The sequence below is a fragment of the Heterocephalus glaber genome, unplaced genomic scaffold (genome assembly GCF_053883595.1).
Source record: "Heterocephalus glaber isolate CG9 unplaced genomic scaffold, H.glaber_assembly_v1.0 deba00000621, whole genome shotgun sequence".
NCBI lineage: Eukaryota > Metazoa > Chordata > Mammalia > Rodentia > Bathyergidae > Heterocephalus > Heterocephalus glaber.
The window spans coordinates 33367348-33624527 of NW_028258153.1; the positions used below are offsets into that span (position 1 = coordinate 33367348).

At 47.5% G+C, this 257180-nt stretch overlaps 2 protein-coding genes, 1 non-coding gene and 1 pseudogene across 14 annotated transcripts; 2 read left to right on the top strand and 2 right to left on the bottom strand.

Annotated features, from left to right (window-relative positions):
- Positions 1-2757: 2757 nt before the first annotated feature.
- On the bottom strand, positions 2758-14425 carry Ninj1 (ninjurin 1). The gene is made up of 4 exons (XM_004870066.4): positions 14267-14425; positions 6786-7017; positions 5613-5776; positions 2758-4044 (listed from the first exon to the last, which is right to left on the bottom strand). Exons 1-3 carry the CDS (start codon positions 14339-14341, stop codon positions 5622-5624), a joined length of 462 nt encoding a protein of 153 aa, XP_004870123.1. The 5' UTR covers positions 14342-14425; the 3' UTR covers positions 2758-4044; positions 5613-5621.
- A 42253-nt stretch (positions 14426-56678) lies between these two features.
- Wnk2 (WNK lysine deficient protein kinase 2) lies at positions 56679-183864 on the top strand. 12 transcript variants are annotated; one of them, XM_021248534.2, is made up of 30 exons: positions 56680-56914; positions 57365-58041; positions 94148-94320; positions 95469-95689; positions 100890-101047; positions 104760-104848; positions 106190-106409; positions 114397-114688; positions 118369-118568; positions 121082-121237; positions 121868-122059; positions 123780-124391; positions 125705-125998; positions 126482-126531; positions 127293-127461; positions 127532-127648; positions 132396-132566; positions 132670-132715; positions 133222-133341; positions 154189-155006; positions 155291-155372; positions 157133-157218; positions 157316-158004; positions 160546-160760; positions 161801-161971; positions 162754-162852; positions 168680-168724; positions 170157-170395; positions 181055-181166; positions 183663-183864. In XM_021248534.2, the coding sequence occupies exons 2-30, from the start codon at positions 57367-57369 to the stop codon at positions 183686-183688; spliced, it is 6537 nt and encodes a 2178-aa protein (XP_021104193.2). In that variant the 5' UTR covers positions 56680-56914; positions 57365-57366; the 3' UTR covers positions 183689-183864. The 12 variants fall into 12 exon arrangements, with proteins under 12 accessions (XP_021104187.2, XP_087062063.1, XP_087062064.1 ...); XM_021248528.2 differs by lacking the exon at positions 183663-183864 and having other exon boundaries at positions 56679-56914; positions 157136-157218; positions 181055-182577; XM_013067571.3 differs by lacking the exon at positions 183663-183864 and having other exon boundaries at positions 181055-182577.
- Positions 183865-195226: 11362 nt separating this feature from the next.
- On the bottom strand, positions 195227-223001 carry LOC147829430 (chromatin target of PRMT1 protein pseudogene; annotated as a pseudogene).
- Positions 220038-220144, top strand: LOC147829431 (U6 spliceosomal RNA). The gene has a single exon (XR_015449244.1). It is a non-coding gene; the product is annotated as a U6 spliceosomal RNA (small nuclear RNA).
- Positions 223002-257180: the final 34179 nt, after the last annotated feature.

The window sequence follows — 257180 nt, forward strand, 5'->3', positions numbered from 1 at the left end:
TTTAGGCCATGCTCCAGTGACCTACTGACCTTTTACTAGGTCCCAGCTCTCAGAGGTTCCACCACCTCCCGAGAGTGGAGCCCTGGGGCCTTTGGGAGAACACTCGCCCAAGCCACGCCGACCTATCCTAGCTACCATCTATCTATGCCTGTGTGTCCATCTAGCATCTAGCATCCATCCACCCACACACCCGTCCACTTGCCTATCCATTTAGCTAATCACCTCTTTAATCCGTTGCAGGAAGAGGGTGAAGGAAACAAACCTCCATCGCACTCAGCCCCTTAGGGCCACTCCCAGCTCTCTGTGACTGTCCCCACCCTCCACAGCCTCACAGCTCATCATTCTTGCCATGTTAGGTCCAGCTTGTACCAGCGTTGGGGCTCAGGCTAACCCTCTGCCTGCAACATGCTTCCCCCCCAGCACTGCCCGCTGACCTCCCTACAGGTCCCTCTGTGGATCCCCAGAATTTGGTAGACCATCTCCTTCCTCCTTACACACCTTGCTCACCCTCCAGGTGTCCCCACTACGGTGTTGTCCCCATGAGAGAAGATCTGGGTTTTCCGGGCAGGGAAGGCCTCACAGAGGAGCACCTGGGAGTGAGCTGGGCCTGTTTTCTATTGCCCCTTGCCTCCTGTGACAGATGCATAGGGCCTAGCCCACTTGGAGGAGTGAATTCCACCCCACACATTTCCTAAGCACTGATTGTGTACCAGAGAGGGGTGGGACGCAGGCTGCAGAAGGTGGGGCTGGTGGGAGAGCCAGGCCAGACCAAGGACCAAGGATCAAGTAGGAGAAGTCCAGGCGTGGACTGGGAGTGTCCCCCTTTCCCGGCAACAAGAGGCCTGTGGGCAGGACACTTATTCTGCTGGGCTCAGACCACATTCCACCCAAGCACATTGACTTCTGCTGGCGTGGACAGTGACTCTAGCCCAAGATATCAAAGGTAACAGAACCCAGACAGGGACCAGCAGAGGGACAGGAAGAGGCAGCCCTGGACAGTGGAGGGATGGCCTTGGGATGCCTGGGAGGAAGCATTCCAGAGAGAGGGATAGGACCATAGGGCGTGCTAGTGAGACACACCCAGATGCTATAGGGGCCGCTAGCATGGGTGCCTGGGGGGGGGAGGCCACCCAGGCACAGAGGTGTGGGGCCCAGGATGTACATCTGGGGGATGGGGCTGTAGGGGGACCTGCTCACCTGGGGACAGAGCTCTAGGGGTCCTCACCTACCTCTAGGCTTTAGATTCCTTGTTAGTGTTCAGCCCTAACCACAGGGCTCCAAACCTGGGAGGGTAGCCAGAGCCTGTCCCCAAGATCTCATACCTGAGAGGGGTCTGACTTGGTTTGTGGCCTGGCCTCAGTGCAGCCCTCTCAGTATCCACCTTGCCCAGTCCCATCTGGGTGAATTTCTTCTTAGCATAGGAGGAAGCAAGCCATGTATTGGCCAACGTCTGGCTGCTGTGGCCAGTCCACACCAGGGGCCATACCAGGGACCCTGTGCTGGCAATGTACACCTGAGCCAGTCCCAGGACAAGCCCAGGAGGCACTGCGTGGTCCCTGGCTGCCTCCAGGCACACAGACAATGCCACTGCCTGTCAGAGGTGCACTTCAGGCCCATGGTCCATGGATACATCTTGCTTTAAAACTTGGCACATCTTGGAATACACTCCACGAAGACAGAGTACTTTCAAAAATTCTTTGTGGGATAGTCATAAAAGCAGACAGAGCAGTGCATAAGCCCCTGGCTTCCGAGTTATCAGCACTTTTTCAGTCTCACTTCACCCATTTTCCCTATTTCATGTACCCTAGAGGTTGGTTTGGGCTTTTTTGAGATAGAATCTTGCTCTGTTGCCCTGCCTGGCCTTTAACTTATGGGCTTAAGCAATCCTCCTGTCTCAGCCTCCCAAGTAGCTGCGACTACAGATGCATGTCACCGCACCTGGCTTTTCTGAAGGAGTAAAGATTTGATTGTTTCACCCAGGAGCACTTTGCTAATGGATCACTTTGAGAACCTGACTGTCAGCTACATGTGATGAGGGGGGCTTGGGTAACCTACTTAAGACATCAGATACTACAGCCATCCCAGGCTCGCTGCTCTTGGGAGAGAGGCCTTTACTGCCCATCCTGTGGCTTGAGAGAGTTGCTTAGAGAAGAAGCAGAGGATGGCAGGAGATACCCCAGTATTCCATCCGGAGGGACCAGGTGTGGGGACCCTGCAGCAGGGCAGAGGCATTCAGAACGGAAGTGGGGAGACGAAAGACTGGGGCTGGGAGGTACAGTGAGGAGAACAGGGTGAGGAGGGGCCTGGGGAAGGGCTGGAGGCCAGACCAGCTGCCTCCTCCAGGAAAATGCCCTGCTGACCACCACAGTGTAGGGCACTGCCATGGCGACCGTCGACAACAGATTCCATAGCAGTGAGGCTGGGCACCAGGACAATGCAGGTCAGCCCAAAGTGATGCAAGCGCTGGAACTTCACCTGCATGGACAGCATCGTGCTGCTGCACACTTGGCACCTGCCCAGTCAGGGGTGGCTACTGGAGATAAGGACAAGGACTTTCCCAACTCCCGGGAGAAAACAGCCAACTTTCCAAAGCCACCAACGTTAAGGAATGCTTTGGGCAGCCATGGCACAAACACCCTCTAGCCCCATGACTCCAGGTACCCAGGCCAGTTGTCCCAGAAGCAGACTTCCTGGCAAGGCTGAGGGATGTCACAGGGCCTGACAGGGTGCAAGAACTCAAAGGCAGTGAGGCATGCATGGGGTCCTGGGCAGGTCTTTATTTTATCTTGTTCTGCTACAAAGGACACAGCAGGCCCCCTGAACATGGGACTGATGCACCGGCTCCAGGACAGCCAGCAAAGGCCATTTGCAGCACTTCATATGTGAGTGCCTGGTGGTCCTGCAGAACCCTGGGGGCCGATCCACCCAGGTCCTCACCACGTGGCGGGTGGGGCCTGGCCTGCTGCATTTCTCACACCCACTGGACAGACTAGTGGTGCAGGTCCTGGGACAGTGGAGAACACACATGGCAAAATGTTCACAAGTTTGTGAGGGCATTCTTCAAACTATTCTTACAACTTTTCTGTGTATTGGGTAAAGAAATAAAAGCAGCTGGGTGCAGTACTACACGCCTGAAATCCCAGCTACTCAGTAAGCAGACACAGGAGGAAAAGGAGTTCAAGGCCAGCCTGAGAAGCTTAGCGAGACCCTGTCTCAAAATACAAAATTGAAAAAGAAAGAAAGCAGCAAGGCATTTGAGCCTCTGACCCAAGCCCCTCTGCCTCCAAACAGCAGGGACAGGCTGGAAGCCAGAGAGGACCCCAACCCCAACATTCTGGGGAAGGCACCTGGATGAGCTACATGCTCTGAGGCTTACAGGAAGGGGCCCCAGCAGGGTTCTGCCCCAGGGCGGGGAGGACAGTGCCCAGAGCCCCACGAGCAGGAGCACGAGCCTTCTTGGTCATTCTTGATTAGGAAAGTGGGCACTTGGACCCCTGAGAAGGGGCTGGGGCTCTGCCGGGTCACTGCTGGTAGAAGGTGCGAGCACAATCCGGGGCCCAAGTGGGCAGGGCCGTCTCCTGATGGTCACGTAGCCCAGGTACTAAGGCTGCAGCCCACGGCCACCACTGGGTCCCACGGGGGTGCTGGCTATCCAGTGTCTTTGGCTTAGGAGGCAACAGAGGCAGCAGTCAACAGGGAGACCTGGGAGGCCCCACAGGAACTGGGGATGCTGGTGTATCGGCAAAGGCAGGAGCAACTCCTCATCTTCCTGGAATATCCTGAGACACGGGCCAGTTGGGTCCTCAACCAGCCTATCAATGGACCTGCTTTGTGTCCCCAGGTGGCAGGTGTCTGGAACTCTCCAGTTCTGTCCTCCCGGGCCTTGTATCCAAGCCCCACATGATAGTCACAGCGGGAGCAGAGGCTTGTTCCAGGTGCTGGCCTGGCGGATTCAGAGTGCTACACACAGGGAGGTGGACGTCTCAAGGGGATGGCAATCCTGGGCTCTGGGTGACCAGCTGTGGAGCAGGTGCCACTCAAGGTCTGGAAAGAAGAAAAGATGTATGAGTGCGGACCCATTTGCCAACAGCTGGAGTGGGCTCTGAGCCCATCCTGGTGACCAGCCCGTGAGTGTCAGGGATACTCACCCACTGGGACACTCAGACTTTGGAATGAGAGCCCTGTATGACCTGGATAAATTATGACAATTCTCCTAGCCCTCAGTTTCCCCCTGAAATACAGCATTCCCTGGTCACTGTCAAGATTAAAAGGCTTGGCCCATTGCACCGGGCCAGGGCCAGGGAGCTGGGACCACAGCTACTCAGCAGGCCCAAGACTCTGTTTCGGCTGCTTCTAGTGCAGGATACACAGCAGCCTGGACTAGGGACCCCTGAAGACAGCCCTGAGGACACCCATGAGGATGTGGCCAGGAGGACCTGGCCCATGTGTCCACAGGTCCTGGGCCTTCTTCTCGGACAACAGATGATAAATTTTGGCGGGGCTACCAGGGATCGAACTTGGGTCCTTGTGCTTGGGAGGCAGGGGGCAGAACCAGATGACAAATGTTTAGGAAGCATCGAGGGCTCAGGACACATGGCAGGTGCCATGTGTGAAGGGGCAGGCTGGAACCTAGGGCTTCTGGGAGAATGACCTACCACAAACCAGGGCAGTAGCCAAGCAGTAAATCAGAGGCCATGTGGGGCCGTCCAGATCCTGGAACAGAAGGAGGGCAGCCTCGGGCTCCACGGCCAAGGCAGCGAGCGGGCCCAGGGTATGCCCTGCGAGGGTATGCACACCTTGCCCTTGCCCACGTGCACTGTGGAGTGGGCGGCTCCAGCCTCCACCTGGCTCAACCTGGCTCACCCTGGTTCACCCTGGCTCCTGCCCCCCCTCCCCGCCCAGGCTGGGTGTCTTCAGGCATATGCTCACCCTCTCTGAGCTGGGACAGAGGCAGGGGCTGAGTACGAGGTGGGAAATGCTTCTATCCTGGGGGCCATGACCTGCACTCAAGGAATGGGGTGGCCCCAGTCTGCCCTGGGTCTGTGCCAGAGCAGGGGGGGCTGCAGGCCCCTCAAGGCCTGGCCAGGGACACTGAGATGGGTGTGCGGCCTCCAATGAGAAGATCCCAAATCCTGCTGTCCTGGTCAGAGTGGACAGCAGAGGGCCTACTCCAAAGGAGGCCACTTTCTCAGAAGAGGGCTTGGGTGAAGGGTTGCCTGCCGAGTGGGGCTGAGAGGAGCAGAGCCCAATCTCAGGAGAAGCAAGATATCTCTTGTTTTGTGAGAGCTTTCTGGCTATTTAAATGGCGGCTACAGGGGCTGAGGTGTGGCTCTGTGGTAGAGTGCTTGCCTTGCACGCATGAGGCTCTGGGCTCCATCTGCAGCACTGCAAACCAAAGCAACCAAACCCAAAACTCAGAGGGTGGCTCCAGAACACATCTCATCTAAACACCATGACCACAGGACCTCAAAGTGGCAAGGTAGAGACCACGTAGTTCTGAGTGAGGGTGCTTGGGCCTGAGAACGTGGCAGGGACAGCTGGCTAGGGGCCCGGTGAGCCCTCAGAGCCTCCTTGAGGGGGTCAGCCAAAAGCCCTCACTCCTCCCCACTCACCTGGATGCCCTACTGCTGGGGTGCCACGCCCAGGACAGGCTTCTGGACCCCAAAGGCAGTAATGAAGATGTTGACCACCACGATGATGAATACCAGTCCTGTGGCCACGTTGTTCAGGAAGTCCAGCTTGGCATGCTTGGCAGGGTTGTTAAGGTCGTACTTAACTGCGGGCAAGAAGGAACTGGCATGGTGGCGGGACCTGGCCCAGGACTGTACTGTCTGGACGCTACAGGGCCCTCAGCCACATTTAGGGTAAGTTTCATCCCCCCAGATAAAAACTGTCTGTTTTGTTAAAGCCCTGACAACAGGTCTTCTGCCTTGTCCAGCCCCCTCTTCGGTGGTCCCTTACTTTCCCCACAAGGAACTGAAGCCCACATAGGTCACATACCCCAGGCCATGCTGCTCCTGGATATCAAGCTAGGCAGGTCTGGTTTGTGAGACAAATGTGCTGAGCCCCTCCTGCACTTCAGTCTATGGATCCTGCCAACTCCCCAGGGCTCTGCTATCCCACCCTTTCACGGCTGGTAAAACTGAGGCCCCAGCACGTCCACTCACATGTCCTAGGTCACCCAGCCGGAGGCAAAGCAGAGATGACCTGGTGCCTGTGCTGCTCCTGACCAGGACTTACCGCCCGGACAGCCATCAGGGGTTCCCCTGGGGGCCCGGCAGCAAAAGGTGGCACCTTGTGGAGCCCCTGGAAGACCCATAGGGCTCAGCGACCCTTCCTGCCTGCCTGTGGTCTGTGGGTCTGTCGACCGGGCAGGGAGGGTTGGTCCGATGTCAAGGAGGGGTGGTGTTTAGGGGCTTGGTTTGGGGAGAGTGGAATTCTAGCAGCTGTACACTGCATTTGGGTTTAGCTGGGTATCCTGTTCATGGCCATGGCGGTCAGGGTCAAGAATCCACTCCTCACCTCCCAGGCTCAGAGGTCACTCCTCCCCTCCTGGTTCAGGGTCCCCTCTTCACTCCCTAACTTGCTCCTTTTATCACTGGACAGTTGTCACAACGGCAGGCCTGTGCTGCTGCTGCTGGGGCCGTGGGAGCAGCTAGTCCAGGCTAGCTGGTGGCAGGAAGCCCTAGGGGTCTGGGAAGCAGGAGGTCCTATCCCCCCGTCCCCACAGGCCCGGCCCTGAGGACCCAGAGGGCACATCCCCAGCTGTGTGCACAGACACCAACCAAGGAAGATGAGCAGCACCCCCACGATGATCTGCAGCACCAGGGAGATGGAGATGAGGACCACCAGGGGCATGAAGAAGGCGAAGGCAGGGCCCTGCTCCACCACAGCCTTCAGCTGCGATGCATTGGCCATGAGCAGTGCGATGTCCAGCATGCTCTCAGCAGCACTCTTCTTGTTGGCATAATGGTTCACGTTGATGGGCTGGCTCCTCTGGCCCCAGCGGGATGGCAGCTGTGGGGAAGGGGACACTCAGCAGGGCAGAGGGAGGGTGGGGACTTGAGGGGGACACCAGGAGGGGCTGGTACACGGAACGGGGTGGCAGTGTAGGACTACAGCTTCAGTGAGGCTGGAGGGAGTTGGCCAAGGACGCTGGAGGTGCTGGCTTCCACCACCCTATGGCCCTGAGAATGTGCTCGGCCTTTACTGCATGTTCCCTAGGAACAGGAAGGAGAAGGGGAACGAGAAACAGCCATCTCAGCACATGCCCTCTGGTTTTCAGCTGGAAAATGTCAGCAGGCTCTTGCCCTCCTGCCCTGGTGGAGGGGGTGGCACTCCTCCATGCCCACCTGGCCACCTGCCAGCCTGTGCCCTCAGGGTCTGGGCTGCTGCCTGGCTGCTGTGACATATGATCCAGGCACATGGGCCTAGGCTTTATATGGGCCCTTTCTGGGCTGGGCCCAAAGGCCATTCCTGCTTTGGCCACCTCTGAATTGCAGACCCCTCTGCCCTCCCTACCCTGCCTCCTCAGCCTCAGTGTCACTCTGCAGAAGTTTGGCCACCTTCCCTAGCCACAAGTTGCTCGATAATGAGTCCCCCAGCACAGAGCAGGCACTCAGTAGATGCTTCGGCATCCTGCACAGTTAGGCTTAACGTACAGATACATGTTGCAGTGGACATTGCCTGGTGACATTAGCCTGGGATGACATTTCCAATGTCCCTTCTCATCTCCCTAACCCAGTGAGTCTGAAGGGGCCCTTTAGTTCCCTCTACTCTCAATATCTTTCCTTATTTCCAGATACCCTCATGCTTTGGGTTTGTTTAGGTTTATTTTGGTTTTTTGAGACAGGGTCTCATTATGTATTTCAGGCTGGTCTTGAACTCACTAGGTAACATAGGCTGGACTGGAACTCACAGTGATCTTCCTGTCTCAGCCTCCAGAGTGCTGGGATTACAGTCCTGTGCCACTACACCCAGCAAATGCCCTCATGCTAAGCACCGCCCCCCTCCCAGGGTCTTCCATGACATTCCCTGGTAGGAAATGGCCCTCTCCTGCCATGGAAAGTCACTTCTTAGGCTGGTGTGTTTCACTCCAAGGCAGTTCTGGATGTCCAGTTTCTTTCTGCTGAGCCAGCTGGCCCGGTTCAAGCTATCCTGGGCACACCCCTTCCCAGGCACCAGGAAAAATCCCACTGGCCGTAGGTCCGGGTCCTATGTCCACTTGTGACCCTGAGTCACCCAGCCCTGCATTGCAGCCTTCAGGGATTGGGCAGTGGGTTGGAATGGTGGTCTGGACCCACTGCTGGTGGCGGCCTCTTGAGCCCCAGGAGATCTTGTTTCCAGACTCATGAGAAATGCAGAAGCTGGTGCCTCAGAGCCAAAGGAGGGTAGACATCAGCAGTCATGTAGCCGCTTCCGCAAGCTGAAAAGTTATGAGCAGCTGACACAGGGAACAAACAGAAAGAGGGTGGGGACTTTGCTTTGATGCTGTTAAATTTAAATTTCATCTAAAACAATGTGCCCAGAAGGAAGTTGGGAGCCACAGGTAGGTGCTGCTGCCTGTACCTGGTCCAGAACATTCCAATCACCTGCCTTTGGCATCAGCTGCTCTCTGCCAACAAATTCACCTGGGTCAAAATTCTACATGGGTGTGGTGGCACACCCCTGTAATCCTCAGCTTTAGGAGGCTGAGGCAGGAGGATTGTCTTGAGTTTGAGGCCAGCCTGGACCACACAGTGAGATACTGTCTGAAAAAAACAAACAAAATTCTAGACTCCAGAGTGCACATGGAACGCTGCCCCCACCTGGGCAGCCACCAGTGCCAGCCTTGCAGCCCCAGTGGCACTCTGTGGTTGCCACAAGTGTACCATGAGGCCCCTGAGGTGGCCTCACTCCCTCAGACTCTCCCAGGGAGTGGCCATTCCCTCCCAGCTGCCAATGGTCTGGATGCAGACAGTCCAAGCCTGCCGGTGCCCAGCACTGAGGTAATCCCCAGCTCTGCCCTCAAAAAGGGTCCAGCTGGCCATGCCCATCACATATGTGCTCTGCCAGGAGCCGAACATCCAGGGATCATAGGCCACAGCTCCAAAAGTCCATACTGGCTTCCCTTATAGCTGTCCCAGTGCTCCTCTGGACCTGGGATCTGTCCTTAGGAGACAAAAGCCAGATGCAGACCCTGTGAGGTGTTCCTACCTTTTGGAGGGATTTTATATATGTAGACAGACATATGTGCACATGCATAGATACATGTGCAAATAAACACACCCACAGACACGCGTGCACGCATATACAACATGCATGTGCATAATGCACAAACATACATGCCTACCACTTCATATCATAATATATACATACCATATACACATAAACATGCAGATACATACAGTCCTAAATGCACAACAGATGTAAATGCACACACGCCTGTACAGAGACACATATGTACAGAATATGCACAAATACAAAACCTATACATGCACACAACATGCACTGTGTACATGCATATGTGTACGCATAACATATACACTCACCTCAACTCATATATATTCATGTACACACAACACATATACACATGCACACACAGGTATACATTCATAGCACGCTATGCATATATAGTCATACATGTATGACACACAAATACGCAAATACATATGCACACAACACACATACACAAAAATATACAAGCTATGCACATATATAAACATACACATACGTCTACGCAAAGGTGGTTTCTGAGTAGGAGGAAGCTTTTTTTGTATTCTGTGGTTGAACCCAGGGAGCACTGAGTTGTACCCCCAGTTCCTTTGTATTGCCCAGGCTTGCCTCAAGCTTGTGATCCTTCCACCTTAGCCTCCCATGTAGCTGGGATTATTAGCATATGCCACCATGCTCAGCTGGAAGAATTCTTTTTCACTCTGAGCACTTCTGAACCATATAAGTATTTCATAGCCACATGGTCACGACAAATGACCACCGTCAGCAGCAGAGCCCCACACCTGGGCTCCCAACCATGGCTCTCCACATGAGCAGTCACAGGAGCCTGTGGCCCTGCTGTCCTCCCACCTGCTTAAGTGTTTAAACTGAGGTTTGGTGCGAGAAGCTCCTTTTCCACGACCACACAGCAAGTAAGGACGGTGGGGAATTAAAGCCCAGACCCTTGGGCTCAGAGCCCTGGTGCTGAAACCACTGCCCCTCTATCCTTACCAAGGAGGGCTGGGTGCCCTGGGGATGAGCTCTCGGGGGCTCCCTGTCCCAGATTCTGGACACTTAGCTCACTCTAAGCCTCAGTGGCCCCACGTACTACAGAGCTGTGGAGCAAATACCCCTGAATAGCCTGTAGTCCTGGGGCCAGCAGAGGACCTGGACCAGTGACCCTCCTGGTGAAGGGCATTTCCACCCCACCTGCTTACCCTGAGCAGTGATAAGGATGCAGGCCAGGCCATAGCCCCAGTGGCCCAGGAAGCCTCTCTACACATTACTCTCCCTCTCCGTAGACCAGAACACTGAAGTGCTTGCCCAGGGCACCTTCAAGGCAGAGCGAAATTCAGATCCAGGCCAAGTGCCCAAGCCTAGTGTACTAGGACATGCATCGCTGGCACCCACCCTGAGAGGGAGCTACTGAGGCTGGGTAGGCAGAAGGGGGGTTCATGTGAATGGGAAGGGGACTACTTACCAGGCCTCTGGGATACCAGAAGCATGCTAAGAAATCCCCCTGGCCTGAGCCTGTGCCAATGACCTGAGGACTGCAAGGAGCAAACACTTGGTTAATGTGTCACCAGGGCCAACAGGAGTTCCCCGAACCCCTGGCAAGACCAGGAGCTGGGGTCGAGGTAGGCTGCTTTCCTCTAAACACTAGGAGATGCTTGGGGCAGGGGTGTAGGGGACTGCCTTCTGTGCACAGCTGGGCAGCACACGTGAAGCCTGGCCATGTGGTCCTGGGGCCACCTGAGGGGACAGGTCCCCTGCCCACAGCTGAAGGAGAAGGGGAGCTGGGACAGAAGATTATCTGAACCAGGCCTGCTGCACTCACAGCTGGGTTTGGCCATAGAGCAATGGGTGCTGCAGGTCCCCAGGGCTTGGACAGGGGTACTTTGGCCATCAGCTAGACCCATGAATGTGATACACATCAGGTGACACTGCCACAGGCCTGCATAGGGAGAGGGGTAGGGGCTGCCACCATACCTCCTCCATCATCCTCAACCCCAGTACCCAATGGCGCTAACCTCCACCTTCCCCAAAGAGCTCCACTAGCTCATAATTAACTACATACAAAGGAAAACAGCAACTAGGAAAAGTAAGGATGGCCTGGGGCTGAGTGGGCTCAAGCCGGGCATTTGGCCATTATTCCAGTTGCTGTCCTATGACCTGGTCCAGCCTGCTCAGGGGCCTATTTCTGGGGCTTAGCTAGGCACCAGGAGATGGTAAGGGAACCTGAGAATTGAACCTCCACATACCATGCCTGGGGTCCACCTAAGCTGGGGCAGGAGCTGTCAGCCTACCTCCCAGACCAGGCTTGGCACAAAGGGCCTGTGTCAGACCAGGGCTAGCTGTGGAGTTCAGCCCTCTGAGGCCTATGCCTGTCTTGTCCATGCCTGGCCATCCCAGGAAGCAGGACCTGAGGGTCTCCAGCCTCCATATCTGTATTCCTGGCAGGAAACCTCAACAGGAAGTGCAGGAGGCGGGTCTCCCTAGCAGCTGGGCCATGAGCTGGGCTGTGCTGGGCAGGCCCACTTCCTGTGGGCTCAGTGCTGATCAGAAATGACCCCAAGGCCCATCGGGATTACCTTTAGAACTTAGCTATGACTGATTTTTTCAGGAACTGCCACGAAAGTAGAAATGAAGGGAAGCAGGTTTACCCTGGCAGCTAAGTTTACACCTGGTCCCCACAGTTGGGGGGCATGTAAGACACGATTCTGTGGCCTGGAGGCTGGAGGTATGACCCCAGAAACCTCAGTCTGGGGGCCGTGAGGGGTAGGAGGGCTTGGCTAACACCAGAGGGCTGTGCCTCAGCTCCATCCTGGCCACCTACCTCCTGCTGTGTCTAACAGAAAAGTGTCTTCAGTGTCATGCCCAGGGCATGCCACAGCTGCGGGCCATTTCCACATTAAAACTGATGTTCACTATTCTTCTACGGCCAGCTCAGAGTGAGGTGACTCAAGGAAGAGACTGGCTCACTCCCTGAACACTGACAGGGCCCTCTGTGAAAGGGAATGGGGGACACGGGGTATGTGGAAGGGCAGGGGCCAAGCTTCCTCACCCCTTGGGCACCTCTGTCAGGAAGGTACAGCTGAAACCCTTGTGAGCCTCAGCCACCTGGGAGGCGAGTGGTGAGGCCCCACTTCACAGAAGAGGAGACCCGGGGAAGGTGCTGCAGGCCTCTGTGCCAAGTGGGAAGGTATGAAGACACCAGCACTGCGTGTGCTGGCCCACTCCAAGCACTTCCCATACACACATCAGCCACGCAGTTCTCACCACAACTCTCACTGGGGGCGGGGGGAAGCACTGTTATCAGCCCCATTTCAAAGGCGAGAAACTGAGGCACAGAGTCCTGACACGATATGGCCAAGAAACAGTGAGCTGAGGGCGGGAAGGCAGACGAGGCAGTGAGCAGGCTGGCGGAGCACAGCAGCCTCCAAGGGTGACCACCCCTTGGGGAAGCCTCCTGCCAGGGACCCAAGACCCCCATGACCTGGGATGAGACCTCGCGGGTGTAGCCCGGCCTCCCATCCACCACCTCCTATGCAGCCCTGCATGTTCAGCTGCACCAGCCTTTGCTCCTGCCCTTCCACACACGAGAGGGCCTGACCTGTCCACTCTGCCCCTTCCCATCTTCTGAGGCCAGCGCTAACACCCTATACACACTTCTGTCTTGGCTTCTCCTGACTCTCCAGGCTGCGCTCTGCTGTCTGCAGATAGATGGGGAGGTGGGAAGGGGCTCCATCTTCCTCTCTCTTGTCCCTAGAGCCCATGCAGTGACCCCTGAGCACCCTACCCAATCTCTCCTGGGCCCAGGATGCACCCAAGACCCCCAGGAAGCACAGGCCACACTGCTGTGAACAAAGCTGGTGTTGGGTGAAGGGCACAGCCTGGGCAAGGCTAAGGGCAGGGGACGAGCCATTCTACCCTTCCAACCAGCTTCTAAGCCCCCTGCCTATCTGCTGCATGATGTGCTTCCCACCTGTCCTTGAAGGGAGAGAGGGACCATCTTTTCCCTTCTGAAGATCACATCCAAGAAGACCCAGAGGGGTGAGTGGAGCCCTGCAAGTTTCCTCATCTCTCATCCAGGGACAAACGTCTGTGCAGTCCCAAGACCATCCCAGCCCTGGCTCCTGGCTTCTCCCTACCTGTCCTGTCCTGTCCCGCCCGTTAGCCTAGAACCGGTCACCCACACCCAGGCAAAATGTCCGTGCCCCAGTGGGTTTCACACCGCAAGGACGCCTGGAAAATCCCAGCCGGCCCCACTCTATTCCCATTCTTAGAGGGGTCGGAAAATGAAAGAACGTCCAAAGCCAACATTTCACCAGAGGCCTATGCCAGGACCAGTTGTGCTGGTAAGAGCTGGGCCCTGAGCTGAAGCTGGGGTCACAGGTCCCCAGGCGGCGCAGGCCCCTAGCAGGAGCAGGGAATATAAGGGGGGAGAGGTGGGGTCAGGAAGGGGTTAGCCTTCAATGTGGGGGGGGGGGGGGCGGGACAGGCCTTCAACCCAGGGCCTGCGGGTGGGCATCCTGGGGGCTGTGAGCGGGTGACTTCCCTGTTTCTGGAAGTCAGGTGAATGGTGCCACAACACGCGCATGGGTTTCCCCAACACGACAGCTTCGGCAGTGTGGTCACCTCGCGGTGACGTAACTGTCTGCCCATTGCTGGCCTGGATCTCAGAAGCGGTGACTCCACTCCGCCCACCCCACGGCTCACCAGGAGATGGCCTGGAGGGGCTGGAAGTCAGGAAGGCGGTGTGGGACGCTCAGAGAGGGGGCCGCGGCTGTGCTCCCACCCGCAGCTATGCGTGAGCACAGCCAGGCGTGGGCACGACCCGGAACCAGCACGCCCGCCCGCGTCGCGCTCACCTACCCCGGTGTCTGGAGCCCGAGCGGCCACTGCTCAGTACAAGCAGGACTCGGCCTGGACACAGCGTCCCCCGACACCCCTCAGCGTGGACGCGGCGCGCAGCTGGCCCAACGCCCACAGGTGCCCGCCGAGCCGCGGGCTTGCGGCCCAGACAGGACGGCGCCGGTCACGGGGCACAGCGGCGAAGGGGCGGCAGTCTTACCGCGGGGTCCGGGGAGCCGGGCGAGCCCGGGTGCAGCTCGCCGTTGAGCTCGTATTCCTCGGTGCGTGAGTCCATACTGAGGCCGCCAGGCCGCCTCGCTCTGGCCTGAGCTCGCAGCGCCGCTCGCGCAGCCGATCCCTGCAGTGCCCCGCCCCCGACACGCCCCCTCTCCGGCGTCCCCGTCGCGCCGCCCCGACTCCTCCTCCACCAGGCCGACCGGGCCTAAAGAGGAGTTCGCGGTCCGGGTACCAGCGCTCTGTGGCCAGGTCTGCACCAGCGTAGCGGTGGGACTGCAGGGCAGGCGCTCAGGGTTCCCGGCGCGGGGTCACGGCCAGGGCAGGACCACGCTGAGCCTCCGTCTTGTGCACTTTCACCAGCCCTTCGATGGCCACTTAGCGGACTGCCGCGCGCTGCACGAGGCCGAGCCTGTGTGGCTGTGGCCATCTGTGTGGGGTTTGTCCTGGGCGGGGCTCGCTCTGGTGGTGCAGGTGTCTCCAGTCCAGACCAGCGCTTGCTGCGCACACGTGGTGACTGAGTGTTAATGGTCCTGCCGGGGCTTCCTACTCAGAGCCTCGGCTTTCCAGCCTAGGAAATGGGAGTACAAAGGCCTCCCCCACGGGTGGTGCTGGGAGGGAGGTAGAGTGGGATCGAGGACGGCGCAGCCTCATGTCCTGGAGGGAGGCAGGACCCCGTGCTCCAGCCAGCCGCTTGGGCAAGCAGAGCTTGGTGACTCCTCCAGCCGAGGCTTAATCAGTCTTTGTTTCCCAGGAAGTCCTGGAACCTCTCCTGAGAGTGAGAAGCCAGGTGGGAGCAGAGACAAGGGAACATGGTCTTCCAGGGCTAAACAAGGCTGCAGGAGCTGGGATTGAAGGCCACAGGGGTGTCTTCCCCCCCCAACCTCACTCCAGAGGTGGCTGCATTTTAACCTACTCCCACGGGCTGCACCCCAGATTTGTGCATTGTCTTTTGGTGTCTGCTAATGCCTCCCTACAACCTCTCAGTAGTGAGCACCTGGGCTCTGGCTAGGCCAGGGTGGGGGCTAAAACTGGCACCCTGCAGCAGAGTGCGCTCAGGCTTTCAAAAAGGGGAAAATATGACTCCCAACCTGCTAGATGTCAGATATGCCAATTTCGTGTCCCCGGAAATGGAAGAATGAATTCTAAGGAACAATGGAGGTTAAGAGTAGGAAAGATTTATTGAGAGATAGCTCCTGAGAGACAGGAGGGGACCTGAAAGTGGGTTGCCACTGAGATTATTTCTCCAAGAATGTTTTATAGAGCAAAATCATGAGGTGGGTACAATGTGGGTCAAACTACTAGAATCAACCAATAAGATTACAAGTAAAGCCACTTAGCTAATGTTGATTCAATAGGGAAGTCCATCAGGTAGCAAGGGTATATGGAAAGAACAAAGGCATTTTGGGGAAGGAATGGGTCTAGATTCTCTGGTCACCCGCTTGGGTGACTGATATCTATCTGGACACCACTGGACCAGGTGATACCAATTATAGTATAATTCCAAGTTAGTGCTTATCCCTTAGGGGAGTATGTAGGCCTTTACATGTTTATCTTGAGGCTTGGCCTTCAGCTCGTGCCTCCAGCCACAGTTCTGATGTTTTGTTTTGTTTTTCCTACTGTCTTCCTTGAGAGCTCAGTCCCTCTCTGACTGTATATTAATTTCTATCTCACTTAGCTGCCTATAATAGCTTCACTTCCCTGTGCATAACTTTATCTGTGCTTTCAGGATGAGGCTGGGGTTTGGTCAAGGTTGTGGGAGCCTGTTTTTGTTCACCCCTCCCATAAAGAAACTAAAGGTCTGGTGTGGTAATGCATGCCTGTAATCCTAGAATTTGGATTTGCAGCAGCAGTGGGATTACAAATTCCAGCCCAGCCTGGGCAATTTAGCAACTTAATGAGACTCTATCTCAAAAAAAAAAAAAAAGGACTGGGGATGTAGCTCAGTGCAAAGGCCCTGGGTTCAATCCCTAATGCTGCCAAAAGAAATGAAAGAGCAGAGAGGTAAGAAATGGTGCTTGAGGTCATCTGTACTCCTGGTCTGGCTGGAGGCAGTGGAAGCTGGAACAGGCAGGGCTCTGCCCTGGGCCCCCGTGGGACAGGCAGTGAGCAGGAGGACAGGTAGAGACTGGGTCTGTAAAGGGCTTGGTGCCATTGAATCTCATCTTACAAAGAGCCCAGTAAAGGCAGCATTCTCCTCCATCACCTAATGGGGAGAAACTGAGGTATAGCTGGGCAGACTCCTCCAGGAGAATTCGGCCCAGGAAGTTATGCTCAGAATTCCGGGAAGTTTGTGCCCACCCCCAGAAGTTCCCTGTCCTCCACCTTTCCAGGCTGGATGCTGGATCCCAGGCTCCCCCAGGGTGTGGTCTTCACTCATCTCCCGCACACCTCTCCTCTGCTGTGTGTGTGGGGGGGTGGGGGTGAATTTGTAAGTGGAACTGAAGGCACAGAAAGTGCAAGTCACTCTGAGGAACTGATCAGAAAACAGATCCTCTGCTCATCCCAGGCCAGCCTCTCCTCCCAACCTATGGCACGTCTGCCACCTGTGCTGGGGACAGACTGGGGCATAGGGTGGCCAGATTCCAACTTGACCATCACTGGTGTATGGTTGGGGCTGGTTGCTGGGCTTGTTTCCTAAGTGTTCATCCTTCAGCATTCTGCCCATCTGGGGGTTGTAGGGCTTGTGGGAGCCACCCTGGGAAGCCAGGAACGTGAACCCTGGCCATAGCCCTCCCCATCCCATTGCCCCCAGGTGAGGCCGCCAAGCCTCATTGGTTTGGACCCCACTAAGACAGGAAGGGAGAGCGTGAGGGTGTGGCAGGGCAGGCAGCCAGGACAGTGCTGCCCCTGATAGCTCACCTAAGGGCGGCTGGCATTTTAACGGGCCCAAACCATGGAGGAGCTGTTTGGGGCTCACTTTGCTCAGCTGAGCAAACTGAAGCTCAGAGAGGTTGTCAGTGCCACAGCCCTCCCTGCAGGAGTCTCTCAGGCTAGGCCTGGGGAGGTAGCCCATGAGAACAGTGGTCACTATCACAGGGATCACAAGCAGCTGGAGAGCAAGGTCTTTAAATGTTGGCGTCATCCCCACAGGAAGAACATGCCCCTCCTCCACTGTGTGGGACAGACTCCATAGGAGGGAGGCCCCAGAGGCCCCTTCACAGCTTGTCTGTCCTTTGAGCCCCTCCTGGCTGTGAGACCCATTATTCTCACCTTCCCAGGAAGATTTTGGTGTAAAAATTGGACAATGGGTTCTGCACCTGTAATTCCACTTTATCCTGGTGCCTGGGACCTCTGCCTGCCCAATCTCAGTTTCCTCAGCTGTGTGTGTGGCGGGAGGAGCCCTTGGCTTTGCAGTGAGGGATTTCCCAGGCTGCTGTGTCATCAACTTCCTGGCTCAAGGCTGTTTACCAAGCTGTGGTCTGCTGGATCCCACCCAGGATGTCTTAAAGGGACAGTGCCCACTATGGCTGCAATGCCCATAAGATTTCAAGGTTTCCTGGGATGCTGCTGAGCAAATGAGCCATCCATGGCCAGCTCCTAGGTGCTGGCCCTGAGCTGAAGGTGGAAGTGACCATTAGAAGTATTCCAAGGAGGGACATAGAGCAGGGAGGGGCCCAGCAGGGACCATGGCTAAGCCCTGTCTCTATGACAGAAAGACACTCTGTGTGTGTGTGTGTGTGTGTGTGTGTGTGTGTATGTGTGTGTAGGAATGGAGACACACAAACACACTGGTGTCTTTGCACAAGGACATCGGGAGCCTTTGCTGGGCAGCCCATGGCTGACAGCATCTCAGACTATGTCCCTGGTGCCTGGGGAGTCATAGTGTGTCACTGTCCCCATGAAAGGAAGCTAGTTGATAACTTCCAGGGTGTGGAGGAGAGTTCAAATCCACCTCTTCTGAGCTCTTTGGCATCAGTAAGATGGGAATGCTCTGGAGATGGCATATGAGGACCACTCTGGTGGTCCCACTCCAAGCTTCTTTCCTAGTCACAGTGATGCCTACAGCATCCAGTTCCATCCCCTACCCAAAGGACAGAGCCTCAGGCTTGTCACAGGAGCAGGCCCAGTGTTCATGTCTCCAGCCGGGGCCTTTATCAAGAGGGAGTCCGGGCCCCCCTGACCAGGTCCTTCAGCAGATGTGCTGCACTGCAGAGGCCTTTGCAGGCTCAGAGCACATCATCCTGGGTGGGAACTAAAAGCTTGGGCCTCCTCCCCCACGCTACCCACAGCAGGGCTGAGCATGGATGGTCTGACACTGTGGAGAGCACAGAGGTGACGCTGGGATCTGGGAGAACATGGGTGAGAGCCTCAAGCTTGCGATGCCAACAGGCAGACAGTGCCTTTACTTGCACTGGGGTCTTGGCAAGCGACTGTGCCTGGGCTCCTCTGCCTGCCTTGGGGAGGCCTGGAGGACATAGCTGCTGGGGGCAGGCTGACTTGGTGCTCCTGCCCCTGCGTGCCCACGGTTGCCCGACTGCACCTGCCTACCACCAGGGCAGCTGCAGCACTGATGTTGCTAGGCATGGCCCACCCGCACCCACTCGCCCGGGGAGCCTGTTACCCAGCCTCAGCCTTTGGGCAGCTGGGCTGTGCATTTCTAGCAGGTAGTTTTAGGACTCCGACTGGGTCATGGTGGATAGGAGGGTGAGAGATGCAGGTTGAGCAACGTGGCCTCCCCATTTCCAACAGGGCAGAAGAAGGAAGGCTGGGCCTGCGAGGAGGAGCCAGGCCATCTTGCCCATGCTAGAGACAGAGCAATGGAGTCTCCAAGGGGTAGGGGACCTCCTGAGGTCACCAGGCATGGTCCCTGGGAGCAGGAGGCACAGGGGATCAAGGATGATGCCAGACCAGGTGAAGTGAGGTGAATGATGTACCATTCCCCACGAAGAAGAGATACCCAAGGCCACACAGCAAGGCATGGCTGCCCCAGATGGCCCCTGGACACCAGAGACACAGTGGACACCCACCACGTGGAAGCGACTAGTGAATCATGGCCACCCACCATCTGGAATGTTGTGCAGGCAGAGTGAGCAAGAAAAGCCCACTGACTTGGAGGGACCAGTGGGTCCTGGGGACAGAGGACAGGGGGAAGCAGAGAGCTGGTGCTGTCATCTTTCCCTGCCTGTGTGTACTTCTGTCATCTCTTTGGGGCTCCCAGGGTCAGGCTGGGGCTGATGTTGCTTTGCACTTGTGAGCATCTGTGTCCAGCCAAGTCCTGTCCCCAGATGCCAGAGTACAGACCCCAACCTGTCCTCTTTTCTCTTGGCCTTAGCTCCATAGTGGATTCCTAGACTCAGAGCTGTGCCTCCCAGTCTCCCCTCCAGCTAGGTGGACCCTTGAGGCTGCCTTCTGCTGATGGAAGGGGTGTCCACAACATCAGGGGAAGGATGGTGAACAGAAGGGATGTTAACTACTTCCTCCTTCCTCCCAGGAGGAAAATGGATGCAATGGCTGGAATTCCAATGCCATATTGGACTACAAGGATCCTTGAGGCATGGAAGCCATGCATACCAGGCCTGAAGACTGAAGGAGCCTGCGTCTCCAGTGCTTGGAGTACAGGCCTTTCCCAGGTGGCCATCCTCAGACTTTTCATTGTAAGAGAAAAAAACAACTCACTTTGAGGCCATTATAATTTTGTTTTTTTTCTGATACTCACAGTTGATATCAATTCTAGTTTGCAAAAGTAAGTTAGATGACACCATGACTTGGCAGCTTAAATCCTTCTGAAGGCTCCCGGGGGCCCTTACTCCTCGCCCAGGTACCTCGGCCCCTGTGCCTGCTCTTCCCCTTTCAGACAGGCAGGCTGACCCGCATGCATTAACACATGCACATGCGCACACACAGACACACTTCCACAAGTGCACACACGAACACATGCGCACACACAGTCACATTCAGACAAGTGCACAAGCACATGCACTTGCACACATGCGGGCATAAAGAGAGACCCTCTCCCTCACTTTGTTCCATTGACTCCTTTTCTCCCTCCACCTGAACAGTGTCCTGCCTCAGGCCTCCACATGGCCAGCTCCTTCCTGTCCCCTGGGTCCCCCTGCCCTGGACCAGTGCCTGAAAGCACCTTGTTCCTGTGTTTGTGTGAGTGTTGTTTGCTTCCCACTCTGCTCCAGACCAGCACCTCAGTCATCAGCACCTGGGAGAGAAGTCACCTCAGAGCCCAGGTTCTGGGGACTCTGCCCATGGCCCAGTGTCTCCCCAGGGCATGGCCTGGTCACATCCTCTTTGTCCGTCCTCCGGGCAGGGCAGCCAGCTGTCCCTTGGCCCAGCCTGCACTCAGCCAACCACTAATGACAGGGGCTAACTGGCTTCTTATTCTTGGCCCCAGCATGGGCCACTCACTCAGCCACAAAGCCACTCAGCCTGAGACCATGGGAGTGAGGTGGTGGCCAGGCACAGGTGCCCTGTGGTTTGGAGAAGATCCATCTCCTGGCAGGTGCCACTAGTCTGTGCCTCTTCCTCTCCCCACAGTCTAGTACAGGCTGCGTGGCCTCCCCTGCTCAGGAAGCTGGGTCTAAATGCTTGCTTGCTGCCAAGCTTGATACCAGCCCGAATGCTCAACACAGCCCCTGGGTACTGTGTGAGTTGTGCCATATGTTGGTGGGACCCCCCGCCTGCTGGCAGTCCCCACCTCCCTGTCCTCTGCCCGGGATCAGAGCCCTCCTTCTCCAAGCCCAGGGCCGCCCCTTCAAGTCCCCAGTGCCCTGAGGGCATCCTCCTGCACGCAGACCCCCAGGTCCTCTTCACCCTTTCTCCCTGAGCCCCTCCCACTCGAAGTGAAGGGGGCTGAAGTGGGACTCTCTCCATCTGGTTCTTTGATTTGTGGGCACCGCGTGTTGCTGAGAATGGAACCCAGAGCCCTGCACATGCTAGGCAAGTGCTCTTCCACTGAGCTGTACTCCTGACCCCACTGGGAACACTTTCTTGCCTGTCCCAGGCTGTCAGGGCATCCAGAGTCACAGCTATCTTGCCAGGGTAGAAGGTGGAGTATGGAAGGAACTGTTGTTGCCCATGGACCCAGAAGTCCAGGCTTGGGGCTATTATCTCATTGCTACAGGGTGGCTTCACCTGTAGAAGAAGGGGGTCACTGGACCTCTGAGAGTTGAGACTTGAATCCAGGTCACCTGAGTCTGCCTAGCACCCTGCCCACTGCAGCTGGGTGCCAAAAGCGACCTCATGGCCGCAGCAAGGTCGTGCCCAGCCCTTTCTTGTCTTCCATGAAGAATACAGCCCACCTCAGATCCGAGGTGACCTCAGCTCAGCTCTTTGAGCAGATCTCTGCAAAGAGCCGCAGAGCCTGGGTAAGGCTGGGGAGAAAGCCAAGACTGAAGGCCCCTCCAGCCTGCTCCCGTGGCAGGACTGTGCCCTGTGCCCCATGCCCTTTGTCCCTGCATGACAGAATACTGTTGCCCTTAGCCTGGACCAGTTTTCTTTTCAAGTTCTACTTCTGGTTGGACCTCTGCTTCCCTCACCTGGACCTCAGAGCCCCTGGGCTCACTCGCTGAGCCCAGCCCTGCATTTCTACCCAGTCCTGAGGTGCTGGGGATACCAGTAGGGACCCTGCTAGGAGCTTCAGCAGCTCCCAGCCGGGGGTGGGACCAAGGGATGCGGGCAGGAGGGGCTACTCTTGGGCCATCATCACAGGCAAGGCCACACCCGGCACCTCACACAAACCGATGGCTAAGTGTCCCTCAACAGGATTCAGGGGTCCCTCCCTCCACTGTGGGAAGGCAGGAGTGCCTGGTGTGGCGTGTCAGAGACGAGGACATCAGGGCACCAGTCTTGGCCATCTTACTTGCATCGAGCTGTGAAGGGAAGAGCCCTAAGAGCCTCCGGGCACCAGCACGTCTGCACACTGGGTCGGGTGGGTTAGCAGCTTGGTGATGTCCTTCCCAGGTCACATCTCTGGCTCTCACGAGAGACGTAGTCCAGCAAATAAGCAGGCAATGCCTGTGTAAGTCATTCCGGGGAAACTGACTTTGGAAAGCAATGGCCCAGGTGATCTTGACCTCATGCACCAAGAACAAAACTGCAGAGGGCGTAGGCAGCTGAACACTCACTTGCCATCTGCCCTCTGTCCCTAGCTGCTGTCACCCACCCTGATGACTGGTCTGTGCCCTTTGCACTCTGAACACGTAGAACCCAGCTGGTCTTCCCCCACCCGGAGTTTCCCTCCAGTGCTGGGGGTCATCTGACTTCGGTTGCTTTCTTTCCCTTTCGCCAGGGCTGACGGAAGGACGGGTCCATCCAGGTGTCCTAATCTACGGAGGGTCTTTGGAGGCCTGGGAGGAGAGTGGCCCTAAGAAGGCCAAGTGTGCCCTGCTGGCTGGGCACAACGTGGGTAGCAGAGGACCCCATGAACAGAGCTGTATATGTAATGCCCCGAGTGTGAGCCACCTGCCTCCCTCAGGAGCACTACCCTTCCCGTTTAGGAGTGCTGCTTGGGCGGAGCAGAGCCCAAAATGCCACGTTTCCTATCCCTGGCTTGGATGACATCTTGGCTGGCAGGGCCATGGTCCCACAGGCCAGTTGCTGGGCAGCAACCAGGGCAGCATGCAGTTGGTGGGGTGGAGAGCAGCTCACGGGCTGACAGAGCCCTGCCAGCACAAAGGGGCACTTGTAGGACAGGCATGGCATGTCTCCATCAGAACACAGGGAAGACAGAAATAGCTGTTCACACAGTGCCAGCAGGGCTGGGCTTGCTGGCGCTGGAGGATGTCGGCTTTCCGAACCTTCTCCAAGCTGGGCAGCCAGGCCACAGTCACTAGGGAGGAACTCGCCCCAGCCTGGCAGGGGACTTTCTGATAGTTCTTCCTGCTGCTAAAACACAGGGAGAGAGAAAGGCAGAGACGAAGGAGGCAGATGGAGCAAGTGAGAAAAAGAGAGCGTGAAGAGAAGGCAGACAGGTTAGCTCTCCCCTGCGGTATCCGCCTCAGTGGCTCCCCATGACAGGAGTGCGAAATAGGGCTTCCCCACCCGTCTCTCAGGAAGGCAGGAGGAGATGGCCTCACACTCTAGGAGAGGCTCAGGAGCCCCCGCAAACTCTAGTCCTTCTGGGCACAGACAACTTTGTATTATTTCTTCTGCCTGTAATGTCCCTCAAAAATATGCAGATTGCAGAAAAATGAAGTCCTTCCCACCTGAGCCCTCATTACTAGTCCATTTTCTGTAGCTAATAACACAATGCCACAGACTAGGTAAGTTATGAAGAAAAGAGGTGTATTTGGCTCACAGTTCTGGTCCAAGGCCAGGAGACCTTCTTGCTGGTACAGGTGGCCCAGGACACCATATGGTGAAGAACAGAGAGCGTGTGTGTGTGTACTTGTGTCTCTTCTGGTCTCCCTCTCCAGCTCCAAACAAAACCACCAAGATTCAACCACAAGGGCTCCACCCTAACGACTTAAATCCAGGTCACCTCCTGAAGGTCCCACGAGCCCCATGGTCACATTAACTTCCACCCTCTTTTTTTTTTTTTTTTTTTGGTACCAAGAATTGAACTTAGGACCAGGCACATGCCGGGCAGGCACTATGCTGCTGCCCACATTCCCAGCCCCACTTCCCACCCTTTTTATATCTCACAGTGGAGATTAAATTTCAGCACAGGAAGTGTTGGGCACATGCTCAAAACATATCCAAACTCTAACACACCTATAAATAATTTTTTTAAAATTTAGTATGCAGAAACCAATGCTGGTAATATTTGGGGGAAGTTAAGAAGTACCTCAGTTATTAGTGATAGAGATTGAAAATTCAAAGGGGTAGGTAATACAGAATTTCTTTTTCTTGAACATGAAAGGAAGCTGGATATAGGCAATATAAGCTTGGCTTGGCACCTCCATAAAGTTATCAGGGAATTTTTTTCTCTGCTTGCATAGGATCTAACTTCAAAGTAGCCTCATGGCCCAAACAACACAGCAAGAAGAAGGCATAGGGAGCAAAATGAACCTGCAGCCTGGAGCAGATATTGCAGATCAGCCACTCTCGTGTCCCTGATTTTATTCTGAGGGGCACTGTATCGAGCTGAGTTTGTAGCAAGAGATAGCAGTGAGATGTAAGCAGAATTTGTTGAATGAGTCTCTGAAAAGCTCCTCAACAGGACAGACAATTAGAAATGGGTAAACATAGCAAGTGGGAAACAGTTCAGAGAGGGAAAGGTACAGTATACCCATTGACCTGAGATCATACAGGAAAATTCGTAAGTTTCAAACAGTGGAAAAATAGAAACATGCTGTATTGTATTGTATTATATTATATTATATTATATTATATTCACTTGGCAGGACGTTTTGACAGTCCCTGTAAGTGCCAGTGATGGAGGACAGGTATGAACAGTGTTTACAATGTGGCATTAGAAGGGAGACAGGAGCTCCCAGTGTGTCTCCTGTGACCATCACAAGATGACCACATGTCTGGGTGAGGATCGGAACAGAGACAGGGCAAGGTTTTCTTTTAAAACTTCCCTGAAGCTTGCCTTAAATATATGTATGCTTACATAACCTTTCCTTATAAAGGATATTCATTGTCAACAATTCAGAAAATGAAGGTGAGGGGGAACAAAAGAAAATAATTCCACTGCCCTGAAATGACAGCTGTCTGTCCTTTGATACCGTGTCATCAGTGATAATGACTACCAACGGCAGAGGAGCACAGGGAGGTGTTTATGTCTGGTGCAGGCTTCCGCAGGCTGCCCGGCATCCGGCTCGTCTTGGTGGGTATGGCCCTACTGCATCGGTGAGGGGCTTTTGGCGGGGGGGTCCTCCTCCTCTCTTCGGGTTCTTGCCCTCACTCTGGTAAAGAATGAAGAAGTGAGGCTTTTTATGGAAAATGGCGGAAGACAAGACTGAGATGGTGGAAAGGGAAAGTTTATTTACAGTGTGGCAAGTGCAGAGAAAGCAGAAGGAGAGCTATCACAGCAACAGAGTGAGCTGCAAAACAGGGGGCATCCCACTCAAGATGCCCAGTGGGTTTGAGGTGTACTTTATATTTACAGAGGTAAGCTGGTTTTAAAAAATAACTATTTACTGGTTTGATTTGTTTCTTTTTGAGTCCTTCCTTAATGCAAAAGACCAAGTGTGTTCTGGCTTTGTGTCCTCTGGACTCATTGAGTGACCAGTGAGGCGTTTTAGAGGAGACTGTATATTTTTCCATGGGGGCAAGGACTTTTCTGTCTGCTGGATCTTTTTTATGGGCCTCACGATGGGCATTGCCCATTGCCTGTAGGATTTGATTCCATGCATCCTTGCTGAGAGCCTCTGTAAACAAAAACATTACATCTTCCCAGCTTAAATCAAACAAGTGGGTGAGCCTGTCCCCTACCACTGGTAAAGCAAGGTGAGTGTGGTTGGAAAGTGTCCTTCCCCACAGTGGGAGGGGACACGTGGGGACTGCTGACTCGAAACAGAGCCTTTCCCACCTAGCCTGTGCTTTTACTCAGAGACATGTTACCAAACCCAAGTTCATCACCTCCCACTTGCGAAGGCCAATGACCTGAGGACAAGTCATTGAGCAAGAGAAAACATTTATTTGGAAAGCTAGCAAAACAAAGATAGAGGTTCTTGCCAACAAAGACCACCCTAAGGGGTCCAGGTTTGCAAAAAGGCTTTATAGGGACAGTTAGGGACCAACAAAGGCTTTAAAGGGACAGTTAGGGACCAACATGCTGGGACAGTGGTGAGACAGAAGGCTGGGGTGACAAAGTAAGCCCCAAGGTACAGTAAACTCTGATCCTTTGTAGGATGGTGTCTATCAGCAGACCTGTCATGGGTTCCCAATTAAACCACACAAACAGAATGTGTGGATAAATGAGAAATTGTTACCAAAACAACAACAACAAACTCTAAATAAGCCCTCTTGATGCATTTGCTCTTAGTCAACTTAAAATCACTACTTTTGGGGGTCACACAGCTGGGCAATCTGTTATTAGTTTCCATGGGCTTTTCTGTAGGCAGCACCTCTGGGTGGTGGTGATAACAGGTTACTTTTCGGAAACTTGAAGGCCTTTTTGCTAAAACACTGACTCTTCCCTCGAGCCCATGGATGTCTGATAGGTGACAAAAATACGTAAAGGGCATTTCATCCCTTCCTGTGTCTTCTGTCTGTTGCTCTCTTAACCTCTCTCTCTGTCTCTTTGCTCTCTTAACCCTTGGGTCAGATTCTACTCAGCTCTGCATGCAGACATGTTGATAATGTAAGAAACATTTTGTCCAAGGCTCCATACAGGGTTGGCCTGGCTTACTGCCCATTGCAGCCAGCATGTGTTTCCTGTACCCCACCCTGGTGCTTTCTCAGCAACTCATGAACCGAAAGTCCCTCTGGCCTATATCTGTGGCCCGTACATCTGTGCAGGACAACACGATCAGCTGTAAGAAGAACTCAGCAGTTCCTGGGTGAAGCTGGCCACCAGCTAGCCCATAAGGACAGGGGCAAGCAGGCTTGTACAGAACTATGTACCAGATACACAGCCGCTAGAACAGATTAATGGTGACCCTCTAGTGGTCTGTCACAAGAAAAAGGCATCTTTGAGAACCATGCCCATGTCCAGTGGAGACTACTGGATGTCAGCCCGCCCAGCACTTTGGTAAAAAGCCGCTGCTCTCAGGTCTATGAGAGCAGTTGCTGGGCTCCCTTCAGCCAGAGCCCCAATTTGCCTGAGGCCCCTCTCCTGTTCACTCCCAATAAATCTTTTCCTGTATCGGAGTACATGCTTGCAATATGTGGCCCGGTCTTCTTTCTATGGTCTCTGGATCAAAAGAACCCTTTGTCTGGTATTGCTAGGGAGGGAAAGAGGAGCAGGGGCAGTGGCCAGGGAAGAACTGGTGGGGAGCTCTGGGCGCTGCTCCAGCATCCTGGAACAGGACGCTATCTTAGTTACTCTTATCTTGATGTTTTCAGCCCTGTTTTAGTCACCCTTGGTTACAGGCTCTGTACTGATTGTTCAGCTTATGTTATTTTTCAAGTATCATATGCTTACATCTTTCTATATCATAAAAATTCTTCTGGGACATGTGTTTACAGGCAATTCTATCTTATGGTCATATCATGGTTTGCTTAACCTGATGGACATTTATGTATGATTATTTTAGTTTTTATTTGTTGCAGTGCAGGGCGTTGAACATCTTAGGCAAGTGCTCTACCACTGAGCAACACCTCAACTCTTAACTTTTTCTAAAATTCTAAAAACAATGACATAATGGCCATCCTCTCTCAGTAGCTAAATCTTTGCACACATCTTTCATGGTTTTAAGAATTAATTTCTAAGGGGTGTGTTTGATTAGTCACAGGGCTAGCACCTCTGGCTGTGCATTGGAGTTGCGGGGGGGCTCGTGCGCCTCAGGAGGGCCCAATGGAGGACCCCGGGGAGGTCCATGCAGCATCTGGGGACGGTTCCTGTGGGAAGAGCCAGGGCCTCACCCTGATAACCAAAGTGCTGCTGCTGCTGTGCCTCACTGGTCTCCAAGCAAGGGGAGGACCCTAGATATCTCAAGAGGAAAGTTAAAGGAGATAATATTGATGAACATCCATTAGAAAAAGCACTTACTCTTCAATATGAAGTGGAAGCTACTATTCTTGGAGAAATGGGCCATCCTGTTTGGGAGAATGAAAAGAATGCAAAATACTATTCGTCTGAAGGGTCTCAATGCCAATGCACATGTAAACCTCCCTGTGAACAGAAGGTGGTTGAGGAAGGTAAACTTTCTCATCGCTCAAAACAAAATGAAGTAGAACACCTGTCGTACTATCCACAGAACCACCCTGATTCATTGTTAGGAAAAGAAAAAGAAAAATCCAGCTGACCTAAAGATCCACCTCCTTTTGAAGGAACAGCGATTAACAAGTTGCCAGCATTAATGACATGAATGAGTACACTGAGTTATTTTATGAAGATTTTTCTGACAGGGTTTAGATCTCAATAAAGTCATTCTTTTCTGTGTGTACTCTCAGCTTAGAAGAAATCTGCACGGATTGGGTTAAGTTTGACCTTGGCCTAGTAATGCCTTTGATATTATTGTGGGTCTGTGTTTCTATTTTTCCCTGTTGTTTGCTGCAGATTAACTCCAACTCCTTCTGTCTTCTGTGAGGACAGCTGATGCTCACATTGTTCACCCATCCAGACATATCTTGATGCTGAATAACATGTCCCACAAGACTCAAAAGTGAATGTTGAAAAGCTATTAGACTGGAAAACAAACACAACATTATATACATGAAGTGGGAGTTCTGGCCTTGAGAAGCAGACTGGGCTTCTGTTGGGCAGATCTGACCCTGGGATTCTGTCTTTTCTCTTTTTTCCCTTTTTTGTTTCTGCTCTGTATCTCCTTTCAAAAATACGGAAGGAAGATCTTAAAGGCATGTTGTACATCTTAAATGATTATGGATAACTCAATGTCTGTTCCCCCCCCAAAATCACCTTTATATTTTATTAACTTGGGACTATTTTAAAGCGGAAGATTATAAAAGGTTGATTTTTCTCTATATTCCTCTAAATGTAAGTTAAAGAGTAAAGAGACAAAACCTCAAACTTGGATTTTTAATAAGGAGGGAAAATGAACAAAGGTCCCATATAGCAATCTATGGCCCTTCTCTCTTCCCCCCTTCTGTTATTGTTTATAAGAAAAAGGGTATTCAGAGTAACTTAAAGTATTCAAGGAAATACTCTTATGACTTATATAAGAAATAACCTCTAGGGAAAATTCTAACTGGCTAGTGCATTTATAATTATAAACCTAAAATTAAGAAAACAATGATTATAATTTAGCATAGCCAAAGCAGCTAAGAGTGCCCTCTGATTTAATATAATTGTTTTATATGTTCTATATTTTCATGTCTGTTTATCTGTCTGTTAATATGTTTTTAATAACTGATTGAAGTACTTGTAGCTGCTTCAATAAAAAAATTTTGAGCTCAAATTAAAAATAAAGAATCTCCAGCTGGTCATGGTGGCACATGGCTATAACAGTGGTACTATTATACCAGCATTTATTTCCTTGGCAGCTGGACAACCACTAGCCTTGCTAGTGGTCCTGTGACAGGTGTCCCTGGCTGGGATCCCTTCTCCCTCATTCCTGGTGACCACTCGGTGTGGGTGTCCAGCTCCCCACCAGAGGCCTTGGTCCCACTTTAGCCCAGGACACATGGTCACCAAAGGCCAGCAGTCACCACCTGGCTCAGAGGTGGAGGTGAGGGACACCCCAGGGTGAGGCAGCAGCCTCTTGGGGACAGGCACCCTTGCTATCCTACTGTCCTGAGTGTGGTGAAGGCTAGGGAGTAGTTACTGTCACTAGGTCTCCTGCAAGGTCTGCTTTTTGGCCTTCGGCATCCAAAGACATTTGGATGCTTCTCTGGTAAAAGCATAGCTGGGTTAGACAGGAGCCCTAATTTCTGAGTTTGCATACTTGCCTTTAAAATACCCAGCAGCACACGAGGACTCTGCCCATGATGGCTTCTGGTCTTCTCCCTGCTCGGGACTCAGGCACCAATCCTACCGCTAATGAGAGAGGAACCCATTGTCCCCGAGGCAGGTTCTGTGGATGTGGGTGATGTGCTCACCTTCATCCCCACATGGGGACAGGAGCAGAAACCAGTGAGGCAGAAAGAATGTTTAAAGTTAGCATCACAGCTTCTGCCTCCAAGTGCCTACCCCCCACCCCACCCGAGAGTCCTGCCCCACCTTGATGACCAGAAAGCTTGCTGCACTCACCATATCCTCAGAACTCAACCTCAGGAGTGGCTGCCAGAGGAGGTTCATGTGCTAAACACACCCAGGAGCTTTGTGTAATAGAAATAGGGACTCCACCCCAGTCATTAGATGAGACCAGGCATTGGCTGCTTGGTAAGCAGCCCGTGTCTGTATGGACCATCTCTCTGGGACGCTTTTGGCTTCTCACAGTTCCTGCTGCCTCATGATCACCATATGGTTGCCTCAGCTCCAGCTATCATGCCCATGTTTTGGCTAGGGAAAATAGGAAGGAGCTCAAAAGCCCTATTGGACATCTCCCCCCGCCCTGCCCCGCTTTTCTCCCAAGGGCAAAATCCATCTTTTAAAGTTTCACCCTTTAGAATGGAGTTGGAGTGGCAAGACACTGTAATAGTAATTAACACTTTGCTGGCACCTAACGCTATTGCACACAATTGCAGGTTTGTCATGTCTATTCTTATGTCTTCTTCTGTGAAGTGTCTGTTGAAGTCTTGGGCTCATTGTTAAATTTAGGTTTATCATCTTTTTTGCCTTGACACGATCTTTAGGAGATCTTTATATATTATGGATACATGTTCTTTTCTAAAATTTTTATTTGCATTTATTTTATGCCTAATTTATTCCCATGCCATGAATTTTTGTTTCTTCAGTTTCTTCTGAGATATCTTTTTCTTCTGTGCAACTTCCTCCTCTGGTTTAGGAACAATTTGTTCCTTTTCAGTAAGGATCGTCTCAATGTGGCAGGGGGAGCTCATGTAAGGGTTAATCCAGCCATGAGCTCTATAAGTATGGCAGTGCATCTCGGGTGCTTTGTTCACCCGGATATGTTCAATGACCAGAGAATCTACGTCTGAACCCTTAAGCTCAGCATTACTCTCTGCATTTTTAAGCATGTGCAGCAAAAATTCAGCACTCTTTTTTGGGCCACTGGCCCTGTGTGCAGCCCCACTGTTTGGCCTGAGCACACCTACCAACTCCACCATCGTAACGCCGGAATGGCACACATTGCTTCTTTAATGCAACCTCCTTCAGGTACTTGGTGGCCTTTCGGATATGCATACCCTGGATGGCCTGGGCAGTTTCACGGGTGTTCTTAGAGTGAACACGAAGATTTGATCCTCTTGATTTGCGTGATTTTGTGGGGTTTTCTGGGTCAAGAGAGTAGCGAGCCATTTTCACAGGTCCCCTCTGGCCACTCACAGCAAGAGGAAGAAGAGCTCTTTTGCTACTGTAAGTGCCATTATTTCTTCCCAGCTCTTTGTCCTGTCTATTCTTTTCTTTTTTGGAGAGGAGTCTTGCTTTGTTGCCCATGCTGGTCTAGAACTCTTGGACCCAAGCAACCCTCCTGCCTCTGTCTCTGGCACAGCTGAGATTAAAAGCCATGTGGCCACCATGCCCTGCTTCTGCTATTTTTTAATGGTGCGTTCTGATAGGCAGAAATTTTAAGCTTTACAAAGCCCAGTTCACCGCATTTTATGGTTATTTCTCTTGAGCGCAACGCCAGCCTTTCCCAGGAGAGGGCGTCGGGATCTGCTGTTGCTGGAGGAGCGCAGGGAGGGGACACCCAGACCGCTGTCCCTGGCGCTGACCTGGCAGCCTTGTGGGCGCTGCACCCCCAGGCTCCCCAGAGTCTTCCCTCCCCTTTTTCCTCCCCTAACCCCACACAGACTGACAGTCACCAAGTCCTCTCCTGCGTCTCCGTCCCAGGTCCGTGAGACTTGAATTTTTTGTTTTACCATCTTAACCGTTTAAAAACACAGCTCATGGGGTGGGGATTTAGCTCAGTGGTTCCGGCGCCTGCCTCGAAAGTGCAAGGTCCCGAGTTCGATCCCCGGTACCAAAAAAAAAAAAAAAAATACGGCTCAGTAGTGTTAATATATTCAGATTGTCAACCACATCTCCAAAGCTCTTTATCTTCCCAGACTAAAACTCTGTCTCTTTTAACCACCAGCTCCTCCCCATTCTTCCCTCCAACCCAGCAGCCACCTTCAGCTTTCTGTTCCCAGAGATCTCTCTGCTCTGGGGACCTCAGATGAGCACAGTCGTACACCATGGGCCTGGCCTGGCTCACTCAGCGCCATCTTCTGCTTCATCCGTGCGGTAGCAGGTGTCAGAGCCAGGTAGGGTGGTGCATGTCTATGATCCCAGCGCTCGAGGATGAGGCAGGAGGACTGAAAGTTGAGTCTGGGCAACTTAGTGACTTAGTGAGATCTTATCTATATTAAATATATCTATATATATCAGATATACATATGGCTGGGGATGTAGCTAAGTGTAATGGACCTGGATTCAGTCCCTGGTACCCAAAATAAATAAACCCTAAAATGGTTGGGGATGTAGCTTTGTAATGGAGCACTTGCCTGGCATGGGCCAGGCCCTAGGTTCAATCCCCAGTATACACACACACAAAGGACTTTCTTTCCTTTCTGTTTCTGTTTTTTGAGACAGGGTCTTGCTATGCACTTCAGGCCTTGAACTCACTATGTGGCCCCCAGGCCGGCCTTGAACTGGCAAAGATCCTTCTGCCTCGGCCTCCTGAGCGCTGGGATCACAGGCATGCGCCACCATGGCCAGCTGTCCTTCCTTTTGAAGTCTTGGGTAACACTGTGGACTAGGGACCACCACCTTGTTTATCTGTGAGCCTGCTGCCGGGCACTAGGGCTGCACCCATGCCCTGGTCACTGTGAACACTGCTGCTGGGAGAGGGTGAAGGCACCGCCTTCCACTGCCTGCGCCCAGACAGCGAAGTGCGGCCAGCTTGGACCCTCCCAGGCCCGGGTGCTTGTGACCCAGAAGACACAGGAGTGTGAAGGCGCCCCTGGAGGGAGAGCATGGGCACTGCGTGCACCAGAAGCCTGAGGGTGCCAGCTTTGACCCTGGGTTGGAGCCGGCACTGCCCAGGTGGCACCCCCTGTGCGGCGCCTCCCGCATGCTGCCTCTCTCAGCTCCTCGCTTCTGGGGCCTATTCCATTCTGGGCTGCCGCTGCTTCCATTGGCACCCAGAGGGCTTTCCTGCCACCCAAACAGCAGATGGCCAGGAAATGAAGCCTTGTGTGAACGCCAACCAGAGGAAAATCTAATTCTGCTGGCAGAATGCACAGGCGGAAGCGCGTGCGGCCCAGCACATGGCTTTTTTCTTTTTTTCCTCAGTACTGGAGACAGAACCCAGGGCCTCACACATGCCAGACGAGCATTTGACCGCTAAGCTGCACTCCCAGTTCTTTTTATAATTTGGAGACAGGGTCTCTCTAAGTGGCTGAGTTGCCCAGGCTGGCCTTAAACTTTAGATCCTCCTTCCTCAGCCTCCCAGGGTGCTGGAATTATAGTCCCAACGCACGCCATCTTGTTAGGACCAGGCCCTCAGACAGCTGGGACATTTAGTGTCGGGAACCATGGGCAACGTGGCCTTTGAAGACCAGTGGCCCCAGTGGGGCCGGGCTGAGCCCAGTTTTGTGTTCTCTTGTCAGTGTCTCCCCAGACTCACTGGAGCCCCAGGCTTTCAGGCCGGGGTTCATCTATCTCCAACCTTGGTCATAGCTGTGTACCCAGGTTGGATGCTCAGCTAGGAGACCTGAGATGGGCTAGGCTCTGTGCCAAGGACTTTATATGCTTTGTCACTCAGGGCCAAGTGTGACTGTGGATGACACCAAATCAAAGCTCCAGTTCTACACAAGACTGACATTTCTTTTGTCACAGAAATTGTGCCCTGAGCCATGCAACACAGGCCTGGTTGGCAGCTCCACATTCTTAGTAGTGCAGTTTCTTCCTCTCTTCCTACTCTGCCATTCACATAGCTTCGGCCCCATGGTCCAAGATAACTGCTTTTGTTCCAGCCATCAAGCTTATATCCTCGCCAGCAGGAAGGAAAAAAGGAGGAAGAAGGGTGTGTTCCCATCCTGAAACATGCATGTCTCAGAACTTTCTGGATACTTCTACTCATATCCCACTACCAGAACTTCACCAGATGGCCCTACTTAGTTACCAGGAGAGACGGGAGATGCACTTTGTATTCTAGACAGCTGTGTACTCAACAAAAGTTCAGGCTTTCCATGCCTAAGGAAGCAGAGAGTGACCAGTGAAGAATAAATAGTCAGTTGTCTCTGCTACACAGACCTATTTTCACTAAGTTCTAACAATCTTTCTATTTTAAATCTTATTTACATATTTTTCTTGTAGCCCAATTGGGAAGGATGAAATCCGGTTGGAGTATGGGAAACCCTCTCCATTCTGCTCCTGTACCCAAGGCACCCAGGGGCACCCAGTGCCACCTCAGAGTGGATCCCAGGAATGGCTTTCTGGGGCAGTGTCTCTGCTTTTCTTTACTCAGCTAGGATCTGCTTGGGGTACTTCTTCCCAAACGTTTGTTGAATGAATAAGTGAATGAATGAGTCATTTGTTTCCATTTAGTAACTCTGGAACCTTGGTGAACTCACTTCCCTCAGCCTCAGTTTCCTCCTCTGTACGATGGGACAAGAATGTTAACCTCCCAGTGTGTAGGGGGTGGTGGTGAGGGGGGACGACGTCAGAAGCCCAGGAGTACAGAGGTGGCCCTTCTCAGCAAGCGGCCTGGATGCGACCATCCTCAGCCTGTGTGGACCAAGCCCTGGAGCGGCTTTGCAATGCCAGCAGTGGCCAGCAGGGGTCGCTGCGCACCGGGCTCAGAAGCTGGACGGAAGGCGGCGACCAGGTGCAGGAGGCCGCAGGGGGCTGAGGACTGAGAGGGAGCCAACTCAATCCAAGGGTTTGCTGCCCACAGGAATCAAGGGAAAACAACATTTGGCCGCTCAGCTACAAAGGGAACTTCGTTAAAAAGAAAAACATTCGAAAAGTCAACCCGCAGAAAGAGAAAATATTTGCAAACCATGTATCTGATAAGGGATGAACATCTAGAATTTCTAAGGAACTCTTAGACCCCAACACCAGAAAGACTAACCGCCCAACTCGGAAGCAGGCGAAGGACCTGAACAGCCATTTCTCCAAAGAGGTACACAAATGGACACAAGCACGTTGCTGAAAAGGATGCTTGACGTTATGAGTCATGGATAAAGCAGTTTCAAGAGGCTGTGAGGCTGCCTTGCACCCACCAGGATGGCTGGAATAGAGAGAAAAAAAGGGAGAGACACAAATGACGGGTTCTGGTAAGAACGTGGAGAAATCTGAACTTGTGTCACTGTCGGAACGTAAAATGGCACAGCTGTGAGTAAGGCAAATTGGTGACTCCTCAAATGGTCCAAAGTAGAATTATCTTTTGGCCCAGGGGTTCCACTGAGGCACATAAAAACATGGACAGGGATGTTTACAGCTGCATTATTTATAATCCCCTCCAAAATACAAACAGCTCAAAAGCCCATCAGCTGGTGAGAAGATGAACAGAATGTGGTATACAGGGTGTGATCAAAACATATGGTGAATGTTTAAATTTAAAAATGTACTACAAAAAAAGGCATGTTCCCATTAATCTCCCTCAGAATCCTTCCCCTAGATTCAAATACACTTACCTCATCATTCTTGCCACTTCCTGAAGTGCTTCTGGAAGTCCTCTTTCGTGGAGGTCTTTAGTTGTGCTGTCATGGCTGCCTTGCTGTCCTGAATCAAGCTGAAACATTTTCCTTTCATGGTCATTGTGACTTCTGGGAAGAGCTAGGAGTCCCACTGTGCCAGATGTGGTGAATAGGGTAGAGGAGGACACAGTGTCATGTTTTTATTTGATAAAAATTGCCATTAATGGTTAATCAGTGAGGAGTGATAAAAAATATGATGAATATTTAAATTTAAAAGTTTATTACTGGGCCGAGGATTTAGCTCAGTGGTTCTAGCACCTGCCTCACAAGTGCAAGGTCCCGAGTTCAATCCCTGGTACCCCCCCCCCAAAAAAAGTTTATTGTAGTAAAAGACACATTGATATTAATCCCCCTCAAAATACTCAAAATAGTTCCCCCTTGCTTCGAACACGCAACTCATTGTTCTTGACAATGTATCTTTTACTGTAATAAGATTTAAAATAATAATAATTCACCATACTTTTTGATTATCCTTGTGGTCATTCAATAGGATCTTATTCAGCAAGAAAAAGGAGTGAATCTCTGGCCCTTTGTTGCTGAACACAGTGAGCCTTGGAAACATGAGATAGAAGAAGCCAGATACAAAGGACAGCATGTTATGTGATCCACGTACACGGAATGTCTAGAGTTGGCAATTACACAGAGGCTGCAAGTAGGTTTATGGTTGTTGGGGGCTGGGGAAAAGATAGAGGGAATGCTAATGAGGAGGGAGTTTCCTTTGGGGTGATGAAAATGCTCCGGACTTAGTGGTGACGGTTGTGCAGTCTTGTGACTGCACTAACACTCATTGAATTATATGCTTCAATGATATGGGAACTTATATCTCAGTTTTCATTTTTTAATTTTGGGGTACTGGGGATCAAACTCAGGTCCTTGCACTTGCGAGGCAGGCAGCAGAACCACTGAGCTAAATCCCCAGCCCCTATATCTCAGTTTTTAAAAGGCATTGTTGGTCAGTGTGAAAGTCTGGTGGCTGAGGCCTGGTCATTCCCCAGCAGCACTGGCTCCTTGGTGAAGCCCTAGGCATTGTTCCTCGGCTCTGCCCTATGAGCAGGTGCACTCGTTGTCCTGTGACTTCTTCTGGGCTGGAAGGTGGGGATGGGAGGTTGCAGCAAGTGGACAGGAGTGGGTAGGGTGCAGCTGAGGGACCAGCTTCTCAGCTGGCCTGAGTGGCTTTGGGCATTGGACATAGGCTGGACCCCATCACGTGACTTTTTGCATCATGCACATGTGCACACATTTCTAAAAAAACTCCAAAGTAACAAGAGTGTCTGAGAGTCAGTTACTGTATCATGTTCACCAGAGTAACACCGAAGCGCTGGATTACTGTCTGGCACAAGGCAGGCCAACCCTTTCAGAAGCTTTTCGGATTCACCCTGTCACTGGCTAGACCTGCTCTAGGGCAGAGTGAAGACCTGTAGGACCAGCCCTGAGGACCCCAGCACCAAGGAGCGCACACCCCAGTCCTGTGACTCGCTTCTTGAAAAGACTCTGTGGTCTGGAAGCTGAGGAGCTTGGAATCCAGGCTGAGTTATCTGCTCTACGATTCCTGTTTCCATCTTGCTGGTCAGCAGTGAGAGCTCAGAACTTGCCCAGCATCTTGAAGCTGACCCACGAGGGCTAATTTTCTACTTTACCCTGAACATATTGTTACCCTGCCATTCTCTTCTCGGTCATTCTCACCTTTCCTTCTTCTGTCCCTCTCTCCTTCTCTTTTTCCCTGTCTGTAGTCGGCTCAGAGCCACACTCTCCTGTCCTTCCTGCTTGGCTGAGGAATGGAAAGGAGGCTAGAGAGGGGCTTGGGGCTGGCAAGGCTCCCTGTCTGATGTCACTGCAGGTGGGCAATTGGCAGGTTGGGGAGGTAGCCTCACCTGGGGATCCCACTGCGGTTTGTGATGATCCTGCAGATTGCATAATGAGCTCCTAACTAGGGTGTGGACCTCTTTCAGGGCTGTGTCCCCAGATCCCAGCTTCAACCACCACTCAGCAGTTTATGAAGGGATTAGTAAATACAATGGTGAAGATACCCACCCAGGATAAGACCCAGAAGAGAACCTAAGGTTGGAGAGATCCACCCCTCCCCACCCGGAACACACATTTTAGTGCTGACAGGGACATCTCTTGGATGTTGTTTGAAGCAACTCAGATGAGCTGATGGACACTGAATCCCTGGGGCTGTCCTCAGGCTGTGGTTAGCTCCCCTATGTGAGGTAATAATGTCCCCTCTTTAATTCTTCTGCCCCATGGCCTGCTCATTTAGGATGCCATGAGGGAAACTGGGTGCACAAGCTTTGTGAAATAAAGTTTTATGTACATCTGAGACCCAGGCTGTACACCCAGGGAGCCAGGCTGTGTACCACAGAGTCAGGGAGTATACCAGGAAACCAGGTGTGCAGCAGGGAGCCAGGTGTGCAGCAGGGAGCCAGGCTGTACACCAGGAAACTAGGCTGTGCACCCAGGGAGCCACGTGTGCACCAGGAAATCAAGCTGTGCACCCAGGAAACCAGGCTATCCTCCCAGGGAGCCAGGCTGTGTACCAGGAAACCAGGTTGTACACCCAGGGACCCAGGCTGTGCACCCAGGAAACCAGGCTGTGCACCCAGGGAGCCAGATGTGCACCAGGGAGCCAGGCTGTGCACCCAGGGAGCCAGGCGTCCACCGGGGATCCAGGCTGTGCACCAGGAAACCAGGTGTACACCAGGGAACCAGGTGTGCAGCAGGGAGCCAGGTATGCACCAGGAAACCAGGTGTGTACCAGGGAGCCAGGCTGTGCACCCAGGGATCCAGGCTGTGCTCCAGGGAGCCAGGCTGTGCACCTAGGGAGCCAGGTGTGCACCTAGGGAGCCAGGTGTGCACCAGGGAGCCAGGAGTGCACCAGGAAACCAGGCTGTACTCCCAGGGAGCCAGGTGTTCACCAGGGAGCCAGGCTGTGCACCCAGGGAGCCAGGCTGGCCTGCAGATGCCTCAGTGATCCTTGAGACTCCCTGAGAATGTCTGGACCTCAGCACCATCCATGTCTGTCAGGAGAGGCCCTCTGGCTTGCTCCCCTAGTGCTAGACCTGAGGGCTCTTCAGGGGTACAGGCAGGCCAGGGGTCCCCTAGTGATCCTTGCCTAGAGGTAACTGGTGACAGTGGGTGGGGCTGTAGCCAGCCCATAGGGTCCCAGACAAGGACTGAGGGCCAAGCCCCTCCTCTTATTCTGGCCCAAGGCACAGAAGGGAGATGCAGCCCAGCCCCATTCTCTTTTGTCCTTTGGGGTGCAGGGTGAGAGGATTCAGGGGCTTGGGTTCCTGCCTACATGGAGGTACAGTAGCTGATTCTCTCTGACCAAGTCTGGGCCACTGGCACCTGAGCCTCGCAGACATCCATACTATCCCACAGTGACCTTATGGAGCTGGCAATGGACCATTTTACAGAGGGAAACTGAGGCAGAAGAAGTGGGTTCAGCCATGCCTCAGCCTAGGCCCTCAGTCTGGCAGCTGCAGCTGGGCTGGCCCAGGGGTAGAATTTGTACCCAGGCCTCAGGCCCAGCCATCACCTGGCCCTGTTGTGGGATCAGAGGCCACCTGAGAGCCAGAGAGGATCCCACTCAGTGGAGTCCCCAGAAGAGTCACGTGGTAGAATTCATCTCCAGCTAGCTCAGCTGTGCTGTGGGCAGGGAGACACCTGTGGTCAGGTGAGTGTGGTTCCTATGGGGAGAGGGTAGCAGATGCCTCCATGGAAGGGTGGCTTTGTACAGGGCTGTGAGCACAGATGAAGGTTTCAGGGAGCTCTTCGGGGACTTCTGTCTGTGGAGGTGATCTTTGAGGCAACTCTTGGCATCAGGGGCAGGGAAGAAGAGGGGTCCTGGGTCCCCGGCCAGCCCTGTATCCTCAGTGTCCCGAAGTCCAACCCCTCTTTGGGCATCAGCAGTGACAGGATCATGAGCAGAGAAGGGGCCCAGTCACATGATGGACTGGTGGGGAGCTGGAGTGAAGCACACGCACCCCAAATCCTCACCTTCCCCCCAGTAAATAGCGATGGCCTGGGGGATACCCAGAGCCCTTCCCTGGCCAGTGCGACAATGCTGATGCTTATTGTAGCCTTCAGGGAGGAAGGAGCAGGGCACTCCCGCTTTACAGACAATGAAGGGGCCAAGCCAGTGTACTGGGCAGTTGGCAGAAAGGAGACGTAGAAGTGGCCCTTGACCTGTGCGAAGAGGCTGAGCCTCATTTGTCACAAGAGATGTGGAAATTGCCGCTCTTCCTCTAATCCCAAATTCAATTACCATGCTCTGTGGGCAAGGCCGTGGGGAACGGATGCGTCCTGCCGCACTGGGTGGGGAGTGTGAATTGGCACATCCTCTCCTGAGGGTAATGCGGTGAAATCTATCAAAATTACAGATGCATAAAGTTGTTGACTCCATCAGCTCCACTGCTGGGAGTTCGTCCTTCAGATAGTCTTGGCACAAGTGAGTCACAGGCTTGCTGCAGCCTTGCTTATGGCCAGCCAGATGGGCTGGTGATGTAAACTAGCCTTTCTGTACATTGGACCATTACGCAGCTGTCAAAAGAATGAGGATCCTGTGTGGACTGGAATGGAGAGATCTTCAGAACTTAGCACTGAGCTGGGCAGCTACACATTCTCTTGTATGAATGAAAGGTGGATGTTAAGACGCAGAAGCCAGGAATGGTACTGTCTGTTGGTGGATGTGGAATGGGGAACCAGGTTAGAGTGCAAAACTGATGGTCTGTATTATGCTCTCTGTTTTCGAGCCATGTAACTATAATGTGTGTTAGAAACTTAGCAATAATGACAGTAGTTTAAGGATTTTTTTTCCAGCCTGTCTCGTGCTCTGGGAAAGTTTTATAGCAGCTCTTCAATGCATGGTATTACCACACAGCACCCAGGATAGGTGTGGCTGGCTATGGGCAGACACCAGAATAACACAAAAGAAAAAAGAAACAGAATTAACCCAAACACAAACAACTGCTGCAAATTTTCAGTATATTTTCTTGCAGTTCTTTTCTCCGAGATCATTTCTTCATCAGCTCTTTTAACATGTTTTCATTGTAATTCTCTGATATATCGTCTTGTAGTGCCAGGAACACAACTCAGAACATATCAGTCACATCTGCTGCATGACAAATGAATCTAAACCTTCAGGGCTTAGGATAAGAAAGGTTGGCCTGTGCATTTTACCTGAGGGCCCTGTGTTGGCATCTCCACACCCTAGAGACCCAGCTGACTGGAAGAGCCACCACCATCCAAAAGAGGACAGGGACTGTGAAACCAAAATTATATCAAAGCTCTCACTGTGGGCCCCTGAACTCAGACCACTGGGCAGAGCAGGTGTCCTGATGGCCCCTTGTGGTGGGCAGGCTGGGATCATTTGGTCCAGAGAGGCACAGCTTGGCGGCAAATGCCAAGGTGGAATTATAGCCTGCCTAGCGCAGAGGGGACAAACATCAACGTCACATCCTCACCTCGACGTGCCCCAGCTGGTGAATCTATTATCTCTTACCAGTGGAACTATGGCATCTGCTCCAAGCAGTTTGCAAAGCCTTTAGAAACCCCCTTCCAGCTGCCTTTGCTTGCTGCCCCATCTGATGAGGAAAATACCACACCGTGCTCTTATACCTGGCCCTCTGGCTGGAACCTAGGATTGATCTGGTTCTCTAAGTAGCTCAGAGATCAGTGATTTTATGCCTGAATCTTTGCTTTCCTGAGATAAATTCCTAGAAATGAAACAAAGAGTAGGAGAAGTCGTGCCTGGCCTGTGCTAAGTCCAGACTCTGCTAGAAGAGGTGCTTCGGTGCTCCACAGCAGTACCCAGCAAGACCAAAGTGTCCTCTTCAGGGCTTTGTTAGCTTCTGTGATGAGCCTAGGTATAGCTTCCTTTTGGCAGTTTGGTCTTTTCCATATCAATTCACATGACCGTTGTGGATGTTAACAGATTAGTGATGATACCCCTTTGGCTTCAGACCCTTTCTGAAGTACATGCCTGCCTTTTAACCTTGTTTCTTTCTGTTCTTTATTTTTATTTATTTATTTATTTATTTATTTGGGTCTTTGCTTGCACAGCAGGCAGCAAAACCGCGGAGCTAAATCCCCGGCCCTTTTATTTATTTTTTAAGACTGGATCTTGCTATGTTACCCAGGCTAGCTGTGAACTTCTGGCCTACGGTGATCCTCCTGGCTCAGCCTCCTAAGTAGCTGAGACCACAGGTGTGCTCTACTATGCCCTAAACATTTTTATTGGATTCTTTTCTTTTCTCTTTCTTTTATTCTCTCTGTGCTTCTTTCTTTTCTCTTCTTTCTCCCTCCCTCCCTCCCTTCCTTCCTTTCTCTCTTTCTCTCTTTCCATTCTTCCTAGGGATCAAACCCAGGGCCTTCACACTGAGCTAAATCCCAACCCTTTTTTATTTATTTTTTTATCTTGAGATGGGGTCTCACTAAGTTGCAAAGTTGCCCAAGCTGGGCTCAAACTTGAGATCTTCCTTCCTCAGCCACCTAGAGTGCTGGGATTACAGGCATGTATGTCAACATTTTCCTTTCTAAATCTCACTCTATCCCACCCCATCCCACCCCCATGGCTCTTGTGTTCAGAGACCCATCCACACATCTGGTTAATGCACATAGATAACTAACTCCTCAGGGTTGAAATGTAACCTGTTTTGACTTTGGAGCAGGGGCAGGGACTGGAGACTGGCTCTGCAATGCTGTGTTCACTGTGTGCCCTTAGACAGCTCACTCTTCTTCTGGGCCTCAGTTTCTCTACTATTAGGAGGATGGAGTGTCCAGGTGAGGCATTTGAGGAGAGCCCCTAGCCAGGCCAAGGGCTCCTTGCGGCCTCTCACCTCTGCACTTTCTGGCTTTGCTCTCAATGTCTGATGTGGGCGGACCTGGCTGCCCCTGCTTCAGCCCCTAGGCCCCCTGGCCACTCCCAACTCCCTGATCTTCAGGCGCCCAGGCCCAGATCCAAATCTTGATGTGGAGAACATCAGGGTGGAGGCTGCTGGGGAGTAGTCTGTTAGTGACCTGCAATATCATTGTATTTCAAGTCTTGTCTTCAAGCGAAGGGTGCTTCTAGTGGCCAGTCAGCACTTACCTTGCAGAACAATACTGTCTGTAAGATCAATATGTATTTGTTCATCAGGAGGGTCACTGTTGTGGTTTGTTGATCAATGACTTAGTTCTTGGATTCAAAGCTCACAGAAAACCTTTCGGAAAATGGAGTTGCCCATTCCCGTGGCCCCAGGAGGCTTTGACTCCCTTAGCACGTCTGTCATGACTGCAGAGCTTGGGAAGACAGAGCTAGCATTTAGTGGGCACCTCTTGTGCTCCAGGTAATCTGGGGGACCCTCCTGACACTCCCTCCATGTCCTTGTGCGGTAAACTATTTAACAGAAAAGCAAAATGAGGCCAAGAAGCTAAGGACCCTGGGAGTTCATGTAGATTTTCAGGGTGAGCAGAGCCAGCCCCCTGATAATCGTTATGGCTTGTATCTAGATGTCCTCCCAAAGCTTCATGTGGTCCTAAGTGGGGCTTTTCAGAAGTGGTTGGATCTAGGGTGTGATGCTGGCATTAATGGTGCGATGCTGGGATTAAGGGTATCCCATCCTGGGTGTGAGTGCTACCTGAATGGAATATAAGGGACAATAAGAGAGCTGTCGCTTGTTGCTTATTGCTGCTGCTTCTGTTACTGCTGCTTGTCTTCTGTGCCTCCTGCCTGCTCTGTGATGCCCCTCTGCCAAGCCACCCTGCCTTGGAGCCAGCTGTTTATGGACTGAAACCTCTACAAATTGTGAGCTGAAATAAACCTTTCTTCCTTTGACTTTGAGTGTTGAGTATTTTGTCTCAGTAACCAGAAAAGTAACTAAGACAATGGTCAAGGCCCTGGGTACGTGGGGCAACCAGGTACTCCCTCTTTGGGGAGCAACCCCTCCTCTAACACTCAGCCCTTTGACCCAAGGGGCACATGACCCCTTCTGCCAATCAGAGTGCTCCAGTCTCTTCATTGTGATTGGCACAGGAACAGACACCTGACCTAAATTAACCAACAAGATTCCCTGGGGCTGCGGTCATCCCAAAGCTACTGTCAGCTGTGGGAGCCACCTCTAGGAAGAGTCAACAGAGCACATCATCCCCATGGGAAGAAATGGAGCAGGAAGAGGGAACGGCAGAGTCTGGACATGGCTCTTGGGCACCTGGATCCAGCTACACGCAAAACAGTTACAGCTCACCAGATTTTTCTACTTTATCAATCAGTAAGTTCCCTTTTTGATTTGAGCCATTTTGGGATAGTGCTCTGTCCCTTGCAAGCAAGAGAATGCTGAGATGTGCATTGCTAGTGGGAAGACACAACATACAGTCAGCAATGTCTCTGTTTCTGAGCTCAGAGCCTGTGAGTGGGAAGGGATTGGCCTACAGCTTTGTGTGTGCCCCTCATTTGGGTAATAACCCAGGAGAGCCAGGCACAAGAGAAGCTGGAGCCAGTAAGACCTGAAGGTCATCACTGTGTCATGTGTAATGTGAAGAGAGAGAACGCAAAAAAGAAAAACATCTTGCAACTTCTCTTATGGGTTTGAAATTTTCAAAATAAAAGTTGAGAAAAACAAAAACAAAACAGCTCCGTGGTCCACCCCAGTTTGGCAAACAGTGGCGAGTGTTGAGGAGCTGCTATTTTGAGAGCCCCATCTTCCAGGTGTCAGAGCTCAGCTTCCCAACCGGCGAGGCTGAAGAGCCAGGGGGTTTGTTGGGCCCAGCTTGGAGCCACTGCCTCAGCTTACATCTGCCCCTTGGGTGCCCCCATGTGACCTTGGCAAGTGGTAGATTGTCAGAGAGCATGGCTTCTTCATATATAAAATGCAGAGGCAAAGCTCCTACCTCCTGGGGTGTTCATGACACCTCAAATCAGCGTATGTGGGTGAGGCCTCATTGCCCTGGCCCGGAGAGTACTGGTCAGTACCCTCTGTGGGATGCTGGCTGGATGCATCCCATGACCAGGGGTCCAGGGGAGACCATCGGGCTGGGTGGCAGAAGAGTTATCAATCTGTGTGTTACCTTTGTGGACCCTCCATGGTTCACTCTCTGAAGGCTGCCCTGATCTATCCATCCACACTGGGTTGGAAGAAATTGCCATCTTCACTCTGAGGGGGTGGGTGCACCCACCCAAGCTTCAGGGGAATGAGCCAACAGCAAGAGAGTTCCTATCTGGGGTTGGCCCTTCCCCATAACCCACTCAGGTCCTCTCTGGGCCGCTGCCCTGTGCCTAGACTTAGGACCCAACTGGAGATAACCACTGAGGCCTTACTTTCCAGATCCCAAGATTTGAATGCATCCCCTGTTATGGTTTATATCTAGATGTCCTCTGAAGCCTCATGTGCTCAGAGGTGGGGCTTCGGGAGGTGATTGGATTATGGTGGCATGATACTCATTAGTGGAGTAGTCCATTGATGGGTTTATAGTTAGAAGTGACATTGTCAGGTGAAAGCTGGTTGGAAGAGGAGGGCCACTAGGCATGTGCCCTGGATGGGTATATCACCCTCCTTCTCCCTTGATCTCTTTCTGCTTCCTGCTTGGCATGCCATGAGCTGTTTCTCCTCTACCATGCCCTTCTGCCATCCGCCCCTGCCTTGGAGCCAGCTGACTATGGACTGAAACCTCTACAAACTGTGAGCCAAAATAAACCTTTCCTCCTTACAGCTGTGGGTGTTGGGTGTTATGTCTCGGTGATGAGAAAGTAACTAAGACACCTCCACTTTTCTTATGGTGAAAACTTGGTTTTACTTGCTGGAAGGTAAGTTAGGTAGAACTCTTGAAGACATTGGCATAGGAAAAGACTTTATGAACAAAACCTCAGTAGCATGGGAACTAGCACAAAGAATCAACAACTGGGATCTCATCTTATTAAAAAGCTTCTGCACAGCAAGAGAAACCACTAACAGAGCTAAGAGACAACCTACAATGTGGGAAAACAATTTTATCAGCTGCTCCTCAGACAAAGGACTACTATCTACAATATATAAAGACCTTAAAAAAATCAGACCCCCCAAATATAAAGACCCACTTCAAAAATGGGAATCTGAAATGAACAGACATTTCTCAGACAAAGAAGTAAAAGCAGGAAATAAACATATGAAAAAATGTTCAAACATCACTGGTCATTTGAGAGATGCAGATGAAAACAGCACTGAGATTCCACCTCACCAGAAATCAACCAATAACAAATGCTAGTGGGGGTGTGGGGAGAAAGAAACCCTTCTCCATTGCTGGTGGGAGTTCAGACTGGTGCATCCACTGTGGAAATCAATATGGAGATACCTCAAGAAACTAGAATTAGGGCTGGGGATTTAGCTCAGTGGTTCCGCAGCCTGCCTCGAAAGCACAAGGTCCTGAGTTTGATCCCTGGTACTAAAACAAAAACAAAAAACCCCTAGAATTAGAGGTCCCATTTGACCCAGCTATTCCTCTACTGGGTATCTTCCCAAAAGAATTAAAAGAATCATACCATAGTGATATATGTGCACCCATGTTTACAGCGGCACAGTTTGTAATAGCTAAAACTTGGAAACAGCCCAAGTGCCCATCAAATGGAGACTGGATAAAGAAGATGTGGGTTTTAAAAAAAATTATAAATGGAGTACTACTCAGCCATAAAGAATGAGAAACTAGAGACATTTATAGCTAAATGGGTGCACATTTAGGCCATAATCTTAGGTGAAATAAATAGTACACACGTGTGTAAATACCAAATAGTTTCTCTAGTGTGAGAAACTGAAAGTGTAAATAAGGATCAAAATCTATAATAGATAATGTGAAATAAGAAAAGGTCTAAAGGGGTAGGGGAAGTGGGAGGGGAAGGGGAAAGGAAAGAAGGGAAAGGAAAAAATATGAGATAAGGGAAAAAATGGAAACAAAGTCTTTGTAAAGAGGGAGGGGTGGAGAGGGTGAAGGGAGGGCTAGGAATGGGGAAAAAACAAGAACCAAGATACATCATGTACAGGTACAAGCACCCAGTGATGAATGTAACTGTATTGTATGCCTAAAATGTACCAATAAACTTAATGGAAAAAAAACCTTAGTTTTTAATGTAGCAGTATTGAAAGGTAGAAACTTTGGGATATGACTGAGTCAAGAATCTCTGCCTTACAAATTAAATAATCTATTCATGTGTTCATGGCCTAATGGATTTATGAGCTATTGAGGAAGTGGTTTGCCATAAGAGTGCTCTGTTTCGGGCGCATTTGCTGTTGCCTCACCATGTAATGCTCTTTACCATGTTAGGGTACAGCGAGAAGGCCCTGACTGGGTGCTGGTGCCACCCCAAGAACCATGAGCCAAATTCACTTCTATTCTTTATAACATACCCAGCCCCAGGCATTTTTTATAGCAACAACAAAATGAACTAAGACATCAGACCACCAGAAATGAGATATGGAGATCTTGCAACCTCTGCACACAGAACTCAAATAACAGATGCAGTCCCACAGCAATCGGAAGGAAAGATAAAAGGCTTGTCACCTGTGCTGAAATGTGCTGTCCTTGAGCCTGTGCATGCAGAAGCTCAGGTGTAGCATGCTCCTAGGAGTAGGATAGTGGCCTTGAAGGACAGGTGTCCCTATGACTTTCCTCAACGTGAACAGCTGACTGCTGCCCCTCCTCCACTCCAGCAAAGTCTGGGAGAGACTCATGGCCAAGCCCTCTGTACACTTTCAGGCTTTCTTGTTTTCGTCACCCCAGTAAAGGGATGGTGGCATCATGGGGGTTCCTATTTTGGCTTTAATTGGTAATTTTCTTTTCATGAGCAGAATTGCCCGCTCTTTCCTATTTGGGAGTCATTCATTTCCTTCTTTTCAGTTAATTCTCCTCTTCCATCCTTTGTCTATTTCTCTCTCAGGTTGCTGGTTTCTTGTGTTCCATTTAGTACCACCCTTTTTGTTGGTGACTTTGCTGTTTAAGATTGTCCCAGGCCCAGGGCTGTGGTGCTGTCCAGTGTCCCGGAGCCCAGAAAGCTGTGACGTGCCTCCGAGAGAATTTGTTTCTCAGGTAAACTTCAATCAGGTGTGACATGTGGTGCTGCTGTCTGGCAGTTCCTTGTTGATGAATCAACCCTACATCTAAGAAGGAGAGGAAATTGGCCAGGCTATACGTGAGGCTGATTGAAAGTGCCTGGTTTCCTCTGGCAACAATGGTCCTATACTTGCTACTGTGAATAAAAAGAACTGACTGTATAGAAGGGGCTTCCGGACTGTGTGTCGTTCTTAAGAGGCATCCTCACTTGGATCCTTCAGAAAATGACACTTTTCTATCTTCCCTATCTCTTAATCCTGGGCCCCAAGTCCTCTCTCTGGGGAGCCTCTTCCCGCTTCCCCAGGTAAATGATGTCCACCATGCAGGCTGTCCTGTGACACGGTCATTTTCTATTGTGAGCAGTGGACCAGATGCATGGTAGGGCTGACAGGTGACTGACAAAGGCCTCGTGTCCACACGGGCACATTTTCAGTCTAAATGAGCTGGGCACTTCCAAGACAGGCATAGGCACTCAGGATTGAGGCTGCTGGAAAAAACCCAGAAGTCAGGCAGGCCTCGTTCACTGTTGAGTGGAAAAACCCTCCTCTGTACACAAAGAGAGTAATGTGGGCCCCTGCTTCTCATGGGGACTCTGATGCTCCAATTGCCAGGTAGCCTAGGGCCCCGCTGGGTGCAAATTGAAAATTTAGGGCAGAGAGATCCCTGCCAGCCTGGGCGTGAGTCATCTGTGCTCCACCAGCTTGGAGGACAACACAGTCATCGTCAGAACTGCCCTGGACAGCAAGTGTAGACACTGCCCCAAGGACCTGCCATCCCCATCCAGGAGGTGCCAACTCGTTGCCACTCTGTCCACGGACCCCACCAGTTCTGTATCCTGAGCATGTCCATCACTGACCACCCCCAGAATCTCCTTGTACAACAGGGAGAGGAGGACTTGTGCATGGCTAACTGAATGGCTCTTTCCACTCATTAGCCATTGATTTCTTTCTAGTAGGGCCTACCAGCAAGGCCAGGGCAAGGAATCAGTGGTGTGCCAGCCAAGGTAGGAGTTTTCCCAGGGTCAAGTGAGAGCAACTCACAAAGTCTGTTCCCCTGTGCTGTTCCAGACATACACTTTGCTCTTTCAGCAGCAGCAAAAGCCAACATATTTTGAGCTCTTTCTGGGGTGCTAAGAACTTCCAGGGGACTCGCCCAGTGGTTCTCTCACAACTTTGGAAGGTGGACACCTCCACTGTCCTGTTGCCTAATTATAAAATTGCGCTCGTAGACACTGACAAATGCATTAATTGAAGTCATGGCTAGCAGGACTTAAATCAGCTCCATGAGCTTCCAAATCCAATGTGTGCTGTGCATATTGCTCACCTGCGATCCTCCTGTTGATCTGCTGGCTTTGCTGGGAGTCTATTGGCACCCTCTTTTGTGAAGACTCAGGCCAGATGTTAGGGGGAGCTGCCTCTTCTCTGAAATGAAAGCAAAACGCACTAGAGTGGAAGTGTTCATAGGCAGCCTGTTGGTGTGTTTCCTTCCAGTTTCTAATACTGTCCATTGTCACTTCCCATTATCTCTAATTGCTTCCTTGTGCCATTATAAAACTCTACAAATACCATTTATGAGGCATGATCATATTTGATTGTGTAGGAGTAACATGGTTTGCTTAACCGTTTTCCGATTGCTAAACATTGAGGTGATTTATAACACTTATTATAATCTTTTAGTGAACATCTTTATGCACCACTATCACACTGCTGGTCGCTTTGTGCGTGCAAATTTTCTCAAAGGTTTTTCTCCAGCCACAGCTCTCCAGAAAACTATGCCAGTCTACCAGGCACAAGGCAAGACAGCGGCTGATTGGCGAGCTGCTGACGCCAAGAGGAAACTTAACACCACCATCAGGGCTCCCCAGAAACAACATCCTGGAAGGCAGCGAGCAGATGGGCCTGGACCTGGGGTCAAGCTGGAACTGAGCAAGCACCATGACTCATCTGCCTGCCCAAGAGGACAGAGCCCCAAGAGAGAAGCCTCACATGACCCCAGGGCTCCTCACAGAGCCCCAAGGATGGGCCAGATGACAGGTGGTGGGCGGGGACAGGTCAGGGCCTCCTGGGCTCATTGCCAGGAGCACACCTGCTGGGCGTGGAGCTCGGGCACTATGGGCGCCTGCTCTGTGCTATGTTCCCACCTGGTACCAGGGCCATCTCCAGGGGGCCTCGGGGTGATATGAGGCATTCCTGCAAAGCCTTAGCTTAGTGCCTACCGAATGCCTCATAGGTGTTGGTTATAATTATTCTAGTCATCATTATCATCAGCAAGGCTTTAATGGGGTTTCACCGCTCCTTGGGCTCAGGACACACCTCTAGTCCCTCAAAATCCCTGGTTCCGATTCCTGGGACAGGGAGCTGCCTGGTTCGGTTTGGAGTGGAGGGTGGGGCAATGGTGTCCTCCATCCATGAGGGGCGAAAGCCTCATGCCCTAGACCAAAACGAAATAGGATGTATGATCTTATATCTAGCATGTGCCTAATCAGGCACAACTAAATAATAAATCTGCTTAGGAGAAAAAGATTTGAATCACATTCGCTAATTTGATTGGAGTTTGTTAAGCATCTCCTGTGTGGACATCCACATGCAGACAGACTCAGGCCCCCTACAGCCGGTGACGCCGCACAATTTAAAAAAACGTTTTTTTTTTCTTGGTGGTGCCAGAAATTGAACCCAGGGCCTCATGAATGCAAGGCAAGCAGTACCACAGAGCTACACTCCAGCCCTAGAACATTTTTATTTCTACTTTTTGTTTTATAGAGTTTCTATGATGAGCATGTGCTCTTAAAAAAATCAATACATCCAGGTATGGTGGGGCAGGCCTGTATTCCCAGCAGCTGAGAGACTGAAGCAGGAGGATCACAAGTTCAAGGCCAGCCTGGACTACATAGTGAGACCCTGTCTCACACAAAGAAAAACACAAAAAATCAATATGTATATCCAGTGTTACAATTTGTGTCTAGACGTCCCCTCAAAGCCCCATGTGATCACAGGCTTTTTCAGACGTGGCTGGATCTAGAGTGTGTGATGGTGGAATTGATTCATGAGGCAATGCTAGGCTCAAGGGCACTAGGATTAAGGGTATGAGTGCTACCCACCCTAAGTAGTCTGGATAAAAGGGGCAGAAAGACGATATTAAATTCTGTTGTTGCTTTTCTCTGTCAGGTGCTACCCTGCCTTGCAGCCAGCCGATTATGGACTGAAACCTCTATAAACTGTGAGCTAAATAAACCTTTCCTCCCTTAACTCGTGAGTGTTGGGTATTTTGTCTCGGCAACGAGAGAGAAGTAACTAAGACATCCAGACAATGAAATATTATTTGCCATAAAAAAGAACGATGTACCAGTATATGGATAAACCTGGGAAACATTATTGTCAGTAAAAAAAGACACAAATGGTCAGGCAGTGTGAGATTCCATTTGTATGAAAAGTTCAGAATAGAGAAGTCCATAGAAACAAAGTAGAGTAGTGGTTGCCAGGGGCTGAGGAGAGGAGGGAAGGGGGCGTTACCGCTAAGAGGAATGGGGCTTCTTTTGGGGGGTGATCACATTTTCTGGGATTAAATAGAGATGATGGTTGCATAGTATTGTGAATGTACTAAGAACCCCTGAACTGCACACTTTAGAATACACTTTAAAGTATGTGGATCATATTCTAATAAAGCTATTGTGAAAAAATCAACACATGCTAAAATTTGGGAACAGAGGAAAGGATGCATCGTCTTTTTAATTATAAAAAAGAAGAGAAACAAAGGGTGGATTCTAAAATATGGCTCCCTCCTCCCTCCTGCCTCCCAGGCTGTAACCTCTGGCTCTGCCCACAGGTGGCTCTAGGTGCATGGCAAAGAAGCACATCAATGCCAAGTTCACCTCTTCTCTTGCAACCAGTCCCTCTGGGGTGCACACCCTTTCGGGGCCCCAGCCCCTCTCTGGGCCACAAGGATCACGTGGCAGCTGAGTCTTGGTGTCGTCGATGGGGAGAAATGGCCAGGGTGCCCCTAGAAGGCCATGCCCTGCATGGGCAAAATCCTGATACTTCCTGACTTGCAACACTGAGCCTTTCCCTTAGTTCACTCAGCTTCTAAAGGAAAGCCGAAAGCAAGTGTCAGTCTCACACAGCTTTGGGTGTTTCTGGTTAGCAAACACAGCCTCACTCCTGATTCTTGCCTGCTTTGCCTAGAAAGGTGTTGCAGCCACTGGGGACAGGACATGCTTGGGACGTTGAGGTTTCCACTATGAGCAGCAAGTGTACTCAGGAATTGTCCTAATTTAGTCTTTGGTGGTGTGGCCTCGGCACACGGTCTTTTCTCAAGGCTCTGAGTGACAATTACTGTCCCGTCCTGCAACATCGGACAGGCCAGGTGTGGTCCCCAGCACTCGAGGGATCCAGGGGATGTTAAGCCCCTCCCTTCCCGGGCTGCCCAGTGGTACTCTGTGGCTGCTACTGGCTGCCAGAGGAGTTCAGCCCCCAGCATCTGTCCCTGGCTTGGCTGGCTGTCCCCTCGGTGACAGGACCTGGGGTCTCCTCTGGGACAGATGGGCACCTGCTTGCTCTTCAGGATCACCTGAGAGCTGGGCTCAGCATCCAACCCCCACAGAATCTTGGGCTCCAGGGATTCCCTGGAAGGAGCAACCCCAAGAGGCTCATGGTGTGAAGCTGCTCCCAGTGAACCCAGAGAAAGGACACGGTCTGCGTCCTGGAGTCAGGGCAGGGCCTGCTCTGTCGCTTGTCTCTCTCCAGTGCTCACCCAGCAGGTGGGTGCCCTTTGCTGAGCACCTACTGTGCGCCAGGCTCTCAAAGCACCTGGAGCCTCCGTGGGGCTCCTGGCTTTGTTGTGTGTTAGGATCACTTGGATACCCTGAGCCCCTGAGTCCTGGCTGTCCAAGACCCCATAGTCAACCTTCTGGGTGGGTAGGAGGGATTTCTCAAGCCACAGGATGCTAACGTGACACACCCTTGGCTGAGAAGGGGTGAGACAGGGCCATAGAAAGTTCAGTGGTGATTCCTACCAGAGCTCATTGGGTCCCATCTTACAGATGGGGAAACTGAGTCACAGAGGTGGTGAGAGAGGCTGGATGGTCTCTGCCTTTCTCCTACATCTATGTGTTCTCCTTTTCTCCCAGCACTTATAATTTTTCTTTCTTTCCTTCATTCCCACTTTCTCTTTTTTCTTTCTCTTCTCCTTCCTCTCCCTTTTACTTCCCTCCTTCCCCTTCTCCTTTTCTTTCTCTTTCCTTTCTTTCTTTTTCTTGCTGGGGATTGAATCCAAGTTCTCACACATGCTAGGCAAGTGCTTTATCACTAAGTTACACATCCAGCCCGATAATTTTACTTTAAATGGCATTGTCTGCCCTGCCAGAACTGTGTATCCTCCTCCAATCATGAAGAAGGCCCCACTTAGTCACTAGTATGTACTTAGAAGACTGTTTGGGGTTTTCTGGTTTGGGTATCACACCTCAGAACATTTCTAATGAGACCCTGTTGTTGGAAGGAAACAAAGTCTCTTATCCATTCATCCATCACAGCTAGGTCATCCTGGAAGTGTCTGTCCATCTTACCCTCCTCCACATCCCACCTACCCAGGCCCTGCCTACAATGAGCTTCTATAGTGAGACACCTGGGCCTTGAAGATGCTCTGGCCTGGGACTGCCCTGCCACCTGCTGCTCTCTGCCTCCCAGGATTAGGAGCCCCACCCTTTATGGCCTACAGTTCTTCACATCTCCCCTGCTCATGGCCACCCTTTGTTGTCTGTCCTTTGTCCTGCCTTAACCTTCCTGAGGTCTCAGAGGCCTTCCTGTGGCCCCCAAGTTACTCCCTCCACCTTCCTGGGCTCTGTTCTCCCACTTATCTGCTGTTCCCACTAGCCTAGGGGACACTCAGAGAGGGGGCCTGGCTGCATTAGACCTCAGTATAGGACAGGCTGCCTGAGCCCCTCAGAAGAAGATATGCCCCAATAGTACCTTGAGCTGGGCTTCTAATAGGTAAGGCCAGGCCCTTATTCTACCTAGTGAACTTCAGTGGGCCCTAATGTGAGCAGAGGCAGCAGGGCTAGCCCTGCCTTCCTCCCTCCACAGATATTTCTTGAGCACCTACTATCTGCTGAAGCTCCTGGGCAGGACCATTGTGCCCATCTTGCAGATGAGCAAACTGATGATGTGTCCTATAGCTTCATTTCATGGAGCAGGTATGTGCCTACAGGTGCCTGCTACCAGCTCAGGCTGGGGAACTGGGCCGGATAGACTGGGGGAAATGTCTGATGCAGGGGCTCCATGCACTGGGACACCAGGAAATACCAAAGCTTGAGAAGCTAGGGTGAGAGCTGTGTGGTGGAGTCTTCCTTCTGTAGCCTTGAGCAGTTATTAAAAGTTGAGAAGGGGGCCAGGGATTTAGCTCAGTGGTTCCGTCGCCTGCCTCGCAAATGCAAAGTCCCGAGTTTGATCCCCGGTACCAGAAAAAAAAAAAAAAGTTGAGAAGTATCTGTGCTAGACCTCAATGTTGTCATCTGTGAATGCAGTATCATTCATGCCCACATGGCCAGTAGCCCTTTGAGACAGCTGTTCTAGGCACCAAAGGCCTAGACAGCTGTTCTAGGCAATGCTGTATCGTGGCCCTGTACCCAAGCATTCAGAGTATTCTTCTACAGCCTTGGCTCATGGAGTCTCAGGACAACTAACAAGGCTACAGTTGACACTTGTTTTCCTTGTCTTAGTACCAGGAAGAGGCTCAGAGATGTGTAGTAACCTGGCTAAGGGCACACAAAGGATTCCTTCAAAGTCTTGGCTTCCAAGTTCCATTCAAAGAATCCCCAAGCTCCACCTGCTGGAATCCCAAGACCTGTACCTGATGCCAGGTGAGATTCTTTGCACAAGGGACAGGGTCCTTGTCCAGGACCTGTGGACTCTAATGGTGATGGGCTGGTATAGGAACTGAGTTCTCCATCATGGGAAGTGTGTTAGCAGGACTATGTGAAATCATGCCTAGGAACTCACCATAGAGAGACTGGTCGGAGACAGGTTCTACCCTGTCCCCCACAGCCTAGATTCCTCCCCCTGATTTGTGGGTGTAGCCATACTTCATATATACTTCACGTATACCAGTGTGGGTGGGCCACAGCTGTGGGTGCTGATGAGAACAGCTGATTGTCTCCTCCAGCATCAGTCAGGCATAATGCCACATGCCATCCCTAGTGTGGCCTGCTGGAAGCAAGAGGAAGTCAGCTTGTGGGCCCCAGTACATACTTGCCTCCATCCTATCTCGGAGTTCCCTTGGTCAAGCCTGAACATACTCATCACAGACAGGCCTGTGTGCAGGGTGTCCTTTCTGGACTGACCAAGTCTAGGAGGATTTGGCAGCCCTTAAGGAGGATAAGCCAGGATGACCAGTCCATTCTGCAAGTTGGGATACCAAGACTTAGGAAGGCCTAGAATTTGCCCAAGGTCACTCAGAATTCCAGGGACAAAGTTGGGAGCCTTTAGCATGTACAAGAACCATGGAGGGACTCTCATCCACCTCCCTCCCCTTCCTTACACCCTCGTCTGAGATGCAGCTCAGAGTCCTGCCTCCAAGGCTGCTCCAAGGCCGTGGCATCTGCTGTTCTGCTTTCTGCTTGTATGACTCTATGCTCATGCATGTCTTGAAAGGTAGATGTGGGATTAGATAGTATAAATTAACAGGCAGGTGCCAAATGCTTAGCCCAGTGCCAAACACACTGTTTAACCATGAGAGATCTCTGGGGAGAAAGTCCTGATTTGAGATGTTTGTCGATTTCTTTTTTTTTTTTGGTACCAGGGATCGAACTGCGGTCCTTGTGCATGCGAGGCAGGCAGCGGAACCACTGAACTAAATCCCCAGCCTGTCAATTTCTGTAGCGTAAATATTTCCAGTATTGCCCGCTTCAGGCCACAGAGCAGTGCCACTGCACTCAGACCCGGAAGAGATGTGTCTGGTAGTCTTCACGAGCCACGTCCAACTGGCGCCAGCACCTGCTGCCAGCTCCCAGCAGGGTCCCGGAAGTCCTGCTGCTCTGCGTGACAGCTAGGTTGGCATAAGCTTCCCTCTAATTGTGAAGGCTTGGTATTGCTTTTGCTGGCTTTTAGATCACATGAGTTGATCTGTGCTGAGGGCCCCAGGCCCAGCTGCTCATGGACACGCCTTTGGCCCTAAAGGGCAGTATGTGTCTGACAGGGTGCCACACCAGGGGGTGGGGACTGAGATGAGAGCACTGTGGCATCTCCCTTGTGCCCTGGTTTCCTCATCTGGGAGAAGGTGCTGTGACTATGTGCCGAGGTCACAGGGGGCTGGGTGAGGGCGAGGTGTTAGCTCAAGGTGGTGCCTGGGCCGGGGATTTAGCTCAGTGGTTTTGCCACCTGTTGCGCAAGCGCAAGGACCCGAGTTTGATCCCTGGTGCAAAAAAAAAAGAAAGCATCAAGGCAGTGCCTGGCAGAGGGCTCAGAAGAGAGTGTGGTCACCGACACTGGTGCACCCCTGCAGGAAGGTTCTGAGATGACCAGGAGCAGGGGCTGTCAGTGGGCAGAAGTCACAGAAGGCTCCCTAGGAGGAGGGAGGAGGCGGGGGTGGGGTGCAATGTGGAGCACTGGAAAACTCTCCATGCCCCCATTCGAGGAATCCCAGGGACACTTCCGTCTCAGGAAGTCCAGGATTTAAGCAGATAATTTCCGCCTTGCATGGGCACAATGATCACTGGTACCCCACAGATCTTGGGACTATAGCGAGGCCAGGAAGGACAATCCAATCCCCGTCTTTGCCTAGCTCAAGCTTGAGTTCCGGAGGTAGGGTGCCCTGCACCTTCTAGCCTGCCCATCCTGTCCTGACACAGGTTCCCAACCCTGTAACGGTGGAGCAGGGAGTTGTTGCCGCTTCCCAGGGACAAACGGGGTCCTCCATGGCCGATAGCCCGGTGGACCGTTCCAAAGAGCTTTAGAGGCCCTGAGTTCGGCCAGAGCCAGCAGGAAGCCGCCGCAGGTGACCCTCGGACCCGCAGCCAGGTGGGCGTGCCAGGCCCCGCCCCCTCCCCGGGCGGGGAGAGCGGAGGCCCCGCCCTCCCGCGCGACAGGTCTGAGCCAGTGGTGGAGCGGAGGCGCGCGGAGCCGGCAGGAGCACGCGGGAGCGCGGCCCCGCAGCAGTCGGGACCGCAGGAGCTGAGCAGCGTCGCGACCCCAGCCCCAGCGTAGACTACGCCACAGCGCAGACTCGGCCCCGGGCGTGGACCCCAGCCTCGGAGCGCGGCTTCGCCCGCCGCTCCCGGTCGGGCCACCGGCCGCGGGCATGGATGGTGCCCGCTCGCCCTGTGAGTGCCGGTCCCCGCCGCCCGCTGCCTTTGTGTGCGCACCGCGCCGCCGCAGCCCCTCCTCGCGCCCCCCTCCCGCGCCCCGGGCCGCGTCCTTTGTGGAGCCACCGCCCGGCCGGCCGGTGCCTCCTCGTCCCTACTGCAGCTTCCCCCGGGACAGCCCCGAACCCCCCCCGCAGGCCGGGGCTGGGCCGGGCGAGGGCCCCCTTTTCAAGCCTCCTCCCCGGCCCTCGGGGACTCCCAGCAGGTCCGCCCTCCCGGGGTCCCAAGGACAGCCCGGGGCAGGCCCTCTCCCTGGCCCGGGGCTGAGCGAGGTGAGAAGGGCCCCTTCCGAGCCGAGCTCCCCTATCCCGTCTGCAGCCCCTCTCCAGCCTCGCGGCCCCTCCGCGGCCAGTCCGGGCAGGTGCAGCGGCCGGCGCTCACGCGGGCCCTTGTGTTCTTGGCCCGCAGAAATGGACGGCGATGGCGGCGGCCGAGACGCCCCCGGCGCGCTGATGGAGGCCGGGCGCGGCGCGGGGCCGGCGGGCATGGCGGAGCCGCGGGTAAAGGCGACGCGGCCCGGGCCCCAGCGCTTCCTGCGGCGCAGCGTGGTGGAGTCGGACCAGGAGGAGCCGCCGGGCCTAGAGGCGGCCGAGGCAGCCCCTGCGCAGCCCCCGCAACCCCTGCAGCGCCGGGTGCTCCTGCTCTGCAAGACTCGCCGCCTCATCGCCGAGCGCGCCCGCGGCCGCCCTACCGCCCCCGCTCCCGCCGCGCCCGCCTCGCAGCCCGGCGCCCCCTTGGACCCGGGTCCGGAGCCTGCGGGCGAGCAGGAGCCCAGCCCGGACCCCGTTGTCGCCGCTGCTGCCGCCGAGGCCCCCGACTGCGGCCCGCGGGAAGAGGAGGAGGGAGCGGCGGCCGCGAAGCAGGAGGACGACGGAGCTACCGAGGCGAAGCCTGAGCCTGGGCGTGCTCGTAAGGATGAGCCTGAAGAGGAAGATGACGATGAGGACGACCTCAAGGCCGTGGCCACCTCCCTGGATGGCCGCTTCCTTAAGTTCGACATCGAGCTGGGCCGGGGTTCCTTCAAGACGGTGTACAAAGGACTGGACACCGAGACCTGGGTGGAGGTGGCCTGGTGTGAACTGCAGGTGAGGGCGTGCCGCTCGCAGGTGGGCTCTCCTCGAGTGTCCTTGGGCGCGTCATGGCCTAGCACAGGGCTTTAGGCGGCCCTGGGGACGGTGGGGGCGGCCGGGTTTGTGTGTCACCCTCTGTGTGGGTGGCAGGCAAGACTCCTTGGCCGACATGGGAGATACCTGCTCTGTGTCTGTGCACAGGTGGGAATTGTTAGCTTGGTTGGACCCTGAGGTCAAGCCTTGGCTGTGTTGTGTAAATGTGCCCACTGCAGGAGGGCGCTGTCAGCCCTGCTCCTGGTAGTGTCCTCAAAACCCACTTTACTGATCCAGTAGAGCCAAGACCGAGATGTGGGGGGTTCAAGGCCTGTGTCCTAGGGGGATTTGGCAGCTCCCGAATCCCTTAAATTAGCACCTTCTTGTATCCTGAAGAGTGTGGATTGTGGCAGCTATGAGTGCTATCAGGGGCTTCCTCTGACTCAGAGGTATGACCTGAGGCCACTGGGGCCACTGGGCAAGGCTTAGAAGCCCTGTCTGGGGTCAGGGATTTAGCTCAGTGGTTACGGCACCTGCCTCGAAAATACAAGATCCCGAGTTCAATCCCCTGTACCAAAAAAAAAAAAAAAGAAGAAGAAGAAGAAGCCCTGTCTGTAGCCTTTTGGTGCTCTCAGGGCTCTGGATGGGTGAGAGATCCTAAAGCTAAGTCATCCAAATGCCCCCTGCATTTTCCCCTTCCTTTCCTCCTCCTCGGGTGCAGAGGCTCTGGGCATGCATTTTTCATAACCTTGCCCTCATGTTGGCTGTGTCAGCTGGGGCCCTGGGAGATTATATAAATGGCAATCCTAGCTGTCCTGGGCCAGCCATGGAAGGGGAGGCACTGGTTGTCACAGGGGTGTTTACAGGCCCTCCCTGGCTGGGAGGGGGCAGCTGTCAGGCAGGGGCGGGCCTGGGAGCACTGGCTGAAGGTGTAAGCCTACCCTGCTGGCCTGTAACGTTAGCCAGCCTTCCAGGGGTGACAAAGACCAGCAGGCCAGGGCAAACTGGATGCCAGGGCCATTGGCCACACTGCAGGACGCCTGCGTTTTTGGCCCAGAAATGGGATTCAGTTGCTGTGTCCTCCAGCCCTTGCAGGGTGAACTGTGTGTGCGTTCAGGCCACGATAATGTGGGGGGTGTCGGGCTTTTGTCAGCCCTTATCATAGGACAAAGAACCCCAGAAGTCTGGCCTTCCCACTGCCCCTTGGTTCTGCCATAGAAATGGGCCAGGGGTGTCCTTTGGAGTCTTTCAGGAGAGGCTGAGGAGCTCTCCTCCCTCCTGCCCTGCAGGTTCCAGAGCTTGCAGAGAGGTGGCTTTGATGGCACAGAGCGCAGGTGGGTGGGGCAGGGTCTGTGGCTTGCTGGCTATCTGTCCTTGCTATAGAAGGTGGGAGAGGGATTTATGAAGGAGGAGAATGGCATGGGCTTTGGCCACCCACCTTCTTGCTCTTGCCAGATGACCAGTGTGACTTTCTGAGCACCCACGGGTGCTGCTGTTGTGGAGTGCCACCGTGGGTGGAGGACTGAGCAAAGGGGCTGCAGCAGGCTGGATATGAGTTAGACCTCTGCAGCTTAAGCCTGCTGATCTGGCGGAGGAACTGCAGGCGCATGTGACTCTCAGAGCTTGTTAATTCCCCTTCCCTTTAAGGCAAGGCCAGCAGTCTGTGCCTGCCCATGGTGGGCAGGGCAGTAGGGGGTGGGACCTGGCTTCCGTCCAGGGGTCTTTTGCTCCTTGGCTGTAGATAGGAGTGGGAAGGCTGGGGGTGGCTTTGGGACCATAGTGCTATTACTTGCTTGGGATTTAATGAAGCCCCCTAGACCATGAGGAAACTGTCTCCATATCTTCTCAGAGAGGTACTGCCGTGCTCATCGGAGGCTGATATGCATCCTTTGGGCTCACCACCCTCTGCCTGGGCCAGTCTGGGAGAGTTTTACATGACAGGTCTGGATAACCTTAGAGGAGGACCCCTCGCTGAGAACCTGCTGTGTGCCACGCCTGTGTTGGAAGCCTCCTCATCACTAGCCATGAAGATGGTGGGGACATGGAGTGACCCCCTGAGGTCACAGATGGAAGGGACATTTTGGGATTAAGGGAGGAGACACTGTCCTGATTAGAGAGTGCATGCCAGCTTTGTGCAGAGTCATGGGAGAGGCAACCTTTTGGTGTCCAGGATGTGGGGCAGGGCTGAGTAGGGTGGGGTGGGGAGCAGAGATCTTGCCTGCAGTAGGCTCCCCAGATCAGGGAGAGGTTGAGGGAGTGGGATTTCTCCAGGAAGAGGGGCACAGGGTCAGGTCTCACCTACTAACAGCAGAGGGACTGCTCTGCTCTGGAAGGGTGATAGGTGGGCACTCCTTTACCAGGCACGTGATGGGTTGGCTGTGTTCCTGAGGAGGGGCCCTCTTATTCCAGTGTGGAGATGTTCAACCTGTGCCTTGGTTCCCAAGCTTTTCTTAGCACTGAGGATGGGGTCCTGAGAGTCTGGATTTGCTTGTGGAGGAGGGAGGGTCTGTTGGGCCATTGCCTTTAGCCAGGGGAGCGTCATGGAGGCCTCTGTTCCTCTCTTCCTCATACCCAGGTGCCTCAGCACAGTGTGGCCTCCCTCTGTTTATCCAGGTGCTTGTGGTTGGCTGTTCTCCCTGCCTGTGGCAGGGGGCTTGTGGGCCCTGAGATCTCCCTGGAGTACTGAGAGAAGCATTGCCTGCTGGCTCTTTCCAGGGTTCCCTGCCAAGGGGCAAACACGCTTCCCTAGTGAGTGTGGTTTAGAGGACATATGATTTTCCTCAGTGACTTCCTGTTGAAAGAGTGTTGTGGGGAGAGTTTATCTCACATCCAAGGGCAGCGGGATGTCTCACCTTCTGAATCTCCAGATATTCAAAGCTGAAACTTGAACTGTTTTATTGGAAGAGGGCGACCATTTAAAAATATTACTCCCCTGTCATTTGTCTTTTCAATGAGTTTTATTCCAGCATGTTACAGCAATACCAGAAGTAAAAATGCCCGAGAATACCACCTGCCCTCCTCTTCTCTCCCCCTTCCCATGTTCCTGTGGCCGTCTTTGGCCAGCTCTGGTCCTGCACAGACCCCTGTTCTGTCAGCATCTGAGATAGCGTAGTGTCCCCTGTTCCTCATGGGAGTAGTTGTCTACCTGCTGTGGCACACCTGGATGCTCTGGGAGGCAGTTCTGGGTCCTACCTAGGCGTCCACCTCCTCTGCAAAGCCCAGTGCTGGGGGTGGTGAGGTCGAGACACATGCCTGGCATGGCATGGCCACAGCATGGGGATAATGGGGGTGCCCAGCTTGGTGTGGCCACGCCATAGCGAAGTGGGAGTCCTGGCATGGCGTGGCCATGGTTGAGTGATGGAGGGATGTGGTGTGACACCATACCACCTCTTGCTTGGCTCTCTCCTGTTGGTCAGCATAGCCTGGTCCCCTCTCTTTGGTGTTGTGCCTCTGCGTCTTCCTTATTCTTCCTGGCTACCTAGGTGGTTACATTGATGCTGTCTCCTGTGACTCAGAGCTCCCCTTCCCTCTAGGGGCCACCAGAACATGACCCCAGAGCCCAGGCCTTTGTCAGGGGGCTGTCAGGGGCAGCTTTTTGGCCTTTCCTGCTCCTGCCATGTCTCCACTAGGGATCTGGAAGGGAGTGTTTTCACTCCCATGTTTATACATTCCCAATCATTATCCCCTGTCAGGAAATCCACGGTCCCAGGCCCTCATGCCACTGCCTCCTACAGAAGGCTGCTACTCTGCGCTGCCATTGCGGTGCTGGAACCTGTGTCCCCATGGTGGTTGTGGGGACCCTTGTATGGGCTGTGTGTATCATCTGTCCGTGACCTTTGACTCAGAGTACTTGCCTGACCCCACAGAGCAGTGTGAGTCCTCAAGAGGCTGGAGAGGTGGGTGCTTCTCCTCTCAGCCTTGCCTGAGCCTGGCTGGGCAGAAATGCAGGGAAGCAGGTCCCCGATGGAGAGATCACAAGAAGGGTCCTTCTGCTGTGCTGTGGGGTGGTGATGGCAGCTTGGAGAGCTCATGCAACCCAGCCAGAGATCTCAGGTCCCCTCTACCTGCCCCTGTTTGGGAATGGGTGACACCCTTGGTGGCTCACCAGAATGTGTCTGTGCCCTCACTGTCCATAGATGGTGACCGCTAAGTGTTCCACAGTCTTTCCCACAGCCCCACCATTGCCTGTGTGCCCCACCTTACCATGCAAGTGGGGTAGAGAGGCCAAGTGCACCTCCCAGGGCACTGATGGTCTCACAGAGACCTAGCCGTTGCCCTGTCTGTTTCCTTCCACCCTGTTGATGAGGGGATGGGGTTGGAGGGGGGCCAGCATCCCACCCCAGAGGAGCCCACGGTGCTCACTCCCTGGCAGGGACAGGACACCCTGAGAAGGCCCAGCCTGACTTGGCTGCTGGTCACCCTGCCTTTTCTATTTTAATGTTCCCAAAGTGCAGAGTTTTCGGTGGGGAGAGCTGTGTTTTGAAGTTGGTTAGATGGCAGCACCGAGTCTGTATTCTAAGGCAAGATGTTTTACGCTCCATGCTGACCTACTGTGGCTTTGGTTTAGTTGGTGAGAAGGGTTGGTGCTGGCAGTCTGGATGGCCTGTGAGGACGGCTGTCCTGCCAGGCACGGAGTGTGGGTGCCCCCACACTCAGGGTCCCCTCTTGCCCCCAAGGTGTGTGTGGTCAGGGATGATGGTTAGTGGCTCAAGCTGCTACTCCCAGTGGGGTGGGGGCCACAGGGAGGTCAGGCACTGCAGCTCATTCCCTATTGGAACCAGGTGCTCTGCAGCCGAACATGTGCCTTTGGGGTTGTTGTCCTGAGAGGCCCCGGTGTTTTGAGGTAGCTGGGTGAGCCGGATTCAGGGCCAGATCACTCTGTGACTCAGAGCATGGCTGTGTCGCCCTTCTAAGCCCTGAGCTGAAACCTCGGACCTCCTCACGATGAGGGACAAAGCAGCATGCACCGCTTGTTTGACATGCTGTCCCTGAGCTGGTGTTTTCTCAGCCCCTGAGACCTGGGCAGATCCTGAGAGGGCAGCTGGATGCCTCCTGCAGTAGCAGCTCCAGAACTCCATGATGACGATGTGTCTGTGTCCATGAGCCCCACTGGGCACCTGGTATGTCCACGCAGTTGAGCTCTGCATCCCTTGCTTATCTTACATCAGACACAGCAGAATAGCCGGGGGATAAAACTGAGGCCCCAGTAACCAAGATATGGTCACGGGCAGGCCAGACAGACCAGGCCGGGGGGACTACACCCCAGCTCTCGGAGAGGGAGACATGTCATGACCGCCTGAGGCCAAGGCAGTGTGTGACTGGCCTGGGCATCTGCTCATAACACCCAGGCTTTTGGACCTGGGCCAGGGGATTGCTGTGTCAACTTTGGGCTCCTGGGAGCAAGAGAGAGCCCGGGCCAGCCCAATCACTTGGTCACTTAGAGGGTTGGGTAGGTCCTGAGGTTCTGTCCCCTAGCCTGCTTTGTCATCTCCAGGGAGTAGCAGGGGACACATTCTAAGGTGGGGCAAGGCTTTATGGATGAACTAGTAGTCAGAAGATAACATGAAGACAAGGTTATAGAGCCAGTGTTCTGTAAGCTTCTGAAGGTCAGCGAGGCCCATGTCCAGTGGGCATTTGTTGAGCCTGCCTCTAGTTCTAGGCCTGGGAGCACCACAGTGAGCAGGGCAGGTCATGACCCCAGGAAACAGTGAATGAGAGGCATGGACACCTGTCAGTGGGTCCTTAAAAGAAGGCTCATGTGGACAGGGAGGTAGAGGAGAGCTGTGCAAAGGTCCTGAGGCTGGAGCCAGCCTGGCATGGAGGAGCACTCCACAGGTGGTGGGGGACTTCAGAGCAGCCTGTACGTGTGGCTGGGACTCAGCTTCTCTGAGAGTGGAGCCAGGTTGGGAGTTCTGAGCAGAGGTGGGGTGAGTGCAGACTGAAGTTTTGAGAACATTTTTTTTTTTTTTGGTACTGGGGATCGAATTCGGGACCTTATGCTTTCCAGGCAGGCGATGGAACCACTGAGCCAAATTCCCAGCCCCATTGACAGGGTTTCCCTGTCGGCCTTGGGGACAGTTGGGGAACGAGGATCAGACAGGGGGCCAACCACAGGGCTGCTGTCAGCGTCCAGGTCTAACACAAAAGGGCCCTACCTGGGGCCTGGAGAGAAAGGTGGGAATTTGGGTGCATCGGAAGGCGGAGAGCACAGGATTTGATGCAGGTTGGATATGAAGGGAGAGAAGTCGGAGTTGGTGTGATGTTGAAATTCAGGGCTAGCAGGATGCTGAGGCTGAGGTGGGTACAGGCAGTGTGAATTTGGGAGAGGGGCCAGCCTTGGTCCAGGGCATGTTTACAGCATGTTAACTAGAGCATTCTGCAGACCGCTGAGGGTGGTCCTCGTGGGCAGCAGGGTCTCTGAGGCAGACCTCTGGGAGCTCATGTAGACAGCCCAGGAGCACAGAAGCTGGGACTAAGCCTTGGGGGAACTGAGCCTCACCTCACACAAGAGGGAGGGACCCTTGAAGGAGATACAGATTGCAGAAGTGTTTCAAAAGAAGTAATTCATACAGGTAGGAACCAGATTCTGGGAACCTTCCTTCCCAAGTCATGTTTTTCCTGCCCCCGCTGTGCCTTGTGGCCGCAGCAAGTCTACAAGGGCTCTCTCTGGGATTGTTCTGAGCCTGCCACTCACCATCCAGAAAGCTCAGTTGCTCAGTTCATGGTTCTTCAGTGCCCATGGGTGTCTCTTGGGGCTTGTGGCTCGAGCCTGGCTTCTGGCCACTGTTGGATGATTCCCAAAGTGACGGCTCAGGGCTCCAGGTTATTGCTTTGATAAAGGAGAACTTGACCCACTGCAGCAGAGGTCTAGGCTATGTGTCTGGGTCTCCTTTGTGGCCTAGACTGGTGCAGTGGCTGTGGTGGGACACTGGCCTTCTTGCAGTGGTGGGAAAGGAAATTGGGGAGCCTTACAGTCAAGCAGGAACTCCCGCCATCCTGGCCATCTGGTTTCCGCCCACACAAACACACAGAAGGGAGGAGGGCTGCTTCATTGTCTGTGGTCGCACTGGGAAGTCTACTTTTGTGAGCCTTGGTTTACCCATTTGTGCAGTGGGGATGATGGCACGAGGACACCGTGGGCCTACAAGGCTTCTCTCACTTCATGCAGAATAAGCCATTGTCAGCACCTGGGCTGGGAAGTAGGGAGTCAGTTGAACCTGGAGGGCAGGGAGGTGGCCGAGAGACCTCTTTCCCCGGTGAGATGCCTCCCAGGCAGCAGAGCCTTCTTTGAGCACCTGGGCTGCTGTTTCCTTATCACTTGAGTTGGAGATAAATAAAAGGTTTGAATGTAGCAGCTGGAAATTTTGTATAAGTACTGCGCTAACCTAACCGATTGCACCACTGGAGCTCCGCAGCTGGAAATTTTGAAAAGCAAGTTAGGATCTGCCTGTGACCATTGACAATCCAGGGCTGTGCTTTGGGGGAATCCTGTCTGGGCAGGACAGGATGGTGGAGTTTGACAACCTGAAGATTGTTGCAAGTTTTCCAGCTTCCAAGAGTTTTCAAATCTGGTTCTGTTCTTAGAGGGCTGTATTCTAAGGATTTCCTGAAATATTTGATTATTACCTCCAGTTTGTTAGCTTGCATTAAATATTAGATTTTTTTTGGCGTGGGGTGGCGGAAAGGATAAAAGTGACTAAAACAGTGTGGCATTGATGGAAGATAGACAGATAAATAGAAGAGAATAGTGTCCCAAAATAGACCCACACAAAGAAAGTCAACTGAGTTTTCATAAAGGTACCAAGATATTTCATTGGAGCAAAGGTAGGTAGCCTTTTCAACAAATGGAGCTGGAACAACTAGATAACTACATGCCAAAAAACAGATCTAAGACTGAGGGTGTAGCTCAGGGGTAGAGCACTTGTCTTGATCCCCAGCACTGCCAGAAAAAAGGAAAAAGAAAAAGATATCCTAGATCTTTATCTTTCACAAAGACTAACTCAAATGGATCAAACTATAAAACTTTTGTAAACTAGTATAGGAGAAAAGCTGGCTGATCTTGGGCTTGGTGATGACTTTTTAGATACAACACCAGGGTACAATCCATGAACAAAATAGTTGATAAACTGGACTGTATTAAAACTTGTCTGTGAGAGACACTGTCAGAAGGAGAAGACCAGCCACAGATTGGGAGAAAAATATTTGTAAAAGACATATCAGATAACGAACTCTTATCCAAAAGATACAAAGAACATTTGAATCTCAACAATAAGAAAACAAACAACCAGATTTTAAAAAGTAGGCCTAAGATGTGAACAGGAAAGCACCTCCCCCAAAACAATATCCAGATGGCCAGTAAGAATATGAAAAGATTCTTACACTTGATCTTAGCCAAAAGGGCGAGAAGCGATAATGAAAAGATTCTTAACATCATATGTCACCAGGGAAAAGCAAATTAAAACAACAGTGAGATACCAGTAGGCCTCTGTTAAAATGGTCAGAATCCAGAAGGCTAACAATACCAAACGCTGGTGAGGATGTGGATGGACAAGATCTCCCATCCATTGTTGGTGGGCATGCAAAATAGCAGGGCCACTTCGGAAGCCTATTGGGAATTTCTTACAGAAAACCGAAACCCCCCAACCACATTCTTACCGTACAATCCAAGAGTCTCACTCCTTGGTATTTATGCAAACATGAAACATTGAAAATATGTCCACACAAAAGCCTACACATGGATGTTTATAGCAGCTTTATTCATAATTGTCAAAACTTGGAAGCAACCAAGATGTCCTTCAGAAGATGAATGTCCACATAAACTATGGCATATCCAGACAATGGAAGGTTAGTTAACACTAAAAAGAATGGGGCTTGCAAGCCATGAAAAGGCATGGAGAAATTTTAAATGCATTTGACTAAGTGAAAGACCCCAGTGCAAAGAGCCCACAGATTGTGTGAGTGCAACTAGATAACATTCTGTAGTGGGCAAAACCATGAAAGCAATAAAAAGATTAGTGGTTCCCAGGGGCTGAGGGGGAGAGAGAAATAAATAAGTGGAGCACAGGGAATGTTTAGGGCAGTGAAGCTGTTCTGTGTGATACTATAGTGGGGTCTACATGTCTTTTTCATTTGTCCAAACCCGAAGAAAGTACAGTACCAAGAGTGAGCCCTAATGTAAACTATGGACTTTACTTTAGTCTGTTCTAGCTCATTGACTGTGATGAAAGTCCCATATCAATGCATGCTGGGAACCATAGGGGCAACCATGTGGCAGAGCTTAGGGAACTTTGTACTGTCTGTTCCAGCCTTCCATAGACCAACAACTTCTCTACAAAGCAGTGGATCAATTAAAAAAAAGAAAAAAAAGTATACAGCTACGTGCATGAAGTTTCTAGGAATGGGGAAAAAACCCAACAACTGTAATTCCGGTGACTAAAACTGCTTTTATTTTTGCACATGACCTTCCAGCTTATGTTCACACACACATACCTTTCAGAAATACAGCAGTGATCATAGAGTGTCAGAGATTTAAAAAAATCAATCTTTTTATTTCCAGTGTCTTTCAAAGCCCTTGGGAGGGAAGGCCGGGGGTTTGGGTTTGCTTCTGGTCTTGTGCTCCTCCTCTGTCCCATGCCTACTTTTTCAAAGAGGCCTGTTGTGGAGGCAGGGACAGGGCTGGTGAGACAGGGCGGTCCTGTTCAGGGGCTCCCTGAGTGCCTGCTGAGTTCCTGCCTTCAAGGGAATGTCAGGTGACTCGGGTAGGTGGTTCCCCTCATGCCCACCTCCCCAAGACCCTGGGCTTGCTGGCCCTGTAGCAGGTGGTGGCCCAGGCCCAAGACCCACGGGACACCGAGGTGTCAGCCAGGGACCGGAAGGAAAGGGCAGAAGCTCTGCTTTGATGAGAACTTTCTTGAGAGCTGATACCCCTGTGTGAGCCCCTGGATCCTGGGACTGTGTTTGTAGAGAGGAGAGGGGAGGCTCTGAGGGGCAGCTCGCATCCAGGGATGTGTGGCAAAGCTGAGACTGCTGGCATGGTCCATGGCCTCCCCTTCATGCCGCTGTGTCCCAGCTGTGTTGCAGAGTGGCCAAGGAAAAGGGCCTGTCTCCAGACAGGCTTGGGAGGTTCTGTGCCAGGCTGCATCACTGTTGTGGAATTTTCAGTCTTTAAGATGACTACTAGGTTTTGGGGCTCCAGGATGGGGTGGGAAGTATGGGGCTTTTCTGTGGTTGCTGTTCCTTGTACAGGTGTCTTGGGCAGCAGGATGGGTTCTCAGGAGGGCATGTTGGTGGAGGATTGCTGTAGTAAAGACAGGCCCATTGTCCTTCTGGGCTACACTGCAAGAAATGTGGGGTCCTGTGCCACACCGTGGTGCTGCTGTTGCAGTATTTGGAGCTAGACATGGAAAGCTGCTCTCGCCCCTGGAACCTCACGTGTCTCACTCAAGCCAGAGGCTGCCCTGGAAGGACCACCCCCTTTCCAGTGTCCTATCTCTTCCAGGCCTGTATGTATTTGTGCATAGCAGATGGGCTGGAAAGATTCTTAGCCTTGAGCCAACTGTGGTGAGCAGTGCCAACCTTTGGGTATACCCAGAATCTGAAATCTGGAGATGGCTAGTCAAGGGCTTCAGAGGCAGCTCAGCAGCATCAGCAGCATATGGGAGTTTCTCTCTTTCTTAAACTCTCTTCACCTATGTTGTCAATTGGTTTCTAGTCTTGCTTGTTGCCTCATAGTGGCTAGAGGGCTGCCACAGCTCCAGTCATCATAACCACATTTGAAGGGAGGAGACCAGCAAGCAGTTGGTCGGACAGGAGCCTAACAGCCACAAGTCTCATTTCTCAAGTGGCTCTGTCCATGTTTTAATCCGTAAGGAAACTATTAACCAGTGATCCTGTTTGGTTAGCACAGGGTCCTGTGGCCTTCCTGGCTGCAGGAGTATCTGGGAAAGGCTTGATTGGCATAACTGATTTCCCTCTGTTCCATGGGGCTGGGCACCTGTGGGCCCTGCTGCTGCTCTTTCCTCCTGTATGGCCTGACTTTCTACTCCCCCCTTGCTGCCTGGCAGTGGTCCTGTTTCCATTTCCCCAAAACTTTTTATTTTGTAAACTTCAGCCAACAGAAAAGTTGGCATTACCCTGTGTTATGAGTGTCTTGCCCTGTCTCCTCTGCAGCAGTGTCTCTGTGTACCTGTGTGTTCTGACCCATTTCCAGTTTCCCCTTGAGTGCTGCAGTAGGTGTTTCCTGGCAGGAACAAGGACACATCCCCAGAGCCATGATGCAGGGCCACATCTGATCTGCCCAAGTGGGTCCTGTTAGCTGTGTCTGGGGAGGACACCTGCACGGCCTGGGTATCTGCCTGGTTTTCCTATTTGAGTCTAGGGTCCGATCCAGGTTGGTGTTGCATCTGGTTGTTGTGTATATCTGATGATCCCTCCATTGGTTTATTGTTACTGCTCTTTAACCTTTGGGCCTGACTTTCTAAGGGCTCGGGCCAGTGGTCCGTGCCCCAGGACATAGGTGTGTCTGGTGCTTCTGGGTTCTGTGTTGTCATCACTGGGCCCGCTCTGTGCTTTGGAACAGAGCAGCTCCTGGGAGCATCCCTGTCATCTCCCCCTTGCTGAGGAGGAAGCAGTGTCCGTACACTTGGTCAGTGCCCTAGTGGGGACAGAGCAGGCTGAGTAGCAAGCTCCAGCCGTGTTAGGCTCAGGGCCACCTGCCTCCTCCTTCCTGAACCCCAAACTGCACCCCTGTTTTAAGTTGAGTCATTGGTGCTGCTAAAACTTGGGGTCTGCTTGGGGCTCTCCAAACTGCTGGTTGAAAGGCACTGGCCAGGAGTCCCACTGCCACCTGCCCCCTGGTTCTGAGTGGGGCCCTGGCCTCCTCAGGCCTTACAGGGTGCCCCATGCACCCACAGGGGCCAAAGGAGGTCTGTGTTTCCCCTACCTGCTGGCCCTGGACCTGCTTCATATGGGGGCGAGTGCTGACATTGGGTTTAGGTGGACAAAAGGGGTAGCTGCCATTAAGTGCTATTTCTAGGCAAGGTCACACGACCGGCCCCCAAACCTGATGCAGGAAGCATGATCCTGAATCTCCTTCCTCTGACATGGCACTTTCCTCTGTGGTCTAGGCCTCTCCTGTTTGTTTTTATATTCTTGTGTGTCATCCTTCATTTGTGTGGTAATGGAGAAACCCCAGACCACGGTAGAACCTCTTTCCACATGCAACCCACCCAGCAGCCTGAGGCCTGCCCACTATGGTGTGAGTTGGGCCTGGGCCAGCCCTGCCTGCCATCCCCGCACGCACTGGAGGGTCCCAGGTGGGCAGGGGCCTGGCTCACCCAACCTGTCCTCCTGCACACCTCCAGGCAGGGCCAGGGCTGGCTGTCCTGCATGGGCCTGCAATACCAGGGCAAGTCCCCTCATGCTCCATGGGGTGCAGCTTCTCAGCTGGGCACCCAGGCTTCCTAGATGGTAGCTGATGCCTGAAGATTCCAGAGCTGCCCTCCACACTCTGAAGTCCTGTGCCATGTCAGTGATGGACCTAATATAACTACAGGGCCTTCTGGTTGTCCCAGAGTGAGGGTCTCTGACTGCTGCCAGACAACCCCTAGAGATGACCAGAACTGGAGGAAGATGTGAGCAGTTAAGCTGCCTCCTCCTGGCCCAGTCTGTGTCCTCAGCGAGGGACCAGCTAAGTCTATGCTTGGAGCTGGGGGGCCCAGCATCCTAGCACCCCTCTTTTCTGCTTTGTGCGGGGCCACACGGTTTCTGTGGGCATGATGAGCACTGTGGGGGTCTCTGCCAGTCTGGGCCTCTGACCTACAGCAGTGGAGGTCACCTCAGCTGGGACATTGGGAGGAATTGTTAGCTGTGACTCCCCTCTTCCAGGGGATGTGATGGCTCATCCTAGGTGGGGTGTGGCTTTTGCTTTTCTGGACTCCCAGGGCCAGTGAATATGTGCACAGCCTCCTTTCCAGTGAACATGCAGTTGCAGGGACACCTCTGTCCATGTGGATGCCACACATGTGGACTGGCAGGGACTCAGCCTTGTGTCTGGCTTCCTGTGCTCAGGGTGCCCTTTGCCACTTCCTCCATGAATGGCTCAGGCTAGGGTGGAGTTGGAGTCTGCTCCAGTCCCCTGCTCAGCCTGCATAGGGATCATGTGCTGGTCCTCGGCTCTTGTCACTTCCTTCCTGTGGCATGGTTCATGGGCGCAGGGCCAGGGTCTCTGCGTGGCCACTTGTCCTAGGCACCGTATCCTAGTGGAGTGTGCTCTGAGGCTGGGAACAGCACCGCCCTGCAGGAGCCTTGCTTCTCCCCTCTGTCAGGAGTATGTGAGACCCTGTTCATCTACACCTCCCCCTGCCCTGGGAGGAGCCCATTTGGCTTAAGACTATCCTGTCTGAAATGGCCTGTCAGGCTCTGTAAATATTTGATGACGGCAATGATAAAGAGACAAAGGCGTGCTCTGTTCACAGTGGGGAGTGAGATGGTGACATTGGAACATCCCTGTCCCTGCCATTGCTTTCCTGAGAGGTTAATAGATAGGTTTTCAGGCAGCCCTTTGTGTCTGCTTACCGAGGGCCAGGGCAGAACCCTCGGGCCTGGTAGGGCCAAGCAGGAGTCTACTGCCAACTTCCTACCTGGGAACCAGGCTGGGCCAAGGTCACACTGGGGTCTTACCCTTGTGACTTGCCCTGGCAAAAGGTGGGCTTGGAAAATGAGGTCTTTCTTTGTTATGGCACAAGCCCTTGGCAGTACAGAGCACTCAGTGCCCAGTGGCACCCTCAGCCCAGGTGCCCCTGATGCCTTGTCCCCTCAGCCTGAGCCCAGGTTTCGAACTGCAGCAGTGCGTGTGTGTGTGTGTGTGTGTGTGTGTGTGTGTGTGTGTATTTCTGCAGGCCTCTATCAGGCTCTGTGCGCACATGTGTGTGCGTGTGTGGGGTCTGTGCTTTGCTTGCTAGGGACCTGCCTGGCCGGCAGGTGCTTCTGTGGGAACGACAAGCCCTTTGGCCACCTGACCTGTGGGCTGGGGATGCTATTTTCTTGGGAGGGCCAGCCACTGTGGCAGGCCTCTGGGCTGTACTCTGGGGAAGGGTGGGTGCTGGCACAGTCGAGGGCCTGTGGAGAAAATGTTTCTGCTCTGGTTTCTCTCTCATGTGGTAGAGGCTGAATCAGGAGGGCTGAAGGGTGGTTATTAATGGTCACTGCACCAGGCTGGTCCTCCTTGCTGCCTCTGAGGTTGGCAGGGAGCTTCTGCAAGTTTGGAGATACCAGATGCTATTGTTGTCGCTGACTGTATCACTTGGGCCAAGGTGTTGTGATTGATCTAATCAGTTGTCCTTCCTGGTATACTGAAAATGAGATTGCCTAAGAGTCATTAGAGACTCAAAACCTAAAGACCAGCTATATCTGGAAGACACCTCTGAGAAGCAATCATTCCATAAGGGTTCTAAATACAAGCAACAAAGATACTTACAATAAGCAGTATTGAAGTATCAATCCAGGAATTAAACCAAGGACAGTACCAAAACCAAAAATAGAAATGAGAAGACACCTAAGCATAGGACCAACCCAGACTTCCAGCTCACCAAAGGCAAATTCTGGGGGAAAGGAGAGGGTAAAAGTCTGATAATCAACCACCTGGACACCCTGAACTGATAGCACAGGAAGTAACAAAACAGATGAATGAGGCTCTAGAAAAATTCAAAACAGAAATAATTTCCCAGATAACGACAGAGATGGTGAGCAGAATGAAAGACATGATTAGAGACTCTAAAACAAAAACAGATTAAGAAAAAAAGTTTGGAGATACCAGGTGTGTTAGTTACTTTTCTCTCATTGCTGAGACAAAATACCTGACACCCAAAGTTAGAGGGGAAAGGGGTTTTTAGCTCACAGTTTGTAGAGGTTTCAGTCCATAATCGACTGGCTCCAAGGCAGGGTGGCAGAGGGGCAACAGTTCATGGCGGAGGAAGGCAGCAAAAGCAACAAGAGACCTTAACAGCGTCTTTCTGCCCCTTTTATCCCATCCAGACTACTGGGATTAGGGTGGTGCCAAACCAGTCACTCACGTGGTTTACTAACCCCATGCCCTTAATCCCAGTATCACACACTCTAGATTCAGGCCTACCTTACAACAAAATGAGGCTTTGGGGGCACATTTAGACCCAAACCATAACACCAGGGCACGTGTAAGTGGTGCCTGCCAGACATTTGTGGTTGGAGGGCTGGGGCTGGAAGGGGTGAGGATTCCCATAGGGAGCATTGCCCTTCTTCCTTGGAGGTCCGATGGTGGCAGATGGTGTGGGGAGGCTGTGGAAAGGGGGTGCCAAGGGAGGATGTTTCCTTTTACTGAAAGAAAGAAAATGCAAGTTAAAGCCTCCTGGCTGTGTGTGGCCATGGACAAGGTGGAGAGAGTACGCTGAGGGGCCTGGGGCACTAGGGGTGGAATAAGGAAAGTGTCCATGTCCTTGTCCCCTGAACTGTCAACATGACACTCTACACGGCTAAAGGGCCTCTGCAGGTGGGATCAAGTTAAGAAATCGGAGACTGGGGGCTTGTCCTGCATATGCAGCAGACCGGACATCACTCTCAGGGTCCTCGTAAGTGGAAGGCAGCAGGGTTGGAGTCAGAGAAGGGGACAGGGCTGTGGGAGATGGCATAAGGAGCAGGGAGTTGGGAACCTGGTGCCTGTGGAAGCTGTAGAGGGCTGGGAAAAGCCACTTCCAGAGCCCCGGGGAGCCTGCCCTGCCCACCCTTGGCCTCTCCAAGCATGGCTGGTGTCGTGGTGTAGCCTCTGGAACTGAGGGAGTAAATGAGCATGGTCGTAAGCCCGGTTTGTAGTGGTTGCTACCACGGCCAGGCTATGTGGCCTGGATGTTGCCCCTGCACTCCAGCCATGAAGCCCAGTGTGTGGAGTGCAGGCCAGGGGTAGATACCTAGCAGAGGAGAAATCTTGGAGAGCTCCTTGTGCAGGGCTTGGAGCCACATGGGCCCCAGGACAGAGTCCTGGGAATGGGTACTGGGATGGCAGGCTGGAGTGGGGCCTGTCCTGATGAGTGCAGAGAGGAGCAGCTGTGAGCATGAGGCCTCATTCAGAATATTTTAACTGCCTTCTTTGCAAGTGGGTACTAGAGAGCCATTGAAAGCTCTAGGGGGATAGTATATGAAAATAGTTTAGGGATGTAGCCGTGATAGTGTACAAGGTACTGGGGGTGGGAGAGGCAGAGGATGGAGAGACCTCATTCCTCCCTCCACAAAAGCTGGGTGCTCACTTTTCTGATGGGGGAAGTAGGCAGTGGTGGGCAGAAGAGAAGGCCCCGTGGGCTACATCTGACACTGAGAGTATATCAGCTCACTGTGGGACCTGAGGTGGGGTCGCTCCTGAGAGGCAAGGAACCTGAGCGGCTGGGGGGAGAACTGCCAGGCTGTGCAGGGCTGAGGTGTGGCCGGGGGTGCCTGGAGAACCTAGAGTTACACCCCCAGTCCACCCCCTGTGCTGCTGGGGTTGAATCCAGGGCTTTTGTACTGAGCTACACCTTCCCCCCTTTTTAAGTCAAGGTCTTACTAAGTTGCCCAGGCTGGACTTGAACTCGGAATCCTCTTGCCTCGGCCCCCCCAAGAGTGCTGGGATTACAGGTGTGAGCCACCACAGCCAGCTCCCAGGCTCCATTCCAAGCCCCAGCTTCCCCAGCACACTGGCTGTGGGAGATCTGAGAGGGTATACCATGGAAGTTAGCTGTGGGTTCCCTGCCAGCCCTCAGGGTCCCGTGTGGCAGAGAAGATGAGGGTGGCTGGTGTGCAGTGCTCCGTGACAGGCCGTCCCAGGTGACTGTCCCAGCAAGTAAGCCTCAGCACCCTGGGGCTCAGAGCAGTTCCGAGAATCGCCTGGGGGCACCAAGAAGGCCAAGGGGTGAGGGGTGAGCGCAGGGAACTCAGCCAGGCAGGCTTCTGGGCTGTATGGCCAGTGGGCCTGGGGTCTCTGTCTGCGGGGTCTGCTGGGGCTTGTGGTGGAAGTGAACTTAGATGAGGTGTGCATGGCGTCAGGGTGGGGATCAGAGGATGCGTGAGCCACGGCTCCTGGTAGGGAAATTGGGCCCGCCAGGCTGGAGTCAGAAAGATGCTGACATCTGTGGGCACCCTGTGTCCCTCTGGCCACCCAGCCACAGATTTTCCTGCTGAGCAAACACCCCAAAGCTTTATCTGCTGGGCAGTTTTCCCTGGGCCTGGGGAGGTGCAGGATGTGAGGCCCAGAGTGCTCTGCAGGGACTTCCCTTCCCAGGGTTGGCTGTCCCAGATGTGTCCAGCCAGTGCATCCCCTGGTGTCACCAGCAGCCCAGGTCAACCCTGGCCAGGGAAGGACGCTGTTGTATATAGGTGGGACCATTGTGTGGAGGCCAGTGGTCCATGATGGACTAGGCTTCGCCTCAGGCCTGCGTCACCTGGGAGAGCCCTGGAGAGCCACCCCTCAGCTCCCCTACCCCATCAGCCTCCTCCCCATCTGCCCCTCCGTCCCCTTGCTGTCCCTCCCAGTACCCCTCACGCCACTTGCCCCCTTTCTGTGTCCACCCCCTGCCCTGTTGGCCAGTGTGCTCTCAGTCCCTTTGTCCCTCTCGCCTGTCTCTGTCCCTCTGGCCTCCCTGCACCCTGTCTGGAGCCTGGTCTCCATAGCAACAGTTGCTGCTGTGGAAGCCGGCGCCTGCAGAGCCTCATCTCGTGGGGAAGTATTTTTGGCACTGCTGAGGGATTTTATTTTATCTTTTGTGTTGACGTTTACTGAGTGGCACAGAGCTGGGGTGGCACTGGAGAAGCCTCGTGTTGGGGGCTCCTGGTCCTGTGGGCCTTCCTGGGCTATCTATGAGTGTGGTGCCTCCGAGTGTGACCTGGGTGCTTTTTGGGCAGCAGGTCTTGGGCCTCAGGTGTGTCAGAGGGCCTGGACAACGTAAACATGGATGGATGTGGATGATGAGGAAGGCCAGGGTGGGCTGAGTCATGGGACAACTGGGCCCCAGAAACCATGTCGAGCCTCAGGGCACGATTTTGCAGGATTCTGCCCATGACCCACTTTTCACATGGGGAGATGGCTGCTGCAGAGGGTGGCACCCACCAGGGCACCACCGTTGCTAGAGGCCTTCCTGTCTCCTTCCAGGGCCCTTGGGCTTGATCTGTGTGGGGGCCAGTGTTCACCCCCTACTAAGGGGTCCCATTTCTCGGTTTCGTGGCAGCCTCTGTGAGTTCCTACTGCTATGGAGGTTTGGTTGATGGAACAAGAAGGGAAAGGGATGCGATATGCACTTTTGTGTTTCCTGCAGTGACTGGATATCTGAGGACTGAGGGTGCTAGAGACCTTCCCCGACCTCTGTCTGTTCTGGCCATGGTGCCAAGGGCAGAGTGCTGCTGGTTGGGCCCCTCTCCTTGCCTGGGGCTCCCAGGAGACTCCAGGTCCATCTGGCTGCCCTCTCTTGGCCCCTGGAACGACGGGGAGACTGGTGGCCACCTGGGTGGGGGAGTGGGCAGGGTGGGTCCTGGGAGCCAGAGCTGGGTGGACATGTCCACACATCCACCTTGCCTATGCCTGTGCCCTGGGGCAGTGTGGAAGGGGCCGTGCTGTGCTCTCCAGGGAGGTGTTCACTGTGCAGGCCCAGGGCCGGCCTCACCCCCTCCTCTGCCATTTTCTTTGGGCAAGTGCTGTGGCAGTGACTAGGCGTGTTGGAGCCTGGGTGCAAGAGGCTGGTGTCCAGGAGGTGGCAGGGGGTTGCACTGTGCCTCAGCCACCCCTGGAAAATCCCGGCTCTTCACCTGCTGAGTGAGGAGGACTTGCAGCTGTCAGGGAGGCCCTGGAGCTGCTCATAGTGCCCACCCCTTGCCAGGCGCTCCCTAGACCAGAGAGGCTGCCTCAAGGGGGTAACACGCTGGCTCCCAAATCCAAGGTGAGAGCAGCTGTGGGGGAAGCTGAGTGGTGGCGCTGAGTTCTTACCAGAGAAATCGCAAAACAGCTGGGAAAGTCAAGATGCCTGGAAAATTGCATATCCCTCCCACCGTGAGTCACCAGAGTCTCCCGTGGGCCTTTGTCTTGCTCTAACACCTTCACCTCTAACACGTAATGCCCCCAAGTAGCGGAAGAGTGGGTTTGACCTTCCCTTGTCTACTGTTCTCCCCTCCTCTGACTGGGGCTTTCAGCCATTCACGACTCTTCCTCTCAGCATGCAGCAGTGGTTTCGTGCCTCCTCAGGGTGCTCTAGCAAGGGTCACCCTTGCTCAAGGAGCAGCCCGACAGGTGGCAGAAGTGGAGGGAGAAGCATGAGGGTTTCTTAGAAGTGGTAATTCTGTCTCCAGTGAGTATCGGTGCAAACCCCAAAGCCATTTATAGAACAGATGCCATGGGGAGCACTTGAGGGATTAAACTCCATAGTAACCTTGCCCTGGAAATGGAAATAACCTCTCTGTAAACACTCCGCTGTACAGCCCGGGTTGCTGGCTGGTTCCAAGCCTGGGCTGCACGGTGCGGGGATGACGTTGCTGGCTTGATCCTTTCAGTTTCATAAAGTCCTGTGGGTTTCAGAGAACTGGGGAGATACAGAGGAGAAGAACAGTTCGGTCATGCACAGCTGCAGTGCACGACCCTGGCTTTGCTCTCAGGCATATGAAGTTTGTGTGGACAGCTCTGTGCCCTTCTGCCCATTGCCTTCCTCCTGGACCAGGGGCTTTGGAACACCTTGTCACCTCCACTGGGCCCTTTGGTGTCCAGTTTCTCCTGGTATTATAAATAACACCACAGTGATGACTCCCAGAGAAGACGCAGAAGTAGTGCAACTTTGGATGGATTCTCCAAAGAGGAGCCTAGAGGTGACATTCCTAGGTGAGGACAAGTTTGGAGACGTCATGTGTTGCTATCACAATGCCCTGCTGGAATGGGCTCTTTCAGCTGAAAATAGCATTTTTGTGTTAACATTACCTGACACCGTCTTCTTTTATGTATATATATATATTTTATTTTTTATTTATTTTTTTGGTACCGGGGATCGAACTCAGGACTTTGTGCTTGTGAGGCAGGCGGTGGCACCACTGAGCTAAATCCCTGGCCTTTCTTGTTTTATATTCTGAGAAATATTTTGAAAGTAATAGAGAAAGAATGTTTTTTTTTTTTTGGTACCAGAGATTGAACTCGGGTCCTTGCACTTGCACAGCAGGCTGCAAAACCACTGAGCTAAATCCCCGGCCCCGAGAAAGAATGTTTTTATAGAGAGAACTACCCATGCTCTTGTCACCTGGGCCACAGTGAACCCTCACCTTTTTGTGTCTTGCCGTTGACTGGCTGTTCTTCCCCTGTGTGTTCTCTGCATGTGTCCTTTGTGTGCGAATTCACATGGGTGGTGAGCCGCTCTTCCTCTGACAGCATCTGTGACAGTCACCCAGGTAGGGCTGGGGCTGTATCACAGCAGCCTCATTGAAATTTTCCCAATGATTGGACCAAGGATGCTGTGGCTCATCTGTGAAACTGTGGCCTTTGAGACCCCTGGGAAGCTTTTCTTTGTTTTCTTTTTTCTTTTTTTTTGGTACCAGGGATTGAACTTGGGACCTTGTGCTTGCCAGGCAGGCGCAGTGCCACTGAGCTAAATCCCTGGCTTGGGAAGCTTTTCTTACTCCAAGTAATTTCCCGAGTAGGAGGGCTTAGACCTAGAGTTGGGACAACTGGCCATGGGCCAACTCCATCCCAGGTAGGAGCAGGTCCATGGGGATCCTGGCTGGAGGTGGGCGGCAAGCAGCCACAGGCAGGATTTGATGCCCCAGCTGTGTCACCTCTTGGTGGAGGATGGATCTGCCTCAGAATCAGGACATGCTGGTCCCTGCCCACTGCCCGGCCCACTCGCCTGCCAGGTGTGCAGACAGGATGGCTGCAGGATGGGCACCTTCTCTTCCTGCTCTGGGTGTCCTGTGGAGACAGGTAGGCTGTGTGGTCTGAGGGACAGAGACCTGCCAGCCAGCCCTTTCCCAAGGCCTTAGTTTGGAACATCTTGGGTCTTTCTGGCCTTGGTTTGCTCCTTCCACTTCCTGGGGCTCTGCAGGGTGCAGGGTGGTGGTGCTGAGGACAACTCACCCTAGAGGGGCTGCTCCCAAGGCTGTGCTTGGGGAAGGGACAAATCTTCATGGGGCGGGGGTATTCTGGCCACACTTGCAGCTAGGATAGGCCTGATGACCTTGGGCAGGCTGCCTTTCTCCCCTCACATGGCCCCTCAGGAGAGGGTGCAGTAAGCACTGATGCTGCCCCATCTTCCTAGGAGAGGAGCTCTCAGCATGGTCAAGGAGGCTAGATATGACGTGAAGTAAGATGTGCAGCACAAGGCTGCAGTGTGCTGTGTGACATGGGTTGTGACATGACCTGGTGTACAAAATATAGTGTGTGATTTGTGACTTGCTTCCGTGTGACATGAAATGTTGATATGATGTGTGTGCTGGGTGTGATGTGTGTGATGCATGACAAGATGTGTGACATAGGGCTGTAGCATGTGCCATGTCCTGTGCGACATGATATGCTATGAGGTGATAGTGTGTGAAGCATGTGTGGCATGTGACATGTGACATGAGATGGGTCATGATGTGTAATGCACATAACCATTGATACATGATGGGGCTGGAGCCATGGCGCCTCCCAAATGTCAAGGTTCCTGGTTGCCACTTCCTTGGCGGGTCCTGGGCAGTGTCCAGAAGGGAGGAGACAGCTGGGACTCAGCCACTGACCAGGGCTTGCCTCTCCCATGGGGCACCATGGGGCCATCTCCAGGGGAGGGCTCAGCCTCAGTTCCCCACTCCGTCACCCACTCGTTTGCCCACTCATTCATTCACTCTCCCTTAGCACTCTTATTCATTTGCTCATTCACTCGTTCACTTAACATTCACTCATTCTCTCAACATTCACTCATTCTTATTATTTACTGAGTCACTCAGTCACTCGTTCACTTGTTATTCATGCATTTAGTCATTTCTCAGCCACTCATGTATTCACCCATTAACTCTTACTCATTCATTTACTTATCACTCACTTATTCCTTTATTCATATTTTTATCCACTCATTTTTCTTTCACAGTTCCTCAGTCACCTTTTTAGTCAGTCTTTATGCATTCATTCACTCAGTCGATTGCTTCACTCATTCACCACTCAAGCCTTCATTTGTTCGTCCACCTCCATCCTGTTCTCTCATCACGCCTCATTGATAGTTTGCTAGCTCATTCATTCATGGCTTATTCATTCACATGTTCATTTACGTATTGTCAGGCTTCAGCTGTGGGAGGCACCCTGACCCTGCAAGGAATAATTATTCCCCTGCCTGCTGGGCCACCATAGGTCTCAGTGAAGTCAGTGACTGGAAGTTGGGATAAGGAGAGTTTAGTGTTGGTGTTAGGGCTGATTGTGTTGTCAGGCTTGGGGTGGCTGACCTGCCTGGTGGGTCACAGTGAGTGAGGATCACCCCCAGCAGGACATCCTAGAGGCCAGCCTCTGCCCAGCAGTGTACCCAATATGTGTCTGTCTTTCTGTTGAACAGGCTTGTATCTGGAGCCTTCCTAGATAGCCCTGGCTGTGCCATTTCCTATCCTCCTTCCACCCCTAGGGCTAGGTGCACAGGCCTCCAGACTGGCCTGTGACCTAGGACATGTACCATGATTCCAGGTTCTGCTAAGGTACTTTGTCCACCTGAGTCTTAACTTCTCTATGAGAGTAGCATTGACATGCACACCCCATAATGTGAACCCCAAAGGCAGAGGTCGCGTCACAAGGTCACCTTCATAGGACTAGTGGCTGGCTGCCCAGATAATGGCCATTGCCAAATGTTTGCCTGAAGAAGGAGAGAGGTGAGGTGTGGAGGTGGAGAGTGTTTCTCCTTTGCTGGGGTGTGAGTGGAGGAGAGAGACTTCACCCTGCACCCACAGGATGATTAGGCTGAGAGTGTTGCTCCTAGATCTTGGGGTTGCTCCCACCTTTTGAACATAAAATGTCCTAGGAGGGGCTGGAGAAGGACTTTGTAAGGGACCAGACCTGAGCCTTTGTAGGTCTCCGTCCTGAGGCATGGAAAGGGCTCTACCATCCTTTGGTATCAGCCCTTCTTCCAGGAAGGGGGCACTGGCTGAGCACTGAGCCCTGTGTCAGATGTGGGATTCTGTAAATAGATACACGGACCATCTTTCCACAGGTGATTGGACCAACAAAGATGGCTATGCTTCTGCAATAGGCATGCCCTGGGGAGGCCTGGCTCGAAAAGAGAGCAGGATAATTGGGATGGCGGGCTTTGTGAGGCTGTGCTTCTTTCATGTGTCATTTCATTTCATTTTGCTTTTCATCTTTGTAACTTTGGATCATCATTTCATCACGTACTTTCTCATCCATGCAATAGTAATTTTAACAAAGGTGTGTTCACAAATGTGTGCGCCCTATAATTAAACCATTCTTGGATCTTTGTGGTTTGGACGTTTGGAGTTTGCACTTAGAAATTTTGTTATTCATTATTTCATAAAACTTTCAGTGGCAATGCTGGAGATTCCAACATGTGTCCTTGAATTACTAATGTTTGATATAAACTAGCACTTTTACCACATTTTGGGCAAAGCAAGGATCTTAGGACATTTGAACTGTTTACTCATTCCTCCATGCTTATTGTGATATCATTAGGTAATTGAATCTTACCCCTATATGTCATATGACATTTTTATTATTATTCTTTCATATAGTTGAAATTAATCAAGAATAACACATTTATTCTTTTGCCATTGCTTTCTATATTTTTCAGCAATTCCATCTGAAATCATTTTCTTTTTTATCTGAAGATTTACCCTTTGTATTTAATCCATTATCATTGTTTTCCAGTGATGATGTGTTTGTCTAGAAAGTTTTTATTCTTATTTGAAGAACATTTTTGCTGGGCCGGGGATTTAGCTCAGTGGTTTCGCTGCCTGCTACACAAGCACAAGGACCCAAGTTCAATGCAGACCGTAAAATTGTAGATTGGCAGTTTTTTTTTTTTCCTCTCCAGCACTATAGTCTTCTGTGGTTTCTGTTGAAGGCAGCTCTCAGTCTACCTGTTGCTCCTTTGAAAGTGGTGTGTTGCCCCTGCTCCCCCAGCTGCTTTTAAGATTTTCTTTGTGTGTTGAATTTTTAGTTTTTAAATGTAATGTGCCCAGGTATGGTTTTCTTTGTATTTATCATCTTGGGGTTTATAGTGGTTTTTGATTTATGCCTGTCTTGCTTCAGTTTTGGAAAAATTGAAGATGTTTGTTTGTTTGTTTATTTAGAGACTCACTATGTAGTTCAGGCTGGCCTTGAACTCACTAGGTAGTCCAGGCTGACTTCAAACTCACAGTGATCCTCCTACCTCAGCCTCCTGAGTGCTGGGATTACAGGTGTGCACTACCATGCCCAGCTGGATGTTTATTTTTAAAATATTGCTTTGGTTCCATTCTTTTACCCTCTTCTTTTAGAACCCCATTTGTCCATAAGTTTTACCCTTTACACTGTCTTCTGTACATCTCTCATTACCTTTGCTGTCCATGTTTCAATCTGTACATTTTCTATAGTCGGTCTTCCAGTTTGCTAATCTTCTTTTCACCCACCTCTGTATAATAGCTTCTACGTTGGCCTCTCAGTTTCTGAACTTAATTTGTTTTACAAGTTTAGAGAAGGTGGCTGCGTTTGTGTTTTTGTGGGGAAGATGACTGTGGTTATGTTTGTCACCTGATGCAGAGTTTGCCAGTGGGAAGCAAGATTTTGCTGACCACTTTTGTTTGTGAACCGAATTATTTGCAAACAGAAGTGTTCATGAATTGAAGTATTACTGTATATTGAGATCCTAATTTTAGTTTTTAGTTTTAAATTTACATTTGATTCTTGTTTCATAGATGTCAGTTGCGGTGAAAAGATTCATCTTGCTATTTTCTTGACCACACTCATTCTAGCAATTTCAAAGTCTGTCTGATAATTACAATATTTGGATCATCTAAGGGTGTATTGTTATTGTCTGACTTTTTTCCTTCTTTTTTTCTTTCTTCATTTGGTGGTCTCCTTGTCTGCTTGGTCAGTTTTTATTGATGTGAGAGGCCCGAGGCTCTGGATAATTTTTATCCCTCTCTAGAGATTTATATTTGCTTGTAGGAGGCAATTAGTATTAAAGTATATCATCCTGATCCAGTCTGAAATTGAGCTGATTTGAAGCTGTGTTTCAGCCTTTTTAAGGGCTGCTCTGTCCCCTCATAGAGGGAATGTTTTATCTGCCCTTCTAGCATTTAGCATTTCTGGAAGGGCTGATTTGAAAGCCTGTATGTTCACCAAGGCCTTTCTTCTTTGACAAGCCCTGGGCTCTGATTTTTGTCTTCCTATCCCTGTTAGGTTGTTGAAGTTCTGCCCAGCTTCTCAGCTTCTGCTTTGCTGCTTGATACCAAAGCTGTAAGCAGCACTGTCCTGTACAAAGGTAATGTGAACCACAAATGTGAGACACACATGTACTTTTCAACTTAACAGGCACATTAAAAGTCTAAACAGAACAGGTAGGATTAGTTCTGATTATACCCAAGATATTCTAAACATAATCAATATAAAATTATTCCTGAGACTTAAGGAATTCTTTTTAAGTGACACTATGCCTGAAATCCAGTGTGCACTGACAGTCCATCTCTGTTTGGACTAACCTTATTTTAAGTACTCCTTAGCCACATGTGTCTGAGGTGTGATCAGAAAATATGGTGAATGTTCAAATTTAAAAGACTTTATTACAGTAAAAGACACTTTGTTGTTAATCCCCCTCTCCCTCAGAATATTCCCTTTCACTTAGGACACACTCATCCCGTGGTTCTTGCCACTTTCTAAAGCTTTTCTGGAAAGTCATCTTTTTTGAGTATCTTTTAAGTTATGCTCTTGTGGCTGCCTCAGTGTTCTGAACCTACTAAAGATGTTTCTTTCATGGTCATTTTGACTGTGGGGAAGAGCCAGAAGTTGCAGGGTGCCAGATCCAGTGAATAAAGTGGATGAGGACACACTGTGTTTTATGAGCCTCCCTTTCTGTTGGATGGCACTCAGCGGCACCATTCACCATATTTTTCTTGAAGATCACGGTAGGGTGCCCTAAGCCTTTGGACCCCGTGTACAGTGAAATGGGGCCTCCTGACTCCAAGCCCAAGGGGATGAATGACCCCAACATCCAGCCTCTGTAGCTGTCTAAGGAGAATTCCACAGGCCTCACCCTGGAGTTGTCCTGTCCCCCTGCAGGAGCTGTCCTTGGGGACTGAACTGTGTTAATCCCACTGACTGTCCAAATCTATCTTTGGGTGTCCCTTTGGGGCCATGGGCATGGGGTGGAGCTCCCCCTTTCCAGAAACCAGATATATGGTAAGACCATTTGTGGAGTATGGCCACCCGACCTCTGCCCCTAGGGCCCCAGTCACCTCAGGTGTCCACTCAGGGCAGAGCAGGGCAGGCCCTTGGGAAGGGTTTCCATAGCAGGATGCCCCACTGGGGGTTTATATTCCTGGCTCTCATGCCCTCATGGATGCCTTCCTATTTTCATGACCAGCTGGTCCAGTCAGAGTCTGAGGGTTGGAGCAGCCACTTCCCTATGAGGAAATACGTCCAGGTTCCCTGGAGGATATATTGAGGGCCTCCTTTCACTGTGGCCCTTCCTGATCATTGTCTGCCTGCTGCAGGCTGCTTGTCCATGGCAGAGAGCAGGTCAGGGCCAGGGCATCCCCAGCCTCAGCGAGTCTGTTATCTCAAGCTGACCACCCTCTGCCCCAGTTACCCCTTATCTGGGTCTCCCCCATCTACCCACCCAAGGAGACCCCAGCCAGGTGTCAGGCACCTGTGGTTCATGGCTGACACTCAGGAGTTGAGGGTGGGTCGGGCAGCCCTGCTGGTGTCCAGTCTGGCCTAGGAGAGCAAGCCAGCTGCCCAGTGACAGCACCGAGCCTCTCCCTGGGACTGGGGCCATGCTGGGGTCTGTGACCCTTTTCGTGTCACTCACTGCCTTGGGCAGGAGTGGAGGGGACATTTGGTGGGCCCTGTGCAGCCTCTCATCTGAGGCAGGTACCCCAGGATGGGTGGCCCCAGCAAGGAATGTTTCTTTCTCTCAGTTGTTCCCCTAAAATGTGACCTGTGTCCACTGGCACCCTTTGTCCCCTTTGGTCAGTTCATTGCAGCCAGGGCTTGCTACTGTCCTGGATGACCTGCCTCAGCCCTTGGGCCTGGGTCTCATGTGCCTCCTGGTCCTCTATTTTAGCACTGCACTCAGATGGACAGACATCTGTTAGGTTTTCTAACTGCAGGGAATTGACTGCTTCTAGAAGGTGTGGTTGTGGATTTTAGGGGAGTTCACCCCTTTTACTTCCCCTGCAGAGAATCTTCTTTATAGGATGAGGTGTGTGTCACTCCCAGCCTATCTTTGGCTTTTAGCTTGTGGTCTTCATTAAGGATGTCTGTCCCCTGGAAGAGGGCACAGTGTGGGCCAAGACTCAGCCCATCTGTGAGGCTGCAGGGTGGATGGGATCTCACATGCCGTTGCACAGAGTGCAAGAGGCTGTGTATGGAGTCTTTATCCTTTCCTGTCCTTCTCCCTTCCTCCCCTTCTCCTCTCCACCCCTTCCACTTCTAGGTCGACCTTGCAAACTTTAAAGCCTCCGTTTGGAAATAAAATGCCCATATGCCCTGTACTCACCTCCACCCGCCATTACTGCTTGCCTGCCTGCTTCTCACCTGGCTCCTCTGTTGTCTGAGTGTGCTGAGCGCAAGCACTCAGGGTGGTCCACCTGCACCTATGCCCTCCCCCAAGTGCGGAGAGTCCAGTTGCCGTCCTGGCCAGTGCCCACCTCTTCTTGGTTAGCGCGTCATCTCTCATCACTTGGCGATGTCTCTAGTACGGGAGGCCCTGTCCTGAGGCCTGGGTGACAGGTTAAAGCAATTCCCACCGGTGTGAATGAGCAGCCCCAGCCCTGCTGGCCTGATCCATCAGAGCTAGGTGAGGCATGTGGTGTAGGGAACAGGGAAAGGGGATGTTACTAGAACCTCTGCAGTAAGTCCTAGTCTCCTGCGAGCCACAGCAGCACACGGCGAATTACAGGAAAGGTAGGAAAATGAGACTGAGAAGAAGCTGAGCTTAGGGTCTGATCAGTGCTGCTCTGGAAAGACGAAAGCCCCCAGCTTACCGCACCCTTTATTCAGTACTCAGTACATCAGGAGAAACAAATGTAACAAATGACTTGCAGAGAGTTCAGTACATCCTGTGTAAATAAGATGTAACAATCCAAGATCAAGGAGGAACTGAGTAGATGTTTGTTCCTCCCAGGATGTTCTCAGCTCCCAGGATGTTTCTGGTCCTGGAGAATCACAGACAGCATCACCGGATCATTGAGGTCTCAGTTGTGACCGGAGGCCAAAATGGAGTTATGTCTTGGAATTCTATAGTTGGGCTGTAGGCAGGAGAACTAGGCTAACCAAATGATTTTACCCTAAAATTATGTAGCATTGCTCCCGACAATGCGGGTCTCCTGAGTTCCCGCCCTGGGCAGGTACTGAGGGTGCATCCTGTCAGCTCAGGGCTCTGAACTCCTGGCCGGGAATGTGCCAGTTCTTAAGGAAGGGAGTGAGGCTGCTGGTACATAGGCCTGCACTGACCTTCAGACACAGCCTGTGCTGGTCAGCTCTCTACTCACTGGTCCCGTGTGACACCCAAATGTGCTCTCGCAGGGCCATTCCCTGAGCCATGTGGTGCTCAGAAGACAATGGGTGGCAGGCCTGTTACCCTGCTCTGTCTGGTGTGGCTGTCACCAGCTGTGCACACTGAGTTAATCACAATAAAATAGAGGAGTCGGGTCCTAGTTCACCTCTCAGGCTCACCAGGCAGCACAGATGGGCAGTGTCCTTGTCATAGAAAGGGCCCTCTGGCCTGTTCTCCCCTCCCTCAGTTGGTTGAGTCCCACCTTGCTGTGACTTCACTTCACAGGGTTAGCTGTGGATCTGTGGACGCGTCATCCAGCCTCCTGGGAGGCCTGCTGTGGCCAGCTGTGACCCTTCGCTAATAAGATCAAAGTATGGCTAACTGGTGTCTGTGCCCACACCCTCTCTGTCTCCCAGACCTGGGATGGGAGCTGCCTTCTGCTCATTTCATAGACAGCTGGTCTTCAAGCAGCACCCCACCCTCAGCCCTCTAATCCTCAGAGCCCTTTGTGTTTCCCAGCCCAAGGCTGAGTGCAGGATGGGATAAAGGCCCAGGCCTGCCAGGCCAGCCAGAGTGCTCTGGGTCCATGTGTATCAGTACAGCCTCACACACCACTGAGGAGACCTTGTGTCTGTCCTGGTTTCTTGGGGGAAAGTGGGGTATAATGGTGCCACTAAGGGTGGGGCTGCTGGATGGTATGTGCCAGGGTTTGGGACTGTGGCCAGCCGGCCCTGGTGGTGTTTCTGTTGGGAGGCAAGGCCTGGTCTCTGCTGTGGCCGGGGTGAGGCCTGAGGCCCTGACAGAGGCTTTGTGGGGCATAGATTTGTGAGCGGGTCCCCTGGAAGGCTCATGGCTGCCACTGAGTTTCTGGGGACCACTGAGTCATGGTCCAGGCAGTCCATAGGCACACCAGCCATACCCTTCTAGAGGTGCCTGTGTCCCCCATATAGTGCCCTCCCTGTTCTTTCCCCAGGCTTTCCTTCTCTTGGTCATTGTGATGCCTTCTGTGAGCCCTGCCCCGCTAGCTCCCCACAGTGGCCTGTCTTTGCCCCAGATGGAAGGAGGGTGGGGCCACATAAAGGGCTCGCCCCCAGACCAACCTCCATGCTCCTACAGGGTGTGGGGGCTGCCCACCCCAGCACCTGGCTGCTACCCAGGGCCTGTCCCCTGCCTGTTGGGAGACTATGCCTGCTGCCAAGCTCACACCCCATGTGGGGTGGGATTGGGGTTCTCCTTGGGGTTCTCTCTGGGCTGGGTGCCCGGGCCACCTGTTCCTTGGCCCATGTTTTTGGCACGGCGTGTTATTGTTTGTTTGCTTGTTTTCCCCTCTGTTGGTTGCCTGCTTTCCCCTGAGGTTCCCTGCACAGCCAGGAGTCTGGCGTGGGGATAGAGCAGCCCATTCTCCCCTGGTGTCCCATTGCCACACACTCACCCAGCCTGGGACTTCTGGACCCCATGTCTTCACCCAACCTGGGACTTAGGCTCTGTGTCCTTTCCACTTCAGGGCCCTCTCCTGGGCCTGACCTGGTTCAAATCCTGGGGCCTGGGAGTGGCAGAGGCCCTGCCCACCAGGAAGGTGTGGAGTGTGCAAGGATGCTGGGCCCCCCGGAGCAGTGGGGACACCCAGAGGAAATGAAGGGGACAGAGGGCACAGGCAAGAGGCTGTCTGCTGCCTTCGGGGTGTTGTCAGCTGTGGGTGTGAGCAGTTAATGACATAAGGGATCTAAATTCTTGGAGAGGCCTGAGCTCTCAGGGACTGGGCTCCCTTCTCTCTTTCCTCACTGCATCCTGTTTGAATTTGCACCTGGATGCTGTCCTGGTCCAGTTTTCTGCTCCACACAGGACAGTTCTAGTCAAAGACGCTTGAAGTTTTCTTTGGTTTTGATTTATGACTTCAAACTGGGGAGAGAGAGAGAGACTCATCACCCAGGACCCTGGTTGTGCCTTCTCCTGGAGAGACTCAATGTCCCTAAGCAGTTCTGCTCCTCAAAGAGCTTGGTCCTTGGGCTTTGCTGAAAGGAGGACACCACAGCCCTCCAGGAGCAGCAAGTGGATGTCTCGCTGGCCCAGCAGCATTGGCCACCACCCATTTGGGCTGTTCTGGGAGAGCTGTGGCCTGAGGTGTCTCATGAGGGAGCACCTGCAGACACCCCAGCATGTTCCAGGCAGGAGCCCTGATCCTCTTAGTCAACACCAGAAGCACCCCTGGTGTGTGGCCCTAGGTGGCCCTGGAGCCCTGGACAGGCCCATCAGTGCCAGGGCTGTCTGCCACCTTCTGACAACTTTGGCTGTCTGACCTGATCCCCTGAGTGGCCCCTGCCCAGCTGTAAGCTGCTGTCCTGCCTCACCTGGGCACAGCCTCACGGCCCCATTCCTGAAGCTCAGAGGTGTCAGCATCATCCCAGAATATCTTTTTGTTTTTTACCATGCGATAGGTTTTCGCCATCCAGGATGGAGTTGGAGCTATGCGGACCTGGTGATGTGATGGGAGCTCCTGTCTAGATGGGGCATGTGGTCTGAACAGCCCCCTGGGGGAGAGGCTGGGAGCCTTCCCTCTCAGCACAGCTCTGGTGGGATTTGGAAGTCGGTAAGGACCAGGTGCTTTGCTCCTGCCCTTGCTTTTGACCTGAGCTCTCTGAGATTAATTAAATTAGATTAAATAAGGAATTTGTCCCACCAGTGTGCCCAACATACAGATGCCTGGGTTGGCTCTGTCCTCGGTGTGCCATGGACCTAATGGGGCCACACAGTGGTGGGCCAGCGTGAAGATGACTTGGACAGCCCTGTGAGGGATGGAGGGCTGCACTCAGAGGACACACTGGTCTTCAGATGAGCAAGCAGTGTGTTATGCTGATGAAAACAGCCTGATAGCCATGCACAGTAGCACACGCCTGTGACCCTAGCACTAGGGAGGGTGAGGCAGGAGGACTGCAAGCACCAGTCAAGCCTGGGCAACTTACTGAGACTGTTTCAAAAAACAAAATGGCTAGGCATGGTGGCACATACCTACAACTCCAGGACTTCAGAGGCTGAGGAAGGAGGAAAGCCATGAGTTTGAGCCCAGCCTGGGCTACATAGTGAGCTTAAGGCCAGACTGCACTACAAAGAGAGACCCTGTCTTACCAAACCAAGCCCAAAACTGCCCAATGGCGTAGAATATCAGGTCTCTCCCCTTTTCAGTCCACCCCTAGAGGTACCATGGTTAACAATTTCTGACTTTCATATCTCTATCTACTTTAGCTGGTATTTGCCATCACACATGAGGATTGTAGGGGCTGGGGTATAGTTTAGTGGTAGATGGTAGAGCACTTGTCTAGCATGTGCCAGGCCTTGGGATTTAATCCCCAAAATGCAGGAAAAAAGAGAGATTGTAGCATGTGCTTGTTTCTTTCCTCTGCCTCCCATTTTTGTTAGTTATGTTGTTTACAACATGAATGTTTTTCTGTGAAGCCATAGGATATCTTATACACCTTGCTGTTGGTTGATGCTAACATAATGGCATAAGTAAGTTATGCTGTAAGTGCTGCTGTGAGGTTCCTCTCGAGTCTGTGAGTAGGTCCAAATTGTAGATGAGAGGTTGTTGCCCTGAAAGTCGGCCCAACCCCGCAAGGGCCCATGTCTTTCCCAGCTGCCTTCATACCTGTGACTTAAGGGTCAGCTTAGCCACATCCCTTTCTGTTGCATTGTTCTGTGTCTTGTGGCAAAACTTCCCAGGAGCTTGGTTCTCCTAGGGTATGTGGGAATTAAACTCCACGTTCTTGAATGTCAGAAGATGGGCCTGGGTGGCCAGGCAGGATGTATGTTTGTCTGGTCGTAGAATTCCAGGTCGATCCCTTGAGGATGCTGCTCCTGCTACCTGTACCCACTGAGCCTTGCAGCCAGCCTGGGCTGTCCCTTTGTAGATAGAACTTGCTCTCATGCCTCAGGAGTCTGAAATTTCACGGGAACAGATCTGGAGGTGGGTCATTTTTCATTTACCCTGACCTAGCCCTTTTATCCTAAATTGTTCTCCTTTCAGTTCAGGAAAAAAGCTATCTCACTGTCTATTTATCCTTCATGATGTCCGGTGTTAGGATTCTTGTTACATAGCTGTTCAGTTTCCAGGTGGTTCTTTCATGTCTCTTAATGTTTCTCTCTCATTTTTCTTCTGTTTCTGCTTCTCATTTGGTCTTTGGATTTTTTTTTTTCTTTGGCAAAATTGAAGTGTAATTTAAGCACAGTGAAACACATCTGAATATACTGGTTGATGGTCTGTGACAAATGCATACACAGGGGCAGTCCATACTCTCTGCTAAGGTGTAGAACATTCCTTTGCCCCTCCACGTTCTCTCAGTTCCTGCTGATGCCCACCCCAGAGGCTACCGCTGTTCTAATGGAGACTGCTTGTAGTTCTGTCTTTTCCAGTTTTCATCAAGAGGAAATCACACCACATGCCCTTTTATCTGGCTTCTTTTGTTCAGCTTGATGCTTTGGGGATTCACCCATGGTGTTGGGAGAATCAGGAGTTTCCCTTTTGTTGGTGAGCCACAGCCTGGTTCTCGTTCACCTGGCTGGATATGCTTTAGTTACTTCCAGACAGGACTGCGGGGAATGGAGCTGCTACGAACTTCCTCTGTGTGCCTGTCCTTTGTGGACTGATGTTTCCTTTCACTCAGGAGAACATCCAGGAGGGGAATGGCTGGATGCAGGGCAGGTATGACCCTGCCAAGGTTTCTTCCAGCAGCTGTGTGAGGAAGGGAAGGGAAGGGAGGGAAGGGCCCATCGTTCCCAGTTGCCTGTGAGCAACAGTGATCAGTCTTTTAGATTTAAATCCAGCCCGTGTGTGTGTGTGTGTGTGTGTGTGTGTGTGTGTGTGTGAGAGAGAGAGAGAGAGAGAGAGAGAGAGAGAGAGAGAGAGAGAGAGAGAGAGACCTTGGTGTGGTCCTAAGCAGGATTTTCCCAGTTTCAAGTGCTATTGACCATTTCTTTATCTTTTTTTTTGGTACTGGGGATTGAACTCCAGTCCTTGCGCTTGCGCAGCAGGTGGCAAAACCACTGAGCTAAATCCCCGGCCCCTCTTTATCTTTTTTTGGTAAGGTATTTGTTCACTTTTTTTTTTTTTTTTTGAGTTAGCTCTCTATATTTGGTCTGAGTCCTTTGTCATATATTTGTATATATATATATATGTGTGTGTGTGTGTATATATATATATATATACACACACACACATATATATATATATGTATGGAGGGAGGGAGGAAGGGAGAGAGCAGGGGATGGGGTGTGGGGTGGGGTGGAAAGGGGTCATTTTTGCAGTTTGTAGCATGGCTTTTATTTTCTTAGATAAATAATCATTTTAATGAGTGGAGCATATTTCCATTTTGTTATGTAGATTAAAGATTAACATTTTCTAGCTGGGCATGTTGGTTGACACCTGTAATCCCAGTACTTGGGAGGCTGAGGCAGGAGGATTGCTGCAAGTTTGAGGCTGGCCTGGGCTACATAGTGAGTTCAGGTCCAGCCTGAACTAAAAAGGAAACCCTGCCTCAAAAAATCCAAAAAAAAGAAAAAAAAGAAAAAAAAAGAAAAGAAAGAAAGAAAAAGATTAATATTTGTTTGATTAAGGAGTATCTTTTTTGTTTTTAGTATTGGGGATTGAACCTAGGGTCCTTGTACTGAACTACATCGCAAACCCTTTTATTTCTTATTTTTGAGATGGGAATCTCTCTTTATTGCTGAGTTTCCCAGGCTGGGCTCCAGTGTGTGTTCCTCCTGCCTCAGCCTCTCAGACTGCTGGGATTACAGGTGTGAGTCATCAGGCCAGGCTGGAATATCTTATTTTTAAAACACTGAGCTTTTGAGGAAGGCTAGCCCAGCTTTAATTTGCAAGAACTCTTTCTTGATTGTCCCTGTTTACATGGAAGCTTGCTTTTATGTATGCATGTCCACTTCTTGGGTCTTTATGGGAATACTAATTAAGGTGCTTTTGAAGTTGCCCTCACCCCTGGATTATTTGTCTTTCTGGGTGTGGCCATGCTAATGGTTTCTCTGGCTGGCTGGCTCTGTGATGATGGCTGCTGTCTGTCCCATTGATGAGTGAGGGTGCCTGAGAGGATTTGGGATGGAGGGAATGGACTGGCAGGTGAGGGAAGAATGGCCTCATGGCGCAGCTGCCACCTGGGATATAATTCCTTAGCAAGATGACTCTTGTCTTGACGGCACAGCCCACCTTTCCTCTCTGTGTTGGAGCCTGGCTTCATGCTCTTTGGGGACTTCCAGAAGGATCTTGGGGATGTTGGCTTACGTTCTCTTTATGTTCTCATCTCCCACCGTCTCTCCAAATTCATCTGCTTTTGGACTCCTTGGAATTCCTCAGGTTTCTCTGTGTTGTACTAGATGTGTGTATGGTTTCCTTTTGGACACGCATGTCACTTTCTCACCTCCCCGTGGCTCCTGGGGAGGAGGTGGGCATTGCTGTGTGGGCCTCTCAGGGGCAGGACTGGCGGTGACCTGGGGCAAGATGGACACAATGCACTCATGGACTTGGGAGAGGCCACAGCTATGCCCACGGCACTGTGTCTCACCTTGTGGGATGAAGGTGGATATGTACAGTCTCTGGGTGAGCCCTTTGGTGGTGAGAATCCATTGAAGGATTTCGGGAGGGAAGGGCCAGGATCGGGTGAGCTGTGATAGGGAATCAGGCAGGGACCTGGATGGGAGAGTAGAGGATGGGATAGTGGGGACTGGGTCCAGTGGGCAGGAATGGCAGTGGTGGGACAGGGTAGATGTGGTACATGGCATTGGTGATTGTGTGGCTGTGAGCAGAGCTTTTGGGTGGGGACGCCCAGCTCACATGCCCGATTAGAGCCCCCAATGTTCATTGATCCTTGTTAAACCTAAGGTCAGTGGGCTTGTTTTGCTGCTGGGTCAGGCACAAAGATCCGAGGCCAGGGAAGTTGTGTTGTATCCTCTTGCCCCAGCAGGCCCCCGATGTTTTTCCTTCTGCATGGTCTCTGGCACTTGTCAGTGTCTCAGGTCTAGTCTCTGGGGCCTTGAGCACTTCATTGGAGCTGTGTATACATTAGAACCAAAACGATGTTCCATTCTTTTAATAAACACAAAGTAAATGGTTGCCAAGGGAACAGAGGCCTCCAAGGTGTTTTTAAGGAGAACGTGTGTGTGAGCTTGGCAGTGTGCATCATGAGCTCTGGCTTCCTGAAACTGCTCTTTGGTAAGGTCCATCTGTGGGGTTATACTCGATCCTGGCCAGCTCGTCACTCTCAGTAGAGAGAGAGGGTGGATTCTTTTACTCGTTCCTGAGCCCGCCCGTGTCTCCTGCACCTGCTCCTCTCCCTGGTAAGGTGAGGGAGAGCAGTGGCAAGGCCCACAAGCCCTGCTCACCCATGTCTGTATCATGCTAGGATCGAAAGCTCACCAAGCTGGAGCGGCAGAGGTTCAAGGAGGAGGCGGAGATGCTGAAAGGCCTGCAGCACCCCAACATTGTGCGGTTCTATGACTTCTGGGAGTCCAGTGCCAAGGGCAAGCGATGCATCGTGCTGGTGACTGAGCTGATGACCTCAGGGACCCTGAAGACGTAAGTGCTACCTGCCTGTGGGCTGGGGAGCCTTGGTCATGAGAGCAGGGCTGTCGTGTTAGTGTGTGTGGGGGGCAGACCACGGTCCTGGACTTCCGGGAGCATCCTGGCTGGTTTCCAGAAGCCATCATCCTGCCTCTTGGAAGTGTCCCCTTGGGTGATAGCCTTCATTCTCCAGGCAGTTGGAACCCCCTTCCCCAAATGAGAAGAAACAAATCAAAGAAACTGAGCAGCTCCTCCTAACCTTTGGCTCCCTCTGGCTTCCTGTGACAAATGGGGCCCATCCCAGTACACGACTGGGAGAGTATCCCCACGATCTCCTCCTGGGGTTTGCTTGCCTGCCCTGACTGGAGTCTTATTTCTGGCCAAGGTGCTGTTTTTACCTGGGAGCCAGCCTGGCACGTTTTGGTGCTCAGAAACGGGCTGGAAAGGAAACCTGATGAGGGATTAGAGCTAGGTGGCAGCTTGCTGCTTCTCTGTGAGGCCCTTGTCCACATTGTGCAGATGGGAGGCCTTCCTTTCCGGTGTCCGCAGTCTGGGTTCATCGGAATTATTTTGCCCCTTGGGCCTTGGGAAGGATCTTGCTGTCCCCCTGCCACCAGGTGATTTCACTCACAGGTGAAGATACAGCAAGGAAAAAGCCCTGTTCCCAGCCTCACCTGCCGCCTTTTCTCCAGGGACACCTCAGAGCAGGTCACACAGGTGTCGAGTTGCAGGGAGGGCCTGGGCTTCTTGACCTCTGGCCCTGGGCATTCCCTCAGGTCCTGGGCTCCCCTAACCCTAATCCCCACCCTGAGTACCCACTGGCTGGGACTTTATCCTCCTGGAGCTGCCTCTCAGTAGATCTTGGTGCCATGTCAGGGTGAGATCAGCACTGTGCTTGGGATGAACTTTAGTATCAAGGTTCCCAGTGCAAGAAGCAAGCAGAGGGTCATGGTCCTGTCCTGGCTGCCTGCTTTAGGGCTTGACTCCAGCTGTGTGACCTGGCCCAGGCCAGAACTACCTGGCTCTCCTCTCTCACCCTTGCTACCTGTCATAGGTGCTGCATGTGCATGCACAGGCTTTGAAACAGGCTGGCTGGTGCTAGACAAGCCCTTTGCACAGGCCTGTGGCTCGTGAGCTACGTGCTGAGCTGTGCCCCCTCCCAGGTACCTGAAACGGTTCAAGGTGATGAAGCCCAAGGTGCTGCGCAGCTGGTGCCGGCAGATCCTGAAGGGCCTGATGTTCCTGCACACGAGGACACCACCCATCATCCACCGAGACCTGAAATGTGACAACATCTTTATCACTGGGCCCACTGGGTCTGTGAAGATTGGTGACTTGGGCCTGGCCACTCTCAAAAGAGCGTCCTTCGCCAAAAGTGTGATAGGTAAGCCCCTGGCTCCTCCCCAGGATAGGAAGCCCCTGGGGGACTAGGTGAGGGCTTGACAGTGTCTGGTTTGTTTGACCACTTCCGCTCTTGTGTGGGAACCCCAGCAGGAGTCACATCTAGGAATAGTGGCCTCTGGCTGGGCACCTGAACTGTCCTTCCCAGACTCTGGTGGCTCAGCCAGGGGACCTGCCCTGTGGAGGAAGTGCTGCCCCCACTCTCCCAGACTTGGGACCTGGATGGGCTCTGCATTAATTCCCTGGTTCTCTTTGGTGCCAGCTCTGAGTGTTCAGAGTGGTGCCAACTTTCCGTGGTGTTCGTGGGTGTTGTGGTCACTTGGGAGGGGAAGGAGGCCCTGACCACAGAGGAACTAGGGAGCTTGTGGTAAGTGACGCTGGAGCCAGTGTCAGTAGGCAGAAGTGGTGGTGCCCCATGCTGTGGGGCCCAAGGAAATGACAACTTGGGATGTTTGGGGACAGACAAAGCTGGAAGATGGGTCCAGAGTGGTGTCTGTGTACTATGGGAGGAGGTACTGAGGGTCTCTCCTGGGCATTGTGGCCTCTTTCTTGTTTTCAGTCTGGCTCGGATGTCCTCCTCTGAGAAGCTCTCTGGCTGCCTTTCAGGGGAGGCTCCGTGGGCCCAGGGGGGCAGCTGGCCCATAGGTGCTGTGGGGAGATAGGGGATCTGCATTTTGCTGTGTGCCCAGCTTCAGTGGTCCTGGCGTAGTGGTACTGATGGTCCACCAGGTCCCAAGTAGGATCATGAGTTGTTGGGTTTGCTGCTGTGTAAATTCACGGTTTTATTATATATTTGGGGACAAAACTTGGCCTCTTTGGGAAAAATAAACGCTTGTTAATCTGGAAACTGCTGTGGTTGGAGTAGTGTTTGGAATGTGAGTGACATCTGGGGCAGGCAGCCAATGGCTTGGGAGGGGGGTGGCCTTTGAACACAGGACTTGGGCAGCCCTCAGGGAGCTGGGTGGTGTGGAGCAGGGACTGACCCAGGCCTCAGTTTTCCTGTCTGTGCAATGGGTGAGACAGACAGGAAAGGTTCTGTGCTCCATCTTAGAAGGGTAAGAGTGGGGCTCCAGGGGTTGGGGGACCCACATCCTGGCTCTGAGCTCTAGGCAGTAGGTTTTGCAAATGTGATCTTGCAAGTGAGTCCTGGTCTCAGACCGTGGGCTGAGACAGGTGGCAGGAGGGCCACTAAGGTGACTCACCTGAGAAGTAAACATTTGGAACAAAGTGCACCCCCTACCCCTCCAGAAGCCGAGGTGCCTGGTGAGCTCCTGGTCCTCTCTGGCTGCATGCTCTGCCCTCTTGAGAACAAGGTTTCCCATTGCCAGGTTGGGTGTTTTGAGGGGGTTGAGGCAAAGGCTGAGTGTTTCTGACGGGCACAGCAAGGCCCTGTGTCTCACACTCAGGTGCCTGGGTCTATGGGGTATCTCTGGTCTACTGGAAACCCCTGAAACATTACTGGCAACCTCTGCAGTAGGCGCCAGTCTCCTGCTCAGTGTATGATGCAAGCCTGAGGGAAATAAACCAAACTGAAAGGTAGAACTAAGAGAGACAGAAAGCAGGGGCCAGGACAGCCAGGGCTGCTTTAGCAAAAGGCGCTGGTCAGTCCAAGCCGCTGATTTTTATTGGTCATCAATTGGGGTAAAGGTGAACTATGTTCCAGGATGTGCAGTCATGCAGTTTCTATGGAAACTAATGGAGACAAGGCTTGTAAAGGAAAAGACAAAGAATTCTTGAATTAGGAACAGAATAGACAAAATATATGGTTGTAATTAGAACATTGTCTTTCTAGTAAGAAGGTTTTAGATGTGGGAAAGGCATTTGGGTGTGAGTTACTCTGCCCTCAGCATGTAGGCTTTCCTCGGACTCATTTCTCAAAACAAGCCAATTGTGGTGTTAACTCTTCACAGCCTGCACTGCTGAGAGCCTGCTTTGGGCATAATCAGTGCTGCGTCTCCTGCACTGGTGGTCACCCTGGCTTTGGCTCAGCTGGAGCCCAAGAAGCCTGGGTTAGTGAGGCTGGGGCCAGAAGTGTCTCCAGCTGCCTCTGCTCACGTAAAATAAGGCTTGTTACCAGGGCAAGGGCCAGCAGCTGGGTGAGGGGCTGCAGGCAGGTGGGGCTTCCCAGACCTGTTTTCCAGGTGAGCCCAGTCCTTTGAATTGGAACCTCTCTCCTGGGCCTATTGGTGGTCAGCCCTGCCTGGGAGGGGTGTTAACTCATATCTGCTTTGTGGGTCAAGCAGGCTCGGCCCCTCTGGAGTCCTCAGTTTGTCAGAAGGACAGCCTCAGGCCACAGGCCCTACCCTTCTGTATGTCCCGGAAGCAGGCAGTGTATGGACATTCCTGCTGTGGCCCTCACGGTTTCCTCTTGACAGCCTTGGGTTTGCCCTTCAGATGTAGCTCATGGGAAGGTGGAAGTCTACAGCCGCTGGCTGCTCTGGGAGAGGTGTGTATGGTTTCAGGGAGACAACCTGCCAGTGCCTGGGTGGCATTCTCAGCATTAGGGCTGCTATTGTCACTGACTCAATGCCAGGCGAGGACAAAGGTATAAAAGCCAGGTGCCATAGACAGGGCTTCACTGCGTAGGTTCTCACACCTCCATGTTGTGGGTTTTGCTGGCTTGTGTGTACTGAGCCTGAGGGGACAGGGGTGAAGTAGATGTGGTCCTGCCTGGTGCAGGAGTCCACATCATGCAGCAAGCAGGGCCCTGGGGCTGCTGCGGTGCCTGGCTTACCCAGGAGGGCTCCTGGAGGTGGTGATGGTAGAACTGCGTCCAGTGCGGAGGGAACTGGGAAGGAGGCCAAGGTGAGCTGAGGGCGGCTACTCTAGGAAGAATTGCAGGATGTCCCTGGATGGCTGGCTGCTTTACAGTTACAGACGAACACTTAGGGGCACCAGACCATGTGGTTCCCACCTATTCCCTTTGTTGGGAGAAAGGAGGCAGATTTCTCCTGTCCATTGAGAAAGTGGGCAAGGGCCAACTATGTTGGTTCAGTTTTGTTCTAACACAAGTTATGAGGACAGGGAGGGCTAGGAGATAGGGCTTTGATTTCATACAGGAAGTCACTGTATTTCATTACTAGCCAGAAACAGTTTCTGTGGGCTACAGGGTGATTTAAACATCAGGCTGGAGCCAGTCCCTCCCACCTCACTTCTACCAGGATCTGGGAGGCAGCCCTTCCCCATCAGCTGCAAAGGGCTGGCCACAGCCACTGCTCTGTTAAAAAGCAGAAGAAAGGCTGTGGCCATCCGTGCAGCTCTTGCTGCCTCCTTCAGGATCAGTTAGTGTGGGTGGCATTGTAGGCACTTGAGGTGGCCCTGGAGAGTGAGCCCTTCCTTCCTGCAGCTTGGGGCTTCCCAGTGAGCCCTGCATCTCACTGTACTCCAGCCCCCACCATGGCAGGCCTGCCTTAGTGGCCAAGGTGTTTGGTCTAGGCCTGTGCAGCAGGTGGTGAGCCCCTTAAGGGATCTGCTGGGGGGGACCCCAGGGTGTGACAGGTGGGAGGGGCCTGAGAACAGGTGTTCATGTTGTCACCAGACTGGGATCTGAGTGGCTGTGGCTTTTGTGGGATCATTTCTTCTAGCCCCAGAGTGGGCAGCGTAGTCACTATTCTGTGAGAGGGTTAGGGATGGGGAAAAAAACTATCAAAATATCAAACTACTGTAAAAAAAAAAAAGTTCAGTATAACCATGTAGTTCAAAACCAAAAGGAGAAAACTTTCTAAAGCAAGGTGCTTTGACTGCAGTCAGCCCTTGTTGTTTCTGGTAGGTTCTTTCCAAGTTCTGTACTCCTTTTTTATTATTATTATTATTATTATTATTATTATTATTTTGAGACAGGCTCTCACTGTGTAGTTCAAGCGGGCCTTGAACTCACTATGTAGCCCAGGCTGACCTTGAACTCATGGCAGTCCTCCTGCCTCAGCCTCCTGAGTGCTGGGATTATAGGCATGAGCCACCACACCCAGCTCACAAGTTCTGTACTCCTGCACATAAACCTGAACATACATTCTTACTTTCCCCCAAAGCTTCACTGTTTTGGTTAAACCCATCATTTTTTTTTCTTTTTTTTTTTGGTACTGGGGATTGAATTTGAGACCTTGCGCTTGTGAGGCAGGCACTGGAACCACTGAGCTAAATCCCTGGCTCTCACATAATGTGTTAAATTGAATGATGTATAAAAGAAACCTCAACATGTGCTTTTTACTGCAATGAATTAGTTTATACTGTTTTGCAAGTGCTTTAAAAAAACTCTAGAAGATTTTGGAAAAATCTTGCAAAGTCAGCAAACATACAGATGTTAAAAGCTGCCTAAGTCTCTGATTCTTCATTGAGTCCAGCTCAATATTCTATTTGACTTATTTTAATAAAGAGCTTTTGTGATTATTAAAGCAAAGGTTTATTATAGAAAATTTTAAAACCTCATAAGTAAAGCAAGTAGAAGGAAAATCAGCCATGGCCCCTCCCCGACAGTCCCTGGCTGTGTGTGTCATTTTATGTAGGTGCACATTTATTTTACCAGGCTGTCATTAGTTTCTTTGTCCTTGAAGGTTCAGATCAAACATTGTCTTGTTCCTTTTTTAATACACGATGAGTGGTTCTGGTCTTAGTGTCTCTGTGGTTCATGTCAACTGGGTGGGTGCATTTGTCCAGCCATGGTAGTATGTTCTGAGGTGAGGACAGTTGCATCTGCCCTGTGACACTTGTTGCTGGGGTGTGCCCAGTGATTCCAGCCATGCCCCCACCCAGGGACACTTAGGGCCTCCCTGGGTTTCTGCAGCTAGAAGCAGCTCTGTGGTGCCCACTGGGTTTCTGTCTGCCCTGGACTGGCTGAATGAAGTCAATGCTGAGCCTGTCTTCAGAGGCCCAATACCCACACATAGGTGAGGGGTGTGCTCAGGGTGCAGGCATGTCCCTGAGAAGTCCTCTGGGTAGGAGATGGTGCTTTGAGCTGACTGTTAACCCTGGAATCATGAGGCTCTAGGGGGTAGTTTTTGAAACTATGGAGCACATCTGTTTGAATCCTGGGTTCCAGGACAGACATCGTAGACTTGGGTGTCCTGAGGGTGCCACTGGACAGATGGGGCAGGGATGGGGTCTGAGAGGCCAAGGGGGCTCCTGAGTACTGGCTCCCAGCATCCTTGGGTGTGGCCAGCTGACCGCATATTTTGCTCCTGGCCCAGGTACACCTGAGTTCATGGCACCAGAAATGTATGAGGAGCACTACGATGAGTCTGTGGACGTCTACGCCTTTGGGATGTGCATGCTGGAGATGGCTACTTCGGAGTACCCCTACTCGGAGTGCCAGAATGCTGCCCAGATCTACCGAAAGGTCACCTGTGTGAGTCCCCCCAGCCACCTTGTTAATGCAATGGGTGTGGGCCATAGGTTCAGCTGGCTTAGCCAGCCAGCTTTTGGAAAGTCCTTCACAGCAGCAGTATAAGGAAAAGGGATCAAACAGCCCAAGTGTCCATCAACTGGAGACTGGATAAAGAAAATGTGTTTTTTTTATAAAATGGAGTACTACTCAGCCATCAAAAACGAGAAATTAGAGACATTTATTGCTAAATGGATGCACATTGAGGCGATACTCTTAAGTGAAATAAACAGGACACACGTGTAAATACCCAGTAGTGTCTCTAGTGTGAGAAACTAAAAGTGTAAATAAGGACTAAAAGGTATAATAGATAATGTGAAATAGGATGAAAAGGGGCAAAGGGGAAGGGGAAGTGGGAGGGCTAGGGGAAAGGAAAGAAGGGAGTGGAATTAATGTGAGAAAATGAAAAAATGGAAACAAAGTCTTTGTAAATAAGGAGGGATGGAGGGGTTGAAGGGAGGGCAGGAGAAGGGGGAAAAATAAGAACCAAGAGAGACTATGTAAAGGTGCAAATTTCCAATGATGAATGTCATTATATTGTACACCTAAAATGTACCAATAAAAGGATTAAAAAAAGAAAGAAAAGGGATCGCAGGCACTTTACAGATGGGGAATCTGAGGTGTGGCTGGGTGAGGTCTCCTAGCAGAAATGATAAGCAGTGTTTAGCCTTGGAGGCTGTCATGTACACAGCACTGTGAGTCCCAGACATCTGGGAAACTGAGGCTAAGGAGGCTGTAGCTCCAGCAGGACCCTCTGCCAGGAGGTGTACCCAGAGGACCTATCCCTGGAGCCCCCTCTCTAGGTTGGCCTAGGGCTACTGGCTTCCCTTTCTTCTTTATTAGGGAACCATAGTTTGTTTTCCTTTTCACCAAACCATCAGCCCCAGCCAAAAGTATCTCTCCAGGTGGGTGTAGCTTTGGGCAGCCTGGGACCCTTAATCCCTGTTTTGCTATGGTTATGATTTCCAGTTGACAAGACAGCTTCAGCTGTACAAACAGATGGGCCTTGTCTTCCCTTTGTGGCGGCCCCACTGGTTGGCGGAACTGAAACAGAGCATGGGGAGGCAGAGTGGCTGGCCTGGGCTTTTCTGTACTGCTTCCTGCATTGTCCCCTCTTTGTTCATGTAGTGAGACCAGGAGGCCCACAGAGTGGCCCCTGAGCTCAGCCCTGTAATCCCTGGAGTCCTTGCTGCCTGTGCCTCTCCTGGGCCCCTCTGGCTGGGTATGATGCTGTTCCACGCAGCTCTGCTGTGGGCATCTGGAGGTCAAAAGCTGCTTTTGCAGATACACATGGAATACAGTTCTGGGCACCCTGCCATTTCACCCTGGGTCCTGCCCTCCACCTCAGCCCTCCTTGTAGATGATGTGCATCTCTCTCCTTTGGCCAAATAATCAGGCACTTGGTTGTCCTTAGCTGCTCCTGTGTGCACTGTGTACAGGGGTGGCAGACAGAGTCCTCGGCTGGTGGCTCTCTTCGGCCAGGCTCAGAAACCCCACAGAGGAACAAAGTTCCACAAAGGGAGACAAGGATGGTCTGACAAGCAGGAAGTGGGGGGCAGAGAGATTTGGGGCTCCATCTGCTGGTCCAGGGAGGATGCTGGTGTGAGGTAGGGAGACGGAGCCGTGGGTTCCCATCGGCACGTGGATGGTGGTGTGTCCATAGGGGGCCTCTCAGGCTCAGGGATCAGCATGCTCCTGACTGAGGAAATGGACACTGCTGGCTGACGCCTCTGGGGTTCTCCACTTACGTCTCCCGCAGCATGGGCTCCAGCACCTACCAGTAGGCTCAGCGCGGGTATCTTACTCCTACCCCCTGTCTCTTGGGAAATTTTAGGGTTTATATTCTCTATGTTAAGAAAAAAAAGGCAGAGCAAGGCTTTCAAAGGCTGAATCTTGTTGAAGGAGGAAGAATGAGGTGGCTGGTGCCTTTGATGTTCTGAAATTATTTTTAAATAACTTGCCCACTTTCCCTGACCTGTTCCCCACCCCCAAGCCCCAGCAGATTGCAAGTGGACACTACTGGCTCCTGCTTTCACTGTGGGCCTATCTGTGTTCCCTCTGCTCATGGCCACCAGGCAACCAAGGAGTAGCTGCTGCCCTTAGACCAGTACCTGCTCCCTCCTCCCAGAAAGTCTCCCTGGCCAGCAGCAGTGACCACAAACAATGTTCTTGCCCTCTGAGGATATGTGTGGGAAGGAGGCCCAGGTGTGGTTAGAGAGGCTTGACTCTTTGGGAACCATGGAACCCACCCTGTTGTTGTGGTTCCTCCTCCCGGCAATGAGGCAGCTGGTTCTCCAGATCCTCACAACTCCGTGCAGGGGAGGCTCTGCAGCTAAGCTCTGATCAACACCTTTCCAGAAACTCACTGCTGTATTTGAGGTGTCAAGCCCAGAATCACATTTTGCAGCACAGGTGGAGGCTGCCTTGTGTGTTGTTGCTGGGGTGATGGTTGCCATGGAGATGGGGGCCACTCAACCCGGGTGGAGGGATGTGGCGGGTGTCCATGGTGGCTGCTGCACATTTTTGACAGATCTGGGGTAGCCTGAGAAAGTTTCTCCCATGCAGAGACCTCAGTGGTAGGAAAGCAGGCTCTGGCTTCATGCAGTGGCGAGGGAGATAAAACAGTGCATCCCTGGGGCTTCACAAATTCCCCTTCTTAGCTTTATCTTGTCCTGGGCTTGAGCGTGTTGCATAGGGTTTTCATCACAGTTGGAAAACCTTTAGCCCTCATTCCTTCAGGCATTTTCCTACCCTTCCCCCATCCTGTCCTCATATTTCACCCTTGCTGGTGTCCCATATTCTGAGGCAAAAGAACAGAACCTCAGTGACCATTTTTATATCCAATGGATCTGATGGCTGTGTCTTTTTTTCTGCAGTGTCTGGTCGGCAGTTGATCTGTTCCAGTGCAACTTTCAGTTCAGACGTCATGTTTTTCATTTCCACTTCCATTTGGTTCTTTTTTTATATCTATATTTCTGTCATTTCACTATTTTCCTTTTCCTTTTAAGACTTATCCATAGCTACAATGAGTTTTAACCTCCTTGTCACACAGTCCAGCATCTTTCACATTTCTGTTAACTGGTTTTCCTGCCAGGTACCTGGTCACATTTCCTGCCTCCTGGTGTATCTAATAATTTTAGATTGCATGCTGTACCTTGTACAGATGCCAGCACCTGTCCTCTGCACAAACTCTGGGAATGGCTCTGCCTACAGCTCCCCCAGTGGCTCCTTGTCCAGCCCTGTGGCATTAACTACACACTTATGGCCTGGAGCTAAGCAAAGACTTAAGGGGATCCTTTGCTCACATCTGGAGCTCCTTCCTTTCCAGAGCTGTACCTCTTTAGCCTCTCTGAAATCTGAGCTCTACCCTCAGCTCAGTGAGACTGCAGGTTCTGCTGGGTTCTTTGCTTCACTCTGGGAACTAGTCCAGGCAGTGAGCAGGGTTGTGGGAGGGAGCACCCTGTGGATCACTTCTCGGAGCCCACATCCTACAGCCCATCATTCAGCGTCTGAATGTGGCCATTTGGTATAGTTTGCCTAGTTTCCTAGTAAATCTGTGGTATATAAGCCCAGTGCCACTTCTGTCACAGTTGGAGGAGTTTCCCTGCACAGGGCTGAAGGTAGTACTTCCCAGCCCCTCAGTGGTTATCAGCTGTCTCTTCTCTTTCCTTCTCAGGGCATCAAGCCTGCCAGCTTTGAGAAAGTGCATGATCCTGAAATCAAGGAGATTATTGGGGAGTGCATCTGCAAGAACAAGGAGGAAAGGTGAGTTCTAGTGTGGTGTTGGGTCTGGTCTTTCTCCAGTTGACATTTAGAGCCTTATTCCCAATGAGAGAGAACTTTAGAGGCCAGACAGATTGGCTCAGATCACAGTGACACCAGGCCAGAAGCTGGTATGGGCAGCTCTCAGTCCCATGCCCTTCTCTGCCTTCCTAGATGCAGTGTTGACCCAGGCTGGGGCATTTGATAGCCTAAGGCTTCCTTCTGCCCCTCGTTGCTTTTCTCTAGTCATTCCTAGGAGTTGTAGCCACTTTCTTAACCTTGGTAAACACCCGCATGCCTGGAGCTCCCAGCTCTGCCTCAGCCCGACTCTCTTCTAACCCTTAGCTATGTACTTGGGTTTGTAGTTGTCGGATGTCTCTAAGGCAGCACACCCACCTCAGGGCCCTGTAAGCCCTCTGTGAAGCCATCTCCCCACTCAGAGCAGGGTCACCTTCTCCAGATGGACAGGTGGGGGACACTTTTCAGTTTTCTCTCCCCCTAAAACAAACCGGAGCACACAACACCCCCACCTGTCCACAGGGATGGGTTGCTGATGCTTACACCCATGCGGTGGCTCTGCAGACACAATGCTGGACAAAGCCAGACCCACAATAGGGCTTGCTCTGTGATTCCATTTGTGCTGAAAGAAAGAGGGGAGCTGGAGTTGGAGATGTATGTTTGTGTGGCACCGCTGGGCAGAGTTGAGAGGGGCCACCATAGCAACATGCAGCTGCCAGATGTTGGACTCCCCTGTAGTGCCTCCCATGGCTGGGGTCTGCTCCCACCCCTGGATCCTGTAGGTCCTTGCTCACCTCCCTGCTCTTACGCTTCTCTAGCACACATGCTCCCTCCTCTCTGCCTCATCAGTCCTCTCTCCTGCAGGAGGCCTCCTTGCAAACCCCACTGCTCCAGAGAGGCCCAGGACCCCCATCATGGCACGGCATAGGGGGCTCTGTAGTGCTGCCCCTCCAGTCCTACCCAGAGCCAGGGGTCTCTTGTGGGGATTGGAAGGTCATGTGCACATCAGCAGGGGCTCTGTCTGCACAGTGGGCAAGGAGAAGAAAGGAAGTCTTAAGAGCATGAGGCAGTAAGGGCATACCCTGATGAGAATTGGTTCTCAACTCCCAAGACCTCATGAATGCAAATGCTCATAGTTAGGAGATGCCCTCATTGCTGAGCCTGCTTGCCAGGTGGTGAAGCTTGAGAACTTTCTACCACAGTCAGCCCAGTGCTGAGCAGCTACCAGGTAGCCGACTGGTGCTTGGGGGCGATGCGGTGTGCATGTCCTTGGGTGTAGAGTCCATTTGTCCCTGAGCCCTTGCCTGTGAACAACACTTTCATCAGGTACGAGATCAAAGACCTGCTGAGCCATGCCTTCTTTGCTGAGGACACTGGTGTCAGGGTGGAACTGGCAGAGGAGGACCACGGCAGGAAGTCTACCATTGCCCTGCGGCTCTGGGTAGAAGACCCCAAGAAGCTGAAGGGCAAGCCCAAGGACAACGGAGCCATAGAGTTCACCTTCGACTTAGAGAAGGAGACCCCTGATGAGGTGGCCCAGGAAATGGTAATGTGTGCGAACCTCATGCAGCCCTGTAACTGGGCTCATGAGCAAGGCTGGGTGTAGGGGACAGGGGAAGGGGACGTTACCAGAACCTCTGCAGTGAGTCCTGGTCTCCTGCGAGCCACGGCAGCACATGGCGAATTACAGGAAAGGTAGACAAATGAGACTGAGAAGAAGCTGAGCTTTGGGTCTGATCAGTGCTGCTCTGGGCAGCAAAGACAAAGCGCCGCCCCGTGCCCCGCTTACCACACCTTTTATTCAGTACATCGAGAGAAACAAATGTAACAAATGACTTGCAGAGAGTTCAACAGTTCACATTGGGATAAACAAGGTGTAACGGAAGGCTTGCAGAGAGTTCAGTACATCTCCGGCAAACAAGATGTTAACAGTCCAAGAACAAGGAGGAACTGAGCAGATGTTTGTTCTCCCAGGATGTTTCTTGTCCTGGAGAATCACAGCATTACTGGATCACTGAAGTCTCAGTTGTGACCGGAGGCCAAACTGGAGCTATTCTGTAGCTGGGCTGTAGGCAAGAGAACTAGGCTAACCAAATGATTTTTCCCTAGAATTATGTAGCATTGCTCCCAACAGCTGGGAGGCTGGGGGAAAAGGGTGAGCCATCCCTGGGAGTGACCAGCATGGATAGGAGGGGTGCAGCAGTTCTGAGAGGCAGGCTGGGGGTCCACCTGTATGGTCAGGTGTGTGTGCAGTGACAGGAAAGCTTGGAAGTCTCCTCTGTGCACAGGACCCAGGGAAGAGCAGCTGGGATGCAGTGCACGGAAGGAGTCAGTTGTGAGAGTAGAGGGTCAGCTGGGGACTTGATGCATCAGGAAAGGCCTTGCCGGCTTTGGCCAAATTCTTGCCAAATTTGCTCCAATGTGGTGGTGCTGAGTTAGGGATCTCTGTCCATTTGTTTTGGGGGTGCTGTTGTGGTTGCTTTGGTTTCTGGTATTTTTCCACCTGAGAGGTGGTGGAAGAGTCAGTCCTGACCCTTCTTCCCTCTGCCCCTCCCTCACCATACCTCTGTTGGGGGCAAGGGTCTGGGATCCACAGGGGAGTGACCACTTTTTGCCTGGGGTGTCCAGCTGGGCCTTGAGCAGGCTGGCCCAGAGCCTGCTGGGGTGAGAGGTAGGAGATGCAGCCAAGTGGTGCAGAGGCAGGCACAGGCGAGAAGAGTCCAGGTGGTAGTAATGGCATAATAATGACCATGTGTAGAGTACGGTGAGGGGACTCGAGGGGCCAGGGGCTGCCGGTTTCTCAAGTCTGTGCACCCTTGCAATTGTTCTGACTCAGTCCTTTAGGCCTACGCCATCCAAAATGGTAGCCACCACCCAAGTGTGCCTACTAAAATTTAATTAATTTTAAATTTAATTACTGTAACAGAAACATAAATTCAGTCTCATGGGGCTTCTTTGCAAAGCACAGTGGACAGCTAACTCCCAAGAGGCACAGGGTGGGAGCCTAGTTAGGAGGTGATGCTGTGGTCTTCTGAAAGCCCTGTGCCAGGTTAGGAGGTAGATATCTGTGTTGCTAATTATAAAAGATGAACCAGCTTAAACAGTACAGACTCATGGATGAGAAGAACACCAGAGTCTGCCCTGGATGGCAAGAGCAGGAAAGGCACAGGGGCAAGCCCCTGGGAAACAGCAGCCCAGGAAGGCCTTCAGTGTGGCAGGGTGAGGAAGTGGCAAATTAGGAATAAGTGAGCTGCTAATATTTAGTAGGAACACTGAGCAGAAATGAACCCAGTGGCTTGGTGTAGGAGAGCCGTTGGCTTTACATGTCATTGCCACAATTGATGCTCGCCATTTTAAATTTGTTTTTAAATAGGCTTCGCACTGAGCAAAGCACATCTGTTGGGCATGTCTGTGTGTTAGTTACTTTTCTCGTTGCTGAGACAAATACCTGGCACCCAGGGTTAAAGGGGAAAGGGTTTATTTAGCTCACAGTTCATAGAGGTTTCAGTCCATAATCGACTGGCTCCATGGCAGGGTAAATGGCAGACACACATTGCAGAGGAGAAACAACCTGGTGTGCACAAGGTAGCAAAAGCAACAAGGGACCGTACCAGTGTCTTTCTGCTCCTTTTGTCTTATTCTGACTACTGGGAATAGGGCATGCCAAGCCAGTCACTCACATGTAGCGGTTTAGTAATCACATCCCCTTAATCCTAGCTTCACACATTCTAGATTCACCTACCTGTGACCGGATGAGGCTTTGGGGAAACATCTAGACCCAAATGGTACCAGTCTGTAAATCCCAGCTTTGCAGGGTGGTAGGTTCTTTGTTTCTCCATCCAGGGAAAGCCTATGTGACCCTGGATGGGTGAGGAGATGGGGAGGAGAGGCTGCTTTGCATAGGCCTCCTGGGGCCCAGTGCTTTTGCACTGCAACTCTTAAGGCCCTGCTCAGATAGGGAAACTGAGGCTTGACTGTACCATGGAAGGTACATGAGCCCTTGGAGCCCAGGAAGGAGGCTCAGTGAGTCTAGTATTTGCCCATGGGTGGGGGGCACATGGTCTGTAAGGGGTCCACAGGATGGCAGGTTTAGGTTGTACGTGCAGGCTCACAGGAAGGGAGCAGCAGCCTCACAGCCAGGATCCCCAGGGAGGGAGGTGGGTGTAATGGAGCCACTCCTGGGGTTTGCGTGTGGCCAAGGAGTTAGACTGAGCTGAGGTCCTTCTGAAGCACCAGACTGTAGGGCTGCTGGAAACAGGCCCCATGCCACCCTGGCCTCCACAGCTACAAGATGGGGTGCTCCTGGCCACCCCCCACCCTGGCTTGGTTGGGGCATGGTCTCAGCACCTGGAGCCTGGAATTCTGAAGAGTACCTTGTGGGGTTGTTGGTGCCCTGGCTAGGGGTCTGTCTTTGCCTGGACAGTGGCCTGTGTCCAGGGCTGTGATGGCACTGTGAGGGAGAGGGTAGGTGTGACATGCCACTGGAGGCTGGAGCCTCGGCCAGCTTTTCTAGGGGACCAGCTGCACTGTCACCCCTGGAGGCTCCAAGGTAGTCACCTGCATCCCTGGGTCAGTCTTCCCTCACTGGTCACATTCCCAGACCAGACACACAAACCTCTGCTGTGAGCAGGTCTCTGTTGTGAGGCCAGACTGTGCTTCCTGGAGGGCTTTCTGTGGCTCCTGGTGGTGGAATGGGGTGTACAGAGCTGCATTTTCAAATAGAACCATGCAGATTTACTACACACTGCATTCAGATGATCACCAGCTTGTCCATCCTTTGCCGTCACAAGCACCATTTCTATTCAGTGATGTGACAGTTGTGCCCCACACTTTTTATTGCAAAGAAAGTGAACTGTGAAGGGGCATGCTGGCTGTGGGTGCGTGGGACCTGAGGTTTGGTGCTACGTCTGTGCTCAGAGCATCCCTCCAAGGATTCTGTGCTGGCTGTCCATGCTGCACCAGGGTGACCAGAGGGGAGGCAGCATCTCAGGGAGATGGGAGGAAGTCTCACAGGCATGTGGGGATAAGGAGGGTCCCAGGGGCATCACACTGGTTGTGGCCTTGCAGGGAGCATCCTGGTTTTGGTGCAGTGGAGTACCCTCAGGAGGATCAGGTGAAATGAGATTCTCTTGCTCCTTCCACAGATGTGGTTGTGCTTGCCTGGTACTCATCAGGGTATGAGGGATTTGGGAGCTGAGCCAGGAGGTCTGGAGCTGCAGGACGGCTGGGACATGATGAGGGACCATCCCAGCGTGGATGGTACATCTTGGAGGTGCCCAGGATCCTAGACAAGTGGATTCTGAGTGTCTGGGCTTCAGCCAGACCTCAACTTCTCTGGCTTGGTTCCCTCAAAGACGGCCACGCCCCATACCCAAATGTGCCCTGGGCTGTGCTCAGCTGCTTTCAGGGCAGGAACCTCTCAGCAGTCTACCCCATACCTACATCATGACAGCCATGCAGGTCCGCCTTCCATAGGAGAGGGACATTATGGATGTGGCTGTCACCTCAACCAGTCCCTGGCACTTGGCTGACCTCACAGATTGTGTCCCTTGCTCAGTTCCAGGGAGACCCCTGGTATCCCTCCCCTCCCCTCTCCCCTCCCATTTACTTCCCTCCCCTTCCTCTGCCATCTGTCTCTTAACCCTGATTTTCATTGCAAGACATGCCACCTGTGAAACAGCATCTTGCAGAAGGGATCTGACTTGTGTCCAGATACAGAGCCATATTGAAGTAGTATGGGTCTCTACTCTGGGGCAGAAAGAGAACAGGCCCAGCCCATGACCAGCGGAAAGCCATGAGGCTCTATTCTAGGACCAGCCCCACAGGGTCTGTCTTGTTCACAGCTCTGTCCTGCCCTTGTTGGGCCCCAGGAGGCCTTTCCACATCCAGCCGCACCCTCCTTTTTCACATCTATTGGAGACTGGCCCAGGATCATTGCTGGGGGCGGGTGTCTGCCACCAGTGCCTCCCTGGACCCAGCTGGAGGGGGCCTGGCCATAGGATGCTGCATCATGAGTCCAGGGAGACGCCGAGACCTGGGGCTGCCTTAAAAACCAAGACATGGGGGCTGGGGATTTAGCTCAGTGGTTTCGCCACCTGCTGTGCAAGTGCAAGGACCCGAGTTCGATCCCCGGTACCAAAAAAACAAACACACAAAACCCCCCAAAAACAAAAAACCAAGACACGTAGGTGCACGGTGTCAGAGATGCTCCGGAGTCCAGTTGACCCCTTGAGGGGATGGGGACAAAGATGGGCACATGGGGTGGGGTCGGATCAGCAAGGCCGAGAGTGATGCCGAGCGGCCCTGGGCTGCTGGCCTTTGATTTGCCTCCAGGGAGTCGGACAGCTGCCCTCCCCCCAGAGGAGGGGGATTCTTGGGTCAGCTCGTCCTTTCGCTTCAGAACTCCAGATGATGTCACCTGGTGGCACAGAATGAGCTGCATTTCAACCTGTTTGGGAGAAAAATAGAAATATCCTGGTGAGGATGTCTGGGGAGACTGTGAAGACAGAAGAGAAAGGACAATTGGCTATGACTAAGGGGTGGCAGAAAATAGAAGCAAACCTGGAGGCGTGAGGCTGTCAGTCTTGGTGTGACCTAAGGTCACCTGGGGCCTTAGGGACAGCTTCAGTCATGTGCTCTGGTTCCCTTTGTACACCTGTCCCCAGGTATAAGCAACAGGGCTACCCTCTCCAGTCCCAAACCCGCGTCAGCCTGTCCTGGTCCTCTTAGCCTCCCCACAAAGGCCCCAGTTGCTGGAGCCTGGGGCACCCGACTTTAAGGCAAAAGAAGACCTGAGCCTCGTTCCTTTGGGATGGGAGATCATCCTGTGCCTGGCGTTCTCCAGGCAGGCTGGTGGCTGGGCCCATGGGTGCTCACCTCTGGGCTCTCCTCTGCTGTCCCTGCCCTGGCCATCTGCCTAGACTGTTCCCACTTCTGCTTGAGTCATTGTGTGAGGGATCTTCATTCTGTTGAATAGAATTGGCATTCAAAATAAATTTTTTCCAGTACTAGGGACTGAATCCAGGGCCTTCTCACTGAGCTCTATCCTCAGCCATTTTTTATTTTGAGACAGGATCTCACTACGTTGCTGAGTGTGCAGGCTTAACCTCCCAGAGTGCTGGAATTACAGGCGTGCCCTACCACACCTGGCACCAAGTAAATTATTTTGAAATTATCACAAAGTTACTAAAAAGTTAGCAGGGTACTAACCGAGGACTGTTTTCCCATGTACCATTTGAAAATAAGTTGCTTCTGGGCATGGTGGTGCACACCTGTAATCTCAGCACTTGGGAGGCTGAGGCAGGAGGACCACTGGAAATGTGAGGCCAGCCTAGGCTACATGGTGAGTTCAAGACCAACTTGAACTGCATAGTGAGACCCTGTCTCAAAGAAAAAGAGAAAAGAAAAGAAATTGCCAACTTGATGCCCACTACCCCTGATACTTTCATCTCCATTCCTACAAAGTGTGACATTTCCCTGCATAACTCCACAGAGCAGAGAGCGTCAGAAGTGGCTTCAGCATGTCACCACTGTCCATCCTCAGGCTACTCAGGTCTTCTGCATCCCAGCAACACCACCACGCAAGAATACTGGGCCAGTGTTATGTTCCTGTAGCCCGTAGTTCCCCGCTCTCATGGTCTGGACTGTGGGCATGGCTCAGGGTCCCTCTGGGATGGGTCACTCTTAGGCTGTGGGGCGTCTGCAGAAACCTGGTGGAAGGGGTCATATTCTCCCTACGTGCTGCCTTGTGGCACATTGGTCTAGACCCAGCTCATGTACCATTTCATGTGATGCTGGCTGTAAGGGCTTGGAGCAGAGACATCTGTGGCTTGTCCATGTGGGGTCACTCTCACCTCCTGTACTGAAATGTGTTGTTCGGGAAGGGCTTTAACCTATGTAACTTCCTGTTTCCCTCACACTCCCCATTCTTTTCTAGTTCTCTATGGCTCACTGTATTTTGTTTTATTCAGGAGGTTCTCCTCATGGAGGAGCTGTCTACTGCTTTGTATCAAGTTGTCCCTAAACTAGGCACTTACAATACTCTGGCTTGGAGCTCCAGTGGCGCAATTGGTTAGCCCAAAGTCTCCAAGGTCAGGGGTGAGGAGCAACTCAAGGTGTGAGGTACAGTCCGCCATTGGCCAGGGCTGCAGGCTCAGATCTGCTGGCTCTTGGAGCTGGAGACCCCAGGCCTCTTGTTAGGTGGACCTCTCCAGATGGCATCTCATGACAGATCTTCTCCTGGAGCAAATGATGCCCAAAAGAAAGGGAGGCAGGGAGGGAGACAGAGACAGAGAGACTTAGAGGACAGAAAAAGGGAGAGAGACAGAAAAAGAGGGAGGACCTGATACTTAGAATTACAGAGAAGCAGAGAGAGATCAGCAAGAGTCAGCCAGTACCACCAGGAAAACCCTGGCCTTTTGCCCCATACATGATCTGTACTCCTGCCGTCCAATACATGAATGCAGAACATGTGTTTGTTTTGGGGACACCGTCACCTTTCAAATCATCATTGTATTATTGCTCAAATGTGCTCAAGTGGCCCAGATTTGCCAGCAGGTGGTCCTGGTGCTGGCTCTTGTGTCCCTTTGCACATCCCTGGCATTCCCTGAGCTCTTCCTCATGGTTTTCCTGCCCTCCTTGCATTCCAACCACTGAGCCTTATAGGGTTGTGAATGTTGTGCCCGAGGCCCTTGGGTGGACAGAGCTCATGAAGACATGTGTGTCTACATGTTTACCCACATAGATGCTGTATGTCTGTACATCAGTTCTGCAGTTCTCACTGTCAGCTCTGGTCCCCACCCAACACCACAGGTCCTTATTTTGGCTTCCTGCTTTCTATACGAGAGGGGCCTGGCTGCCTGTGTTCCTCATGTGTGTTCTTGTCTGGCCAGCTCTGCATGGTCACGTGCTTCCCTGAATGGTGCCCCACTTGACCCCTGCCCAGGAACCCCTGCCTGGAACCACCCACCCCTCCCTCAAGGGCCACACTCGACCTGCCCAGTGCTACCCTGCATCTTCAGGACTGAACTACTCATCAAGGGATTTGAAATCTTGGTACTGAGGAGCTTTCATGTGTTGGTGGTCATGGGCCACCACCTTTAATCCAGCCAGAGCAGCCCTTCAGAAGGGGTCTGTCTGCAGAATGCGGTTTTTCCATGATTATTTTCAGCAAGCTCACTGTGCTTTCAGGAGATCTCCAGGCTCCTTGGCAAAGGCTCTCAGACTCTTGGCATGGTGATTGGGTCTTAGGGTTTTGTCAGGCACCAGTCCACACATACTGCTCCTAGACAGAATGGCTTCCTTCACCTGTGTAGAGGGCAGGACGGGGACTGGGAGGTCATGGAGCACTTGCTGAGCACCAGCTGCCTGTGGATTTCAGGGGTGATTACTTCTGGGATGATGAGAGAAAACACTCCTGAGGAGAGAACCTCAAATCTGTGCTGTGTACAGATAGTGGCAGTAGTTCTGGTGGTAGGATGTGCATGTGGGAACATCTGGTCCCCGAGACACTTATGATGTGACTACCTTTGCAGATCGACTCTGGATTCTTTCATGAAAGTGACGTGAAGATTGTGGCCAAGTCCATTCGTGACCGTGTGGCACTGATCCAATGGCGGCGGGAGAGGATCTGGCCCGCACTACAGTCCCAGGAGCCAAGGGACTCAGGCAGCCCTGACAAGGCCAGGGGTCCACCTGCACCCCTTCAGGTCCAGGTGACCTATCATGGGCAGGCTGGGCAGCCTGGGCCACCCGAGCCTGAGGAGCCAGAGGCTGACCAGCACCTTCTCCCTGCAACGCTGCCTACCAGTGCCACCTCCCTGGCCTGTGAGTACATGGAGTGGGGTCACTTTTGCCTGCTATGTCCCTGTTCCCCCTCCCCCCAGTGAATCCATCTGTAGGGCAAAGAAAGAACTTCCTCTTTATTAGAATATTTTGTAAGGAGGGCCAGGTTGACACTGTGGCAGCTTGGAGTGTGGCATCGTGAGCTCTGAGCTGTCCTCACACACTAGGTTACTGCTTCCAGCTGTAGGTGCTGCCCAGGAGGTCTGGCTGGGCTCTGTGCCCCCCGGCAGGTGTACTTCCTGCCACATCCCTGACACTAGGGCATATCACCATATTTGGAGGAAGGCATATCCGGGGTGACAGGGCCAGCAGATGGCCGTCAGGTACTGGGACACTTGGGTCCTGATTCCTTGGCCAGTCTGGGGCCTGTCTCACAGCCCACCCTGTGGAGTATGGATAGTAGATGCAGATGAGTATTGTTCTGGGGAAGGGGTTAGGTTTTCCCTACATTCTCCAGAGGCCTGTGACCAGAGGGTTTAAGACTTACTGGAGTCCCGCTTCTTAGGTCAGATGGGGTCAAAAGTGCCATGAGCCAGTAGAGTTGGACAGGGCTGATTTAGTCCCCTCTGTGCACTGTGAATTTTGTGGGCTTTGAGCAGGCTCCTTGTTCTCTCTGGGGAGACGAAACAGTCCCAGCCTCAGAGAGGGACATGGAAACCAGGTGAGGTGCCACCATCTGCTCTGTGGAGGGGATCCTGCACCATGGACAAGCATGCTGTATCTTGGCCTAGAGTGCTCCCCCTGGGATCCACCTCCTTTATTTTCTCCCTTCCAGTGGCAAAGAATCTGAGCCTTTTTGTTCATCATTTTCAAGGTGTTACCAATGAGTTTGGAGTCACTTTGAAGCAGGCTTCATCTAAGACTGTGTGTGAGGATCTGGTTTCTTCTGCAGCATAGGCAGAAAAGTGTCCCAGTGTCTGAAAGTTCAGCCATGAGCTAAGCACAAGGAATGTGGCTTTGTCCTTTCTGTGAATCAGCCCAGAGAAGAATTAGAGTCCAGTGACCTGCCTGGGCCAATATTTTAGGTTTTTCATGTGGAAAGACTGAAACTCTGTTAATTTATTTAATATATACATCTCTCATCATTGAAATAGCCAGAAGTTCTTCATAGTAGATATTTATATTCCAACAAGTAGCCTTGATTTATTTAAGAGACTTGACCTGCTGTTTACTTCACTTCAACCTGCTCATGTTTGCTTTGGAAAAGAATGTTGCTACATCATTGCTCCATTTTCTGAGAAACCTAAAAAAATTAAAGAGCACTTTTTTGTGTGTGTGGGGAAAGGTTCTCTATCTGACATACCAGCACACACTTTAAAGTTGTAATCGTTGGTTAGACAATTTTTAGGATGGAAAATAAATGATCTCTGTTTATTGCACTTACAAGAGACCCAGTTAAGGAGTTAGAAGTCTTATTTTTTCTTATATACAAATGTTGTAGGTCAGGTTTAACATACTCTGAGAAATTAGATGGTGACGGCCAGTCAGTGCATGTCAGGTATGGGTGAGCTCTGAGAACAGCCCACTTTTCATCAGTTCCAGACACTTGTGTCACATGGGCAGAGGTTATGGCCACACTTCTCAAAATAGGTAATATAGTCATAGGATGTAGAATTCAAAATGCTTAAGTGGGTGTATAGCAAGTCAGTTGTCCTCCCAGAGGCAAGGCCTGCAACAAGTCTGCTAACTTTCCTTCCATAGGCAATCTGTACAAATGATCTACCATATACATGTAGACACACAAATACATGTGCACACACAGGCAGACATATGCATGTACACACAAATCACGCTCACACATGTACATCCACGTATGTGCAAATATGCATAGGTACACACAGATTTGCATACCCCATACATGCACACCAACACATGTGTGCACACACGGATACAAATGTATACTCACCCATGCGTTCAGACCCACGTAGATGCATACACATATGCTCACATATGCATGCACAAATAAACACACACTACAAACACATCTCCCTGTCCTTCTCTGTTCTACAATGGTTATACCTTTGGGCCATCCTCTTTTCATCTCCCATCTGGTTGCAGAGTGTTCCACAATGGCCAGCCACGTTGTGCTTATGGTGAGCTGATGGAGATGCTAGACAGCACACACATCTGAGCAGGTCCTGCATGTCACAAGATGGGCAAACAGAGGCACATTTGCACCTTAGAAGATAAAGCACCAGATCAGTTTTCACAATTCTTTGTTGTGTCTTCCATTAGCCAACCCCGCAGTCCTGATCAGACTCTGCTTCCTTGCCACTTCAGCAGCTGAGGCTGCTACAACATAGTTCCTCACTGGGTCTCAAAACGATCTCTAAAGTTAATCTTCAATTTAACAAGTAATAAACACATAACTTTCCTAATGTAAAATGCTGCACACATGGTTGGAGATGCTATACTTGAGCCTTGTCAGGCTGTGCACACACTCCCGCCCTCCTGTCCCTCTTCCTAAGTGGAACTGACCAGTTGGCTCATTTAAATCAGAGCTTCTTGTCTAATTTGTTTTGCCCAATTAAACTTCCGCAATCCTTATGTCTTCTAGGTTAAATTAATTCTCATTTGTCCTTTGGAAAAATTGCTTTAATTCAAAGCCAACAAGACTTCCCCTTTACTTTGTCAGAATTACCAATGGGCACAGTTCTCATTCTGAGACATGGCCTCTTGTGAAAACAGTGTGATGTCTATAGGTGGTAAATCCTAATGTTTCTGTGGCTTTTGAAATCTGGAAGCAGTGACTCAAAGTGCCATTTCAGACAGGTGTTGGGTTTTCACTTCTCACTGGCATCGCCACACTAGCAAGCTGTCTTCCCAGGCACATCTTGGTGAGACAGGCTCGTGGGCTGAGGGTTCTTGTCTGCATCCCTCATGCACAGAGGATTCCATCCATGCCAGCCTGACCTGTGAATGGGCATCCTCTGGGAACCTGTCTGGGGCTTATGTATACTCGATACTGCCCCTGCTTCCTGGCGTGTGGTCTGTGACTGGATTCTCCTTTGCCATGAATGTGAAAGTGCACAAAGTCCACATGGTGATAGAGCCAGGCGTGGTTGTACATACTTGTAGTCACAGCACTGAGGGGGGCTGAGGCAGGAGGACCACAAGTTTAAATCCTGCTTGGGCAACTTACTAAGACTCTGTCTTAAAATAAGAAAAAGGGTTTGGGATGTAGCTCAGTGCAGAGTGTTTGGTTCCATTTCCAGTGCTGCACGAAACAAAACAAAATTGTTTCTTCCACAATTATAACATTAGCCTTTTCTTAACTGTGACATTATCTCAGCCCCGTAAACTCCTATGCTTTTAAGGGCTGGAACAAATCCTTGCTATCAAAGCCTGCTAGGTTTGCATATGTGAGCCGGGAGTGGGGTGGGGGATCTGGTTCACAGCAGGATCTGTGAGGCATGCCCCCCCTGGCATCTGTGCCACTCTGATGTTAGGCCATGTCAGTGTAGGGACCCAGGTACAGCTCCCCCATACATACATTATTATTTAATCAGCACACGTACATTATTCATATAATCTTTGGAAACATCCCAGTCTTTGTTTTGCAGAAAGAACTATACAGACAAGCCACCAGGTGCTTGCTTGCAATGCCATGGGGGGTAGCATTTGGAGGTGTTTCTGCTAAGTCCAACATTTGTCCTCCCCAGCGGACAGCACATTTGACAGTGGCCAAGGCTCCACGGTGTACTCAGACTCACAGAGCAGCCAGCAGAGCATGGTCCTTGGTTCCCTTGTGGATGCAACTCCATCCCTGGTGCCGTGCGTGTGCAGCCCTCCAGTGAGTGAGGGGCCCGGACTGGCGCACAGCTTGCCCTCACTGGGGGCCTTCCAACAGCCTGCCGCCACGGTGAGTCTGAGAACTGCCCTGCTCTGTGTTCTTGGCCCCCTTGTTGGAGGGCCTAGGATTCAGTCTGTGAGGGCTGTTGAAGTTGTGTTGCATGTGGTCATGGTTAAGGTGGCTTGTGAGTAGCTCCCGGTTACACTTCCTGGGGGGCGACCCACAGAAGCAGCCCCACGGAGAGCCCCAGCTCTGCTGGGAGCTGTGAAACTGTGTGCCTGAGCAGCCTTTGATGCTCCTATGAAGAAGCACCAAGTAAAAACTACACATCACCAGGAGCACCCAGGGGTTGGGGGCTGTAACAGCCAACCAGAAGGTGCTGGTGATGATGGTGACAATACACAGCTACCTGGCCTGGGCCTGGGCCTGTGACACTTCTGAGACTAGCCCAAGATCATAGAAATGTATCACTTATAATGTTGGAGCCCTGGATTGGACCCCACCATCTATCCTCATGAGGAAATGTCTGGTAGTGCCCAGCGGGGCTCCCCCAGGTCATAGCAGCTGGTGGAAGTCTGAGCTATGGACAAAGTTGAAGCATGGGGGCATTTCCAGTATATTTGGAGAAGGCAGGAGGGGATGCCTCAGAAGCAGTGTGGCAGATCTGGGAAAGCTGAAGGTGTCGCACTGGGCATTTGTATTTTGATTTTGATTTTTAACACTGAAAAAGCAAAACATTTGCTTGCATCATGGACCCAAGTGCTCAGCTGTGGAGAATTTGCCTGTGACCCTGGTGGTAGAGCCAAGTCCTCAAGGTCGATTTAGACCCTCCAGCTATGGGTGGGCTCTGTCTTCTCCCTGTAAGCCTGGGCCTGGCACATCAGTAGTCCTACTTCTCACTGTCACTCTTTGGCTGCTGTGGCACGTCTTCTTCACATTGGCTGAGTGTGGTGCTGTGGCTCTGTCCCCTGCTGCAGGCTCCCCTCTTCCCTTCTGTGCACACATGGATGGGCTGTGGGAAGGGTCCAGAGAGTCCCTTTGGAAAAGTAGGTGAAGCCTGTAGCCATGTCTGGCGTTGTAAGATACACTAGCAATCTGCACTTGTGATTTTATTATTTAAAAAAATGAAATACGATTTTAAATGGCAGAAAAGGCCCTTTTAATGAAAGGTCACTTGCTGCTCCAGAGGGTTATTCTTGTGAGGGTTGCCTGAGCTGAAGGTTGCCTGAGCTGTGGCAGAGCCAGAATGTTCTGCCCCTATGGCCACAGAGATCCCTGCCTGGGTCCCTGCTGGGCTGGATCTGTTTTGTGTGTTTATTGACACAGCTGACTTTACTGTCAGCAGATATGCCAGGAAACCTGACTTGGAAGGTCACAGATGTGGGTTGAGCCCAAAGCTCCTTCTCCCGTATTGATATCTTAAACAGAAAGGATGGGGCCCAGAGGGGTCCTGAGGGTGTGCTGCAGGCTTGCCCCACCCCCCTGGCCCTTCCTGGGAGGGGTGCTGTGGAGATGCAAGCCTGGGGCCCAGGGGAGAACAGCAGGGCCTGCTGGGCTCCAGACTATGCATGGTACCAGAAGCTGGGCCAACACATCAGCACCGGGGCTTCAGGTAAATTTGTACCAGAGGCTTGATCCCAAACATGCCTTTTCTTTCTACTCCCCCACCACCCAACACCTTGCATAAAGCACCGACTTGAGAATGATGAGAGAGAGACAGAGAGAGAGAGCAGTTTCAGAAATCTGTGTCCTTGTCCACCCAGAGAGCCCAAGAGGATACTGCATGTGGAGGAACCCAGAGTCTCACGTCAGAGACCTTGTGGACTTGTGTTCAGATGTGTTGCTCGGTAGCTCCTACCGGCTTCACACAGCCCATTGTTGGGAAGTAAATCCCAGGCAGCAAAACATTTTCCCATGAACATTCCAGTCTCCATCTCTGCACAAGAAGACTCTTAGAAAACAAAATACACTAACATGATTAGGCCAAAATACTATGTATGATATTAGCGCAGTTCCTCGACAGCATCCAGCACCCAAGTGCTCTTTGCCACCCACTAGGCAGTTGCTGGGCCGGCAGGCTGATGTTCTGTCTGCAGCTCCATTGCTCTCCCACCTTGTGCCTGGGTCTCAGAGGATCCCACTTTGCCTGGGGTCCTGCTGTGACAGTTTTAGTACCTGTGACCATGCCGTCTGGCACCTTCCCCGCATGCCATGTGCTATTTGCATTCATTTTACCCTGTTCTATGAATTATCTGCATGAATTCGTCTTAGGTAGTCTGAGTCACTCAGTTGATAGCTTCCCCCAGCAAGCTCTTAAGGTACCCTTCTCCACAGTTTTGCAAAGCCTCTGATGGTCTGTTCTCATGTTTATATAATACTCCATGGGGTTGATGTTCCAGAATATTCCCGGGTTGGGAGGGGTGACTGCCTGGGCTTTCCAGCATCAGGAATAATGCCACAGAGCTGCCACAACTACCTTCTGTTGAGTCACATTACTGGGTCCAGGGTCCCTAGTAGGGGACTGGCAAGGGCATGAGAGTGCTGAGGGCAGACTCTGAATGTGGCCTTGGCACTCTCTGCAGCCCAGCCTGTCCGTGGGCTCTATCCCAGCCCCTACTCACCCTCCACTCCTCCAGCAGCATTTCCTGGAGCCTATGATGAGTTTTGCTCCTGTGCTGCCACCACCCAGTGCCCCTGTGCCCGCAGGCCCTGGCCATCCAGTGCCCCCTGCCCAGCAGGTAAGTGTGGTGCCCCCTCAGAGCCCCTTGAATTGCCTCTTGTGGCAGGGGAGCAGCTCTGCGGGCTCTAGGCTCGGGTCTGTGGGTGCCTGTGCTGGACCTTGCCTGGGGCCTCTGGGAGCCTCTGTGGCCTCTTCACTTGCACTCTGTGGTTCTCAGGGCCCGGGATTATATAGGAAGCGGGGATGGTCTGTGTGTGTGCTGGTGGGGAGGGGTTGTTTCTGGGTCCATCGCGTATAACATGGGGCCTGTGCATGGAAGGCTCCACTTCGTGAGGACATTTTTCTAAGCTCTGCTGTGGTCCTGGACCTGGAGTCTGGCTGGAGTCTGGTGGTCTGTGTGTTTGTATGAGTGGTGTATGTGTATATACTTGAGTGTATTGTCAATGTGTGATTCTAACGTGTACATGTGAGTGTTGTGTGTCAAAGTGTGCAATCATACAAGAGTACATGTATGTATGTTGAAGTGTATGCCTCTGAGGATGAGTGTATATGTGTAAATATGTGCAAGTATGTGTATGCACAAGTGAGTATAAATATGAGCATGTGAGTGCATTTCTGTCGTGCCTGTCTGTACAGATTCACCCTGCCTCAGCAGGACTGTGGTTGAAGGTCCCTTTCTCTCCTGTAGCCTCCTCCAATGGCCCAGCCACCAGCCCTGCCGCAGGTCCTGGCCCAGCAGCCCTTGGGTGCTGTCCAGCCAGTGCCCCCCCACCTGCCTCCATACCTGGCCCCAGCCTCCCAGGTCGTGGCCCCTACTCAGCTGAAGCCCCTCCAGATGCCACAACCACCCCTGCAGGCGCTTGCTCAAGTCCCTCCGCAGGTACCTCTGGGCTGACTACTGGGGCAGGAACCAGTGGCTGCTTGCCTTGGTTGGGGTACCGGGGCACCTCTAGGGCTGGTCTGTGTGGGCCTGGGACATGGGCTCGGCAGCACAGGGTCTGTGCATGCCACATGCACCAGGACTGATGTGGCCCTTTGTCAACTGGCCTGCCCTCTCCAGTCCTCTGGCCTTTTCCTCCACCGTAGCAGGCCTTCTGCCCAGGCTATGATGCCTCTGGGCTGCTGAGTGGCAGGTGTGTGGTCCCTCAGGAGGGACAGTGGCTATCACCCAGGGCACATCCAGTCCTCAGTGACCAGGATGGAGAAAGGCTTTAGTCCAAGGCCAAGGACAGGGTTCATGTTGTGGCCACCGAGTGAGCACAGAAAGTGGACAGGCTTGCTTCACTTTCATCCTTTGGAGTTACCCAAGGCTGAGAAGAAGGTCTGATAGCCACCTGGGTGGCACTGCAGGGTGCAGAGGAGGCTGCTCAATTTGAACAGGAGAAGTAACCTGTGGTGACTTTATGTTGGGGCATTGTCCATTACTAGGAACACCTGGCAGCATGACTGTGCAGAAAATACTCAGGGCTGGTCACCATGGCCCAGACTAATGGCATCTAGGATCGTAGCTATTCCCAGGCCCCAGAGATGGGGATGGCCTGTGACACTGGTGGTAGGACAGGAAGTGGGCTTTATTCTGAAGACCATGGTTCCCACTGGGTAATCAGATATTCTCTTTTTTTTGTACCAGGGATCGAACTCTGGTCCTTGCGCTTGCGAGGCAGTCGGCAGAACCACTGAGCTAAATCCCCGGCCCATTAATCTGATATTCTTGCCATTTATGTGCCCCTCCTGGAAGATTTGTTGGTTTTCATGATAGCCATCACCTACTGACCAGGCCTCATCTTTGTAATACCACGTCAGAGTTGGCTTAGGGGTCTAGTTAAACTCCATCTCCCCATCAGAGGTGTGCTACTTAGTTACGTGTCAAGCAGGGAGCAGTTGGTCCGTGTGTTTGCTGTACTTGCACAGAGGTGTGCATTATGATACCTCTGAGAAAGCTCTGTTCCAGAGCAAGCTGCCAGAGGCCAAAGAGCTAAATCCACAAGGCCAGTTGGCAGTTGTTTCTATGAGGTTCATGGATTGCTGAGAAGATAGAGCGGAAGTGCAGGAGCTCTGGCTACTGGGAGGTGACATGCAGTGGGGGTGTCACCTCTGCCACCAGCGGGAGGCTTAAGGACATGCACCACTGAGGACCGTGGAAGGAGTCAGGCTTGGGCTGGAATTTACACAGATTAGGGCATCAGGCTGATGTGATTCCAGAGGTTTGGGACCTGTCTGTGGCTCTCATAGTCCTGGCCCTGGGGAAGAAAAAGGCTGCCAAGCTCAAAGCACTGTGGCCACTTGGCAGGCTCCTTCAGAGCCCCTCCCCCGCGGGGCCCATTAGGGTACTGACACAGCGAGGCCCCTCCTTGCTGTGCCCAGGAGTTTGTCTGGCAGCTGATGTCTTAGCTGCCAGTTTCCTTTTCTATTTGGAGTTTTGTGCGCTTGACCTTTCCCTTTATGTTGGGTTTGTGTCTGGGATCTCCGCAACGGCAGTTGCGCAAAAGTGTCTGGGAGGCCAAGCCATGATGCCCTCATCCCAGTGTCCTGCTGACAGTGCAGGGGCTATGGGTAGGGCTGCACCCGCCACCACTGACATGCTGCTGTGTCTCTTTCAGATGCCCACGATGCCAGTGGTTCCTCCCATCACGCCACTGGGAGCAATTGATGGCCTCCCCCAGGCCCTCACTGACCTGCCAGCTGCAAATGTGGCTCCTGTGCCGCCACCTCAGTATTTCTCTCCCTCTGTGATCTTGCCAAACCTCACCACCCCCCTCCCTGCATCCCCTGCCCTGCCTCTGCAAGCAGTCAAGCTGCCCCATCCCACCGGGGCACCCCTGGGCATGCCCTGCCAGACCATCGTGCCAAATGCACCAGCCACCATCCCTCTTCTGGCCGTGGCCCCACAGGGCATGGCTGCCCTGTCCATCCATCCTGGAGTGGCCCAGCTTCCGGCCCAGCTCCCAACACAGCTCCCGGCACAGCTCCCAGCGCAGCCAGTATACCCGGCAGCCTTTCCACAGATGGTGCCTGGGGACATCCCACCTTCCCCCCACCACACAGTGCAGAGCTTACGGGCCACCCCTCTGCAGCCAGGACCACCTGTGCCCACAGTGCCGCCCATGCCCACGATGCCACCTGTGCCCACACCCACACCTCAGCCCCTCCTGCCCAGTGTTACCCACTTGCCTGAGCAAGTGGCTCCAGCTGCCGCCGCCACAGGGAGCCAGGTAAGTTGCTGTCTGGACCTGGATCTGCCTCCCGGTGTCTGGAGACCCATGAGACCCAGGCTTGAGGGACTCCCAGGTTGCTCCTTTCACTAGGCCAGGGCTCCCCCTTGGCACCTGGGCTGAGTGGCAGGTTGGAGCTGGGTGGTGGTCCGCTCTGCCCTGTGCTGCCTCGTCTTGTGAAGAAATGAGTGGGAGCCTGAGGGCTGAGGCTGCAGCCAGCATGGAGCACCTGCTGTCCCCTCAGTGGTCAGAGGTTGGCGGCTGCTGCTCGTGTGGCCTAGGGCTCGGGTACAGCTGGGATTGGGCCCTCCCAGTGCACGTTGGTAGAGTGACGCAGAACTAACACCGCATCTTAACAGAGGGGATGTGAGGCAGAGGGGCTGCCAGCTGGGAGGGAGTCATCATGGGGCCTGGGGACTGTCCTGGCATTGAGCGTGCATACTGAGCAGCCAGACCAGGAAGGGACCCTGTGGAGCACAGGGATACATTCCTGCTGGGGCTCTTGGGTCCAGGGCCTTCTGCTCAAATCTGAGTGAGGGGAAAAGCTGATATGGATACCTCCTGCCTGGGAACTCTCCTCCCCTGGCAGCAGCCTTGTACATGGAAATCCCCACCCACATGGCTCCCACCTGGGCACCTCCCACCCGGGCATCCCTACGGAGGCATCTCCAACCTTGCTCCGCTCTGACAGCTCTTTGGCTGGGAGCATGGCCCCTGCTTTGGAGGCTCAGGTCTCTTGATCTGAATTTTCAGTCTTCTTAGCCCCAAGTGGGACAGAGGATGATTGTCCTGGTGCTGTGAAACCCGTGGACCCCTCCTTGCTCATCTTCTCTTCACTTCTGTAGAACTTTTTGAGAGCCCAGCACAGTGGGGTCCCAGCTTGAGTTCCAGGCCACTGTGGAGGGGGAGGCAGATGTCAGCGAGTGCTCTCAGGTTCTCTAGGCACCAGGGACAGCCATCATGTGCTGGGAACTGACCAGGAGGCTGACCAGGGGCAGGATGTTGAAGACTCCTGGGGTGGGGGCAGGGTTGGGTACTGAGTGCATGTTACCTTCTGACTTTTTATGTGGGCTTAGCTAGTTCTTAAGTGCAGTCCCAGTCTGGGGATTCTTACACAGATCCTTTATAGGGAAAGGATCGCCCTGTTTGTATGCCAGACATGGCCTGGGGGAGCACGCGGATTGGAGAGGGATGTTGCCATGGCTCCCCAAGCCCGTGTGCTCACTGATGTGCCTGGGCTCAGCCCCTCTTAGTGCAGGTGTGGTCTCCTACCCTCCAGTGTCCAACCTGCATTCCTTCCCTTGTGCCCCCAGGTCCTGCTGGGCCATCTGCCTCCGTACACCGTGGATGTTGCTGTTCCAGTCCCCGCTGTGCCCCTGCCACCTGCTGTCCTCTCCCCACCTCTTCCGGACGTGCTGCCGCCTGCTGCCCCCGAGCTGCTGCCCAAGTTCCCCAGCTCCCTAGCCCCCGCAGTGGTGGCAGCCCCTCAGAGTGTGACCACCCAGACCAGTGCACTCCTGCAGCCAGCAGTCCTGCCACTGCCTGCTGGGCCCCTGATTCCTGGCCCCTGCCCAGCTGTCCAGCTGATGGTGGAACCTGCCCAAGAGGTGTGTGCCCTTGTCCCCTGCTCATGGCCATCTGGGGTCTCAGCTCTAGAGGTCAGGAGGGTCCCAAGAGGTGACTTGTGCTCTAGGACAGCCATACAGTCCTGTTCTTAACTGTGTGCTTTCTTTTACTATAAGCCCACAGCAAGATGGAGAGCAAGAGTTTTATAAATGGCTTTGGAGGATGCTTTCCCTTGGAGAGGAAGCAAAAGCCTATGAAAACCTTTTTCACAAAACCCATGAGTCCTCTTTTAGGGATGATCAAAGTGGGTTAATAGTTTTGGAAAGGAAGCAGCCCTCAGCTTAAAAATGTGCTTGGCTCTAAGCCTTTGAACAAAATGAAAGCGTCAGTGTTTGGTGCCCTGCTGGCTGCAGGCAGAAGAGAGTGGCCGCGGAGGTGGCAAGGGAAGATCGGGGTACCCTCTGCTGTGCTGCAGGGAGGCAGGACACGCGTGACCGTCCTCTTTACTCTGGTTTTTATTTCAGGAGCAAGCCTCGCAGGACAAGCCTCCCGGCCCCCTGCAGAGCTGTGAGAGGTACTGGCCCAGCTGTGACCTTGGGGTGTGGTTGGGAGGCGTGGGCCCAGGCCTAGCCCCTGCTGCTGCTTTGCTCAGATCCTGCCCATTTGCCTGGATGCCCTCAGGCTTTTAACAAATGTCACCCCCTTTTCCAGACCTCACCTGGAGAGCCTCAAGGATCTGCTCTCATGGTTGAGCCCTGGCTGCTAGAGCCGCCTGGCTGTGTTCTGGGTCTGTGTGCCTAGGACTTTGCAAAAGGGAGAGGCTGTGGCAGAGACTCAGTCCTGCCTGGAGTTGGGAGGGGCTGGCACCCCTATGGGCAGAGCCAAGTCCAGCGTAGACCCAGGGCTCCAGGCTGCCTCCTCCCTATGGTCTGGGAGGCGCCACTGACTTCATGGGTCCTTACTCTTCCGGGAAACTGGGACACTTTGCAGGCTCTGCTGAAGTCCTCCCAGCAGCCCCGAGTGGCTGCTTTGTTCTGTTGCTGTTGCATAGCTGGGGAAACTGAGGCATGAGACCCAAGTCACAGGTCAGGAGGCTGAGAGGGCTTAGGTCACGCGGCCAGTAACTAGAAAGCCTGCATTTCCGCATGGCACCTCTGCTACCTAGGATAGGTGTTACAGGGAGAAAGGGAGTCTAGGAGTCCCCTCCCAGGCGGTGGCTGGCTTTGTGGGTCATGGCTTCAGACCCCAGAGGCTTAATGCCCCAGGTGGGGCTGTCTGTAGTAGGCTTGCTGGTCATCTATGTAGGTGCTGTTCACATTCTTGGTTTTTACTTAGCTTTGGTGGTTCCGATGTCACTTCTGGAAAAGAGCTGAGTGATGGCTGTGAAGGCGCCTTTGGAGGGGGCAGGCTGGAGGGCAGGGCTGCCCGGAGACACCACCGCAGGTCCACTCGTGCCCGCTCCCGGCAGGAAAGGACTGCCCGGCCCCGGCTCACCATCCTGAATGTGAGTGGCTGCCGGGGTCAGGGCACAGGGGTACAGAGTCCTCTGCGATCTGACCGTCCCCTTCCTGTAGGTGTGCAACACAGGGGACAAGATGGTGGAATGCCAGCTAGAGACACATAACCACAAGATGGTGACCTTCAAGTTTGACTTGGATGGGGACGCACCTGATGAGATTGCCACGTACATGGTGAGGCTGGGCCCGGGTGGGTGGTGAACCTGTCTCCTCATGTCCTGGGCATGGGCTGGGCCAGTCACATGGAGCAAGGCCTGTATGGAAGCGTTTGGGTCTGCATTGGGAGCACCAACTTTGGCAAACCAACCAGGTGCCAGAGGGCAGCTTGGGGGATGTGTTCACAACTGCCCCACCGTAGTGTTCCCTGTGCCTCAGAATAAAAGGGGCTTGCAGACGGGTGACACAGGTGAGCAAGGACAGGCAGCGTCCCCAGCAGCTAATGTCCTGTGGTCTGTGCTTAGAGCCCCTGTATTAGTCACTGTCCCATCACTGGGGTAAAGTGTCCAATACCCACAACTTAAAGGAGAAGTTTATTTTGGCTCATTGTTTTCAGAGGATTCAGCCCATGAGCGGCTGGCTCCACAGCAGAAACATTGTGGTGGAAAGGGATAGTGGAACAAAGCTGCTCAATCCAGGGCAGCTGGGAAGCAGAGAGAGAAGGAGGGAGCCAGGGACACGAATATACCCTCCCAGGTCACGCTCCCAGTGGCCCATACTATCAGGCTGCACCTCCTAACGGCACATTCAGCTATGAACTTATCAGTGGATAAATCCAGTCATGAATACAGCACCCCCATGATCCAGATACCAAATTCATGAGGCTTTTGGGAGACATTTAAATCCAAACTGTAAAACTCATTGCGCCCTCTCAACCCCCAGCAGCAGTGTAAACCCAAGCCCTGTGCTCCTGTCCCCATTCCCCAGCTCTGGTGCATCTCTGCCTAGAGACACCTTTCTCTGCCTCTGTCCAGAGACGCCTTTCCCTGCCTGTGCAGACCATGCCACAAATACCTTGTCATTTGTGAACTTTCCTCTGTCCCATGCCTGTGCTTCCTGGCGATACTGGTGGGTCCCCAGCACCTGGTCTTGCTACAAGTGGGGTCTTAGGCCCAGAACCTGTCCACCTGGAAGCACACAAAGGCACAGTGAAATGGACTCACTGCTGCAGACCATGCACTGGCTCATCTGTGAGGACCTCAGGGGATAACACTATGTGTACACATTGTTCACGTGTGAGAGAAAGTTAGGAAACTGTCCTCGGGGACAGCAGCTAGTGCCGCTGGCCAGTGCTGTTACCCTTCCCTCTATAGGGCCCCACATGCAGTGAGTAGAGCTAGATAACTAGGGAATAGAATATACAATTTAATTTAAGTCAGTAATTTATTGTCCCATGTGGATAGTGGCTGTTGCATTCAGCAGCCCAGGTCTGGAGTCAGCAGAAAGCTGCACCTTGGCCTGTGTCCCCAGCCACCCTGGCCTTAAATTCTACCTTAAATTCTGATGTGGGTTTCATGGGGGAGCCCTAGCTGTTTGCCCCTGGGACAGTTCCATGCCTCAGTGTCTGCTCCACAGACTCTTCGCACAGGCCCTTCCTGGAGCCCAGGTGCAGGGCATGGTCCCTGCTGTGTTAAGGAAGAAATGGTTCTAACACTGTTGAGAGGGGCAGGAAGACTTTATTCAGGACTGTTGCAGTAGGGGAAGGATGAAGGACCCGCTCCAGCACTGCACAGACAGCAGTAGTAGGGTGGGGTGGGGAGTGTTGCTTACAGCCCATGAGCAGGGCAGGCATGTGTGTGAGTGGAAAATGACTAAGGGAACATCAGAGTGCTGAACCCGCTGGATGGTCAGATTGCGGAGGATCTGTGCCCACGTGCCCCACGCCTTGCACACTCTTGTTCAGAATGTGAGCCAGCCCATTGTCCCTCTCCTGCCAGGAGTGGACCTTCGTGGACCTATGATGGTGTTTCTGGGCAGCTCTGCTCTCCAGCTGCCCCTTCTCCTGGGTGTCTTCACAGCTGTCACTCAGGTGTCTTCCAGAAGCGACATCAGAGACTCTGTAGCAGATTGAAACCCACTGTGCTAAGCCCACATAAGAGGATCCTCACGCTCTGATATCAAAGGGGCTGTGAGGACTTTGATTGGATGTGGTAGCTGGGGGATTCTCCCTCAACTGACTTAGCAGGATTCTTGGTAGAGACAAGTTAGGTAGAGGGCAGGAGAGAGCCAAGGTTAAGACCTGGCAGAGGAGAGGGTTGGAAGTGCGGGGCTAGGGTTGGACCAGGGACCTTTGCCAGCAGTGAATGGCTGGCTCCTCGTGTGGCCACTGGACCTGTGAAACTGTACAGCATCTCTTCTCTCATCTTCCTGAGTTTTTAACTTGCACCTTGCATTACTTTTTGTGTGCATGTGTGTTCATATGTGAGGAAGCATAATAAAGCCAATGCCTGTGAAATAAATCCCTTGGCCTCTGCCTGCCACCCTGCCTGTCGATCCTGTAGGTGCCTCTCTTGCCCTCTGCACAGCACTGTGACTATACAGTTGTGAGTCCATATCCTCTTTTTTTTTTTTTTTGGTACCAGGGATCGAACTCCGGTCCTTGAGCTTGCGCAGCAGGCGGTGAAACCACTGAGCTAAATCCCCGGCCGTATCTGCTTGTTTTTAGTGCCTTTACATACACAAGTCCCTGTTCAGTGATGATTATTAGTGGTGAGCTTTGTAAACTTTAGCCTCTTCTTGTTTTTATACTCACCACTCTGGTTCTCCTTTCATTTTGTTCCTTTTTCTTTCATGTGATGGGTTTGAATTAGGCTTTTTTTTTTTTTGGTACGGGGGATCGAACTCAGGACCTTGAGCTTCTGAGGCACATGGTGGTACCACTGAGCTAAATCCCCAGCCCTGAATTGGACATTTTTAAGCCAAGTCATCGTTTACACCTTTACAGGTCGGCATAATATAAATATGCAAATTTGGTTCATCACACTACCCGCGTGTGCCCTCTTCCTCACGCCCCTTCCTGCCCCAACAACAGAGGCATCAGGAGCTTGAGCGGAAGGATGGGTGTTGGCTGGTGGAATGGGTTGCTCTTCAGACGAATTCTTCCTCTCCTGGAGACCCTCCTCTAGGGTGTGGAGGGCAGGGGTTCTCAGTGTGCTGTCACTGGAGGTTTGGCTGGGCTTTGGGTTTGTTATTTTTCAAAGACCCCCTTGCCAACCCAGCAGTAAGGGAGAAACTATGGGTGTTTGGATTAACTTGGCATTAATTCCAAGTAATACCTGCACCCTGTATTTTTAGGTTTTTCTCTATGTTGGTTTTCAACTAATTTTGATTTCTTTACAAAGAAATACATACTTGGCTGGAAGAACTAAGAGGCTATAGTTCAGTTTTGTGTGGCGTTGGAACATGCGTATGTTCTTGCACACAGCATCCTGTGTCGCACCTGGGTGCTCTGGGGTGGCTCAGGTGTGTTCCCCTTACGTCGTGTTGCACTCCCATGCTGTACTCGAGCCAGGTCCTTGTCTGAGAGTGTGCATGGAGCTCCACATGCTCTACAGCCAGCTTAGGTGGGGCAGATAGACCCATCCCTGAAGGGGTCTGGAAAGATGGGTAACTAAGGCAAGGGCCAGAAGGGCAGAGACTGGACCCCAGTGGCAAGGAGACAAGTGGACATCTGTCCCCAGAGGTCTTTGTAGAGTTTTCTGAGCTATACTACGTCCTGCTTGCCTCAGTGGCTGAGGACACAGCAGAGCACAGGAAGCGCTGGGGGACTGTGCGCTCATGGGAGAACTGGGGACAGTGACCGACCTGGAAGCTTCAGTGTCCAGGCTGTGGTGTGGGACCTCCTGCTGCCCTCCCCTCACTTGCCAGGGCCTGGGCTGTCACTGCTGCCCCAGGGGCTGGGTGAGTGGTGAAAGGTAGTCGTCCTGTGTGTGACCAGTGTGGCTGTGAGGAGCTAGTGAATCACATGGACTGAAGAACACTTGGCCTTAGCTCAAGCCTGTGAAGAGGATGGCAGCTGGCCTGAGTGGGTGCTGCACTAAGGAAGGAGGGCCACTTGTGTGGACGTCAGGGTCTGAGATGCAGAGGGAGAGGATGTGACACAGCAGTGCTACATGGTGAGACAAAAGGCAAGGTCAGGACCCAGATGTGTGCCACAAGCAGCCTCTGTGGCCAAGCACCAGGCTGCCCTGCCCAACTTGACTGACTTTGGAGATGCGCCCTCGGGACTCAGCTCTGAAAAGAGCCCTGCGGCTGTGGGGAAGTTTGGTGGGAGGAACACTGGTCTTAAGACATTCTAGGGGAAAATAGGTGTGGGCTCATGGACTGAGCCTCTGGCTTGAACTGGCTGCCTCCAGCCTGAGAGTCTAGGCAGGAAACTCCAAGAGTCACTTCTGGGAAGCAGGAGATGCTGGGAGCCCCAGCCAGGCTGCTCACTGGACACCAAGCCCTGCCCCCGTGTGCCTGGGCCCAGGTTGAAGGTCTGACACTGAGGCTAGGCATGGAGAAGCAGCCGGTGGCCACCTCATACAGCTCTGCTGTGCTTGCAGACTCAGCCTGTCCCTACACAGACTTGGCTTCCCACCTCTTATCACCTGCTTGGTGTGTGCCCCCAGGATGCCCTTCCCTCCCTGGTCCCAGTCCCAGCCCCCTTGGTGCTGCGCATCCATACTCTCCCCACAGGTGGCTGGAGGGTTCATGATGGGCTGTGGCTCAGGACAGGACAGTGCCATCTGGGTTATCTCTCCTGGTGACCTTTACCTGATTGAGCCACTCTTGTCCGCCCCTGAGAATGTCCTCTTCTGAGGCCCCTTTGCTCTGTCTTCTGGGGCCTAGGACGGGATGGAGATCCCTGCATTCCTGATAGAGCCCCAGCACAGCTGTGGCCGGTGGCAGGTTGTCACCAGCTTCCCATATCCTCTCATAGGTGGAGCATGACTTCATCCTGCCGGCTGAGCGGGAGACATTTATTGAGCAGATGAAGGATGTTATGGACAAGGCGGAGGACATGCTCAGTGAGGACACGGATGCTGACCAGGGCTCCGATGCAGGGGCCAGTCCGCCGCCCCTGGGCACCTGTGGCCTGGTGGAGGGGGAGGTGAGAACCCAGGTTGCTGGGGGGAGGGGGTGGTGGCAGGAAGCAGTGGAGGGACTGCTACCTGGACGCAGGCTGCACTAACTTCCTATCCTCTCTCCTCCAGGAGGGCAGACAGTCCCCAGCAAACGCCCCTGTGTACCAGCAGAACGGTGAGTCTGCCTCACCTCCTTCCAGCCACCCTGTCACAGCAGATGCCACACCTCAGGGAAGGGCCATTTGCCCCATGTCCTGCCTCTGTGCTCTGAAGCCAGTGTTTGATAGAATCCCCCCTTCTGCACAGCATCAGGGCCTCTGGGCAGTCCACTGATGGGGCTGTGGGAGCCTGGAGAACAAGGGTTCCCCCTCACTGGGATCATCACCTCCATGGCTGGTTCTCCAAGCATCTCAGGAACTGTACCCAAGCTGGCTACTCCTGAGAGTCCTGGGAGAGGGGAGGTGCCCCTGGGATACGTGGGGACCACTTGTGCCCAGAGGGTCACCGTTCAGGATTATGGTGGGAACATGGCTTCCCTGCCTCCACCCTTCTGAAGAAAACCTCATAGGTACAAACAAGTTCCCTGGAGCCCCCATGCAGGTCTGGCTTGGTGGTGGGCATCTCCTGGTCTAGGGAGACATTGGCTCCCTCTCAGCACGCTGTTTATATTCTGCTTCTCAGTGCTACACACAGGGAAGAGGTGGTTTATCATCTGTCCGGTGGCTGAACACCCAGCAGCCGATGTCCCTGAATCATCACCCCCACTTCCTGTCAGCTCCCTGAAACCAGAAGCCAGCCAAGGTAGGAGCACCAGAGGCCCCCACCTCCCACCCAGTCCCCTCTCTAGGTACCCTGTGGGCTTCTGTGCATCCCTTTGTGGTGTGCCCTGGGTACCCAGTGCTGTGCAGGGCCTGACCTACAGGGCTATGTCCCCGTCTCTGTTTTCCACTGGGTCAGTCAAGTCAAGGCAGCAACGGCTCCAGCGACCATATAGGGAAGGTGCAGGTGTGTGTCGATGAGGCTCTTCCTGCCTGCCTGCTGATCTCGCACCCTGGCCTTCCCACTTGGCAGCACACCTGTGCTGAACATGCCCTGTGGACCTGCTTTGCGTGGGTGTGGGATGCCAGAGGTCCTTTCAGTTCTGAGAATGCCTGATTTTGAACCATCTACACTGGCTGCAGCTCATGTTATTGGTCAGCACCTGTGCCTGCACCTGTCCACACAGACAACAGTACACTCACCCTGGGCTGCTGGTTAAGTCTTGATTTTTACAGTTCTTTGAGAGGCTGAAAATAGTCATTTGAGCAAATAAAAGGTTTACTTTCCCTATCAGTTGGCAGGACAAGTTGCTACTTAAGTAACTTGGCCTAACATTTTGGTATACTCATAAAAAATACTTGTAAATCAGTTCTGATTTCCTATCATGTGTTTGCAGTGACCTGCATTATACTTTTGATGATACAGAACGTTGGGGAAAAGATTAGGCTGTTAGTAAAACCTCACCGAAGCCACACTGAGGCGAGGTGCTCTCTGGTCAAGGGCGTGAGCCCAGGCTTCACTGAGAAGTCATGGACCAGCACCCTATCTGAAAGACTCACTTTTAAAATGAGAATGTGTTGATATATTACCTCTTGATTATAGTGTATGCACTCCCAGATACAAGAAAAGCCCCTGTGAAATAAAGATAAATTTTCATTTGTCAGGGTTTAAGGGGCAGCATAGTGGGAAGTTAAAAGCACAGTGTTGAATCATCGTCCTGCACCTGTACACCAAATGATCTCTGGAAACCTTTCACAGCCTGTTTCTTTGTCTGTGAAGGGAGGGAGGGAGGGGAAAAAAAAGTAAGGTAAGAAAAAGGACAGAAAACTGGGGGTAGCTGTGTTAACTGGAGTAAGCGTCTACCGAGGATGACCACAGAAGTTTGGAAGGTCATGAGAATCACCTGCCCAAAAGCATGGGCAATCTGAAGGTGGTGGAGCATGACTGGGCCTGAGGACAGAGACCAAGGATGGGACCCCAGTCCTGGCCCCTTGCTCCTGCGGGGGTCTCCCATTCCTATAGGAGAGGCTAAGTGTGGCTTCACCTGTCTCGCTAGCTAGAGAGAAGGGGTGTAGAGTTCAAGGACTCCAGGGTGGCCCTGCTAAAGCTGTGCATGGGAGCAGGCAGTATCCCCCAGAAGATCCAGGCCCCAGAGAGGAGCCCACACCAAGGTCTCAGCCCCTCACCAGGCAATCCCAGTGCTGTATGCTCACGCAGGAGTGCAGACGTCCTTTCTGCAGGGAGGGGACATCATTTTGGGTTTCATGTGACTGTACAGACAGGTTTTTGAGGATAATATCGGGCACATATGGAACAATAACTAGGCAGAGAGCTGGGATCTGGGTAACATGGAATAAGTGCACACATCAGCGTTTGTCACCATTGAGCTGCGTTATAAATCTTGGAAGAAGCATCACACAGCTGAGTACTCAGGAAAATATTAGCAGCAGGAAGATTAGAGAAGCAACCAGAATTCAAAGTACCACTGAGCCAGCACTGAGTTCAGCCCATTTTCTTCTGGTGTGTTCCACCCTACCCGAGTGTAGCCTTTGGACCAGATTTGAGCTCTGGGATGCCCATGGGGAGAGCTCCAGAAAAGACCCTCTAGTTCGAGCTCACAAAGCAGGAAAGGAAATTCCTAAAGCTCACAGGGTTTCCTTCCTGAGAGCTGCCCCTCTGTGCACCATCCTGTAGGTAAGTCTGTAGGCAGCAGGAAGTAACCAGAGCCTGCAGGAGGCATCGTGTGAGAGAGGGCCTTCTTCTCACAAGGGAGAACAAGGGAGGCAAGGCCTCAGAGCAGACTCCACGCCTGTTGCTTTTTTTCTTCTCTCATTCACTGCCTGGCCCTGCCTGGCCCTGCCTGGCCCTGCTTGGCACAGTCATAGAATTGAGTGGTTTCCGACCAGAGGTTCAGAACAGAAAGTGTGAAGGAACCAGGAAATACTAGGGAGGACACAGAAAGGGAGGAGCTTTGGGAAACAACCCCATCAAGCTGAACTTCTGGGTACACCCCCAACCTCTGAGTGGATAGAGCTGATCCAAAATAGCCAATAAAAGCCTTGGAGAACTGAGGTAACAAATCCTACGCAGGTTCTGTACTGGCCTCTAAATAACATGTACCAGCTTCAGGTCAGATTAGTCCTGCAGAAGCACTAAAAACTGAGCCAACTTGTAACCACAGCTCAGAGAAGGCAGTCTTCACCTAACCAAGTGGATTGGCTGCTACCAACATTCACTATAGGACTTAACACTCAAGGTTTCATAGTATCATTCAAGCTCTTCAGAATAGAATCCAAAATTACTAGACACGGACAAAGGTAACACATCCAGTGATAAGATGACATAGATGTTATGATGATCTGACAAGAACTTTAAGCAGGTTTTACAAATACGCCTGAGCAAGCAATTGCAAACATTCTTGAAACAAATGTTAAAGTAGAAAGTATCAACAAAGAAATGGAAGTTCTAAAGAAAAAACCAATTGATATTTTAATACTGATAATTAAAATAACTGAAAGTATTCAACTGGAACATAGGGAAAAAAGATAAAAAAATGAACAGAACTTTGAGAACAAATAATAGAATCTAACATTTGTGTCAGAGTTCCAGAAAAAATTTGAAAAGTAATACTGAACACTTCACAAGTTTAGTGAAAGGGATAGATCTAGAGATTTAAGAAATGAAGCAAACCTCAAATAGATTAAACCAAAAGAATACATGCCTGTGTACCTTATCGCTCTGCTGAAAACTAAAGACAAAGGCAAACATTGTAGAAGCACCCAGAAATGATGCTACATTGCCTAGAAGGAACAGTAGTTGAGATGACTGCAGATTTCTCACCAGAAACCATGGTGTCCAGAAGGAACCGGCACAGCATTTACAAAGTGCTGAAAGAAAAGAACTGACAACACAGAATTCTGTTTTCAGGAAAAAATGTCCTTTAGGAATGAAACAAATAATACCATTCTCAAGTAAAGAAAAGTAGGAGAATTTGCAGCCAGTAATACCTGTAAAAAGCATTATTAAATATCTTCAAAGAGAAATGATACTAGAGTGCAACTTGGAAAATCGGGAATGAAGGAAGGGATGACAAATGTCTGGGTGAATATATTAGACTATTCTCAAGTTCTTTTAAACATGTCTGGCAGTTGAAATTTAAGAAATTGTAACATCCAGTGATCTTTCAATGTATGTAAATATAATGTAGGTATAATATATGTATGTAAGTTCAGTGTGGTATGATATATAACAGTTCTAATAAGGGAGACCTACATGTTTGCAGTATTCCAACTGAAGTGGTGAGTACCAATTCTAAGTAGATTGAAAGTTGAATATGTGTTTTAGAACTCTTAGAGCAACTACTAAAAGAATTGCTCAAAGAGATATAGTCAAAAATCAGAAGAGATAAAATAAGATGAACTAAAAAAAAAGGCAAGTAAAGAGAAACAGGATTAAAAAAAACCTAGGAAATGGGCAAAATAACCTCACAGAACAAACAAAAGTGTTACAAATTTACAAATAATTAAAGGTTTAAAAAAGTCTTATCCATTAACTAAAATACAGATTATGAGAATCACTTTTAACTACCCAACAGAGTGAACTAAGTTTATGCTGTCTACTAGAAGCTTCGAATAAATAATTCAGGTAGGCTAAAGGAAGGAAGATGGAAAAAAAGACCATGCAAACACATCTCAAAAGAAGACTGAGTGGCTCTTTTTATTTCAAATAAAATAGGCTTCAGAGCAAACAAAAGTACCAGGGTTAAAAAGAGATACTACATATTCATAAAAGGATCAATTCATTAAAAAAAAGTAAGTCTTAAATGTGTAGGCATGAGGTACAGAGCTTCAAAACTAACAGAACCTAAAGCAGAGATAGACAATCCATAACTATAACTGGAGACTTCAACATTCCCCTTTCAGTAATAGATAAAAGAAGAAAATCAGCAAGGATACAGAAGATCTGAACAGTACTAACAAGCAGCTTGGCTTAATATTTATAGAACATTCAACATCAACAGACTCACTTTCAGGCCAGGGATTTAGCTCAGTGGTTCTGGCGCCTGACTCTCAAGCGCAAGGTCCCAAGTTCGATCCCCGGTACCAAAAAAACCCCCAAAAAACAAAAAAACAGACTCACTTTCATTTCCAGTACATATAGAACAGTTACCATAGTCTGGGTTATAAAACAAACCTAACAAATTTAGAAGAATTGGTACTATAGCAAGTATGTTCTCTAATATAATGTAACCAATAATTACATAACACTTCTAAATTACCTATGGGTGAAAGAAACAGTCCGTCCCAAAATTATAAAACATTTTTGAATGAAGATGAAAACATAACATATTAAAATTTGTAAGATGTAGCTAAAGCGAAACCTAAGTACATTATTTATTGCATTAACTGCTTAGATGAGAAAAAAGATTAATAATTAACCTTTTCACACTAAGAAGCAAGAAAAATTAAAATCAGTCAAAAGGAAACTGAATGAAGAAAATAAAAAGCAGAATAAGTGAAATTTAAAACAACAATAGATACAACCAATGAAGCCAAAAACTGGTTCTTTGAAAAATAAAAAAGCTAATAAAATTATAAACCTCTAAGGATGGCGAGAAGAAAAGACACAAAATACCAACATCAGGAATAAAGAAATATTATCACTAGATAAAAGATAAAAAGATAATACTGGAATACTATGAATAAGCCCACAGATATAAATTAGAGAACTTATAAACTAACTCTGAATTTCACATGGAATTGAAAAAGACATTAAAATTTGGAAAAAGAACTAAATTGGATAACTCACAATAACTGATTTTAATAATATAAAACTATAGTAATCAAGACAATATGATGTTGGCATAAAGATAAATTAACAAAATAGTGCAGAATGAAACAACATAGAAATGGTTTATTTTGATAAACATACAAAAGATATTTAGTTCAAAAAAAGAAGAGTCTTTTTTTAGTCTTAGAACAGTTGATTGTCCATATACCAGAAAAACCAGCATCAATCCATACTTTACACTCTATACAAAAACCAACTCAAAATGGAATATAGAACTAAATATAACATTGAAAACTATGAAATATGTAGTAGAAAACATAGGAGACCTTAGATTAGGTCAAGACGTTTTGAATATAACACCAAAGCATGATCTGTAAAAGAAAAAAAAAAATGGTTAATTTAATTTCCTCAAAATTTAAAATGTCTACTCTTTCAAAGATCTTAGGGGAATGAAATGACAAGCCAAAGATTAGAAAAACAGATGCTTGCAAAGCATATATGTGACAAAGGATTTGTATCCAGATAATATTGGGAACTCTGAAAACATAATAGTAAGAAAGTAAACTAATGAAAAGATTTGTACAGACATTTCATCTATGCAGATGCCAAACAAGTATGTGAAAAGATCATTATTCAGTCAGGAAATGCAAATTAAAAGCTGTACACTTACACCTTTTAAAATAACTGGAATTTGAAAGATCAAGTGTTGGAGAGAGTGAAAAGAAACTGGAACTCTTAGATCCTGTATGAAATGGTACAATTACTTCATTTGGTAATTTTTTTTAAAAGTAAATGTCCGAGTATCATGTGAGACAACCCTTCCACTTTCTGCATCTTTCTGCATTTGTGGGAGATTGGTTCCAGGACTCCCACTCACCCTCCATACTAGAATCTGTGCATGTTCAAGACCCTTATATAAAAAGGTAGAATACTGTATTTGCATATAATATATGTACATCTTCCCTTAACTATAGATTACCATTAATAAATAATACAATATAAATGTTTTATGCTTTGTAAATGGTTGTTATACTGTATTGCTCCCAGAATAATGATGAGGGAAAAGTCTGTATTACAAATGCAGTTAAAGCTTTTTTTTTTTTTTTTTTTTTGTGGTTGGTTTGATCCATGGATGTGAATGCATAGATTCAGAGGGTGGATTGTCCTAACTCAAAAGAAATTAATGCAGGTGCCCTTACAAAAATGTGTACAGAAATGTTTATGGTAACTTTATTTATAACAGCTAAAACCTGGAAACAGCCAGGTGTCTACTTTGGTTTATCCATACAGTATAACACTACTCTGCCATAAAAAGGAATCAACTAGTGATACTCATTCCAGTATGCATGATTCTCAAAATAATTATGCTAAATGAAATAAGATGAAAAGAAGATATGTACTATGTGATGCATTTATATAAAATACTAGAAAACACAAAATACAGGGACTGAAAGCAGTTGTCTGCAAACAAGTATGGTAGGAAAGGGATGAGGGATGGATAAAAGTTCACAAGGAAATGTGCACACTGAGGTTTCCTTACATACCTGTGTCAAAACTTACAACACTATACTTTATGTGCAACTTACTGTGATACTTACACCACAGTAAAGCTGTTAAAAAGCCAAACAGTAGTAACAAAAAAACGAGTCTCTTAGAGGTTTCAGGTGGTATAGTTAATCAGACAGCTAACATGCTTGCTTACTGTGTTAAAAGAAACAAGTGGGACCAGGGATTTAGCTCAGCAGCACCACGCCTGCCTTTCAAGTGCAAGGTCCTGAGTTTGATCCCTGATACCCTCCAAAAAAAGAGAAATAAATGACTAGATTGAAATTTTTTCAAAGAATTGCAAACTATTTTTAGAGAGCTACATGGAGATTTTAGAACTTAACTATTGCATTTAGAGAAATGCAATAGTTAAGATGAAGACCTCCGTGGATGGTTTGTATACTGTTGGATAGAGAATTAGTAAACTAAAAGGTAGCTCAAAGGAAATATCTAAAATAAAATAAGATAATGAAAACTATGGAAATTAAAAAAAGGGAGCTGTGAAAAAGAAGGGTTATGGTGTGATGGTCAAATATATAATTGGAGTCTCAGAAAGCAATGGAATAAGGCCAAAACAAGTTTGAGGAGATAATGCAGAAAAGTGAAATTCAACAAACCTCTGAATTTTGAAAGTTTACAGAGAAATCCACACTTAAATATATTTTATTTAAAATATTGAAAACTAAAGACATGGAAAAATTACAGGATGCTAGGGGGAAAAAAACCGGGTCTGTAAAAAAGCAACAGTGGTTTGAACAATTCCTATCTCAGTATCCTACTTACACACAAGAATCTGCTATTCTCAAAGTGCAGAGGAGAAAAGCACTAGCATCAAATCCTGGTGATAAAGTTCTGCTAGAATGAGGATGGAATAAAGACACAGATTTATCACCTGCACATCTCATTTTAAGAAATGTCAAGTGGAATATTTCTAGACTCTAGATAGATGATCACAATGCAGGGATGAATAAAATGAATGGAATTATGAAGCTGTGGGTAGATCTAAGGGGATGTCAGCTACAAAAAGATAATGTCTTTTGAGGTTTAAAATACTTTTGACATGTTAATATGCATGAAAATATGTGCATATCTCCCTATTTATCAGGGAGAGGGAGCTGGACTTAGAAGACTTCAAGGTTCTTGTGTTCTTGTGTTGTCTGGCAGGAGCCAAATCTAGAATTCATGTTGTTGTCTGTGGAATAACCTCTGTGAGAATCAGTCATAGATAATTTCCTCACTTTTGGTGGAAGAATGGGGAAGGAATTTTAAAAATAAAATCAAGCCAAGGGAAGAGAGAAAAGGCAACATTGAACATGGAGAACACAGAAATCCTTAGTAAGATGATAGTTTTAACCCAAGTGGGTCATTAATTAAATGTAAATAGGCAGAGCCAGTCCCAGCACCCAGAAGGAAGCTCCCCTGCCACCATCCCACGCTCCTACGGCAGAGAAGCTGAGTAGGTCCCAGCACCTGGAAGGAAGCTCCCCTGCCGCCATCCCACGCTCCTAGGGCAGAGAAGCTGAGCTGCGCGGGTGCCAGAACCACCCCCCCACCCCCTGGAAATGAGAAGATACGTAAACAAGCCTCAACACAGACTTCTGGATCACCTACAGCAACCCCAAAGGGAAATGAGATGGAACAGTCTGATACTTAACCACCTGGACTCTGAACTGGCAACAAAAGAGGATCTGGGAAAAATGAAATCAGAAATAATTACTCAGATAACAGCAAAGATTGTGCTCATGGTGCAAGACATGATTAATAAATCTAGAGAGGACACAGATAAAAAAATAGAGGATCTGAGGGACATGATGGAATCCTAACACAGAAAATAAATGGAATCCATAAAACAGATGCAAACAGATTTCCAGGAGATTAAAAACTCCACTGAAAGTCTGCGCAGCAGAATGAACCAATGTGAGGATAGAATTTCAGATATAGAACATAAGATTGCAATTAGTGACCAGGAAAAGAAAAATTGCTTTAAAATTGTAAGGGAACACGAGAAATCAATCCAGCAGCTTCTAGACGATGCAAAGAAGAATAACATAAGACTGATAGGAGTCAATGAAGAAAGAGGAGAGAGTGCAGATGACATAAAAAAACTGTTCACAGAAGTGATGGCAGAAAACTTCCCAAGGAGGGAAAAGAACTTGACATACAGGTAAGTGAGGCGTATAGGACTCCAGCTGGCCTTGAGCAAAAGAAATCTACAAATAGGCATATAATATTAGGATTCCAGAAATCCAACAGAAGAACAAAATTCTACAAGCAGTGAGAGAGAAGAAACAAATCACCTACAAAGGAAAGCCCATCAGAATCACAGCAGACTTCTCAATGCAATCCCTCAAGGCAAGAAGAGTTTGGAGTGATGTATTTCAAGCCCTAAAGGAAAACAGCCTCCAACCCAGATTGATGTACCCCGCAAAACTATCTTTCAAAATTGATGGAGAAATAAGATACTTTCATGATAAAGAGCACCTCAGGAACTTCATGAATACCAAACTGGCACTCCAAAAAAATTTTAGTCAATACCCTAGGAAAAGACAATGAGGATCACAACCCCAGGAAACCCAGCAGAATGAATCCCTTGGGCATGACAAATTAAACCCAAAGGGGGAGAATCCAACAAAAAGAAAAAGTCATGACAAGGCTTTTAAAACTTTTAACTTCATCTCCCTAATGAGTGTATAATTCAGTCTTGTTATTGTACTGATTAATATTTTTCTGATTCTAGAGTTGCACACCTTTCCTTGTGCTATACTGCCTCTTTATCATCTTCTTATATCTACTTTTTAATTGGGTTGTCTATTAATGAGCTGTAAGAGTTCTTTATATATTCTGGTCATAGGTTATATGCATTGTAAATATGGTCTGTTTAAGGACTACTTTTCATTTTAATGATGTCATTTAAAGTTCTAAATTTTGATGGAATCTCATTTATCACTTTTTTGCTTTTATACGTCACGTTTTTTGTATCCTAGGAAGTTCTTGCCTACCCTAAATTCATAAACATTTTCCCTTATAATTTCTTCTTAAAGTTTTATACTTTTAGTCTTTCATATTTAGGTTCATAGATCCCTTCAAGTTATTTTCATATATGGAAAAAAAGGGTTGAGGTTAATTTTTTATATATGGATACCAGGTGTTCTAGTGCCATTTACTGAAAACACTATCTCTTCCTCGGCTCTTGAATCGAGTTTATATTCTATAAAATGCTAATGTTAAATAATCTTTCAAAACTCAGTGGACCATATATGTGTGGTTCTATTTCTAGATTCTCTGCTTTATTCAGATGATCTATATGTCTTCCCTTACACCAACACTGCCTTGATTACTGTAGCTTTAGAAGAAGTCATAAAATTAGGTACTAAACATCTTCCAACACTGTTTTTTGTTTGTTTGTTGTTTTTTGTTTTTTAACTTTTCTAGGTCCTTTATACTCCTACATTACCTTTAAATTTCATTATCCAATTCTTCATTTATAGCAACTATACACAGACCTGAATTTTTATATATACCTTGTGTTTTCTAAATCCAAATACAAGTTCTAGGGGCTCCTAGAAATTTCTTTGTATTTTCTCTGTAGATGATCATTTCATCTACATAGAAAGATTTTGCTTCTACCTTGCCAATCCTATCCTAATTGTGTCATTTTACTGCCAGACTATTTTGGTGGGGCCTAGGTTTCAACGTTTAATTGACAGATAAACAGTAAGCATATCTGCCCTTGTTCCCCACCTTAAGGAGAAAGCATTGTATCTTCTCTGTTCATATAAGATGTTCTCACTGGAAGTATGGAGTACATGTCTTTAATCTGTTAAGAAGGTTCTGTTCTACTTCTAGTCTCCTGATAGTTTTTACCATGAACAGCTGTAGAATTTAGTCCAATACTTTTTCTCCAATTAGTGACAGGATCTTATGGCTTTTTCCTTTCCTCTGTTAAAACGATGACTTTTGGGGGTGGATCTTCCAATGCTGAACCAACACTGCCATCCCTATAACAAAACCACTTTCTACATCCTGCCAGATCTGACTTCTAATAGTTTGTTTTGTTAAACAAATTTCTAGCTATGTTCATACTTTTTTCTTCTATTATCTTTATCCAGTTTTAGGATTAGCACAATGTTGAGTTCCTAAAATGAGGGGAGAAGTGTTCCTTCTTCTTTCTGCTTTAATTGTTTGATATAATTTATCAGTTAAAATGTATATGAGCCTGCTGTTGTCATATAGGTGGTTTTTCAAGCTAGGAATATACTTTCTTTAATAGGTACTATTCAAATTTTATATTTCTTCCAGAGTTAGTTTCATTAATTTGTCTTCCAAGGTACTTAGAAGTTGTCAGATTTATTTCAAAAACGATTTTTGTAATATGCTTTCTATATCCTTTTAAATTCTGTAGAATCTGTGGTAATGTCTCCTAGACATTGATATTGTAATTTTAAAAATGTATAATTGATATTGTGTAATAGGAAGAAAGGTCTAAAGGAGCAGGGGAAGTGGGAGGTGTACGGGTAAGGAAAAAAGGCAAAAGAAAAAATACGAGAATAGGAAAAAAATGGAAACAAAGCCTTTGCAAATAGGGAAGGGTGGAGGGGGTGAAGGGAGGGCAGGGGAATAGGGAAAAACATAAGAACCAAGATATTCATGTAATGGTACAAGATCCCAATGATGAATGTAACTGTATTTTATACTTAAAGTGCACCAACAAACTTAATGGGGAAGAAAATGTAAATAGGCAAGCTCTCAAAGATTGTGAAAAGTAAAGGGAATAAACAGAATAAACAAATAATAAAGTAAGACATAATACAAAAGGTTAAAAGTAAAATAATTGGAGCCAGGTGTGATAGCACACTCCTGTCTTCCTAGTACTTGGGACGCTGAGGCAGGAGGATTGCTGTGAGTTTGAGGCCAGCCTGGGCTACATAAAGTTTAAGGCCAATCTGAATTACATAGCAAGACCCTGTCCCAAAAACCAAAAAAACAGTAACAATAACAACAACAACAACAACAATTCAGATAAAATAATTGGAAAAGAAAGACCATGAAATACTAACGTAGAAAGGCTAGTGTACATATTTTTATATTAGGTAAAATAGACTTTAAGGCAAAAATGTAATGTTGAAAGATACAGTTCACTGGGAAGATATAGTAAGTCAGTATTTGTGGATATTTGACAAGAGACTCAAAATATATGAAGTGAAAATTAACAGAACAAAACCAAAGGATTTTACAGTCATTCTGGGAGATTTCACCTTTTAAAATAAGACAATAAGAAATAGAAGATTTAGATAACAGAATTAGCAGTTTTATTATATACATAAAAGGCTTTTAATCACTTAGTTTTACAAAATAGCAAATTTAATCCGGCATTCCCTGAAAAAATGTGACTAAGTTACATTGATGTCAGAATACACATTTCGTTTAACTTCATTTGAATAAATAATGTGAATCTGTTAAAGGTGAAGCATGATTATCTCAGTTGAGAAGTGTATTTGTTAAAAGAAAAACAGCAAGTATTCTTTAAAATGTCGAATGCCTGGCTGGGGATTTAGCTCAGTGGTTCTGCCACCTGCCTCACAAGCAGAAGGACCCGAGTTCGATCCCTGGTACCAAAAAAAAAAAAAAAAAAAGTCCAATGCCTCATTTTGAGACAGGGCACAAGATAAAAATTATCACCATTTCTATTCAATGCTAAGGCCTAGATATATACAGTGTTGGGGTGGCAGAGAAGACAGAAGGACGGTAAAAGGGAAAAGGAAGCAGGCAGAAAGGTGAGGGCGTTGCAGAAGCCCGGGCCCTGCCTTACACAGTTACATCTGGATTTCTGGAGCTAGGACCCGGTATCGGCCTATTTTGAACCCTTCCAGTTGATTCCAGTCTGCAGCCAGCTTCAAGAGCCGGGGTTCTGATCACTTATTTGAAGTGTATAAGGAGGTGTCCTGTCCTTGGCACAATAGCTTTATTTTTCATTTAAAGAAAATGCAATTCATCTCAGAAGGTTTTCAAAATAAATGATTGCTCATTTGCGTTGATACCAACTTGATGTAGGCTTCTTTGTATTATCTTCTCCATATGGGTCACTCTGCCAATGGGAATAAGTACATACACGTGCATATAAACAGCCACACAGAGATGGAGACTGTCCTGCGACTCAGTGTAACTCCATATCCCTGATGTGGAGTGATGTTCTCTCTGCCTGTCTGTCTGCCTGCCTGCCTGCCTGTCTGTCTGTCTGTCTGTCTGTCTGTCTGTCTGTCTGTCTATCTATCTATCTATCTGTCTATCCATCCATCCTGTGAGACTGGGTCTTGCTGTGTAATCCAGGTTGGCCTTGAGTTCACAGCCTCCCAAGTGCTGGGATTGTAGACATGCATCAACATGTCTGGATGGGGTTCTTTTTAATATGACTACTTTTTATTAAAAACTTGGACAGAACCAGTTTACTATCTAGAAGCCCTAGCTATACAATTATTGGGCTTAATTGCATTTCTTTCAAGGAAAACATTTGTTAAAACTTCTCATTTTAGCCGGGGATTTAGCTCAGTGGTTTCACTGCCTGCTGCGCAAGCGCAAGGACCCGAGTTTGATCCCCAGTACAAAAAAAACCAAACTTCTCATTTTGAAGTAGAAATTATTGCTTTTCGGTAGCAATGTAATTTTGTTTTTACCTCTAATGTCAATAAGTGATAAAATACTTTGAAAAGTTCCATTTCTATTAACATAAACAAAACTAGATACTAGAGGTGAATTTTTAAAAAAATATGTAAGACCTCTATACTAAAAACTGGAAACCATTGAGAGAGTTGTAAAAAGAGATAGGCGGAACTGGGCTTGGTCATGTAATTTGTAATCCCAACACTCTGGGAGGCTGAAGCTGCAGGGTTGTAAGTTTGAGCCCATCCTGGGCAATTTAGTGACTTAGTGACACCCTGTCTCAAAATTAAAAAATTTAAAAAGAATGGCTGGGGATGTACATCAATGTGAAGACCCTAGATTCAATTCCCAGTATCACAAAGCAAGACAGCTGGGAGTGAAGTGGGGCCCAGAAAGATTTATTTATTTATTTTTAAATATTATTTTATTGGTACATTTTAGGTATACAATATAATGACATTCATCATTGGAAATTTGAACCTTTACATAATCTCTCTTGGTTCTTATTTTTCCCCCTTCCCCTCCCCTTCCTTCAACCCCTCCGTCCCTCCCTATTTACAAAGCCTTTGTTTGCATTTTGTCATTTTCTCATATTCTATTCCCTTCTTTCCTTTCCCCTACCCCTCCTACTTCCCCTTCCCCTTTGCCCCTTTTCTTCCTATTTCACATTATTATACCTTTTAGTCCTCATTTACACGTCCAGTTTCTCACACTAGAGAAACTATTCGGTATTTACACATGTGTCTTGTTTATTTCACTTAAGAGTATGGCCTCAATGTACATCCATTTAGCTATAAATGTCTCTAATTTCTCATTTTTTATGGCTCAGTAGTACTCCATTTTATTTTTAAAAACCCCACATTTTCTTTATCCAGTCTCCAGTTGATGGGCATTTGGGCTGCTTCCAAGTTTTAGCTATTACAAATTGTGCTGCTATGAACATGGGTACTATATCACTGTGGTATGATTCTTTTAGATCTTTGGGGAAGATCCCCAGCAGGGAAATAACTGGGTCAAATGGGACTTCCAGTCCTAGTTCTTTGAGGTATCTCCGTACTGATTTCCACAGTGCTTGCACCAGTCTACACTCCCACCAGCAGTGGAGCAGGGTTCCTCTTTCCCCACAGCCCTGCCAACATTTGTTATTGGTTGATTTCATAATAGCAGCCATTCTTTCTGAAGTGAGGTGGAATCTCAGTGTTGTTTTCATTTGTATCTCTTGAATAACCAGTGATGTTGAACATTTTTTCATATATTTATTTGCTATTTCTACTTCTTTGTCTGAGAAATGTCTGTTCATTTCAGATGCCCATTTTTGGATTGGGTCTTTAACTTTGGGAGGTCTGATTTTTTTAAGTTCTTTATAATTCTAGATTAGTAGACCTTTGAGGAACAGCTGGTGAAGATTTTTTCCCACATTGTGGGTTGTCTCTTCACACTGTTGGTGGTTTCTCTTGTTGTGCAGAAGCTTTTTAATAAGAAGAGATCCCACTGGTTGATTGTTTGTGCTAGTTCAAGAGGAACTGAGGTTTTGTTCATAAAATCTTTTCCCACACCAATGTCTTCAAGAGTTCTATCTAACCTCTGTTCCAGCCAATTCAGCGTTTCTATTTTAAAATTTAGATCTTTAATCCATTTCAATTTTAGCTTAGTGCATGGTGAGAGATACAGGTCTAGTTTTAATCTTTGGCAAGTTGAAACCCAATTTTTCCAGCACCATTTATTAGAGAGGCTATCTTTCCTCCAGTGAGGGTGTTTGGCTCCTTTGTTGAAGATGAGGTGGCTGAGTGTGTCTGGAGTTGTTTCTGCATCTTCTAATCTGTTCCACTGGTCCTCAGGTCTGTTTCTTTGCCAGCACCATGCTGTTTTTATCACAGTAGCTTTGTAGTATAGTTTCAAATTGGGGATTGTGATACCCCCTGCCATGTCTCTGTTGCCTAGAATTGCTTTTGCTATTCTGGGTTTCTTCTTGTTCCAGATGAATTTTTGGATTGTTTTCTCGAGGTCCTTGAAGTATGCTACTGGGATTTCAATTGGGATTGCATTGAATCTCTATGGCAGTTTTGGAAGTATGGCCATTTCCACTATATTGATCCTTCCTACCCAGGAACAAAGGATGTCTTTCCATTTTCTGATATCATCTTCAATCTCTCTTTTCAGAGTGCTATAGTTTTCAGAGACGAGGTCTTTGATTTCTTTCATTAGGTTAATTCCTAGGTATTTCAGTTTTTTGGATGCTATTGTGAAAGGAATTGTTTGCCCCTTTTCTCTCTCAGTGAGTCTGTTGTTCATGTGGAAGAAAGCTATTGATTTTTGTGTGTTGACCTTGTATCCAGCTACTCTACTGAATTTGGTTATTAAGTCTAGAAGACTTTTGGTGGAGTTCTTTGGGTATATATAGAGTATCATGTCATCTGCAAAAAATGACAATTTGAATTCTTCATTTCCTATCTTTATTCCTTTTATTTCTTTCTCTTGTCTAAATGCCGTGGCTAATGTTTCCAAAACTATATTGAACAAGAGTGGTGATAGTGGACATCCTTGTCTTGTTCCTGATTTTAGTGTGAAGGATTTCAGTTTTTGACCATTTGGTGTGATATTGGCTGTTGGCTTTTCATAGATGACATTTATCAGATTGAGGTGTAGAAACTGTCTATTCCAATATTTTGTAGGGTTTTTTTTTTATCATGAATGCTTGTTGGATTCTGTCAAATGGTTTCTCTGCATCTGTTGAGATGATCATATGGTTTTCTTCCTTGGCTCTATTGATATAGTGTATGACATTGATTTATTTGTATACGTTGAACCATCCCTACAACCCTGGGATGAATCCCACTTGCTCAGGGTGTATGATCTTCTTGATGGTCTACTGCATTCTATTTGCAAGTATCTTATTAAAGATTTGCATCTATGTTCATTAGTGAGATTGGCCTATAGTTCTCTTTTTCAGTTGGGTCTTTCTCTGCTTTGGGGATCAAGGTGATGCTTGCTTCCAGGAATGTATTCAGGAGTACTGCTTCCCTTTCAATTTCATTGAAGAGTTTAAACAGTAGTGGCAGTAGTTCCTCTCTAAATATCTTGTAGAATTCAGCAGTGAAGCCATCAGGACCCGGGCTTTTCTTAGTTGGTAAGTTTTTAACTATGTTTTCAATTTCATTGATTGATATTGGGTTGTTTAGAATGTTTAGGTCTTCTTCGTTCAACTTGGGTAATTCATACGTACGTTCTGTACGTTCCTTCTTGTTTTCCATCTGATTGGTATATAGGTTCTTGAAGCAGGTATTGATGATCCTTTGGATTTCTGCTGGGTCTGTTGTAATTTCACCCCTTTCATTCCTAATTGGATGGATTTGGGCCTTTTCTTTCCTTTTTCTGATAAAGTTGGCTAATGGTTTGTCAATTTTGTTTATTCTTTCAAAGAACCAACTCTTGGCCTCATTGATTTTTTTGTATCATTCTCTTAGTCTCCATTGAATTGATTTCTCCTCTGATCTTTACAATTTCCTCCATTGTATGAGCTTTGGGTTTGTCCTGCTCTTGTTTTTCTAGAAGGAGGTTCAGCATCAGGTTGTTTAATTGGGCTCACTCTGTTTTTCTAATATGTATATTCACTGCTATGAATTTCCCTCGTAAGACTGCTTTCATTGTGTCCCATAGATTCCAATATGTTGTATTGTCTTTGTCATTTAATTGAAGGAACTGTCTGATTTCTTTTTTAATTTCCTCTGTCACCCATTGGTTAATCAGAAGTGTGTTGTTCAATTTCCATGTGTTTATGAAATTTTTGCTGTTTCTTTTGCTATTGATCTCCAATTTTATTGCACCATGGTCTGATAATACACAGGGGATAACTTCAATTCCTTTGCACTTACTTTGCACTTACTTAAACATGTTCTATGAAGGAGTTTTGGAGAATGACCCGTGTGCAGCTGAAAAGAATGTGTATTCTGATTTTGTGGGGTGGAACACTCTGTAAACATCTGTTAAGTTCATTTGTTCAAGAGTTTGAGTTCTAGTATTTCATTGCTTATTTTTTGTCTAGTTGATCTGTCTATTTGTGTCAGTGGGGTATTGAGGTCCCCCACTACTATTGTATTAGTGCATATATGACTTTGCATGTCCATTAGTATTTGTTTTATATAGTTGGGTGCACTAGTGCTTGGTGCATATATGTTTATGGTTGTCATCTCTTCCTGTTGGATTGTTCCCTTTACAAGGATGCAGAGTCCTTCTTTGTCTCTCTTAATCAGTGTTGGTTTGAAATCTACTTGATCTGCAAAGAGGATAGCTACTTCTGCTTTTTTTCGTGTTCCCATCACATGGAGTATTGTTTTCCACCCTTTAACTTTCAATCTATGAGTTTCTTTTTGAATTAAGTGTGTTTCTTGTATGCAGCATTTTGTTGGATCTCACTTCTTGACCCATTCTGCCCATCTATTTCTTTTGATTGGTGAATCGAGACCATCAACATTGATGGTTATAACTGATATGTATTGACTTACCATTGTCATGACTTTTTCCTTTTTGTTGGGTTCTCTCCCTTTACATTTAATTTCTTGTTGCGCCCAATGGATTCATTCTGCTGTGCTTACTGGGGTTGTGATCTTCATTGTCTGTTCCTGGGATAGTATCTAAAATTTTTTGGAGTGCTGGTTTGGTATTCATGATGTTCCTAAGGTGCTCTTTGTCATGAAAGTATCTTGTTTCTCCATCAATTTTGAAAGATAGTTTTGCAGGGTACATCAATCTGGGTTGGAGGCTGTTTTCTTTTAGGGCTTGGAATATGTCACTCCAAGCTCTTCTTGCCGTGAGGGTTTGCATTGAGAATTCTGCTGTGATTCTGATGGGCTTCCCTTTGTATGTGATTTGTTTCTTTTCTCTAACTCCTTGTAGAACTTTGTTCTTCTTCTTTTTTTTTTTTTTGGTACCGGGGATCAAACTTGCATCCTTGCACTTGCGAGGCAGGCAACGGAACCACTGGGCTAAATCCCCGGCCCAAGAACTTTGTTCTTCTGTTGAGTTTCTGGAATCTTAGCAATTACGTGCCTATGTGTAGAATTTTTTGATCAAGGCTAGTTGGAGTCCTATATGCCTCACTTATCTGTATGTCAAGTTCTTTTTCCCTGCTTGGGAAGTTTTCTGGCTTTACTTCTGTGAACAGTTTTTTTTGTGTCATCTGCACTCTCTCCTGTTTCTTTGTTGACTCCAGTCAGTCTTATGTTATTCTTCTTTACATCGTCTAGCACCTGCTGGATTGATTTCTTGTGGTCCCATACAATTTTGAATCAATTTTTCTTTTCCTGGTCACTAATTGCAATCTTCTTTTTTTTTTTGGTACCGGGGATTGAACTCGGGTCCTTGTGCTTGCACAGCAGGCAGTGAAACCACTGAGCTAAATCCCTGGCCTCTAATTGCAATCTTATCTTCTATATCTGAGATTCTGTCCCCACATTGGCTCATTCTGCTGTGTAGACTTTCAATGGAGTTTTTAATCTCCTGGAAATCTGTTTGTATCTGTTTTATGGATTCCATTTGTTTCCTATGTTGGGATTCCATCATGTTCCTCAGTTCCTCAGTTTTTTAATCTGTGTCCTCTCTAGATTTATTTATTTTTTTATTACTTAAATTCTTTTATTGGTACATTTTAGGTGTAGAACACATTTACATTTCTCATTGGGAACTTGTACCTTTACATGATGCATCTTGGTTCTTATTTTTTCCCATTCCTAGCCCTCCCCTCTCTCTAGATTTATTAATCATGTCTTGTACTATGTGCACAATATCTGCTGTTATGTGAGAAATTATTTCTGATTTCATTTTTTCCAGATCCCCTTTTGTTGCCAGTTCAGTGGGTCCAGGTGGTTGAGTATCACAGTGTTCCATCTCATTTCCCTTTGGGGTTGCTGTAGGTGATCTGGAAGTCTGGCTCTGAGACTTGTTTACGCGTCTTCTCATTTTGACCGGGGTGGGGTGGGGATACTATTGGCGCCTGCACTGCTCACCTCCTCTGTGCTGGGAGTGGTGGGACTGTGGCCTGGAAGCCCCTACTTCTGGGCTAGGAGTGGTTGGATGGCGGCTGGAAACCCCCTCCCTCTTGGCTGGGAGCAGTGGAACCCGAAAAATAAATTTTAAAAAGCTGTTCTACGGCTGGGCGTTGTGGCACATGCCTGTAATCTGAGAACTTGGAGCCCAGAAACATTTATACTATGTTCATGCAGTGGAAGTTTCAACATTATAAACACTTTACTTCTCCCTAATGGATCCATAGATTCCATGTGATCCTAGTTAAAATGTGAACCTTTTGAAATGGGCATCAGCAAGCTGACCATTTGATATTTGTGGAAATGCAAAAGCCAGGAAAAACCAGCGCATTAAATAAACATTCTTATTCAGCACACATAAAGAATGGTACAGATCAAAAGGATGAAAAATCAATAAAAAAATAAGAAACTTGGACATGTATGTCATTAAAAAAGTTATCCAGATGGCCAGTTAACATATGAAAAGTTGCTCAATTTAGTTAACTATCAAGGAAATACAAGTCAAAACCACAGTGAGATACTATCAGAGAGCTGTTAGTATGGTGCATGTGTGTGTGTAGGGAGGGAGGGAGGGAGGGAGAGAGACAGAGTGAGAAAGAATTGGAAAGAATGTGGAGAAAGGAGAGCCCTGTACACAGTTGGTGGCAAGGGAACTTAGTACAGCCATTATGGAAAACATCGTGGAGGTGCCTCAAAAATTATAGTAAAACTACCAAATGATCTAGCAGTTCCCCTTTTGGGTATGTGCTTAAGATGTAAAAGCAGAATCTGGAAGAAATAACTGCTCTCCCGTGTTCATTGCCGCATTATTCACGATAGCCAAAATATGCAAGCACCCTAAATGTCTACCAACAAATGAGTGAATACGGAAAATGTGTAGATATACAGTGGATTATTATCTGCCCATTAGAAAGGAAGTCCTGCCATTTGGAACAGTGTGGATGAACCTAGAGGACCTTATACTAATCAAACTAAGCCAGTCACAGAAGGTCAAATGCAGCCTGATTCTGCTTATGTGAGATGTCTAAAATAGATTCAGAGAGAGTAGAATGGAGGCTGCCAGGTATGCTAGGTAAGTTCCAGAAATGTGGCGAACAACACGGTACCTGTAGTTACCATATTGTGCACTTTCCAGTCATGTGTTACAAAGACAAAGGGTTAGCTGTTTTAAAGGAAGGAAAGATGGGCCCTGAGGCTGAGTGGGTTTGGAAAACACCTTACTTAACTTCATGAGCACATTGAGAAGTTTTTTGAATAGGCCAGTGCAAGATGGCAAGAGCCGTATCTGATGGAGATCACCTAGCAGGGAGGGTCTGGACACACAGATGAACAAAAAGAGAATGCAGCTGACAGTCGTGGGCCACAGAAAGATGTGTGGGGGTGATGACTGGGGCTGAGCCCAGGAGGTGAGAAGTCCACGGAGAGCATCCCAGGAAGGCAGCAGCCAGGCGGGCAGGGACCAGCTTGCAGGGGCCCCAGCTAGGATGTGTAAGGAGGGCACTTCTGTGGACAGGGAAGGAACAGTGAATAGTACCAGAGTGGGTGGGTACTGAGGCATTTTTCCTATTTCTTCTAGACCCAGCACTTTACACAGACCAGTTTTTAAAGGAACAACCCAGCTTCCCAGCTGGCCAGCAGCTCCTGAGCCAGGCAGACCCCAGTGACCCTCCGGGTGGGACACCAGCCCCTTTGGCACCACCCTCATCTCCCGTAACTGTGGTGCCCCAAGATGCAGCAGCACCAGCCAGCACTGTGCCAGAGCCAGCAGCAGGGACTGCCATCCAGGCAGAGGGTCCAGGGACCTCTCAGGGGCCAGCCAGTGAGCATGAAACTACCCAGCCACTGGCCGAAACTCATGATACCCAGCATGCCACACAGCCCCTCAGCACAGGCCAAGGACCTTCCACCTTGCCTCCAAAGGTCTCCAGTTGTCCCACAGGTTTAGGGGAGCCCTCCTCAAACAGGGAGATCAGTACTCCAGGGGAGCCACTGCCTGCTGTGGTGCCAGGGCCCTGCCCCCCCGGTGGGCCCCTGCAGCCTGCTGTGGGTCAGCCACCACCTCCACTCCCCACCGCAGTGGGGGCCATTGGCCTGGCTGTCCCCCAGCTCCCCAGCCCCCCACTGGGGCCTGCTACCACCCCCCCACCGCCGTTGGCCCTGGAGTCAGATGGAGAAGGGCCGCCCCCTAGGGTGGGCTTCGTGGACAACACCATCAAGAGCCTGGATGAGAAGCTTCGGACTCTGCTGTACCAGGAGCACGTGCCTACCTCCTCAGCCTCAGCCGGGACCCCTGTGGAGGCAGGCGACAGAGACTTCTCCTTGGAACCCCCAAGAGGAGATGGACCCCACAGGGAAGCCTTGGGGGCAGATCTCACCCGGCCACCCCAGCCCTCAGTGAGTAGCTAGATTCACCCAAGAGGATGTTTCCAGGATGGGGCACTGTTGGGGTGGACAGGCATCCCAGCTATGCAGGACCACCCTTGTCCCACATTCAGCCTGTTTAGTGACCCACCTGTGCAATAAGTGGTCTCTGCTCAAGGTCCTGCATACACTGCCTGAGCCCAGCCCAGCTGTCTGTCTAAGGAGATGGGTGCTGCCATAGGGGAAGCACATCTGTAGTGAAGCTGTGGACATGTTGATGAGAGCTCTCATGGCACTGCATCCTGTTTCTCTTGCAGTTGGAAAAATCAGAGACAACCCCTGCAGGATGGGGCCCAGTGGAGCAGGAGCAGGAGCAGGGTGCCTCTTCTCCAATGACAGGTAACGAGCTTGAGGTCACACAGGCCCTGCGCGCTCCAGGAGCCTCCAGCCTCTGTACTGTCACCTTGATGCTTTCAGGTGCAGGAGGGTCCCTTCACGATGAAAGGATCGAGTGCCTAGGGAGGGCTCAGACACAACAGAGGCCCTGAGACAGTTCTAGAGGGAACAACATGCTCATACTCCACAGAAGGCCAGCTGGGAACATGCTAGGACACTGTAGGGACTGTGTCTCCCACCCCCAAGGTCCCTGACGCCTGAGCATGCAAACACAGTGGGTATCCCTGGCCCTCGGGTTTCTTCAACAAGGTTCCTGATGCCCACAGAACACTTGTGGTTATTTTGGCTAGAGGAGGGGATAGGGATAGGGCTTGGGAGCTCCTGGAAGCGGCAAAGGCCGGGTGGTCCCCTGACAGGGATCACCCCTGACTCTGGCTCCAGCTGCAGTGCACCTCTGTATAGACTCCTGCTTCAGTTCTTTCCTTATCTGATGGCCTGAGTCTCTATCCTAAGGGAGCTTGCTCACCCTCTAAGGCATCAGGGCCCTTTCTAGCCTGGGAGTTCTTGGGTCCTGGGCAAGATAAGATTCAGTATCCAGTGGAGCCTGGAAATAGAGACCTGGGTTGTATCAGCAATAGGTGGGATCCCACAGTTCCCGGCTGCGCCCATGCAGGAAAAAGAGCGGACTGGCTTCTTCCTGCAACTCCACAGGATGACTGCATGCATTTCCAGATGCCAAGGGTTATGAGGGGCAGGGGTGGCCTACGGTGGGGCTCTGAAGTTGTGCACGTGAGGAGCTAGCAGTATATAACCTAGGGAAGGTAGGGGTCAGGGCAGAAGCAGGAGAGGCCTGATCCTGCCACCCACCAGCTACCCTGTCACCTTATGCCTGCTGACTTCCCACTGTGAGAGCTATCCCTCAGCCCTGTAGAAAAATGAAGAGACTGAACTTTTGTAACCTTCAGGCAGTGTAATTTGCATTCCAAAATCTGAAATCTTCCCTGGTGCAGAACTCATGGGGAAGCTCCAAGAGAGACTCAGATCAGAACAAATGAGTTTTTCTACCAGTCAGAGCTGTCTAGAAATAGAGGGAGTACAGTTCATAGTGAGTCTCATGTCCCTCGATGTATGCAGAAATGGGTTGGATGATGCCCCCCACAGGGGTGTGAGGAAAAGAGTCAAGTGTTGTCTACAGTTTTGGGACACTTGTCAGAGACTGGACAGGTTGTTGTCCCAGGAATTTGACATCCTAACCCTAACCCAGCTTGTACATGAGTTTCTTTTGCTCTATGGGGTATCAGCTTGCTGGGCTTCTGTCATTGGCTATTCAGGATGATCCCAGGAGAGCTGGCCAGAAGCATTGTGACCTCCCCGTCCCCCCATTCTGTAGATGGAGAACAGGGACAGCTGCAGGTGCAGTGCGCACTCCCTAGACACCACAGGAGCAGGGTTGGAAATGAGCCCCACCTTCTGCCCCATGAGTCCCTCTTAGAGTCAAAATTCACCTGAAGAAACGGGGTGTCACCACTGGTTTCCAGGGGCCTGGCTGCCTGAGTGGGCTCCAGCTCATGCCTCTGCTGTCCCCCAGGTTTGTAGGTATCTTCCATGAAGTGACATGCACTGAATGCCCAGGGCTAGGGCATCGATGGGTATTTGGGGTTTTAAAAACACAGTAGCCCCTTTGATTGCCAGCTCCCTTTCCCTACCCAGGGTGGGTCTCTTCCTTGTCCACCAGCCCCATGACATTGCTGGTGTTCCCACAGCAGAGTCGTCTTCCAGCAACACACTGGGCTGTGACAGTGATGGACAGGTGGCCTCAGACCCGCCTGCACCACCCAGTGCCCCCAAGGTAAGTGATGCTTTTGCCATGCCACTTGGCCAGTTGGTGGGGTTTGCTTTCAGCTGGTGTTCTCACGGAATCTCTTCTTTTCTGCTTGTTTCCAAAGGCTGTTCCTGCTTCTGCAAGCCCTGCATGCATACAGCCCACAGGCCAGAAGGGCAGGGTCCCCAGGGAAGCCTCAGAAGAGCCCACACAGAGCCACCTGGGGATAGTCACAGAAGGTGGCCAACTCAGCTGCCCCCAGACACATGGCACTCGGACCTCGGGGTCCTCCCGGAAGCGGCCAGGGCAGCAGGAGGGCAGCTCACCAGCCAAGACCGTGGGCCGCTTCTCAGTGGTGAGCTCACAGGATGAGTGGACGCTGGCCTCCCCCCACAGCCTGAGGTACTCTGCCCCGCCTGACGTCTACCTGGATGAGCTCCCCTCCACCCCTGATGTGAAGCTGGCTGTGCGGCGGGTGCAGACGGCCTCCTCCATCGAGGTCGGTGTGGGCGAGCCTGCATCCAGTGACTCTGGGGACGAGTGCCTGAGGAGGAGGCCCCCGGTGCAGAAGCAGTCCTCCCTGCCCAGTGCTGGTGCTGTGGCCAGTGACTTGGTGAAGAAGGCCACCGCCTTCCTGCACAGGTCCTCCAGGGCCGGATCCCTGGACCCTGAGACACCCAGCAGGGCAAGTGTGAAGGTCCCCACCATCAGCGTCACCTCCTTCCACTCTCAGTCATCCTACATCAGCAGCGACAATGACTCGGAGTTTGAGGACGCTGACATCAAGAAGGAGCTACGCAGTCTGCGGGAGAAGTATGTTGGGGGCTCACTGGTCAGGCTGGGCCATGGGGAGCGTTGGGGTGGAGGTTAAGGTCTGCTCACAGCAGCTGGTCCAGGTGACACGGCGCACACAGACCCATCCTGTGGCCATGTGCAGAAGTCCCCAGTCAGGGCGTCCTCCATGGTGGGCCAGCTGTCTCTGGAGGCTGCTTTTTTCTTTCTTTTCTGAGGGCCGCTCCTCCCTTAACAGCCAGAATTCTTCCTCTGTCGCCCTCAGGGAGGACACTGCAGGTTGTCCGAGACACATGCCTTCCCTACCCCCTCACTCTCTGTCTCTTCTCTCTTTATGTCTCTACCTTACTATGCCTCTGCCTCTCTTCTCCATAGTTGGGGTTGCTGCTACCTAGAGATGTCCTTTGGGGCAGGAAGGCGGCCTAACAGTACATGTCTGGGGTGTGCCTGACGGGACTCCACAATGCCTGTGGAACAGCCTATTTGCCCACGCTGTATAACTGGGCTCAGAAATAAAAGATATGGGTGAGAGAAGCCTTGTCTTTGGGCTTTGAGAACCACAAGAGTTCAGCAGGTCCAGAAGGAGATGAGCTGTAACCTGGGGGAGGCAGGAAGGCAGGGGGTTATGACAGTCTGCTGGACTCAGGGGCTCTCAGAAGGCAGCAGGGACCATGCCTCCCAGCAGAGCTTTCATTCAGGCGAGAGAGTGGAGGGGCTGAGGCCAGCACCAGCTGGGAACCTTTGGGGCAGAGGAGAGGACTTCTGGGCACAGCCTCTCAGTGGGATTTCCCCTGGGGAGCCAGCAGTCAGGGTGCAAAGGGAGCATTGGATACGAGATCATCCAGGAATGGAGTCCAGCAGAGAGCTTGTACCCTGAGTAAGATGGCCTGGGTTCCGGGGGCGGGGTCCTAGAGTCACTGGAGTTTAGAGATGGCTGAGGACCCAGGAAGGGGGAGGCAAGAGGAGGGAAGAAGGGAGTGTAAGAAGTACCTCTAAGGAAGGAACTGAGGAAACGCAGGAAGGGGAAGTTGTTCCCAAGAGGGCCTTGGAGCCCAGTGGAAAAGGGTAATCTTTTAAGAGGAGATGGGGGAGAATTGGGACTCCAATCTAAAATTGAGAGGACCTGCTGGCATCTGCTAGAAGGCAGCCGGTTATTCCCAAGCCTCTCTTGCCTAAGAGTCCCTGGACACCTTGTTAGTGTGCAGGTGTGAGGGCCGCATGGTTTCTGACACGTGCACTGGGACTTCTTAAGGCTCAGCCTAGCCTGTGCTTTCAGACGCCTGAGACTCCTGGGCCCCGAGCACTGGGGCAGCACATGTGCAGGGGTAGCAGGGCAGCAGCAATGGGACTCTGGGGACACAGATGTCAGGCCTCAGCACAGAGCTCTGACCTTAGATTCTGAATAAGAGGCCCCCTTTGCTGGCCCAGCACCACCACTACCAGCAGCCAGCCTCTCTCTGGAAGTGCTGCTCCTTTGCCCATGCAGATCCCAAGCACATAGCGATTTGTCATTCCCTGCTGTTTGTAGGGAGAAAACCACTCTGTGTTTTGTTATTTTTATGTATTATTTTTAATAGGTAAAGAAAGCCTTTCTTTCTCAAACATATGTGGCAGGTGTTAGAGATACAGAAGGAAAGAATCTGCCCCTTAACCCTGCAGAATCTAGGGATTTTTTTGAAGTTATAAGATGGTTTGTTTTCTGTTTTTGTTTGGTATTAGCAAAAGTCAGAACTTGCTTCCTCACTTATGACCGTGAAAATCACCTGTTTTCCCAGCATAAAAGGTGGAGGAAATGACCAGGGCAAGGAGCTGAGGAGCTGTGGCCCCATCTGGGCTGGCTGCGTACCATGGGGGTAGTGTCAGACCTCCCAAAGCTCAGCGCACGGTGCCAGAGGGCAGTGAGGGAGACGGCATATGTTCTGACTAGAGTCTCCAGGGAGTCCCAGCAGCACTCCCCCCCCCCCAGTCCACCCTTGCCCATGCCCAGTGATCCTCCTGCGTTCCACCTGATCTTCACCAAAACCCACCGCAGTGGACCCAGTGGTAGTGTTCAGCTTGGCCACCAGCCAGTACTGTCTTGTCAGCTCGCTTATGTAACACCCAAGATGCCTTCCCCACACCTTCAGCTGCCATGCACCGGGCAAGTCATATGTCTAGCCTGATAAACCGAGGCAACCCTTGGGTTCCAAGCACCAGCTGACTTTCTCTTCACCTGTGCTGGTGCATAGGGCTTTCATTGCAAGAATACGGATACATGTGGAGTCCCCTGGGCTCCCTGGCCATAAAGATAGTGTAGCGATGAGAATTCTGAGTATCTTCAAATGAAGCCCCTTAGCTCAGCTGTGTTGTTGAGTGTACCGGTGCCTGAGGCCCTTGGCCTTGCACCTGCCTGGCTTACAGTGCCATTACCAGACAGTGCCATTAATGCCCCTATGTGGCCTTTCTAAGTGGCCCCCAAAGAGATGCAGGGATGGATGCCAACCCTATGTCACCTTTCTCCCCACCGCCAGCCCCCACCTATGGGGGAAGCCCACTTGCCCTGCCTCCTCTCTCCTTCCCCAGGCACCTGAAGGAGATCTCAGAGCTACAGAGCCAGCAGAAGCAGGAGATTGAGGCTCTGTACTGCCGCCTGGGCAAGCCACTTCCACCCAACGTGGGCTTCTTCCACACGGCGCCCCCCACTGGCCGTCGGAGAAAAACCAGCAAGGGCAAGCTGAAGGCTGGCAAGCTGCTCAACCCGCTGGTACAGCAGCTCAAGGTCGTGGCCTCTAGCACAGGTTGGCCTGCTGGGAGGAGTACTGCACTGGGGCTGGCTGGGAGGAGGTGGGGGCCCCTGAGGGGGATTGGGAGGCGGGCTCTGTGCAGGTGTGACACCCCCAGATCTGGAAGAGTATCTGGGGTTTTCTTCTTTCTGAATCCTCTCACTGGAGTGGGGAGATCACTCTGGGCCCCGGGAGGCCCTGAACCTCTGTGCTTGGTGCAGAGGGGCCAGGCCTGGGCTTTGGTAGGACCTGCTTGGAGCCAGGCCTCAGCGCTGAGTGAGAAGGGTGTGTTCTCAGCCACCCCTGGGCTGTGGGTGTGCCAGGGAAACCTGAGATCATTCTTTCTACCTGCTCTTCCCTGCAGGATGCTGACTGGGACAGAGAAGGTGGCTGCTCCCTTTGACCTATATCTCAGGCACATGTCTTTGGGGTGAGGAGAGGATGGTATTGTCCTCCTAGACTTGTAAGGGTGGCACCCGGTGCCTGGGGCTGTGCCAGCCTGGCTCTGGGCAGCATCCATGCAATCGCGAGTTCCTTTGATCATCCTGAGTGGCACTGTGGAGTGCACCCTGGCCAGCACTCCCAGCACTCCCAGCAGTCCCAGCAGTCTAGGGTGGAGACCCAGTGAGCCCAAGTTTCCAAAAGTGCCAGGCAGGAAGGCACTGGTGAGTTAACCACAAACACTCCCTAAATGCAAGCCATCCCCGAGTCACACAGGTTACCTGGATTTAGTACCAAGTCCTGGATATCAGGAAGAACTATTACGGTGAGAGTGGCACAGGCCACTTTGAGTCCATGTATAAGCCTGTTACTTACTACATGGGACAGGTCCAAAGTCCAGCATGGCATTGGGTGTCAGTGGAGATGGGGTACTTTCTTTGATTGTCCTCAACATCCCCATCCAAAAGATGGGCTGTCCATGTGCCAGTTGTCTGTAGGAGACTCTGCACTTCTCCGAGGTCACCCAGCAAAGAGCAGAACACAGACCCAGCCCGTGCCCTCCCCTCCCTGGTGGCACCTCATGGCATGTCGCCTCTTCTCCCCTCCCCGCCCAGGTCACTTGTCTGACTCCAGCAGAGACCCTCCCGCTAAGGACCCTGCCCACGCCAGCACGCCCCCATGTGCGAAGGCAGTTCAAACCCAGCAGCCCTGCTCCGTCCGAGCCTCCCTGTCCACAGACATCTGCTCCGGCTTAGCCAGTGACGGAGGCGGAGCTCGTGGCCAAGGTGATTTCCAGCTTGCCTGTCTCCAAGCATGTGCCAGCCACGTAGGGCCTCAGTGGTGTCCCAGGAGTATTCCCATGTGGGTCAAGGGGGTCAGGGCCGCAGCCAAGGCTGCTAAGCAGCTTTGCAAAAGAAAAAAAATAAGGCAAGAAAAAGATGTAGTCTTTGGATTCAAGAAGAAAATTGTCCCCTCATCACCAGGACTTTCTGTAAGTGGCTCAGAAGCAGGTGATGGTTTTTTTAGTACGGGCTTTGGGGAGGTGGCCAGGACCGGGAGGGATCAGCCCAATGACCAGGGAGAAGATGGGGCCTGGCATCTCCCTGTGGCCCGTGGCCCCCATTCCTAGGCACTGGCTGCCCTGCAGCAGAGCCTGATGGTGCTAAACACCAGGTCCTTCCACAGTCCAGGGGACAGCTGGGGGACAAGGGCTCAGCTCTGCAGCTGGGAGTGTGGCCCTGGGGAGGAAATGCTGTCGCATCAACACTGTCGTGGCCGGCAGCACCTGCTCAATAAGGCACTCTCCTGTCCTCACCGTCTCTGTCCAGAGAAATCATGGTGACCGAGGCAGGTGCCCCACTCCTTTCCTCCGGGCCGCTTCTCTTCCGTTCCTCCCGCTGCCTCCTTCCCGTTCCATGGTTGGTGGTTGTGGTGCTTGGGCTGGGCTAGGTGGAGCCGTGGATGGTTAGTTGCGAGGCTGGTGTGTCTGTTGGTGTGGAGGAGGAATCGCAGCAACCTGTACTTGATGAGTGTCTCTCTGTTTTCTTCCCTTTATATTCATTTGCAGGCTGGACGGTTTACCACCCAACGTCTGAGAGGGGGACCTATAAGTCTAGTAGCAAGCCTCGTGCTCGATTCCTCAGTGGACCCGTATCTGTGTCCATCTGTCTGTATTTGTTCTTTTGTATTTTCCCACCTCCCAGCCCTTGGTTTCTCCCCTCCCCACTTCCTGTCTTCATTTCCTCTCATACATTTCATAGGATGCCTCCCCGACCCCTGGCAGTCAACCCTCAATAGGACAGGTGGACCCCATGAGTCCTTCCCACTGAATGCCACTGTCCATGCCCACCCCAGCCCAGATGGCTGTGTGCATGCTCTTGGCTGTGCCCGGGCACCAAAAGCATGTGTAGTGGCGAGCCTGCCTCCATCCAGGCCCCTCCACCCACATGTGCCAGGGCCTTCTGCATTCCTTCCGTCACCTCATTTATTTTTTTTTAATTTGGACCTAGTTTTCTTTTCTGTTGCAATTGTGGCCAGTATACATGTCTGCTGTCCCCCAATTCCAGTGACAACAAAAAGACAACCCCAACCTTCCTAGATACATGGTATGCTGCACATGTGTCTGGGCTCTGAAAGCATACATGTAGCAGCCAACACTGCCCTGAAGATTCCTGTAGGGTGTGACCTCTTACAGGGGCCGAAGCCCAGTACCCAGTCCTATGACTGCCCACCATCCCCATGCCCTGCATATGGAGAAGCTAGAAACCTGCCCCTGGGGCTGAGGATGTAGCTCAGTATCAAAACGCTTACCTAGCATGAGCAAAGCCCTGGGTTCAATCCTAGCACTGGAAAAAGAAGAAAATATTCTGGGGCTTCCTAAGTCCTTCCTCCCCCAACACAGAAATATGATCCCCTCTATAATCTGCTCACTCCAGCTCCAAAAGTTGAAACTGACATCTTGCCCTGAGGCTTTTCCTTTGGTGCAGTGTCCTGCCTGCTCCTTGTCCCCTACCACCCAGCTGGAGCACTTTGCTCTCTGTTTCCCAATGACCCATGGGAGATCAGGGAGGGAGTCAGTGACACAACTCCTCCAACCTCCACCAAACCAAGCCCAGTTCCACCCTCGGAAGAGACCTTAGGACTCTCCTGGGAGGGCACACTTGCTAGGGCCACCCACTGTGGTTCAGTTTGTTTTTAACCCTCACAGTGATTGGTCCCCCTAGCCAAGCTGTGGAGTTTTTAGATTTTTGTCTTTTAAACAAACATTGAGCTTTTTGGCAGTTGGATTGGAGATGCTGGTTTGGGGCACATAACTTTTTGCTTGTACAATAAAGATACATTGTGTTTGTTGGGACCCAGAGGCCACATCTGCAGTAAGCGACCATTGCCATTATCCCACCCCACCTCCATCAGAGACCCATATTGGTTGTCACTCTCCTGGTGGGACAGGGCAAGGGCACGGGGCCTTATGGCAACGTTAGAGGCTTCCAGTGGCTTTCTGTCCATTTAGTAGACTACCCCATCTGAGCCACTAGCAATCACAAGCATCCGGCTAGTGGTGTGTCTCAGGGTTTCAGTCAGTTGCTGAGTTGAGGATGGGGAGGGGTCTGGAGGCTGCCCTCTGTCATCCTTTCTTTCCTGCAGGCTGGCCCCATCCTGGTCCCTATTTGCCAGGGACCTCTCTTGGTATTCCTGGCACATGTGAGGCTCATATTGGGCTCATCCCCAGGGTAACAGCACCTGGAACTTTGAGTGTCTCCCATCCCCAGAGCAGCTGCCAGCCAGTCTTGAGAACCAGAGCAAATCAAATGGCCACTTTCCTCCTGCTCGTGAGGCAAAGTGGTGTGATTGTGCTTCTGAGATCCAGACCACTGCTTTACCCAAGGTCATGTTTAAGGGTTTTCATTGGTTATACTGAGTCATTGGTCCAAGATTTAAAAATCAAAAATGAAGCAGAGCACAGTCAAAGGTCTGGTGGCCAGGAGGATGGGATGTCTGAGGCAGGCTTGGCAGATTGGCTTCAGGTGTGGCTTGTGGGGCCCACTCAAGCCTCATGAGTCCCGTAGGCCTTGTGCTTGAGCCACAGCCCAGCCTCTTCATGCTTGGTCAGTTCAGCCCTGCACAGCAGGTCAGGCAGAGCCCAGGTGGGTGCCTGCCCTGGGTACCTCCTGCTGTAGCACATGGACTGGGAAGGTGACAGCTCAACCACCCATCTCCCCCTGCTGCCTGTGGGGAATGCCATTGGAAGGGCCTCCCTGTCCCCTGTGCCACTGGCCTCTGGGCTGTAGAGCCTGAGATTCTCACTGAGCCCTCCGTCTGTCTCCTGGCTCCAACAGGGGAGCCCTCAAGAGTAGGGGAGGGGGTGGCATTGAGGGACTGAGCATTACATGTATGGGACTGGAGGAAGAGTCAAAGTCCCATGAGTACAAGAGGACTGCAGCAGTGGGGCAGAGCAGTGGGAGGTTGGGAGGAGGAACCACCCTCCACCTGGAGTGGGGGCAGCAGGAGCAGATAATAAGGAGACTAAAAGATTCCAGTCCTGCATGGCCATGGGGCTGGGTGTCAGGTGGTCGTGGTGTCCGGTGACACTGCAAGGAAAGGGAGGGCTAGAGCCTGAGTTGCGGCAGGGGAGGGGCAGCAGGCTCTGTCCAGTGCTGGCTTGACACGGCTCAGAGTTCGGGGGTCCACTGCTGCAGTGTGTGGCATTGCCACTTCCCAGAAGAGAAGAGGTTCCAGGAAAGTAAAACATGCTTGAAATTTTGACGCGCAGAAAGATCTCAACTTCCATGAAGCTCAGAGAAGAAACAGCCCCAGACAAGGTGGTGCAGCCAGGCCAGATGATGGGCAGGGACCTGTCTGGGGCAGGAAAGCAGAGGGACAGTTGGCTCCAGAGGCAGAATGGACCCCAGAGGAGCTGGAGTAGGTGGAGAGGGGCAGCAAATGGGCAGGCCCCGGGAGTGCGGACCCTCTGTCAGACTGCCCCCCCCAGCGAAGGTGTGACCTCCGCCAGCTGCTGACCTATGGGACTCCTTGTGGATGGAGGGACTTGGTGACTGTGTATGTCCTAAAGGAGTCCAAGAGGAGGGATCCAGAACCTCAGGCAGCACTGGTGGTTCTGTTGGTCAGAAGCTGTGGTTACGCCCCCGGACAGCCTCCTTTTGTATCCTCCCTCTGACGAGGCAAGCACTGGCACTCTCTGGACCTTTCTTAGCATGCAGGACCTGTGGAGTCTCATGTTGTCTTCTTCTTGTCTTTTGTTTGCATCCTATTTGGGTCAGGGACCCCTGTAGCACTCCCAGCCTCCCAACTGTCTGCCCACATTGGGATGTTCTTATCCCTCTCTGGTCGGGAGAGAGTGGCAGTTGCGTTTGGCTATCTAAAGGCAGGCCCTTGGGGACCCAACACAGTGCAGCCTAAGACAAGTACAAGTGTCCCCAGACCACCCCCCACAGGACCAAGGCATGTCCTTGTTTCTGAATCGATGCATCATGGACAGTTTTGGTGATTCTCTCAGCTTGACAATGCAAATGCTTGATGCAGAGACAGCCTGAAAGGTGTTTTAGCCATGGATGCTGGCCCAGGGGTGTGACATCCTGTTGGGTCAGGATGGCCCCTGGAGGTTGTAAGAGGGATGAGAAGTCAGCTGGATGCAGAGCCGGAGCTGCCTGGTACCAGGAGGGCCAACCCCCGGGGTTTGTGTAGATGCTCCTGCTGTTCTTGTGAACTTTGTCAGTATTTGAACACTGAGATATAAAAAGCATATGTGAGGAATTGCTCCAGGCCTGACCTGCTTTTTAAGCCATCTGTCCTAGTCAGACATCCTCAGCGCTGAGTCCTTCAGGCTGGAGGTGTTCTCCTTGCCACCTGCCAAGGACTCGACAGGTGGCTGGCACTCGAGCTGCAGAAGGGGAGACTGCAGAAGGAACAGTGTGTGGTTTGTGCCTGAGCGTGATGCAGGGTGGAGCAGGCCAGTGAGGGACACCAGGATGAGCCCTGGCTAAAACTGTCATGCATCAGGAGGCATCATCTTTCTCTCCATTGCTACCTTTGGGGATCCAGTGGGAGCTTCTCCATCAAATACCCTCTGGTGAGCACATACACAGCAGGGCCCAGACAAGGGGAGAGATGCTCTGGAGAGGTGGAGTAGAAGTCCACAGCTGGGCAGTGCTGTCCAGAAGGAACCGTGTCCCTGCCCCACCAGGAGGTTCCTGTGCCCTGGAGGCTCTGCCTGAGAGCCGCAGAGAATGTGGCCTTGGTATCAAGGGGCCAGCACTAAGAGCTTTGTGTATAGATTGGAGCTAAGCTGTCTATGCTCTGGTCACCTGGGGACAGAGACAGGGAAGGCTGGATGGTGGGAGCCACTGTGCTGTGGTCACCTGAGGCCTAAGAACAGGAAAGTGTGACGATAGCCAAGAACAAGTCCAGAGTACAGAGCTGCCAGTCACTCTAGGAGTTGCCATGTGGGCGCCAGTGGCCTTTATCTAAAGCACCTAAGGTAGCCCAGCTGTGGGGACCCTGTGAGATTCTCTCTCTCTCCCTCCTCCCCCCACCCTGTCCTGGGACCATCCCTATGGGGCTGTGGCAGCCAGATAGTTACAACCCCACACAAAGCCTGAGGGTACACTGGTGCTCTCCTAATGCCCTGCATTCAGGACTCCAGCCCAGTCTGCAGCCAGACCCCAGGGGCTCCTGCCTTACACAGAAGGCAACACTTTGTTTCAAAAGTGGACCAGAAAAGGAAGTGGCTTTGCCTTTCTTATCCAGAGTGGATCTGACTGGATCCCTCCTTTCCTTCCTTTTTGCTTATTAAAGACTGCAGCCAAACAGCACCTCACTTTCACCATGGTAGCCTTAGAGGGGATACAGAATGAACTAAATAAGTCAAGTAAGTCTGTGGGAGCTGGGTTTCAGATCTTTTATATACTGAGTTCTGCTGTGGACCTTGGCCAACATTTGCCCACTGTTCCCCAAGGCAGGAGAAGGAATGCTGATGTCACCAGGTTTTCCAGGTCCCCAGATGTTCCCAATCTTTTGGAATGGTGCCAACCGTGTGCCCCTTCCTGTGGGCTTGTTGCTGCATGGAAATGCAAATCCTCAGTGCTAGTGTGGCTTTGCTGAGTGACCTTGGGGACGTCCGAGCTTGCCCTTGTAGTCTCAGCTTTCTGGGAGGCTGTAGGGTAAGTTGGAGTGGCAGGACCTCTCAGCATACCTGCTGGCCAACCTCAGGCTCCATCCCTCCAGGCCCTGCCGGATGTCACACTCAGTGTATTGCCTGCCTGAGAGACACTAGGCTGCCTCTGGACAATGGGGACTGATCCCCTTAGTAGTGGTCCAGGAATGAGGAGCCCTCGACTTGCCCCTGGGGGAAATGGACTTTTACGGAAGAGGAAGCAGTGTCCTCCAGAATCAGTCAGCCCTCCTGTTTCCCTACTTGATGCCCCTATCTGACCTCATCCACAGCAGCCATCTGGGATCCAAAATTGGCCTCAGACCTGCAAAACAATGTATCTTTTTGCACTTGGAAAACCTCCAGTGGCTTCGGTGGCCAGCCAGCCCAGGCAGTGCCCAGTTCTAGTCAGGGGACCTGTGGCTGGCTCTGTGGGTTTTCCTGCCTCAATTGGTGCTCCCCAAAGCCTGGCTTTTCAAAACCAAGTGGTGTACTTGCTTTTTTTTTTTCCCCCTTGTTTTGCTTTTCTTTTTCCTTTCTCTTTTTCTTTTTCTGGAATATGCTTCTAGATACAAACACTTCTCCCGAAGCTTGGGGCCTTGCCCTGGCACCTCTGCCTCCTCAGTGAAGCCTGTGAGAGCCTGCACACTAACTCTGGGGGTGCCAACCCCCGTTACCCCAGGCCAGGCCGGCCCTCCTCTCTGAACTGCTGCCTGTGTCTGTCCCTCCCTGCGCACTGACAACTTTGCTTAAATGTGGTAGCGTGACCGGTGTGTTCCGTTCTGCCTAACCCTGTGGTCTTGTGTCGTTTGTTTTTCCCTTACAGGGTCAGCCCTGAAGCGTCTCTGCCTAGGCAAAGAACACAGCAGTAGTAATTATCTGGGTTTTTTACCCCCTTTGTCCCCTCTCATCGCATGGGCTTTCTCGTGGCTAGTGCGCAGCAGGGTGGCCCGCAGCAGGGTGGCCTGCTCTGTGCCTGCCCCTCAGGCTCTGCTTTGCTTCCGCCTGGCAGGATAGCTGCCCATGGCTCCCCTTTGTGTCTCCATGGCTCCTAGAGTTTGTGCGGCCTCGCCAGTTCATATCTAACAGGCTTGTCCTTCTCCGGAATGTCCACAAATTACCAATCATTAATTGGCTCCTTTTCCAAAACCGTAGGAATCAGTATTTCCTTGAAGTGCTAAAGATGAGTGCTTCCCCCGAGGAGAGATACAAGGACCGAATGGGTATTAGTCTACCTGGGCCACTCACACCTCTCCCATCTCTTCTCTCTCCTCCTCCTCCTCCCCCTCCCCCTCCCCCTCCCTTCCCCCACCTCTCTCTTTCCCTCTCGCTCCTTTTTAAAATTTTTTCAAATTTTCATTTTTATTTCCTGGCTGAAGTTTTCATATAGAAATAGCTCTATGTGTGTAAAATCTCATCACTAATTTTCAGTCGTTTGTGTCTTTGCCTTGTCATTGCTAGCCACTAAAGTACACTACATTTTGGAACAGCTTGTTTAAAGAGATGGTCATTAGTTTTTGGTGGAGTTTTTATTAGTGCAGAAAAAGATTTTTAAATTGGCTTATTCAAAATCACCAACTAGAAATGATGTATGTAGGGGAAGAAGGGGGGAAAACATGATTATTAAAAAATTTTTAAACCCCTGTGTTGGTCATTAAAACACAAAACTTTGAATGCAGCAGCTCAGCACAGGGCTCCAGGTCCCCCGCCTCTCTGCCTCAGCAGGAGCTCTCTGTATTCTTCCCCATATGATCCAGTAAGGAAAGGCTGTTGCCTAATCTTGAGTTCCAAACAATCAGACCATTAGAATTCACTCATGTAAATGCAAATCATGCAGGCTGCCTGGGGGTGCTAAGCACTTAGCAAAACATTCCCGCTTCTGCTGTCCTTCCTCTTACCCTGAGGATGCCTGCCAAGGCCAGATAGAGCATGAGGAATTGGACACTGTCCCTGTGACACCAGTGCTGTGTTAGGAGTTCCCCATGTGACTGGTGGAATGGCAGGAGAGGGCATAGAGAGAACTCTGAGCAGAGGCTGCCAGCTGTGCGGGGTCTGTCCCCTTGCCTGGCTTATGACATGGGCAATGGCTGCCTGGCATAGCCAGGTCATTTGCAAATGCCCCAACATGTCTAAAACTGGGCAGCAGGGCCCTGTGATCCAGACCACCTCTTGAAGCAAGGCGTTGCCTGAGCAAAGTGAGGCCATTTTCTTGGCCATCACATAAAAATGACTGAAGCCAGCCCACCGGTGGCGCTGGGCGAGTGTGTGGCGTCACCAATCCTGGACTGTATGTGACTCCCCAGGGTCCTCCACCAGCAGCCTGGCCCCAGGCCCCGAGCCAGGTCCCCAGCCCACCCTGCACATCCAGACGCAGGTGAACAATAGCAACAACAAGAAAGGGACCTTCACCGATGACCTGCACAAGCTGGTGGATGAGTGGACGACCAACACGGCGGGGGCAGCGCAGCTGAAGCCCACGCTCAACCAGCTAAAGCAGACACAGAAGCTGCACGGCATGGAGACCCCCGGCGAGGCGCGGGCTGTGAGTACAGGCGGTGCAGCTCTGCCCCGGAGTGGAGCAGTGGGCATGGTGACCGGAAGTAGTTGCTGGCATCCAGTGTGCCAGTTGTGTACACATAAAGCACTTTGCTTTCGTGACCTGAGCTTGTCATCACCACAGCCCTTTGAGTGAGGCTCTCTCCTCGTACAGAGTCAGAGATACGTGACTTGCCTGTGGTCCCCAGCAGGTGGAAGGGGCAGGCTAGGCCGGGACTGTGACTCTAAAGCCTAGCTACAGCAAACCCTGCCATGTGGGCTGCATGTGTAGCCTTAGCTTTGGGGACAGACACATCTCTGTCTGCACTCGTCTGTCTTCAGGCTGGCAAAGGGAGCAGTTGTGCACATCACCCTCTCATGACAGCCAGCGGCAGGCTTCAGCTCACAGGCAGGGGAGCCGACAAGGGGGAGGGCAAGGAGTTGCTCTCACATCTTGGCAGGTGTGCGTTTTTGTGTCAGTACTCGGAGGACTTTTCCCTTGTCTTTGAATTTTCTGGGGGAGTTTGAAATATTGGAATTATTTCCACCTTAAATGTTCAGTAAGTTCTTAGACCAAGCTAAGGGCTGCCGTACTTTTGTTGTTGTTAACATCCGTCTATAAGCTTTTGAGCACACACCAGTTGAAAATCTGCAGTGCACACCTGTGTGCCACTATCTATACTCTGGTTGACGTTTTGCTGTACTTGTCACACATCTGTTTGTCCCTGGTGGGAAAGGTGTTCATTTAGGGATCTGGTTCCTTCTACAGTTTTAAGGTCATTTGCATTTTCTGGTTTTTCTTGACAGTCTTGTTAAGTTCTGCTTTCCTAGCAATTGCTATGCCTCCACTAAATTTACCTAAATTTTCAAATCAGTTGCCATACAATTGCTTATAATAGCTTTTATTTTTACAATTTGGAGGATTTGTCTTCTTTCCAGATATTGGTTATTGGTGATCCTCCCTCCGTCTCCCTAAGGATTTGTATACTTTATTGGCCTTTCCCAAGAACTTTGATAATATTCTTTATTGTATGCTTAATTAATTTCTTCCTTTTATCATTTCTTTCCTTCAGTCTTTGGCCAAATCTTGTTCTGGACAGTTTCTTATGGTGTGTAGTTCATTGGTTACTACATTCAGGCTATAGAATCTCCTCCAGTTACATCACAAAAGTTCCAGTATATAGTATTTTCACTAACCTTCATTTCAAAATAGTTGTGATTTGAAGAGTACTAATTTTTCTTATGACCTCTTTATTAGTGGTTTTTAGTTTAGCTACACTGTGATATGTGCTTTCAATTCTTTGAAGTTTTCTGGGACTTTCTTTTGACCTATGTTGTCAACTTTTGTTGCTGTTCGTGTGATACTTTAGCTGAATCTGGTTGTTTGTTTGTTTGTTTGTTTTTTAAATGGTGTTACTAAAAATTGAACCTAAGGCCTTTGCACTGAGTTACATCCCCAGCCCTTTTTTTCATTTTTTATTTTGAGACAGGATCTCACTGAGTCATTTACATTGCCCAGGGTGGCCTCAAATTTGTGATCCTCCTGCCTTGGCCTCCCAGAATACTGCAATTACCGGGGTGTGTGTCCCCATGCCTGGCTAGTGTCTTCTGTCTTCTCCTCTCCACATCCACATCCCCAAACTATATCACCTTTATTTCTCTCTCAAACACCTGTAGATCCCCTCGACAGTTACACCTCTGTTAGTCAGCTTTCCTTTGCTGAACCAAAAATCATGTGCACGGTGTGAAAGAGAAAGAAAGGGTTTGTTTTGGCTCATAGTTGCAGAGGTTTCAGTCCATGGTCATTTGACTCCATTGCTTCTGGGTCCATGGTGAGGCAGAGCATCATGGTGGGAGGCATGAAACAAAGCGGTCACTTCTCATGGTGGACAGGAGAGAGACAGAGACCAGGTATAGGATATACCCTTCCTCCAGGTTTCATCCCCAGTGGCCTACTTCTTCCAGCCAGGCCCCACCTCCCAACTGTCCATTCATCTATAAACTCAATCCATTTGGGTATCGATCAGTGGATGAATCCATTGATAAGCTAGCACCAGCATGGTCCTATCACCTTCCCAAAGCCTCACCTCTGAACTTGTGAGCCTTTTGGGAGATGTTTGTAATTCAAACCATAAGAACCTCCATAAGTCTAGACTCCTCCAATCCATTTTCTGTGGAATTACTTTATTCTGGGACAAAGTTAGTGATCCCAAATATGTCCTCATGGCCTTTGGGATCTGCACCCCAAACCTGGGCTCCAACCACACCAGCTATTCCTGTGTTCAAATATTCTAGATTCTCACTAAAAATTTTGTATGGTAAAATATATGTAATATAAAATGTACCATCTTAACCATTTGGAATTAAGCACATCCACATAGTTATACGGTGCCATCTTCCATTCACAGAACTTTTTTATCTTCCCAAAGAGACATTCTGTCCCCATAAAACACTAACTGCCCATTTCCACTCCCCAATCCCTGGCACCTACCTGTCTACTTTCTCCATCTGTGAGTTTGATCATGCTTGGGTCTTTGTCTGAATGGAATAATACAATATGTGGTCTTTTCTGATTAGCTTAGTTTATTTAGTATGCCTTCAAGGCACATTCACATTGTGGTATATATAAGAACTTCATTCTTTTTTATCCCCGGTGTTTTTAGTGTTGTAAACTTCACATAACAACACTTACCATCTTAAACATTTTAAGTGTAGGGTTCAGTGACATAAAATACATTCATAATATGGTGTAACCATGACTACCATCTGTGTCCAGAATTCATTTCATTTTGTATATTAGTCAGCTTGTGTCATTGTGCCATGCACCTAAGATAAACAGCTTAGAGGAAGAAAGGTTTATTTTAGCTCACAGTTTCAGAAGTTTCCCTACATGAGAAGGTACTTCATTGCTTTTAGGTTTGTGGCAAGGCAGGACATTGTGGCAGAAGGATGCAGTGAAGGAAAGCTGCTCACTTCAGGACAGCCAGGAAGCAAAAAGAAAAAAGCCAGAGAGGAAGGGATTGAGGTCCAGATAAAGTCCCCAAAGTCACAACTCCATGATCCTCTCTCTTCAGTGAGGCTCCATGTTCTGTTTCTGTCACTTCCCAGTTGTCTTAGTTACTTTTCTCTTGTTGCTGAGACAAAATACTCAACACCTAAAGTTAAAAGAGGAAAGGTTTATTTAGCTCACCATTTGTAGAGGTTTCAGTCAATAATCTGCTGGCTCCAAGACAGAGTGGCACATGGCAGAGGAGGGTCATGAAGGAGAAACAGTTCAGGGTGCCCACACAGTAGCAAAAGCCACAAGGAACCTTAACAGTGTCTTTCTGCCCCTTTTATCTTATTCAAACTACTTAGGTCAGGTAGCACTCTGCCCTTAATCCTAGTGCCCTAGACCCTCGTCCCACCATGAGTCAGTCAAGCACTCTAGATCCAGCCACCTCTGAAAACGCCCCACCTCATTGGCATGAGACTTTGGGGGGGACAGCTAAACACAAGCCATAACAAACGATAACGCCAGTAATGCCACCAAATTATGGTCTCATCAACGGATTAATCTACTTGATGAAGTTAGAGCCCTCATGATTCAATCACTTCCCAAAAAGCCCATCTACTGGCAATCAACCATTAGCACATGAGTTTTGGGGACATCTCAATCCAAACCATAACACCTTCCAAACTGAAATTCTGTCCTGATAAAGCAGTTAAGTCCTCATTGCCCCTGTCCCCAGGCCCTAGAAACCACCATTCTACTTTTTCTACTTTTTATTTTTATGAATTTGACACTGTAGGTACCTCAGGCATCCTATAGTAGTCATCTCTGGCTGGCTTGTTTCACTTAACATGATGTTCTCGAGGATCATCCATGTTGTAGTATGTGTCTGAATTTCCCTCCCTTTTAAGGCTAAATAATTCTGTATTTATAGCCCACAGTTAGTTTATTCATTCATCAGTGGGCACTCTGGTTCCTTCCATATTTTGGATATTATAACAATGCTGTGATAAACAAATACCCTTTAAGCCCTGCTTTTGATTCTTTCAAGTACATACCTAGAAATGGAATTGCTGGATCATTTGGCAATTCTATTTTTAATGTTTTGAGGAATCTCCATACTGTTTTCAGCAGCAGCTGTACCATTTTACATTCCCAGCAACAGTACATAAGGGTTCAATTTTCCCACATCCTCACCAACACTAGTTATTTCCTGGTGTCTTAGTTTTGATTCATATTTCCCTAATGACTAAGTATTGAACCTCTTTTCGTGTGCTTATTGGCCATTTTCTTTAGGAAAATGTCTGTTGAACTTCTCTGTCCTTTTTTGGGGGGGTACCGGGGATCAAACTCAAGACCTTCCACTTGCAAGGTAAGCGGCAGAACCACTGAGCTAAATCCCCAGCCCTCTCTGTCTATTTTTGATGTGGGTTGTTTGTTTTTTTGTTAATGAGTTCTAAGAACCTCTGTATGTTACGGATATCCATCTCTTAAGAGATATATGTTTGCAAAAATTTTCTCCCATTCTGTCAGTTGCCTAGTGCTTTTTAATGCCTAAAGGCCTTTAAATTTGTCTTTTTCTTTTGTTATTGGTGCCTTTGTTGGTATATCCAAGGATCATTACCAAGTCTATCATGAAGCTTTTTCCCTTTATGTTTCTTCTAAGAGTTTTATAGCTTCAGCTTTTACATTTAGATCTTTGGTCCACTTTTAAAATTTTTGGATATGGGATTAGGTAAGGTTCCAACTTCATTCTTTTGCATGTGTATATCCAGCTTTTCCAGCACTATTTGTTGAAAAGATTGTCCTTTCCTCATTGAATGAGCTTTTTACCTTTGCCAAAAGACATTTGAGGGTTTGGATGTAGCTCAGTGGGAGAGCCCTTGTATTCTGGAGGCCCTGGGTTCAATCCCCTGTACCATTAAGCCAGCCATACATTCAAGAGTTTATTTCTGGGCTTTCTGTTGTATTCCATTGGTCCAGCTGTCTGTATTTATTCTAGTTCTACACTATTTTGATTACCATATCTTTGTAGTAAACTTTGAAATTAAGTACAAGTCCTCTACCTGTTTTCTTTTTCAAAAGTGATTAAGATTTAGAGTGCTTTGAACATTCTGTATGAAGTTTTAGGATAGATTTTTCTACTTCTGAACAACGAGGTTATTAGAATTTTGATAAGGATGGCATTGAGCCTGTAGGTCATTTCATGTAGTATTTTTATATTTTAACATTTTAAGATACTATCTTCTAGTACTGGAGATTGAATGAAAGGCCTCACATATTCATGCCTGCTAGATAAGCTTTCTACCACTGAGCTACATCTCCAGCCCATCTTCCAATTCTTGAACATGGGATTTTGTTCCATTTATTTATGTCTTCTTTAGTTTCTCAAACTTCATTCCCTTTTTTTGCTAACAGTATTCTATTGTATGGATACATCACCTAGTGGCATGTATTCATTAAATGTTTGCCATTTGAGTTATTTCCACCCTTTTGTTACTGTGCATAATGCTGCTATGAACACTGATGTACAGCTGGGGATTTAGCTGGATCTACAGTGGTTCCGGTGCCTGCCTTGAAAGTGCAAGGACCAGAGTTCAATCCCCAGTACCAAAAAACAAACAAACATTGATGTATAAGTACTTGTTTGAGTCCCTGCTTTTGATTGTTTTGACTTTAAACTCAGGAATGGAATTGCCGGATCCTATGGTCATTCTATGTTTACCTTTTTGTGGAGCCTCACCACTGTTGTCCATAGGAGGTAAACCATTTTGTACTACCATAGACTGGATAAGGGTGTGCTAATTGTCCATATCTTTGCTTGTTATTCTCCCTCCCTTAAAAAAAAATCATCCTAATGGATATGAAGAGGTATCTTATTGTGGTTTTGATTGCATTTCTGTAATGCTAAGATATTGAACATCTTTCCATATGCTTATTGGCCATTTATGTCTTCTTTGCAGAAATATCTATTGAAGTCCTTTGCCCATTTTTTTATTTAGGTTGTTGGGTTTTAGTTGTAAAGTTGTAGGAATTCTTTATACATACTGGCTACTAATCGCTCATCAGATACATGATTTGAAATTACTTTCTTCCATTCAATAGGGTCTCTTCCACTTTCTTGATAATATCTTTGATACACAAAAGCTTTAATTTTCATGAAGTCTAGTTTATCTGTTTTTCTTTTTGCCTATGCATTTTGTATCATATCCATGATATCATTTTTAAATACAATGTCATGGTAATTTTTCTGTGTCTTCTTTTAAGTCGGGTTCTCACTATATAGTTCAGGCTGGCCTTGAACTCACAGTGATCCTCCTGCCTCAGCCTGCCAAGTTCTGGGATTACAGACAGGTACCACAGTGCCAGGCTCTGTGTCTTCTAAGAGTTTTATAACTTTAACTCATATATTAGGTCAGTTTTGTTCATATGGTTTCATTCTTTTATATGTGAATATCCAGTTTTCCCAGCAGATATTTATTTAAAACATTGTTCTTTTCCCATTGAATAATGGCACCCTTGTTGAAAATCATTGGCCATGTATGCAAGAGTTTATTTTTGGCTTCTCTCTTCTATTTCATTGGTTTATATGTTTATCCTTTTGCCAATATCATACTGTTTTGATTGCTGTCACTCAATAGTAAGTTTTAAAATCAGAAAGTATGAGTCCTCCAGCTTTGTTCTTTTTCTAAATTGAGAACTAGTCATCAGAAACCTCTCAACAAAGTAAAATCCAGGACCAGATGGCTTCATTGCTGAATTCTACCAAGCATTTAAAGAATTAACACCAATCCTTCTTAAAATCTTCCAAAACATTGAGGAGGGAACCTAATTCATTCTCTGAGGCCATCCAACATCACTGATAGAGCCAGAAAATGACATCTCAAGAAAAGAAAACTGCAGCCCACTTTCCCAATAAATATCAATAGTTTTTGTTTCTAGGAATTTGTCTATGTCATTTAAGATATCCAATTTGGTAGCTAAAACTTTGTCAACTTTGTTTCTCTTTTCTAAGGACCAACTTTTGGTTTCATTAATTTGTCTCTATTTTTTATTCTCTTTTATTTATCTCTGCTGTAGTCTTTGTTATTTTCTTCCCTCTGCTAGCTTTGGGTTAGTTTGCTCTTTTTCTAGTTCCTTTAGGGTATACATTTAGAATATTGACTTAAGAACTTTCTTGTTTAGAAATAGAAATGTTATTTCCTTTGTGATAACTTCTTTGGCCTTCTGATTGTTTAAGAATGTTGCTTAATTTCTACATATTTTTGAGTTTTGCAGTTTTCCTTTTGTTATTAGTTTCTAATTTCATTGTGTTGGAAAAGATATTAGGTATTATTTTAAGTCTTTTAAAAATGTACTAGACTTGAGTTGTGGCTTAACATATGGGAAATATTCCATATGTCCAACAGTGTGTATTCTGTAATATATGTTGGGGTTAATTGGCTTATGATGTTGATCAGGTCCTTCCTTTCCTTACTGATCTTCTGTATGGTTGTTCTACCTATAATTGAAACTAAAATAGTTAAGCTCCCAGCTATCATTGTAGAACTATTTCTTGCTTCAGTTCTTTTTATGTCTGCTTCATATTATTTGGGACTTTGTTATTAGATATGTGTATATTTATAACATATCTTCTTGATGAATTGAATCCTTTATCATATGTATTATCTTGTTTTGTCTGTTAACTTTTTTATTAAAAATCTATTCTTTTCTGATAGCAGTATAACTGTCCCAGCTCTCTTTTGGTTACCATTTGAATAGATTATCTTTTTCTATCCTTTTATTCTTAGCACCTTTGTTCCTTTGTATCTAAAATGAGAGTTATGTAGGCAGCATATAAGTTGGCCATGTTATTCTATCCACTTTGTCAGTATCTTCTTGTTCGTTGTAAAGTTTAATCCATGTACATTTAAAGTAAGTATGAATAAGGAGTTTTGCGATTTAACTACGTTTTCCCTCTGTCTTATAGACTTTCATTCTTTAATTACTCCATTACTACTCTTTAAAAATTAGACTTTTTCCTTTTGTTTTTGTTTTGCTGTGTATCATTTTTATTCCCTTCCTCTTTATTTTTCTTTGTATATTTCAATTGTTTTTCTAGTGCCTACCTTGGAGTTTATAATTAGCATCTTAACTTCTTATAGATTACTTTGAATAAGACAAACTAATTTTAATAGTGATATTTGACTCTTTTATATCACCATTTCTTCCCCTTTATATTGTTTTGGGTGCAAGTTGCATCTTTATACATTTCATAGCAGTTAAAATTGATTTGCAATTATTATATAATGCATTTGCCCTTTAAATCATATAGAGAAAAGAAGAGGGATTACCAACTGAAAGAGCAGCAATACTGGCTTACTTATTCACTTATGTAACAACTTTGAGTTGCTTCCTATTGTCTCTTCATTTTAGCTTGGAGAACTTCCTTCCCTCCTTCTGTCCACTCTTCCTTCTTTCCTTCTTTGCTTCCTTTTCTGTATGTGTGTTTGGGAAGAGTAAATACTCAAGATTGAACTCAGGCCTTTGGCACCAAGCTGCAGTCCCCAACCATTTTATTTTTTTGTGACCCTCCGTTTCTGATAGGAAAGATATTAGGAACAATCTCTCAGGTTTGTTTATGCAGAAGTCTTAATTTCTCTTTTATTTTTGAAGAATTGTTTTGCTGGATATAGAATACCCAGTTGACAGTTTGTTCTTTCTGCACTAAGTATATCATCCCTCTGCATCTGACCTCCCTGGTCTCTGATGAGGAATCAGCTGTTAATCTTATAGAAGATCTCTTGTAAGTGACAGATTGCTGCCTTCAAGATTCCTTGTTTCTCTTTGACTTCCAATAATTTGACTATAATATATCTCAGTGAGGCTGTCTCTGATTTTCTACTGCTTGGAGTTCCGTGGGCTTCTGTAGATTCACGTCTTCATGGAACTGGGGAAGGAGTGGCCATTATTCAGATAGTTTTCTTGAACCTCCTCTTTCTCTCTTCCTTTTGTGACTCCGAAAATGCATTCCTTGGTCCACTCAGTGGAGCTCCACTTAAGATCCCTTAGGCTCTATTCACTTTCCTTCCTTTACTTTTTCTGTTCCTCAAACTTGATAATTTCAATTGTAATATCTCAAGTTTGTTGATTCTTGTTTCTGCTAGATCAAATGTTATTAAAACTCTCTAACGAGCGTTGAAATTTCATTTATACTCTTCAACCTCTTGTATTTCTATTTGATCTCTTTCATAACTTCTATTAATACTATCATTTTGTTCATGTATCATTTTTCCTGGGGTTTTTTTGTTTTTTTTTTTAGTTCTCTGTGCATGGTTTCCTTTAATTGTTCAAGCATATTTAAGGCAGTTTATTTACAGTTTATTTATGTCTTGGCTTCCTAAGAGACAGTTTCTGTCAATTAAAATTTTTTTATTTCTGTGCTCGCTTCAGCAGCACATATACTAAAATTTTTTTATTTCTTTCAAATGGACCATTCTTTTCTGTTTTATTTTCTTCAGATTTTAGTTCACTAAATTTCTCATATGTAAACTGCTATTAACTCTATCCATTCAGTTTTTAATTTTGGTTATTGCAAATTTTTATCTGAAAAATTTCTACTTGTTTTTCCCCACTCCTGCTGTATCTTAAAACAACAACAACAAAAACAAAACTCCAACTCTCTGCCAAAAATTCTCTAGTGCTTTATAGTTTTTTTCTTTCCATTACTTTTTCTCTGTAATCCCTTGCCTTGTCTTCTGAGTTTTTGTTTTTACATTATGTGTAGGACATTGTATTTGAAAGTTAATTTGCAAAAAGAATTTGAGGCCTAGTAGTAAGTTTCTCATTATTGTTTTAATTTGCCTTTGAGCACCTCTTTATATTCTTAGCATTTATCTCTGTATATTGTCTGGTAAAGGATATTAACCATTTAAAAGCTAGTTTATCTTTTTATTGTTGATTTGTGGAGATTTTTATATCTCTTTTGTCATAAATCGTATAGTGGCTTTTCCCCCACTTCTCTAAGGGGAGCAGCAGCCTCACATTCCTGGGGCAAACCCCACTTATGGTTGCTAGTCCATTAGCCAGCATTTTATTCAGGATGTTGAAGACTGCAGGCCTTTGATGCCCTTCCTCACAGTAGCCTTGCAGGTTTCTGTATAGTGAGGTGCAGGTTGTGTGAGCCCTCAGCTGCTCCTTTCCCTGTCCTTCAAACCTTCTCCACTGGGCTGACAGCACGGAAGGCAGCCTGTGATCCCTGCCTGCACACTTGCCCTGCCCTGCACAGGAGCGCCTGTCCCACCCAGCCCCTGAGCTGTTCTCAATACTTACCATTCCACAGGATGACCAGATGAGATACTATGGTGCCAGCCGAGTAGAGCGGTAGGGGTCATTTATGTGCCCCAAGTGGCTAGGCCCTATGAGTTCTTCCCCAAGGCCCACTGTGGCCCATGGACAGCTGGGGCTTGTGGCCTAGAGGTGACTGGGTTGGGGCTTTAGGGAGCAAGGGAGGGAGGGCTGCTGTTTCTCATCTCACACTGTCACTCCATTGTCAGCCGGTGGGGGTGCCTGTCCATGGAAGGTCCTAGGACCACTTTGTCTTGAGGATGGAGAAAGTTCAGGGACCCCAGAGCATGAGAGGAGGCAGCTGATTGTAACCCCACATACCTTCCTTTTCTTGTCTCTGTCTTCTAGATGACCATACCTCGAGTAGGAGTGGCAATGCCGTATCTGGCACCAGCACCTGGCCCTCTGTCCACTGCAGCCATTCCCGGAGCCATCTTGGCCCTGCCTGTGCCCACACCAGGTACTGCCCACGCTAGCCTCCCAAGCCCACCCTGTGCACGACTCCTGGGTCAGTATGGAGGCCTGTGCCCAGCTCCAGTGCCCTGGGGACCCTGGGAAGCCCAGGGGAGCCCACCAGGGGTTTGGGGCACCTGGAACCCTGCCCAGGTACCTGTGCTGCCTGTGTTCCTGCGGCCACCTGCTGTCAGCACCCCCAGCCACCAGCTGCACATCACGTAGCCCTGTGCCATGCTCCTGGCCAGGTAGAGCACTTGGAACTGCTTGGAAGAATCAGATCGTGGGTTGTCTTCTGCATGCCTCCCGACCATGGGACCCAGTAGTCACCATGGGGCAGCATGGGCAGAAGGATGAGCTTCCCCTACTGTTTCAGACCCTGATTGCTCTTAGCCCCCATGGTTTGCACACCCTCATTCTTTCAGTTAGAGGTTAGAACTTTGTCATCCACCCTGTAGAAGTGCAGTATCTTGAATTCCAGTTTTTCTGTTCCCTGATGGAAAGAGATATTTAAAAAAAAAAAATCAGAAAAGGTCTTATTTCATTTACAGTTGGCTTTGCTTTAATATTTCTACTGTGCTGTTACAGAGATCTGAATGGTTTACAAAGCTGAAGCTGAAGTCTGATCTTCAGTTTTCTATTGTAAATGCCTTTTTAGAAACAAAAGAAAGAAAATTGCACCAGTGATCTTGAATACTGAGGAGCTCACTGCTAGGTGAACTCAGCTTGGTTCTCAGTGGAGCAAGGGCTTCCTGGGCTTTTCAGTGACTGAGAGGACTACCAGGCAGAGCATATGTGCAGTAAGGAGCACCAGCAGCTTTGTTTAACTGTGAGGAATGTACCAGAAAATGCCACAAGAGCAGATGCCCTGGTGGTAGCAGGGCATTGGGGGCACCTAGCAGAGATGCACACTGCTTCTTCAGCTCAGGGGTCTCCCACCCCTTGCCCTCCTTTTCCATGACTTCTATGGGAGCCCACCACGCCATGCAGTTCCTTCCCAAGGCCGGACTGCTGAGGAGAGGACCCTTCTGCAATTTCCATGGGTTCCTCTCCTGTGGGCATGGAAAAGCCCCAGGTGGAGGTGACAGCCCCACTGTGCACTGTACATCTTGTACTTATTAGACCAGCTAGGTTATTTTAGTTTTAATATCCCATTCCATCAGTTCAGTTAGAAATGAATTTTTCAGGGAACTGTACAGGATCCTCTGCAAGGGCATACACTGCAATAAGAGATTTCTGTGTTCTGTGCCTGGTCCGAGAATCATGTGAACCTGTTTCTCAGTGAAACAGAGGCTGCCCTCTCTGCTGCCCCATGTGCTGCGCACCTCAGTCCTTTCTTCCTACGACAACAGTGGTGGCATGGGATCCCCAAGAGAATGTGTATGTGAAGGAGAAAAATAAACATTTTTGCTTGAAAACACTGTGAAACAACATCTTTTTCTTACCCTCTGTCCATGTAAAAGCCAGACTGACCAACCTCCTAGAAAAAAGAGGTGTGGGGAGCCAGGCCAGCTTGTCCTGGACTCTGCTCTGAGCCTGGAGCCATGCTTACCTCCACCCTGGATGGGAGTGCTGGTGGGGCTGGGGACCAAGCACTGGACCTCTGGCGGGGTTGCCTTTCCCCAGCACTATACCTACAGGGTGTGACCCGGATACCCAGGATGCCAAGCTCTGCCATCCCCTGTGCTGAATAACTTTTAGAAGTGCGTATGGAGGGGTGAGTCTCACGGTCACATGGACTACATCTTCACCCTGTCCCTGTTGGTGGTGGTTCCCATGAAGCCAGGCTTACATGGCTCCTGGTGGACCAAGCACTGAGCAGGTGGGGTCCCCTCTTTCAGGTTCTTGTCCAGAGGAAGAGTTCGGGCTGTGGTTATCATGGCTCATGTGAAGGGTGCTGGCCTTCCTGCTAGGCACAGGGCTGTAGGGAAGGTGGTGGTTTGGGGAAAGAATAACTTCATATGGTGCCAGAGCTGCTTTCTCTTGCACATGCAATGTGGGCCTATCCCTGATGACTCTGAGGTCTGTAGTCCACCTGGGCCCCTACAGTTAGGGGTGGCTGCCTGTGTGGCCTTGCTGCCTTCCCATTATGACGAAGCAGCAGCCTTCATACCTCTGCTGCGGGACAAGGGACATTCCACCCCATAGCCAGCACACCCCCCCACAGCTACCACACAGCACCTTACCTTGGCACTGCCCTTGGAGGGAGGCAGGGAAAATTTGTGGTCTCTGGTCTCCCAGCTACCCAAGGGGCCAAAGGGTCACTCACTGCCAGGCACTCTGGTTTTGTAGTCATTCTGAGTACCTGGCTGTCACAGAGAAAATGGCCAGGTAGCATGCTGGTGGGCTCTGTGCTGAGGACAGGACTTGGTACAGCGCATGTTCATGGCAGACTGGCCCACCTCTGGCCTTGCTCTTTTACTTCTGATTTAGCAGCTCCCAGGACAGTGGGCTGTGCTACAGAGGGCCGTAACAAGTGAGCTGTGGCGGTTTTGTTTTCCAGATCCTGACAGCGAGAATCCCAACTGATGGGCACAGGCACCACCAGGCCCATGTCGCATCATCCAGCGGCGCTGTGACAGACCTTCCGGGCCAGCCCCTCCTCAAGTCCACTTCATGCTGTTTTGTAACCACTTTCTAAGCATTTTTTATTTACAATTGGAAACAAATGTAATGCAAGAATAAAAAATATTTTGGGGGAGAAAGGAGTTTGTTTTTCAAACGTTTACCTTTCTGGTGGCCCTCAGGCAGGCAGGTGATGCAAACGTGAGGGGGTTGGGGCAAGGGGACATTCCCAGAAGCCTGGCATGCCCAGGACAGCCTGTCCTCTGCAGGGCTCTGGAGCTCATCCCCCAGCCACCTTCCAGGCACAGAGTCAGGGTCCCCTTTGCTCACACAGCTCTGAGACCTACCGCTTTCAGTCTGGTCTTCGGAGACCAAAGTCACCCACCTCCCAGCACATGACCAGCATTCATGTTAAGCTGAAATAACTCTCCTTCCAGAATTCATGTGCACTGGCAGAGGCATCCAAAGAATAGCATGGAAAGCTGGAAACCTTGGAGTAGCCCTGGCAGGAAATATGCAGTGAAAATGTCTCCACAGCCTGGCCTGGCCCATTGGAATGGTGTCTTGGGAAGAGTTCTTGGTTTCCCATGCATCAAAATCATTAGTCTCTAGCTACACTTTAGCATTTCCTCCAGTGATGGAGGGGGAGTAGATTTTAACAGCATCTGGACTTTTTCACCACTAGAGACCACAGATGCTGCTGTGACATTAAGATGGTTGCTAACATTCCAAAATGTCAGTTCCATCACAACAAGATGCCCAGCCCATGGGATTTAAAGTGCATCTTATTTAAAGGTCTGGTCATTTCTCTAGGATGTGGGAATACCCAGCAATCCTTGGTAAATTGAGTATTCCTAAAGGTTCTGAGTCCCAGAGGTTGTACTACAGTAGTACCTTGGGTCACAAACTTGATTCTTTCCATGATTCTGTTCTCAAACTGAGTTGGATGAGTACCAAATCAAATTCAGTGGTTAGGTTGAGTGTTGACCCTGTGGGGAAATTTGATTTGATTCTTGTCCAGTTTGGTTTGTGACCAGAATCATGGAGAAAATTGAGTTCATGAACCCAAGTACCACCATATCTATAATGAGGTTTGCAGTTCATTGTTTTGTGCCCTAATTCTGGGACCTAACCTTGACTTTGGAAAACAGAAACATATGGTAGTACCTTAGCTCAGTCTGCCATACAAAGTATCATAGGATGGTTCACTTAGAAGAAATTTATTTATCACAGTTCTAGAAGCTGGGAAGATCAAGGTACACAAGGTAGGTTTTATTCTGAGGGCTTTTCTCTTGGTGTGTAGGTAGCCACCATCTCACTGTGTGCTGCATGACTGCACAGAGTTTTGGCTCTGATGTTTCTTATAGGATACTAATCTTACTAGATGAAGGTCCTGCTCTTAAGATTACATTTCATCTTAATTATTCCCATCAAAGTCCTATCTCCAGGTACATTAACATGAGGGATTAGCGCTAGAGTTTTTGAAATTTAAGTGAATACAAATATTCAATCCACAGCATGTGCCTTATGAAATTATTTTTTCTCGGTACCGGGATCGAACTCAGGACCTTGCACTTGCAAGGCAGGCGTGGCAACACTGAGCTAAATCCCCAGCCCTGAAATCATTTTGCTACACGATATACTTGTAAGGTGGAAACTCTTCTGTGCTTTTCTCTACTTGCACCTAATTACTTAAGTGACTACCAAATGTATTCACTGGTGCCAGGAGGCGGGGCGGGGGGGGGCAGAATCAAGAATAATCTGTGGCAGAAAACATAGAGGAAGAAAGAAACTACTGCTTCCATTCCTGAGCCCAGAAAGCAGTTCCCAGCCCTAAACCATCAGAATCATGGACACTGGCCAGCAGTGACCACAGCTGGCCAGTGGCACAAGGGCTACAGAGCTCTTGCTTTAGAACTCCACCCACACAGGACAGGACCACAAAGAACAGATGAGATAAATAAAAATAGCAAAATATTAACACTTAAGCCTAACTACTATAACTTATAAATTGTCTAATCACTTCAGTTAAGAGAAATTGTCAGATCAGACCTAATAAACAGCACCAAGATTTAGGTGTAGATTGCCTGCAACAAACATACTGTAAATATAAAGACGGGTGAAGATGAAAAGATGGACAAAGATAAACCATCCTAACCCTAACCAACAGAAAGCAGAGTGGCTCTATTAACACTGAGTAGTATTTATAATGGCAAGGAGGTCACTTATCAAGAAATCTACTTCTGAACATTTGTATGCCTAATAACAGCATCAAAGTAAAGGAAACAGGGCTAGGGGTTTAGCTCAGTGGTTTCGCCGCCTGCTGCACAGGCGCAAGGACCTGAGTTCAGTCCCCGGTACCAAAAAAAAAAACCAATTACAAAAAGAAATCTGTACACATAGATATGTCCATATCTTCTGTAATTGGCAGAACAAGTAGATAGACAACCACGGTAGTCAAGAGTCTTGCTCCAATTTTCTTTTCTTTTTGGTCTTTTTTGTGGTGCTAGGGGTTGAACTAGGGTCTTACGCATGCTAAGCATGTGCTGTACCACTGAACTACATCCCAAACCCCTGTGACTGCAGTTTTTGACATTTGACTGCTAACAGCTTTTAAGCCTCACCTCTCTCTTCCTCTTCTCTTCCATATGTGGGAAGCCTGCGCAGAAAGTGCGTGCTCCCATTATTGGCACTAGTCCATGAACTGCCTCAAACCAGACTGCCCCTACCACACACAGGTACCTTCAATCTGCCCTACCCCTGGCCACCATGAAAACCCCAAGTCAGTCTCCTTTCCCCGGTCCCTCAATCCATTCTGGATCTGCTTAGACGCTATCTTGCTCTCCCCAGACACTTCACTTCATTATGTGAGTAAGAAACCTTTTCATCCCCTTTGCGTGTGTCTGTTTGGGCATTAATATCAACATCCAAACCACATTTTGGACGGAAGCTCATCCTGTTGCTGCAGAGTAACCACAACAGTCACTGAGAATACAGAAGACTGGAGCATCACTTTTGACCAATTGGCCTGCTTGACATTTGGAGAACACCCACAGCAGAGCACTATTTATGTATACATGGTCTGTGCAGATAGACCATGTTCTGGAAAAGAGAAAATGAATCACAATATAAAAGATTCAAGTCACACTATTTTCTCAGTGGGATTAAATCTGAAATCAGTAATACATAATGGGAAAATACCCAAATATTTGTAAATGCGATTACCTATGGATTGAAGAGGAAATTAAAGGAGATATTAGAAAAAGTTTGAAAATGAAAACAAAACCCATCAAAATTTGTTAGATACTATTAAAGCAATTAAAACAGTAGTAGGAGGACTTGTATAGCACAAAGAGTTTATTATTAAGAAAGAAGAAAGGTTAAATCAATGACTTCATCTTCTGTTTTAAGAAACTAGCCGAAGGTGATAAATCCCAAGTAACTAGAAAAAAATTTGAGTGAAATTCAATAGACTAGAAAACAAAAATAATAGAGAATATTAGTGAAATCAAAATCTGTCAGTGGAGAGACTTAAAGGGAAAAGCCACCAGTCAGACTAACCAGGAGAAAATACAACACAAAATACAATGTTACACGACAGTAATATCAGGACCATCTACAGATATTAAAGGAATTATAAGGAAATATTATGAACACCTTTATCACAATAAAGACATATAATTTACCAAAGTTTACTCAAAAAGAAATAGATAATCTGAATAGTCCCATAACTATGAAATGAATTTATTTTATAGTTAAGAATTTTCCCACAAAGAAAAATTCTAATGTGTGGTTGGCTTCTTGGGTGAATTCCCCTATATGTATAAGGGAGAAATAATTCTAATTTTATATGAATTCTGCCAGATAATTCTGCTGCCCTCATCTTAAGACAAAGACAGTACAAGGGGGAAAACAAAAACAAAACAATCCTAGATCCAAATGTCCCTCATGAGCATAGATACAATTCTAAACAATATCTGACCAAACCAAAAGTAGCAATCCATAAAGGGGACAGTGCCTCATGACTAAGTGGGATGATCTCCGGAATTCATGGAAAGTTCAACTTTCAAATACCAATCAATCTTACATTACCAGGTCCAAAACACCAGAGTATGAAGTAAGTCCCATAGAGGTCAAAGACCTATATATAACATAGGTAAGAGAAATTAAAGAAGACTTAAATAATTGGAGAGAAAAGCTGACTTCATAGACTTGAAGACTCAATATTGTTAAGTGTCAAATCTCAAATTGATGCATACAAATGCATTGTAATCCAAATAGAATTCCCAGCAGGCATTTTTGTAGAAATTGGCAAGCTAATGCCAACATTCATATAGGAATGCAAAGGACCTAGAATAGCTCAAGAAACTTTGAGGAAGAGAGAAGTTGGAAGGTGAACACTATCTGACTTTAAAACTTAACAGTGACTCTACAGTAATTAAAACAGTATGGTAATGACATCAGCAAGGTCACAGATTAAGGAGACCAGAAATCTGTGCATATAAGGACACCTCATTTGCAACTAAAACATAGGGCAGATTAGTGAAGACAGAAATTAAAAATGTGCAAAAATGGTGCTGAAACCATTGGATAGTCAGACTTTTTAAAAAAATCCCTCCATCAGTACATTGCACCATATACCAAATTAAGTGCAAATGGATCACAGACCCAAATATAAAACTTAAATTGTAACTTTTAGGGAAAAAAAACTTCACAGGAAAACAATATTTGTAAACTTTAGTTAGACAAAGATTTATTAGAACATAAAAACAAACTCCATGTTTTTACTTTTTTATTTTTTTTGGTACCAGGGATTGAACTTGGGTCCTTCCACTTGCGAGACAGGCACCAGAACCACTGAGCTAAATTCCCGGCCCTAGTTCATGTTTTTAAAAGTGACAAATTGGAATTTATATGAAAAATTTCTCAAGGAACTACAAGGGACTGAGAAGATCGGGGAGAAGTAGAGGAGGAGGATGGAAAAAAGGCTGGACGTGCTCAGTGCATGGTGTGTGCAAGTATGGGATGATCACAGCAAGTCCCACTCATTTGTACGATTAATATGTGTTGATCATTGTAATAAAACATTTACATACAACACTAGAGACTAACCAGGAAGACCTGGAGCAGTGGTTCTCAACCTGGTTCAGGTGGGAGGATCATGAATTTACAATTTTTTATTTTGAAAGTGATAAGATACTGATAAATATTTTTAATGAAAAACTTCTCTTTGAAAATCAATGTTAAGAGAATGAAAAGACAACCCAGCACATAATAAACTATAAAACTATAGTTTTAACTATAAAGCTATAATAATACAATGAATTCTAATGGCTATAATGCTATTGCCATTTTTTTTTTCAGTACTGGAGATTGAACCCAGAGCGTTCACACAGAGCTATATTCTCAGTCCTTTTTTATTTTTTATTTTGGGACAGGGTCACACTAAGTCCCTAAATTGTCCAGACTGGGTTTGAACTTGCAGTCCTCTTGCCTCGGCCTCCCAGAGTGGTGGGATTACAGGTGTACTATACTGCACCCAGTTTGCTGTTGCAAATTTTTTTTTTTTTTCTTGGTACCGGGGATCGAACTCGGGTCCTTGCGCTTGCGCAGTGGACAGTGAAACCACTGAGCTAAATCCCCGGCCCGCTGTTACAAATTTTTACGATGGAAAAGGTTTAAAGAGCCACTTCACCAAAGAAAATATAATGGGCAGTAAGTAAGCACGTGGAAAGGTCTTCAGGATCACAGTCCTTAGGCACCTTCCAGCTGAAAGCAGTGAGCTCACCCCACACACACACCCGCTGGCGTCGCTGACCTTAATCCATGATGATGTGGAGAAGTGACCCTTGCCTGCTGCTGCTAGGAAGGTGTGGTCGTGCAGTTACTTTGGGAAACAGTGTGGCACAACAAAGAAACATTGAACATATCCGCACTGTCTAACCCGACTTTCCACCCACAGGTGTTTACTTCAGAGAGCCACACTGAGACCTGCACATGTGAGCTGGGCTGTGAGCTCCAGAGCCTGGAAACAACCCACATGTCCATCAGCAGGTGAGGATGTAAGCATCCTGTTGTCACCTGGCAATAGGAAAGGATGACCTAGTGATGTTCACAGTGGCTGGGTAACCTTGAGGGAATTTTGCCCAAGTGAACAGAGCTCCATGCAGAAGGCATCCACATGGTATGGTGTCCCATTCATGCCATGATGGGAACGGTGAAGCAACCTACACCCAAGGGGCGACCTGTGGCTGTCTGAGAGGGGCTGGGAAATGTCTGGAGATGAAGGCTAAGTTCCTGTTTGTTTGTGGTGATGTTTTCTCAGGAGTACATGCATGTCGAGGCCAGTCAAGTTGTACATGTTGAGCATGCATGGTTTATTGTACGTCACCTACACCTCAAAAGAGCAGCCCCACTTATCCTCAGAGTAGAGTCCAGACCCGTCTTCTCCCTGTCTCCACACAGTCATCCTTCTGCGCATGCTGGGGTCCTAGTCACTGCATACAAAGACACCAAACATATGGAGTAGGGCCCACCCTAATGGTCTCCATGTAATTATTCTTTACAGATCATCTCCAAATAACTCACATCTGCGGGACTAGGGGTGTTGGATTCCAATACGAAGTTGAGAAGACACAATTCAGCCCATAACAGGCAGTAGATGGGCCATGAATTAGTCATCTTTCTGTTACCATAACAAACTACCCGAGTTAACCAATTTATGAAGAGAGGATTTATTTTAGCTCACAGGTATAGATGCTGCAGTCCCAGATTAGACAGATCCATTCTGGTGAGGACTGTGTGGTGGAGTAGTTCCTCACTTCATGGTGGCTGAGAAGTGACAGAGGGGAAGAGAGACCAAGGTCCCACAGTCCCTTCTCAAGAGCATGGCCCCAGGGACCTAAAACCTCCCATAGGCTCCACCTCCTAAAGACCCCATCACTTCCCAGCACCACCCCGCTGGACATCAAGCCCCTAATACCTAGGCCTTTGGGGAACAATCTCGACTCTAATTATAGCAGGCCATCAGCTGGTCATTCTGGAGCTGAGCCACAGGTGCAGAGACCCGGTCATTAAACCATATTCTGTGGTTTTACGGTATATGTCTGATCGAAACATGACATTTGACAGCTCACTCCCGTGTGGCCTCCATGCTCGTGTGGAAGCCACCCCAGCCTGTACCCTGGCTGAGCCACCAGGGAAGGGCCTTATGGGGTACCCTCACTCACTGCTATTGACCCGAGGGACACCACTTGGTCCCACACAGAAAAGCCTTTGCTCCCTTTATATGATGTGTAATCCAAACACCACACTTCCAGGAGACCCAGCAATGAGGATTCCAGGAAGGCTGCTCTTCCCACATCTCTTGGAAGGGCTGCCGAGTGGGACCTACAACCAAAATGTTCTCTGGTTCTGATGTCATTTATTTCCAGAGGTGTTTACAGAACTCTAAAAATAACTGCAGAGTATGTTTTGAAAACTTCTCTAAAGTGCAGGATGGACCTGTAATTATCTGGTTCTCACGAGCCGTTGCTCTCTCTGTGCAATTATGTGGTCGGTAGTCATCAGAAAATGACAGGTTTGTGCTCAGTGCCGTCAAGTTATTATCTAAAGCAGCAGTCCCCACCCCTCAGTGTGAAAAGCTACTAAATCAAGCAAAATAGTCATCGGATTCCTCTGCTTGTCAGAAGTGGAGCCAGGCTGCTAAACACCCAGAATGTCAGCACTAATGCTTCCTGTGACCCTCTGGGGCCTGGATTTTTGGCCCTCTACTTACCTGACAAAGGCAAAACCGAATCTCAGAGAACTTTCCAGTTCCTGCTGTGTCATGACCATTACAACATCCTTGGGAAGAGAGCTACCTTCCTTTCTTTCTTTCTTTCTTTCTCTCTTTCTTTCTTTCTTTCTTTTCTTTTTCTGTCTCACATTTTACTTTTAAAGAAACTGGAAGTTGAGTAGAGCGGGTGGCCAAATGGTCAGGCAGAGTGGCAGGTCTGGAGACACCTGTGTGTGCTCACTTACGGCCTGGAGGGTGCAGGGTGGGTGCCTCCTCCCCACTTCAATCACTTATACCCCAACACACACCCTCTCAGGCCTGGCCCCTGGGAGAATCTCACTGCGGCTCCTGACCTCAGTTCCAGAAGGCTCTCAGGTGTACGTGTGGACAGGGTGCCCAGGGGTTTCCCCAGCACTTGGCTGTGCCTTGGCATGCAGGTGGTAGCCAACACTTTACCTGGAGAGGCCACTGAGTGAGGAAGCGCCTGCCTGCCTCTGCAGCCCCTCACCCTAGGATGCTCACCAGCTGGGCTTGGTTGGGAATGGACGAGGAGAGAGACCAGGGCCCAAAAAAAAGGCACTGTCCTAGTTCGTTTGTGGTGCTGTAACAAAATATCTGAGACTAGGTAATTGATAAAGGACAGAAATTTTTTTCTTACAGTTTGGGGGTTGGAAGTCCAAGACTGAGGCACTAGCGTTGATGCCTAGAAGGCTACTCTGCTTCCGAAGTGGCATCTTGTTCCTGTCTTCACATTGTGGGAGGGAGGAGAGCAAAACAGATCTGAGTTAGTTCCCACAGCGCTTTGGTGTGGTCTAATCCACTCACAAAGGTGTAGCCTTCAGGATCTACTCATTCCCAAAAGATCCCACCTCTCAGCACCACCAAAATTGGGCTTAGGTTTCAACACATGAATTTTGGAGGAGACACACTGAAACCACAGCAGACAGGCCACAAGTTTCTAAATGCTGGAATTCATCCAAACCAACTAGGCCAAGCAGAACGAAAGTTCTACCTGCTCGATAGCCTTGGACATCTCAGCTTCAATTTTTAGGTTTCCCAGTGCTGGCCTTTACCTGAGACTGGTTCTCCTGGAAAACACCTCTGGCTAAGAAGTGCCCACCAGCCCATATGACCTAGAGGAGCTTTGCTGTCTGCATGTCTGTGATGCCTGTTTACCGGTGACAAAGCCAATATTTTCCTTCTGATATATCAGCATTGTCTCAAGAATGATTTGCTGAGATGAGAGCAGTTTGTCCCTCTGAAACTGGCAGGGAAAATACTGCCTGTGATTTGGACTGGCTGACAGGCTTCCCACCTGGAACGGCCTGCCACAGCAGCCTGAAGGATGTCATCATCTTACCTGGTTGGTGTTTGTCTTTGATAAGTTCAAATCTGGCAAAAGGCAAATCGGTGGAGGGGCTGGGATGGAGCTGGCAGATGACTCCTCCAGGGTCAGGTCAGCTGCCTCTCACTCCACCTTGTCCACATGACTGTGGGACAGTGCCCAGAGCTAGGCACACACATGGGTGTTCCTGAGTGCTGGGGCACTCTTGGGTCAGATTGCCGGGGTAACTGGGCTTCTTGTGCCATGTTAGTATCTCCAAATAATTGCTTTTGGCATATATGAGTCCTGGATGAAGAGGCTAAATTTTGCTTAAAAAGAAAAAAGTTTTCATCACTATAATCTGTTGTAAACTGAGTGTGCATTTAAAAAAAATTGTTAAGCTTTTCACTACAGATTTTCAGAGTGATTTGTCGACATGAAGCCATTGCCAAGTGCTGTGGGGTCCAGGAGGATGAACACAAGTTCAGAGAAAGACTCAGGATGGCGAGTAGCCAGTCAGCAGCTTGTGGGAAAGGGCCCGGCAGATGGGCTGGCAGGGACGTGCTGTAGCAGCTACCATGAGCAGCATCTGCAGAATGGCTCTGCTTCCTGGTCCCCACTACAGGCTCCCCTTAGAACCTACTTTCAGAAGGAAAATTATTTCCGGGGAAGCCCTGGGGGATAGGATTCTGGGAGTCGATTCAGCATAGACTGAATTGTAGGCAGAGCCCATATGCCCTGTCCCTTGTCAGAAATGAGAGCTCACGGGGAGCAGCAGAACAGGAAACAGACACCCTCAAACAGGCCAGGGTTCCCAAGAGAGGGTGTGGCTAGGCCAGGATGGGGTGAGACAACAGGGCTGTGAGGGGAGCAGGTGGATGTGGCTTTCTGATTGCTCTCAAGTTGACACCTACAGACAGCAAATGGCGATAGGGTCTTGTGGGAAGTTGGATTTGGCCAAACCCCAGCACCTAAATAATTCCATGGACCTTGCCTCAGAGGATAACTGATAAATAATGGGAATATTTTGCTAGATGTTTTCTTTGAAAAATGTGAACTTTGTTCATTACAACATTGTTTCCGGATAGGAGGCCAGGCACATGTTGTGCTACCTTACTCAACATCAAATCTAGAGAAAAGTATAATAATGAAATAATTCAGTCTCTTATCCATGGAGAATACATTCAAGACCCCTAGTTGATGTCAGAAACCAGATAGTGTCAAACTCTACATATACTATTTTTTTCCTGTACCTATGAAAAAGTTTAATTTATAAATTAGGCAGAGTAAGAAACAACTGACAATAAAAAGAACAATCATAAAAGTAAATTGTAATTGACGTTTGAATTTCGGGGCCATTATTGGGATTACTTGAACATAAGCATCGAAGCACTACAAACAGCTGATGTGAGGACACACATGGCTACTGAGCAACTACTAGGCAGGTAGTGTATGGATGAGCCAGGCAAAAGGACATGACTCCCCTCCCTAGTGGGGTGACATTTCATCACACTGCCAGGATTGCACACAATTAAAAACTTATGAACTGTTTATTTCTGGAGTTGTCTATTTAATATTTCCTGACTGCAGCTGGCCACGGGCAACTGAAGTGAAACCATGGATAAGTAGAAGGGCAGCTGCACAAAGCCCAATTCAGAGCCACATGGAGGGCGGTTGTGGATGATATGAGGCCCCAAAAGATGGAGAAGAGACTCAAAGTTTCCGAGGGAAGTTGCAGAAGATGGTCCCTGGAAAGGTGCCCTGTGCGTAGAAAGGATATCTGTTTGGGGAGAAGGTACTGAGCTGGGGGAGAGGTTCAGGAGTGGCCCACCTGTGACGGCCCCATCTTTCACCTCCTGGGGGTGAGCGGGTGGCTGTCTACAGGGGAGGAAAAGGGCAGGGGACAGTCATTCCAGGACACGGGCTCCAGGGCAGCCCAGCTTCCCCACTTTCTCTGAGAACAGTGAGTGGTGGCAGTGTTCACGTCCCCAAACTCAGAGACACACGTCTGACCTGTGAGGACACCGACACAGAAGAGAGAGGCCCATAGGAGAACTCACATCAGAGGAGATCGAGTTAATGGAGCAGCAAGACCAGATGTGAAAGCAGATGTATTTAAAATTCTCTGAGAGAAAAACAGGCAGCTACAAAACAAAATGTGGCTATGAGAAGAAGTCAAGTGAGAGATGTCAGGAAAACATTTAAAAATATATAACTCTTAGAATTTAAAAATAACTTTATGAAAAATTCAAATAAGCCAAAAAAGTAAAAGATTCTACAAAATGAGATAAATACTGTTATAATTTTAGTAAATTTTCTTCCAGATACATACACACAGTATACTTTCTAACAAAAAATCATACTTACACATATTTTATATGTAATATATATCATACATATGTATTTTATTCTACCAGACATATTTATGATATATATCCAGAAAGAAGTTGTTGGTGATAAAACTGGAAGAAATCATGGTATGAAAGTTTATATGTGACCAAGAAAGAGAATAGCAAATGTTGTCAGCTCCTAGACTCCAGAAAACTAATTCCAAAAGTTTCACAGAAAAAGCCTAACTAAATTGATGCCTTGAGAGAGTGGGTAAGTACTCAAAAAATAAATTCTGACTGTGTTATCACTATTTCAGTACAGAATAAATAGATGCCATAGATCTCTCCCTCCCCCCTTCTCCATCTCTCCCCTAAGGATAGAAGAAGGGCTTCTCTGCATGCTAACCAACTACTCTACTACTAAAGTACAGCCTCAGCCATAAAGAAGGTAAATGATAAGGAAATCCTGAGGATAAGGCAAAGATCAACCAAAGTCCATCCAAGAAGCAGGGGCCAAGCTGAGGTGGAAGACATGGGGAGGAAGATTTTCTTAATATTAGAGAAGGGGAGAGCAGGAAGGAGCATGGGAACTTTGCCTGGATAGATGTAAAGCCAGTGGAGAAAGCAGAATTCCAAGTCGCCTGACCTCAAACCTAATGTTTTCCTCACAGATGCTGAGTCCTTTTGATCCCGTAACTCCACAGATCTGACTTGGCAACAAGCCCTTGCTTGGAGATTTTGCTCTCACCCACATCTGGCCTGCCTGTGTGGAAGCCAAGAGCCCACCGTGGCTTCTCACATTTAAATAATTAAAAATCAATAAAATTAAAAATTCACTTCCTCAGCTACGCTAGCTGCATTTCAAGGGCTCAGAGGCTACAGGTTGCTTGTGGTCACTGTCCTGGCTGGCGTGGAATAGAGCTAAAAGTTTGCCAGGTGTGGTGGCCTGTAATCCCAGTACTCTAGGAGGTTGAAGCAGAATTCAAGTTTGGGCCCAGTCTGGACAACTTGGTGACTTAGTGAGACCCTGTCTCAAAAAAATTTAAAAATGGACTGGACATATAGCTCAGTGCAAAGGCCCTGGAATCAATCCCCAGTACTGGAAAACAAAATCTGGAAGTTCTATTGGGACATACTAATCTACAGTTATTAAAAGAATTTATTGTTAAGTGGTGTGTGTGTGTGTGTGTGTGTGTGTGTGTGAACACAAACACATCAGGGCTCTTGTTAAGGATGCTCACCTCCCTTCTAAACAGAATTTAGACTTTGTCTCAACAGATCCTGGCTTCCACCATGTGCTCTGAGCTGAGGACTGGGCGGTGTGGGTCATTTTCAGAGGCTGAGGATAAGGGCATCAAGGGGGAAAGGAATAGGAAAGCAGGAGAGGTGTTTAAATCAAGGGTGGATTAAGTGAGTGCTTCCCAAACTTTAATCATTTAGCACTTTGCTTACAAATTTTCATCATGTCTAAGTGATCTGAATTATTTTCTTTAGAAATTTTTTAAGTCAACTATTTTTTCTCAACATAGCCTTGTACCAAACAGCATCAGTAAGATATTAGCTTAGAATATAATTATTTATACTTTGTCTAACCCACCTTAAAACAAATGCACACTATGACACTGAGGACGTCCCCTAAAACATCTCACAGCCTGTTGGAGATCCCTGCATCCCACACTGTGCTCTTGTGTGCCCTGGATTGTTGACAGAGAAGCACAAGCAACTCATCTAAGGTTTTTTCATGATTCCTTTTGATGGCTGAGCTCTCTGACCAAATGCATGTTGGGCTGCACAGGCAGGATCTGCTTTTTCAGGGTGACATCGACAGAGAGTATCAGAGCCAGCCATGGCTCGTGGCCAGGCTGCAAGACTGCATGTGCACTGGTTTTTTTGGTTTGTTTGTCTTTGTTTTGGGGGGTTTTTTGGTACCGGGGATCGAACTCGAATCCTTCTGCTTATGGGGCAGGCAGTGGAACCACTGAGGTAAATCCCCTGCCCCATGTGCACTGTTTTTGTCAACCTCGAGACAGCCTGATTCTCCCTCAGTGTCAGGTGCAGACTCCAAAGGTTAGCTGGTTGAGTGACCTGTGTGGGTTGGAAATGGCACATGGTTGTGCTAGCTTCGGCAGCACATATACTAAAATTGCAAAGTGGCACATGGTGCTGTGGCCTTATCTGTGGGAAAGGCTCTGCTCCCCTGAATGCTCAGCGCTCGCTTGTTCCTGGCAGTGGACAGAGGGAGCTGTGGCCCCATGCTTGCCCCTACTTGCCACAGTGTTAATTATGTGCTCCATCTGGAAATGTCTTGCCCACAGGTGAGGCCAGTTGTGTTGGGTCACTTTGTTTCTTCCTTCATTCCAGGAACTAATTGCTGAATTTGTTTTATTTCCATCTAAAAGGGATTCTGACCTATCTTCCATCCTCTCCTGCTCCCTGCACCTTACCTCCCACCCCACTTCATTTAAAATGTCCGACTTCAAAGGAAATGTAAGCCATGACACTTTGGTATGTTTGTGAGAGAAAAGATAGTTGTCAGCAAATGGTGAAGAAGGTGCGGGGTCAGACACTAAGGATGCTCCAAAGGATGTCTCAGGGGCTCCACCTGCAAAAGTCTTCAGGACCTGAGCAGGGCTTCCAGCATTACAGCTCTTGAGTTAAGACCCTTGCTGAAACAAGGGGAGAACGGCCAGCATGAGAGAAAGAGAGAGATCAATGAGGGAGACTGACCAGGAAGAGAGGGGCCAATGAAAGAGACTAACCAATGAGAGAGTAACCAATAAGAGGCAGGAGGCCAATGAGAAACTGGCTAATGAAAGGCTGGCCAATGAAAAACTGACCAGTGGCAGACTGACCAGTGAGAGCCTGGCCCATGAGAAACTTGAAGGACCCTAGTTAGCAAGACAGACTCCATATTGCTGCTTGACTCACCTGCCTGCCCTTTAGATGAACTCAGAAGGAGGAAGCTTAGAAACCTCCTCCCCTTAGAGAGTCTCTTAGAAACAACAATGAATCAACTATTGTTTTACAAATGCTCTAACGACAAGACGTTCCGCTTTTGTACCTTTTGCTTGCTTTGCTAGTTCTATCCCATAGGGAGGCCTAGAAACTGCTGGCCTCAAAGGTGTATAAAACATGTTAATCTCCCCTAGTCGGGACTTGAGTCCAATGCTCGGCGTGGGTCCCGGCTGGTAATAAACTCCTGTGTGAACTTAATATTGGTCTCTGGTTGGTTCTTTCTCGCTGGGTGCAACAAAACTGATAGAGATTGATTATGAGAAAAACTGGCCAATGAGAGACACTGACCAGTGATAGACTGACCGGTGAGAGACACTGGCTGAGGAGAGAGACTGACTCGTGTTCCAGACTCCAGACCCAATCCCAGAACTCTTGCTGTGTGACTGACTGGTGACTTTGCCTCTTTGAATCTCAAATGCTCTTGCTGTGCCTCAGACTGGACCTAGATCTGGAATGAGGTACAGCCCTGTTGCCAGGTGCAGGCAAGGCATGGCCCTTTGTGCAAACAGCAGCTCATCTGTGACCTGGAGTCACTGGAAGCACACAGTTTCCTGGATCTGGACGACACATCTTGGACTTTACTTCGTGCTCCAAGCCAGAGGAGGAGAGGGACGACATTTTACTTTGCCTAGCATAGAGATCAGCACATCCTCCCAGGAGAGTCAAGACAGCAAGGGACGAAGGAAGAGCCTCCCGGAGGTGTCCCAGCCAGATTGGTGGCAGCAAGAGTGTGTCCTGTCCCACAGCCTCCACTGCCTGTCTGGCATAGCAAACTTTGCTTTGGGACCCTCAGCACCATGGGCCACTAGCAGCAGCTGCTTTCAGCCACGGCTCCCCAAATCCTGGTTTTATTTTCTTCCTAGGTCATTAATAGACTGTTGGGTTGTCCCAGAAGGTTCCTGCAGACCAGAATGCTAACTGAAGAGGTGTCCAGCTGAGCAGCTGAGCAGAGCCCACCACGTGGAGGAAGGCGAAGAGGCCTGCTCGGCTGCGGCAATGTATGTGCAGAGCTGGAGCAAGGACAGCTCGTGTTCTCGTGATTCGAGAGAAGACTGACAAGAACAAAGAGCATCCTTCTTATGTCTTTTTCTTTTTGTTTAAAAAAAACCTTTTAAGTTCTACTGAGAGCGTTGACACATAGTGAGTTACATATATGTAAGTGTACAACTACCATCTATTACCCATTCTCTGTCTTTACCTATCTTCAATTATTTACCATCAGTCATTTGTCTGTTATCTTTAACATAGTTAGCTATCATCTATCAGTCATCTATCTAGCCTATCATCTATTATCTATCTATCTATCTATCATCTTTCCATCATCTACCCAGGTTTCTACCTGTCAGTGTATCTGCTTCAGAAGAAAGCATCCCTAGGATCCAGTTTCTCCACCGTAGCCGGCAGAGCCAGCCCCTTGTGGGAGCAGGTCCTCTGTGGCATGCAGGGACAGCCCACAACCCTGTAGCCAGGTGACCTTCAGATATAGCGTCACAGTGGGCCCCTTGACAGCGAGATGCCTCCCCCTAAGTTCCCTCTGGGTCCTGGAGGAAACAGCAATGAATGTGTCCCTTTACTCAAATGGCTGCTGTCCAAACACCCGACTTAGAGGTCTTGAAAGGACCCTCACTGTCCTGTAAATATGGTTTTCTGTTTCCAATTTGTTTTTTTTTTTTGGTGCCAGGGATCGAACTCCGGGACCTTGCACTTGCAAGGCAGGCAGCACCACCACTAAGCAAAATCCCCTGCCCCTGTTTCCAATTTTAATCTCAGTTGGCCCCTTCATTGCTGAGCCTCAGGGTGTTCATCCATTAGACAGGAATCTTGGTCACTTCCTGCAAGGCTGTTGGGAGGTTCAAAGGAGAGAAAATACAAACAGGATTAGCTCTCTTTGGTGACACTTAGCATTAACTATCCTAATCTCACGATGATCTTACAAAACCTTTTCTGCCAGATATTTAGTGTTAGAGCAGAGGGCTCATTCAGCAGAGCCTGTAGATAGTGATTGTACAGAGTAAGCACTGCCCAATAGTCCTGGGCTTGTCCTTGTCCCTACCTTTGCTGCTCTAGTCTTGGGAGGGCAGCATGGGGAGGGGCACTGCCTGGCTCCATGGCTATGGCACAGGAGGTGGAGAGAAGGTGCCTACTAGAGGCCTCAGCAGGCACTTTGCAGGTCCTCAGTACTGGGGTTGGGGGGACATGGAGACAGAGGCTGGAGGTGCCCAACATCCCAGGGCAGAGGCCAGAGCTGGCCAGGAGCAAACAGGGTAAGCAGAAAGCAGAATGTAAGAATAGGCTGATTACCTGAACAGTGTGGCAGCTGGCTGTCCACAGAGGTGCAGACCCCTGACCTGGGGTCACAGAGGGTGAGGCCATCTGGGCCCATGGGTTCCATTTCTTCTTCTGCATCTTTCTCTCCATGAAGGGACACCTCTGAGAAGGGGGTGACTCTGTGGACCAAAGGCCACTAAATATAGGGGCACAGGGACCCAGATTCAGGAGGCCATATAGCTTCAGGTGAATCATTCAACTGCTCTGAGCCATGGTTTCCTGGTATGTTGCTAGTAAGGGGTGGAGGGACATACAGAGTCCCATATACTTGGTGGCCAAATCAACAGAAGTTTATTGTTTCTGGAGGTCAGAAGTCCAAGATCAAGTTTGGTTTCTTCTGAGGCTCCAAGGGGAGGATCTTCCCAGGCCTCTCCCAGCTTCTGGAGCTTGGCAGCAATGAGTGGCCTTCCTTGGCCTGTAGAAGTGTTGCCCTTTTGGGGCCCACCCTACTACACTATGGCATCATCTACCTCATTACCTCAGCACTGATCCTATTTCCAAATAAGGTCGTATCATGTGGGCCAGGGTGTCAACATATGAATTTGGGACAAAGCAAGGGGTACAATTCACCCTGTAGCCGTGAGTATATAGTGAGAGCATAAGAACTGTGATGACTCTGACTCATACCCACATTGGCCAGGAGGGTCTTTCCCAGCTGCTGAGACCCTTGAATCTGCTGCCCCCCAACTGTTAGGTGCACTCTGTTAGTTGGTTATTAAACCGAACAGATGGGAGACATGGAACTGAGGTGTGGCCTGTCTTCCAGAGGTTGGCTGCCACCTGTGGGGTTCAGTGCCTTCAGAATGACATTTGGGCTCTCTGTGAGTTTCTTCACCTGTGAAGGGGTCACCATAATGCCCCCTTCCAGGGAGACGCTCAGTGAGGAGAATATGGCGAGGCTGCAGGGCAGGGTGAAGAGTGGACACACGCTGACCCAGGGGACACCAGTGGCTACATGGGAAAGGAGCAGTCAAACCCCATCTGGTGGAAATGGAGCCAGACAGAGGAAGGGTGGAGAAGGGTACCAGCCTGGGAAGACTGCGAAGGACCACAGTTCAGGGGAGACACAGCCAGGCAGGCTTTGAGAACTCTGCCGGAGCCCTGTCTGTGGATGGCTGCCACGTATCAATGGCCCCGGAGTCTGTCTCTCAGCTCCTGCCTCAGCACTGTCCCAGCCCAGCTCAGTGACCAGTCCAGCCTGACTGGTGACCTTCTTCCTCTCACCTGCCCCTTCTTCATGAACTGCACTCCTGAGTGGCTCTGATTGTCCTCTTGGTCCCTGCCCTCTGACCCAAGGCCTGAGCTGCTTCTCCAGTGCTGTTTCCTCTGCCTGCCAGGCCCTGGGCCACGAGGCCCCGGAGGTGGAGATGAATGGCCAGTCATGCTGTCTAAGCAGGAGAGGCAGGAGTTATGAATACCTCCTGAGTTGCTCCCTGGAGGCTTTGTGCCACTGCACAGGCAGAGAATGCCACACCCCTGAGGTTTGTCCTCACCCCTGTCCCCTCAGTCTCTTGCCCAAACCATCAGGGGTGAAAGTACTCTAGGTGCCCTGGGCCCTTGGGGCACAAAACTGTCTGGGTTCTACAGGCTTGTGAGACACACCTGGAGTAGGGATAGTGTGCCCAATAGCCAACAGTGAGCACGGGGCACGCTGTGCCAAGGTCATACAGACAGAGCTAATAGCCGTGAGGTGTGCGTCTATGTGTACTTGTGGTGTGTGTAGTGTGTGGTATGGTGTGTGTTTGCTTTGCGGCCAAGACCACAGTGCCAGCGCTGTCATTCATCAATTCCCAAATGCCTCTGTGCTCTCCTCCTTCTGGCTCCTCCTCCTTTCCTCTGTTCCCAGAGCTCCACTGAGCTTTCTTCTCTGTGGTGCACCTGTGCAGAAGAGACTGCCGATGTCCTGGGAGGACACTGGCTACAGCGTGAACAGGAGGACCCGACCCATTATGACCACATCACACCGACTGCTGGTGCTTGGGCCACAGATCCCAGAAGCCTCCATCATGATGGCCATTCATAGACCCCCAAGTCCTGTATCAGACATGCTGGATGTGAAAGCCACTGTGGTCTCTCCAGCAGAGGAGGCTGTGAGGACCATGCCACAATTCCTCCAGCAACCAGAGCTGAGATCACTCAGTAATCCCACCCCAAGCCAGCTGGTGACAGGGAGTCAGCCCAGGGTGGCACATTCTTAAGCCGCAAATTAGCATGTACCCTCCAGTTCTTAGGACAAAGCACATCTTCTGTGGCCTCATCAGCAGCCTCCTAGGCCAGGGTTTTCTTTTGATTTAATTTAATTTAATTTTATTTCATATGCTCTCATTCAATATTACACTATTGCTACTCTGCTATAGTGGCGATCTATAGAGATATGTGTGGCCAGGTTAAAAACAGGATGTGTTAGAAGTTCAAGCTTGCATTTTAAGGAGTCAACATTTTATGACATGTGGATGGTATAACCAGTATTTTAAGTAAATACAAATACAGTTAAACCTTGGTTTGTGAGCATAATTTGTTCTGGAAACATGCTTGTAATCCAATACACTTGTATATAGAAGAGAATTTCCCCATAAGAAATAATGGAAACTCAGATGATTCTTTCCACAATTCAAAAATATTCATATAAAAATGATTATAGTATCATAAAATAGTGAAGAAAATACAAAATATAAAGAAAATAAACAAATTAAGTTGCATTTACCTTTGAAAACCTTTGTGGCTGGTGTGAGGAAGACAAGAGAGAGGAAAATTATTGTGTAGGATGACTTTCTGTTTTTTTTTGGTACCAGGCATCGAACTCGGGTCCTTGCGCTTGCACGACAGGCAGTGAAACCACTAAATCCCCGGCCCAGGATGACTTTCACTATCACTAATGGAACCAGTGCTACTTATTGGCTCAGCCAAACGTTTTTTTCTCATGCAACTTTAACAAGGAATCTATCCAATGACACTAGCTTTTACCTACTTTTGAGGATTTTGTGGAAATGTGACATTGCATTGTTAAACAGATTCATTGCTGGCACTGCTACAGCCTGATTGGTGGTGCTTTTCTTCAAAAATTTGCATTGTTTCTCACATTTTGCACACCTTCCTAATCTCATTTGAAGTGAAGGGTTCCTTTGCCTGTTTCTCCTCCTCCTGTGCAGACAAGATCTCCATAACCTCTTGCTGTTGGGAGATGGTCACTCAAATCCCACGGGCTGGTGGGGGAGAACCATTGGATCAGTTGTGATCATGTGACATTAGGTCAGCATCACATACTACTTGTATTGAAAGACATCTCTTGTTTATCAAGTTAAAATTTATTAGAAATGTTTGCTTGTCTTGTGGAACACTCGCAGAACAAGTTATTCTCAATCTGAAGAATACTGAGTATCTCTTCTAATTCACACCTTTTAAAAAATTCCTTTCTCTTACCTTAAGAATTTTTGTTATAGAAAATGGCAAACACACATGGAAACAGAGATAATAAAATGATATGAACATTGCTATGTTCTTAACATATCGGCGTAACAATGTTCCACCTCTTTCCAGTCATGTTCCACCCCCTTGCTTTCTTCCTTTCTGGTTTTCTTTTCCATCTGCTGTGCATTTTGAAGTCAGCCTCAGGTACTACATCAGTCCACTTATACTGTATTTACTGAAGTGTGAACCCCAACAAAAATACTATTCATTGCTTAATATCATCTAATCTTCAGTTCATGTTCAAATTTCCCAATCGCCTCAATGTTTCTGCATTTCGTTTGAATCAGGATCTGAACCATGCCCACGGGTGGAGTTTGGCTCAAGACTCTTCTCATCTGTAGGAGTCTCTCACCCCAAGCCCTTCTTCTCCATCCCATCTGTTTGCTGAAGAAGCCAGATCATTTGCCCTAGACCCTTATCCTGGAATAAGTGGATCACTTCCTTGTGGTGTCATTTTGTCTGCTCCTGTCTCCACATTTTCTTGACTAAATTCATATGTCTCCATAATTGCTGTGCATACACCTCCTACAGCATCTCCATGAGTGGCTTATGATGGCCCACATTTAGGGATGCCACTAAACTGCCAGGTTCATTTGGGCCATCATAAAATTCCCCATCAACCTTCCACATAAAAGCAATTTTCAAACTATAGATCATGATACATTACTTAGCTATGAAGTCAATTTGGTGGATCATGACAGTGTTGTTTGAAAAAGAGGAAATAGAAGGGAATAGAGAACATTGTAGTAGGGTTAAGCACTAACAACAAGGGTGAGTATTCTGTCATGGGACTTAAGTTTGAATGATTGGGATATATATTTGTGTGTACCAGGTCATGATGTAAAATAAGGGCCATGGCTAAAATAACTGAAAACTCCACACAGCTCCCATCTGTGTTACAAGTGGTCTTCAAGGAAGATTTGTTCAGTAAGGATGTGCATGGGGTGGAAGTCCAGGCTGAGTTTGGAAACCCATCAGCATATATCGAGTCACAGCTGTTAGAGTTAGAATAATCTCATGCAGTCCAATGTGAAGCCAAGATATGCACAGGCTTCTGGACAGCTGCAGGGTGTACAGCTGGTGAAGCTAACTCTCAAGCCTGCTCTCCTCCAGCAGCTGCTGTTTTCGAGGTGGAGAAAAGGCAGCCACATGTCCCTTGGGCTCAGTAAACTCTTGCCCTTCACAATGTCTCCTGGTCAACTTGTCACAGGCCAGCTCTACTCCGTTTGAGATTGGGGCTTGCTGAGTCGTTGCTGAGACCTGAAACAGGGTTCCTTTGTCACCAACTCCCATTCTGCTTGCCATTCTTTGCTTCAGAAATAGCACTGAATAGATCTTTTTCTTACATTAAAGTTGCCTCCTATAAGTGTGGTGGTGCCGTTTGGAAGGCTAAGGCAGGAGTGCAATTTTGAGTCCAGGCTGAGCAACTTAGCAACAATGAGACCCCCATCTCAAGATTTTTAAAAAATTAAAAAGGGGGGATGTAGTTTAGCGAAAAGGCCCTAGGTACAATCCTCAGTCCCAGAAAAAACAAAATGCCTCCCATTGTACTTGGAGAGTGACAGGCAGGGCAGACCCTAGCAACTGGTAACACCTTTGCTGTCAAGGGCATTATTGAGATGATTAGTAAAATGTGAACAGATTCTGAGACTAAGGCAGCAGTGATTTATCACTATGATTCTCTTGATTCTGATTGTTGTTTTGCATAGTGTGAGAAAATGTTTTTGTAGGAAACAGGCATTATTCAGAGGTATTAGTGTTCAGGTTGGCAACTATTATTTTTTAAGTGAATCAGGATAAAAATTTTAAATTTGCTTCTAACTTTTCTGTAAGTTTGTTATTGTTTCAAAATCAAAAAAACTTTCTAAAATACAGACTGTAGGGCCAGGGATTTAGCTCAGTGGTTCCGTTGCTTGCCTTGTAAGCACAAGGACCCGAGTTCGATCCCTGGTACCAAAAAATAAATAAATAAATAAATAAAATAAAATACAGACTGTAAGTAAAGGCATAGTCATATCAACTTTGTGGCCATTAAGATATTAATACGGAAGAAAATTAAGCTTCAAAACTATATTATAGCATGATCTTATCTCTATTTTTAAAATTCCATTTACTTGTATACAGTAAAGGAAAGCTACAAAAGCAGCTAATGAAATGTTAATGGTGATTATTTCTGAATCGGGTTCATGGAAAATCTTTAGTTTTTCCTCTTTTGTTTATCTATATTTTCTAATCTTTCTTTAAAATTTTTTATTATTACATGTTTGTAGTATACAATGATTGCATTCCTTATAGGGAGTTGGTACATATATATAACACATCTTAATTCCTTTTACATAGTGAACAGAACAAATTCTCTGATTAATTTATTAGCTTTTTGGGGTCATTGCTGGAGATCAAACCACTCTAACCTTTTTTCAAACCAATCTTATTTATTGAAATTAAACTTGTAGACCAATAGTATAACATGAAACAGTTTATGGTAGGGGGAGGAAAAAAATCTATGTTTAAAATTTTTAAGAATGGATTTCAAGAGTTATACTAAATGCTGATTTGTCCATTTTAAATTATATGATTTATTTTTTGCTTCCTTTCTTTTACTATCAATTTCTTATGATTTTCTGCAGTTTAAACAACACATATTTGGGGATGTCCTTGAGCCTTCTATGTGCTGAACTTGGGGCCTGACCTTGGGTATAGCTGACTGTCTTGGAGAGCTGCTTAGAGCCTCCATGGGGTATTCTTCACAGTCATTCCCACCAGTCTTCACTCCCTATTTGTCGCCCCAAATGCAGGCTGTGTAGCTGGTACATGATTTCGCAGTTGGTGGCACTTATAAAAATAAACCAAGCCTGCTCTGCAATCCAGGCATGACAGACAGAAGCTGCAAACCATGCACGTTTCAGATGCAGGAGGGCCAGGGCTGCCTCAGGCTCCATGCCTGCTGATGGCCTGACCCTTCAGGATGGTGGTAGAGAGGGCCACTCACTGGTGAGGGAGTGTGGATATCACTGGTAGAGCGGCTGGTGCATTCCTAGGAGCTGAGGGTTCCCAGGGCATGGAAAGCAGAGTTGGCCAGGAGATAAGCCCACCAGATGGGAAATGTGCGTCAAGCAGAGCCTGGGCAGGACTGAAGGCGCTCCGTGCACAGACAGCCTAGCGTCAGGAACACTGCACTCATTCTCTTGTAGTTGTATAGCTAGCCCCCTCCCACACACCAAGAGAGAATTAATATTGGAATGCTGTATCTTCAGAGTTATCTTTCTTCCAAACTTCCTCTCCTCATGCATCAGGGTTGGAGGAAGGGAGTGGAAATGCTGGAGACTTCGGCCATTGAGAATATGCACTTAGCAGAGAGATGTATGGTTTGCACATAGTTTCCTTTCATTCAAGGAGGCAGATTGCTTTCTGTGCTTCCTCTTCAAAGCTGAGGATGAATTTTTATAATGTGTAGCCTAGCAAACACCATTCCTTAGTGGAATTAAATTCCTCTCTCTCACACCCCACCCTTCAGTGAGCCATCATGGGACTTGACTGAAGGTTGTTTCCAGCTCTAAGGAAAGGAAGTACTGTACTGGGCTCTGGAAAGCAAGCTTTTGTTATTGGTGAGCCAGAAAGGCACCAAGTGTCTCACACCAAAGACTCCAAGGCCAGTGGTGCAATCACAGCCACATCTCATGTTTCCCATGAACTGCTGGAGTACTCTTTGCCTGACCTATAAGAAAGCCAATGTCCCCCACTTGAAGGTTCCTTCCCACTGGGGCTCACCAATCAGAGGGAATGAATTTGGCTTTTCCACCCTTGTGAGAGTGTGGAGCCAGTGACCATCACCCAGCCACCCATTGCCATAGCAGCTGGCTAACTGTAGACCATGGTGCCCAGCATGAAGCACCACCATGTACTCTCACACAGATACATCCTCTTGTCACACTTAGTTTGTGATGCTTATCCCTCTGTGCCCCATTCTTAGCCCAGCAGGGTTCAAGCTGACTTTGAGAGACTGACCAGGTCTTCTTTCAGCTGACAAATATAAAGAACAATACATAGTTTTAATGCAGTGGTCGTTATCAGTGAAGGAACAAGATCCCCACCAGATAGGAACCCACAATGGTGAGGCCTGCTGTTGCACCAGCTTCTTACCTGGAGAGGGGTTCCAGATAGCAGCTGGGTTAGGGAGCCCTGAAAGGGTCCAGCGGCCTCTCTACTGGAGGAGCCAAAGTTGAGCATCCCAGGAGTTCAACAAGCCAGAGTGCAGCAGAAGAGAGAAGAAACAGACAGAGCCACCAGGTGCAGAGGAACCCTGAGCATTCAGCAGAGAACTGAGCAGAGTAAGCATGAGTGAAAACTACCAAAAGCATGAGAGGGTAGTGCCTGGTTCCCACGCAAGTCCAAGACTAGTGCTTATTCCCATGGAGGCGACAGAAAAGCACTCATAATTCAGGGGGAATCAGATACAATCCTCAGGGAGATGTTGCCTCCTGGTAGAGAATGATGAGCCCAAGCTGAGTACAGCCCTGCATCGACCTGATAAATCATAAAAGCAAGACCTGAAAACATCAAACTACTTGAAAGTAACTGCATCCCAGAAAAGGCTCCAAAATATTCACAGGAAAACAGAAATATCTAACACTCAACAAGATAATCTCTGGAATCCAATCAAAAAGAACCCAGAAGACAAAGACGAAGAAAACAGAATCTTACAATGAGAAGATGAATCAGTCAATCAAGAGTGACCCAGAACTATCATATTTGTTACAATTAGCTAAGAAGGATATCAACACAGTTATTCTAAAAAGTTAAGTAGACACATGGTAGATGTAAAAAAGACCAGTTGAACTATTAGGGATGAAAACAAAAATGGAAACAATTACTAAGCATAAAGACAGAGCAACAAAAACTATTAAAAATAAAGCAAAGATACAAAAGTCTTTTTGAAAATGAACAGAATATTAATAAGTTGTGAGAAAACAACCAGTGTAATTTATGTGTAACTGAAACCCCCAAAGGCCTGGGAAAGCACAGGAAATACTTGAAAAAACAATGGATGAATTTTTTTAATTTGATAAAAATTATAGAACCCTGAATATGAAAAGTTTAATATACCCTGAGTCCAAGAAACAGGAAGAGATTATTGTAGCTTTCCACACGCTCTGTTTCCCAGGCACGGTGTGTACTTTTGTCTTTGCTCTCACCCTCTTTTCCTATTTACATGGCCGAAGCTCACTCTGCAGAGTCAGTTTCTCCCCACTTTTTCCTTTTGCTTTCTTGAATAAATTTTGCCACTGCTTTTTGTTCATTTTGGTCAATTCTTTGTTCGAGATAAGAAGAACCTGGAACCCACTTCCAGAAGGTGAGGCAAGTCACCTCAAACCTGGTAATGTTTAGTCGATGAATCTCACGCTCTCTCTCCCTCCCTCTCTCTCCCTCTCTCTCTCTCTCTCTCTCTCTCTCGCTCCCTCTTTCTCTCTCTTTGGTACTGGGGATCAAACTCAGGACCTTGCACTTGCAAAGCAGGCGTGGTGCCACTAGTGAACCCCTTTTTTAGAAGCAAGCTACCAATAACATTTTGGCCACCCGAGCCAGGAGAGTACATTTTGGCATGGCCAGGAACAAGAAAACAAAAGCTCAGGTACTGGAGACAAAGGTAAGGCCTAACCAAGCTGGGCAAAAATTTTTGTTTCTCTCTACAAGGTTTTTTCTTCCTTTTTTCTCCCTGTATCCCTCACTTTCTCTCTCCTAAGCCAGGAATCTGAGAATTCTTCTCAACCCACCAGTGAGAGGCTTCCAGGCCTGGCTGAGGGGGTGGGGGAAGGGAATGTAGGCTTTGTTTTGCTTTCTAGCTGCTTGTGCCCATTCCGTGGGTCTTTGTTTTCTACACATTTGTTGTACTTTGCTCCTCTTTTTTGAAATCTACCTGGTCTCCACATACCTGTAAATGGCTTTTTCTCAGTTTGTGTTTTGGTAGGGGATCCCGCCATGTTACTTTGCCATGTGGCCAGCCACCATCTTGTCTCATTGCATGACTAAGTAACTTTTATGTGGGCATGTATCACCAGCCACCACCATCTTTTCTCTCTCTCTCTTTCTTTTCCTTATTTAAAATAACTGGCCTTACAAGCTAGGCTTCTGATTTTATACAGCATAGGAGCTTAGGGAAAACCAGAGAGAGAAAGTTTTTTCTTCCTTCTCAGAGGAAGGAAAAACTCTGTACTATCTCTATAGGAACTCATGCAGCCTTTTGCCAGTGCAAAACTTTTGGGTGGGAGCTACAACCAGAGATCTCTAGCTGTGGCCTGGACAAATGCAGATGCATATGGCTGGCTGGATGCATACCCATGGATGGGAGAGAGATCTGCTCCCATTCTGGTAGGGTATGACCATCTTACCATGACTAGGGAGGAGAAATGGAAATACAAGAAAAAAAAAAACTTGTCCATTTAAAAATGCTTGAGGTTTCTGGCCAAAACCTAGTACCTCAGCCACTCCAAGAGCCTGTCTGAGACCATCGTCACCTGGCTTTTGTACTTCCCTGTTTAAATTCAACTACATTAAAAACCGACACCTGATGTCTGAACAAAACAACATTTAAAAACTTAACTAAAGTGGACTGGGGATTTAGCTCAGTGGTTCTGCTGCCTGCCTCGAAAGCACAAGATCCTGAGTTTGATTCCTGCTACCAAGAAAAAAAGAAAAACTTAACTAAAGTAAGAGTAAGTGTTTGAAAACAGCCATCCCAACTCTTAGTACTTTTCCTGTCAGAATAAATATGAGAGATATTTTTCCCCACATGGTTTCTGGTTGAGTAGAGTCATCTTGGTTAAAAAGAGTCATCAGGGGACTCAAAATACCAGCTGAGCCATCAAGGGGCTCAGAATAACTGCAAGTTGAACCATCAAGGGGTTCAGTTAGGTGGCTAAGGGAACTTTGCTTGGGCAAGTTCCCCACTTATTTCACAGGAGTTTGGACCAGGCAAGGCCAACAGATGGCCCAGCCCCCCTTTCCCTAATGAATTAATGGGTCCAAAGATGAAGACATAAGCCCCAGAGGACTTTCTTCTGTGCTTAATGATGCCAGTATCACTTTAAGGTTCTCAAATAGAGACATCTATCTAGGTTTTATAAAGTCTTATGGACTTTGGGTCTCATCCTTATGCTTGGGATACCTCCTTGAAGTGCATAGGCCTAGCTGTCTCCTCTCTATAGGTCCCCAAACAAGCAAATGGAAAATCTATTGGACCTCACAACCACACAGATTTCACTGACATTGCCACTAGGTTGTATTCTTGATGAGTGGGAAAGGTTTGATCTTGACAATCTAAAACAGGAGAAGCTTATCTATTATTGCAATATAGTTTGAGTCCAATATGAACTGGGAAGTGGTGAGAGATGAATATAAGATAGTACTTTAAATTATGAGTCTATTTTCCAGTTATAGCATTTTTGCTTAAAACATGCAAGGTGGAATGAAATGCCTTATGTTCAGCCTTTGTGACTCTTTATCAAAGGGAATACTCAGGAGCTATGGTGTTTAGAGTGACTCCCAAGGAGGAAAAAGACATTCTGGATGACCCTGTCCTAAGACCCTACTTATCTCTCAGGGGGACATGGGTCTCTCTGATCTGTCTGATACTAGGAGGTCTCCTCAACCTCCTCCTTATAGCCCCCAGGCCAACAAATCAAGTTCATCCCTCCCAAGTGATTCTGGAACTCCATTAGAGCCTAGTCCCCTAGGGGAACCCAGTGTTTCTCAGCTCCCTTATCATGCTTCTCAGACAGCTTTAAACCCCAGGGGTAGAACCCAAAGTGGCACTTCTTACTATTCCAATTCAACTCATCCAGCCCCTAAGGGAAGACCCAGGGTGAGAGATAATACTCAAGGGCAAGTCCATTTTTCAGTTGCAGATGTCCAACAGTGCAAGGAACAATTAGGCCAACTATCAGAAGATCCTAGTAAGTTTAACAGATGGGTTTCAAACTTTGGCCCTTGCTTTTGATTTATCATGACAAGATGTCCAATACACCTTGGCCACTTGCTGAACCCCAGATGAAAAACAAAGAATCCTCCACCAGGCTAAAAGCTATGCAGATCAGCAATATGCCTTGAAAAGAGAAGGAAACCACCCTAGAGAGGCTATTCTCCCTTCAACAGAGCCAAACTGGGACTATAATACTCAGGATGAACTAGAGATGATGTATGATAGTTGCTCTTACAATGAGGATGAAAAGGTGCATTAAAAAGTCTGTTAATTGGGCCGGGGATTTAGCTCAGTGGTTCCACTGCCTGCCTCGCAAGCGCAAGGACCTGAGTTTGATCCCTGGTACCAAAAAAACCATAAAAATAAAAAGTCTGTTAATTATGATAAAGTGGATGGGGTCTTATAGGGTGCAGAAGAAAATCAAGCTTTGTTTTATAACTGATTAGTAGAGGCCTTCTGCAAGCATATTGATATAGATCCATCTTCCAGGGAGGGACAGAGGCACTAATGGGGCATCATTTCATCTGCCAGTCAGCCCCAGATATTCAACATAAACTACAAAATCTTTAGATAGGGCCACAGACACCTATGACCTAATTGCTGGACACTGCATTTTCTGCATTCAACAGTTGGAGGAGAGAGAAAGGAGAAAGGCTAAAATTATAGCTGTTGCAATTGGTAATGCTTTAAACCCACCCAGGTCATCTAAGGAAAAACCCAGGGACAGCCAAGGAAATAGTTCTTGTTTCAAGTGCAAGAAACCTGGACACATGAGATTGAGCCAAGCCTCCACCTGGGCCCTGGTCCACATGTGAGGCAGCTAATGTGCCTGTCTCATGGCACTGGAGGTTTGACTGTCCCCACTCCCAGAGAGGGGCTAGCCCAGCCACAACCCTCATTTCCTGTTCTTATGACTGAAGAGGCCCAGGGAGACCTGCAATGCCCCTGTCCATGGACATCACTATCTTCTCTGAAGAACCCTGGGTAAACTTATACATGATGGGTGAGCCAGTTCATGTATCACTGTTTTTGATACAGGGGCAGCTCACTCTGAATTGACTGCCTTCTCTGGGAAACTCTCCTCTAGGTCTATAGCCATAGTTGGGTTGAGGGGACCCTTAGTCAGAGATTCTTTACTCCTCTGACGTGTCACTTTGAAGGCCAAATATTAAACCATGAGTTTCTAACTACCCCACAATGTCCTGCTTACTTGCTAGGAAGAGATTTAGTAGCTAAATTGAGGGAGGGGGCCAATCTCAAATTCTGGCTAAGTCCAAAATGGGTTTTACTTGTCAGGACCACACCAAATTAGTTAACAAGTGGATCCTACTGGATGGTATAATGGAATACATGGTAGGGCAAACTGTGCTATGCCAGTAGTTATAAGACTAAAAAACCTTGGGCAATTTCCTAACCAAAAGCAGTATCCAAGCAAGGAAGAGGCATGTAAAGGCCTCCAGCCTCTCATAGACTAGTTTCTCAAAATGGCCTTCTGAAGCCTTAGCAGTCCCCTTGTAGTACTCCCATTCTTCCTGTAGTAAAGCCCTCAGGAGAATAGAGGATGGTACAAGATCTCTCCCTCATTAATGAGGCTGTCATTCCAATCCATCCTCTAGTGGCAGATCTATACACAATTTTCTCCCATATTCCAGGGGACACTAATTGGTTCTCAGTCTTAGATTTAAAAGATATATTTTAAAAGATATATTTTATATTAAATATCTTATATTTAAAAGGTATATTTTATTTTCCATCCCCTATATCCAGACTCCCAATCTCTGTTTGCCTTTGAATGGGAAAAAATCCCATTTCAAGAGAAAAGCAGCAATATTCTTGGACAGTTCTCCCACAAGGATTTAGAGAGAGCCCTCTCCTTTTTGCTTGGGCACTAGAGAAAGACTTGAGGAACTTAAAGCTTAAACAAAGAACCATCCTGCAATATGTAGATGATATTCTAGTATTCTAGATGAGAAATTATCTAATTATAACACGGTATAGACTCTCAACTTTCTAGCTAAGAAGTGATATAAAGTTTCCAAAGAAAAAGCTCAGATATCCTTCCAAAAAGTTCAATATTTGCATATATTCTTATACCTTGGGGACAATAGTTGTCTGGGGATGGGATCCAGGCTATCTGTGATCTTGGGCCTCCTGGCACCAAACAACAGCTTCATTCATTCCTGGGGATGGCCAGACTTTTCAGGATCTGACTACCTAATTTTGGACTAATGGCAAAGCCTTTGTATGAGGCTGTCAAAGGCCTTGTTTGAGTCTGTGCCCCTAGAATGGACAAAAGTGACTGACAATCCCTCAAGGAAAATAAAGCATACCCTTACTCAGGCCCCAGCACTGGGAATACCTGCCTTAAGAAAACTTTCTTTTCTCTATGTATTAGAAAAGGGAGATCTTGATCAAAAGCCTAGGGCAAGAACCCCACATAGTGTCATACTTTTCAAATAAATTAAATAGGTTGGCTGCTGGATGGCCATCCTACCTGAGAGCAATAGCAGCTACAGCCGTACTAATAAAAGAAGCTACAAAGTTAACTTTGGGACAAAGACTAGAAATCATGACACTCCATCAGGTCAGAGCTATTCTGGAGACAAAAAGTTATTTGTGGCTAATGAGGGAACAACTCACCAAGTAGCAGGCCTGCTCTTAGTTATCCCTGAGGTTATTATAAAAACTTGTATTACTATTAACCCTGCTTCTCTGATGCCTACAGGCCTAGAAGTTAGCCACTCTTGTGAACAAGTCATCTCTCAGACCTATGCAAGTAGGCAGGACATAAGTGATCTCCCCTCCAAGACCCTGAAGAAGTGTGGTTCACTGATGTAAGTAGTGTTGTTCAAGATATAAAAAGGTGGATTATGCAGTTTTCAGCTCACAACAGGTCATCTAGAATTCTTCCTCCAGGAACTTCTGCTAAAAGAAGAGAGAAGGAACATCTGCTGACCAGTTAAACCCAAAATGGAAAGGCCCCTTTTCAGTGATCCTTGCCACACCCACTGCAGTAAAGGTGACAGAAATAGATAATTGGATTCATCTTTCTAGAACTGCCTGAAGTATGAGATTGTCCAAAAGAAAAAAGTTACTCCTGTGAACCTCTTAGAAAACTTGAGATTTCTTTTCAAAAAACGACTCTTGTCCTCCTGCAGAAACATGGGAATCTGACCTGCTCCTCCTCCACTATTTGGGCAAATATTAAAGATAAATGGTTATTTGCTCTTTTCTCCTTCCTGGAACCAAGGGTACTGCGCCAGCCCTCAGTGGTTCCTGGAAGTCCGAGTATAGCTACACTACCCTTGGTTCCAGGAAACGTCTGCACCACTGTCTGGTTTGAGGACCACAGGCCATACTGTCTCTGCCCCCAGAGTCTTCAAGGCAGTGGCTCCTTGGACTGACATCCAGCAACCATCTCTAATGCCTGGCAACTACCTCCCCCTTAAACTCCCTCTTAAAAATCTTTGTTCTCCCCCTGCTCTAGGCTGACTCCCCTCTCAGAACTTGTGCCCAAATGTGAAGTAAACAGCCTTGTGGCTCACACAAACCCTGCCCGGGTGGTCTCTCTGCTCTATGTGCCTTCAATAAGGCATCAGCCTGAGGTGTGGAATCCCAGCACTGCCTCGCAAGACCTGTATGTAGAAGTTCTCATAGGTTTCCTTGAGATTTGAACAATATAAAAGAAAGGCAGGGGTGGGGATTTAGCTTAGTGGTTCCGCCACCTGCCTTGCAAGCACAAGGACCCGAGTTTGATCCCTGGTACCAAAAAAAAAAAAAGTAAAATTAAAAAAAAAAATAAAAGAAAGGAAGCCATAAGGAGCCAGTGCTATTGTAGCTTTCCATGATAGCCCATGATGTGTTTCCCAGATGTAGTGTGTACTTTTATCTTTGTTCTTATCCTCTTTTTCTATTTACTTGGCACAACCTCACACCACAGAGCCAGTTTCTCTTCCATTCTTCCTTTTACTTTGTCGAATAAACTTTGCCACTGCTAAAAAAAAAAAGAAGAAAGAAATAGGAAGAAACCTACACCAATGCATATCATAATCAAATTTCTCAAAAATAAAGAGAAAATATGAAACACACCTTCCAAGGTTTATGTGTGCAGGAACATATATAAAGCTAGCAACAGATTTCCCAATAGAAAAAAATGCCAGTGAAGAATAAAAGGAGCAAGATCTTAAAGTATTGAAAGACAACACTGTCAATGTAGAATTCAACACCAAGATAAAACAAATTCAAAAACAAAGGATTTCCAGTTTCCCATTTGAAGGAGCTTGGAAGTCATCACCCTAACAAGTGAAAAGCTGAAGAATCAAATCTTTGATCCATCAGAGTTCACAAGACAAACTACTGTTCCCTAAATTGGAAAGACACACAGGAGTTAAAACCCATGAATACAGCCCCTGCAGGGAGCACTACCTGTGTGGACCTCATGTGGACAGGCCTGAGAATTCAAACTCTAGGGTTGCTGTCATGGGGCCCTCAAGACTTTCTGAGATTTATCTCCTAGGGTTCTGCCAGGTTCTCATTGTAAATATCAAGAAAAAATTCCTACTACTCAGGCAGGGGAGGAGAAAGAGAAGCATTTAAAAATGTGACAAAGTACTATGCTTTAACTGAGGTCACCTAGAGAAATTAACTGAGCCCAAGCTGCTGAGTTTTAGAACCAACCCCACCGGGACACAGAAAATACCATACTCCATCCCTCACTCCATCCTTTTCCACCTAAGGGGCAGGGCAGGGCAGGGCAGGGCTAAGAAGCAGTAGTGAGGCTCACACCTGTGAAACAGGCTCACTAAGAGCCTGAGACTAAGGATAGGACTGCAGAATACTTCTGCTCCCCTACACCTCAGAACCATGCCACTAAAGGTCTATTTACTACAAGCTCATCTGCCCAACATCACATGCAGGCTGCAACAACAACTGAATCAATTGAACAGTCTGCTTTTAGATGTATTCAGTTAGAGAATTTGTCCCTGGGTATTTGTACTTGCCATATTAAAATCAGAAGTCAAAACATCTTATTAGTTAACAGTTTTCTGCTGATGTATGGAATAAGAGGAGATTGAAAGCAGTATTTCCAAATCCTTTAAACCATATGAACTTGAAAATTTCTTGAACTTTTTTTTGGGCAAATCCCCCACCTATTATAGAGATACCCACAGCAATTGGCAATTGTGATGAATTCGGGTCCATGAATGGCCACCTTTGTATTGGCATCCTGCCATTATTGTATGGGTTGGTGACACAAGGAACATCAGGAGCCACAGATAACACACTATACTGATGCAAAAGCCAGCGACTGGTGGATTAGAAGTTCTGATGGTAGTAGACTGCCATGCATTTTGAAGTAAAGATCTATCCATTGGGGAAGGTGAAATGAAAAATTTCTTTAAAATAAAATCACTTGGGCCGGGGATATAGCTCAGTGGCACTGTGCCTGCCTGGCAAGTGCAAGGTCCTGAGTTCGATACCCAGTTCTCCAAAAAAATAAATAAACAAATAAATAAAATAAAATAAATTAAAACCACTAAAAACCATAATATTTAATCAGACCAACAGGGGTTTATCTCCACTGAGAAATTTTGCTATGGGGACACTTTTTCACCTGACCCACCCAAATTACAAGACATACTGAAAGGCAAAAAAAAAGAAAAAAAAAGAAAAAAAGAAACACAATTTAATCCTGTAGAGGTCGAGGGTTGGGTGTTGCCCTTTAACAATATGTGAGAAGAGTTTGTGTTTCTCAGATCAGCTGTGACCTCTAAAGGGTTAAAGAGACAGAATAATCATCAGAATTAGAGGTGGCAAGGATGATGGAATTTAAGACAACTATGATTAAAATACTGAGGGCTTTATGGGATTAAGGAGACAGTATGCAAGAAGATGGGCAGTGTAAACAGAGAAAAGTATTGATGTGAAGTAACATCTATCCTTTAAAGGTGATAAGAAAATAGTTCATTCTGAGCCAGATATGAATGACCATGGCCTGGAAATACAGTCTCCAGTTTTCCTGAGAAACTTCTCTGAGAAAAAGAAATTGCAATGAACTTTCTAGGCAGAGGACAAAGGTAATGATAAATGAATGCTTCAGTGAATAAGTCAGCATAAAGCAGGGACAACCTGACCAGGACTGAGATGGTATCTCACTTCATTCTCAGGGAGAAGATCAGTTAAGTCAGAGGTCTATTCTTTGTCAAGCTATGAGTGGCTAATCAGGTTCTCACATACAACCCAAAAAGTTTACCTAATAATCATGAGAATGTTAGGTTGGGTATAATAGTTCAGAAGTAATGATTTGTTTTCTAAAGGCCTAAAGTAGCCCTTTTCGCATAGGCTTCCCAGTGTATGCCTGTCATTTTATCTCCTTTTGAGAAGCTGTGCATTTGGGACTCGCTTGAAGAATTCTATACAACTATTGTAATATAGTTTCTTCAAGAATGTTTAATTTCACAGATAGAAATTCAAAGAAAGAATCAAAAAAGAAGGGAGCTGGGGATTTAGCTCAGTGGTACCACCTGCCTTGCAATCACAAGGTTCTGAGTTCAATCCCCTGTACCAAAAAAAAAAGAATCAAAAAAGAAATGCTAGCACATTAGTTAGCTTTCCATCACGGTGAGAAAACACTCAAGAAAGTCAACTGAAAAGAGGAAAGGTTTATTTTGACTCACAGTTTCAGAGATTTAGGCCTATGGTTACTGGCTCCACTGTTTTGGGGCCTGTGGTGGGGCAGACCATTGTGGTGGGGAGGGCATTGGAGCAAAGTGGTTCAGCTCCTGGAGAGAAAGGGAAAAGAAAGGGGGAGGGGTTCTTTTTGTAACAAAGTCCCTCCTCCAATCACCTCCCCAAGGCTTCACTTCTCTGAAACCCTGCTCTACTGGGACCAACCCTTCAACACATGAACTTTCAGAGGGCATTTAAAAAATCAAAACTATATAATGAAGATGAAGAATGTCTTTAATAAGTTTTCAGCAGACTAGACATGGCCAAGTAAAGAATCCATGAGTTTGAAGATATGTCAAAAGAAACCTCCCAACTGAGAGGCAAAAATAGAAAAGACTGAGCTGGATGTGGTAGGGCAGACCTGGAATTCTGGCACTCTGAGAAGCTGAGGATCACAAATTCAAGCCTAGCATGGGCAATTTAGTGGCTTATCAAGACCTTGTTTCAAAATAAAACATTAAACAAAAGACTGGGGATATAGTTCAGTAAGAAGGCCTAGGGTTCAACCCCTAGTACTGGGGGAGGGGGACTGGAAAACACAGAATAGAACATTGAAGAACTGTGAGACAATTACAAAAGGTGAAATATGTGCATAATGACAATACCATGAGAACAAAGACAAGAAGGAACACCAAAAAATACCAGAGGAAATAATGGCTTAGGATTTTCAGAAGTGAATGACAGACACCAAACTAAATTCAACATTTAGGAGGCTTAGGAAACACTAAGAAGGATTAACCCCTCTGCCCAAAAATCTACACCTAGGTATATAATTTTCAAACTTCAGAAAATCAAAGACATGAAGATAGTCTCAAAAGAAGCCAGAAGAAAAAAAAATCTTGCTATAGAGGAACAAATATAAGGACTTTTATAGGACTTCTTTTCAAGAACAATGCAAGAAAGAAGGGAATAGAGTGAAATATTTGAAGATTCCAAATAGGAAAAGATCAACCTAGAATTCTGTATCAGTGAGATCATGCCCCCCACCTTTAGGTGGTATAGGAGATTGAACCTAGGGCTTTCTGTATGCTAAGTAAGTGCCCTACCACTGAACTACATCCACACCATTTTCTTTTATCCTATCTTATTTTACTATTTAATTTTATTTTGAGATAGGGTCTTGCTAAATTGCCCAAGCTGGCCTCAAATTTTCAATCCTCCTGCCTCAGCCTCCTGAGTAGCTGGGACTACAGGTGTATGTCACCAAGGCTGGCTTGAAATTATACTTTTAAAGTGAAGCAAAAATAAAGAATTTCTCAGAATAACAAAAATTGTTGGAATTTGTTGCCAGTACATCTGGTTCACAAGAATTGTTTTAAAAAATTCATCAGAGCAAAGAAAATTTTTTAGGTCAGAAACTTAGATGGGTACTTGCTTCAGCAACACATGTACTAAAATTGGAAGGATACAGAGAAGATTAGCATGGCCCCTGAACAAGGATGACACGCAAATTCATGAAGTGTTCCTTATTTTTGTAAACAGATCCCAATCAAAATACCAATAGCCTTCCTCATAGAACTGGAGAAAACAATCCTAAAATTCACATGGAACCAGAAAGCCGGAATAGCAAAAGCAACCCTGGGTAACAAAAGCAAAGCAGGAAGTATCACAATCCAAGATGGGAATTATGTTACAAAGGTATTGTGATTTTTTTTTTTTCTGAATTAAGATTTTCTTAACACTAAGAGCCAAGTATAGAGAATGTACAACACAATTCCAACTCAGAAACCAAGGCATGAGGGAGGAACACTGGCTCCGTCTGAGACCTGTTGGTAGGGTACAGAGACAAACACAGGAAACATCAGAATGTCAGAATGTATGACAGATGAGAGAAGGCAGAGGTAGGAGAAGTGTTCTACCCACAAGGCCAACACATTCATGTTCAAAGAGAAGACTGGGTGAAGGAAAAAACAACAATAAACACCTACGCAAATCAAAGGAAAAGGGGTTTCAAACAACACAGGGTCGAAAGTAAAAGGAACACACCAAACGTACCTGCTGGTAGCAGGTAAATCCACAGCCTGTTATGATAGGTCCTTCTAGCATCAATCAGGTTTCTTCTTCTCATCTGTCACCCAAGGTTATTTACTGATGTGGTAACTTTAACGAGTTTCTCTCAGGAGGGTAGGCGGGCTTCAATCATTGGTTTCAGGGTCTGTCTGTGCCATGTAGGCATCCAACTCCACCTCCAAAGACCCCTCTTCCCTGGCCTATCGTACCCCGACCTCTACCACCGATTCCACCACGACCCATAGCTCCACACCCTAGCCCCCTCTCCCAAGACCTCCAGGACCTTGAACACCACCTCTTCTTAAGCCCATTCGGGGAGCTATGGCTCGTCCACCTCGAAGCAGGTTCTTGCCTCGGAGCGACACCCCGCCCCTAAGCATGGTTCTGATGGCACGTCGCCCACGGAGTCCTCCTCTGGGCAAGCCTCTGTGGACTATGGGCAGGCCTTGTTCTCCAATGACTCCCCTGGCCAGGGTCCCTATGGGTTGGCCTAACCATGTCTGAATGTTACTCTTACCCAGGAGCTGCTTTAAGCTCTTCTGCTTAAGTTTTAATGCTGCCTGGACCGAGGGTCTATTCTTCATCTGCTGGGCCAGTCTTCTGTTTCTGGCACTGGCTAGTTGCTGTTGTTGCTGCATCAAAGCCCGAATATTCACTGGCATCGGCTGTTTGTTCTTCAGCATATTAGTAAAGCGCTCATTTAGAGACATCTTGGTGGTGCTTTTTAGCACAACTTTTGGCATTGACTGGGCAGCCATCTTCAAATCCCGAGGATCTTTTAGTCCTTATTCCTGTAGTCTTTCTTTAATCTCCTTACCATTAAAAAAAAAAAAAAGTACTAGGATTGAACCCAGGGCCTTCAAGGTGAAACAGAGCCCCAGCCCTTTTTAAATGCTGAGGGCCAGGGATGTAGCTCAGTGGCATGGCGCCTGCCTGGCAAGCGCGAGGCCCTGAGTTCGATTCCCGGTACCCCCCAAAAAGTTGAGAGTCTTGGTAAGTTGTTAAATTGTCCAAGGTGGACTCTAACTACCATCCTCCGGCCTCTGCCTTCCGAGGGGTGAGATTATGGGAGTGCGCCACCACTCTTAACACTACAGACCCTCCTGCTTCAGCCTCCTGAGGCCTGTTGCCCAGACGCTCCGCTGTGGTGGAGCTCCGCCCCTCCCCCCAAAGCTATTGTGATTTTTTTTTTTTAAAAAGCATGGAACTAGCACAAAAACATATGTGTGGATCAATGGAACAGAACTGAAGATATAGAAACAACACCAAGCACATTCAGCTATTTAATCTCTGACAAAAGGACCAAAAACATACACTGGAGGAAAGATAGCCTGTTTAATAAATGGTTCTGGGAAAATTGGTTATTCACATGCAGAAGATTGAGTCTAAACTTACATATCTCATCATGTACTAAGCTAAAATCAAAATGAATCAAAGATCTAAATGTTAAAACAAATAACCTGCTGGAAGATAAAATAGGTAAAACTCTTAAAGACATAATATATAAGCATAGACAAAGACTTTCTGAAGAGAATCCCAATGGCACAAGAAATAGTACCAAGAATCAACAAAAGGTATCATATCAAATTAATAAGCTTCTGCACAGCAAAGGAAACAACCAACAGAGTGAAGAAACAACCTAAAGAACAGGGAAACATTTTTGTCAGTTATTCCTCAGAGGGCTAATATCTAGAGTATATAAAGAATGCAAAAAACATTAGAAACCTTCAAATTTAAAGACCTAATTTTAAAAAGGGCAACTGAAATGAATAGACATTTCACAGAAGTACACATGGCTAGTAAATACATGAAAAAATGTTCAACATCCATGGCCATTAGAGAAATGCAAATTGTAACTACATTGAGATATCATCTTACCCCAGAAAGAATGGCTATCATCAAGAATTCTAATAATAACAAATGCTGGTGAGAATGAGGGGAACAGGGAATTCTACATTGTTGGTGGGAATGTAGACTAGTACAACTACTAGGGAAATCAGTGTTCCTCAAAAAAATTAAAATAAAAATAGAAATTCCATTTGACCTAGCTATCCCCTTCCTAGGTACCTTCCTGAAAGAGTTAAAGTTGTCATATTACAGGGATACATGCACACTCAGGTTTATAGCAGTACAATTTATAATAGCTAGATCTTGGAAGTAGCACATATGTCCTTCAACAGATGAATGGATAAGGAAAATGTGATATTTATACACAATGGAGTACTACTCTGCCAGAGAGCAAGATAAACTCGATGCATTCATGGTCAAATGGATGCAAGTTGAGAACATAATGTTAAGTAAAATAAATCAGACACATAAGCTTCAATATCACATAGTCTCTCTTATATAAAAATTCAAATATATCATATCATATGATATATATAAATTATATATATATATATATTAGAGAGAGAGAGAGAACAAAATAGAAGACAAATAGGAAATAGGGAGAAGTTCAAGTAATTCCCCAAATTGCTTATTTCATTGTTTCAAAAATATGTGCTAATTTGTTTCATTTATACTACTAGTTTCTCTTAGTTCATTGAAAAGAAAGTTTTGTGCTATTATCTGTTTGTTTCTTCTTTGTAAGAGAGGGCTTTTTGGTCTATGACTTGTACTCTGAGTAACATTTTGGTCGTTTATGATACACAGTGTATTAACTATTGTTATTCTCTAATTATTTTGTTATGAAAAATTGTTTTTTCTTACAGAAGTAAAAAGAGTGCTTTTTAATATTTTCTTTACTAATATCTACATGTATTACATTGAGATTTTAAAAAGAAACTTGGACAGAATGGAAGAAACTCCAAGAAGGAATAATAATGGTAAAATAAAATACTTTGTTTTTCTCACTCTGAATTGACCTACCAAATAACACTTTGTTCAAGTGAATAACAGCAACAGTTATTCAGGGGTTGTAGCTTCTGGGTCAGTGTGGTGCCTGGGAGTGATGTTGGGAGAGAGGAAAGGAGGGATGGAGAAGACTTTTCGGGGGTCTTTGCACCTCCATGCAGTGGCATTGTGATGCTTGAAGACCGACATGGGTAAGTTGTAAATGTAGGCAAGTAAAAAATTGTAAAAGAAAATATATATGATAAGAAAGGAGAAAAAATAAAACTGTATAAACTGCTTGACCTTTTGGTCCAGAAAAGGAAGAAGCATGGTGGACATGAACATTAATAGAGAACACTGGTGAATGATAAATGATAGTCTGCCTCTCACCCTGGCCCTCTTTTGCATTAGAAACAGAACACTGCAGAGCTCACGTGGTTAGTCGTGGCCAGATGACACAGGTCCATGGTGGCAGAGCAGTGAAGACCCTCAGAGCAGGGAGGAATTGCTGCCCACTGCTGAAATGTCCCCTCAGCTGCTCCTGGCCAGCCTGCTCTGCTGTTGATGTGGGAAAGTCTGAGGCAAGTGTGAGGAGTTCCTGGTGTCTACTGCTGTGGTGGCCTTCGTGGGAACACTGGGAAGAGGTAGAGCCAGCAGGAAGCTTCTCCACCCTGGAAGAGGCTGACAGGACAGCCAGCGCCAGGTTGAGACCAGTGCCACAGCCAGTGCCAGCTTCATATCACTCATGGTGAGGAGACTAGGTCAGGACACAGGTGAGTTTCTGAAAATAGCAGCCTCCTCAGCATTCCCAACCACAACTTGAAAGACTTGCTGAACAGTAAAGAAGATCTTCTGGCCAAACCAGAAGTGGCCCTCAGCCACATGCAGGTTGGGGGATGAGGAAACTACCAAAAGGAAGCAAAGATGGCAGGAAAGAGAGGAGAGAGAAAGGCTGGAAGGCCAGATGACACAGGCCCTGAGTCATCCAGGGGGTCTGGTGAGAGCCCTGGCCCACATCAGTCTGCTGGGCCTTGGGAGCAATACCATGAAGGACGGCAAATGGATGGGAGGGAAAGAGGGAAGCAAAAAGCAGCCATCACCTAAGGAGTGTCGGTGATGGTGGCCACTCAAGCTAGTTCTCTGAGAATTCTGAGGGAAATGATGGAGAACTGGCCAGAGAACTACAGGAAGAAAGAGCCAAAGAGGATGAGTCCATGGCATGTCACCTCTGCAGAAGGAAAATTCCTAGCTGCACAGGGAGCTCCAGAAGCTCCAGCTGCAGCTTCAAGTGGTGTGCAAATTGCACCAGGAACACGTCAAGGGACCTCAGAGACCACAGAGGGGGATAGGCACTGCTCGGATCTCAAAGAAACTTTCTTTTCCATTGCTCTTCACCTTGGACTACAATGATTGCAGGCACTTCCTACTGAGTATAGAAAAGCAGTGATATCGATGAAGAATAAAGGATCTATCACACCACGGAGGTTCTATCAGACTCCTCAAACAATCTGCCCAGTCTTAGCTGTGGAGCACAGTGGAAGTGGAGAAAGGGGATGGGAGGGTGGGGAGGTGAGTGGAGGACACAGTCATCCAGGATGGGACTGCAGGGGTCAGCTTGTGCAGTTAGGCGTCAAAGACCGAGGATCAAGTAGGGAGGGCAAAACCCTGAGGCAGAGCCAGGGGCACTTTGTAGGCACGTTAATGCCAGTTATTTTCTCAAAGGCTCCAGGTCCCTCAATTTCTAAGCCCAGCTCCTGACATGAGGTCATTCTTCACTTGCTGCATCCAGTCCATCTGGGTTCTTGGGTTCTGTAGGTTCTACCACCAGACTCCCTCTGTTCTTACTTCTCCTCCATCCCAGGCAAACTCATGCCCTTCCCTAGAATGCTGCTTCTCCTGGAACAGCCTCTTTTCCTGGGATCCACTCCATTCCTGCCACTCCTATCCTCTCCAGGTGGCAGCCAGACTGGACCCTTAACCAAAGACTTGAGCATATCAAGAATAAGGCCAGATCCTGGTGTGTGCAGCCCCTGCCCTTAACCTGTCTGCTTGGCTCTGGGACATGGATGATGAATGTCTTGCTCTGAACTGCACAGGCTGGTTGAGGCTTGGTTTGTGCCTGGCATATTATTAAGGTCTCCCCATTTCACTCTTAAAATTATTCTATTTAGAACAGTAAGTTATAAAGATACACAATGATGATCTCTGTGTTTAAGTTTTTCCAGGGAGAGCTGAAACATTTTAATAAATCACAAAAGTTCATAAGCAACAGGGATAGTCAAATCAATCTAAATGCATCCAAACAAAGAAGAGAATTGTTTGTTTGTTTGTTGATTTCGAGACAAGGTCTTGCTGTGTAGTTCAGGCTGGCTTTGGACTCTCTATGGAGCCCAGGTTGGTCTCGAACTAACAGCAATTCTCCTGCCTAAGCCTCCTGAGTGCTGGGATTATAAGCGTATGCCTCCATGTCTGGCAAGAAGAAAATCTGGAAAGTAACAGAAGAGATGTGTCCTGTCATCTATAAAGCATCCTTAGAAAGATGATGGATTTTTCATCTGAAATTCTGGAGGCCAGAAAGCAGTGGCCTATATATCCTAAGTGCTAAACAAAACAAAACAAAACAAAAAACCTCTGCCAACCAAGAATCCTATATTTGACAAAACTCTCCCTCAAAAATGAGGGATAAATTAAGATATTTCCAGATAAACAAAAGCTGAAAAAGTTCATTACCACTAGACTTGGTCTTCAAAAAATGCTCAAGGGAGTCCCACAGGCTGAAATGAATGAACACCAGACAGTAATTTGAAACCTTACGAAAAAATTAAAGATCTCCATTGGGTAATCTGAGCATTCTGGAAGGCTAAGGCAGGAGGACCACAAGTCAAGCCCAGTCTGGGCAATTTAGCACTTAGAAACACTGTCTAAAAATAAAAAATAAAAAAGGGCCAGGCTTGTAGCTCAATAAGAAGGCCCCAAGCTCAATCCCCACTAACACACACACACACACACACACACACACACACACACACACACACACATCTCAATAAGGAAATTACATGAACAATTTAAAAAGCTAGTATTGTTGTAACAATGGTTTGTAACTAATTTATTGATGTAATTTAAGAAATAAAAATTGAAAAAATTATCAGTGTAAAAGATAATATTATATCTTTAGTTTGTAACACCACCTTTTTTTACATAATTTAAGAAACTAATACATTTAAAAGAATTAGTTTACATATTTGGGCACACAATGTATACAAGTATAATTTTGTGAAATCAAACTAAAAGAGGTTGAGAACAAGCTGTAAAGGAGCAGCAGAAATTCTGTATGTTATTGAAGTTAATCTGGCATAAATTCAAATTACAGTGTTATAACTATATGACGTTAAATGTAATCTCCATGGTAACCAGAAAGAAAATAGCTATAAAATGTATATAAAAGGAAATCCAAAAGAACTAAACATTTCACTACAAAAAATCAACTACACATAAAAGAAGACACTAATGCAGGAAATGAGAGAAAAATATATCAGACATATGAGAAAATAGAGCAAAATGAGAGAAATAAATCTTTCCATATCACTAATTAGAAGTAAACAGATTAAATCTCCAATGAAAACCTTAAATTGGAAGAATGGATAAAAATACATGATCTAAGAGCACCTCAGGAACTTCATGAATACCAAACCGGCACTCCAAAACATTTTAGACAATACCCTAGGAAAAGACAATGAGGATCACAACCCCAGGAAACCCAGCAGAATGAATCCATTGGGCGTGACAAATTAAATGCAAAGGGGGAGAATCCAACAAAGAGAAAAAGTCATGACAAGGCTTTTAAAACTTTTAACTTCATCTCCCTAATGAGTGTATAATTCAATTTTATTATTGTACTGATTAGTAGTTTTCTGATTCTAGAGTTGCACACCATTCCTTGTGCTATACTGGCTATTTATCATCTTCTTGTGTCTACATTTTAATTGGGTTGTCTATTAATGAGCTCTAAGAATTCTTTATATATTCTGGTCATAGGTTATATGCATTGTAAATATGGTCTGTTTAAGGACTACTTTTCATTTTAATGATGTCATTTAAAGTTCTAAATTTTGATGGAATCTCATTTATCAATTTTTTTCTTTTATACATCATGTTTTTTGTATCCTAGGTAGTTCTTGCCTACCCTGAATTCATAAATATTTTCCCTTATAATTTCTTCTTAAAGTTTTATACTTTTAGGCTTTCTTATTTAGGTTCATAGATCCCTTCAAGTTATTTTCATGAATGGAAAAAAAGGGTTGAGGTTAATTTTTTATATACAGATACCAGGTGTTCTAGTGCCATTTGCTGAAAACACTATCTCTCCCTCGGCTCTTGAATTGAGTTTATATTCTATAAAATGCTAATGTTAAATAATCTTTCACAACTCAGTGGACCATATATGTGTGGTTCTATTTCTAGATTCTGTTTTACTCAAATGATCTATATGTCTTCCCTTATATCAACATTGCCTTGATTACTGTAGCTTTAGAAGAAGTCTTAAAATTAGGTACTAAACATTTTCCAACACTGTCTTTGTTTTTATTTTTGTTTTTAACTTTTCTAGGTCCTTTGTACTCCTACATAACTTGTAAATTTCAATATCCAATTCTTCATTTATAGCAAGTATACACAGACCTGAATTTTTATATATACCTTGTGTTTTCTAATCCTGCTAAATTCAAGGACAAATTCTAGGGGCTCCTAGAGATTTCTTAGTATTTTCTCTGTAGATGATCATTTCATCTACATAGAAAGATTTTGCTTCTGCTGTGCCAATCCTATCCTAGTTGTATCATTTTATTGCCAGACTATTCTGGTGGGGACTAGGTTTCAAAGTTTAATGGACAGATAAAGAGTAAGCATATCTGCCCTTGTTCCCCACCTTAAGGAGAAAGCATTGTATCTTCTCCATTCATATAAGGTGTTCTCACTGGAACTATGGAGTGCATGTCTTTAATCTGTTGAGAAGTTTCTGTTCTACTTCTAGTCTCCTGATAGCTTTCACCATGAACAGCTGTAGAATTTAGTCCAATACTTTTTCTCCAACTAGTGACAGGATCATATGGATTTTTCCTTTCCTCTGTTAAAATGATGACTTTTGGGGGTGGATCTTCCAATGCTGAACCAACACTGCCATCCCTATAACAAAACCACTTTCTACATCCTGCCAGATCTGACTTCCAATAGTTTGTTTTGTTAAACAAATTTCTATCTATGTTCATACTTTTTTCTTCTATTATCTTTATCCAGTTTTAGGATTAGCACAATGTTGAGTTCCTAAAATGAGGGGAGAAGTGTTCCTTCTTTTTTCTGCTTTAATTGTTTGATATAATTTATCAGTTAAAATGTTTATGAGCCTGCTGTTGTCATATCGGTAGGTTTTCAAGCTAGGAATATACTTTCTTTAATAGGTGCTATTCAAATTTTATATTTCCTCCAGAGTTAGTTTCATTAATTTGTCTTCTAAGTTACTTCTTAGAAGTTTCAAATTTATTTCAAAAAGATTTTTGTTATATGCTTTCTATATCCTTTTAAATTCTGTAAAATCTGTGGTAATGTCTCCTAGATCTTAATATTGTAATTTAAAAAATGTATAACTGATATTGTGTAACAGGAAGAAAAGGTCTAAAAGAGCAGGGGAATTGTGAGGGGTAGCGGAAGGGAAAAAAGAGAAAGGAAAAAAATATGAGAAGAGGAAAAAAATGGAAACAAGGTCTTTGCAAATAGGGAAGGGTTGAGGGGGTGAAGGGAGGGCAAGGGAAGGGGGGCGGGAAATAAGAACCAAGAGACTCATGTAATGGTACAAGATCCCAATGATGAATGTAACTGTATTTTATTTGGTTTTTTTTTTGGTACCAGGGATCAAACTTGGGTCCCTGAGCTTGCAAAGCAGGTGGCGGAAACCACTGAGCTAAATCCCTGGCCCTGTAACTGTATTTTATACCTAAAATGTACCAATAAAGTTAATGGAGAAAAAAAATATGATCTATCTATACTATCTACAAGAGATTCATTTTATTTATTTTGATTTCCATATTTTTCTTACTACATGTTTGCAGTACATAATGATTACATTTATCATGGATAGTTGGTACATGTATGTAACACCCCTTAATTCTTTTTTTATCCCCTGTGACTCCCATCCCTCCCTGATCCCTTCATCTCTTGTCCTCCTTCCCATTTGGAAAATATCTCCTTACTTCTTACTACCTATCTTTTGTTTTCCTCTTTATTTATATTTTGGATTCCTCATAAAAGAGAAACCATGCAATATTTAAGCTTGTGTGTCTTATTTATTTCACTTAATATTATGATCTCAAATTCCATACATTTACTTATTAATGCCTCAAGTTTATCCTTCTTTATAGCAGAGTAGTATTTTCTTGTGTATAAATACATTTTCTTTATCCTTACATCTGTTGATGGACATATAGGCCATTTCCAAAAGTTAGCTATTGTATCTGTCAATTCTTACTAGAGAAACAGATTTAATACAAGATATACAAATATATATGAATTTACAAGGTTGGCTTACAATGGCCACCTATAGAGTCAGGTTTGGAACAGTGCAAAAGGGCCATCTGCATGTTGGAGAACTGAAAGATCCAGTCAAAGGCCTGGAGCTCACTGTAATATCTGATGCAAGTCTGTATCAAAATGCCTAAGAGGTCCCACTGCTCCTGGTCGAGAGGAAGGGGCTTCCTGGCCATCATCCCTCCCTCTGGCTGCTCCCAGCCCAGAGGAAAGGGCTTTTGGGCAGCTTTCTGTCCCGCTCCTCCCGGCCCAGTGGAAGGGGCTTCCAGGCCACCATCCCTCCCGCTGCTCCTGGCCCCTGTCCCACCTCTCCCAGCTCAGAGGAGGTGATCCATGTGGGCGCCAATAGGACCCCCCACCCCCCCCAGTCAAAATGAGAAAACACATAAATAAGTCTCAAAACCAGACTTCCAGATCACCTACAGCAACCCCAAAGGGAAATGAGATGGAACCCTCTGATACTCAACCACCTGGACCCACTGAACTGGCAACAAAAGAGGATCTGGAAAAAATGAAATCAGATATAATTTCTCAGATAAAAGGAGAAATTGTGCTCCTAGTGCAAGACAAGATTAATAAATCTAGAGAGGACCTCAGGAACATGATGTAATCCTGACACAGGAAACAAATGAAATCCTTAAAACAGATGCAAATAGATTTCCAGGATGTGAAAAACTCTATTGAAAGTCTACGCAGCAGAATGAGCCAATGTGAAGACAGAATTTCAGATATAGAAGATAAGATTGTAATTAATGACCAGGAAAAGAAAAATTGCTTCAAAATTGTAAGGGACCACAAGAAATCAATCCAGCAGCTGCTAGACAATGCAAAGAAGAATAACATAAGACTGACTGGGCTCAATGAAGAAACGAGAGAGAGTGGAGATGACATAAAAAAAACTCTTCACAGAAGTAATGGCAGAAAACTTCCCAAGCAGGGGAAAAGAACTTGACATACAGATAAGTGAGGCATATAGGACTCCAAATAGCCTTGATCAAAAAAAATCTACACATAGCCATATAATTGTTAAGATTCCAGAAGCTCAACAGAAGAACAAAGTCCTACAAGCAGTTAGAGAAAAGAAACAAATCATATACAAAGGAGAGCCCATCAGAAGCACAGCAGACTTCTCAACACAAACCATCAAGGCAAGAAGAGCTTGGAGTGACATATTGCAAGCCCTAAAAGAAAACAGCCTCCAACCCAGATTGATGTACCTGCAAAACTATCTTTCAAAACGAATGGAGAAATAAGATACTTTCATGACAAAGAGCACCTTAGGAACTTTGTGAATACAAACCAGCACGCCAAAGAATTTTATACAATAACCTAGGAGCAGACGTTGAGGATCACAACCCCAGGAAGCAAAGCAGAATGAACCCATCTGGCATGACAAGAATTTAAATGTAAAGGGGAGAACCCAACAAAAAGAAAAAGTCATGGCAATGACAAGTCAATACATTTCAGTTATAACCATCAACGTTAATGGTCTCAATTCACCAATCAAAAGAAATAGACTGGCAGAATGGGTCAAGAAGCAAAATCCAACAATATGCTGCATGCAAGAAACACACTTAATTCAAAATGAAACTCACAGACTGAAAGTTAAAGGGTGGAAAACAATACTCCATGAGACGGGAACCCGAAATAAAGCAGGAGTAGCTATCCTCTTTGCAGATCAAGTAGATTTCAAACCAACACTGATTAAGAGAGACGAAGAAGGACACTACATCCTTGTAAAGGGAAGAATCCAAGAGGAAGAGATGACAATCATAAATATCTATGCACCAAACACTAGTGCACCCAAGTATATAAAACACATACTAACAGACATGAAAAGTCATATATGCACTAATACAATTGTAGTGGGGGACCTGAACACCCCACTGTCACAAATAGATAGATCAACTAGACTAAAAATAAGTAATGAAATACTAGAACTCAATCGAACTCTTGAACAAATGAACTTAACAGATGTTTACAGAGTCTTCCACCCCACAAAATCAGAATACACATTCTTCTCAGCTGCACATGGGTCATTCTCCAAAATAGGCCACATACTCACACATAGAACATGTTTAAGTAAGTGCAAAGGAATTGAAGTTATCCCCTGTATATTATCAGACCATAGTGCAATGAAATTGGAGATCCATAGCAAAAGAAACTGGAAAAATTTCATAAACAGGTGGAAATTGAACAACACACTTCTGAATAAGCAATGGGTCACAGAGGAAATTAAAGAAGAAATCAGACAGTTCCTTCAATTAAATGACAATGACAATACAACATATCGGAATCTATGGGACGCAATGAAAGCAGTCTTACGAGGGAAATTCATAGCAGTGAATATACATATTAGGAAAACAGAATGAGCCCAATTAAACAACCTGATGCTGAACCTCAAGCTTCTAGAAAGAGAAGAGCAGGACAACCCCAAAGCTCATACAGTGGAGGAAATTGTAAAGATCAGAGGAGAACTCAATGCAATGGAGACTAAGAGAATGATACAAAAAATCAATGAAGCCAAGAATTGGTTCTTCAGAACAATCAACAAAATTGACAAACCCTTAGCCAACCTTATCAGAAAAAGGAAAGAAAAGGCCCAAATCCATGCAATTAGGAATGAAAAGGGTGAAATTACAACGGACCCAGCAGAAATCCAGAGGACCATCAATACCTACTTCCAGAACCTATACACCAATAAGATGGACAACACAGAAGAAATGGACAGATTCCTAGATACATATGAATTACCAAAGTTGAACGAAGAAGACCTAAAAGTTCTAAACAACCCAGTATCAACAAATGAAATTGAAAATGTAATTAAAAACTTATCAACTAAGAAAAGCCCAGGCCCTGATGGCTTCACTGCTGAATTCTACAAGATATTTAGAGAGGAACTACTGCCACTACTGTTTAAACTCTTCAATGAAATTGAAAGGGAAGCAATACTCCCAAATTCATTCCTGGAAGCAAGCATCACCTTGATCCCCAAAGCAGAGAAAGACCCAACCGAAAAGGAGAACTATAGGTCAATCTCACTAATGAACATAGATGCAAAAATCCTTAATAAGATACTGGCAAATAGAATGCAGAAGATCATCAAGAAGATCATACACCATGATCAAGTGGGATTCATCCTAGGGATGCAGGGATGGTTCAACATATGCAAATCAATCCATGTAATACACTATATCAATAGAGCCAAGGACAAAAACCATATGATTATCTCCATAGACGCAGAAAAAGCATTTGACAAAATCCAACATGCATTTATGATAAAAACCCTACAAAAAATTGCAATAGATGGTCTCTACCTCAAACTGATAGAAGCCATCTATGAAAAACCAACAGCCAATATCATACTAAATGGTCAAAAACTGAAACCCTTCACACTAAAATCAGGAACAAGACAAGGATGTCCACTATCACCACTCTTGTTCAATATAGTTCTGAAAACATTAGCCACGGCAATTAGACAAAAGAAAGAAATAAAAGGAATAAAGATAGGAAATGAAGAAGTCAAATTGTCATTATTTGCAGATGACATGATACTCTATATAGAAGACCCCAAGAACTCCACCAAAAGTCTTCTAGACTTAATAACCAAATTCAGTAAAGTAGCTGGTTACAAGGTCAACACACAAAAGTCAATAGCTTTCCTCTACACCAATGACAGACTCCCTGAGAGAGAAATAGGGCAAACAATTCCTTTCACAATAGCATCCAAAAAACTGAAATACCTAGGAATCATCCTAACGAAAGAAATCAAAGACCTCTTCTCTGAAAACTATGGCACTCTGAAAAGAGAGATTGAAGATGATATCAGAAAAGGGACGGACATCCCCTGCTCCTGGGTAGGAAGGATTAATATAGTGAAAATGGCCATACTTCCAAAACTGCTATATAGATTTAATGCAATTCCTATTGAGATCCCAGCAGCATACTTCATGGACCTTGAGAAAACAATCCAAAAATTCATTTGGAACAAGAAGAGACCCAGAATAGCAAAAGCAATTCTAGGTAACAGAGACATGGCAGGGGGTAACACAATCCCCAACCTGAAGCTATACTACAAAGCTACTGTGATAAAAACAGCATGGTACTGGCAAAGAAACAGACTTGAGGACCAGTGGAACAGATTAGAAGATGCAGAAACAATGCCAGACACACTCAGCCTTCTCATCTTCAATAAAGGAGCCAAACACCCTCACTGGAGGAAAGATAGCCTCTTTAATAAATGGTGCTGGAAAAATTGGGTTTCACCTTGCCAAAGATTAAAACTAGACCTATATCTCTCACCATGCACTAAACTAAAATCAAAATGGATTAAAGATCTAAATACTAAAATAGAAACACTAAACTGGCTGGAAGAGTGTTTAGGAAGAACTCTTGAAGACATCAGTGTAGGAAAAGATTTTATGAACAAAACCTCAGTTGCCCCTGAACTAGCACAAACAATCAACAAGTGGGCTGTCTTCTTATTAAAAAGCTTCTGCACAGCAAGAGAAACCACCAGCAGTGTGAAGAGACAATCCACAATGTGGGAAAAAATTTCCACCAGCTGTCCCTCAGAGAAAGGTCTACTATCTAGAATATATAAAGAACTTAAAAAGATCAGACCTCTCAAATTTAAAGACCCAATCCAAAAATGGGCATCTGAAACGAACAGATATTTCTCAGACAAAGAAGTAGAAATAGCAAATAAACATCTGAAAAAATGTTCAATACCATTGGCCATTATAGAGATGCAAATGAAAACAATGCTGAGATTCCGCCTCACCTCAAAAAGAATGGCTATCATGATATCAACCAATACCAAATGCTAGCAGGCCTGTGGGGAAAAAGGAACACTGCTCCACTGCTGGTGGGAGTGTAGACTAGTGCAAGCACTGTGGAAATCAGCATGGAGATACCTCAAAGAACTAGGACTGGAAGTCTCACTTGACCTCACTATTCCACTGCTGGGGATCTTCCCCAAAGAATTAAAAGAATCATACCACAGTGATATATGTGCACCTATGTTCATAGCAGCACAGTTTGTAATAGCTAAAACTTGGAAACAGCCCAAATGCCCATCAACTGGAGACTGGATAAAGAAAATGTGATTTTTTAATAAAATGGAGTACTACTCAGCCATAAAAAATGAAAAATTAGAGACATTTATAGCTAAATGGATGCACATTTAGGCAATACTCTTAAGTGAAATAAATAAGACACACATGTGAATACCAAATAGTTTCTCTAGTGTGAGAAGCTGAAAGTGTAAATAAGGACTAAAAGGTATAATAGATAATGTGAAATAGGAAGAAAAGGGGCAAAGGGGAAGTGGGAGGAGTAGGGGAACAGAAAGAAGGGAATGGAATTAATATGAAAAAATGGAAACAAAGTCTTTGTAAATAGGGAAGGATGGAGGATTGAAGGGAGGGCAGGGGAATGGGGAAAAAATAAGAACCAAGAGAGATTATGTAAAGATGCAAATTTCCAATGATGGATGTCAGTATGTTGTATACTTAAAATGTATCAATAAAATAAAATTTTTTTAAAAGAATTAATATTGTTAAATATCCATGCCATCCAAATCAATCTGCAGATTCAATCCAGTCCCTCTTGAAATTCCAATGGTATTTTTCATAAAAATAAAGAAAACAATCTTAAAATTCATATGGAACCAGAAAAGACTCAAATAGCTAAAGTGATCTTGAATAAGAACAAAGCTGGAGGAATCATGCTTCCTGATTTCAAAGCATACCACAGAGCTATTTTAATCAAGAGTGTGGTCTTGGCATAAAAACAGACACACAGACCAATGAAAGAGGTCAGAGGGCAGATGTTAATGCAAACTTACAAGGTTAACCCCTGCCAGAGGCACTCAGAATACACAATGCAGAAGGGACAGCCTCTTAATAAATGGTGTTGGGAAAACTAGGTATCCAAATATAAAGGAATGAAACTGAATCCTGATCTTATCAACATCATCTCAAAGTAGATTAAAAGTTTAAGTATAAAAAAAAGTTTAAGTATAAGACCTACAACCTTAAAACTCCTAGAAGGAAACAAGAGTTTCATGACATTGATCTTAAGAATGATTTTTTTTTTTTGTACCAGGGATCGAACAAGAATGATTTTTTAATGATACCAAAAGCACTGGTGACAAAAGCAAAAATAAAGAAGTGAAGAAGTTATGTCCAAAAAGAAATTTCTGCATACCAAAAATTGCATTTGTGCATGTGGAATCTAAAAACTTGACCTCATAGAAACAAAGAATAGAAGGGTGGTTACCAGGGGTTAGAGTGTGGAGGAAATGGGAAGATGTTGGTCAAAAGGTACAGATGTTCACTTCTTTTTTGTTTGTTTGTTTTGTTTTTTGGTACTGGGGATCGAACTCGGGACCTTGCACTTGCGAGGCAGGCAGCAGAACCACTAAGCTAAATCAGATGTTCACTTCTAAGATGAATAAATTTTGGAGACATAATGTACAGCATAGTGACTATAACCAATAATAATATATTATTTACTAAAAATCTGCAAAGAGAGCAGATCATAAGTGTTATCACACTGAGACACACACAAATGTGACGGTATGGAGAAATGGACATGTTAATTTGCTTGTGATGGTCATTGACATTGGTAAAAGAACCCCTCAAAGGGAGCATGGGAGATAACCATTAGTGCTTACACAGGACTGGGAATGGTTTCTTGTCACAGCTATCAAAGGGAAAAACTTTATAACCTGTGAGGCATGGGTAAAGTTCCAGAGCTTTCTGCCCCATTAATAAAGAAAACTTAGCTCAGTATCAGTGTTTGTAGTCTCAGCTCCAGGGGCATATATTGAGCGACCCTCAGAAATTCTCAATGTCTCGCATGCAACCAAAAATTGCCAGGCATGGAAATAATAAGGAAAATATGATTCATAATAAAGAAGAAATAACCTGCGCTGGGGATTTAGCTCAGTGGTGCCATGCCTGCCTTGCAAATGTAAGGTCCTGAATTCAATCCCCAGCACTGAAAGATGAAGAAGAAGACTAAGAAGATGAAGAAGAAGAAGAAGAAGAAGAAGAGAAGAAGAAGAAGAAGGAGGAGGAGGAGGAGGAGGAGGAGGAGGAGGAGGAGGAGGAGGAGGAGGAGGAGGAGGAGAAATAACCCAATAAAGAGAAATTCAAATGACACATGATAGAATTAGTAGACAAGGATATTAAAGAGTTATATATTTATATAAAACGTTAAATATATAATATAGTCAACCTGTTCAAGAAGACAGAGGAAAAATTGAGCACATTGAATGAACATATAGCAGGTATGAAAAAAAACATTTAAAAGATCCAAAATCAAAGTCTGAGGTAAAAATACAATGGAATGGAATAATAACCAGTTAGCTACTGCAAAGAAAATTAATAGTGGACTTGAAGTCAAACAACACACACTGTCAAAAATGAAACACAGAATACTAAAATAAAAATTAGTGGATTATCAGTGAACATGAGATGACTTCAGGTGTCCTGATGTAATTGAAATCTCTGGGGGAAGGAAAGACAAAAATGTTAATGAAATAATAAACAAAGAATTTCTAAATATAATGAAACTATAAACCTGCAGACTCAGAAAACTCAACAAATCCCAATCACAGAAAAAGATGAAGAAGAAGAAAGCAGAGGAGGAAACAACACCGAGGTACTTCACAGTCAAATTATTTAAAACGAGTGATAGTGAGGAATACTGAATGTTAAATGCAGCCAGAGTAGATGATCACGCTACACGCAAAGAAACAAAGGTAAGAATAACAGTGAATCTTTTGTTTTTCTTTTTGTCAGAAAAATATATGCCTGAATATAATTGAGTATAATGCCTTTAAATCACTGAAGGAAAAATAATAATCTTTCAAAAATGAAGGCATACCCTCTGGGAAGCTGAGGCAGGGGCATCATACATTCTAGCCCAGCCAGGGTGACTTAGGGAGATCTTGCCTCCAAAAAATTTTATTTTTAAAAAGCTGGAAGCCAGGAGGCTGAGGATCACTACGAGTTCAAGGCCAGTTTAGGCTACATAGTGAATTCAAGGCCAGCCTCAACTGCATAGCAAGAACTTCTCTCTATAAATAAATAAATAAATAAATAAATAAATAAATAAATAAATAGATAGATAGATAGATAAATGTCAAGGAATGCAGCTCAATGTGAAGCCCCTGATTAGTCCCCAATATTGGGGGGGGGTAAGACCTAAGAAAGACTTTTCAAGGCATACAGAAAAACTTAATCAATAGCAGACCTGTAGCACAAGAAATGTGGTTTTCTACATTCCAAAAATAAGAAAATTAATGTCAGAAGATAATTCAAATGTATACAAAGTAATAAAGAGCAAAAAAGTAGTAAATGTGTTGGTAAACATATGAAAGACTTTTCTGCCTTGTTTTAAAATTCTCTTTAAAATAGAGTTGACAGTTTAAAGCAAAAATATTAACAATGTAGTCTGATGTCTATAATATATCTAGAAGGAAAAGATATGACAACACTAGCCAAAAGTCTAGGAGCTAGGAAATAGAAGTTTATTCTTGTCTCTTGTTTTTTAGTGTGCAAAGTGGCATGAAACTATTTCAAGACAGACTATTGCAGATTTAAAATGCATACCATAGACCTTTGAGCAACAGAAAGAAAACAGCAGACATGTATCTAATAAAGCAAAAAGTATGAGAAAATAGGATCACATAAAGTGTTCAACTAATCTAAAAGAAGGCATTAAAAGAGGAATGAGAACAGATAGAGCATATATAAAACAAATAGAAAGATGATGAGTTTAAAGCCAACCATACTAATGATTGCCTTAAATCTTAAAGTCGTAGATATTCCAATTTAAAGATATTATCAGACTGGGAAGATTATAAGACCTACCTACATATTGCCTGTTTAAAAAAAGAGACAAAGAGGTTAAAAGGAAAAGAAAGGAAAAAGACAGTATGTTAAAACCTTGTATATTTGGGATGACTTTATAGCTGGAATAGACTCAGGGAAAATAATGTTACCAGACTTTAAAATAGTTATTTAATAATTGTAAAGGAGTCATTTCATCAAGAGAATAGTCTTAAATGTTTATTCACTCAATAATGAAGCTACAAAATACAGGAAGCAAAAACTGACAGAATTGCAAAGAGAAACAGATAACTCTAAATTTTAGTCAGAGACTTTGAGATGCTCTCAATAATTGACAGAACAAATATAAAGAATATTAATCAGATTTTAGGAAATTTGAACAACAGTATCAACCAACCTGACATAATTGATATACATAGAACACTTCACTCAAAAATGACAAATACAAATAATTTTCACATGCACATGGAAAATTTGACAACATATATTCTGGGCTATAAAGTAATTCCCCCAAAAGGTAAGATAATTTAAATTGTACAAAGAATGTTCCCCAAACACAATAGAATCAAATTAGAAACTAATAAAAAAGATACCTAGAAAAATCTCTTAATACTTAAGAACTAAAGTACATAGTTGTAAAACATCTTTTAATCTCTCACTAGTAATAGTGTGTGATCCTTTCACTTAATAATGGTGTATGAGCCTCTCAATGTGTTGTTGAATTTGGTTTTCTAGTATGTTTGATCTATTGTATACTAGTGACAATTTCTCTAGTAGTGTCTTTATCTGGTTTTGACATCAAGTTGGCAATGTTAGCCTCATAGAATGATTTGGAAGTGTTCCCTCCTTCAAAGATTTGGAGTAGTTTAATAAAGATTAATTTTAACTGTTTTTCTTTAAATGTTTGGTAGAATTCACCAGTGAATCCATCCAGATCTGTTTTTCTTTAGTAGAAGTTTTTAGACCGGCATGGTGGTGCACGCCTGTAATCTTAGCACTTGGGAGGCTAAAGCAGAAGGATCACCGTAAGTTCAAGGCTAGCCTAGACTATATAGTGAATTTATGGCCAGCTTGAACTACATAGTGAATAAAAAAATCCTGAGTTTTAAAAAATTATTAATTGAATCTTCTAGTAATTATAGTTCTGCTCAGATTTCCTATTTCTTTATGAGTTAGTCTGGATAGATTTTATGCTAGGAGTTTATCCATTTCTTCTAGGTTATCCAAACTGTTGGCTTATATTGTTCATAGTAACCTTTTGATAATATTTATTTTTGTTGCTTCAGTTATGTCTTCTCTTATTTATAATTTGAGTCTTCTCACTTTTTTCTTAAAGATTTATCAATTTTGTTAATCTGAAAAAAAACAGCTCTTAGTTTCATCGATCTTTTTTCTATCTTCTGTTTCATCTATGTCTATATACTTCCCTTCTGCTAGTTTTGGGCTTACTTTGTTCTTCTTTTTATAGTTTCTTAAGATTTTTATTTGAGATCATTCTTATTTTTTAATTTTCAAAATTTAATTTCTTTTCAATTGACAAATAATTGTATACATTTATGGAATACAATGTGATTTTGTGATACATGTATATATTGTAGGATGATTAATATTTTGGGGGGAGGCGTTTGAGGCAGGGTCTCACTATGTAGTCCAGGCTGGCCTTGAACTCACTATATAGCCCAGGCTGGCCTTAAACTTATGGCAATCCTGCCTCAGCCTCCTCAGCACTGAGATTGCAGATGTGTGCCACCACACCCAGCTAATATTTCTTTTTTTCAAAAGTAGGTACTTATTGCTATAAACTTTCTTTGTAATACTGATTTTGCCATATTTCATATTTCATAAATTCATATTTTTACATATCATGTTTTAATTTTTGTCTCAAGATATTTCTTAATTTTCTTTTTCATTTCTTTCTTAGTCCATTGTTTATTGAAAAGTGTATTAATTTCCATATATTTTCCAGTGAATTTTCCAGTTTTCTTTCAGTTATAAATTTCTACCTTAATTTCACTATAATCAGAAAACATTCTTCTCAAATTTGCTAAGACTGCTTCATGACCTAATATATGATCTATCCTAAAGAATGTTCCAAGTGTGCTTGAGAAACATTTGTATTCTGTTGCTGAGTGGAATATACTATATGTTCTAGTAGGTCCACTTAGTATGATATTTAAGTCCTCTATTTCTCTATTGATCCTTTGCCTGGAAGATCTGTTACTGAAAGCAGGATATTGAAATAACTTACTATTATTGTTTGATATATTTCTCCTGCCAATTCTGTCAATGCTCACTCATATATTGAGATGCTCTGATATTAGAGTCTATATACATTTATCATTTACTCTAATACAGCTGATGACCTCCCTCAGCTTTTGTCCAACTGGGAAACTCTTGGTCTTTCCTTCATGTTCAAGAGCAATTTTGCCTGATACAGTGTTCTTGGTTGGCTGTTTTTTTCTTTCAGTACTTTAAATATGTAATCCCACTCCCATCTGTCTTGCAGGTTCTGCTGAAAAAAAAAATCTTCTGTTAGTCTTTTGAAGATTCCCTTGTATGTGACAAGTTGGTTTTTTCTTGCTGCTTTCAAAATGTCTTTGATTTTTTGACACTTTGATTTATAATGTGTCTCAGTGTGAACTTCTTAGGGTTCATCTTATTCAGATACAGTACTTTCAGAATTCTTGAACATGAATGTCCATTTTCTTCATTATTTTTGGAGAGTTTTCAGCCATTATTTTTTAAAGTAAGATTTCTGTCCCCTTTTTCCTTTCTTGAAGACCTATAATGCATATATTGGGCTGCTTGGTGGTTTCCTTAAGTTCTTTAAATTTTCTTCAGTCTTTTTAATTTCCTTTTCTTTTTGATCCTCTGACCAGATAATTTCAAATGACCTGTCTTTGAATTATCTAATTGTTTTTTCACTGCTTCATCAAGTTGCATAGAATCTCTCTGTGAATATTTTAGCTCAGTTACTATTGTGGTTTGGATAAAGAACTGTCTCTCACAATGTATTCAGAGATGGGGATGGGCTTTGGGGAGGTGATTAGAGCACAGGGCACTCATATTATCAGTGGATCAACACCTAATGAGTTCATAGTTAAATATGCTGTTGGGAGGTGGGGCCCATTTGGAGGGAGAAGGTCACTGGAGGTGTGTTTTGAATAGTATATCTTGTTTCCAACTTCTCCATCCTCTTCTGGCTGTCATGAGGTGAACAGCTTTTCTCTGCCATGCCCTTCTTCCTTGATGTTTCTGCCTTGGAGCCAACTGACCATGGACTGAAATATCTGAAACCATCAGCCAAATTAAATCCTTCTTCCTTTAATTTGTATATGTCAGGGATTTTGTTCTAGTGACAGAAAGCTGATTAATATAGTTAATTGTACTCTTCATCAAAAATGATTTAGAAATACCTTTTTGTTGTTGAGATATTCATTTATGCATGCATTCTTTTCCTGAGCTTATTGAGCTTTTTCATGATAGTCATTTTGAATTCTTTGTCAGATTATTCATGTGTCTCTATTTCTGTAGAAATGTTTTCTAGAGATTTGTGTTTTTCTATTATGTCAATTTTTCCTGTTTCTTCACTTTTTAATATGTTGTCTTGGGGACTAAATATTTGAAGAAACATTCACTTCTCTTATTTTTTGAACTAGCTTTGCACAGAGGATACCTCCACCAATCAGCCTGCTAAAATTTACAGTTTTCTTTCTTCGGGAGAGCATACCTTTCTTGCTATACTGCAGTTCTTTTGGAGCAGCAGCACTTGGCCCACTCTTGTTTATTTTCTTGTTTTTCCCTAGCAATCCCCAACACATACAGCTTGCTGAATCTGTCAGGACTATGAGACAGTTGAAGCAGAAGCCATTTTCTCAGGAAGCTCTCCCCCATAGTGTGAACACATTTGTTTTGGGCTTCTCTTTTCCTCCTTAGTGAAAAGCTGAGGGCTGTGAGTTTTCCTGATGTTGTTGCACTGAGTCAAAGGGTGGGGCTCTGACTGCCACCATTCATGTAGAATATGCCTGGTTCTGTCAGCACACTGAGACACTCACAGCAAAAGCCAATTCCTCAGGAAATATCCACCCCCCCACACACACACTCTGTTGGATGGATGCTCCCACATTTGCCACCCCTGGAGAGAAGCTGGAGTTTAGGGTATCACAAGTACATTGAGCCTGGGGGGAAAGTTAGAACCACTGAGTGCATACTACTGCAATCTGTGCCTTTATTTTCAGCAACTTCCAATCTGGGACTCTTTCCTGTCAGTGCTCATAGGTGGAAAAATCTATGAATCAGTCCCCTAGGAATCCCCCTTGAAAAGGTAGAATGTTTTTAATTTTTTTAAAATTTGTACATGTTCATAGTACATAATGATTATATTCATTGTGGAGAGCTGATGCACATATATAGCATATCTTAATTATTTTTATTTCCCCTGCCCCTTCCTTCCATTGCCCCTCCTTCTGTTTCTAGATACCTTTTCCATTTGCAAATATTGATCTCTCTGTTTCCTATTGTCTAATCTTTAATTTTGTTCTTTATATTATTTATACTTTGGGCATCTCATATATAAGAGAACTCATGCAATATTTAAGCTCACGTGTCCAATTTATTTCACTTAACATTATAGTCTTAAAGTGCATCCATTTTTCTACAGTAAAGTTAGAATGTAGAATGTATGGCCCAGTTCTCTTCTTTTATCCCCAAGGAGAAGCTGGGAGCTGGGGATTTCCTCTGGATCATCTGGCTTGGTTCCAGGGTAAGGAATAAGGTGAGAAAGTGTCATAAGTTTTCCTACCATCTTCAATATGACTAGCTTCATGTTTGCTCAGGTTGCAGGACCCCCTCAACTTGTCTCTGAGTTTCTGAAAAAGTGAATTGGCCCATGTGTTGATGTTGAAACTCTAGAGTGAAAGTGGGTCTAGGGCTTCCTATTTTATCATCTTGATGATGCTGCCACTGTTCAGACCTTTTGTCCATTTTTAAACCACTTTATTCATTTTATTTCTTTTCTCTCCTTCCTTCCTTCCTTCCTCCCTCCCTCCTTCCTCTCTCTTCTCCTCTCCTCCCCTCTCTTCCTCTTCTTTTCCCTCCCCTCCCTTTCCCTTCCTTTTCTTCTCTTCCCTTCCCTTACCTCCTTCCCCTCTAGATGGGGGACTGACCTTGAACTACTGATCCTCCTGCCTCAGTCTTTTGAAGAGCTGGTAGTGTGCATCACAATGCCCAGTTATGTTGTTCATTTTTTAATTATTGAATTTAATAGTTCTTGTATTTTTGAATAACAATTCCTTATCTGATATTTCTTTTCCAAGTTTTTCTCTCCCAGGACATTGTGGAAAGTCCTTAGGTTATTTGGAGCATTCATTGAATGGGATTGTGGGCTATAATCTCTTCCTCTTTCTCTTCTGCTCCCTGGCTTGTGATGTTATCGGGCTGGTTCCATCACATGCTCGCTGCGTGCCACTGCTATCCACACCCCCATCAGAGGCCCAAAGCAATGGGTTTGCCCCATCTTGGACTGGAAACTCCAAAACTGTGGGGCAGGGCCGGGGATTTAGCTCAGTGGTTCCAGCGCCTGCCATGCAAGTGCAAGGTCCCAAATTCGATCCCTGGTACCAAAACCAAAAAACCAAATAAAACCCCACAAAAAACCCCCACAAAACTGCTGGGCAAAATATACCTTTTAATCTCTATAAATTAATTATCTCAGGTATTTCATTACAGTAATGAAAAGCTAATGCAGCATTATTGAAAATTATTATTCTATCTCCTTACTGGCTATAGGCCTATTCGGATGTTCTATTTCTCTATGATTTAGTCATGGTAAATTTTCTATTTTGATTTCATTTAAGTTATCCAATTTGTTAGCATAAATTGCTCATACTATTGTCTTATAATCTTTTTGGTAGTAATGTCCTATTTTCATTTCTGATTTTAGGAATTTGAAAGTTCCTTATTTTCTTGGTCCATACAGCTAAAGATTGTCAGTTTTGTTGATCTTTTTAAAAAATCAACTTTTGGTTTCACTGATTTTTCTCGATTGTTTTTCCTATTCTCTCATCTTAGTTACTTTCTCAGCACTGAAACATAATACTCAATACCCACAACTGCAAGCAGGAAAGGTTATTTTGGCTCACGGTTGGCAGAGATTTGAGTCCATAGTCAGCTGGCTCCAAGGCAGGTGGGCATGCCAGAGGGGCATAGCTGAGGAGGCTTGCTCATTGCATGGCAGGCAGGAGAAAGAGAGAGAGAGAGAGAGAGAGAGAGAGAGAGAGAGAGAGAGAGAGAGAGAGAGAGAGAGAGATATCAAGGGAGGAGGAGGGAAATAGACCCTTCCAAGCTATTTCCCCAGTGACACGCCTCCTCCCACCAGGCTTCACTTACCAAATCACATTTAGATATAATTCATTGGTGGACTAATCCACTCATGAATATCACATGCCCATGATCCAATCACCTTCCCAAAGCCCCACCTACAATTACATGAGGCTTTGGGGGGACATCTAGACCTCAACTATAACACCTCCATTTCATTGATCTCTGTTTTAATCTCAATCTCTCTCTCTCTCTCTCTCTCTCTCTCTCTCTCTCCATTGAACCCAGGGCCTACCTAATGAGCTACATTGCCAGCTTTTCTCTTTCTTTTTTCCTTAGCTTTTATTTTGAGGCAAGGTCTTACTAAATCATTAAATTGTCCAGGCTAGATTTGAACCTGTAATTTTCCTGCCCCAGCTACCCAGAGTGTTGGGATCATAGGCATGTGCCACCATTCCCAGCTGCTCTAATTTTTATGATATCCTTTCCTCTGCTAGCTTTGGGTTTGGTTTTCTAGTTCCCTAAATTGTAAAGTTAGGTTGTTCATTGTTTTTTGTTCTGAAGGGTTTTTGTTGTTGTTGTTCTTCTGTAGTATTTGGGATTGAACCTAAAGCTAAATAAGTGCTCTACCACTGAGATACTGTCCACCTCATTCTTAGTTTTTAGCTTGTTTATAGCTATAAATCTTTCCCTTACTGCTGTTTTTGCTGTTAAGTTTTGGCAGGTTAAATTTCTTTTTCCTTCATGTCTGCATATTTTTAATTTTCACTTATGATTTCTTCTTTGATCCATTTGCTCTTCAAGATTGTGTTGTTTTCCCCAAATTTATAGATTTTCCAGTTTTACTTCTATTTTGATTTCTAACTTCATTCTATTGTTTTTAGAGATGATATTTTGTATGATATCTGTTTTTTAAAATCTATTGAGAATCTGTGTTTTAATTTTTAATCTATCCTGGAAAATGTTCCATGTGCACTTAAGAAGAATATATAAGCTGTTGCTTCTGGTTAGAGTGTTACATATGTCTGTTAGATTGAGTTGTTTTTTGTAGTAAGTTCTTTATTTTCTTAGTTATCTTCTGTCTAGTTTTATCCATTTTGTTTAGAAGTTATTCATAAGTTATCTAGTTATTTTAGAACTACTACCTTCACTTCTGTCATTTTTGTTTCATATATTTTGATGATAACCAGGTATATATATATATATATATAAAAATATATATATATATGTATACATATATATATGTATACATTAAAAACTTTTCATTGGCTAGATTGAAAGTTTATTCATATCTAAAGTTATTTCTTATCTTTTTAAATTTTTTAAATTAAAAATCTAGTTTTCTGATATTTGTATAGCTATCTCTGATCTATTTGGTTACTATTTGCATAAAGTATCTTTTTTGCACCAGTTAATTTTCTATTTGTGTCTTTCAATCTAAAATGTGACCCACCACCAATGGTACACCTTGAGGAGAACCTACAGCCACTTGAGACAGATGCAGAGAGGGTGAGAGATCCCCTGAGAAGTTCAAGCTCAAGCCAGGAAGGGCAAGGGACCTACATTCCATGATGGGAGGCCAGGTTTGGTGGAGTCCAGCAGTCTGATTGAGCCACTACCCGTTGCCTGTATCAGAAGGCCTAAGGGTCTGTGCAAGAAGGCTGAAGGGTCTGTGCTATCCAGCAGAGTCCAGTGGTCTGATTGCTTCCTCATATACCAATATGAGCAGGGATATAACTCAGCTTGAACAGCAGCTACAGTCTGGAGTTTACAGATGGGGAACCTCTTGAACAATGGGCTCAGCTCACAAACCTACAGACTATAAAAGGGTGGAGAGAGCTGTAACTGGCTGGATTCCAAAGACTCTAGGTCCTGGAATGAAATTATTCATTTGGAAATATGAAGGAAATTTTTTGACTCATTTTTTCCCTTTTATTGCTTTTTTGCAGTGTTTGGAGTTTTATTTTCTATTTTTATTATTATTTTATTTGTTTTGGTTCTCTTTTTTTCTTTCCTCTTTCTCACTCTCTTTTATTTTGTTCCCCTATTAGTATTTTTTTCTTTAGTTTACTCTCTATTTCTTCTTATCCCTCATTTTTCTTGGTTTTTTTCTGTTACTTTTATCTAATACTATTAATTTTCTTTTACTCTTGAATAGGACTCTTTATTTCACTTTTATCACTTTTTTCTCATCTTTCCTTGCTTAATTTTTCAAATTTTATTTTTTCCCTACTTCCATTCCCTAACTCTTCTATCCTTACCAGTATAATCATTAAGCTTTATGAATCTATGGATACTTAACTATATCTTACTACTGTTGAACATTTTTCTACTGTTAGTGAAGGTAAAGTTGTTCCATTTAGTAGATATTTACTATAGGTCAATATCTGGTTTGTCTTAATGTTTATATTATAATCATAGATCTCTTTTCTATGGTTGAGTGGTGCATTGATGGTTCTTAGGGTTTGTCAATATCCAGTTTGTATTGGATGCTATTGTTGCTGACTTCATCGCTACAGTGACATAGTTGTTGCTATCAATTGATTTTCTCCTTGTGCCAATTTCTAGATTGCCTTGGGGCCATAAACCATACTGCAGCCCATTCCCAGAGAATTGGGTACTGGGCTAAATAAGCTGCAACCTTCTCTTCCAAATAAGCAGATGTAGTTGGATCCTGCAACAGGCAAAGGCCAGTAGTTAGTCACCCCTAGAGGGTATCTCTGAAAAGTAGACATGAAAAAAATGTTCAGCATCACTAGGTATTAATGAAATCCATTTGACCTGGTTATTCCCCTTCTAGATATATTCCTAGAAAAGTTAAAGACATCATATTATAGTAATACATGCATACTTGTGTTTAGTAGCACAACTTATGATAGTGGTGATAGTTAACTGATTGTGTCAATTTGAGTAAGAAACACCCAACTAAATTGGATCAGCATAGCTCTGGGTGTGACTGAGGAATTTACTGAAGACAAAAGACCCACCCTGCGTAGGAGTGGCACCAACCAATCAGCTTGTAACCTAAATGGTATAAAAGAGAAACAAAGAAGGAAGGCATGTTTCTGTTTCTTCAGAGGAGCTCCAGTCTTCACTTTCACCTTGGTTAAGGGTGGCACATTATTAGTTCTTAAGGTCTGTCAGTCTCCAGTTGTCTCTTGGCTTCCAGCACAAACTTTATCCTTTCAGCACAGACCCTTCAGCTTTCCTGTGCAGACTCTTAGGCATTTTTTTTGTTGTGAAATTCTTTTGTTGGTACATTGTAGGTATACAACACAATTACATTTCTCATTGGGAATTGTACCTTTACATAATGCATCTTGGTTCTTATTTTTCCCCCATTCCTAGCCCTCCCTTCAACCCCTCCACCCTTCCCTATTTACAAAGACTTTATTTCCATTTTTTCCGTTTCTCAGGATTTTTCTTTCCCCTGCCCCTCCCAAAACCCCTACCCCTTTGGACCTTTTCTTCCTATTTTACATTATCGATTATTAATTTTAATCATTGGTACATTTTAGGTATACTGTATAATGACATTCATCATTGGAAATTTGCACCTTTACATAATCCCTCTTGGTTCCTATTTTTCACCCTTGCTCAGCCCTCCCTTCAAGCCCTCCAGTCCTCCCTATTTACAAAGATTTTTGTTCCTATTTTTCCATTTTCTCCTATTAATCCCATTCCCTTCTATCCTGACCCTAACCCTCCCACTTCCTTCCCCTTTGGCCCTTTTCTTCCTATTTCACATTACCTATTATACATTTAGTCCTTATTTACACTTTCAGTTTCTCACACCAGAGAAACTATTCGGTATCTACACATGTGTGTCCTATTTATTTCACTTAAGAGTATCATCTCAATGTGCATCCACTTAGCTATAAATGTCTCTAATTTCTCATTTTTTATGGCTGAGTAGTACTCCGTTTTATTTAAAAAACCCCACATTTTCTTTATCCAGTCTCCAGTTGAATGGCATTTGGGCTATTTCCAAGTTTTACCTATCACAAACTGTACTGCTATGAACATGGGTGCACATATATCACTGTGGTATGATTCTTTTAATTCTTTGGGGAAGATCCCCAGCAGTGGAATAGCGGGGTCAAATGGGACTTCCAGTCCTAGTTCTTTGAGGTATCTCCATACTGATTTCCACAGTGGTTGCACCAGTCTACACTCCCACCAGCAGTGGAGGAGGGTTCCTCTTTCCCCACAGCCCCGGCAGCATTTGTTATTGGTTGATTTCATGATAGCAGCCATTCTTTCTGGAGTGAGGTGGAATCTCAGAGTTGTTTTCATTTGCATCTCTCGAATGACCAGTGATTTTGAACATTTTTTCATGTATTTATTTGCTATTTCTACTTCTTTGTGTGAGAAATGTCTGTTCATTTCAGATGCCCATTTTCGGATTGGGTCTTTAAATTTGGGAGGTCTGATCTTTTTAAGTTCTTTATAGATTCAAGATAGTAGACCTCTGTCTGAGGAAAAGCAAGTGAAGATATTTTCCCACATTGTAGGTTGTCTCTTCACACTGCTGGTGGTTTCTCTTGCTGTGCAGAAGCTTTTTAATAAGAAGAGAGCCCACTTTTTGATTGTTTGTGCTAGTTCACGGGCAACTGAGGTTTTGTTCATAAAATCTTTTCCTACACTGATGTCTTCAAGAGTTCTACCTAACCTCTGTTCCAACTGGTTCAGAGTTTCTATTTTAATATTTAGATCTTTAATCCATTTTGATTTTAGTTTAGTGCATGGTGAGAGATATAGGTCTAGTTTTAATCTTTGACAAGGTGAAACCCAATTTTTCTAGCACTATTTATTAAAAATGCTATCTTTCCTCCAGTGAGGGTGTTTGGCTCCTTTATCGAAGATGAGATGGCTGAGTGTGTCTGGAGTTGTTTCTGCATCTTCTAATCTGTTCCACTGGTCCTCAGATCTATTTCTTTGCCAGTACCATGCTGTTTTTATCACAGTAGCTTTGTAGTATAGTTGCAGGTTGGGGATTGTGATAGCCCCTGCCATGTCTCTGTTTCCTAGAATTGCTTTTGCTATTCTGGGTCTCTTCTTGTTCCAAATGAATTTTTGGATTGTTTTCTCAAGGTCCATGAAGTATGCTGCTAGGATCTCAATTGGAATTGCATTGACTCTATATAGCAGTTTTGGAAGTATGGCCATTTTCACTATATTAATCCTTCCTACCCAGGAACAGGGGATGTCTGTCTATTTTATGATATCATCTTCAATCTCTCTTTTCAGAGTGCCATAGTTTTCAGAGAAGAGGTCTTTGATTTCTTTCATTAGGTTGATTCCTAGGTATTTCAGTTTTTTGATGCTATTGTGAAAGGATTTATTTGCCCTAGTTCTCTCTCAGTGAGTCTGTCATTGGTGTAGAGGAAAGCTATTGATTTTTGTGTGTTGACCATGTAACCAGCTACTTTACTGAATTTGATTATTAAGTCTAGAAGACTTTTGGTGGTGTTCTGGGGTCTTCTATATAGAGTATCACGTCATCTGCAAATAATGACAATTTGACTTCTTCATTACCTATCTTTATTCCTTTCTCTTGTCTAATTGTCATGGCTAGTGTCCCTAGAACTATATTGAACAAGAGTGGTGATAGTGGACATCCTTATCTTGTTCCTGATTTTAGTGTGAACGATTTCGGGGGGGGGTCCCATTGTTTATTTCTACATTTTTGGTATAAAATACAGTTACATTCATCATTCGGATCTTGTACCTTTACATGAGTATCTTGGTTCTCATTTTTTTCCCCTTCACTTGCCCTCCCTTCACCCCCCCCTTCCCTATTTGCAAAGACCTTGGATTTCAATTTTTGACCATTTGGTATGATGATGGCTGTTGGTTTTTCATAGATGGCTTCTATCAGTTTGAAGTAGAGACCATCTATTGCAATTTTTTGTAGGGTTTTTATCATAAATGCATGTTGGATTTTGTCAAATGCTTTTTCTGCGTCTATGGAGATAATCATATGGTTTTTGTCCTTGGCTCTATTGATATAGTGTATTACATGGATTGATTTGCATATGTTGAACCATCCCTGCATCCCTAGGATGAATCCCACTTGATCATGGTGTATGATCTTCTTGATGATCTTCTGCATTCTATTTGCCAGTATCTTATTAAGGATTTTTGCATCTATGTTCATTAGTGAGATTGACCTATAGTTCTCCTTTTTGGTTGGGTCTTTCTCTGCTTTGGGGATCAAGGTGATGCTTGCTTCCAGGAATGAATTTGGGAGTATTGCTTCCCTTTCAATTTCATTGAAGAGTTTAAACAGTAGTGGCAGTAGTTCCTCTCTAAATATCTTGTAGAATTCAGCAGTGAAGCCATCAGGGCCTGGGCTTTTCTTAGTTGATAAGTTTTTAATTACATTTTCAATTTCATTTGTTGATACTGGGTTGTTTAGAACTTTTAGGTCTTCTTCGTTCAACTTTGGTAATTCATATGTATCTAGGAATCTGTCCATTTCTTCTGTGTTGTCCATCTTATTGGTGTATAGGTTCTGGAAGTAGGTATTGATGGTCCTCTGGATTTCTGCTGGGTCCGTTGTAATTTCACCCTTTTCATTCCTAATTGCATGGATTTGGGCCTTTTCTTTCCTTTTTCTGATAAGGTTGGCTAAGGGTTTGTCAATTTTGTTGATTGTTCTGAAGAACCAATTCTTGGCTTCATTGATTTTTTGTATCATTCTCTTAGTCTCCATTGCATTGAGTTCTCCTCTGATCTTTACAATTTCCTCCACTGTATGAGCTTTGGGGTTGTCCTGCTCTTCTTTTTCTAGAAGCTTGAGGTTCAGCATCAGGTTGTTTAATTGGGCTCATTCTGTTTTCCTAATATGTATATTCACTGCTATGAATTTCCCTCGTAAGACTGCTTTCATTGTGTCCCATAGATTCCGATATGTTGTATTGTCATTGTCATTTAATTGAAGGAACTGTCTGATTTCTTCTTTAATTTCCTCTGTGACCCATTGCTTATTCAGAAGTGTGTTGTTCAATTTCCACATATTTATGAAATTTTTCCAGTTTCTTTTGCTATGGATCTCCAATTTCATTGCACTATGGTCTGATAATATACAGGGGATAACTTCAATTCCTTTGCACTTACTTAAACATGTTCTATGTGTGAGTATGTGGCCTATTTTGGAGAATGACCCATGTGCAGCTGAGAAGAATGTGTATTCTGATTTTGTGGGGTGGAAGACTCTGTAAACATCTGTTAAGTTCATTTGTTCAAGAGTTCGATTGAGTTCTAGTATTTCATTACTTATTTTTAGTCTAGTTGATCTATCTATTTGTGACAGTGGGGTGTTCAGGTCCCCCACTACAATTGTATTAGTGCATATATGACTTTTCATGTCCGTTAGTATGTGTTTTATATACTTGGGTGCACTAGTGTTTGGTGCATAGATATTTATGATTGTCATCTCTTCCTCTTGGATTCTTCCCTTTACAAGGATGTAGTGTCCTTCTTCGTCTCTCTTAATCAGTGTTGGTTTGAAATCTACTTGATCTGCAAAGAGGATAGCTACTCCTGCTTTATTTCGGGTTCCTGTCTCATGGAGTATTGTTTTCCACCCTTTAACTTTCAGTCTGTGAGTTTCCTTTTGAATTAAGTGTTTTCTTGCATGCAGCATATTGTTGGATTTTGCTTCTTGACCCATTCTGCCAGTCTATTTCTTTTGATTGGTGAATTGAAACCATTAACATTGATGGTTATAACTAAAACGTATTGACTTGTCATTGCCATGACTTTTTCTTTTTGTTGGGTTCTCCCCCTTTACATTTAAGTTCTTGTCATGCCAGATGGGTTCATTCTGCTTTGCTTCCTGGGGTTGTGATCCTCAATGTCTGTTCCTAGGATGTTGTGTAAAATTCTTTGGAGTGCTGGTTTGGTATTCATGAAGTTCCTAAGGTGCTCTTTGTCATGAAAGTATCTTATTTCTCCATCCATTTTGAAAGATAGTTTTGCAGGGTGCATCAATCTGGGTTGGAGGCTGTTTTCTTTTAGGGCTTGGAATATGTCACTCCAAGCTTTTCTTGCCTTGATGGTTTGTGTTGAGAAATCTGCTGTATTTCTGATGGGCTTTCCTTTGTATATGATTTGTTTCTTTTCTCTAATTGCTTGTAGAACTTTGTTCTTCTGTTGAGTTTCTGGAATCTTAACAATTATATGCCTATGTGTAGACATTTTTAATCAAGGCTATTTGGAGTCCTATATGCCTCACTTATCTGTATGTCAAGCTCTTTTCCCCTGCTTGGGAAGTTTTCTGCCATTATTTCTGTGAAGAGGTTTTTTTATGTCACCTGCACTCTCTCCTGTTTCTTCATTAAGCCCAATCAGTCTTATGTTATTCTTTTTTGCATCATCTAGCAGCTGCTGGATTGATTTCTCATGTTCCTTTATAATTTTGAAACAATTTTTCTTTTCCTGGTCACTAATTGCAATCTTATCTTCTATATCTGAAATTCTGTCCTCACATTGGCTCATTCTGCTGTGTAGACTTTCATTGGAGTTTTTCATGTCCTGGAAATCTATTTGCATCTGTTTTATGGATTCCATTTGTTTCCAATGTTGGGATTCCATCATGTTCCTGAGCTCCTCTCTAGATTTATTAATCTTGTCTTGCACTAGGGGCACAATTTCTCCTGTTATCTGAGAAATTATTTCTGATTTCATTTTTTCCAGATCCCCTTTTGTTGCCAGTTCAGTGGGTCCAGGTGGTTGAGTATCAGAGGGTTCCATCTCATTTCCCTTTGGGGTTGCTGTAGGTGATCTGGAAGTCTGGTTTTGAGATTTATTTACTTGTTTTCTCATTTCAACTGAGGCAGGGGACTGTTAGCACCTGCACAGATTACCTCCTCTGAGTTGGGAGAGGTGGAACAGGGACTGGGAGCAGCAGTAGGGATGGTGACCCAAAAGCCCTTTCCTGTGGGCTGCGAGCAGCGGGAGGGATGGTGGCCAGGAAGCCCCTTCCTCTGGACCAGGAGCATCTGGATGGCAGCTCAGAACCCCCTACCTCTGGGCCGGGAGCACCAGTACTCAGTACCCTGGTCTCGTGGTCTGGTGTCCTCTGCATCTTTGTAGTGTGGAACCAGGTGGCTGCCTGTCTGCAGTAGGGTGATTCGGTGTCCTCCACATGATTCCGGACCTCGGTAGGGCATGTCTGTGTTTTCCATCTTATTGGCATATAGATTCTTGAAGTGGGTATTGATGACCCTCTGGATTTCTGCTGGGTCCATTGTAATTTCATCCTTTTCATTCTTAATTACATGGATTTGGGCTTTTTCTTTCCTTTTTCTGATAAGGTTAGCTAAGGGTTTGTCAATTTTGTTGATTCTTTCAAGAGCCAACTCTTGGCTTCATTGATTTTTTTTGTATCATTCTCTTAGTCTCCATTGCATTGATTTCTGCTCTGATCTTTATAATTTCCTCCATTGTATGAGCTTTGGGTTTGTTCTGCTCTTGTTTTTCTAGGAGCTTGAGGTTCAGCATCAGGTTGTTTAATTGGGCTCACTCTGTTTTCCTAATATTAGTATTCACCGCTATGAATTTCCCTCATAAGACTGCTTTCATTGTGTCCCATAGATTCCAATATGTTGTATTGTCATTTAATTGAAGAAACTATCTGATTTCTTCTTTAATTTCCTCTGTCACCCATTCAGGAGTGTGTTGTTCAATTTCCATGTGTTTATGAAATTTTTGCTGTTTCTTTTGCTATTGATTTCCAATTTCATTGCACTATGGTCTGATAATATATGGGGATAACTTCAATACCTTTGCACTTACTTAAATATGTTCTATGAACGAGTATATGGTCTATTTTGGAGAATGACCCATGTGCAGCTCAAAAGGATGTGTATTCTGATTTTGTGGGGTGGAACACTGTAAATATCTGTTAAGTTCATTTTTTCAAGAGTTTGATTGAGTTCTAGCATTGTGTTGCTTTTTTTGTGTGTAGTTGATCTATTTGTGACAGTGGGGTATTGAGGTCCCCAACTACTATTGTTTTAATGCTTATATGATTTTTCATGTCCATTAGTATTTGTTTTATATAGTTGGGTGCACTAGTGTTTGGTGCATAGATATTTATGATTGTCATCTCTTCCTCTTGAGTTGTTTCCTTTACAAAGATGTTGTGTCCTTTTTTGTCTCTCTTAATCAGTGTTGGTTTGAAATCTACTTGACCTGCAAAGAGGAGAGCTACTCCTGGTTTTTTTTTGGTTCCTGTCACATGAAGTATTGTTTTCCACACTTTAACTTTCAGTCTACAAGTTTCTTTTTAAATTAAGTGTGTTTCTTGTATGCAGCATATTGTTGGATCTTGCTTCTTGACCCATTCTGCCAGTCTATTTCTTTTTATTGGTGAGCTGAGACCATTAACACTGATCATTATAACTGATAAGTATTGACTTATCATTGTCATGATTTTTCCTTTTTGTTGGATTCTCTGCCTTAGCATTCAATTTCTTGTCATGCCCAATGAATTCATTCTGCTGTGCTTCCTGGGGTTGTGATCCTCATTGTCTTTTCCTAGGATATTGTCTAAAATTTTTTGGAGTGCTGGTTTCGTATTCATGAAGTTCCTAAGGTGCTCTTTGTCATGAAAGTATCTTATTTCACCATCAATTTTGAAAGATAGTTTTGCAGGGTACATCAACTTGGGTTGGAGGCTGTTTTCCTTTAGGGCTTGAAATACATCATTCCAAGCTCTTCATGCCTTGAGGGTTTGCATTGAGAAATCTGCTGTTATTTTGTTGGGCTTTCCCTTGTATATGATTTGTTTCTTTTCTCTAACTGCTTGTAGAATTTTGTTCTTCTGTTGGGTTTCTGGAATCATAACTATTATATCCCTATGTGTAGATTTTTTTTTTATCAAGGCTAGGTGGAGTCCTATATGCCTCCCTTATCTGTATGTCAAGCTCTTTTCCCCTGCTTGGGAAGTTTTTTGCCATCACTTCTGTGAACAGTTTTTTTTAAGTCATCTGCACTCTCTCCTCTTTCTGCTTTGACTCCAATCAGTCTTATGTTATTCTTCTTTGCATCATCTAGCAGCTGCTGGATTGATTTCTTGTGGTCCCTTACAATTTTAAAGCAATTTTTGTTTTCCTTGTTACTAATTGCAATCTTATCTTCTATATCTGAGATTCTGCCCTCACATTGGCTCATTCTGCTGTGTAGACTTTCAGTGGAGTTTTTAATCTCCTGGAAACCTGTTTGCATCTGTTTTATAGATTCCATTTGTTTCCTCTGTTGGGATTCCATCATATCCCTCAGCTCCTCTATTTTTTTAATATGTGTCCTCTGTAGATTTATTAATCATATCTTGCACTAGGGGCACAATCTCTGCTGTTATCTGAGAAATTATTTCTGATTTCATTTTTTTCATATCCTCTTTTGTTGCCAGTTCAGGGAGTCTAGGTGGTTGAGTATCAGAGTGTTTCATCTCTTTTTCCCTTTGGGGTTGCTGTAGGTGATCTGGAAGTCTGGTTTTGAGGCTTGTTTATGTGTCTTCTCATTTCATCGGGTGGGGCGGTGGTGTGTGCTGCCTTCTCCCATGTGGCTCACCTCCTCTGTGCTGGGAGCAGTGGCACATTAGCCCAGAAACCTCGTTCTCTGCTCTGGGAGCAGTGGCACATCTGCCAGGAAACCTCCTATTCTGCACTTGGAGCCATAGCATGTCAACCTGGAAGCCTCCTCCTCTGTGCTCAACAATATTAATTCTTATAATTCATGAACATGGGCTTTCTACTTATTTGAGTCTTTTTCATTTACTTTCATAGATCTTTAATAGTTTCTGTGCACTGATTTTTCACCTTCTTATCTTATTTTTTGATGTTATTGCAAATAAATATTATTTTATTAATTTATTTTGGATTGTTCTTATTGTAAACA

Excerpts from the sequence above, each read along its gene's own strand:
- Ninj1 (XM_004870066.4), bottom strand. The coding sequence starts at position 14,341 with ATGGACTCACGCACCGAGGAATACGAGCTCAACGGCGAGCTGCACCCG. Across the intron at positions 7,018-14,266 it reads CCGGCTCCCCGGACCCCGCG|CTGCCATCCCGCTGGGGCCA; the intron begins GTAAGACTGCCG and ends CCTTCCCCACAG. Across the intron at positions 5,777-6,785 it reads GGTGCTGCTCATCTTCCTTG|TTAAGTACGACCTTAACAAC; the intron begins GTTGGTGTCTGT and ends TCTTGCCCGCAG.
- Wnk2 (XM_013067571.3), top strand. The coding sequence starts at position 57,367 with ATGGACGGCGATGGCGGCGGCCGAGACGCCCCCGGCGCGCTGATGGAG. Across the intron at positions 124,392-125,704 it reads CCGCCGCCACAGGGAGCCAG|GTCCTGCTGGGCCATCTGCC; the intron begins GTAAGTTGCTGT and ends TTGTGCCCCCAG. Across the intron at positions 158,005-160,545 it reads CTACGCAGTCTGCGGGAGAA|GCACCTGAAGGAGATCTCAG; the intron begins GTATGTTGGGGG and ends CTCCTTCCCCAG.